Raw genomic sequence first — 288,358 nt, 5'->3', positions numbered from 1 at the left:
TCGAATTGTGTCGAATTAAAAAACGGTCGAATTCCAGCCGGAATTCGACCGCAATTGCATATACCCCTATAAATGGTAACTACAGACAAGGGCAGAACTATAGAAAAAATAAAGACAAGATGGTTTCTATTAAGAAAATACAGAGAAATGGGGGAATACAGACAAGTGGGTCCCTTTGAAGACAATACAGGCAGGGGGGGGGGGGGGGTCACTATAGGTATAATACAGATAAGGGGGGTATCTATAAGGAAAAAACAGACGAGGGAGGACACCACAGGGAAAATACAGGCAAGGGGAGTTTCTAAAGAAAAATACACCTCATCTTTGTAAGTTTTGACGACATGGGATGTTTTTTCTTAAGGAAAACCCTACTCTCCTTCAAAGAAAAGGCTTACTGCTGTGGTGCCGTGTTGCTAAACCCGGGACCTCTTTTGCTTATTAAGCAGTTGCCCACCGCAGCACCTTTGGAGGGTGAGAATTCTTATTAAATCTGTGAACAGTGCTATTCTTCTGCTGTACATATATGTTTTTATATTTATATTTTTATCAGTGTGATTAAAAATAATTTGTATATTTTCCGCTGTATTACTGCATCTTTGCCCATGTGCACATATATTCTATTTTATTTATAAAGACAAATACAGACAAGGGAGGGTCACTATACTGAAAATAGAGACACAGGGGTCATTATAAGGAAAATACAGACAAGGTGGAGGTATTTAGAAGGAAAACACAGCCAGGGGGGGGGGGGGGGGTCAGTATAGGGAAAATACAGACAAGGGGGTCATTATAGGAAAAATACAGACAAGGTGGGGTATTTATTAGGGATGAGCGGGTTCGGTTCCTCGGAATCCGAACCCGCCCGAACTTCAGTTTTTTTTACACGGGGCCGAGCGACTCGGATCTTCCCGCCTTGCTCGGTTAACCCGAGCGCGCCCGAACGTCATCATCCCGCTGTCGGATTCTCGCGAGGCTCGGATTCTATCGCGAGACTCGGATTCTATATAAGGAGCCGCGCGTCACCGCCATTTTCACACGTGCATTGAGATTCATAGGGAGAGGACGTGGCTGGCGTCCTCTCCGTTTATAGAGAAGAGAGTGAGACAGTAGAGAGAGACACAGTAGTAATTTTGGGGAGCATTAGGAGGAGTACTAGTAGTTACTTGCTGAAGTGATAGATAGTGTGACTGTATTATCTGACTTGTGGGGGAGACACTGACAGTGGGGAGCAGTTAGAGTCTGAGAGCAGGACTCAGGAGTACATATAACGTACAGTGCACACTTTTGCTGCCAGAGTGCCACACTGCCATTGTGACCACACTGACCACCAGTATAATATATATTGTGATTGTCTGCTTAGGAGTACTACTTGCAAGTTGCTGATAGTGTGACCAGTGACCTGACCACCAGTTTAATAATCACCACCAGTGAGTTTAATATATATATATGTATATATATATATAATTGTATATAATATATATATAATATTGTATACCACCTACCCGTGGTTTTTTTTTTTCTTTCTTCTTTATACATACTACTATAGTAGCTTACTGTAGCAGTCTGCGGTGCTGCTGAGCTGACAGTGTCCAGCAGGTCCGTCATCAGTCATTACATAATAAATATATATACCTGTCCGGCTGCAGTACTAGTGATATTATATATATATATATTGATTTCATCTCATTATCATCCAGTCTATATTAGCAGCAGACACAGTACGGTAGTCCACGGCTGTAGCTACCTCTGTGTCGGCAGTCGCTCGTCCATCCATAATTGTATACCACCTACCCGTGGTTTTTTTTTTTCTTTCTTCTTTATACATACTACTATAGTAGCTTACTGTAGCAGTCTGCGGTGCTGCTGAGCTGACAGTGTCCAGCAGGTCCGTCATCAGTCATTACATAATAAATATATATACCTGTCCGGCTGCAGTACTAGTGATATTATATATATATATATTAATTTCATCTCATTATCATCCAGTCTATATTAGCAGCAGACACAGTACGGTAGTCCACGGCTGTAGCTACCTCTGTGTCGGCAGACGCTCGTCCATCCATAATTGTATACCACCTACCCGTGGTTTTTTTTTTTTTTCCTTCTTTATACATACTACTATAGTAGCTTACTGTAGCAGTCTGCGGTGCTGCTGAGCTGACAGTGTCCAGCAGGTCCGTCATCAGTCATTACATAATAAATATATCTACCTGTCCGGCTGCAGTACTAGTGATATTATATATATATATATATATTGATTTCATCTCATTATCATCCAGTCTATATTAGCAGCAGACACAGTACGGTAGTCCACGGCTGTAGCTACCTCTGTGTCGGCAGTCGCTCGTCCATCCATAATTGTATACCACCTACCCGTGGTTTTTTTCTTTTTCTTTCTTCTTTATACATACTACTATAGTAGCTTACTGTAGCAGTCTGCGGTGCTGCTGAGCTGACAGTGTCCAGCAGGTCCGTCATCAGTCATTACATAATAAATATATCTACCTGTCCGGCTGCAGTACTAGTGTGATATAATATATATTGATTTCATCTCATTATCATCCAGTCTATATTAGCAGCAGACACAGTACGGTAGTCCACGGCTGTAGCTACCTCTGTGTCGGCAGTCGCTCGTCCATCCATAATTGTATACCACCTACCCGTGGTTTTTTTTTCTCTCTTCTTTATACATACTACTATAGTAGCTTACTGTAGCAGTCTGCGGTGCTGCTGAGCTGACAGTGTCCAGCAGGTCCGTCATCAGTCATTACATAATAAATATATCTACCTGTCCGGCTGCAGTACTAGTGTGATATAATATATATTGATTTCATCTCATTATCATCCAGTCTATATTAGCAGCAGACACAGTACGGTAGTCCACGGCTGTAGCTACCTCTGTGTCGGCAGTCGCTCGTCCATCCATAATTGTATACCACCTACCCATGGTTTTGTTTTTTTCTTTCTTCTTTATACATACTACTATAGTAGCTTACTGTAGCAGTCTGTGGTGCTGCTGAGCTGACAGTGTCCAGCAGGTCCGTCATCAGTCATTACATAATAAATATATATACCTGTCCGGCTGCAGTACTAGTGATATTATATATATATATATATTGATTTCATCTCATTATCATCCAGTCTATATTAGCAGCAGACACAGTACGGTAGTCCACGGCTGTAGCTACCTCTGTGTCGGCAGTCGCTCGTCCATCCATAATTGTATACCACCTACCCGTGGTTTTTTTTTTTCTTTCTTCTTTATACATACTACTATAGTAGCTTACTGTAGCAGTCTGCGGTGCTGCTGAGCTGACAGTGTCCAGCAGGTCCGTCATCAGTCATTACATAATAAATATATATACCTGTCCGGCTGCAGTACTAGTGTGATATAATATATATTGATTTCATCTCATTATCATCCAGTCTATATTAGCAGCAGACACAGTACGGTAGTCCACGGCTGTAGCTACCTCTGTGTCTTTTAGTTGTGCCTATTAAAATATGGAGAACAAAAATGTTGAGGTTCCAAAATTAGGGAAAGATCAAGATCCACTTCCACCTCGTGCTGAAGCTGCTGCCACTAGTCATGGCCGAGACGATGAAATGCCAGCAACGTCGTCTGCCAAGGCCGATGCCCAATGTCATAGTACAGAGCATGTAAAATCCAAAACACCAAATATCAGTAAAAAAAGGACTCCAAAATCTAAAATAAAATTGTCGGAGGAGAAGCATAAACTTGCCAATATGCCATTTACCACACGGAGTGGCAAGGAACGGCTGAGGCCCTGGCCTATGTTCATGGCTAGTGGTTCAGCTTCACATGAGGATGGAAGCACTCAGCCTCTCGCTAGAAAACTGAAAAGACTCAAGCTGGCAAAAGCACCGCAAGGAACTGTGCGTTCTTCGAAATCCCAAATCCACAAGGAGAGTCCAATTGTGTCGGTTGCGATGCCTGACCTTCCCAACACTGGACGTGAAGAGCATGCGCCTTCCACCATTTGCACGCCCCCTGCAAGTGCTGGAAGGAGCACCCGCAGTCCAGTTCCTGATAGTCAGATTGAAGATGTCAGTGTTGAAGTACACCAGGATGAGGAGGATATGGGTGTTGCTGGCGCTGGGGAGGAAATTGACAAGGAGGATTCTGATGGTGAGGTGGTTTGTTTAAGTCAGGCACCCGGGGAGACACCTGTTGTCCGTGGGAGGAATAGGGCCGTTGACATGCCTGGTGAAAATACCAAAAAAATCAGCTCTTCGGTGTGGAAGTATTTCACCAGAAATGCGGACAACATTTGTCAAGCCGTGTGTTGCCTTTGTCAAGCTGTAATAAGTAGGGGTAAGGACGTTAACCACCTCGGAACATCCTCCCTTATACGTCACCTGCAGCGCATTCATAATAAGTCAGTGACAAGTTCAAAAACTTTGGGCGACAGCGGAAGCAGTCCACTGACCAGTAAATCCCTTCCTCTTGTAACCAAGCTCACGCAAACCACCCCACCAACTCCCTCAGTGTCAATTTCCTCCTTCCCCAGGAATGCCAATAGTCCTGCAGGCCATGTCACTGGCAATTCTGACGAGTCCTCTCCTGCCTGGGATTCCTCCGATGCATCCTTGCGTGTAACGCCTACTGCCTCTGGCGCTGCTGTTGTTGCTGCTGGGAGTCAATGGTCATCCCAGAGGGGAAGTCGTAAGCCCACTTTTACTACTTCCACCAAGCAATTGACTGTCCAACAGTCCTTTGCGAGGAAGATGAAATATCACAGCAGTCATCCTGTTGCAAAGCGGATAACTGAGGCCTTGACAACTATGTTGGTGTTAGACGTGCGTCCGGTATCCGCCGTTAGTTCACAGGGAACTAGACAATTTCTTGAGGTAGTGTGCCCCCGTTACCAAATACCATCTAGGTTCCACTTCTCTAGGCAGGCGATACCGAGAATGTACACGGACGTCAGAAAAAGACTCACCAGTGTCCTAAAAAATGCAGTTGTACCCAATGTCCACTTAACCACGGACATGTGGACAAGTGGAGCAGGGCAGGGTCAGGACTATATGACTGTGACAGCCCACTGGGTAGATGTATGGACTCCCGCCGCAAGAACAGCAGCGGCGGCACCAGTAGCAGCATCTCGCAAACGCCAACTCTTTCCTAGGCAGGCTACGCTTTGTATCACCGGTTTCCAGAATACGCACTGTCAGAGACGGTTTTGTTTGTGTCCCCGGAGGGGCGCTAGTGGGTCAGTGGAGGTAGGTGGAATGAAGTGAGGAGGCTGTACTGGGTTTCTGCGCATGTGCACAATGTAGATTTATTAATAACAGAAAAGTCCAGATAATAATGCAGCAGAAAGTAAACAAACGAATGCAATGGAAATGACAATGGTAACGGCAATGGTAATGGCAATGGAATAGTATGGTTTGAAACTGAAAGTCTATGGCAGAGTTTGTAGCATGGAAATGAAACCGGAATGGTTAAAACGTGGAGCCAGCAGAGATAGGAATAGTAGTAGCAAACCTGGTAGAAATGCAGGAGACGTGGTGTTAATGTCCACTGTGCTGGTGGAAAGCACAATCAGCTTGCAGGCTGAATCACAGGTGAGTTGTTAGAATGCACCTGGATAGGGAGTCTCTACTGCTGATGGCTGGAGCACACTGCAGGTGTGGAAGGTGTGAAGCCAGAAAGGTATTGCTGTGGTGCTGGTGCTTGTAGTTCCACGGAGTAGCAGATACAGGAGAATATCTAGGAACACGGAGACACAGGGGAGTATCCAGGAACACGGAGGATCAGGTGAATATCCAGGAACACGGAGGAACAGGATAACAGGTCCAAACACACGAGTCGCAGGAGTGACACAAAGTTCAGGACAACCTCTGACTCACCCAGCAGCTCCTGATATACCCCCTGACCGGCAGGCATTGGCTGGAGTGAGACAAGGGGGTGCGGCCAAGCTCCGGATTGGCCGCCGCACTTACACTGGGGAATACTGTCATGGCGGCGCCCATGCCGCGGCCCGGCAGGGACGCGGCGCACTCACACGCCCGTTGACTCCAGAGGCGCCTCCAGGCCCGCGGCGACATCCATGAGCAGGGCGACAGGTGACAGCAACATGCAGTGACCCCAGACGGAGTCCGCTCCGGCGGACCGACATAACAGTGGTGAGTCGATTCCTGACAGTACCCCCCTCCCTTATGGGTGGGCACCGAACACCCACGTGGCTTGGAAGGATGAGACCTGTGGAAAACACGGACCAACCTGGGAGCGTGGACATCAGCAGAGTTCACCCAACTCCTCTCCTCAGGACCATAACCGGCCCAGTCGATGAGATATTGCAGACGACCATACCGGTGACGGGAGTCCAGGATCTTCTCTATCTCGAACTCTATGCCCCGCTGAGTTGGAATGCTGGGGCCAACTGGAAGAGCTCTTTGGAAGCGATTCAGGACTAATGGTCTGAGGAGAGAGACATGGAAAGCATTAGGAATACGCAAAGAAGAGGGTAACTTGAGCTTGTAAGCCACAGGATTTAGAACTCTTTCGATGGAGAAAGGACCGATGAAGCGTGGTGCAAACTTCATCGAAGGCACTTTAAGACGAAGATTCCGGGTTGACAGCCAGACTTTATCCCCAGGTTTCAAGCTGGGAACTGCACGTCTCTTGCGGTCGGCAAAGAATTTGTACCGAGCAGAAGCCTTTTTGAGTGAAGTATGAATCTTCCTCCAGATGGTTGAGAACTGACTGAGGACAGTAGTGGCAGCAGGAACATCGATGCTAGGAAGGTCTTGAAAATCAGGAACTCGTGGATGTTGCCCATAAACAGCGAAGAACGGAGTGGTTTCAGTAGCTGTGTGGTAGCGGAAATTGTGAGCGAATTCGGCCCACGGGAGCAAATCCACCCAGTCATCCTGGGAAGATGATACGTACAGTCTCAGGAAAGTTTCCAACTCCTGGTTTACCCTCTCTGTCTGCCCATTCGTCTGAGGATGATATGCTGACGAGAACTTGAGATGGACCTGCATGGCAGAACAGAGAGCTCTCCAAAACCTTGCCACAAACTGGACTCCACGGTCAGATATTATTTCAGTGGGTAGTCCATGTAAACGGAAAATCTCCCGCAGGAAGATTTGAGCCAGTTTTGGAGCTGAAGGAAGTCCTTGGAGTGGAACAAAATGAGCCATTTTGGTGAATCTGTCGACCACTACCCGGATGGTGTTGTATCCTTGGGAGGAGGGAAGGTCAGAGACGAAATCCATCGACAGATGTGACCAAGGACGGCTGGGGATGGATAATGGCTGTAGTTGACCTGCTGGAGACTGACGAGGAGTCTTGTGCTGCACACATTTAGGACAAGACGCTACAAAGTCCTTGATGTCAACTTTCATTTTTGGCCACCAATATGTCCCGGAGAGAAATTTAAAAGTCTTTAGGACACCAGGATGCCCAGTAAACTTAGACTGATGGGCCCAAGACAGCAACTTAGAACGGAGTTCAGGAGCAACAAAAATCTTACCAGGAGGCGGAGCTGGAGAAACTTGTGATGAGGCAAATGCCACAGGATCCAGGATGGAGCGTGGTGCTGAATCGGACATCTCGTCCTCGGATTCCATGGATCGAGACAGGGCATCTGCTTTGGTATTCTGAGAACCTGGGCGGAAATGGAGCTTAAAATTAAAACGGGAGAAGAACATAGCCCATCGGGACTGGCGAGGATTAAGGCACTGAGCTGCCTTCAGATAGAGCAGGTTTTTATGATCCGTATAGATGTTAAATGGAAACTTCGCCCCTTCCAGGAGATACCTCCATTCCTCAAGGGCCAGTTTAATCGCCAGAAGCTCTTGATCTCCGATGGAATAATTAACTTCAGCAGGAAGAAATTTGCGGGAAAAGAATCCACAGGGATGGATCTTCCCGTCAGCTCCTATCTGAGAGAGAACAGCTCCCACTCCTACTGTGGAGGCATCCACCTCCAACTCGAATGGCTTATTAACATCAGGTTGTAGCAAGACTGGTGCGGTCATAAAAGCCATCTTGATTTTCTGAAACGCAGCCAGGGCATCTTCTGACCAGTTGGAATGATCTGCCCCTTTTCGAGTTAAGCTGGTAATAGGAGCAATGAGAGTTGAAAAGCCTCGGATGAATTTCCTATAATAATTGGCGAAGCCCAGGAATCGTTGAATTGACTTGAGAGTATTCGGAATGGACCAATTGGCAATGGCTTCCAATTTTGCCGGGTCCATCTGAAGATCCGATCCAGAAATTATATACCCCAGGAAGGGTACGGAGGCAACTTCGAAGGTGCACTTGGACAACTTGCCGTAGAGACGATTCTCACGAAGACGTCGGAGAACTTCACGGACTTGGAGACGATGAGAGGAGAGGTCTTGAGAGAAGATGAGGATATCGTCCAGGTAAACTACGAGATATTTGTACAGAACGTCACGGAAGATTTCATTAACAAAGTGCTGGAACACTGCTGGGGCATTGCTCAACCCGAATGGCATTACCAGGTACTCGTAATGGCCATCCCGAGTATTGAAAGCCGTCTTCCATTCATCACCGCTGCGGATTCTGATGAGATTATAGGCACCGCGGAGATCTAACTTGGTGAAGATGCGGGCTCCTTTGACCCTATCAAATAACTCGGTAATAAGAGGTAACGGGTAGCTGTTCTTAATGGTAATGTCATTAAGTCCCCGGTAGTCAATACATGGACTTAGTCCTCCATCTTTCTTTTTAACAAAAAAGAAACCTGCCCCAGCAGGTGATGATGAGGGACGGATGAATCCTTTCTGTAGATTTTCTTGGATGTATTTACTCATCGCTTCGGTTTCAGGAACAGATAACGGGTAGGTGCGCCCCCTAGGTGGTTTTTTGCCAGGAACAAGGTCGATGGGGCAATCCCACTCTCTATGGGGCGGTAGAACATCAGCGGCCTTTTCGCTGAAGACGTCAGCGAAGTCTTGGTAGGCCGTAGGAAGAGTAGACGGGGTCTTGATTTCAGAAGTCTTGACAGGAACAACTTGGGCTAAACAAGACTGACGGCAATGTGACCCCCAAGCAGTTAGTTGTAATGTAGACCAGTCAATCTGTGGGTTATGTAGCTGGAGCCAGGGCATACCTAACACAATCTCCTGAGTTGCCTGTGGAATAACTAAAAACTTAATTAACTCAGAATGTAGGAACCCAACCCCCAGTATCACTGGCCTGGTTTGTTGAGTGATATACCCCTTAGAGATACGGCTACCATCTACTGCCGTAATGTAGACGGGACATGAAAGTTCACAGACCGGCAGATGAAACTTGTCTACCGCAGCTTGAGTGATGAAATTCCCCGCTGCACCACAGTCTACCAACGCAGTTGCAGATTGGAGTCCAGCCGCCGTCTCTAAGGTCACAGGAAGAATGAGATCTTGGGTAGAAGGAGCTTGCTTGAAAGATCCCAACTTGACTCCTCCCTTACAAGTCAGGATCTGGCGTTTCCCGAACGCACTGGACAAGAACTTATTTGGTGGCCTACTGCCGCACAGTAAAGACACAGTCTCTCACGGAGTCTCCTTGACCGCTCCTCAGCAGTTAAGCGGGACCTATTAATTTGCATAGGCTCATCAGAAGGTGGAGGCTGCAACTGTACAGGAGGTACCATTCTTGGTTTGCGACACTCAGCACGAGCACGCTCATTGTTGCGTTCGCGGATGCGAGAGTCCAACTTGATACATAGGGAGATTAGCTCGGGTAATTGCTCAGGAATATCACGAGTTGCCAGTTCATCTTTTATCCTCTCTGAGAGTCCATGCCAGAAGGCTGCTACTAAGGCTTGGTTATTCCACTGGATCTCTGCGGCTAGCGTCTGGAACTGGATGACGTATTGACCCATACTGCGAGTCCCTTGACGGAGCTGGAGAAGATCTGCGGAGGCTGAAGTTGCACGACCCGGTTCATCGAAGATGCGTCTGAAGATGGAAACAAACTCGGCATAGTTGTTCATCAACGGGTCGGCACGTTCCCACAGAGGAGACACCCAGCTCAGGGCTGATCCAGAGAGCAGTGAGATGATATAAGCAACCTTGGATCTTGGCGTGGGAAAATTATGAGGTAAAAGTTCAAACTGGACTTCACACTGGTTGAGGAACCCACGGCATAACTTCGGACTGCCATCATACCTGCTAGGCACAGGCAAGTGCAAACGAGATACAGGAGCAGATGCAGCCGGAGAAGAAGAAGAACCCCCAACACTGGCATGTGCAGGGGTAACAGGAACTGGAGGTGCAGGCGCACTTAGCAGAGATTGTTGTAACGTATCAATCCGGGAAGACATCCCTTGCAGAAACTGGAATATCTGCTGCTGCACAACCTCTTGTCCATCCAAACGGGAGACCAGATTTTTTAAGGCCCCTGACCCCACACTCTGACCACCGTCCGAGTCCATCGGTCCTGAACTTACTGTCAGAGACGGTTTTGTTTGTGTCCCCGGAGGGGCGCTAGTGGGTCAGTGGAGGTAGGTGGAATGAAGTGAGGAGGCTGTACTGGGTTTCTGCGCATGTGCACAATGTAGATTTATTAATAACAGAAAAGTCCAGATAATAATGCAGCAGAAAGTAAACAAACGAATGCAATGGAAATGACAATGGTAACGGCAATGGTAATGGCAATGGAATAGTATGGTTTGAAACTGAAAGTCTATGGCAGAGTTTGTAGCATGGAAATGAAACCGGAATGGTTAAAACGTGGAGCCAGCAGAGATAGGAATAGTAGTAGCAAACCTGGTAGAAATGCAGGAGACGTGGTGTTAATGTCCACTGTGCTGGTGGAAAGCACAATCAGCTTGCAGGCTGAATCACAGGTGAGTTGTTAGAATGCACCTGGATAGGGAGTCTCTACTGCTGATGGCTGGAGCACACTGCAGGTGTGGAAGGTGTGAAGCCAGAAAGGTATTGCTGTGGTGCTGGTGCTTGTAGTTCCACGGAGTAGCAGATACAGGAGAATATCCAGGAACACGGAGACACAGGGGAGTATCCAGGAACACGGAGGATCAGGTGAATATCCAGGAACACGGAGGAACAGGATAACAGGTCCAAACACACGAGTCGCAGGAGTGACACAAAGTTCAGGACAACCTCTGACTCACCCAGCAGCTCCTGATATACCCCCTGACCGGCAGGCATTGGCTGGAGTGAGACAAGGGGGTGCGGCCAAGCTCCGGATTGGCCGCCGCACTTACACTGGGGAATACTGTCATGGCGGCGCCCATGCCGCGGCCCGGCAGGGACGCGGCGCACTCACACGCCCGTTGACTCCAGAGGCGCCTCCAGGCCCGCGGCGACATCCATGAGCAGGGCGACAGGTGACAGCAACATGCAGTGACCCCAGACGGAGTCCGCTCCGGCGGACCGACATAACAGTGGTGAGTCGATTCCTGACACGCACACAGCTGAAAACCTCTTACGGCAACTGAGGAAGATCATCGCGGAATGGCTTACCCCAATTGGACTCTCCTGTGGATTTGTGGCATCGGACAACGCCAGCAATATTGTGTGTGCATTAAATATGGGCAAATTCCAGCACGTCCCATGTTTTGCACATACCTTGAATTTGGTGGTGCAGAATTTTTTAAAAAACGACAGGGGCGTGCAAGAGATGCTGTCGGTGGCCAGAAGAATTGCGGGACACTTTCGGCGTACAGGCACCACGTACAGAAGACTGGAGCACCACCAAAAACGCCTGAACCTGCCCTGCCATCATCTGAAGCAAGAAGTGGTAACGAGGTGGAATTCAACCCTCTATATGCTTCAGAGGTTGGAGGAGCAGCAAAAGGCCATTCAAGCCTATACAATTGAGCACGATATAGGAGGTGGAATGTACCTGTCTCAAGCGCAGTGGAGAATGATTTCAACGTTGTGCAAGGTTCTGCAACCTTTTGAACTTGCCACACGTGAAGTCAGTTCAGACACTGCCAGCCTGAGTCAGGTCATTCCCCTCATCAGGCTTTTGCAGAAGAAGCTGGAGGCATTGAAGGAGGAGCTAAAAGGGAGTGATTCCGCTAGGCATGTGGGACTTGTGGATGGAGCCCTTAATTCGCTTAACAAGGATTCACGGGTGGTCAATCTGTTGAAATCAGAGCACTACATTTTGGCCACCGTGCTCGATCCTAGATTTAAAACCTACCTTGGATCTCTCTTTCCGGCAGACACAAGTCTGCTGGGGTTCAAAGACCTGCTGGTGACAAAATTGTCAAGTCAAGCGGAACGCGACCTGTCAACATCTCCTCCTTCACATTCTCCCGCAACTGGGGGTGCGAGGAAAAGGCTCAGAATTCCGAGCCCACCCGCTGGCGGTGATGCAGGGCAGTCTGGAGCGACTGCTGATGCTGACATCTGGTCCGGACTGAAGGACCTGACAACGATTACGGACATGTCGTCTACTGTCACTGCATATGATTCTCTCCCCATTGAAAGAATGGTGGAGGATTATATGAGTGACCGCATCCAAGTAGGCACATCAGACAGTCCGTACTTATACTGGCAGGAAAAAGAGGCAATTTGGAGGCCCTTGCACAAACTGGCTTTATTCTACCTAAGTTGCCCTCCCACAAGTGTGTACTCCGAAAGAGTGTTTAGTGCCGCCGCTCACCTTGTCAGCAATCTGCGTACGAGGTTACTTCCAGAAAATGTGGAGAAGATGATGTTCATTAAAATGAATTATAATCAATTCCTCTGTGGAGACATTGACCAGCAGCAATTGCCTCCACAAAGTACACAGGGAGCTGAGATGGTGGATTCCAGTGGGGACGAATTGATAATCTGTGAGGAGGGGGATGTACACGGTGATATATCGGAGGATGATGATGAGGTGGACATCTTGCCTCTGTAGAGCCAGTTTGTGCAAGGAGAGATTAATTGCTTCTTTTTTGGTGGGGGTCCAAACCAACCCGTCATTTCAGTCACAGTCGTGTGGCAGACCCTGTCACTGAAATGATGGGTTGGTTAAAGTGTGCATGTCCTGTTTATACAACATAAGGGTGGGTGGGAGGGCCCAAGGACAATTCCATCTTGCACCTCTTTTTTCTTTCATTTTTCTTTGCGTCATGTGCTGTTTGGGGAGTGTTTTTTGGAAGGGCCATCCTGCGTGACACTGCAGTGCCACTCCTAGATGGGCCAGGTGTTTGTGTCGGCCACTAGGGTCGCTTATCTTACTCACACAGCTACCTCATTGCGCCTCTTTTTTTCTTCTTTGCGTCATGTGCTGTTTGGGGAGTGTTTTTTGGAAGGGCCATCCTGCGTGACACTGCAGTGCCACTCCTAGATGGGCCAGGTGTTTGTGTCGGCCACTAGGGTCGCTTAGCTTACTCACACAGCTACCTCATTGCGCCTCTTTTTTTCTTCTTTGCGTCATGTGCTGTTTGGGGAGTGTTTTTTGGAAGGGCCATACTGCGTGACACTGCCGTGACACTCCTAGATGGGCCAGGTGTTTGTGTCGGCCACTAGGGTCGCTTAGCTTACTCACACAGCTACCTCATTGCGCCTCTTTTTTTCTTCTTTGCGTCATGTGCTGTTTGGGGAGTGTTTTTTGGAAGGGCCATCCTGCGTGACACTGCAGTGCCACTCCTAGATGGGCCAGGTGTTTGTGTCGGCCACTAGGGTCGCTTATCTTACTCACACAGCTACCTCATTGCGCCTCTTTTTTTCTTCTTTGCGTCATGTGCAGTTTGGGGAGTGTTTTTTGGAAGGGCCATCCTGCGTGACACTGCAGTGCCACTCCTAGATGGGCCAGGTGTTTGTGTCGGCCACTAGGGTCGCTTATCTTACTCACACAGCTACCTCATTGCGCCTCTTTTTTTCTTCTTTGCGTCATGTGCTGTTTGGGGAGTGTTTTTTGGAAGGGCCATCCTGCGTGACACTGCAGTGACACTCCTAGATGGGCCAGGTGTTTGTGTCGGCCACTAGGGTCGCTTAGCTTACTCACACAGCTACCTCATTGCGCCTCTTTTTTTCTTTGCGTCATGTGCTGTTTGGGGAGTGTTTTTTGGAAGGGCCATCCTGCGTGACACTGCAGTGCCACTCCTAGATGGGCCAGGTGTTTGTGTCGGCCACTAGGGTCGCTTAGCTTAGTCATCCAGCGACCTCGGTGCAAATTTTAGGACTAAAAATAATATTGTGAGGTGTGAGGTATTCAGAATAGACTGAAAATGAGTGGAAATTATGGTTTTTGAGGTTAATAATACTTTGGGATCAAAATGACCCCCAAATTCTATGTGCACTTGAAATTTTTCGGGTTTTGTGTTTTGGTTTTGGGTTCGGTTCCGCGGCCGTGTTTTGGGTTCGACCGCGTTTTGGCAAAACCTCACCGAATTTTTTTTGTCGGATTCGGGTGTGTTTTGGATTCGGGTGTTTTTTTCAAAAAACCCTAAAAAACAGCTTAAATCATAGAATTTGGGGGTCATTTTGATCCCAAAGTATTATTAACCTCAAAAACCATAATTTCCACTCATTTTCAGTCTATTCTGAATACCTCACACCTCACAATATTATTTTTAGTCCTAAAATTTGCACAGAGGTCGCTGGATGACTAAGCTAAGCGACCCTAGTGGCCGACACAAACACCTGGCTCATCTAGGAGTGTCACTGCAGTGTCACGCAGGATGGCCCTTCCAAAAAACACTCCCCAAACAGCACATGACGCAAAGAAAAAAAGAGGCGCAATGAAGTAGCTGTGTGAGTAAGCTAAGCGACCCTAGTGGCCGACACAAACACCTGGCCCATCTAGGAGTGGCACTGCAGTGTCACGCAGGATGGCCCTTCAAAAAAACACTCCCCAAACAGCACATGACGCAAAGAAGAAAAAAAGAGGCGCAATGAGGTAGCTGTGTGAGTAAGCTAAGCGACCCTAGTGGCCGACACAAACACCTGGCCCATCTAGGAGTGGCACTGCAGTGTCACGCAGGATGGCCCTTCCAAAAAACACTCCCCAAACAGCACATGACGCAAAGAAGAAAAAAAGAGGCGCAATGAGGTAGCTGTGTGAGTAAGATAAGCGACCCTAGTGGCCGACACAAACACCTGGCCCATCTAGGAGTGGCACTGCAGTGTCACGCAGGATGGCCCTTCCAAAAAACACTCCCCAAACAGCACATGACGCAAAGAAGAAAAAAAGAGGCGCAATGAGGTAGCTGTGTGAGTAAGATAAGCGACCCTAGTGGCCGACACAAACACCTGGCCCATCTAGGAGTGGCACTGCAGTGTCACTTAGGATGGCCCTTCCAAAAAACACTCCCCAAACAGCACATGACGCAAAGAAGAAAAAAAGAGGCGCAATGAGGTAGCTGTGTGAGTAAGCTAAGCGACCCTAGTGGCCGACACAAACACCTGGCCCATCTAGGAGTGGCACTGCAGTGTCACGCAGGATGGCCCTTCCAAAAAACACTCCCCAAACAGCACATGACGCAAAGAAGAAAAAAAGAGGCGCAATGAGGTAGCTGTGTGAGTAAGCTAAGCGACCCTAGTGGCCGACACAAACACCTGGCCCATCTAGGAGTGGCACTGCAGTGTCACGCAGGATGGCCCTTCCAAAAAACACTCCCCAAACAGCACATGACGCAAAGAAGAAAAAAAGAGGCGCAATGAGGTAGCTGTGTGAGTAAGATAAGCGACCCTAGTGGCCGACACAAACACCTGGCCCATCTAGGAGTGGCACTGCAGTGTCACGCAGGATGGCCCTTCCAAAAAACACTCCCCAAACAGCACATGACGCAAAGAAAAATGAAAGAAAAAAGAGGTGCAAGATGGAATTGTCCTTGGGCCCTCCCACCCACCCTTATGTTGTATAAACAGGACATGCACACTTTAACCAACCCATCATTTCAGTGACAGGGTCTGCCACACGACTGTGACTGAAATGACGGGTTGGTTTGGACCCCCACCGAAAAAGAAGCAATTAATCTCTCCTTGCACAAACTGGCTCTACAGAGGCAAGATGTCCACCTCATCATCATCCTCCGATATATCACCGTGTACATCCCGCTCCTCACAGATTATCAATTCGTCCCTACTGGAATCCACCATCTCAGCTCCCTGTGTACCTTGTGGAGGCAATTGCTGCTGGTCAATGTCTCCACGGAGGAATTGATTATAATTCATTTTAATGAACATCATCTTCTCCACATTTTCTGGAAGTAACCTCGTACGCAGATTGCTGACAAGGTGAGCGGCGGCACTAAACACTCTTTCGGAGTACACACTTGTGGGAGGGCAACTTAGGTAGAATAAAGCCAGTTTGTGCAAGGGCCTCCAAATTGCCTCTTTTTCCTGCCAGTATAAGTACGGACTGTGTGACGTGCCTACTTGGATGCGGTCACTCATATAATCCTCCACCATTCTTTCAATGGTGAGAGAATCATATGCAGTGACAGTAGACGACATGTCCGTAATCGTTGTCAGGTCCTTCAGTCCGGACCAGATGTCAGCATCAGCAGTCGCTCCAGACTGCCCTGCATCACCGCCAGCGGGTGGGCTCGGAATTCTGAGCCTTTTCCTCGCACCCCCAGTTGCGGGAGAATGTGAAGGAGGAGATGTTGACAGGTCGCGTTCCGCTTGACTTGACAATTTTGTCACCAGCAGGTCTTTGAACCCCAGCAGACTTGTGTCTGCCGGAAAGAGAGATCCAAGGTAGGTTTTAAATCTAGGATCGAGCACGGTGGCCAAAATGTAGTGCTCTGATTTCAACAGATTGACCACCCGTGAATCCTTGTTAAGCGAATTAAGGGCTCCATCCACAAGTCCCACATGCCTAGCGGAATCGCTCCCTTTTAGCTCCTCCTTCAATGCCTCCAGCTTCTTCTGCAAAAGCCTGATGAGGGGAATGACCTGACTCAGGCTGGCAGTGTCTGAACTGACTTCACGTGTGGCAAGTTCAAAAGGTTGCAGAACCTTGCACAACGTTGAAATCATTCTCCACTGCGCTTGAGACAGGTACATTCCACCTCCTATATCGTGCTCAATTGTATAGGCTTGAATGGCCTTTTGCTGCTCCTCCAACCTCTGAAGCATATAGAGGGTTGAATTCCACCTCGTTACCACTTCTTGCTTCAGATGATGGCAGGGCAGGTTCAGGCGTTTTTGGTGGTGCTCCAGTCTTCTGTACGTGGTGCCTGTACGCCGAAAGTGTCCCGCAATTCTTCTGGCCACCGACAGCATCTCTTGCACGCCCCTGTCGTTTTTTAAAAAATTCTGCACCACCAAATTCAAGGTATGTGCAAAACATGGGACGTGCTGGAATTTGCCCATATTTAATGCACACACAATATTGCTGGCGTTGTCCGATGCCACAAATCCACAGGAGAGTCCAATTGGGGTAAGCCATTCCGCGATGATCTTCCTCAGTTGCCGTAAGAGGTTTTCAGCTGTGTGCGTATTCTGGAAACCGGTGATACAAAGCGTAGCCTGCCTAGGAAAGAGTTGGCGTTTGCGAGATGCTGCTACTGGTGCCGCCGCTGCTGTTCTTGCGGCGGGAGTCCATACATCTACCCAGTGGGCTGTCACAGTCATATAGTCCTGACCCTGCCCTGCTCCACTTGTCCACATGTCCGTGGTTAAGTGAACATTGGGTACAACTGCATTTTTTAGGACACTGGTGAGTCTTTTTCTGACGTCCGTGTACATTCTCGGTATCGCCTGCCTAGAGAAGTGGAACCTAGATGGTATTTGGTAACAGGGGCACACTACCTCAAGAAATTGTCTAGTTCCCTGTGAACTAACGGCGGATACCGGACGCACGTCTAACACCAACATAGTTGTCAAGGCCTCAGTTATCCGCTTTGCAACAGGATGACTGCTGTGATATTTCATCTTCCTCGCAAATGACTGTTGGACAGTCAATTGCTTGGTGGAAGTAGTAAAAGTGGGCTTACGACTTCCCCTCTGGGATGACCATCGACTCCCAGCAGCAACAACAGCAGCGCCAGCAGCAGTAGGCGTTACACGCAAGGATGCATCGGAGGAATCCCAGGCAGGAGAGGACTCGTCAGAATTGCCAGTGACATGGCCTGCAGGACTATTGGCATTCCTGGGGAAGGAGGAAATTGACACTGAGGGAGTTGGTGGGGTGGTTTGCGTGAGCTTGGTTACAAGAGGAAGGGATTTACTGGTCAGTGGACTGCTTCCGCTGTCGCCCAAAGTTTTTGAACTTGTCACTGACTTATTATGAATGCGCTGCAGGTGACGTATAAGGGAGGATGTTCCGAGGTGGTTAACGTCCTTACCCCTACTTATTACAGCTTGACAAAGGCAACACACGGCTTGACAAATGTTGTCCGCATTTCTGGTGAAATACTTCCACACCGAAGAGCTGATTTTTTTGGTATTTTCACCAGGCATGTCAACGGCCCTATTCCTCCCACGGACAACAGGTGTCTCCCCGGGTGCCTGACTTAAACAAACCACCTCACCATCAGAATCCTCCTTGTCAATTTCCTCCCCAGCGCCAGCAACACCCATATCCTCCTCATCCTGGTGTACTTCAACACTGACATCTTCAATCTGACTATCAGGAACTGGACTGCGGGTGCTCCTTCCAGCACTTGCAGGGGGCGTGCAAATAGTGGAAGGCGCATGCTCTTCACGTCCAGTGTTGGGAAGGTCAGGCATCGCAACCGACACAATTGGACTCTCCTTGTGGATTTGGGATTTCGAAGAACGCACAGTTCTTTGTGGTGCTTTTGCCAGCTTGAGTCTTTTCAGTTTTCTAGCGAGAGGATGAGTGCTTCCATCCTCATGTGAAGCTGAACCACTAGCCATGAACATAGGCCAGGGCCTCAGCCGTTCCTTGCCACTCCGTGTGGTAAATGGCATATTGGCAAGTTTATGCTTCTCCTCCGACAATTTTATTTTAGATTTTGGAGTCCTTTTTTTACTGATATTTGGTGTTTTGGATTTTACATGCTCTGTACTATGACATTGGGCATCGGCCTTGGCAGACGACGTTGCTGGCATTTCATCGTCTCGGCCATGACTAGTGGCAGCAGCTTCAGCACGAGGTGGAAGTGGATCTTGATCTTTCCCTAATTTTGGAACCTCAACATTTTTGTTCTCCATATTTTAATAGGCACAACTAAAAGACACAGAGGTAGCTACAGCCGTGGACTGTGTCTGCTGCTAATATAGACTGGATGATAATGAGATGAAATCAATATATATTATATCACACTAGTACTGCAGCCGGACAGGTAGATATATTTATTATGTAATGACTGATGACGGACCTGCTGGACACTGTCAGCTCAGCAGCACCGCAGACTGCTACAGTAAGCTACTATAGTAATATGTATAAAGAAGAAAAAAAAAAAAAAAAAAACACGGGTAGGTGGTATACAATTATGGATGGACGAGCGACTGCCGACACAGAGGTAGCTACAGCCGTGGACTACCGTACTGTGTCTGCTGCTAATATAGACTGGATGATAATGAGATGAAATCAATATATATTATATCACACTAGTACTGCAGCCGGACAGGTAGATATATTTATTATGTAATGACTGATGACGGACCTGCTGGACACTGTCAGCTCAGCAGCACCGCAGACTGCTACAGTAAGCTACTATAGTAGTATGTATAAAGAAGAAAGAAAAAAAAACCACGGGTAGGTGGTATACAATTATGGATGGACGAGCGACTGCCGACACAGAGGTAGCTACAGCCGTGGACTACCGTACTGTGTCTGCTGCTAATATAGACTGGATGATAATGAGATGAAATCAATATATATATATATAATATCACTAGTACTGCAGCCGGACAGGTAGATATATTTATTATGTAATGACTGATGACGGACCTGCTGGACACTGTCAGCTCAGCAGCACCGCAGACTGCTACAGTAAGCTACTATAGTAGTATGTATAAAGAAGAAAGAAAAAAAAAACCACGGGTAGGTGTTATACAATTATGGATGGACGAGCGACTGCCGACACAGAGGTAGCTACAGCCGTGGACTACCGTACTGTGTCTGCTGCTAATATAGACTGGATGATAATGAGATGAAATCAATATATATATATATAATATCACTAGTACTGCAGCCGGACAGGTATATATATTTATTATGTAATGACTGATGACGGACCTGCTGGACACTGTCAGCTCAGCAGCACCGCAGACTGCTACAGTAAGCTACTATAGTAGTATGTATAAAGAAGAAAGAAAAAAAAAACCACGGGTAGGTGGTATACAATTATGGATGGACGAGCGACTGCCGACACAGAGGTAGCTACAGCCGTGGACTACCGTACTGTGTCTGCTGCTCATATAGACTGGATGATAATGAGATGAAATCAATATATATATATATATATATAATATCACTAGTACTGCAGCCGGACAGGTATATATATTTATTATGTAATGACTGATGACGGACCTGCTGGACACTGTCAGCTCAGCAGCACCGCAGACTGCTACAGTAAGCTACTATAGTAGTATGTATAAAGAAGAAAGAAAAAAAAAAAAACACGGGTAGGTGGTATACAATATTATATATATATTATATACAATTATACATATATATATATATTAAACTCACTGGTGGTGATTATTAAACTGGTGGTCAGGTCACTGGTCACACTATCAGCAACTTGCAAGTAGTACTCCTAAGCAGACAATCACAATATATATTATACTGGTGGTCAGTGTGGTCACAATGGCAGTGTGGCACTCTGGCAGCAAAAGTGTGCACTGTACGTTATATGTACTCCTGAGTCCTGCTCTCAGACTCTAACTGCTCCCCACTGTCAGTGTCTCCCCCACAAGTCAGATAATACAGTCACACTATCTATCACTTCAGCAAGTAACTACTAGTACTCCTCCTAATGCTCCCCAAAATTACTACTGTGTCTCTCTCTACTGTCTCACTCTCTTCTCTATAAACGGAGAGGACGCCAGCCACGTCCTCTCCCTATGAATCTCAATGCACGTGTGAAAATGGCGGCGACGCGCGGCTCCTTATATAGAATCCGAGTCTCGCGATAGAATCCGAGCCTCGCGAGAATCCGACAGCGGGATAATGACGTTCGGGCGCGCTCGGGTTAACCGAGCAAGGCGGGAAGATCCGAGTCGCTCGGCCCCGTGTAAAAAAAACTGAAGTTCGGGCGGGTTCGGATTCCGAGGAACCGAACCCGCTCATCCCTAGTGCACATCCCTAGTATTTATAAGGAAAATACAGACAAAGGGGTATATTTACTAAAATTCTTATTTTTCCGAATGAGGTTAAAGTTCAAACACGAATGACATTGAAAGTGTAATTTTGCAACTTTTTGAATTTATTACGACTAATTTACTAAGCTGTCGTATTCTGCATTTTCATATTTACCGATGTCGATGTCATTCGTATTTTTTGGCAGTGTTTTACGGGAGTGAATTGTAAAACACTGCCGACTTTAACACAATGAATCTCAGCCGGATCTGTGAGATCTGTGCTGGGCTTCATTGTGCACCTTTCGTAAAAAATAAAACATTGTTAAAAATAAAATAAAAAAATGCGTGGGGTCCCCCCTCCTAAGCAAAACCAGCCTCGGGCTCATTGAGCCGGTCCTGGTTGAAAAAATATGGGGGAAAAAGTGACAGGGGTTCCCCCATATTTAATCAACCAGCACCGGGCTCTGCGCCTGGTCCTGGTTCCAAAAATACGGGGGACAAAAAGCGTAGGGGTCCCCCGTATTTCTGAAACCAGCACCGGGCTCTACTAGCCAGATACATAATGCCACAGCCGGGAGACACTTTTATATTGGTCCCTGCGGCCCTGGCATTACATACCCAACTAGTCACCCCTGGCCGGGGTACCCTGGAGGAGTGGGAACCCCTTAAATCAAGGGGTCCCCTCCCTCCAGCCACCCAAGGGCCAGGGGTGAAGCCCGAGGCTGTCCCCCCCATCCAAGGGCGGTGGATGGGGGGCTGATAGCCTTTTTGACAAAATGTGAATATTGTTTTTAGTAGCAGTACTACAAGTCCCAGCAAGCCTCCCCGCAAGCTGATACTTAGAGAACCACAAGTACCAGCATACGGAGGAAAACCGGGCCCGCTGGTACCTGTAGTACTACTACTAAAAAAATACCCCAATAAAATAGGAGACACACACCTTGAAAGTAAAAGTTTATTACATATTTTTTCAACCAGGACCGGCTCAATGAGCCCGAGGCTGGTTTTGCTTAGGAGGGGGGACCCTACGCATTTTTTTTTAAAAAATTTAACACTTTCCCACCCCTTCCCACTGATAAACATGCACGGATCTCATGGATCCGTGCATGCCTATCAGAACACGGTAAAAAAAAGCAGGTCTGTTTTATTTTAGCACTTTTTTACGATTTGTATTTTTTCACGGCAGTGTTTGGCTATTGCCGGCAGTGTTTGTGAATTACACTTTTTAGTAAATGACCGAGTTCTACCAAATTTCAGGCGTATTTGACCGATGGTGTATTCATTCGTAATTTTTTTCTTTGAGTTCCAAAAAAATACGAATGCTCTCATTACTGCCGTGATTTGAGTTTAGTAAATTCCCGAGATGACACTTTGAAGAAAAAACACCATCTCGGTCAAAATCGGGACCTTAGTAAATATACCCCAAGGTGGGGTATTTATAAGGAAAATATAGACAAGGGAATCCCTATAGGAAAAATACAGACAAGGGAATCACTATAGGGAAAATACAGACAAGGGGATCACTACAGGGAAAATACATACAAGTGGGTGTCACTATAGGGGAAAATACAGGCAAGTGGGAGTCATGACATGGAAAATACAGACAAGGAAAGCATTATAGGTAAACACAGACAAGGGGGCTCTATGCATAAAATACAAGAGGGACTACTACACAAGACACATTTTTCAATGGGAATCATTTTTATATGCCGTACGCGCCACTGACCCTCATTACTGCTCTAAATAAAAACCTGACATATCACTGGAAATGATGGGAGGTACTTTAGTTATCAAATATGTAAGAGATATGCAAAAAAAAAAAACCTCAGTAAAACCTCTTTAAAATTGACGAGGCTGAAGTTAGCTTCTTATTCGGCCATCTTCTTATTCAAGCTCTAGCTTCTTATTCAAGCTCTAGCTTCTTATTCACTTCTTATTCGAGCTCCAGCTTCTTATTCAGATCATTCAGTTTTGCAACCACCATCTGTTGATTTCAGGGGTCAAATTTGTGGCCAAGACTAGTTAACCCTTGCAAAACTGCAGCTCCTTATTCAAAATGGTAAAATATGATGTGTGTGCCCACTTTGCCAGTGTATTTCATGCCCAAAACAGCGTTGGAACAGGCAAAATACAAGTGGGTAACATGCAGGTAACCATCCTCTGTTGGTTTCATGGGTCAAATTTGTGGCCCAAGACTGGTTAACCCTTGCAAAACTAAATTTTCTGTATAAGAATTTGGAGCTCGAATAAGAAGTGAATAAGAAGCTGGCCGAATAAGAAGCTAACTTCAGCCTCGTTTAAAATTGATTGATTTTAGTTACTGGGCTCCATTGCACTGGGCTGTAATTGCTTATTGTCCATGGAACGGTTTTTAGCACAACAGTTAATATTAAGCGTTCTCTGCTGCATAATCCTTAGTTGCACATACTACTATAATACTATAAGGAAAAGTGTGAGAGCTAGACATGTTATTTCCCTGTCACATGAGGGTGTTCATTACCCAGACACCCCTCTGGTCGTCGCTTGGTTCGGTCTGTAAACTATAAATACCAGCTGACACGGCGCAGAGACCAGCCCTCCGGACACCCTGCACTTGGCGGCGCATAGAGGTGGTGTGTACGGCAGAGAAATGGCTTCTTGGAGACTCTGCCAGCTGGTCCTTCGCGCTGTACCCCGGGCACAAGCAGCAGCGGCTGCCCCCCGGGCCATGTACGTCAGCAGAGCGATGAGCTCCGGAGGCGGTGGGTATAGTACAGCACAGCCCCCCGCTGTCTGGGGTCGCGGAGGTCACTGTGTGTAGCGGGGCCTGGCGTGTGTGGGCAGTGGCAGGGTGTCCCGGGTCTGGGCTGTTGTACAGAATCCCTGTGTGACCGTACAGGTGACCATAGCAGCATAGCACTGCCCCTGGTCACGTACTGCATTGCTGCACTGCCTGTGCCCAGGACACTCCGCAGGTGACACATGTGTCTGTGTGACCTTGTGCTCAGCACGATCACTGACTGCCTATACCAGGGCTGGCCAAACCGGTCCTCGAGATCTACCAACAGTTCACATTTTCCAGACCACCTAGCTGGTGCACAGGTGTAGTCATTACTAATTAAGATGTGCTGCATTCATTCCTAACTGACAATTCTACAGATCTCCAGGAGGCCTGGAAAACATGAACTGTTGGTAGATCTCGAGGACCGGTTTGGCCAGCCCTGGCCTATACCATAGGTCTGTAAACTCGGTCCTCATTACCCCACACAGTGCATGTTTTGCAGGTAACCCAGCAGGTGCACAGGTGTATTAATTGCTCACACATTTTAAAAGGTCTGCAGGTGGAGTTAATTATTACACTTGTGATTCTGTGAGCAGGGGTGTATCTATGCATTGGCCAGGATGGCACTTGCCAGGGGTGCTTGCTGAGGAGGGGGTGCCGCACGGTGGTTGCACCCTGGCCTGGCACCCTCTCTCATCAGTAGCTGCTGTCACACAATGACAGGGTGTGTGGTCGCATGTGTGTGCAGCAGTTAAGACGGGCTGGAGATGCCTAGCCTGCTGGCAGGGCCGTGCAGTGGCACCAGCGCAGCCTTTATGTCCACAGCACACTGTCCTGCCCCCTACCCTTCCTCACTGACAGCTTCTCACAGGCTAGTGCAGGATGTGCTCACACTCAGGGCAGTGAGTGCTGCTAGACCCGTTGCTGCTCCTCCACGGTGGCTGTGAGCCTGTGCTGTCTGCAAACTCAGCCATCCCCAGGGATTCGGGGACTACACATATGGGGGCTGTCTGACATTGTGTCACAGCTCTCCCTAGGGACCGCCTTCCTTCACCACTCTCCTGGTTCCCTGCACTTTTTTATAGGATGAAAGGAAAAGGCCAGGTTCCATTGGGGCACTGTGTTTTGGGGGGTAATATGGATGCGACCACAATGTGATTGACAGGCAAGGTGGAGTTTTGGCGTTGCATGGGTGAAGCTGGGCAAACTGGTCCGGCCAAGTTTTGCAGGGTGGCTGTGTGATGTCACATGTCACGCAGATGAGTCTCTAACAGGGCAAAATGACAGGGTTTCAAATAATGGGGTAGATGTATGATAGTTTGTTATGGGGGAGAAGTGGTATTAGCCCCATTGACAACCATTGTAGTGGCTGCCGGCTCCAGGATGCACACAGGAGATCTTGCGGTAGTAGCGAGATCTTGCGCATGTGCACTGGAACCGGCCGGGGGGTGAGAGCATCAGGGATCGCTGGAGGCAATTTTTACACCCTCACTCTGGCAAACAAGATGTTCTTACATCTTGTCGCTCGCTATTGCTTCCTGCTTCGCTTGGTAAATAGGTGAAGTGGGTAAACTTATACGGTATCATACATTCCCCCCCCCCCCCAAAGTGAGACTAGACCATCCATGTGTGAGTGGAGTTGATGGGAGGTTTAAGTGAAAGTTCTAAATAGAGTGTAATTATTCCAAAAATGTAGTGGTGGGGAGGGGGGTGCCAGTCCCTTACTTTGCTAGCTCAGACCCCTAGATACACCCCTGTCTGGGAGGAGACCTGCAAAACATGCACTGTGTGGGGTAACAAGGACCGAGTTTGCAGACCTATGGCCTATACTAGGGGTGGGCAACAGGCGGCCCACGGGCCGGATGCGGCCCGCGGACCGATCGTGCCTGGCCCGCTGTGCCCCATTAGAGTGCAATGACAAGCGGCCCGACAGGCCGCTTGTCATTGCACTGTTCTCAGACGAGGCGCCGCTGAGGAAATCCCGGTCACGTCACAAGGTCAGCTGACCGGGATTTCCTCTGTTACCAAGCGCGCTGGGCGGCACGGGGGGCGGGCACTGCGCTTGGCGGCTGAGTGAGGAGAAGAATCAGCGGCCAGCGAGCGGGAGCAAGAGGCCACATCAGCAGTGACTCCAGGCGGCATCATCGGACAGCGGGGATCGTCTGCCACTGTGACGAACAGGTAAACCCCCTGTCCTGCCAGCCCCTGGATCACTGCTTAAGCTGCCATATCGGTTTAGGGGTGGGGAGGCAGCTGAGTTAAAAACTACAATATGGGTTTAGGGGAGGGAGGGGATAGGGGGGTAGGGACTGTCTGCCGTAATGTGTAAAAAAGGGTGATGCTGTCTGCCGTAATGTGTAAAAAGGGGGATGATGTCTGCCATAATGTGTAAAAACGGAGGCACTGTCTGCTGTAATGTGTAAAAAGGGGGACGATGTCTGCCGTAATGTGTAAAAAGGGGACGCAGTCTGCCGTAATGTGTAAAAAGGGGACGCAGTCTGCCGTAATGTGTAAAAAGGGGACGCAGTCTGCCGTAATGTGTAAAAAGGGGGACGCAGTCTGCCGTAATGTGTAAAAAGGGGACGCAGTCTGCCGTAATGTGTAAAAAGTGGACGCAGTCTGCCGTAATGTGTAAAAAGGGGGACAATTTCTGCCGTAATGTGTAAAAACGGGGGCGCTGTCTGCTGCAATGTGTAAAAAGGGGGATGATGTCTGCCGTAATGTGTAAAAAGTGGATGCAGTCTGCTGTAATGTGTAAAAAGGGGAACAATTTCTGCCGTAATGTGTAAAATTGGGGGCGCTGTCTGCTGTAATGTGTAAAAAGGGGGATGATGTCTGCCGTAATGTGTAAAAAGTGGACGCAGTCTGCCGTAATGTGTAAAAAGGGGAACAATGTCTGCCGTAATGTGTAAAAACGGGGGCGCTGTCTGCTGTAATGTGTAAAAAGGGGGACGATGTCTGCCGTAATGTGTAAAAAGGGGACGCTATCTGCCGTAATGTGTAAAAAGGGGAACAATGTCTGCCGTAATGTGTAAAAACGGGGGCGCTGTCTGCTGTAATGTGTAAAAAGGGGGACGATGTCTGCCGTAATGTGTAAAAAGGGGACGCTATCTGCCGTAATGTGTAAAAAGGGGACTCTTTTTGAGTATTTTGTGTGTGGCCCTCGAATATTCGTTGGAAGTGTTAAGCGGCCCCCCAGCTGAAATAATTGCCCACCCCTGGCCTATACTGATGCTTGTGCTCTATAGTTTCTGGCTAATTAAGCTTCATATATGCCTCTAATTGCTCATCTTGTAGCTGTGCTGCTGTAGTACTGGTTTAGCCTAAGCGATTGCCTTTTATGTACAGTATACTGAGTATGACTGGCTGCATGGAATGTTGCATGCCGTACTTGTTTGTATCTTGGTCTAATAAATAAATCAGATTGCCTACTGTTTTCTCTGACCTCCTAATTGCTGCTTTTTTAATGATGCATTTTTTAATGTATATACTGTTCTGTAATGGTGTCATATGATAAGTACAAGTAGCTTGCATTCACAAGCTGGGTACACGGTGTGACTTTTTTTTTGCAGTATGTTACACCATACTTGCCTACTTTTTCAAAAGCATTTCAAGGAGATTGTGAAAGTAACGCCTATCGGCACGGCAGTGTACTGCTATATCGGAGAGGTGTGTCATGAAAATTACTTATATCCAAATGTAAATGAGCCCCAAAGTTAGTAAGATCTACTTGTTGAAGAAAAGACCGTGATATTTTGCAGAATTTGTTTGTGTATTGTTTTTACAAGAGGTTCCATATGCAGTAAGTGGCCATGAGAAACCTTATTTAAAATGCATGTAGCTATAGGGATCATTGGGGCAGATGTATTAAGCCTGGAGAAGTGATAATTGCAAGGTGATAACGCACCAGCCAATCAGCTCCAGTGGCGCAAGTTGAAATACTTTCTTTGTGGTGCTGAAAATGAGCATGGTCATGTGTTGAGAGGGGGCGTGGCCACATGCTACTAGTGGGAGCGGCTACATGACACTAGCGGCATGGCCACATGACACAGCCCCTTTTTTCTGGAATCTGGAGACAAGTCTAAAAATATATAGTAATGCCTCCGGTATAATAGAAACATATATAGTGATACCTCCAGTAAAATAAAAATATATAGTAATGCCCCCAATTTAATAACAATATATAGTAATACCTCCATTATAACCGGAAAATACAGCCACTGTCCCACTCCCAGGAACCCTGACAAAGTGGGAGGAGCTGTCATGCTGCCAAGCACTATGGTCCTGTTGCTTTGTGGCACATTATAATTGTGGTAATGGCAGTGTGTGGCAGGTGATACTGAGTACCCGCTGCCAAATTCTTAAGGGTACTCCATACCCGCATACTTGCACCGCTGATCAGCTCCAATATGTAAATTAACAGGAGCTGATTGGCTGGTGCATTATCACCTTCCATTTATCACTGCTGTATCACTTCTCCAGGCTTAATACATCTGCCCTATTGTGCCTTATAACCAATACAGGGAAATGGCACTGATCCCATTTGAATGTATATATCTTTGATTTATTTTTTCCCCCCAGGAATGTAACCGCTATATAATGGGGGTAAGGTGCAATCAGGGAGGTTGCTGGTATGTTCATGGAGTAAAGGGCCCTACACACTGGCCGACATGACAGCACGATATGAACGATCTCGTTCATTAATGAACGAGATAACGTTCATATCGTGCAGTGTGGAGGCTCCAGCGATGAACGGTGCGCGGCCCCGCGCTCGTTCATCGCTGGTCCTCCGTCGGCTGTACGTGCAGGCCAATATGGACGATCTCATCCATATTTGCCTGCACTTCAATGCAGCCGGGTGACGGGGGGAGCGAAGAAACTTCACTCCCCCCGTCACTGCCCCCCCCCGCCGCCGGGTCGGCCGTATCCGCCGTCGGGCAGCTCGGCGGCGGATCGGCCAGTGTGTAGGGCCTATAATGGAGATTGCTACTGTTTCAGGGAGTCTCCTGCAGAATGAGGGAGGGCAGGCAACTGTTACACACTATCTGGCTAGAGTGCAATATAGGCCCTCGTTCCGAGTTGATTGCTCGCTAGCTACTTTTAGCAGCCGTGCAAACTCATAGTCGCTGCCCACGGGGGAGTGTATTTTCGCTTTGCAAGTGTGCGAATGCCTGTGCAGCTGAGCTATGCAAAAATATTTTGTGCAGTTTCTGAGTAGGTCTGGACTAACTCAGCCCTTGTGATCACTTCAGTCTTTTTGGTGCCGGAATTGACGTCTGACACCCGTCAGACACTCCTAGAAAACGGTCAGTTGACACCTATAAACACCCTCTTCCTGTCAATCTCCTTGCGATCGCCCGTGTGAATGGATTCTTCGTTAAAACCATAGCTCAGCAACAATCCACTGTGTACCCATACGACACGCATGCGCATTGCAGTGCATATGCAGTACAGACCTGATCGCTGCGCTGCAAAAAAACGTCAGCGAGCGATCAACTGGGAATGACCCCCATAGTGCACTATACTACACTGTACGTACGGTATGGTATGCAATATAGTGTGGTATGCACCTCTGCAGGTTGTATGTGATATTCTGTTGGATGAACAAGCAGCTCAATTTTGGCTAGTTAGTACACTATCTAGTGCATATCCTACCGTATGATACTGTATCCGATTTGCGTCATCAGTCACTCAGTCCACCCTAAAGTTCTGCCCGCCTTAATCCCTGCCCATTTTGCAAATAAAGTGAGTAGCCATATCCTATGCTATATCTATTGTGCTGTATCTTATGGTAACCACACACGGTGCTATTTGTGCTAGGTGCGATTTGAGCCTATACAAGGTGTGCTATGCCATTTGGACTAAGTGGGGTATGCTGTTTGAACTACAGCAAATTTTGAATACCCTACAATGTACTATTATGGCCCTCATTCCGAGTTGGTCGCTAAGTTTTTCGTTCGCACAACATATTCGCAAAGTTGCGTTAGTGTAGTAAATTTGCGAACATCCGCCCCCAACGTATTTTTGCACATTCGTACGCAGTATTACACAAAGTGGGCGTACGCCAAATGACATCGCAGCAATGCGAAACCATCGCAGCATTGCGAAACTATCGCATTAACACATACTTCATCGTAAAATTACTAAGTTTTAGTATATTTACCCATCCATGTTAAAAGTGCACACTTTTGTGGACAAACGCACCACAATGCTTTTTTTTCCCCTATTCAGTGGAATTACACCTTTATGTTAAAAGTCCACAAGCCCTCCTCAATTACGAACCCAATTAGTGTAATTAATGTCAATGGTCCTGACCAATTAAGTCTCCAAAGTAAACCAGAAGAACACTTTGTAGCTCTAATTGGCCAGAAACATTGTTGTTTAAATTTGTAAAATATAGATATTGTAATTTTTATTGTTATAATGCAAATGTTTTAAGTATTGTGTATATGTGTAGTGTGTGAATAAATGTCTTTTCATGTATTTAAAAACCATAACCTCCTAACGAGTTTTGTGTGTGTAGAATTTTGTGTTTTATATTTTTATTTTTAAGCTTAAGTAAGATGTGTGAACTGTTTAAGGTCACCAATTTCTGCAAGGCAATGTGCTGTTCCTTTATAGCATAAATAAGCACAACACCCACTTAACTTCAACAATTTTTTTATTTTTTTTATTTGTTTTTTTGTTTTTTTAAGAAACTTTTAACAAAATTAAAATAAAAATATCACAGATTTTTTTCTATTGCCTCGATATCTGCTAACACTTCCCTTAAATGGGCTTTCAGCCGCCCTAAAAGTTCAGGCACAGTGCTGGGATCTCCAACTGCAGAATCTGAAAAGAAGAGTCAAAGAAAACATTAATAACTTACTCACATTACCTATTATACAAGCAGGGCACAAAGCACACTTTAATGCAGGCCTGGCCAAACTGATGCCCTCCAGCTGTTGTGAAACTACATAGACCAGCATGCCTTGACACAGTTTTGGGGACAGAGAATGCAAAACGGTGTCAGGGCATGCTGGAATGTGTAGTTTCTCAGCAGCTGTATGTCCGCAGTTTGGAGAGGCCTGCTTTAATTCCTAAGTGACGACATCATGGCTGTTTTCAAGATAAATCAGTAGCAGAACAACACACAAGCCTGCTCAGCAATCTTTTTTTGTTTATTACAAGAAAGTGGACCACACCATGGGGTACATTTATTACTACTGGAGTTCTATTTAAGAAGGGACGTTGCCCATAGCAACCAATAAAAATAAAAATATTATCTTGTAAAAGTGGACTTACAAATTTAAACTATAATCTTATTGGTTGCTATGGGCAACGTCCCATGTTAAAGAGAACTCCACTTAAGTAGAAATGTTACCATCAAAACTGAGCACAGATAAACCATGTTGTCCTGGCAACCCTGTTGAACTAATGAGTGTCGACCCAGAGTGGACACACAAAACATTGCACACATAACACTACATATAATGACACTCTTTAAAAATTCAATGCAACATGTACACCATGAATAATAACTCTTTTTTTTCCCCTTGGTAGCGTATTCCCAACAGTACAACAGGGCATGTTTTGAGATTGTAAGTCTAAGTAGGTAATCATTATTGTAAAAATGTAAAAACACTTACTTTCCTCCACAACATTGTCACTTAGCCCATCTGGGGCTTCTTCTGCCCATTCGCTGGGTGGTGATGCCAGCTGGATGGGGGAAGGCGGCTGGATGGGGGAAGGAGGAGGGATTGGGGAAGGAGGAGGGATGGGGGAAGGAGGCTGGATGGGGGAAGGAGGAGGGATTGGGGATGTTATTTCAGAGGGTGGGTCTGATTGAGAGGGCGAGGGGGGCAGAGAGAATGTTAGGCCAATAGAGGGTGAGGGGGGCTGAGAAGGTGATTTGGAAGTTGAAGGAGAAGGGGTATGGGAAGGAGGAGAAGGGGTCACAGAAAGAGAAGGAGAGGTGGGGTGAGAAGGGGAGTGGAAAGTGGAGTGGGCCTGGGAAGCTGAGGGTGACTGGGAAGCTGAGGGGGATTGGGAAGCTGAGGGGGACTGGGAAGCTGAGGGGGACTGGGAAGCAGAGGGGGATTGGGAAGCTGAGGGGGACTGGGAAGCTGAGGGGGATTCGGAAGGGGAGGGGGAGTGAGAAGGGGAGGGGGACTGGGAAGTGGAGGGGGAGTGAGAAGGGGAAGGGGGCTGAGATGGTGCCTCATGTGTTGCTTGCCGTTGTGGTCGTCCTATAATGATATTTGTGTTAAAATTTAATTTGCATGTTAAATTACATACTAAACAATTGTAAATTTCACTGTTCTGTTCCATGTAAAAGACACAGTGGGTTTTTTTAAACAAAAAAAAAAAATCCTCTTCATGTTGCCCACAGCAAACTAAATGAGTCCAAACAATTATTTGGACGCTCATTCCTTAATCTATTCCATTGAGTCATATTGATTGGTCTAGGCAACATCACCAGATCACTATTCAAGCCACCTTATTATATAGACAGCACTGATCAAGTTTTTTGGTACAGTTTCCTGCCTGGTTTTTTTTTCAGGAAAACATGCACTTGTTTGGTGACATTTTGCTACAGTCAGTACTGTTTGCCCTAACCACACACACTGTCCTATTGTAAAAAAATGTTCACTCAGTGTTGCAATTAGCCTACCACTTAGTGTAAATTTGCACAATTTATGCTATTAATCTTATGTAATGTAACTTACTGCGTGCATGCATTGCGCGGATTTGCTGCCGGATCTCCGCCAACAGCTCTGGAGTCCTCCTGCGGAGATCACTCCATCTCCTCTCCAACTGTATTATTGTCCGCCTGCTGCGGACGCGAGAACGCAGCAGGCGGCGGACCTCCGCGTAGGCCTCGCGCTTAACCCGATTTGGGATGAAGCGCCCAACGCGGCCTACGCGGCGGTCCATCACCGCAACCAGGACGCGGAGCTCCCGCCTGGTGAAAGGTGCCGCACGCATCATGGCAATGGCGTTTTCCTTATTTGGGCATATATTTATAGTGTCTGCTAGCATGTGATTGGTCCAAAATCTATGCTGTAATTTCTAATAACTTTATTGATCTTTGCAATGCTGGGAAGAGCAGAGTGTTAATTAGCACGAGCGGAAATACGCATTCGCAGAAGGAATTTTTAAAAAATTAAAACATAAAACAAAACAAACAGACACAGACACACACACAGTTTTGGGTAAATTCAGATACATATCTGTGTACTCACCACAGTTTGTGTGATCATTCAGCTGGACAGTCACAAAGTGGACAACATTAAGTTTCATTTGTTTGTGTGTTTGTTGAAATAAACAGGATTTTAGGATAGAAAACAAATAAGGACACTATTTAGCAACATCACAGTATTGTTTTTGCAAATAACACATTGTAAGCTTAACGTGTTAACGGATTTAGTGGCAAATAAATATTACATATTCCAAAGCCAAAAAATAATTACCCAATGGCCTTACAATAGCAAACAAAATGACAAAATTAATCAAAATACAAAAGCATACTGTGGTTTTATTTTGATTAAAAAAGAGAAACTTAAAACACTATACCTGAAATATTCCGCAACAATGCTTGCCCTGACTTGGCTCCCCCTCCGTGTAACACTCCCCCCACCGAAGTGTCTGACAACCCCTGGCTCCTCATCAGGCAATTCCTCTGTCTGAGGAAGCTCTACGCTACTCCTTACCGCGATGTTGTGTAGTATAGCGCACAGGACCACTAGTTTACTTGCCATCTCCGGCGAATACATGATGTCGCCACCAGTGCGGTGGAGCACACGAAACCGCCCTTTAAGGACCCCAATTGTGCGCTCCACCAGCTGCCTAGTGGCAGTAAGCGCGGAGTTAAATGCCGTCTGTGGTCCTGGCCTGGGATTACGGTAAGGAGTCATGAGCCAGGGGGTGCAAGGATATCCACGGTCTCCTGTTTGATGATAAACCAAAATTAGAAATAGTCTATTTTTTAAAAAATTAAAATATTTTACACAAAATTGTGCAACAACTCACCCAATAACCACATGTCTGCTCGTTGACTTGATCTTAATCTGTGCCATATCCCTGATTGTCTAATGACATACGCATCATGGGAACTTCCAGAAAACTTTGCATTCAGGGAAAGGATCTGGAGGGATGGCCCACAAACAACCATTACATTCAGAGAATGAAACAGTTTCCTGTTTCTATAAATTTCTTCATTATGTTTTGGTGGCTGAATAGCTACATGTGTGCCATCCACAACCCCAATAACATGTGGGAAGCGACTACCACCTTCCTCAAATTGCCGCTTCACCACATCTAGGGCACCAACATCCAAAGGCATAGCAATAAATTGCTTCACACGCTTTAGGAAAGCCTGGCAGACACGCCGCAGGACCTTACTGAACTGGCCCTGCGACATGCCAACCAGGTCTCCTACCACATGCTGATAAGAGCCTGTAGCCAAAAAATGTAACACAGCAAGGAATTGTGTCAATGGTGGTATTGCTGTAGGATACCGAATTTCAGACTCCAGATCACTCTCTATTATGGAGAGAGTGTCTAGGATTAGATGTGGTGGCAGCCTGTATCTACGTACAACCACATCATCTGGCATCCCAAAAAGTAGGACACGGGGTCGGAAAATTGGTGGCCTAGCACGCCTCCGTTGCCTTGGTTGATGAGGAGCCGGTTGTGGTTGTGGGGCTGGCGGTTGGGGTGGGAGTGCTGGCGTGGGTTGGGGAGGTAGGGCTTCGGCAGCGATAAATATTGACATCACACACTTTAAAAAATAAAACAAAAAAAGGTTGAATAAGACAAAAACAAAGTCCAAAAAATATACAACCAAAATTTTTTTAAAAAAAGGGGGTGTCAACTTACTGCAGGAGCGTAAGACATTTTTTCTGAGTTCAATTCAGGAACAAAAGGAATATTATCACAAAAAAGATAAACAAAATTATTTTTTTGATGAAAGCTACATATGTTAAATTGTAAATGTTAAAAATAGTATTAAAAAAAAAATCACAGCATCAAACACATCACAAACACCTACTAAAAAATAATGACTAATTGGTTTAAAAAATTACAATAAAACAAACAAAAAGTTAGCCCTTTAGTAGCTAGTCCAGCCAAGAACAACACTACTTTGCTGATCAATCCTGGTAAAAAACATAGCATTTATTAACAAGATGGAAAACAAACATTATCAAAACACTTTGAACAAACACAAACAGGCACCAACACAGGCCCAGGGAACTTACCAGATCCAAAATAACTAAAGGACCAATTTGTGTTATATAGCACACAAATTTGAAATAATAGACTAGGGTTACGTCACCCAAAACAATTCTCCTACAAGAGACCAAAAATGACATTCAAAAACAACATACAGACCATTAACACAAACAGGCACCAACACAGGCCAAGGGAACTTACCTGATCCAAAATAAAGAAAGGACCAATTTGTGTTATATAGCACACAAATTTGAAATAATAGACTAGGGTTACGTCACCCAAAACAATTCTCCTACAAGAGACCAAAAATGACAGTCAAAAACAACATACAGACCATTAACACAAACAGGCACCAACACAGGCCAAGGGAACTTACCTGATCCAAAATAAAGAAAGGACCAATTTGTGTTATATAGCACACAAATTTGAAATAATAGACTAGGGTTACGTCACCCAAAACAATTCTCCTACAAGAGACCAAAAATGACAGTCAAAAACAACATACAGACCATTAACACAAACAGGCACCAACACAGGCAAAGGGAACTTACCTGATCCAAAATAAAGAAAGGACCAATTTGTGTTATATAGCACACAAATTTGAAATAATAGACTAGGGTTATGTCACCCAAAACAATTCTCCTACAAGAGACCAAAAATGACAGTCAAAAACAACATACAGACCATTAACACAAACAGGCACCAACACAGGCCAAGGGAACTTACCTGATCCAAAATAAAGAAAGGACCAATTTGTGTTATATAGCACACAAATTTGAAATAATAGACTAGGGTTACGTCACCCAAAACAATTCTCCTACAAGAGACCAAAAATGACAGTAAAAGCAATGAAGCACAGGTTTATTTGCACAAATGGACTAGCAAAATATATATGTGTAAAAAAGACTAACAAACAATCAACATAAAATAAAAACTTAAAAAAAAAAAAAAAACAACAAGACGAATTCCAGAATACTCACAAACGTAAATTCGCAGACAAAATGCTACACTGTCTATATTCTAAACGCAAACGAAAGGACAAATGTATGCTTGACAATTACTCACTTGGAAAAATCCTATAGCACCTTCACGCACAAGCCAACAAACTCAACAGTGAAAGAAACTCCAAACTACCTACACTCACAGCGTGCAAAGTAGGCCCTTAAATAAGCAGTGCAATCAGTAACCAGATTAACATTGTACACCTGTGTGAATTAACGCGACGCACGTAGGTATAAATAAGCACACACCTCGGCGTACACACGTCATCGCAAACATGGCTTCTCGTGAGCAAATCGCAGCAGAGATGGACCGCATTGCAGAGCAGCAGATGGCATTGCGGAAAAGACGCCTAGATTGCCAAAGGCGCATGTTGGAATACGCCTCTGCGGATGTTGAAGAGGCAGGACCTAGTACTCTGCAAATGTCTGCTTCTGAACCCCAACAATTGACTGGGGATACCCTGCCACACACACATAGTGACCAAACTGAGGGAGAATTGGCTTTAGCCACACAAACACAACAGACAGAAGCTGCTAGTGAGGAGGAAGATGGTGATGACCAACAAGAAGAAACCTCACAGGCTACCTCCAGACGGAAGAAAAGACAGCCTGCATTCACTAAGAGGGAGTTGCGTGTTTTGGTCACGCAGGCCATGTCCAAAATACATAGAGGCCCAAAAAACATGGGGGCTGCTTCAAAAGATCGCATCTGGAGAGACATCACAAAATCTGTGAATGAAGTTGGCTCTGTCGTCAGAACATCACAGGAAGTGAGACGACGGTAAGTGCATCTTGACAGTCATTTTTCTGTGATAAGTTGACTAAAAAATGTAGTTACATGTGATGTTATGTCTAGCAAACACAAGCAGAACACGTGTCCTATATATTAGCTTAGACAAATAATAAGACTCTACTTTGTCCCTCTTTCACAATACATATGTAGGTGGGCCGACTTCAAATCCCGCCTGAAGGCAAAGAGGGCTGCGGAGTGGAATGCCTCAAGGGCTACAGGTGGAGGAGCACCTGTCGCTGTGGAGTATACTGACTTGGAGGAGATGGCGATGCCCTGTGTCAGTTATGAGGAGGGCCAAGGGGTGTCTCATATGGACACGGACCTGCCTGAGATCCTGACGGGACATGACTTGGAAGGTAAGTTTACACATTTAGTTGTCTGTAATTTTGACTGTATTTATAATAATAAACTAATTTTGTATCCAACTTTTTCCCCACACATTCTTCTATTTGCTTGCCACAAAACACAGCACAGGGGGGTGATCCGTTTGAGTCACAGGACGGTTATGTGGTTGAGGCTGAGGTGGAGGGACCTAGTGAGTCTGGCAGTGTGGGCCAACAAATCCCACCTCTGCAGGTTCCTACTGGCCCCCCCACCCAACCCTCTGCTATCCCGGAGATCCTGCTTGAAATCGCTAGGTATGGTGAGAGCCTAAATCGGTTTCAAGACGGGGTCATCCGGGAGGTAAGCCAGATAGCTGTCCGGCTCACTGAGCACCGAACCTGTGTTGAGCAAGGTGTTGCTCAACTCTGCCAACGTCTGGCAGAGATCAGGCAGGGCCAAGAACAACTTGCCTCCTCATTCCAAAGCCTTGCAAATAACATCTTGCAAGGGCTCCAGGCCATCGCTGTCTCCCTTGCCCACAGTGGCAGAGAGCCACCCACATCGGCTCCCTCCCCTGCCCCTGCCCAGGAAGAACAGCCCACTGGGCAGGCCCAACGAAGGTCGCTCCGCAGACCTTCCAAAGAAGAACAGCCTCAGGCGGGGAGAAAAAGAAGAAAATGATGTCTCTCCAGATGGGCAGCACCCATGTTTTTGATGTTGCCTCTATGTATTTTTGGAGTTGGCTTGTGTGGCCAGAATGGATAACTCCCTCTTAGTGAAATGTATTCTTTCTGTTTGGATGTATTGTAGCCTGTGAGTTTATGTGTATAAACACCAGAGCCATCTTCCTCTTACTAGTGTGCTATGTATTGTTGTGTTTGTGTGGTGGATCCTAATTCTTTCTCATTTGGTTTAAAATTTGTGTGTGGCAGGGTGTGTCATGTTTTATTTATGCTTAAAAAATATACTTTTGTCAGAAGCAGAATTTTGCAGAGTACTGAGTTCTGCTATCTAATGATTGTCAGTGCCATCTGCTTGCTGCTTGGTCCATCTCTGCCTGTGCGACTCACGTGGAGCCATGTTGTTTAAATGTTGTGAAATATTATTATAGTAATAAAAAACATATTTTAAAAATTTGTGCAGTTTCTTCAAGGTAATGCAGTTCCAGAAAGATTAGGTCAGCATATAGACACTTGTAGACCAATCTGCAAATTCTCCTTAAAAATTGCAAAAAAAAAAAAAAAAAAAGGTATGCTTTGCACCACACTTTAATGTCCATATTAAGTAAACAGACACGACGCTTTTTATAAATATCTATGGTCAACAGGACATCATTTCAAACATTGTCAGATATTATAATCAAATATTATTGTGACTTTTAAGACTAAATTAAAGTGTATGCTGCATTATGTGGGTGTTGGATTATTTGTAAAAAATGTTGCAGATTTCAAACACTTTCACAAATATTTTCACTTGTTTGTATTTGGGAGTCTTACACACATTAAAACAAGTTTAAAAAATGCTTACACAACAACTTCAACAAAAATCACACCCTTATTTGGCAGTGTGTGAGATTTATATGTGAGTAGAATAAACATGTAATGTGTGTTCAGACAATTGCTGGTTGGTAACTTTCATCTGCTCATTAATTAACAAGTAATTGGACATCAGATGAATGTGCTATCCAATTAACTGCTAATTACTGCATACACACTTGTACCAGTACTTCGCAAATGTAGAGTAACTGCAGACCTACTCGGCTGCTGCGTGAATGTTGCTACGGTTTCCTATGTTAGTTTTAACAGCGACAATGTTTATTTGCGAAAAACACGCCCATTGCGAGTTGCATACTCCCACACTGTACGCCCACTTTCACGCCCATGTCGGAGCATTGCGAAGTCTCGCCTCTGCCACGCCCACGCCACTCCTCGTTTTCGTTTGCCAGTTACGGATTTTTTTTTTCTGAGTAATTTTGCACAGTTGTCGTACGTATGTACTCGCGCATGCGTAATCACGCATTTGCGCATGCGCAGATACTTACATTTCGTACATTTGCGTTGCGAAGACTCTTAGCGACCAACTCGGAATGAGGGCCTATATACGATGTAGTACAAAAATACCTACCTGCACGTACTATTTTTCCTGAGATATGGACTAGACGGGAGCGCACATCGCATTGAAAGGGACAATACACTGTGCGATTTCAACTAGGCGCAATGCTATTTGAACTAAAAAGATCAATAGCATGCGGGGATCGCACCATGGGGGTGATTCCAAGTTGATCGTAGCTGTGCTAAATTTAGCACAGCTACGATCAGGAACACAAACGTGCGGGGGGACGCCCAGCACAGGGCTAGTCCGCCCAGCATGTCGGCCCCTGTCGCAGAAGTGCAAAAGCATTGCTTCAGGTGTAGCTCCTGGCCAGCGCAGCTTTTGTGTGCTGGCTGTGAGCTACTCATCGCTGCCCGGCTCGCAGCCGCTGCGTCCCGCCCCCCGCACGGACTGGCCACGTCTGCATTGGCTGGACCACGGCCACAAAACGGCGGCCCAATGCTGTCGTGCCACTCCCTCCCGCCTATTGACCACCTCTGCCTGTTAATCAGGCAGAGGCGATCACTAGACAATGACAGCCGTCTGCTGTCAGCCATGTGCTGGCGCACTGTGGCGCATGCGCAGTTTTGACCTGATCGCTGCGCTGTGAAGAACTGCAGTGAGCGATCAGGTTAGAATTACCCCCCCCCCCCCCCCCATGTGTGGGCACCATTACTGTGTGTATGCACTATTGCGTTTGTTCTGGAGCTCAAGGAATTTCAACGGAAATAGTGTAGGATATCTTAACATAGCCAAAATCTTACCATGTGTACCCAGCCTTAAGGTGTGTACACATGGTGAGATCTTTGTCTATATGCAATTTTGACTAAGTGCCAATTTGAACTATACTTTATACTAGATAGTAACATAGTATCTGAGGTTGAAAAAAGACAATTGTCCATCAAGTTCAACCTATTTGTGGTCTCCTATGCACGATGATTTGTCTAAAATTGTTACTGATGCTGATTTCAGCCGTTGCATTTTATCCCATTTTATAGTAACTATAGTGCGTGACTATGCACCATAACCCTGGATATCCTTATCCATGAGGAATTTATCTAACCCATTCTTAAAGGTGTTGACAGTCCGCCATTACAACTCCCTCAGGCAGGGAATTCCAAACACATATTGTTTTTACCGTGAAAAAGCCTTTACGACGTATTGTGCGGAATCTCCTCTCTTCTAATCTGAGCGGGTGTCCACGAGTCCTTTGTGCTGATCTGGCCAAAAAACAGGTCCCGCGCAAGCTCTGTGTATTGTACCCTTATATATTTGTAGATGTTGATCATATACACTGGATAGTCAAGAATGACTTGCCTGCATAGTCTATCTAGCCTTACGATACTGACCCCACGGGAGCGTGCATTGGTATCTAATCAGTATCGCAAGCTGCCTGAAGGCCCATGCACACGGTGTAGGTTCGCATCGCAAGCACATAATGAGTGTGCTTGTGATACTGACTGTGCGATTTTGGCTAAGTGTCCATTTTGACTATCTCTTCTATAGAGAGAGTCAAAATTTACTTGCCTGCACAGTATCTAGGCTTGTGATGCTGACCTCGCGGGACCGCGCATCTGTATCGAATCGGAATCGCAAGGTGATGACTTTCACCTTGCGATCTGCACTAACTTTTCTTACGATTTTGACTATATAGTCAAAATTGTAAGAAAATATCTCACCGTGTACACACCAATAGAGTGTGCTGCATAAAGGGGGGTACTCACGGAGCGATCGCTGCTTAAAATCTAAACAATCTGACTAGATTGCTCAGATTTTAAGCAGCGATCACTCCGTGTACCCCTCACAGAGATGGCAATGCGCAGCCTCGCGCATTGCTATCGCTGGTGCTAGATTGGCCAATCTAGCAGGTCGCTCACTTCACCCGCTGGGTGAAATGAGTGCGAGAACCCCCCCCCCGTCTCCCCCCGCACGCTCAGCACACATCACACTGTACTGAGCGGGGGGAGAGATGTGTGCTGAGCGAACCGCTCAGCACACAACTCTCCCCAGATCTGTCGATGAGTACTGGCTTTTAGTTCAGGTGTAGCTTTTGCTTATCCTGCCAGTCAGGCATTACTAGACGGTAAGTTGCTCCATTTAACGTTACTGTGTTTATGGAAGACACATGTCGATGTACTAGGGATACTTGTGCTCACCCCCATACTGTATGTGAACTATGAGTTACATTGCTTATAACGCATTGTATTTTCCTTAATGTCTGTTTTTAGACAAATGCAAAGATGACACTTCATTTGACAGGATAAAATATTCTAAGTGCTGTTTTGAACATATTTAAAGGTATGTCCAGTGCAGAGGCCATATAGCCGTTCAAGACTGTAGCGCTAGCTGTAATCACACCTGGGCAACTGCTTTGTGTGACGCCTTTTGTGTGATTCTGGGGATGTTTATGAGGTGTGTTGGTAGGTTCGCAAGTCTGAGGTACAGCGGTGTCTCATTTATAGTCTTTACATATGACCTATATTACTGTATGATAAAAGGATACACAGGGTGAGGCAAAAAACACTCCCAGAATATTAAAGTTAACAAAAGGACATGGTACCAATACTGTGTGTGCCCACGCCAGCAGCTAGCCGCCACCCTCTAACAGATGCTGAAGCTCATTGGTTGCGGCGAGTGTTGAAACCGAGGTCCTGGATGGTGGGTCCCTGGTGCGGTTTGGCAGCATGTCACGCAGCGGTCACAGGCCACGAGCTGCGGTGCTCGCTGCGGACTACACTGGCTCTGGGCTCATGCTCCACAGTGCTCACTGTCATTTAGGCTTTGTGTGTACTGTTTTATGTTGAAAAGCCAGTGTAAACATAAAGGGACCTCGCGCCATTACAAGGGGTGGGGCCTCCCAGAGAGCGGGACCAGAGACGGGACGGTGCCATTTCCTGCTGCTGTGGATCATCAAGGCTGCATGAACACTGTGCCTCCACGAACCCATGCTGTCAGACGCTGTACTGGTGCCACAGGGTCATAGCAGGGGGGAGCACACCAGCAGCACATCTATAAGGTTATACACATAATTTCTCACACACTCTGCTGCTGTGTTCTGTGTGCTGGTCTCTGTTTCTCTGTCACTCCAGGGAGACTCTAGGGTCTGTGTGAAGGTTTTTTTTCAGTGAGCTGAGCTGTATTACAGTTGTGTAAAGATGTCAGTTGACATGGTTGTGTGCTGCTTGTAACTCTACCCCTTCTTCAGCGGGGTACCTCATGTGTGAACAGTGTTCCTCATCTCCACAGGGACACAGTTCACAGGCACCTGACTGGCTGGATAATTTTAAAAGCATGATTCAGAATGTAAATTCAGAATTAGCTGCAGCTAAAAAGGAGACAGGTGTTAAAACAGTCTATTGATTGTATGGCAAAGACAGCAAATACCAGAAAGGCTTCTCAGCCCCTCTGCTGGTTTCCCATAAATGCTCATTGCCACAAGTGCTCCAGTCTGATTATGATCAGCCTGATGTGGAAGATGAGGATAGCTCTGTCCCGTGGGGTGGAGGCCCTTATTTATGCTGTAAGAGAGGTTCTTCACATACCAGATCAGGAAGCAGAACCAGATGAGGAGTTTTATTTTAATGTTAGACCCAAGACCTCAGCCACTTTTCCTGTGTCTAAGGCATTAAACTCCCTGGCCAGAGAGGCATGGGTAAACCCTGACAAGAAATGTGAAATTCCTCAGAGGTTTTTATCTACTTTTCCCCTCCCAGCTGAGGACAGGAAGGTATGGGGAAACCCCCACCTGTCAGTCGATACGTCTGTATCCGACTGTCTAAGAAATTGGTACTGTCGGTGCCAGGGGCTGTATCCCTTTTCTCTTACATCCTAGAGGATGCTGGGGTCCACATTAGTACCATGGGGTATGGACGGGTCCACTAGGAGCCATTGGCACTTGAAGAGTTCAACAGTGTGGGCTGGCTCCTCTCTCTATGCCCCTCCTACCAGACTCAGTTTAGAAAATGTGGCCAGAGGAGCCGGTCACAGCTAGGGGAGATCCATAGGAGTTTTTCTAGTATTGTTGTTTTTAATTAGTTGGGCACAGGGAGCCTGCTGGCAACAGCCTCCCTGCTTTGTGGGACATTGGGGGGAAGGGGTGGGGAGGGGGATTTGGGGGGAGGGGGGGGAAGTAGTGTCCAACCTTAAGAGGTTAATGGCCACTATCTCCGCTGACAGGACACTGAGCTCCTGAGGGTGATATTCGTTAGCCGCCCCAGGTGACCGCTCACTCCCGCAGCATGCCGCCACCCCCTATCAGAGACAGAAAATTCCGGTGGTGAGTGAGTCACTGGCACCCCATCAAGCGGGGAGCTGGTGTGAAGATGGTGGCAACAGGGTGGGATCGCAGTACTGACTGCGCTCTGGAGGCTCAGCAGTACACAGTGCGGCACTATGAGGGGCACCCTGAGCCAGCGCCTATACCCTACACTGGTCACCAAGGTTGTCAGGGACCTCTGTAAATGCTGCCAGCATCATTCCTCAGGCCAGTATAAAGATGTGAAGTGCAGGAAGTAGCGCCATGTTCAGGGGGCGGAGCTTCTCCTCAGAGCGGACCCAGCAACGTTCAGCGCCATTTTCCTGCCTGCAGATCCTACTACAAAGACGCTGACAGGGAGTGCTGTCCCTCCACGCAACTCCAGCTATCCTGTGTGGTACCAGGGGGTTGTAGAAGGGGGAGGGGAGGCTGTGTAATTACTGTGTACACAGTCAGCGCCAGGTAGTGGTATATCTACCTAGGGAAGCACTTTGTGCTGGCTCCAAGCTGTGTTTCTCTGTGGCATACTTGGGGTGGGGGGGAGGGGAGGGGCTGACATTTTCCTGTGTGGGTGTATGCTTTCTCACATAGCCATGTCAAGGGATTCGGTGTCTTATGCGGCAGAGGACATTTCCTCTCCAGAGGAATCAATTCCATGTACCCAGGAATGTAATGTCTTGTCTCAGATTCCCATTAATGAGCCGGAATGGCTAACTTCTATTAAGGGAATGATCTCTCAGATATCTACTAGGGTAGCTCATACTGAGACTGAAACTCGGGTTTTAAAGAATTCTATGGCTGTTTGGTCAGGTTCTGTTCCTATTTCTTCCAAATCCTCTAACATATACCTACAGAAACGTGCTCTTGCCCAGATTATGCAAGATGACACGGATACCGACCCTGACACAGTAGACGGTGATGGGGATGTGCTGTGGGGGGCGGCATCCCTGGCAAAGTGGGTGCAGCTCATGATTGAGGCCATGAGAGATGTTAAACATTGCGGACACACCACCTGAGCACGTTGAGGAGGCTTACTTCACAGATAATAAGAACCTCGCTAACCTTCCCTGCTTCAAAAGAATTAAACGCTTTATTTGAAAACCTGGGAAACCCCGGCGAAAAAATTCAAGATCCCCAAGGGTTCTGGTTGCTTTTCCCTCCCCTGAGGAGGATAGAAAAAAATGAGAAACCCCACCCGTAGTTGATGCATCTGTGTCCAGACTGTCAAAAAAAGTGGTTTTACCTGTCCCTGGATCTACCTCGTTAAAAGAACCGGCTGATCGTAAGATTGACACTACGCTAAAGTGCAACGGAATATGCTGCGCTATATAAGAAACTGTTAATAAATAAATAATAAATAAATAAATCCATATACACTGCTTCAGGAGTGGCGTTAAAGCCCACTATTGCCTGTGCATGGATTTCTAAAGCTATAGTAAGATGGTCAGGCACGTTACTAGAGTATTTAGATACAATGGACAGAAGTGACATTGAACTGTTTTTACGTAATATACAGGATTCTGTGGGATTCATGGTGGAGTCCATGAAGGACCTGTGTATGCTGAAGGCAAGGATATCTTCCATGTCGGTCTCGGCTCGCAGGGAACTCTGGCTACTCCAATAGTCTGAAGACGCGGAATCCAGGAGAAGTGTGGAGAACCTACCCTACACAGGTCGCGCTCTATTTGGGGAAGCGTTGGATGCGTGGATTTCCATGGCAACCGCTGGTAAGTTACCTTTTCTTCCTTCAGCTACACCTTCTACGAAGAAACCCTTTTATTCATCTGCATCACAGTCCTTTCATACCGCTAAGACAAAGTCCAAACCTACTACCACTTTCTTTAGAGGTGGGTGTGCAAAATCCAAAAAGCCTGCACCCGCAGGCTCCCAGGACCAGAAGCCTGCTTCTGGCACCTCAAAATCCTCAGCATGACGGTGGGCCGCAAGGCCTGGAAGACGGGCTGGTGGGTGCGAGACTTGGATGTTTCAGCCATGTCTGGGTGTCATCTGGCCTGGATCCCTGGGTACAGGATATTGTGTCCCAGGGGTACAGACTGGAGTTTCAAGAACTTCCGCCTCACCGATTCTTCAAATCAGGCTTTCCAGCATTACTGGCAGACAGGGCTATCCTACAGGAAGCCATCCAAAAATTGGAAAAGTCACAGGTCATTGTCCCAGTTCCACCTCATATGCAAAACAAGGGTTTTTATTCAAACCTTTTCATGGTAGCGATACCGGATGGTTCGGTCAGACCAATTTTGAACTTGAAATCGTTAAACCATTACCTGAGGGAATTCAAATTCAAAATGGAATCTGAGAGCGGTGATCTCAAGGCTGGAGGAGGGAGAGTTTCTGGTGTCCTTGGACATCAAGGATGCATACCTCCACATTCCGATTTGGCTGCTGCATCAGGCTTATCTCATATATCAGTTCCAGCACTGGAGGGTGTTCACCAAGGTGATGGCAGAGATGATTGTTCTCCTCCGCAGACAGGGAGTGAATATAATTCCATATCTGGATGATCTGCTGATAAAGGCATCGTCCAGGGAAGTTGTTGCAGTCCATTGCTCTCACGACTCGTCTGCTCAAGGAACATGGTTGGTTGGATCCTGAGTCTTCCAAAGTCACAGTTGGAGCCGACAAGGAAATTTTCTGTCTCTTTTTGGGATGATCCTTGACACGGCTGTGCAGAGGGTGTTTCTACCGGTGGAGAAAGTGTTGGTGATGCACACAATGGTCCGGGATGTCCTGAAGAACCGATACCCGGGCTGGCATCAGTGCATTTGCCTTCTGGGGAAGATGGTTGCTGCCTACGAGGCTCTTCAGTACGGAAGATTTCATGCAAGGTCCTTTCAACTGGATCCCAGACAAGTGGTCAGGATCTCACCTACACATGCACCAGAGGATACGTCTGTCGCCGAAAGCAAGGATTTCACTTCTCTGGTGGCTGCAAATGCCTCACCTTCTGGAAGGCCGCAGGTTCCGAGTTCAGAACTGGATCCTTCTAACCACAGATGCAAGCCTCAGGGGTTGGGGTGCAATCACTCAGGGGGAAACCTTCCAAGGAAGGTGGTAAAGTCTGGAATCTACTCTACCAATAAACATTCTGGAACTATGAGCCGTATACAATGGTCTTCTTCAAGCGGAGCACCTTCTGCGAAATCGGACCATTCAAGTACAGTCGGACAACGTAACAACGGTGGCCTACATAAACCGACAGGGCGGAACGAAGAGCAGAGCTGCTATGTCAGAGGTAACAAGAATCCTTCTCTGGGCGGAAAAGCATGCAGTGGAGTTGTCAGCAATATTCCTTCCAGGAGTGGACAACTGTGAAGCGGATTTCTTCAGCAGACACAATCTCCATCCGGGAGAGTGAGGCCTCCATCCGGAGGTGTTCAGAGGTGACAAGTCTTTGGGGCGTACCTTAAATAGACATGATGGACTCCCATCTCAACAAGAAACTTTGGAGGTACTGTTCCAGGTCGAGAGATCCACAAGCAGTGGCGGTGGACGCTCTGGTAACTCCGTGGGTGTTTAAGTCTGTGTATGTGTTCCCTCCACTTCCACTCATCCCAAGAATTCGGACTGACCAAGAAGGGCTTGATACGCGGATCTCCAGGAATTACTGCTGGAAGATCCGAGGTCTCTTCCTCTTCGAGAGGACCTTCTGCAACCGGGGCCGTTTGCCTATCAATACTTACCACGGCTACGTTTGACGGCATGAAGGTTGAGCGCCATATATTAGCACGGAAGGGCATTCCGAACAAGGTTATTCCTACCCTGATACAGGCTAGGAGAGGAGTAACATCTAAACATTACCATCTCATTTGGAAAAAGTATGTATCTTGGTGTGAATCAAAGAAGTATCCTATATTGGAGTTTCAACTTGGCCGGTCTCTCCTCTTCCTACAAGCAGGTGTGGATATGGGCCCAAGGTTGGGATCCGTAAAGGTCCAGATTTCGGCCTTATCCATTTTCTTCCAGAAACAGCTGGCTTCCCTCCCTGAGGTTCAGACTTTCTTGAAAGGGTTTCTGCACATCCAACCTCCCTTTGTGCCGCCTACAGCACCCTGGGATCTTAACATGGTGTTGCAGTTCCTCCAATTGGATTGGCTCTATACTATACAGGAGGTTGTAGTCAAGTTTCTCACGTGGAAGGCCGTCACTTTGTTGGCCTTAGCTTCTGCTAGATGTGTGTCTTTGTCTTGTAAAAACCCCTACTTGATCTTCCATGAGGATAGAGCTGAGCTCCAGACACGTCAGCAGTTCCTTCCAAAGGTTGTCGGCTTTTCATATCAATCAACCTATTGTGGTGCCAGTTGCTACTAACTCCTCAATTCCATCAAAGTCCTTGGATGTTGTAAGGGCTCTGAAATTTTATGTGAAGAGTACTGCTCGTCACAGAAAATTGGACTCTCTCGGACTCGCTGTTTGTCCTGTATGTACCCAAGAAACTTGGGTGTCCTGCTTCTAAGCAGACGATCTCTCGCTGGTTTACTATCCAGCATGCGTATTCTACGGCAGGATTGCAGTGTCCAAAATCTGTTAAGGCCCACTCTACTCGTAAAGTGGGTTCTTCCTGGGCAGCTGCCCGGGGTGTCTCGGCTTTATAGCTTTGCTGAGCGTCTGCTTGGTCTGGGTCGAGCACGTTTGCTATATTCTACAAGTTCGATACTTTGGCCTCTGAGGACCTAAAGTTTGGTCAATCAGTTCTGCAGGAGCCTCCACGCTCTCCCTCCCGATCTGGGAGCTCTGGTACATCCCCACGGTACTTATGTGGATCCCAGCATCCTCTAGGATGCAAGAGAAAATAGGATTTTCATTACCGGTAAATTTCTCTTACGTCCTAGAGAATGCTGGGGACTCCGTAAGGACCATGGGGTATAGACGGGCTCTGCAGGAGACATGGGCACTATAAAGAACTTTAGAATGGGTGTGCACTGGCTCCTCCCTCTATGCCTCTCCTCCAGACCTCAGTTAGATCCTGTACCCAGAGGAGATAGGGTGCACTACAGGGGAGCTCTCCTGAGTTTCTCTGAAAGAAGTTTGTTAGGTTTTTTATTTTCAGGGAGCACTGCTGGCAACAGGCTCCCTGCATAGTGGGACTGAGGAGAGAGAAGCAGACCTACTTAAGTGATAGGCTCTGCTTCTTAGGCTACTGGACACCATTAGCTCCTGAGGGAGTCGGAACGCGGTTCGTCCCAGAGCCGCGCCGCCGTCCTCCTCGCAGAGCTGGAAGATAGAAGCCGGGTGAGTATAAGAAGAAAAGACTTCAAGGCGGCAGAAGACTTCGGATCTTCACTGAGGTAAGCGCGCAGCGGTAACGCTGCGCGCCATTGCTCCCACACACTACACACACTAGCGGGCACTGATGGGCGCAGGGGGGGTGCCCTGGGCAGCAATAAAACTTCTGGATCTGGCATAGACACTGCAGAGGCAGTAATTCTTTATATCCCCCGCCAGTTTGAAATATTTTGAGCGGGACCGAAGCCCGCCACCGAAGGGGGCGGAGCTTGGTCCCTCAGCACTAACCAGCGCCATTTTCTCCACAGAGATCTGCAGAGAAGCTGGCTCACCGGTCTCTCCCCTGCTGAACACAATGCTCCTACAGAAGATTTCCATCTGGGCCGTTTTCTCCACTTTCTACAGACAGGAGTGGATATGGGCCTAAAATTAGGCTCCATTAAGGTACAGATTTCTGCCCTATCTATTTTCTTTCAGAAGGAATTGGCTTCTCTCACAGAACCAGACTTTTGTAAAGGGAGTACTGCACATCCAGCCTCCTTTTGTGCCCCCAGTGGCACCTTGGGACCTTAACGTGGTGTTACAGTTCCTGAAGTCTCACTGGTTTGAACCTCTTGAAACGGTTGAATTGAAATTTCTCACTTGGAAGGTGGTCATGTTGTTGGCCTTGGCATCTGCAAGGCGGGTGTCCGAATTGGCGGCCTTGTCTCACAAGAGCCCCTATTTGACCTTCCATGTGGATAGAGCAGAGTTGAGGACTCGTCCTCAATTTTTGCCTAAGGTGGTTTCTTCATTTCATATGAACCAACCTATTGTGGTGCCTGTGGCTACGAGTGACTTGGAGGATTCCAAGTCCCTGGATGTAGTCAGAGCCTTAAATCTATGTAGCCAGGACGGCTCGGGTTAGGAAAACAGAAGCTTTGTTTGTCCTGTATGCAGCCAACATAGTTGGCGCTCCTGCTTCGAAGCAGACTATTGCTCGCTGGATCTATAACACGATTCAGCAGGCTCATTCTACGGCAGGATTGCCGTTAACAAGTTCGGCAAAGGCCCATTCCACTAGGAAGGTGGCCTCTACTTGGGCGGCTGCCCGAGGCGTCTCGGCTTTACAGCTTTGCCGAGCAGCCACTTGGTCAGGTTCAAACACTTTTGCAAAGTTCTATAAGTTTGATACCCTGGCTGATGAGGACCTTGCGTTTGCTCAGTCGGTGCTGCAGAGTCGTCCGCACTCTCCCGCCCGGTCTGGAGCTTTGGTTTAAACCCCATGGTCCTTACGGAGTCCCCAGCATCCTCTAGGACGTAAGAGAAAATAAGATTTTAAACCTACCGGTAAATCTTTTTCTCCTAGTCCTTAGAGCAGGCTTTCCCAACCACGGTCCTCAAGGCACACTAACAGTGCATGTTTTAGTGCTATCCAGGTTTCAGCACAGGTGACTTAATTAGTAGCTCAGTTATTCTGATTTAACCGTCTGTGCTGCAGCCTGGATATCACTAAAACCTGCACTGTTGGTGTGCCTCGAGGACCGTGGTTGGGAAAGCCTGCCTTAGAGGATGCTGGGCGCCCATTCCAGTGCGGACAAAATCTGCAAGGCTTGTATATAGTTGTTGCTTACATAAGGGCTATGTTACAGTTGAGATCAGTCTTTAGCTGATACTGTTTTTGTGTTCATACTGTTAACTGGTTGCGTATATTCCAGTTTATACGGTGTGGATGGTGTGGGCTGGTATGAATCTTGCCCTTAGATTAACAAAATCTTTTCCTCGTATTGTCCATCTCCTCTGGGCACAGTTTCTCTAACTGAGGTCTGGAGGAGGGGCATAGAGGGACGAGCCAGTGCACACCCATTCTAAAGTTCTTTATAGTGCCCATGTCTCCTGCGGAGCCCGTCTATACCCCATGGTCCTTACGGAGTCCCTAGCATCCTCTACGAACTAGGAGAAAAAGATTTACCGGTAGGTTTTTTTCTCGTAGTCCGTAGAGGATGCTGGGTGCTCGCCCAGCGCTTCATGATCCTGCAGTGGTTACTTAGTTCAGTACTGCTTGGTTCTTGGTTGAGTACTGTTACTTGGTTAAGTAATTTGCTTAGCCGTTGCTGAGTTTTCCAGCTGGTTAGCTTGGTTTGCCTTGTATGTGAGCTGGTATGAATCTCGCCACTATCTGTCTAAAATCCTTCTCTCGAAGTTGTCTCTCTTCTCGGGCACAGTTTCTAGCCTGAGTCTGGTTAGAGGGGCATAGAGGGAGGAGCCAGCCCACACTGTTAAACTCTTAAAGTGTCAATGGCTTCTAGTGGACCTGTCTGTACCCCATGGTACTAATGTGGACCCCAGCATCCTCTACGGACTACGAGAAAAGGATTTACCGGTAGGTAATTAAAATCCTATTTAAAGACCCTGCTGACCATAAAATTGAGACCACTCTCAAGGCAATATATACGGAAGCGGGCGTAGCACAGCGCCCCACAATTTGTTTGTGGGTGGATTTCCAGGGCAGTAATCAAGTGGTCTGATAATATTATTAATTGGACGCTCTGCCCTAGGATGAGGTCATTAGTCTGCAGCAACACACAGGATGCTGCAAATTTTATGAGCGAGGCTATAAGGGAATTGTGTAAGATAAATGGCTGCACTACTGCTACTTCTACAGCCGTTTTGGCATGCAGAGCTCTGTGGTTACGTTGATGGTCAGCGGATGTTGATTCCAAAAGGTGTAGAAAATCTTCCCTTTACAGGTGATGCCTTGTTTGATGACTAAATAAACGGATTTCCCAGGCCACGGTGGTTAAGTCTACCCATCTGCCGTCGGCTGCGTCACCTTCTAGATGTTCTTACGCAGGACCCTCCTTGCAGTCCTTTCATGTGGCAAGGTTCAGAGGCAGGGGCCGAGGGGTCTCCACTACTCCGAGAGGATATCGTGGTAAACCTGCAACTGCTGCTTCCCTGGTCCAGACCACCGGTTCCCCTGCCACTAAGCCTTCTGCGTGACTGTCCCAGCAGCAAGGCGACTTTCAGGTAGGTGCTCGCCTTCACGTGTGCGAAGTCCTGCCGGGATACTTGGGTGAGGGACCTCATTTCCCTGGAATTTCAAGCACTTCCTCCTCACAGATTTTTCAAATCGGGCTTACCAGTTTTACCCGCAGCAAAAGTTTCCTTGCAAGAGGCTATACAAAAACTTTTGCAGACAGGGGTGGTGGTTCTGGTACCTCCTGTTACACAACAGGGATTTTTATTCCAGTCTTTTTGTCGTTCTAAAACAAGACTGTTCGGTGCGACCCATCTTGAACCTGAAGTCTCAACTCTTATCTGCGTGTGTTCAAATTCAAGATGGAATCCCTGCGGTCAGTAGTGTCCTGTCTGGAGGAGGGGGAGTTCCTGGTATCCCTAGATGTAAAGAATGCTTACCTACACACTCCCATGTGTCCCTCTCATCAGACTTACCTCCGTTTCGCCATCTTGGACAACCATTTCCAGTTTCAGGCCTTGCCCTTTTGCCAGTCCACCGCCTCAATGGTCTTCACTAAAGTCATGGCGGAGATGATGCTGCAACTGCGCATGATGGGAGTCAACATAGTCCCCTACTTGGACGATCTCCGGATAAAGGCTATGTCCAGGGACTGTCTATGTCCAGGGTAGTCTATGACTGTCTACCTCCGGATAAAGGCTATGTCCAGCATCGATCTGGCGACTCGCCTCCTTACGGATCATGGGTGGATCCTACATTTTACAGAAATCTCACCTGGAACCGACCCAATGTCTTCAGTTCCTGGGAATAATACTGGATATGGTGTATCAAAAGGTTTCTTCTGATGGACAAGGCCCTGGCTATCCAGGCTGTGGTCCGCTCAGTGCTCCGTCCTCGCAAGGTATCCATACATATTTGCATACGCTTGCTGGGCAGGATGTTTGCTGCTTACAAGGAAATCCAATACTGCAGATTTCATGCCTGGCCATTTCAACTGGATCTGCTGGACAAATGGTCGGGGTCTCACCTTCACATGCATCAGGAAGTGTCCTTATCTCCGACAGTCTGGATTTCTCTATTATGGTGGCTACAAGTTCCTCACCTGGTAGAAGACAGGAATTTCAATATCTACTCGTGGATCCTACTGACAACAGATGCCAGCCTCCGGGGTTTGGGGGGGGGGTTGTGACCCAAGGGGCCCAGTACCAGGGGATATGATCAGTTCAGGAATCTGCCCTGCCGATAAACATCCTGGACTCAGGGCAATTTACAATGCTCTTCTGCAAGCTTCCCATCTCCTGAAGGTACATAAACATAAAAGGGGGAACAAAAATCAGAGCGGCAATGTGAGAAGTGTCAAGATTACTTGTCTGGGTGGAGGCCAACGCAAGGGCCATCTCAGCCATATTCATTCCAGGAGTGGACAACTGAGAAGCGGACTTCCTCAGCAGACACTATTTCCATCCGGGGGAATGGGGCTTACATCCCCAGGTGTTTCAACAGTTAATTCACCGGTGGGGCTGTCTGCAGATAGATTTGATGGCTTCATGTCTTAACAAGAAGCTATGCCGTTACTGTTCCAGAACGAGGGATCCGCAGGCTGTAGCAGTGAACGTGCTGACGACACCATGAACGTTCCAGTTTGTGTACCTGTTCCTCCCCCGCCCCCCGCCCCCCTCTACCGCTAATCCCAAGGGTTCTAAAAAGACCAAGAAGGGAATGCGTTCAAGCCATTCTAATTGCCCCAGATTGGCCTAGACGGGCGTGGTATTCGAACCTCCTAACCATGGCTCTGGAGGATCCCTGGCCTCTGCCGCTTCAAAAGGATCATCTTTATCCAGACTTACAGCGGCTACGTTTGACAGCTTGGAAGTTGAGAGGGAGATTCTAGCTAGCAAAGGTCTTCCCTCCCGGGATCCAGGCCAGGAAGATGGTTACGTCTAAACATTATCATCGTACCTGAAAAATGTTTCCTGGTGTGAAAGTAGAAGGGTTTCTCCGTGGAATTTAGAATTGGTAGTTTTGTACTTTTTCCTGCAAGCGGGAGTGGATATGGGCCTACGTTTAGGCTCCATCAAAGTGCAGATTTCAGCGCTCTCTATTTTCTTCCAGAAACAACTTACCTTGTTGCCGGAAGTATAAACTTGCCTAAAAGGAGTTCTTCATATGCAACCGCCCTTCGTACCTCCCACGGCTCCGTGGGATCTGTGTGGTTCTGTCCTTTCTTGAATCGGACTGATTTGAACCCTTACATAGGGTGGAGTTGAAATTTCTTACCTGGAAGACTGATGTTAGCATTGGCGTCTGGCAGACGTGTCTCTGAATTGGGTGCCTTATCTTGTAAGAGCCCTTATTTGATTTTTCATGAAGACAGGGCGGAACTCAGGACCTGACCTCGGTTTTTGCCAAAAGTGGTATCAGCTTTTCATGTGAATCAACCCATTGTGGTTCCGGTGTTGTCTGACGCTTCCGTCGGTCCAGAGTCCCTGGATGTGGTGAGGGCTCTGAAGATTTATGTCAAACGGACTGCTCGTCATCGGAAATGTGACTCTATTTGTCCTTTATGATGCCACCGAGATTGCTTAGAAGCCGGATGACCAATCAGTTGCTCGTCGGCTCAGGTTGACCATTCAACAGGCCTATGCTTCGGCGGCTCTGCCTTTGCTGACGTCTATTCATACCCACTCGACTAGGTCTGTGGGCTCTTCCTGGGCGGCTGCCAGGGGGTCTCGGCCTTGCAGTTGTGCAGAGCTGCTACTTGGTCTGGTTTGAACACTTTTTTAAAGTTCTATCGGTTTGACACCTTGGCCAAGGATGACCTTCAGTTTGATCAGGCAGTGTTAGAGGTGTCTCTGCACTCTCCCACCCGTTTGGGAGCTTTGGGACTTCTCCATGGTACTAAAGTACAGATCCCCAGTATCCACTAGGACGTAAGAGAAAATAGAAATTTAATACCTACCGGTAATTCCTTTTCTCGTAGTCTGCAGTGGATACTGGGCGCCCGCCTCAGTGCTTTGATTCTTGCTTACCTGTGTAAGTGTTTGGCCCGCTGTTGTGGTCCCCTTATATTGTTGGGATAGCTTTGCTATCCGGGTTAGGTTGATGTTGCAACTTGCTATCCTCTGTTCTGGTTAACGCCCTCCTTTTTCAGTTATGGTTGTGTGTTGGCTTTGTGCCTCACCACTGTTGTACTTGTTTTCTTCTCTCGTGGTATGTCTGTCTCCTTGGGCACAGTTTCCTAGACTGAGTCTGGTAGGGGGGCATAGAGGGGAGGAGCTAGCACACAAATACACACTAAAGGTTTTTAAAGTGAACCTGATCTATACCCCATGGTTCTAAAGTACAGATCCCCAGTATCCAATATGGACTACGAGAAAAGGAATTACGGGTAAGTATTAAATTCCTATTTTCAGTGTTTGAATGCATCTTTGCAGAAGATTGGAATAAACAGTTTGTTTTATCTGCAAATAAAGAAACCCCCTCACCCTTAATACAGATCCTACACATACCTGTCCCACATAATTGAACTCATTATTGAGCTTTGTAGAGAAATGCGTCTGAAAACTTGCATGTTTAGCCAAAGTATGCTAATTAAACCTCCTCGATGTGGTGATTATTCAATGGCAGGGATGCCACAGAATTTCTACATGGTCTCGTCATTTTTACCCTACAATATAGATTTTTCCTTATCTTTTCACCTGCTCCGGGGGCGTGCACAAAACCCACAAATTTCCCCTGAAGAACTGTCTGTTTGGAATTGGATTATACATGAAAGTTGTGTAAGAACAGCTGATGGGGCTCGCACCTAACTGGATTGACCACCGTGTTTCCAGATAAAGGTACAATGTAAAATGTAAAGGCTGGCTTAGAGGTGTAAAAGGGGGTAAACCCAGCTTGACTGCAGTATTAAATCAGACAAAACATAACTTACGGTATATAAATCGCCCCACGGATCTGCCACTGATTCTACCCTATAGACTGTGATGCTTGTATGAGGTAATTACACGCAACAAAACAGTTACTTGAGATAAATGTAACAAAAAGGATCTTACAGTCTAGCTCAGTTAATGAGGCAAGAAATAAGGGTGCCACCTATAACTTGTGGATGCAAGAGGCAAGAAATAAGGGTGCCACCTATAACTTGTGGACAGTGCTCCATCAGATATACAGTATTATAGTACATTACTGAACAGGGGTGGATTGGGATGGAAAATCAGGCCGGGAAGTTTCTGGAAGCAGCCCTAATGGGGTTGGGACCGCAGTTGTGGTCTTCCTTGCATCTTTTGATGCAGTTGCACTTGCGACTTTATGCTAATGCAGCTACAGTGCCCTTCCCTGGTGTACATCAGAGCGTCTGAGTGTGCAAGGACGGTGACGCCCCCTGTCAGTGTCTACAGACCCTGCAATCATGCTTTGTGTGTCTTTAGATGCCACCATCAGTCACACCATTGAGGCTTGCCCTACAGTATGCCATGTGCAGATCTTCTGTTGGAGTATGGCCTCCATGTGAGTGATTCAGTGTCTTTGTATGCCATCACTTTCAGCAACATGTCCGTGTCACTCCAGTAACATGCCCCTACTACGCTGCTTTTGTGTCTTATTAGTGAATCCTCTGTAACAGCCCAGTAATGCCAACACATTACTAATGTACTTTGTGCGTGCATCTGAATCTACTGTGACTATGCAAACACCATCCAGATGTAAGTGTGGTGAAACTCAGATGCATGTTTCCAGTATCGCCACGGTGTCACGGTGTGATTAAACACTAGGCAATGTGCTGTATGAGCGACGTCGCCTAGTGCTTCCCCCTCCTGGGCCGGGTGGTCTGCAGCAGTGCACTGACACCGAGCCATATGACCATATCGCTCAGTGACGTCATGCTGTGGCTGGGCCGTGCAGGCAGCTCTTGGATGACAGTTCAAATTGAGCTGCATGCACGGCCGACAGCGAGGGCTGTTAACGACCTGTGGGGCCGTGCATTGCTCGTCGGCTCCGGCATACACACTTGCCGAGAAAGTAATAGATGTCGCTCAGGAAGGGTGAAAATGACCAATGTCGTTTTACTTTCTCGGCAAGTGTGTATGCACCTTCAGGCGCATAATGTTGTATACTGTGTCATAGTTCTGCTTGCTATATAAAATAACTACAAAAGGCACATGCATATATACATCTTGTCACTCCCCTTCTATCTGCTGATCTCACTCATTCTAAAAATGTTCATATGTGCAATAAATGGAAAATAGCAATTTCCAAAAAGAAAATATAATAAACATTGTTAGGCAGCGATAGGTTAGTTGTTGGCAGCTGGTGTGACTTTATGGTGACAATCACACCACACATACTGCAGCATAGTATATCAGGTATGGTAAATATATATGTATAATATAATACCAGGCTTAGCCGGCTGCCGACCCAGTCACTCCTACCCCTTTCCAGCCCAACTCTGCACTGCTCCAGCACAAAGGGTTACATCATGTGGTGGCAGCACACACAGGTTTACACTGCTCCAACACGCAAGGTTATGCTGTACAATGGCAGCACACAGTGTTACACCACATTGCAGCTCTAGCCCATGGTGTTATATAAGTAAATAAAAAAGCCAGTCAACACCAGGCCATTCAGCAAGTATGTGTATGTATTACATATGAATAACAGCTGTATACTAGATTTTCAAAGTGTACTGACTGTCACCTCTTACCCTGTCTCTGGTCAGAAGAAATGAGTTTTGGCATCTTCAGGCCCAGGGAGGGGCATCCATGTTGATGTAGTGAAATAAAACTCAAAGACCCCACAATGGCCCTCATTCCGAGTTGTTCGCTCGTTCTTTTTCATCGCATCGCAGCGATTTTCCGCAAACTGCGCATGCGCAATGTTCGCACTGCAAGTAAATTTGCTAAGAAGTTTGGTATTTTACTCACGGCATTACGAGGTTTTTCCTTCGTTCTGGTGATCGGAGTGTGATTGACAGGAAGTGGGTGTTTCTGCGCGGAAACTGGCCGTTTTATGGGAGTGTGTGAAAAAACGCTGCCGTTTCTGGGAAAAACGCGGGAGTGGCTGAAGAAACGGGGGAGTGTCTGGGCGAACGCTGGGTGTGATTGTGACGTCAAACCAGGAACGACAAGCACTGAACTGATCGCACTGGAAGAGTAAGTCTCGAGCTACTCAGAAACTGCACAGAAAAATCTTTTCGCAATATTGCGAATACTTCGCTCGCAATTCTGCTAAGATACACTCCCAGAGGGCGGCGGCTTAGCATGTGTACTGCTGCGAAAAGCGGCTAGCGAGCGAACAATGTACTGTGAGTGGCTGGTGGCTCTGCTGCTAACCCTGAGAAACTGCACACAGCAACAAGATAAAGGTGGCTGACCTCTATCCTACGACACAGTATAAGGGAAGGAAACGTACCTAGCCACTTGTAGCTTTTTATGGGGCATTTGAGGGTCTGGTGGGCTCTGGAAATATTCTGTAATGGCTTTATAAGCCAGTGACGATGTGGCAGTGTGCCACGAGGTTAAGGCTCTATCTGCCTGCCAAACACACAATGCCTTGTGCCACCTTATATGTCTGTATCTGCACTAATGCCAGCCCTGACAATTTTCAGAAAGGGTGTGAGAGGGCATAAGGAAGAGAGACAGAAGTGAGAGGGTAAAGACAGCAGAGAGTGACTGAAGAAACAGCAATGCACAACTGTATCACTCAGGCAGTGTGGAAATTGCTAAGTGCTGCCACTCGTGTACTTACCCGACGCAGGTTTTATCTCTCCTTCACCTACCTGTGTGCGTCTCCCACTGTCCTCTGTGTGTATCAACACTGGCTCCTTTAGTGCTGATGGAGGCAGCGCCATAAGGAGTCACTCACGAGCTCCACAATGGCACACGGGTGGAGCTGCTGTGACAGTACATGCGCAGCAGCTCCCCCACATCCATTTTACTCCATAAAGAGCTGATTGGCATCCAGAGGTAGCTTCTGCGCATGCACAACGGTGAACACGGAATGTCTTGAGTTTAGCCGGACACAGAGCACCGTCAGTCTGCCCACTTACCCTGCACCTGGACATTATCCCACATTTAACTGAATGACATAAAGACTGACTGGATCAGGTCGTGATCCCGGAAGCCGAAATACCGAATGCCGGAATCCCAACATTGTTCTGAATGCTGGTGCCGGTAAGGTTAGTATTCTTACCTTCCCCTGTCAGGATTCTCACCGACCTATCGAACTCAGACTGTCACCCTGACTGACCATTCACATCTTAACACTTTACCCATACTCCTAGTAGGGGGGTACGGTGATGAGTTCAGCCTCTGACATCACCAGCTCTTTCTCCACTACTTTCCTCTCAGCTCAGTCGGTGACAGAGTGGGCACCGTGGTGCCAGGCTCCATGGCCACCACCATATTAGCATAGATAGACGTGTGGCTACTCCTGGGAACATTACCGTCAGTAGCAGAAGCCTAGCAGTGATGAGCGGGCTGACCATGCTCAGTTTATGTTACTGGCGGACCGCAGTTAACACTCCTGCCTTGAACTGCAGCATCAAAGTGGGAGTGGCTGTGTCTGTATGTTACAGGGGGCAATCACACACACACATACACACTCCCCCCTCCATCTGATCTGTACTAAGTGCTGGTCATGTGACTGATATATGCAGGGGCATAATTTAGTTCTTTAAACTGGCACCTGCTGTAAGGTTCTGGCAGCATTTGATAGCAGATCTGCCCCAGCTGCTGGCATGACGGTGCTCAGGGTGCTGTTCATCAGTCTGACCTCACCATGTGACATTTGTTCTGTAGCATTTTTTTTCTTCTTAGTTTCTGGCTGTGGCTAAGAGTAGTCCTATATTACATGGTATTTGAGTGTATTGGCATAATGCCGTTGCGCTGGTAGCCATGATACGTTTAATTCAGCCTGGTTTATGATGGCATAGTTTTAAACCTGGTTACACAAAACCTTGTATAGTTGTGAGTACAATGACCTCTCCTTCTTTCTTGTGTTTAGGTATTCCCACTGATGAGCAGCAGGCGACTGGACTTGAGAGAAAAATCCTCCAAGCTCTGAAGAAAGGAGAGGTAGCACATTTGTTCCTGAATGTATTTCATTTTATACTTAATAATAATAATAATAATAATAATAATTTTATTTATATAGCGCTTTCTCCAATAGGACTCAAGGCGCTTAACAGATACATAGCATAATATAGTACAGAAAATAATGAAGTACATTTTCATAAAATACAGAAGCATGAAGATACTAAAAGGGACACTATGGAAATGCTTGAGTAAACAGGAATGTCTTGAGTCTAGTTTTGAAGGATTCTATAGTTGGGGCCTCTCGCACTGTGCTGGGAAGTGAGTTCCATAGAGTCGGAGCCGCATGACTAAAAGCTCGACCCCCAGATGAATTACGGTAGATTCTAGGTACTGCTAAAAGTCCTTCATCTACAGATCGCAGTAATCGAGTGGGGCAGTATGGGGTCAGAAGCTGTTTCAGGTACCTTGGGCCCTGGTCATGTAATGCTTTGAAACTCAGTAAGCCAATCTTGAAGATGATTCGCCATCTTACAGGCAGCCAGTGAAGGGAATAGAGGATGGGTGTTATGTGGCTAGAACGGGGCTGGTTGGTTAACAGCCTGGCAGCTGTGTTTTGCACCAGCTGTAAGCGTTGCAATTCTTTTGCTGGGAGACCAAGGTAGAGGGAATTACACTTTTGTTTTTGTTGGGAAGTGTTTAGTCACACTGATAAATATGGTGAAGGGATGTTACACGAGCATGATTGTAAATATGCACATAAAGAAAAATTGTAAGTCCTGGCACGGGACACGGTTGTTAGGTCGACCACTGAATGTCGACATGCATTAGGTCGACATGAGTTTTTCACTTTTCTCTAACGTCCTAGTGGATGCTGGGGACTCCGTAAGGACCATGGGGAATAGACGGGCTCCGCAGGAGACATGGGCACTTTAAGAAAGAATTTGGATTCTGGTGTGCTCTGGCTCCTCCCTCTATGTCCCTCCTCCAGACCTCAATTTGAATCTGTGGCCGGACGAGCTGGGTGCTGTTTAGTGAGCTCTCCTGAGTTTGCTGAGAGAAAGTATTTTGTTAGGTTTTTTATTTTCAGGGAGCTCTGCTGGCAACAGGCTCCCTGCATCGTGGGACTGAGGGGAGAGAAGCAGCCCTACTCTCTGAAGCTAGGTCCTGCTTCTTAGGCTACTGGACACCATTAGCTCCAGAGGGATCGTACACAGGATCTCAGCCTTTGTCGTCCGATCCCGGAGCCGCGCCGCCGTCCCCCTCGCAGAGCCGGAAGACAGAAGCCGGGTGAAAGAAGGAAGAAGACTTTGAAATCGGCGGCAGAAGACTCCAGTCTTCACTGAGGTAGCGCACAGCACTGCAGCTGTGCGCCATTGCTCCCACACTACACCCACATACTCCGGTCACTGTAGGGTGCAGGGCGCAGGGGGGGGGGGGGGGCGCCCTGGGCAGCAATTAGGACCTCTTGGCAAAAGTTAGACATATATACAGTTGGGCACTGTATATATGTATGAGCCCCCGCCATAATTTTGTACAGAAACGCGGGACAGAAGCCCGTCGCTGAGGGGGCGGGGCTTCTTCCTCAGCACTCACCAGCGCCATTTTCTCTCCACAGCTCCGCTGAGAGGAAGCTCCCCAGGCTCTCCCCTGCAGATTCACGGTAGAAGAGGGTAAAAAGAGAGGGGGGGGGGCACATAAATTAGGCTGAAAAACATAATATACAGCAGCTACTGGGTTAACACTAAGTTACTGTGTGATTCCTGGGACATATAGCGCTGGGGTGTGTGCTGGCATACTCTCTCTCTGTCTCTCCAAAGGGCCTTGTGGGGGAACTGTCTTCAAAAAGAGCATCCCCTGTGTGTGTGGTGTGTCGGTACGCTTGTGTCGACATGTTTGACGAGGAAGGCTATGTGGAAGCAGAGCGGGAGCAAATGAATGTGGTGTCTCCGCCGACGGCGCCGACACCTGATTGGATGGATATGTGGAAGGCTTTAAATGATAATGTTAATTCCTTGCATAAAAGGTTGGATAAAGCTGAAACTTTAGGACAGTCAGGGTCTCAGCCCATGCCTGATCCGATGTCGCAGAGGCCGTCAGGGTCTCAGAAGCGCCCACTATCCCAAATTGTTGACACAGATACCGACATGGATTCTGACTCCAGTGTCGATTACGATGATGCAAAGTTACAGCCTAAATTGGCTACAGCCATCCGTTATATTATTATAGCAATGAATGATGTGTTGCACATCACAGAGGAAACCCCAGTCCCTGACAAGAGGGTTCATATGTATGGGGAAAAAAGGCAGGAGGTGACCTTTCCCCCTTCACATGAGCTAAATGAGTAATGTGAAAAGGCTTGGGAATCTCCAGATAAAAAACTGCAGATTTCCAAGAGGATGCTTATGGCGTATCCCTTCCCGCCAACGGACAGGTTACGCTGGGAATCCTCCCCTAGGGTGGACAAAGCTCTAACACGCTTATCCAAGAGGGTAGCCCTGCCGTCACAGGATACGGCCACCCTAAAAGATGCTGCGGATAGAAAGCAAGAGGGTACCCTGAAGTCCATTTATACACATTCAGGTACCTTACTAAGGCCGGCAATTGCGTCGGCCTGGGTGTGTAGTGCTGTAGCAGCATGGACGGATACCTTATCTGAGGAACTTGATACCTTAGACAAGGATACTATATTAATGACCCTGGGGCATATAAAAGACGCTGTCCTATATATGAGAGATGCTCAAAGAGACATTAGCCTACTGGGCTCTAGAATAAATGCAATGTCGATTTCTGCCAGAAGGGTCCTGTGGACTCGGCAATGGACAGGCGATGCCGACTCAAAAAGGCGCATGGAGGTTTTACCTTACAAGGGTGAGGAATTGTTTGGGGAGGGTCTCTCGGACCTGGTCTCCACAGCTACTGCTGGAAAGTCAAATTTTTTGCCATATGTTCCCTCACAACCTAAGAAAGCACCGTATTACCAAATGCAGTCCTTTCGATCACAAAAAGGCAAGAAAGTCCGAGGTGCGTCCTTTCTTGCCAGAGGCAGGGGCAGAGGAAGGAAGCTGCACAACACAGCTAGTTCCCAGGAACAGAAGTCCTCCCCGGCTTCCACTAAATCCACCGCATGACGCTGGGGCTCCACAGGCGGAGCTAGGCCCGGTGGGGGCGCGTCTCCGAAATTTCAGCCACAAGTGGGTTCACTCCCAGGTGGATCCCTGGTCAATAGAGATTGTGTCTCAGGGATACAAGCTGGAATTCTAAGAGATGCCCCCTCACCGATACCTCAAATCGGCCCTGCCAGCTTTCCCATTAGAGAGGAAAATAGTGTTAGCTGCAATTCACAAATTGTATCTTCAGCAGGTGGTGGTCAAGGTTCCCCTCCTTCAACAAGGGAAGGGTTATTATTCGACCATGTTTGTGGTACCGAAACCGGACGGTTCGGTCAGACCCATATTGAATTTAAAATCTCTGAACATATACCTGAAAAGGTTCAAGTTCAAGATGGAATCGCTCAGAGCGGTCATTGCAAGCCTGGAAGAGGGAGATTTTATGGTGTCTCTGGACATAAAAGATGCATACCTTCATGTCCCCATTTATCCACCTCATCAGGCGTACCTCAGATTTGTGGTACAGGATTGTCATTACCAATTTCAGACGTTGCCGTTTGGTCTCTCCACGGCACTGAGAATATTTACCAAGGTGATGGCAGAAATGATGGTACTCCTGCGGAAGCAAGGGGTCACAATTATCCCATACTTGGACTAGAGATGAGCGGGTTCAGTTCCTCGGAATCCGAACCCGCCCGAACTTCATTTTTTTTTACACGGGGCCGAGCGACTCGGATCTTCCCGCCTTGCTCGGTTAACCCGAGCGCGCCCGAACGTCATCATCCCGCTGTCGGATTCTCGCGAGGCTCGGATTCTATCGCAAGACTCGGATTCTATATAAGGAGCCGCGCGTCACCGCCATTTTCACACGTGCATTGAGATTCATAGGGAGAGGACATGGCTGGCGTCCTCTCCGTTTATAGAGAAGAGAGTGAGACTAGAGTAAAGAGAGACACAGTAGTAATTTTGGGGAGCATTAGGAGGAGTACTACTACTTGCTGAAGTGATAGATAGATAGATAGATAGTGTGACTGTATAATGTATATCTGACTTGTGGGGGAGACACTGACAGTGGGGAGCAGTTAGAGTCTGAGAGCAGGACTCAGGAGTACATATAACGTACAGTGCACACTTTTGCTGCCAGAGTCAGTGCCACACTGCCATTGTGACCACACTGACCACCAGTATAATATATATTGTGATTGTCTGCTTAGGAGTACTACTTGCAAGTTGCTGATAGTGTGACCAGTGACCTGACCACCAGTTTAATAATCACCACCAGTTTAATATATATAATATATATATATATAATTGTATATAATATATATATAATATTGTATACCACCTACCCATTTTTTTTTCTTTCTTCTTCTTTATACATACTACTATAGTAGCTTACTGTAGCAGTCTGCGGTGCTGCTGAGCTGACAGTGTCCAGCAGGTCCGTCATCAGTCATTACATAATAAATATAAATACCTGTCCGGCTGCAGTACTAGTGATATTATATATATATATATATATATTGATTTCATCTCATTATCATCCAGTCTATATTAGCAGCAGACACAGTACGGTAGTCCACGGCTGTAGCTACCTCTGTGTCGGCAGTCGCTCGTCCATCCATAATTGTATACCACCTACCCGTGTTTTTTTTTTTTTCTTTCTTCTTTATACATACTACTATAGTAGCTTACTGTAGCAGTCTGCGGTGCTGCTGAGCTGACAGTGTCCAGCAGATCCGTCATCAGTCATTACATAATAAATATATCTACCTGTCCGGCTGCAGTACTAGTGATATTATATATATATATATTGATTTCATCTCATTATCATCCCGTCTATATTAGCAGCAGACACAGTACGGTAGTCCACGGCTGTAGCTACCTCTGTGTCGGCAGTCGCTCGTCCATCCATAATTGTATACCACCTACCCGTGGTTTTTTTTTTTTCTTTCTTCTTTATACATACTACTATAGTAGCTTACTGTAGCAGTCTGCGGTGCTGCTGAGCTGACAGTGTCCAGCAGGTCCGTCATCAGTCATTACATAATAAATATATCTACCTGTCCGGCTGCAGTACTAGTGTGATATTATATATATATATATTGATTTCATCTCATTATCATCCAGTCTATATTAACAGCAGACACAGTACGGTAGTCCACGGCTGTAGCTACCTCTGTGTCGGCAGTCGCTCGTCCATCCATAATTGTATACCACCTACCCGTGTTTTTTTTTTTTTTCTTCTTTATACATACTACTATAGTAGCTTACTGTAGCAGTCTGCGGTGCTGCTGAGCTGACAGTGTCCAGCAGGTCCGTCATCAGTCATTACATAATAAATATATATACCTGTCCGGCTGCAGTACTAGTGATATTATATATATATATATTGATTTCATCTCATTATCATCCAGTCTATATTAGCAGCAGACACAGTACGGTAGTCCACGGCTGTAGCTACCTCTGTGTCGGCAGTCGCTCGTCCATCCATAAGTATACTAGTATCCATCCATCTCCATTGTTTACCTGAGGTGCCTTTTAGTTGTGCCTATTAAAATATGGAGAACAAAAATGTTGAGGTTCCAAAATTAGGGAAAGATCAAGATCCACTTCCACCTCGTGCTGAAGCTGCTGCCACTAGTCATGGCCGAGACGATGAAATGCCAGCAACGTCGTCTGCCAAGGCCGATGCCCAATGTCATAGTACAGAGCATGTAAAATCCAAAACACCAAATATCAGTAAAAAAAGGACTCCAAAATCTAAAATAAAAATGTCGGAGGAGAAGCGTAAACTTGCCGATATGCCATTTACCACACGGAGTGGCAAGGAACGGCTGAGGCCCTGGCCTATGTTCATGGCTAGTGGTTCAGCTTCACATGAGGATGGAAGCACTCAGCCTCTCGCTAGAAAAATTAAAAGACTCAAGCTGGCAAAAGCATCGCAAAGAACTGTGCGTTCTTCGAAATCCCAAATCCACAAGGAGAGTCCAATTGTGTCGGTTGCGATGCCTGACCTTCCCAACACTGGACGTGAAGAGCATGCGCCTTCCACCATTTGCACGCCCCCTGCAAGTGCTGGAAGGAGCACCCGCAGTCCAGTTCCTGATAGTCAGATTGAAGATGTCAGTGTTGAAGTACACCAGGATGAGGAGGATATGGGTGTTGCTGGCGCTGGGGAGGAAATTGACAAGGAGGATTCTGATGGTGAGGTGGTTTGTTTAAGTCAGGCACCCGGGGAGACACCTGTTGTCCGTGGGAGGAATATAGCCGTTGACATGCCTGGTGAAAATACCAAAAAAATCAGCTCTTCGGTGTGGAAGTATTTCAACAGAAATGCGGACAACATTTGTCAAGCCGTGTGTTGCCTTTGTCAAGCTGTAATAAGTAGGGGTAAGGACGTTAACCACCTCGGAACATCCTCCCTTATACGTCACCTGCAGCGCATTCATAATAAGTCAGTGACAAGTTCAAAAACTTTGGGCGACAGCGGAAGCAGTCCACTGACCAGTAAATCCCTTCCTCTTGTAACCAAGCTCACGCAAACCACCCCACCAACTCCCTCAGTGTCAATTTCCTCCTTCCCCAGGAATGCCAATAGTCCTGCAGGCCATGTCACTGGCAATTCTGACGAGTCCTCTCCTGCCTGGGATTCCTCCGATGCATCCTTGCGTGTAACGCCTACTGCTGCTGGCGCTGCTGTTGTTGCTGCTGGGAGTCGATGGTCATCCCAGAGGGGAAGTCGTACTCGTAAGCCCACTTTTACTACTTCCACCAAGCAATTGACTGTCCAACAGTCCTTTGCGAGGAAGATGAAATATCACAGCAGTCATCCTGCTGCAAAGCGGATAACTGAGGCCTTGGCATCCTGGGTGGTGAGAAACGTGGTTCCGGTATCCATCATTACTGCAGAGCCAACTAGAGACTTGTTGGAGGTACTGTGTCCCCGGTACCAAATACCATCTAGGTTCCATTTCTCTAGGCAGGCGATACCGAAAATGTACACAGACCTCAGAAATAGAGTCACCAGTGTCCTAAAAAATGCAGCTGTACCCAATGTCCACTTAACCACGGACATGTGGACAAGTGGAGCAGGGCAGGGTCAGGACTATATGACTGTGACAGCCCACTGGGTAGATGTATGGACTCCCGCCGCAAGAACAGCAGCGGCGGCACCAGTAGCAGCATCTCGCAAACGCCAACTCTTTCCTAGGCAGGCTACGCTTTGTATCACCGGTTTCCAGAATACGCACACAGCTGAAAACCTCTTACGGCAACTGAGGAAGATCATCGCGGAATGGCTTACCCCAATTGGACTCTCCTGTGGATTTGTGGCATCGGACAACGCCAGCAATATTGTGTGCGCATTAAATCTGGGCAAATTCCAGCACGTCCCATGTTTTGCACATACCTTGAATTTGGTGGTGCAGAATTTTTTAAAAAACGACAGGGGCGTGCAAGAGATGCTGTCGGTGGCCAGAAGAATTGCGGGACACTTTTGGCGTACAGGCACCACGTACAGAAGACTGGAGCAACACCAAAAACGCCTGAACCTGCCCTGCCATCATCTGAAGCAAGAAGTGGTAACGAGGTGGAATTCAACCCTATATATGCTTCAGAGGTTGGAGGAGCAGCAAAAGGCCATTCAAGCCTATACAATTCAGCACGATATAGGAGGTGGAATGCACCTGTCTCAAGCGCAGTGGAGAATGATTTCAACGTTGTGCAAGGTTCTGCTGCCCTTTGAACTTGCCACACGTGAAGTCAGTTCAGACACTGCCAGCCTGAGTCAGGTCATTCCCCTCATCAGGCTTTTGCAGAAGAAGCTGGAGACATTGAAGGAGGAGCTAACACGGAGCGATTCCGCTAGGCATGTGGGACTTGTGGATGGAGCCCTTAATTCGCTTAACAAGGATTCACGGGTGGTCAATCTGTTGAAATCAGAGCACTACATTTTGGCCACCGTGCTCGATCCTAGATTTAAAACCTACCTTGGATCTCTCTTTCCGGCAGACACAAGTCTGCTGGGGTTCAAAGACCTGCTGGTGAGAAAATTGTCAAGTCAAGCGGAACGCGACCTGTCAACATCTCCTCCTTCACATTCTCCCGCAACTGGGGGTGCGAGGAAAAGGCTCAGAATTCCGAGCCCACCCGCTGGCGGTGATGCAGGGCAGTCTGGAGCGACTGCTGATGCTGACATCTGGTCCGGACTGAAGGACCTGACAACGATTACGGACATGTCGTCTACTGTCACTGCATATGATTCTCTCCCCATTGAAAGAATGGTGGAGGATTATATGAGTGACCGCATCCAAGTAGGCACGTCACACAGTCCGTACTTATACTGGCAGGAAAAAGAGGCAATTTGGAGGCCCTTGCACAAACTGGCTTTATTCTACCTAAGTTGCCCTCCCACAAGTGTGTACTCCGAAAGAGTGTTTAGTGCCGCCGCTCACCTTGTCAGCAATCGGCGTACGAGGTTACTTCCAGAAAATGTGGAGAAGATGATGTTCATTAAAATGAATTATAATCAATTCCTCCGTGGAGACATTGACCAGCAGCAATTGCCTCCACAAAGTACACAGGGAGCTGAGATGGTGGATTCCAGTGGGGACGAATTGATAATCTGTGAGGAGGGGGATGTACACGGTGATATATCGGAGGATGATGATGAGGTGGACATCTTGCCTCTGTAGAGCCAGTTTGTGCAAGGAGAGATTAATTGCTTCTTTTTTGGTGGGGGTCCAAACCAACCCGTCATTTCAGTCACAGTCGTGTGGCAGACCCTGTCACTGAAATGATGGGTTGGTTAAAGTGTGCATGTCCTGTTTATACAACATAAGGGTGGGTGGGAGGGCCCAAGGACAATTCCATCTTGCACCTCTTTTTTCTTTAATTTTTCTTTGCGTCATGTGCTGTTTGGGGAGTGTTTTTTGGAAGGGCCATCCTGCGTGACACTGCAGTGCCACTCCTAGATGGGCCCGGTGTTTGTGTCGGCCACTAGGGTCGCTTATCTTACTCACACAGCTACCTCATTGCGCCTCTTTTTTTCTTTGCGTCATGTGCTGTTTGGGGAGTGTTTTTTTGGAAGGGCCATCCTGCGTGACACTGCAGTGCCACTCCTAGATGGGCCAGGTGTTTGTGTCGGCCACTAGGGTCGCTTAGCTTACTCACACAGCTACCTCATTGCGCCTCTTTTTTTCTTTGCGTCATGTGCTGTTTGGGGAGTGTTTTTTGGAAGGGCCATCCTGCGTGACACTGCAGTGCCACTCCTAGATGGGCCCGGTGTTTGTGTCGGCCACTAGGGTCGCTTATCTTACTCACACAGCTACCTCATTGCGCCTCTTTTTTTCTTTGCGTCATGTGCTGTTTGGGGAGTGTTTTTTGGAAGGGCCATCCTGCGTGACACTGCAGTGCCACTCCTAGATGGGCCCGGTGTTTGTGTCGGCCACTAGGGTCGCTTATCTTACTCACACAGCTACCTCATTGCGCCTCTTTTTTTCTTTGCGTCATGTGCTGTTTGGGGAGTGTTTTTTGGAAGGGCCATCCTGCGTGACACTGCAGTGCCACTCCTAGATGGGCCCGGTGTTTGTGTCGGCCACTAGGGTCGCTTAGCTTAGTCATCCAGCGACCTCGGTGCAAATTTTAGGACTAAAAATAATATTGTGAGGTGTGAGGTATTCAGAATAAACTGAAAATGAGTGGAAATTATGGTTTTTGAGGTTAATAATACTTTGGGATCAAAATGACCCCCAAATTCTATGATTTAAGCTGTTTTTTAGTGTTTTTTGAAAAAAACACCCGAATCCAAAACACACCCGAATCCGACAAAAAAAATTCGGTGAGGTTTTGCCAAAACGCGGTCGAACCCAAAACACGGCCGCGGAACCGAACCCAAAACCAAAACACAAAACCCGTAAATTTTCAAGTGCACATCTCTAACTTGGACGATCTCCTCATAAAAGCGAGGTCAAGAGAGCAGTTACTGATCAGCGTAGCACGCTCTCTGGAAGTGTTAGGACAGCACGGCTGGATTCTGAATATTCCAAAGTCGCAGTTGATTCCTACGACTCGTCCGCCCTTCCTGGGCATGATTCTGGACACAGACCAGAAGAGGGTTTATCTCCCGATGGAGAAGGCTCAGGAACTCATGACACTGGTCAGAGACCTATTAAAACCAAAAAAGGTGTCGGTGCATCACTGCACACGAGTCCTGGGAAAGATGGTGGCATCATACGAGGCCATTCCCTTCGGCAGGTTCCATGCAAGGACCTTTCAATGGGATCTCCAGGACAAATGGTCCGGATCACATCTTCAGATGCATCGGTTAATCACCCTGTCCCCCAGGGCCAGGGTGTCTCTACTGTGGTGGCTGCAGAGTGCTCACCTTCTGGAGGGCCGCAGATTCGGCATTCAGGACTGGGTCCTGGTGACCACGGATGCAAGCCTCCGGGGGTGGGGGGGCAGTCACACAGGGAAGAAATTTCCAAGGCCTGTGGTCAAGTCAGGAGACTTGTCTTCACATCACATCCTGGAACTAAGGGCCATATACAACGCCCTACGTCAAGCGGAGTCCCTACTTCGCGACCAACCGGTTCTAATTCAGTCAGACAACATAACCGCAGTGGCTCATGTAAACCGCCTAGGCGGCACAAGGAGCAGGGTGGCGATGGTAGAAGCCACCAGAATTCTTCGCTGGGCGGAGAATCACGTAAGCGCACTGTCAGCAGTGTTCATTCTGGGAGTGGACAACTGGGAAGCAGACTTCCTCAGCAGGCACGACCTCCACCCGGAGAGTGGGGACTTCATCAAGAAGTCTTCACACAGATTACAAGTCGGTGGGAACTACCACAGATAGACATGATGGCGTCACGCCTCAACAAGAAGCTACAGAGCTATTGTGCCAGGTCAAGGGACCCTCAGGCGGTAGCTGTAGACGCCCTGGTGACACTGTGGGTGTTCCAGTCGGTCTATGTATTTCCTCCTCGTCCTCTCATACCCAAGGTACTGAGGATAATAAGAAAAAGAGGAGTAAGAACAATTCTCATTGTTCCAGATTGGCTACGAAGGACTTGGTATCCAGATCTGCAAGAATTGCTCACAGAGGATCCGTGGCCTCTTCCTCTAAGACAGGACCTGTTGCAACAGGGACCCTGTCTCTTCCAAGACTTACCGCGGCTGCGTTTGACGGCATGGCGGTTGAACGCCAGATCCTAGCAGAAAAGGGTATTCCGGATGAGGTCATTCCTACGCTGATAAAGGCTAGGAAGGACGTAACAGCTAAACATTATCACCGGATATGGCGAAAATATGTTTCTTGGTGTGAGGCCAGCAATTCTCCAACAGAGGAGTTTCAGCTGGGCCGTTTCCTTCACTTCCTTCAGTCAGGAGTGGATTTGGGCCTGAAGTTAGGCTCAATTAAGGTCCAGATTTCGGCCCTTTCCATTTTCTTTCAAAAGGAGTTGGCTTCTCTGCCAGAAGTTCAGACGTTTGTGAAAGGAGTGCTGCATATTCAGCCTCCTTTTGCGCCTCCAGTGGCACCTTGGGATCTTAACGTGGTGCTGAGTTTCCTGAAATCACACTGGTTTGAACCAATTAAAACAGTGGAGTTGAAATATCTCACGTGGAAGGTGGTCATGCTATTAGCCTTGGCTTCGGCTAAGCGCGTGTCAGAATTAGTGGCTTTGTCTCATAAAAGCCCATATCTGGTTTTCCACATGGATAGAGCGGAATTGAGGACACGTCCACAATTTCTGCCAAAAGTGGTCTCATCCTTTCATATGAACCATCCTATTGTGGTGCCTGTGACTACTCGTGACTTGGAGGATTCCGAGTTACTAGATTTAGTCAGGGCTTTAAAAGTTTATGTAGCCAGAACGGCTAGAGTCAGGAAAACGGAGTCACTGTTTATCCTGTATGCATCCAACAAGCTTGGTGCTCCTGCTTCAAAGCAGACTATTGCTCGCTGGATCTTTAACACGATCCAGCAGGCTCATTCTGTAGCTGGATTGCCGCAGCCAAAATCAGTGAAAGCCCATTCCACTAGGAAGGTGGGCTCTTCTTGGGCGGCTGCCCGAGGGGTCTCGGCATTACAGCTATGCCGAGCTGCTACTTGGTCAGGTACAAATACGTTTGCAAAGTTCTACAAGTTTGATACCCTGGCTGAGGAGGACCTATCGTTTGCTCAATCGGTGCTGCAGAGTCATCCGCACTCTCCCGCCCGTTTGGGAGCTTTGGTATAATCCCCATGGTCCTTACGGAGTCCCCAGCATCCACTAGGATGTTAGAGAAAATAAGATTTTACTTACCAGTAAATCTATTTCTCGTAGTCCGTAGTGGATGCTGGGCGCCCGTCCCAAGTGCGGACTTTTTCTGCAATGCTTGTATATAGTTATTGCTTAAATAAGGGTTATGTTATAGTTGCATCAGGGTTTATCTGATGCTCTGTTATTGTTCATACTGTTAACTGGGTAAAGTTATCACAAGTTATACGGTGTGATTGGTGTGGCTGGTATGAGTCTTACCCTGGATTCCCAAAATCCTTTCCTTGTACTGTCAGCTCTTCCGGGCACAGTTTCTTTAACTGAGGTCTGGAAGAGGGACATAGAGGGAGGAGCCAGAGCACACCAGAATCCAAATTCTTTCTTAAAATGCCCATGTCTCCTGCGGAGCCTGTCTATTCCCCATGGTCCTTACGGAGTCCCCAGCATCCACTACGGACCACGAGAAATAGATTTACCAGTAAGTAAAATCTTATTTTTTCTCTGTGATTTTAATCACTGTATCTCTTCCGAATCCCTGTTTGTGCTGACTACACTGTGCTGGGGTTTGGGTCAGGTATTGTGCTGCTGACAAATTGTGCTGTGTTACCTTATACTGCAAGTTATAACATGTCTGCTTATGAGGGTAACGGTTCTGGGGCTGAACACACTGGGAGTGGTGCTGAAGCCACAGATACTTTTAAGGAAAAAATAGCAGCTGAGGGCTCTGGTTCTGGGGGTTCCTTGCCCCCCAGTGGGACTGTGGCAACGGGGGTCCAGAATGACCCGCTGTGGGCTACCTTCTCCACACTACTGAATATGCTAGTTATTAAACTAACGCCCCCTATGGGACCTCCTATGCCGGTCCAACCGTATATATGGTCCCCGCGGTTAATCCACAGTGGGCAGATAACTTGTCCGCTCAGTTAAAGAAATTGAACCAGTCACTGACTACTAAAAAGTATAACCCTCGCTCGCCTAAGACCAAGGGGTCCTCTAAGCGGGCCATTACTTCCTCACAATCCACTGCTGTCACTGACAACTCGTCTGATGAAGATGGCATTTACACTGACCCCATAGATTCTGACACTGATAATACTGATGGGGATAGCAGTTCGCAAGTGGATGTTCTTGATCTATTGGAGGCTATAAAGTTGATTCTACAGATTACGGATGATCCTGAGCCATCCGTTCCTCCTAAGAAACCAGATAGGTTCAGGCGTCAGAAGGTGGTTAAACAAGTTTTACCTCATTCTGATCACCTGGTTGATATACGTCAGGAATCATGGGAAAATCCAGGTAAGAAGTTCGTGCCTCACAAGAAGCTGCTTGCTCGCTATCCCCTCGCGCCAGAGCTGTCTAAAAATTGGGAGACACCCCCTCCAGTGGACTCGCATGTGGCAAGGATGGTGGTTTCTTCAGCTCTACCTTTTACTACTGTCACGTCTCTGAAAGAGCCTACGGATAAACGTGTGGAGGGTTGTCTGAAAGCGATTTACACCCTCACGGGTGCTGCGTAAAGGCCCACTATTGCAGCGACATGGGCTGCAGAAGCTATTGAAGCGTGGGCCCAAGAGTTGGAAGCTGAAATCTCTTCTGGCCATGTTAGACAATGCTTGTCATATATTGTCACAGCTTCTCACTATATTAGAGTGGCGGCTTCTGATGCCTGTGTTCTGGCAGCCAAGGCTTCTACTACGTCAGTCCTGGCTCGCCGGATATTATGGCTGAGATCCTGGTCTGTGGATCTAGATTCTAGAAAAACCCTGGAAGTACTCCATTTTAAGGGAAATATCCGGTTTGGAGAGGACTTAAATAAGATAGTGGCTGATTTGGCTACTGCCAAAACAGCCAGTCTGCCAAGTACTGCTCCTTCTGTGCCGAAGGCTAAAAGTACTTCCTTTCGTCCCTTTTCGTCCTTCAGGTAAAGCAAAAGGTCAGGCATACCACAAACAGGCCTGCACTTTCAAACCTGGTAAGCCAAAGCCCAAAAGAGCCTGGGCTGCCCGTCAGCCAGCTTCCAAGACCGATAAGCCTGCCGCATGACGGGACGGGCCTTCCCCTGGGGAATCCCAGGGTGGGGGGCCGGCTTCTAGGGTATACCCAGGAATGGTTGAAGACCACTTCAGATGCCTGGGTACAGGAAGTCATCACTCGAGGTTACGCCATAGTCTTCAAAAACCGCCCCCCTCATCGATTTTGCCTGACAGACGTCCCTTCGGACCAGACAAAGGCAAAGACTCTTCATTCGGTGGTACAGACCCTCCTGGACACAGGAGTGGTAGTACAGGTGCCTCTTGCTCAGAGGGGCCAGGGGTACTATTCTCCGCTGCCTCACCGGATCAGGTCTCACATGATCTCATTGACTCCGGAGGTCCATCTGTCGCTGTACTGGTGGCTCCAGGACCAACGATTGTGCAGGGGTCGTCCCTTCTGGATACCCGACTGGGTCCTGTTGACGACGGATGCCAGCCTAAGGGGTTGGGGCACGGTGTTGGAGCAAGGGTCGGTGGACCAAGGAGGTGTCTCTCCTTCCGATCAGCATTCTGGAATTGCGGGCAGTCTTCAACTTGATCCTGGCCCAACATTTAATACAGGACCGTCCTGTTCAAGTACAGTCGGACAACGCCACCACAGTGGCTTACATAAATCATCAAGGCGGCACTCGAAGCCGCTTGGCAATGAAGGAAGTCTCACGGATTCTTCAATGGGCGGAACGCCATCTACCAGCCATATCGGCAATATTCATTCCGGGAGTCCTGAATTGGGAAGCGGACTTTCTCAGTCGTCAGGACGTACACGCCGGAGAGTGGGGCCTCCATCCAGAAGTGTTTCAACTCCTAGTGGAAAGGTGGGGCCTTCCAGACGTGGATCTGATGGCGTCTCTACACAATCACAAGGTTACGGTCTTCGGAGCAAGGACAAGGGATCCTCAAGCAGCATTCGTGGATGCGCTGGCGGTGCCATGGAAGTTTCAGCTGCCGTACGTGTTCCCTCCGGGGTCACTCCTGCCCAGGGTAATTCGGAAGTTCAAGCAGGAAGGAGGAATCCGGCTTCTCATAGCTCCAGCGTGGCCCAGACGGCACTGGTTCTCAGACCTTCAGGGCCTCTCGTCAGAGCGTCCAATTCTACTTCCACAACGCCTAGACCACCTCGTCCAGGGCCCATGTGTCTACCAGGACCTGGCCCAGCTGTCTTTGACAGCGTGGCTCTTGAAGCTTCCGTCTTGAGGGCTAAAGGGTTTTCTGAGGTGGTCATTCAAACCATGTTGCGGGCCCGGAAACCGGCTTCTGCTCGGATTTACCATAGGATCTGGCATTCTTACTTTGGTGCGCAGCTAACAATTATGACGCTTCCAAGTTTAGTACAGCCAAGCTTTTGGCTTTTCTTCAGCAGGGCCTAGACTTAGGCCTGCGCCTGGCCTCCCTCAAGGTTCATATTTCTGCCTTGTCGGTGTGGTGTCAGAGAAAAATTGCGACCTTACCTGATGTTCATACCTTTACTCTGGGTGTGTTGCGTATCCAACCTCCCTATGTTCCGCCTGTGGCTCCTTGGGACTTGTCGGTGGTTTTGGAGGCGTTACAAGAGTCTCCGTTTGAACCTCTTGGTTCAGCTGATCTTAAGTGGCTTTCCCTTAAGGTGGTGTTTCTGCTGGCTATTGCCTTTGCTAAAAGAGTGTCGGATTTGGGTGCCTTGTCTTGTAGTTCCCCATATCTGATATTTCACGTGATCGGGCGGTTCTTAGGACCCGTCCCGGATATTTACCTAAGGTGGTTTCTTCGTTTCACCTTAATCAGGAGATTGTGGTTCCGACCCTTGTCTCTCCTGACTTGTCTCCCAAAGAGCGGTCTTTCGGGCTCTCCGTATCTATGTGAAGAGAACTGCTTCTATTAGGAAATCTGATTCTCTCTTTGTTCTGTTTGGTTTTCACAAACGTGGCTGGCCTGCTCACAAGCAGACTTTGGCCAGATGGATTAGAATGGTGATTGCACATGCTTATGTGAAGGATGGTCTGTCCGCTCCTGCTCACATTATGGCCCATTCTACTCGGTCTGTTGGACCTTCTTGGGCGGCCCGCCGTGGTGCGACCCTTGAACAATTGTGCAAGGCGGCTACGAGGTCCTCAGTGAACACGTTCATAAGGATCTATGCCTTCAATACTGCTGCTTCCCAGGATGCTTCCTTTGGACGCCGGGTTCTTGTGCCCACTACAGTGCGTCCCATCCCAAAAGGAACTGCTTTAGGACATCTCCAATGTCTTTCCTTGTGGAGCCCAGTGTACCCCGCAGCAAAAAACGAGATTTATGGTAAGAACTTACCTTTGTTAAATCTCTTTCTGCGAGGTACACTGGGCTCCACAAGGCGCCCACCCTGACACACTTAGCTTCTTTGGGTTGGTATGGCATTAGCCGCTGACACTTCTCCTGTCGTGAGAGTGTGGTGTATGTGGCTACTAACTGTTGTTGTCTCTTTTCCTGCTACTGCATAGGGCTGGTTAACTAAAAACTGTGCTCCTGTGCAGGGAGGCGGGGTTATAGAGGAGGCGGCGCTATGCATCTTGGGAACAGTCAAAGCTTTTGAGCCTGTTGGTGCCTCGGATCTGACAGGATAAGCTCTTTTACAGATTTATTTGTTTCTGCAATGTTTTTTAAATGCCAGGGCTTTAGCTTCACCCACGACATGTACCTTTCACTTCAGATTGTAGTTTATTTTGGAAATGGACCCACTCGCTGAGATGTGTATGGTCAATTTATGTTCATTGTTATGCTGTGGTTTCCTAGACAGGGCATTGGTCAGTTTTGATGGCTACATTTACTGACACTATGCACCACCCCCTCCTGGTTCTATGGTCACCAAGCATGATTTGAAGCTAGTTTCTTGGAATGTGGAGAGTTTAAACACCCTGGTTAAAAGGAAAAAGTTATTACGCCATTTAAAGAAATTCCACCTGATGTGGCCTTTATCAAGGAGACTCACTGGAAGCTCACTGACACCAATGTTTTATGGGACACATGGGTGGGAGAGTATAGGAGTGCTTCTTTCACCAATAAGACATGGGGAGTCCTGATATTGTTCAGTCACTTCATTTTTCCATTTTGGATGAATGGGAAGAGCCTGAAGGTAGATTTATATTTCTGAAACTATTGTTGGAAGGGGAAACTATTACTGTAGCAAATGCTAGATGTTTATGCACCCCCGGCCCAAACGAAGGATTTTTGTTCTGATGTTTTCGCTAATTTACAGTCCTGGATAGAAGGCCCTTTAATATTGGGAGGTGACCTTAATGTTGCTCTAGACTACACGCTTGATGTGTCTGGTGGACCCAGGCTGTCTGGCCATGGCCGCTCCCCCCCCCCCCCCCCACATTATCCCTGTTAGTGGACTCCTTACAACTGTTGGACCCCTAGCATTATCTCCACCCTCTGGCCCGGGAGTGCTCCTTTCCCATCCCCATAACTCTTTTTCCATACTACATTACTGGCTGATCTCAAGCACCCTGCTTCACAGATTAGATAAGGCGGCCATAGCCGACATTTTGATTTCAGATCATGCCCCTATTAGTCTCACACTGAAACTGACTCGCCCTCGCCTCACTTCCTTTAATTGGAGATTCCGAGAATATTTAACTGACTCTGCTGATTTCAAATGTCACCTAACCCAAACTTTGCTGAATTATGTCACAGATAATGCAGTTCACAAAGAGGATATTAACGTCTTCTGGCAGGCCGCTAAGCCTGTGATCCGGGGTCATGTCGCCGCAAAGAAAAATAAACTTACATCAGTAGTAGGGAAATTGATGGAAACACTCTTAAAAGAAAGAGTTGTAGATTATCTCAAATCCAGCAATTTACAGGATCCCAAACAGCATGGATTTTGAGGGGAGATCATGTCAGACTGGGGGGAGATCATGTCAAACAAATCTTATTGACTTTTTTGACTGTGACTAAAGTGATGGATAAAGGTGGAGCCGTGGATATAGCTTATCTAAACTTTAGTAAGGCTTTTGACACTGTTCCACATCGCAGACTGCTAAATAAACTTGGAAGCTTGGGATTGGATACTAGGATTATTGAATGGATAAGATCTTGGTTGCAGGATAGAAAACAGAGAGTTGTGGTAAATGGAGTGTATTCACAGGAGGGAAATGTAACAGTGGAGTACCCCAGGGATCTGTATTTGAACCAGTGCTTTAATATTTTTATTGGTGACATTGCAAATGGCATTAAAGAGAAAGTATGCCTTTTTGAAGATGACACAAAGGTATGCAACAGGGTAGACACACCAGGTGGGGTAAAACAAATAACTGAGGATCTAGGTAGACCAGTGAAAAGGTCAAGAGTGTGGCAATTACAGTTTAATGGCCAAAAATGCAAAATCATGCACTTGGGTCTCAATCCAAAGGCTAAATATAGTATTAATGGCACTATACTGGAAACTACTGAGGAGGAAAGGGATCTAGGAGTCACTATTTCAGGTGACTTAAAAGCAGGTAAGCAATGTAACAAGGCAATGAGGAAGGCTAGTCAGATGCTTGGCTACACTGGGAGAGGAATCAGCAGCAGAAAGAAAGAAGTAATAATGCCACCGTATAGGTCATTGGTACGGCCTCATCTAGAATACTGTGTTCAATTCTGGAGGCCATATCTTCAAAAGGATATTAATACATTAAAGATTGTACAAAGAAGGGCAACTAAAATGGCGCATGGCCTACATCACAAAACATACCCAGAAAAACAAAAAAAATCTCAATATGTATAGTTTGGAGCAGAGAAGGAAAAGCGGGGACATGATAGAAACTTTCAAATATATCAAGGGTTTTAACAAAGTCCAGGAGGGAAGCATTCTCCATATGAAGAGTAGCAATAGGACATGAGGACATGCACTGAGACTGGAGGGGGGAAGTTCAGGAGAAATATGAGGAAAAATTACTTCTCAGAAAGGGTAGTGGACAAGTGGAATAGCCTCCCATCAGAGGTGGTAGAGGCTAAGAAAGAGCAATTTAAACATGCATGGGATAGACATAAGAATATCCTTTCAAAGAAAGAAGGATCAAATAAGTTTTGAGATAAAAATATGGTTTAAAAAAAAAGTGCAGACTAGATGGGCCAAGTGGTTCTTATCTCCCGTCAAATTCTATGTTTCTATGTAAACTTATGCATGGTTTTATTATAGCGGCTAAGGCAGTTTCTCCGGCAAGGTCCACAGGTTATCCACAGGATAACATTGGGATATGATGGAGCAACAGCGGATTGGCACCAAACGATCACAAGCTTTCTGGCCTCCCAGGATGCAATGTGCTCGTCCATATAATCCCGCCCACCGACTCAGTCAAATATTTTTTTTGTTTGGTGCGGCAGGAGCCGGACCATGGTCACAGGGCTACTGTTCTTTGGCAGCCCTAAGCTTTATTATTAATTTATTTTTATAGTCTTACTATGTTTTTTGAGTGACCTTTCCTAACAGCGTCTTACACGCATATCGGAAAGAGTCACTCCAACAACTCTCCGCTGGGTCGCAACAATGCTTACCCACGGTACAAGTGTTGTCTTGACGGGCGTCTGTGTCGGATATACTAGCAGGTCCAGCAGACGTTACCAGGCTGTGGCCGGAGCACGGGGAGAAAGTAAGGCATCGGTTCCGCTTAGAAGGGGAATATGGACACAGCCGCACTGTTTGGGAGGAGACTACCAAACAGTAGCTGGCGCGCCGCCACCACGGGTGCTCCAGTGCTAGGTTTTAGGGATCATAAGGCGCCAGGATTAGTTTGAGACTGCGATCCCAAGGGTTGATGTCAGCAGTGGGGAGTCAGACGCTCTCCTGGTCGCCCCTCCCCCCCCCCAGTTCATGACCAGTTTCCGTGCGTCTCCCGCCATGAACTGATTGCCTCACTTCCTTCTCAGACGCTATCACGAGGGGACTCGGTCGCAGCATAGGCCGCTGCGTCTGTATACACTAAGGTTTACCGCTAAGAGACTGGGTCGCGGACATGAGCGTCTCCATGCACTAGCGTTCTTTGAGCGTCTGTGTCCACTAAAAAGTTATCGGAGTGGCAGTGTACACTAGTAGCGTCTGGATCCACTCAGCGTTTGCTAACGTATTGATCGATCCTGGAAGTGGGGTGAGTCTCCCTGTACCCCACTCTACGGAGTAAGGTTTATACAGCACTAAATTTCTATCTACTTTTTGTCAGTCCGAATAGTTAATTTTAGTGCCTATTGCATATGAGTTTGTGTACATTACTGTGGTTTTCTTTGCAATGCATCTGAATACGTTAAGTAACTGTATAGAACAGAATGCAGTAGATGTACTCCTACATACTTGAAATGTGTTCGTAGTTGATAATATGCTCATATGACAACTATATGACTAATATAGAACATGTGACTGACTGCTAGTGTGACTGCTGACTTTATATATGTTTGTCAGTGTTTTCTTCTGAGCCTCAATGCTGGCGCTTGGGTTGGGGTCAGATTGATATCACTTTTATACATGTAAAGTGATTACAGTCACAGATTGTGTAGTATACTGTGAAAAGCTGATTGTTTATCATGTCTAAGAGCGGCAAAGGTGACGAGGTTACATTAACAGTAACACCAATACTCACAGCATGTTTATCCTGCAAGGTGGGGTTATCAACTCAAACTCTGGCACACAATGGGTTATGTGCAAATTGTTTTGCGTTTCAGCAGATTGAAAGGCAGATCCCTGTTCAACGACAAATAGATCCACCTTGGGCTGTGTTTGCACAAACCTTATCCAGTATAGCTGACAGGTTGGTTCCTGCAGCTTCAGCCTCAGGAATAGGGTACACTATTAACCCATACATGCAGCTCCCATCTTATGGTATAGTCCCAACAGCTTCTACAAGTCAACAAGCTGATAAAACAAGGGTAAACATATCATCAAATTCACAGGCTACACAGGATGATACAACAGATGATGATAGCTCCATATACTGTACTCACCATATAAAGAACAAATGGAAAGTTTCAGCTCAGAGTGTATAGCTGAGTTAATTGGAGCAATGAAGGCTATTCTGTCTCTAGAGGATTCAGCTGAGCCAATAATAAAAACTAAAGCACCTGTGTTTAAACGTCCCAAAACAGTTAAGGTTAAATTTCCAGGGTCAAATGAACTGACAGAAATTATGGAGGAACCTTGGGCTACGCCTAATAGGAAATATAGAATTCCAAAAAAATGGGATTCTTACTACCCTTTTCCAGCTGGGGACTGTTTATAAAGAGAAGTACCTCCTAAGGTAGATACGCACGTCATTCGATTAGTGCGAAAATCTATTTTGCCTTTGCAATCTACATCATTAAATGATGTCACAGACAGAAGAGTTGATGGTTTTTTGAAAAACATATTTTTTCTGTCAGGGGCAGTCATAAGGCCGGCTATGGCCTCAGCCTGGATGGCAAAAGCGGTAGTTGAATGGGCTGAAGAACTGGAAAATGGGCTCTCAGCACCTACTAGGGAGCAGGAGTCCCATATAGCCCATATGAAACAGGCTGCACTATTCTTAGAAGAAGCAGCAATGGATATGGGTACAATTGCTTCTAAAGCATCAGCCTTAACAGTAGCTGCTCGCAGAGCAATTTGGCTACGTACATGGAAAGCTGATTCAGAATCCAAGAAGGTTCTGGAAGCTTTGCCTTTTGTTGGAAATATTCTTTTTGGGAAGGAACTGACAGATATTTTGGAGTCAGAAGCTGAATCCAAGAAGGTCAGGTTTCCTGCCAGTTATAACCCTAAGCCTAAGGGTTCGGGATTTCGGTGGCAAGGTAAAAATGAATCAAAGCAAACCCAGTACAATAAGTCTGGAAAAGCAAAGAAGCAATGGGCCACCAGAGGGCCAGCTTCCAAACCAGAACAGAAACCATCAGCCTGATGGTGCGGGCCTCCACCTGGGGGACTCCAAGGTAGGGGGCCGTCTTCTTCAGTTTGCACACATATGGCAGCGGTCGACAACAGACGCTTGGGTGCAAGAAGTGGTATCTCTGGGTTATGTTTTCCCTTTCAAGAAGCAGCCTCCTCGAAGGTTTTTTTGCACCAGCCCATCTCATATAGATGCGAAGGCCAGAGAAGGGATAAGGATTTTTTCCATACCTTGACGATCTTTTAATCCTGGCACAATCCCAGGAATTGCTCTTGAGCCATCTCCAACAGACAATAACTTGTCTACAGAAACACGAATGACTCATAAATTGGGCAAAGTCGTCTCTGATTCCGTCACAACGGATGATTCACTTGGGGGCTGTATTGGATTGAAGTCTGCAGAAAATATTTTTACCTTTGGAAAAGATATCCAAGGTGCAGTTAATGACTCAGGAATTGTTGCACAGTCAAACAATATCAATTCACGCAGCAATGCGAGTGATGGGGTTGATGGTGTCATCCTTCGACATGGTGGAATATGCACAATTCCACTCAAGACCTCTGCAGCGTCTGATTCTGGCCAGATGGAATGGAGTACATCAGACAATAAAGAAACAAATGATTGTACTTCCAGTAAAGGTAAAAAGATCATTAGCCTGGTGCCTACAGACGTCCCATCTAGACAAGGGAAGACCCTTTCGGATATCAGATTGGGAGATCCTGACAACGGATGCCAGTCTAAAAGGCTGGGAAGCAGTGTCCAGAAAATTATGGTTCCAGGGACAATGGACCATAGAAGAAAGTCGCCTGCCAATAAACCTGTATAGAAATTCGGGCCATATACATGGCACTGATTCAGGCAAAGGACACTATGCAAGGAAAACCAGTCCTGATCCACTCGGACAATGCAACGGCAGTAGCGTACCTCAACCATCAGGGAGGAACTCGCAGCCAAAGAGCAATGAAGGAGGTAAGTCACATACTAAAGTTGGCAGAACTACATTTTCCAGCATTGTCCGCAGTGTTCGTTCCAGGAGTCCAAAACTGGGAAGCAGACTTTCTCAGTCGACACGCCATTCGAGCAACCGAATGGGCTCTACACCCGGAAGTATTTCAGACTCTAGTAGACAAGTGGGGGTTGCCAGAGATAGATCTCATGGCGTCCCGTCTGAACAACAAAGTTCCGGCATACGGGTCAAGAACAAAGGACCCAGGAGCGATCCTTGTGGACGCACTGTCAGTGAAATGGGAATTTCATCTGGCTTATCTGTTTCCTCCAATCTCCCTGCTACCCAGGGTGGTGAGGAAAATAAAGCAAGCAAAGGGTGCCGTGATTCTAATAGCTACGGCTTGGCCCAGAAGGCATTGGTACATAGATCTACAGAGGATGTCGATGGATGCTCCAATTCTGCTCCCTCAACGTCCAGATCTACTAATGCAGGGTCCTTGTTGTCACAGGCATCTGGATCAGCTGTCTTTGACGGCGTGGCTGTTGAAATCTCTATCCTGAAGTCAAGAGGTTTTTCACAACAGGTAATTCAAACTATGCTCAGAGCAAGGAAACCATCCTCAGCTCGCATTTATCACCGAATATGGCAAGCCTATATTCATTGGTGCAGTGAAAGAAGTATGGATCCTAGATCTTTCAGAGTATCCAGAATCTTAGATTTCCTTCAGGCAGGAATCGATAAGGGTTTGAAGGTGGCTTCCTTGAGAGTTCAAGTATCAGCATTGACTGTATGGTTTCAAAAGAAAATCGCCACTTTACAGGATGTGCGTACTTTTTTCCAGGGAATACTGCGCATTCAACCACCTTTTGTTCCTCCTGCAGTACCTTGGGATTTAAGTCTGGTTCTCAAAGTCCTGCAAGGGGCTCCGTTTGAACCACTTAAGAAAGTGGATCTTAAATGGCTGACAGCTAAAGTACTCTTTCTACTGACTATGGCATCAGCTATAAGAGTGTCAGATTTAGGAGCACTGTCATGTAAGTCTCCTTTTCTGATTTTTTATCCAGATAAAGCAGTTCTCAGAACTAAGTCTGGTGGTCTCGAAGTTTCACCTTAAAAAAGAAATTGTGGTCCCGGCTTTTCAGGTATCGGGGCATTCTGCGGGAGAAGCGTCGCTGGACCTAGTCCGTGCATTAAGAATCGACGTAGATCGTACCAGTGCCATCAGAAAGACAGATTCTCTCTTCATTCTCTACGGATTTCACAAGAGGGGATGGCCTGCTACTAAACAGATGCAAGATGGCTTTGAATGACTATTTCAGAAGCATATTCTCGAGCTGATCTCCTTGTTCCGGCTAATGTCTCTGCTCACTCTACACGTAAGGTAGGTCCTTCATGGGCAGCGCAACGTGGTGTTTCAGCAGAACAAATATGTAAGGCAGCCACATGGTCTTCCATTAACACATTCATTAGACATTATGCCTTGGATACTTTTGCCTCTCATGATGCTGAATTCGGGCGATAGGTTCTCCTGTCTAATCAGGAACGTCCCCACCACTTAAAATTGCTTTGGGAAGTCCCAATGTTATCCTGTGGATAACCTGTGGACCCTGCCTGAGAAATATACATTATGGTAAGAACTTACCGTTGATAACGGTATTTCTCCTATGTCCACAGGTTTCCACAGGGATCCCACCCTGACACACCTGATTTGAGAATCTTTACACTCACTAACCTCTCTTGCATGGAAGGGTGTGCATGTGTGTTCTTCTCGCCTGAATAGGGATCTACATAATGCTCCGGCCTAAATGCTTTGGAAACAACTGATTTGACGGAGTCGGTGGGCGGGATTATATGGACGAGCCCGTTGCATCCTGGGAGGCCAGAAAGCTTGTGATCGTTTGGTGCCAATCCGCTGTCGCTCCATCATATCCCAATGTTATCCTGTGGAAACCTGTGGACATTGGAGAAAGACCGTTATCAACGGTAAGTTCTTACCATAAAGTATATTTCGTCTGCTTACTCTAATATGTTAGCACACCCGTCTAATTCCAATAGGTTACTATATAGAGACGCCAAGTTGGCTTATGACACCCTATGTACTAAACAAGCACAGCTGAACCTCACTTACCAGAAAAAAATAAAATTAAAAATAATTACAAATATAAACTTTCGATGGGGTAATAGGCCTGGTAAACTGCTAGCAAATTTGGTTAAGTCCTCAACAATGACCAAACATATTGCCAAGGTTCGTACCTAGAGTGATACTTTCAGCACCAGCCCGGATGATATCAGCGAGTCCTTTTTGAATTATTTTGAAGATTTGTATTCGGCCCCCCTGGATTCCCGAACTAGGGGGATGGAATTTTTGTCCCAAGCCTCTCTCCCTCACCTGGACCCAGACGATAAAGCCTATCTCACCTCAGCCATATCAGCATTGGAAATAGAGTCCATTATAAAGTCTTTGCCTAAAGGCAAGACGCCTGGCTCGGATGGCTTCTCTGGGTCCTATTACAAGCTTCTTCTGCCCCATATTGTTTCCCATCTTACTAAATTGTTTAACTCCATTCTCAGTGGTAACCAGGCCCCATCGGATTTTAATGCAGCCAGAATGATAGTGCTCCTTAAACCTATCAAAGACCCTGCCCAAGTAGGCCTCCTATCGGCCGATTTCCTTATAAAATCAGGATTTCAAGATATTTTCTAAGCTTATAGCTAACCACCTTTAGTCTATTCTGCCCAAATTGCTCCACCCTGCTCAAACTGAGTTTTTGAAAAACCGTCACTCTGTGCATAATGTCCGTTTATTGATGGCTGCGTTGTTTAAAACTCACCAGGGTAATGAGAGGGATAATATTGCAGATAAGGCATTCAATAGGGTATCATGGGCCCATTTGAATAGAATCTTTTTGCACCAAGCCTAGGGTCCAGAGTTCACACATATATTTTTAACACCTTGTATCATCAAGCTAAGGCCTTTATGACGATTAATTCTTCGAATACCCGCTCATTCAGTCTCCACACAGGCACAAGGCAGGGGTGCCCCCTTTCCCTGCTCCTCTTTAATTTGGAGCTGGACCCTCTCCTACGTAAATTTATAAAGGAATCTGACTGGGTGGGTATTCAACGGGCCTCCTCAGAAATCATATTTTCAGCTTTTGCTGATGGCCTTTTACTTTATTTTTCTAATTCGAACGAGAGCAATCCCACTCTTGACCTCCCTATTAGACAACTTTGAACTAGTGGCGGGTTTTAAAATGAATTGTACAAAAACGGAGGCTTTAGCCTTTTTCCCTCAGGCCACAATGGAATGTGGTTCCTATTTTCCCTTTAAGTGGGCCCCAGGCAATTCTATCACTTATTTGGGCATTAAAATCTCCTCTCACCCCTCTGACTTATACAAATTGAATTACGTCCCTTTATTTTCTAGGACCCTGTTGGACATGGCAAAATGGGCGCATTTACCATTGTCCTATAAGGGCAGAGGTTACCTGTACAAAATGATTTGTTTTTTACCACTTCCTTTATGTCCTACAGATTCTCCCTATAATTCCCCCTAAACGGGCTCTGTCTATGTTTGATAAAGCTCTAACAAAGTTTATTAGGGTGGGTATAAAGCCGCATGTCTCTCTTTTTAAGCTTCGACAACCCAGAGAAAGGGGTGGTATTAATTTACCCTGTACAGATGGAGCCACGCTAATCGTGGCTCTGTCTGTGCCTGGCGCGCCTAACGCTGAGAGCGTCTCCCTCCGGGGTGCGCACGTCCGTGATGGATATGCGCCCCCATTCACTGGAAATGTAGAGCATCTCTGTGCACTCCTGACAGGACTAGGCGGACGGATCGCCTAGTCACGCCCGGTGTGCACGCCTGCGATGGAGCCGCACTGAATGAGTGCGCCTCCATCTGTATACGTACTTACTCTCTAGCTGCCAACTGCAGGATTGCTTTAGACTGGATTATGGGTTCCAATACTTATACTTTACATCATTAGCACAGGTTTTTCTCCTGGATTGGAATCTGGCAGCACTTTTACACACCCCTCCCCAATCCCTTCCGCCATTAGCCACTTATAATATATTGTTACATTGTACCTGTACGGCTTGGAGAGCGGTTTGACGCTCCCTGAAGGTGTCACAATATACTTCTATATTTTAACCACTATGGGGAAATCCCAATTTTGCACCGCAGGCTGTATCACCGATATTTAGGATCTGGCACAAAGCTGGTCTTAGGTTGATCCACCAGTTTTTACATATGGATTCTAAAACAGTGCTCACTAGAGGGGTCATTCCGAGTTGTTCGCTCGCTAGCAGTTTTTAGCAGCCGTGCAAACGCATAGTCACCGCCCACGGGGGAGTGTATTTTCGCTTTGCGGGAGTGCGAACGCCTGTGCAGCAGAGCGCCTGCAAACACATTTGTGCAAAACAAGACCATCCCTGTTGTTACTTATCCTGTGTGATGATTGCTGTGACGAACGATATGGTAATGACGTCAGATACCCACCCAGCAAACGCTCGGCCACGCCTGCGTTTTTCCAAACACTCCCATAAAACGGTCAGTTGACACCCAGAAGCGTCCTCTTTCTGTCACTCTACTTGCGTTCGGCTGTGCGATTGGAATCATAGCTAGAACCAGTGCAAAACCACTAAGAACTTCGTACCCGTACGACGCGCCTGTGTATTGCGGTGCATACGCAGATTAGCCTTTTTTTCACTGAGCGCTACGCAGCGAACAACGGCAGCTAGCAATCAACTCGGAATGACCCCCTAGGTATCAACTGCAGGAAAAATTACCCAACTTAGTTATACCCCTATTTCTCTATTTGAAGGCGTCTAGTTACATTCAAGTTGTGTTGTCCTGCTTGGCTGTTAACGATAAAGACTGCGCTATGGACATGGTTTTATGTTTATCCCAGCAAAGCCTCCTTTCTACCTCTGGTATCCACTCCTCAAATCACTATACACAGCTACTGGCGTAGCTTTAAGACCCACTATTGCCTGTGCATGGATTTCTAAAGCCATAGTAAAGTGGTCAGGCACATTACTAGAGGAATTAGATTCTATAGATAGAAGTGACATTGAATTGTTTTTACGTCACATACAGGATTCTGCAGGTTTCATGGTGGAGGCCATGAAGGACCTTGGCCATCTTAATGCGAGGGCTTCTTCCATGGCTGTCTAGGCACGCAAGGGACTCTGGATGCGCCAATGGTCTGCGGATGCGGAATCCAAGAAAAGTGTGGAGAACCTGCCTTTCACGGGTCAGGCTCTGTTTGGGGAAGCATTAGATGCGTGGATCTCCACGGCAACAGCGGGTAAGTCAACCTTCCTTCCCTCAGCAACACCGCCGACTAGGAAATCTTATCCTACGTCTACTATGCAGTCCTTTTGGACCACGAAAGTTAAAAAGTCCAAACGCCCTTCCACTTTCTTTAGAGGAGGTCGGGGGAAATCCAGAAAACCTGCTCCAACAGGTTCCCAGGACCAGAAACCTGGTTCTGCTTCCTCAAAATCCTCGGCATGGTGGTGGATCGCCCAGCCTGGAGATCGGGCAGGTGGGAGCAAGACTCAGAAATTTGAGTCATGTCTGGGCGTCATCAGGCCTAGACCCCTGGGTACAAAATATTGTTACCCAGGTGTACAGACTGGAGTTTCAAGAACTCCCACCTCACAGATTCTTCAAATTAGGCTTACCAGCTTTGCTGACAGAAAGTGCTATCCTACAGGAAGCCATTCAAAAATTACTAAGGTCATTGTTCCAGTTCCACCTCATCTAACAAACAAGGGTTATTACTCAAACCTGTTTGTGGTACCGAAACCGGATGGTTCGGTCAGGCCAATATTGAACCTAAAATCATTGAACCCTTATTTGAGGGAATTCAAATTCAAGATGGAGTCTCTGAGAGCGGTAATTTCAGGTCTGGAGGAGGGGGAATTTCTGGTATCCCTAGATATCAAGGATGCATACCTTCACATTCCGATCTGGCCGCCACACCAGGCTTATCTAAGATTTGCACTGCTGGACTGTCATTATCAGTTCCAGGCACTGCCGTTTGGCCTCTTCAAGGCACAGAGGGTGTTCATCAAGGTCATGGCAGAGATGATGCCGCTCCTCCGCAAGCAGGGTGTGAACATAATTCCTTACCTGGACGATCTGCTGATAAAAGCGTCTTCCAGGGAGAAGCTGTTATGGAGCATTGCTCTCTCAACTCAACTACTCCGGGCTCATGGATGGACACTGAATCTTCCAAAGTCACATTTGGCGCCGACAAGGAGACTGTCCTTCCTGTGGATGATCCTCGACACGGAAGTACAGAGGGTGTTTCTGCTGGTGGAGAAAGCGTTGGTGATACAAACGATGGTCTGGGATGTGCTGAAGCCAACCCGGGTATCGGTTCATCAGTGCATTCGCCTTCTGGGGAAGATGGTTGCCTCCTACGAGGCTCTACAGTACAGAAGATTTCATGCACGGTCTTTCCAACTGGATCTCCTGGACAAATGGTCGGGATCTCATCTTCACATGCACCAGAGGATACGTCTGTCACCGAAAGCCAGAATCTCGCTCCTCTGGTGGCTGCAAACTTCTCACCTACTAGAGGGCTGCAGGTTCGGGATTCAGAATTGGCTCCTCTTAACCACGGATGTAAGTCTCAGAGGTTGGGGTGCAGTCACCCAAGGGGAAAACTTCGAAGGAAGGTGGTCAAGTCTGGAATCCATCCTTCCGATAAACATTCTGGAACTAAGGGCCGTGTACAACGGTCTTCTACAAGATCAGGCCATTCAGGTTCAGTCGGACAATGGGGGTCATTCCAACCCGTTCGCACGCAGTAGTTTATCGCTGCAGGTTCGGGATTCAGTCGTCACGATCTCCACCCAGGGGAGTGGGGACTCCACCAGCAGGTCACCAACCGGTGGGGATACCCGCAAATAGACATGATGGCTTCTCGTCTCAAAAAGAAGCTTCACTGGTATTGCACACGAACCAGGGACCCTCAGGCGAGGGCAGTAGACGCACTGACGTCGCCTTGGCCTTACCGGCTGGTCTACCTGTTTCCTCCGATTCCGTTGCTCCCAAGGGTGATCGAGCATCAGAAATCAGGGAGTCCAGGCAATACTCATTGCCCCGGATTCGCCTCGGAGGGCGTAGTACGCGGATCTTCTGGACATGTCCGTCGAAGACCCTTGGCCTCTACCACTACAAAGAGATCTTCTTCAAAAAGGATCGTTTGTCTACCCGGACTTATGTCGACTTCGTTTGATGGCATGGAGGTTGAGCGGAACATCCTAGCTCACAAGGGCCTTTCCAAGAAGGTTATTGCTACCATGGTTCAGGCCAGGAAACCTGTGACGTCAAAGCACTATCATCATATCTGGAGGAGATATGTACTTGGTGCGAGGAACGCACGTTTCCGCCTGCTGAGTTTCACTTGGGACGTTTCTTACGTTTCCTGCAGGTTGGTTTCCTACCAACCTGCAGGAAACGTAAGAAACGTCCCAAGTGAAACTCAGCAGGCGGAAACGTCTGGGTTCCATTAAGGTCTAGATTTCAGCCCTCTCCATTTTCTCCTTTGTCCTAGAGGATGCTGGGGACTCCAAAAGGACCATGGGGATCCGCAGGAGAGATGGGCACTTTAAAACTTTAATGGGCGTGAACTGGCTCCTCCCTCTATGCCCCTCCTCCAGACCTCAGTTAGATTCTGTGCCCAGAGGAGACTGGGTGCACACTAGGGGAGCTCTACTGAGTTTCTCTAAAAAAGACTTTTGTTAGGTTTATTATTTTCAGGGAGCACTGCTGGCAACAGGCTCTCTGCTTCGTGGGACTGAGGGGAGAGAAGCAGACCTACTTCTGTGAGTTCAAAGGCTCTGCTTCTTAGGCTACTGGACATTAGCTCCAGAGGGTCTGATCACCTGGTGCGCCTAGCTGTTCGTTCCCGGGTAGGGGGCGGGGCTTCCTCCTTCAGCTCTAACAGCGCCATTTTCTCCACAGCTTGCTGCAGAGACGCTGCTCCTAGCCCTTGACTGCTGTACACGAAAAGAAGGGGGGGCACAAAATTTTGGTGTTGCTTATTTGGTATAAAAGCGCTTACAGGTCTGGGGCGTTATTTAATTCATTCAGACTGGTGAGGCGCTGGGTGTGAGCTGGAAAACTCCTTTTCTGTCTCTCTGAAGGACCTTACTGTGGGTCTGAACCCTATAGCCCAGTGTGTTTGGGGGTGTCGATGCGCGTGTGTCGACATGTCTGAGGTTGGAAGCTCTTCCCGGGAGGAGGCTGGTGTGGAGACTGAACAGAATGTGGGAGTGACTCAGTCAGCACCGCCGACTGCTGATTGGGTAGATATGTGGAATGTTTTAAATGCAAGTGTGACTTTATTGCATAAGAGGTTAGACAAATCTGAGTCTCAGAACCAAGCATGGAGACAATCCATGGGAGATGGTTTGTCACAATCTCTGGCCCCCTCAGGGTCGCAGAAACGTTCATTTACCCAGATAGCAAACACTGATACCGACACGGATTCCGACTCGTGTCGATTATGATGAGGCCAAGTTACATCCTAAGGTGGCCAAGAGTATTCAGTACATGATTGTGGCAATTAAAGGGGTGTTACATATCAGAAGACCCCACTGTCCCTGACACAAGGGTCTGTACGTTTAAGGGAAAGAAACCTGAGGTAATGTTTCCTCCCTCTCATGAACTGAACGCTCTTTTTGAAAAAGCTTGGGAAACCCCTGAAAGGAGACTGCAGATTCCCAGGAGGATTGCTATGGCGTATCCTTTTCCCTCTCAGGATAGGTTACGGTGGGAATCCTCACCCACGGTGGACAAAGCTCTGACGCGTTTGTCCAAAAAAGGTGGCGCTACCGTCCCCTGACACGGCGGCCCCAAAGGATCCTGCGGATCGTAAGCAGGAAACTACCTTAAAATCTATTTTTGTTACTCCGGGTACGCTGCTCAGGCCGGCTGTGGCGTCGGCATGGGGGAGTAGCGCTATTGAAAGGTGGGCAGATAACTTGTCATCTGACATAGACACCCTAGATAAGGATAACGTACTTTTGACGCTGGGTCATATCAGGGACGCAGCAATATATCTAAGGGAAGCAGCAAGAGATATTGGCCTCTTTGGATCAAGGGCCAATGCTATGGCAGTCTCGGCTAGGAGGGCGTTGTGGATTCATCAGTGGAATGGTGCTGCTGACTCTAAAAAGGCTATGGAGACCCTGCCCTTCAAAGGTGAAGTTTTATTTGGTGAGGGCCTCGCGGACCTGGTTTCTACAGCTACCGCGGGTAAGGCTTCTTTTTTGCCTTTTGTCCCTCCACAGCAAAAGAAAACGCCTCCATACCAGATACAGTCCTTTCGGTCTCATAAATTCAGAAAAGGACGTGGATCGTCCTTCCTCACGGCCAGAGGTAAGGGAAGAGGAAAAAGATCGCCGGCTGTGGCAAGCTCCCAGGAGCAGAAGACCTCCCCGGCTTCTACTAAATCCACCGCATAACGCTGGGGCTCCTCTGTGGGGACACATCTTCAGCTCTTCGTCAGGTCTGGGTTCACTCGGGCCTGGATTCTTGGGTGCTGGAAATTGTGATCCAAGGATACATGCTGGAGTTCCAAGACGTGCCTCCACACCGATTTTTCAAATCGGCCTTACCAGTTTCTCCCCAGAGAGAGAGGTAGTGTGTCCTGCGATACAAAAGCTGTGTCACCAGCAAGTCATTGTCACGGTTCCCCCGTTACAACAGGGGAAAGGGGTTTTATTCAACCCTGTTCGTGGTCCCGAAGCCGGATGGCTCGGTCAGACCGATTCTGAACTTCAAATCCCTCAACCTGTATTTAAAAAGATTCAAATTCTAGATGGAATCTCTCAGAGCTGTGATCTCCAGTTTGGAGGGGGGGGGGGATTTTATGGTGTCAGTCGACATAAAGGATGTATACCTACATGTCCCCATATATCCTCCTCAGGCGTTCCTGAGGTTCGCTGTTCAGGATTGTCACTACCAATTTCAGACGTTGCCGTTTGGTCTTTCCACGGCCCCGAGGATTTTCACCAAAGTAATGGCGGAAATGATGGTGCTACTGCGCAAGCACAGGGGTCACATTTATCACATACTTGGACGATCTCCTGATAAAGGCGAGGTCAAGGGAGCAGTTACTAAAAAGCGTTGCGCTCTCCCTGAAGGTGCTGCAACAACATGGCTGGCTCCTAAATTTACCAAAGTCGCAGTTGATTCCGACAACTCGGCTGTCGTTTTTGGGCATGATTCTGGACACGGAACTGCAGAGGATCTTTCTCCCGTTGGAAAAGGCTCAGGAACTCCAGAACATGGTCAAGGAACTTCGGAAACCGCCAACAGTGTTGATTCATCACTGCACTCGAGTACTGGCCTGTGGTGGCTCCAAAGTTCTCACCTTCTAGAGGGTTGCAGGTTCGGGATCCAGGATTGGGTTCTGGTGACCACGGACGCGAGTCTCCGAGGTTGGGGAGCAGTCACACAGGGACAAAATTTCCAGGGAAAATGGTCAAGCCAGAAAGCTTGTCTGCACATAAACGTGCTGGAGTTTAGGGCCACCTACAATGGCCTTTGGCAAGCGGAACATCTTCTTCGCGACCGGCCCGTCCTGATTCAGTCGGACAACATTACAGCCGTGGCGCACGTAAACTGCCAGGGCGGAACAAAGAGCAGAGCGGCGATGGAGGAGGCCACCAAGATTCTTCGATGGGTGGAAAAACATGCAAGCGCTCTATCAGCGGTCTTCATTCCCAGAGTGGACAACTGAGAAGCAGACTTCCTCAGCAGACACGATCTCCATCCAGGAGAGTTGGGTCTTCATCAAGAGGTCTTTGCAGAAGTGACAAGTTGTTGGGGACTTCCTCAAATAGACATGATGGCGTCTCGCCTCAACAAGAAGCTTCAGACATATTGTTCCAGGTCGAGGGACCCTCAAGCAATAGCAGTGGACGCACTGGTGACACCGTGGGTGTTTCAGGCGGTCTATGTGTTCCCTCCACTTCCACTCATCCCAAAGGTGATAAGGATCATAGGAAGAACAAGGGTTCAGGCGATACTCGTTGTTCCAGATTGGCCACGGGGGCCTGGTATCCGGATCTTCAGGAATTACTCACAGGAGATCCCTGGCCTCTTCCTCTAAGAGAGGACCTGTTACAGCAGGGTCACTGCATGTTCCAGGACTTACCGCGGTGGCGTTTGATGGTATGGCGGTTGAACGCCAAATCCTAGCTAGAAAGGGTATTCCCGGGGAAGTCATCCCCACTCTACTTAAAGCTAGAAAGGAGGTAATGGCGAAGCATTATCACCATATTTGGTGAAAATATGTGTCTTGGTGCGAATCCAAGAAGGCTCCTACGGAAGAATTTCAGCTGGGTTGTTTTCTCCACTTTTTGCAAGCAGGTGTGGTTGCGGGCCTGAAGTTAGGCTCCATTAAAGTGCAGGTTTCGGCCTTATAAATTTTCTTTCAAAGGGAATTGGCCTCACTTCCAGAAGTACAGACTTTTGTGAAGGGTGTGCTGCTCATCCAACCTCCCTTTGTGCCCCCAGTGGCACCATGGGACCTTAACGTGGTGTTACAGTTCCTTACGTCACATTGGTTTGAACCTTTACAAAAGGTTGAGTTGAAATTTCTCACTTGGAAAGTGGTCATGCTCTTGGCCTTGGCGTCCGCAAGGCGGGTGTCCGAATTGGCGGCTTTGTCTCACAAAAGCCCCTATCTGATTTTCCATGTGGATAGAGCGGAATTGAGAACTCGTCAACAATTTCTGCCTAAGGTGGTTTTCATGAACCAACCTATTGTGGTGCCTGTGGCTACTGAAGCCTTGGCGGATTCCAAGTCTCTTGATGTGGTCAGAGCTTTGAAAATTTGTGTAGCCAGAACGGCTCGTGTTAGGAAAACAGAGCGCTGTTTGTCCTGTATGCGGCCAACAAGGTTGGCGCTCCTGCTTCTAAGCAGACTATTGCACGCTGGCTCTGTAATACGTTTCAGCAGGCTCATTCTACGGCTGGATTACCGTTACCGAAATTGGTGAAAGCCCATTCCACTAGGAAGGTGGGCTCATCTTGGTCGGCTGCCCGAGGCGTCTCGGCATTACAATTTTGCCGAGCAGCTACTTGGTCGGGTTCAAACACTTTTGCAAAATTCTACAAGTTTGATACCCTGGCTGATGAGGACCTCATGTTTGCTCAATCGGTGCTGCAGAGTCATCAGCACTCTCCCGCCCGGTCTGAAGCTTTGGTATAAACCCCATGGTCCTTTTGGAGTCCCCAGCATCCTCTAGGACAAAGGAGAAAATAGTATTTTTAATACCTACCAGTAAATCCTTTTCTCTTAGTCCGTAGAGGATGCTGGGCGCCCGTCCCAGTGCGGTCTCTATCTGCAGTAATTGTAAATAGTTACTGCGTATGTTGCACAAAGGTTGTGTTTTGCTAAAGGTCAGCCTGTTGCTGATCTCTTTGGTTCACGCTGTTAACTGGTTTTAGTTGTATACCATGTTGTACGGTGTGTTGTGGTGTGAGCTGGTAGGTATCTCCCCCTTAGTTTAACAAAATCCTTTTCCTCGAAATGTCCGTCTCCTCTGGGCACAGTTCTTATAACTGAGGTCTGGAGGAGGGGCATAGAGGGAGGAGCCAGTTCACGCCCATTAAAGTCTTAAAATGCCCATGTCTCCTGCGGATCCCATCTATACCCCATGGTCCTTTTGGAGTCCCCAGCATCCTCTACAGACTAAGAGAAAAGGATTTACCGGTAGGTATTAAAATCCTATTTTCTTCCAAAAGAAATTGGCAGTGTTGCCAGAATGTCAGACCTTCTTGCAAGGGGTACTCCACATCCAGCCTATCGCACCCTGGGATCTGAATGTAGTATAGTGGAATTTCTACAGTCCTCCTGATTTTAACCTCTGATGACGATAGAAGACAAGCACTGGCGTGCACATTTTTTTAGAGGGTGCACCGTCGGAGGGGTGTGTCTAGCACCGCCTTTTGACCGTGTCTAGCACCATCTATTGATGGTCAACGCATATAAAATATCCACCTTTGTACCAAGCCTAATAAAGCAGATACATTGTCAGATGTTGTGGTGTGCACCAAACAAACACCCCTGATGGCACTCACTGCAATTGCACTGCTCCACCTCAGCCTGGGCTGTCACCCCTCTCTTTCCTCTGCAAGCTGCAGTAGCTTACTTACAAGTCAGTCACTCACTGACAGTCGCAGACTAGTACTGCTGCTGCTGGAAAAAACGAGTGACGTGTCAATGCTGCTGCTGACCGCCTGCCAGTATTTGTCTTCCTAAGAGGAATGCTGGCTGCATGCTGCTCCTCATCAGTGGCTGGCGTTGGCATAACATAGAAGGAGAGAGGTGGGCATGTGGTGGGTGGGCATGCGAGCAGCATGACATAATCACGTCACATCACGCTGTTTTTGTACATGGAGGTGGAGCTGGGAATTTGAAAGCCGGTGTCAGTGGCACCCTTGATTAACCCAGGCGTCCGGTCAGTAATGCAGTCCTGACAGGGTGCAGCGCAGAGAGGACAGTAATCAGCCTGCTCAGCGATCGCTGCATCAGGCATGTGAGATAGGGGTGCCAGACATTAGGGGGTGCCTGTGCGCACCAGGCACCCCCCCCTGCGCACACCTATGAAGACAAGTACCTCACGTGGAAGACGGTGATGTTACTGGCCCTGGCTTCTGTTCGACGTGTCTCAGAATTGGGGGCCTTGTCGTGTAAAAGTCCATACTTGGTCTTTTACGAAGACAGAGCGGAGATCCACACTAGGCAGCAGTTCCTACCGAAGGTTGTCTCTGTGTTTCACTTGAATCAGCCTATTGTGATTCCGTCCAATTCTGGTGCTTCTGCTCCTCCGGAGGCATTGGATGCTGTGCGAGCCTTAAAAATCTATGTCAAAAGAACGGCTCAGATCAGAAAGACAGATTCTTTGTTCGTGCTGTAAGATGCACAGAAAAAGGGTTGTCCTGCTTCAAAGCTGTCCATTGCTCATTGGATTAGGTTTACTATTCAGCAGGCCTATGTGTCTGCTGCCTTACCTGTTCCTAAATCTCTGAAGGCCCACTCTACAAGACCAGTGGGTTCTTCCTGGGTGGCTGCCCGTGGAGTCTCGGCCTTACAACTTTGCTGAGCTGCTACATGGTCGGGGAAGAACACTTTTGTGAAGTTCTACAAGTTTGATACCCTGGCCAAAGAAGATACCCAGTTTGGGCAGGCGGTACTGCAGCAGTCTCCACATGTTCCCGCCCGTTTTGGATGCTTTGGGACGTCCCCATCATACTAGATTCCCCAATATCCCTTATGGATGCAAGAGAAAATGGATTTTAATTACCTACCAGTAAATCCTTTTCACGTCGTACATAAGGGATATTGGGTGCCTGCCTCAGTGCGTTGACTTTTCTGCAGGTTCTTGTAATTTGGTTACCTGTTCAGCTGTTGCTGTTGTTGTTGCCAGCTATTGCTGGTAGTTGTATGTTAGTGGTGTGCTGGTATGTAAATCTCACAACTCTTTGTTATCATATTTCCTTCTCTCATATATGTCCTTTCGCCTTCGGGCACGTTTTTACCTATAACTGCCTGTGGGAGGGGGCATAGAGGGGAGGAGCCAGCACAACCAGTTGAAGAAATTTAAAGCTCCTTTGGACCCTGTCTATACCCCATCGTACTAGATTCCCCAATATCCCTTATGGGCTATGAGAAATGGATTTAAAAGTAAAAGTAATTAAAATTCTATTTTTGTATTATACTCCTTGCCAGAAATTATGGCGTATCCAGAACATAAAGACTGTTAGAGAAAAAACAATTTATTTTATTTTTTTTACTTTTACCTCAGTCTATTTCTCTACATAATCGTCTCCTTCATATAAGTATTTATCATATCTGCCCACAAGCTTTAGAATCTTATTCTTGTACTCTGCTGCCTCCAGTCCATTAAACTAGTTGTTAACTGCAAGCTTCAACTCATCACTTGCAAAATGTTTTCTGCTCAACTCTTTGAGCTTAGTGAACAGGTGAAAAATGCTTTGAGCAAGGTCTGGTCTATAGGATGGATGATTGAAAACCTCCCACCCAACACTGTGATGGCGGTAATGGTTATTCTTTGTCATGCACATTTTTTCATCCATTAGTGAAGATTTCACACCACTTTTTCACATCACCATACACCTGCTCTAAGTGAGGATATATTTTGGCATGTTTCGCTTTCTGCGCATTCAAGAATTGGATAACACTCAGATGGATTTTGTAGCGTAGAGTCCTTTTTAACAATGCACATCACCAAGTACAACTGTGGCAGCATTCTACTCACAGAGCACTTAGAAAACAGGTTCGGTTAGGGGGACCGCCCAACCATGAATTAGGCTGAATGAGCTGCACGGTGGGAATGCATTTATTTTCTGGTCTACCTTTATGGGGAGAATTCAATTAGCCACAGTAATTTACACAGCTAATTGATCCCCCTGGAGCTATCCAATTCGCCCCAATGCCAGCACTTACTGTACTTAATTTTTTTTTTAAGGACCCACTGAGGTCCCGAAACAAAATCCTCAATAAGTGATGTTTCCGCACAGCTACGATCATGAAAACACATAGTTCTAGGAACTTTTCCCAGATCCCATGTGTTTTTGTCACGAAAACTGGATTTTTTTTTCAGAAAAATAAAAATGGGTTGTGAATTGAATTGCCTGGGAAAAACATCCGTCAAATAACCGCAGTAATGCCCGTTTTTTTTCCAGGCACAATTAAATTCCCCCCTACAGTATGTGTCTTTTTTCTAAGAAAATTTTTCGTTTTATTTACAAGACAAAGAAGATGTTAATGTTGTCTAAAATTTGCTTTGTGTTTAATGGAATAAATGACACCTAAACTTTCCAAGGATTTTTGTCTTCTTTGGAAGACTTTCCTCAAGGCTCTTTTTACCTCGTTGTTTCTTAAACTGTAAATAAGAGGATTGAGAGCCGGTGTAACAACAGAATAAAAGACTGATACAGCTTTGTCCATCTGATAATTTTCAACAGAGGATGGCCGGACATACATAAAAATGACAGTACCAAAAAATATAGTTACGACAGAAAAATGAGAAGCACATGTTGAGAAAGCCTTGTGGCGCCCAGATGATGATGATATTCTTAATATAGCAGAGATTATAAAAACATAAGATATTGTAATAAGCAGTAATGAGCTGAGGACTACAACAGCGGAAATCATAAAGACAAAAACATCTAGGAAGAATGTGTCCGGTGACGATAGTTTCACCAATGGGCCAACATCGCAGAAGAAGTGGTTGATGATTTTTGAGCCACAAAACGGCTTTCGAGAGAGCACAATTGTGGGTACGGTTGGAACTAGACATCCACTTACCCATGATCCTAACACTAGCTGGTAGCAAAATTGTTTGTTCATGATTGTAGTGTAATGAAGTGGATGACAGATGGCCAGGTAACGGTCAAATCCCATTAGTGCCAGAATAAAGAATTCTGTGGTGCCAAAGACAAAAAAGAAATACATCTGAGTGAGGCAAGAATTAAAGGATATAGCCATGTTTCCAGATAACAGATGATATAGCATTCTAGGTACAGTTGTTGTAGTGTAACCTATCTCAAGGTAAGAAAAGTTGTTTAGAAAGAAATACATTGGTGTTCTTAACGTGATCTCCACTGTAGCCAACGAGATTATGGTTATGTTTCCCAAAAGGGTCATTATATAGATCAGGAAAAAGAAAATAAATAGTATGACACTTTTGTCTCTTTCATTGGTAAATCCAAGGAGCAGGAACTCATTTGTCCAGCTTCTGTTTTCCAGTGTACATCCTGCAAATGGGTCAGACTGGAAAATGACACAAAAAAACCTTTAGAAATTTTTCTATAATGGTCACTGCTTTCTTAATGGTTGGTCTTAATTGTTAGGATCCAGACTATAGGTCGACATACATTTGGTTGACCACATATGGTTGACAGGCACAAGGTTGACATGGACAAAATGTTAACACTGGAAAAGGTCGACAGGTTCATAGGATCAACATGTTTTTGGGAGGTTTTTGGTCTTGTTCCTTCCTTGACTATCCATGTCACAAATCATAACCTTTAGTAACCGTGTGGTATGCAAAGCGAAGCGAGACACCGTGCCCAAAGCATTGTGAGCAAAACTATTCACACAAACCCCCAAAATGCTAAAAAAAAAGGGTCAACTATTGTTGTGTCGACCATTGCCATGTCAACCTTTTGACACTGTTGATCTTTTGTACTTGTTGACCTTTTCCAGTGTCAACCTTTCATTTGTCGACCTTTTGTCCATGCCAACCTTCAGTCCATGTCAACCTTGTGTCTGTTGATATAATGACTCTAGATCCTCTATACCACACCCCTAATTGTTTAGGCACTGATAAAGATCTTTATATGTCTACGTTTTAATTTGAATGATGTTGCTAGTTATCAACAGCTGCAGGCACCCCTGTATGCCTGTGACCGTGACTGCACACCTTAGTAAGAAATGTTATCCAATGAAGAATAACAAAACATCCCAAAACAAGATATCGATGGTACTGCACTTATCAATTTAAAAGAAAAACTGTCTTTTGGCTGAAATAGTATCAACACACATATAATAAAGAAAATTAAATGTATTTGTTAATATTCTAAATAACATTTAACACATAGTAAGCAATCAATTGCATTCAAGTACAACAAAAGGTATCTATAAAATAGCTATAATTGCTATGGAGCGTCACTCCCCCCGTCACCTCTCCCCCGCCGCCGGATCGGCAGTCAGGCAGCTCGGCGGCTGGTCGCCCAGTCTGTAGGGCCCTTAAGAAACATCTGTGAATGTAACCTGGCATGGAGTATTTTCGCCAGATCAAAAATGCAATACAATTTAATGGGCGCAAATTAATATCCTAAATAGATATAGCTGTATACAGTTGTTGCTCCTAAGTTTACATACCCTAGCAGAATTTGTGATTTTCTGGCCATTTGTCAGAGAATATGAATGATAACTCACAAACTTTTCTTTCACTCACGGTTAGTGGTTGGGTGAAGCCATTTATTGTCAAACAACTGTGTTTACTCTTTTTAAATCATAATGACAACAGAAACTACCCAAATGACCCTGATCAAAAGTTTACATACCCCAGTTCTTTATACCGTGTATTGCCCCCTTTAACATCAATGACAGCTTGATGTCTTTTGTGGTAGTTGTGGATGAGGCTCTTTATTTTCTCAGATGGTAAAGCTGCCCATTCTTCTTGGCAAAAAGCCTCCAGTTCCTGTAAATTCTTGGGCTGTCTTGCATGAACTGCACGTTTGAGATCTCCCCAGAGTGGCTCAATGATATTGAGGTCAGGAGACTGAGATGGCCACTCCAGAACCTTTACTTTATGCTGTAGCCAATGACAGGTCGACTTGGCCTTGTGTTTTGGATCATTGTCATGTTGGAACGTCCAAGTAGGTCCCATGCACAGCTTCCGGGCTGATGAGTGCAAATTTTCCTCCAGTATTTTCTGACAACATGCTGCATTCATCTTGCCATCAATTTTGGCCAAGTTTCCAGTGCCTTTGTAGCTCACACATCCCCAAAACATCAGCGATCCACCTCCGCGTTTCACAGTAGGAATGGTGTACCTTTCATCATAGGCCTTGTTGACTCCTCTCCAAATGTAACGTTTATGGTTGTGGCCAAAAAGTAAAATTTTGGTCTCATCACTCCAAATGACTTTGTTCCAGAAGTTTTGAAGCTTGTCTCTGTGCTGTTTGGAGTATTGTAAGCGGGATGCTTTGCGCCATTTGCGTAGTAATGGCTTTCTTCTGGCAACTCAACCATGCAGCGCATTTTTATTCAAATGCCTCCTTATTGTGCATCTTGAAACAACCACACCACTTTTTTTCAGAAAGTCCTGTATTTCAGCTGAAGTTATTTGTGGATTTTTCTTTGCATCCCGAACAATTTTCCTGGCAGTTGTGGCTGAAATTTTTGTTGGTCTACCTGACCGTGATTTGGTTTCCACAGAATCCCTCATTTTCCACTTCTTAATTAGAGTTTGAACACTGCTGATTGGCATTCTCAATTGCTTGGATATCTTTTTATATCCATTCCTGTTTTATACAGTTCAATTACCTTTTCCCGCAGATCCTTTGACAATTCTTTTGCTTTCCCCATGACTCAGAATCCAGCCACGTCAGTGCAGCACTGGATGAAAGATGCAAGGGTCTTTCAGGAGTCCAGAAACTCACTGACCTTTTATACACACACACACACTGATTACAAGCAAACAGATCACAGGTGAGGATGGTTACCTTTAGTAGCCATTCAAACCCGTTTGTGTCAACTTGTGTGCATGTTATCAGGCCAAAATCTCCAGGGTATATAAACTTTTGATCAGGGTCATTTGGGTAGTTTCTGTTGTCATTATGATTTAAAAAGAGTAGACACAGTTGTTTGACAATAAATGGCTTCACCCAACCACTAACCATGAGTGAAAGAAAAGTTTGTGAGTTATCACTCTTATTCTCTGATAAATGGCCAGAAAATCACAAATTCTGCTAGGGTATGTAAACTTATGATCACAACTGTATGTATACCAATATACAACAATAATGTAGACCTTTTTCACTTGATAAGAAATATAAATTTAAAATGCAGCTCTCAGATTTGGTGAACTGGACTAACACCCTGACTCAGAACAAAATGACAAGGGAGGATCAGAGTTCAGTAATTAGTTGTTCCAGGAGTGTAGTCACAATCAATATACAGTAGGTGCTTTAGTTATAAAAGACATACTTCTTCTCAAGTGCATAGCAAAAAATCATATAGTATAATATAATAATAATAATTTGAAAATATGCATACAAAGTACATATATCTGGGACGTGCAGTCAGGGTAGGCAGTGCCTCCCCTGTCATTAATGATTAATATAATACAAAGAAAATACATATGACACTTATTCTGTGTCAAAAGTATATGCTTTATATTATTCTAATCATTTTTATACTGTTAAAAAAATGGTTTTGATTTGTATCAGAGGCCCTGAGAGTGGTGCCTCCCGCAGCCAATGATAAATGGCTGGAAGCAGGGTGTGGGGCCAAGCAGAGGGCTGAAAAAATAGGATTTTAATTACCTACAGGTAAATCCTTTTCTCGTAGTTCGTAGATTATACTGGGGTCCATTTAGTACCATGGGGTATAGACGGGTCCACTAGGAGCCATGGGCAATTTAAGAATTTGATAGTGTGGGCTGGCTCCTCCCTCTACGCCCCACCTACCGGACTCAGTCTAGGAAACTGCCTGAGGAGACGGCCATACTTTGAGAGAAGGATAGATAAGGATAATGGTGAGATTCTGAACCAGCACACACACAAGAGGAAAGTCAAGCTAACCAAACTTGAAATAGGAACAACAACAGCTGAACCAACATTACTTTACCAAGTAACAGTGCAGGAAGAACGAAGCACTGGGCGGGCGCCCAGTATCCTCTACGGACTACGAGAAAAGGAGTTACTGGTAGCTAATTAAAATCCTTTTTTCTCTTACGTCCTAGAGGATACTGGGGTCCATTTAGTACCATGGGGATGTACCAAAGCTCTCAAACCGGGTGGGAGAGTGTTGAGGTTTTTGCAGAACTGATTGACCAAACTGAAGGTCCTCAGAGGCCAAAGTATCAAACTTGTAGAACTTAGCAAACGTGTTAGAACCTGACTAAGTTGCTGCTCAGCAGAGCTGTAAAGCCGAGACACCCCGGGCAGCCACCCAGAAAGAACCCACCGACCTAGTAGAGTGGGCCTGTACAGATATTGGATATGGCAAACCTACCGTGGAATAAGCATGCTGGATAGTAAGCCTGATCCAGCATGCAATGGACTGCTTTGACGCAGGACATCCAATTTTATTGGGATCATAAAGAACAAACAGCGAGTCAGATTCTCTGTGATGAGCTGTTCGCTTGACATACATCTTCAAAGCCCTCACAACATCCAAAGACTTTGAAGTAGCAGAGGTGTCGGTGACAACCAGAACCACAATAGGTTGGTTGATGTGAAACGCAGACACCGCTTTAGGAAGAAATTGCTGACGAGTTCTGAGTTCAGCTCTGTCCTCATGGAAAATTAAATAGGGACATTTGTGAGACAAAAGCCCCCAGCTCCAACACACATCTTGCTGAAGCCAAGGCCAACAGTGTGACGGTTTTCCACGTAAGATATTTTACGTCCATCTCCTGTAACGGTTCAAACCAGTCAGATTGGAGGAACTGCAGCACCAAATTGAGATCCCAATCTGCCGTGGGAGGCACAAAGGGAGGTTGGATGTGCAGAACATCTTTCAAGAACGTGTGGACCTCAGGGAGAGAAGCCAATTGTTTCTGAAAGAAAATGGACAAGGCCGAAATCTGGACTTTTATGGAGCCCAGATGCAGGCCCACATCCACACCTACCTGCAGAAATAGCAGGAAACATCCCAGATGAATTTCCACCGCAGAATAATTTCTGCTCTTATACCAAGAGACGCATTTCTTGCAAATACGATTGTAATGCTTAGACGTTACCCCTTCCAGGCTTGGATCATAGTCGGGATAACCTTGTTAAGGATCCCTCTCCTGGCTAGAATCAGCCGTTCAACTTCCATGCCGTCAAACGTAGCCATGGTAAGTCCTGATAGACGAACGGGCCCTGTTGCAGAAGATCCTTGCGAAGAGGTAGAGGCCACGGATCTTCGAGGAGCATCTCCAGAAGGTCCATGTACCAGGCCCTTCTTGGCAAGTCCGGGGCAATGAGTATTGCTTTAACCTTTTCCCTTTTTATATGCTTAAGAATTCTTGGGATCAGAGGAAGTGGAGGAAACACATACACCATCTGATAGACCCATGGAGTCGTCAGAGCATCTACCGCCACTGCCTGTGGGTCTCTCGACCTGGAACAATACCGCCTGAGCTTCTTGTTGAGATGAGAGGCCATCATGTCGATCTGTGGATATCCCCATTGATGTGTCAAGTACCTGAACACTTCCAGGTGAAGGCCCCACTCCCCCGGGTGCAGGTCGTGTCTGCTCAGGAAGTCTGCTTCCCAGTTGTCTACTCCCGGATTGAAGACCGCTGACAATGCCACAGCGTTTCTTTCTGCCCAAAGGAGAATTCTTGACACCTCTGACATTGCTGCTCTGCTTTTCGTTCCGCCCTGTCAGTTTATGTACGTTACTGCCAGCACATTGTCCGACTGGACCTGAATGGCCCGGTCTTGAAGAAGATGTGAGGCCTGCAGAAGGGCGTTGTATATGGCCCTGAGTTCCAGAATGTTGATTGGAAGGATGACTTCCTGACTTGACCATCTTCCTTGAAACTGCACCCCCTGAGTGACTGCTCCCCAACCCCTGTGGTTAACAGAATCCAGTTCTGAATTCCAAACCTCCGACCCACTACGAGGTAAGAAGTCTGTAGCCACCACAGAATGGAGATCCTGGCTTTTGGCGACAGATGGATCCTCTGGTCAATGTGAAGATGCGATCCAGACCATTTGTCCAACAGATCGAGCTGGAAGGGTTTGCGTGAAACCTTCCATATTGAAGTGCCTCGTAAGAGGCCATCCAGTATCATTCCCAGGAATGGGAGCCTCCGTGTTGGCTCTAGGTGAGGTTTTGGAAGGTTCAGAATCCACCCATGATCCTGGAGGAGTTTGGTTGAGAGACCAGTGCTGTCCAGCAACCTTTCCCTGGATGGTGCTTTTATCAGGAGATCGTCCAGGTACGGAATTATATTCACTCCCTGTTTGCAGAGTAGAAACATCATCTCTGCCATTACCTTGGTGAACACCCTCGGTGCCGTGGAGAGACCAGATGGCAGGGCCTGGAACTGGTAGTGACAGTCCTGCAGTGCAAACCGTAGATGAGCCTGATGAGACGGCCAGATCGGAATGTGAAGGTATGCATCCTTGATATCCAGAGACACTAGGAATTCCCCTTCCTCCAGACCTGAGATCACTGCTCTCAGAGACTCCATCTTGAACACTCGTAAGTATGGGTTCAATGACTTGAGGTTCAAAATTGGTCTTACCGAACCGTCCGGTGTCTGTACTACAAACAAGTTGGAATAATACTCCTTGTTTTGCAAATGAGGTGGAACTGGAACAATGACTTGAGTCTGTACCAGCTTTTGGATGGCATGCTGTAAAGTTATACTTTCCTCTTGTGAAACTGGTAAGCATGATTTGAAGAATCTGTGAGGTGGGAGCTCTTGGAACTCCAGTCTGTAGCCCTGGAAAATAAGATCTATGACCCAGGGATCCTGGCATGAACTGGACCAGATCTGAATGAAGAATTGTAGTCGAGCCCCCACCTGACAGACTTCCAGGCATTGCGGTCCACCGTCATGTGGAAGGCTTTGAGGAAGCAGAGCTCTGTTCCTGAGCACTGGCAGTTGCTGGTTTGCGTGGGTTACCTCTTGCGCTGCTGGAGGATGTAGAAGCACCTCTAGTTTTGCCCTTGAACTTGGCCGTTTGAAAGGACTGCAACTTAGAAGCTGAATAAGTCTTCTTGGTTGGGGGGGCTGCGGAAGGAATATATGTAGACTTACCCGTAGTAGCTGTGGAGATCCATTTGTCTAGTTCATCTCCAAATAAGGCCTCTCCTGTGAATGGTAGTCCTTCCACGCCTTTCCTGGAGTCCGCGTCAGCAGTCCACTGGCATAGCCACAAGCCCCTGCATGCCGACACTGCCATAGCGGTGGTGCGTGCATTAAGCAAGCCTATTTCTTTTATGGTTTCCACCATAGAGTCCTGTGTATGCTGCAGAAGCAAAACAACATCCCCCCTAGACAAGGAATCTAACCCCTCAATTAGGTTACCTGACCATTTTGCAATGGCTTTTGTGATCCACCCACATGCAATAGTGGGTCTTTGGGCCACCCCAGCAGCTGTGTACAATGATTTGAGTGTAGTATCAATTTTACGATCAGCCGTGTCTTTCAGGGAGGCTGCACCAGGAACAGGCAATACAATTTTTACGTGACAGCCTAGAGATTGAGGTGTCCACTATCGGTGGGTTTTCCCATTTTTTCCTAACCTTCAGAGGAAAATGAAAAGATGAGAGCAACCTTTTAGGGATCTGAAATTTCTTATCAGGATTAACTCATGGTTCTTCAAACAGGGTATTCAATTCCTTTGATGCAGGAAAAGTGACTGAGGACTTCTTTTGACACCTTATCAGGAATATGCAGAACATCTCTGATAGCCTCTATAAGAGCGCTATTCCCTGTGACAGAGCCGCATCCCCCCACCTCCAAATCCACCTCACCCTTCTCCATGTCTGACCTGTCACAGTCAGGTTGCAGGATATGGGCCACAGATTGCTTTTGCAGACAAAAGGGAGGGGATTGAGACGCTGTTTTGGGGACCGAGTCTCTGTTCATAAACTCATCCAGTCTGTTTTAAGTATTACGTCTCTTTCTCATTGCGGGACAATTTTGTAGAAAGAGTGGAGATCATTCCTTTAATAGAATTAACCCACTCCGGTGCAGCCCCGCTATTCTGTGAACCCTGAGTACCCAGTAGTGAGTCCCCTGGTGAAGAGGAACACTCCACTGTACAAGAAACACACTCTTTGCCTGACATAATGTAAATGTGACAGCACACACACACAGGAAAAGGTTAAGCACAAGTAACCCACAAAGAGCCCTTCAGGGAGATACAGAGTTGTTTGGAGCCAGCCCCCACCGCACCCTTGCCGCTAATGCCAAGCTTAGCAAGGTTTCAGACTAAGTACCCTGATAGGGGATTGTACCCTGATAGGGGACTTCGTACACTAATAGTCGCTCCCCCCCTGCTATGACCCCCCTGGAACCGCTGAGGTAATTTGGAGTCACACCGGAGGAGCTGCGCGTCCCTGTCAGTCAGCGTCTGTGTCCACTGCAGAGGGAAAATGGCACTGGTGAGCTGCTGGATCCTCTCATAGTGAAGCCACGCGCGGTATTCTGCCTTTTTTTATACTGGCTGAGGTAATTTTTTGCTTAAAATGGAGCAGAACCATTTTAAGGCTGTGTTTGCCAGTTTGGGTACTGTGCACAGTGTACTGAGACGCAGTTGTATACTGTGTCTGGAGACGCATTCCGCCCCATTTAGAAGCCAGGCGTCTCCATACCCTCGTGCCGCCATAATGACCGGCACCCCGCTGACCGGGATGCCGGCTCAGTACTCACCACTCTTCATTGTTCTGGCTCTTGTTCTGTTAAAGGTGGCGGTGTGCTGCGGGAATGTACGCTCGCCGTGGTGGGGCCCTGCCTGAAAATAACAAACATAGAAAATAAATGCAGAAAACTCTTCAGGAGCTTCCTTCAGCGTGATCGGCTCCTCCGGGCACATTTTTGAAACTGAGTCTGGTAGGAGGGGCATAGAGGGAGGAGCCATCCCACACTATCAAATTCTTAAAGTGCCCATGGCTCCTAGTGGACCCGTCTATACCCCATGGTACTAAATGGACCCCAGTATCCTCTAGGACATAAGAGAAAGCCCATTAAAAATAGCTGGAGAAGCAGCACTATTATAAGTGAGCGGCGTGCTTTCATCCCAAATGAAAGCACACCCCTGTCACTGAAACCAATGTGATTGGGCATCAGGTACAGCACTGAAAGTGACGGCTGTCACTGTCAGTGCTGTATAGGGCAGGCATCGTGGGCAGTAGCAAGTCGGCAAAGTAGTGGGCGGTGGAGGAGGAGCGGCATCGGTAGCAGGCGGCCACTGCGGGACTTCAGTGGCGGCGGTAGCGGACAACAGTGGAAGCGGGCATCAGGAGCAGAAGCGGGCACCACGAGTAGCGGCGGTAGCGGGCATCAGGAGCAGTGGCGGAAGTGGTCATCAGGAGTAGCAGTGGTAGTGGGCATCGGCGGCAGGACGCAGCACACATTTTTGGGGTGGATCTGTTTAATTAGCCATTGCCTCCCCTGCCATTTAACTCACTGCACGTCACTGATATACACATGAATAACAAATTAAATTGGACATGGTGCAGAGGTGGCATAAACACAGCACTAGTATTTGGAGTTACAGTCATAAATGTATAAGGGAGGGAGATGGCTTGCAGTTATAACTGGATTACCACAGTTTGAATGATTTAAAATCAATGTTACAGTGCATACTGAGAGTTGCCTTCCATTTCTGCAATTCCACTTCTGTGTGCTGTCTGGGGGAGGAAGCCACCTGCAGCTACAATCAGCACATTGCACCTTACTGGTCCATTACCTGGTAAGAGCTAGGGATTAGAGATGTGCACCAGGCCTTTTCTCTGGATTTGGTTTTGGATCTGTATCTCCTTCATGTTTTGGATCTGAATTGGTTTTGGATCTGTATTTATTTTTTACAAATCATAAAAATAGGTAAAATCACAGAATTTTGGCCTGTTTCTGTTCCTACAGTATTATTTAACCTCAATAACATTAATGTCCACTTATTTACAGACAAGCTCACAATATTGTTTTCATCCACTTTAGGCCTAAAGGTTGCTGTGAGGTTTCTGGATGACTATGCTAAGTGATTGCAATGGGTGGCACAAACATATGGTGTTTAAACAGCTAACATAGCACATCTAGGAGGGCACTGCAGTGGCAGACAGAGTGGCAGTTTAATAAACTATGCAAAAACAGCAATGCTCCAAATAGCGCATGAAACAGGTCATGCTCAGATTAACAAACCAATCATTACAGCAACAGGAACTGTCACTTGTGGTTGAAATTATTGGTTTGTTTGGGCTCCCACAAAACAAGCTGGCAATGGGCAGTGCACAAATTGTCTCTACATAGGCAAGATGTCGTCATCAGCATCTGATTCCCCATCCCCATCAGTGTGTACATCCTCTTCTTCACACAATATCAATTCATCCCTGCTGGAATCCAGTGTAATTGTCGATAAAGGTCTTCCTCGTGGAATTGGTAATTCATTTTGATGAACATCATCTTTTCCACATTTTGGGGAAGTAACCTCCTACACCGATCACTGACAAGGTTCCCGCCTGCGCTGAAAACTCTTTCTGAGTACACACTGGAGGGGGGCAACTTAAGTAAAGCAAAGCCAGTTTGTGCAAGGGCCTCCAAATTGCCTTTTTTTTCTGCCAGTATTGAACGGACTGTCTGACGTGCCTATTTGGATGCTATCACTTGAATGGTGACTGTATCATGTGGGTAATTCAGACCTGATCGCTAACTAGCGTTTTTTGCAGCGCTGCGATCAGGTCAGTACTGCGCATGCATATCCACTGCAATGCGCAGGCACGTCGCACAGGTAATAAGCGATGGGTTTGTGCGAAGAATCCATTTGCATGGGCGATCGCAAGGGGATTGACAGGAAGAAGGCATTTGTGGGTGGCAACTGCCCTTTTTCTGGGAGTGGTTGGAAAAACGCTGGCGTGCCCAAGCGTTTGCAGGGAGGGTTCCTAATGTCAATTCCGGTCCCTGACAGGCTGAAATGATCGCAGTGGCTGAGTAAGTCCTGGACTACTCAGAGACTGCACAAGATCTGTTTGTACAGCTGTGCTACACATGCGTTCGCACACTTGCAAAGCGAAAATACACTCCCCTATGGGCGGCGACTATCTATTAGCAGCAGTGCAAAAAAAACCTAGTAAGTGATCAGGTCTGAATTAGGCTCCATATGCAGTGATAGTAGACATGTCAGTAATTGTAGGCAGCTTCTACAGTCCGGACCAGATGTCAAAACTTGTTCCTGACTGATCTGCATCACCACCAAAATTTATTTTTTTCCCTAGCAGCCGCAGTTGCCGGAGAAACTAAAGGAGGAGATGTCGCCGTGTCACGTGCCGCTTGATCTGACAATTTTCTTACCAACAGCTCTTGGGTCCATCTGATAGAAAGATACAACATAAGATTTAAACCTAGGATCAAGTATGGTCACCACTATCTGCTGAAGCATTTAGAGGGTTGCATTCAACCTCATTACTACCTCTTGCTTCAGCTGATGGGAGTGCAAGTTCAACTGTTCTTGCAAGTGATGCAATCTTCTACATGCACTTGCAGAATGGTGAAAATGTCCCGAAATTTTCCGGGCCACGGACAGCATCTCCTGCACACCCCTGTCGTTTAAAAAAAAAACAATTTAGCACGACCAAATTAATTGTGTGAGCAAAACAGGGGACGTGTTGGAATTTGCCCAGCTGTAATGCTCTCACAATATTGGTGGCATTGGCAGATATCACAAAGTCCGAGGAGAGTACCAAGTGCTGAAGGCAATACATCTACCCAGTGGGCTGTCACAGTCATGTAGTCTTTAGTTTGCCCTGTTCCACTTGTCCACATATCCGTGGTTAAGTGGACAGTGGGTACAACGGCATTTCTGAGGACACTAACAACACTTTTTTTTTTATGTCCTTGTACAGGCTGGGAATTGCTTTCCTAGTAAAGTGGAATCTAGATGGGATTTGGTACCAGGGACACAGGACCTCAATCAACTTTCTAAAATCCACTGCATTAATAGCGGATACTGGACGCACATCTAATACCAGCATAGTTGTTTTGGTGTCAGTAACCCGCTGTGCAACTGAGTGACTGCTGTCATACTTGCTCCCACTTGCAAAGTATTGTTTAACAGTCAATTGTTTGGTAAAACTACAAGTAGCAGCAGCAGCAACAACAGGCGTAGCACTCAAGGATGCTTCTGAGGAAGCCCAGAAAGGAAAGGAGTCAATCACGCTTATAAGATTGGAAGCAGGACTACTTCCGATCATGACTGAGGATGTTGATGATGAAGGTGTTGGTGGTGGAGATTGCAGGCACTTGGATCTAACCGAGAGAAGGGAACAGCTAAGTAACGCTGGACTGGCTGTTATGTTTTTAGCCAAAGTTTCTACATTTGACAATGACTTTTGATGAATGCGCTGCAAGTGATGTATAAGGGAGGATGTTCCTAGGTGGTTAAGGTCCTTACCCCTACTTACTATGGCTTTACAAATGCTACAGATGGCTTGACACTTGTCTGGATTTGGGTAGAAATAATTCCACAGAGAAGAAATTGATTTTTTTGTCTTTTGTCCAGGCGTAACAATGGGCTATTTCATACCAAGGGATACAACTGTCTCCACTGGTGCCTTATTTAAACAAACATCATCATCATCATTCTTATTATAGCCAGCTACACAAATATCCTCCTCATCCTGGTGTACTTCTACAGTGACATCCTCAATTTCAATGTCAGCATGTTGACTTGTGCTGCTCCTCCCAACACTTGCAAATGGTGTGCAAATGGTGGAAGGAGCCTCCTCTTCGAGTACAGTATTGGAAACGTCAGGCTCACACATGGCACCCGCGGACACACTTGGACTCTCCTTGGGGATTGGTGATATTTCTGAGCGCACAGTTGGCTCCTGTGCCTTAACAAGTTTTAAGAGCACCCCTGGACTGATACAGCAGAGCTGAAAAAAGCACCCTTTGACTGATAAGCAGAGCTCACAGAGCACCCCTGGACTGATACAGCAAAGCTGAAAGAGCAACCCTGGACTGATACAGCAAAGCTCACAGAGCACCCCTGGACTGATACAGCAAAGCTCACAGAGCACCCCTGGACTGATACAGCAAAGCTCACAGAGCACCCCTGGACTGATACAGCAGAGCTGAAAGAGCACCCCTGAACTTATATAGCAGAGCTGACAGAGCACCCCTGGACTGATACACCCCACGCCAAATATACATAGCACTGACGGACACCTCCGTCCAGTACACTCTCCACAGCTGGAGTGAAGATGTTACTGAGCACGGGGACCTTTATAGAATCCAAAACCCTGTGAGAATCCGACAGCGAGAAAATGACGTTTGGCCTGGATCTGAGTCTTGCGGGGAAAACCTGAGCCGGACTCAAATCCCGGCTCGAATCTCAATGTTCGGGTGGGTCCAGTTCTTGGAGAACAGGACCCGCTTATCTCTACTAGCCATAGAGTATTTTGACTAAAGATAGTATAGCATACAAAATTGCCCATTCTAATTTGAAAAAGGGTATTTGATCAGCTAAGGAGACTTATTCAAATAAAATTGAGAGTCACTTTAGGGAATCTGGTGATGCAAGGTCAATGTGGCAAGGGATTAAGCACATAACTGATTATAAAGGCTCTAATACCTATTTTTATAAGACAGCTGGCCCTTATGTAGATGGGTTTAATACATTTTTGTTTGAGGAGGCTAACTTGATCACTGCAATAAAAATATGTTATCCACCATTAGATAGCCCTTTTAAGTTATCTGAATCTGAAGTTGGTCTTTGCATACATAAAACCAATGTTAAGAAGTCCCTAGGTCCAGACTGGATTCCGGGTACAGTTGTGCCGGTCAGTTAGCAGGTATTTTTACAAAGATTTTAACTTCTCACTAGCTCAGTATATCATTCCACGATGTTTTAAAGTTACTACGATTGTTCCTGTACCTAAATCTGCACTAGTAACTGATCTAAATTACTGCCACCCCATTGCTCTCACATCATTAGTCATGAAGTGTTTTGAGAGAGTGGTTTTGGGATACCTTAGGAGTGTCATATCGGTGGATTTTAATTACCACCAGTTTGTGTATAGGTCAAATAGATCCACCGAGGATGCTGCTCTTACGGTTCTTTAATACGGTCTTTTGTCATCTAGAGAATAGGGATTCATATGTAAGATTGCTGTTTGTGGATTACAGCTCCGCTTTTAACATTGTTGTGCCAGCGGTACTAATTGCTAAGCTTCGAGAGATAGGTTATGATGTGCCCATGTGTAATTGGTGGTTAGATTTTCTGACTGACCATCCACAGTCAGGCTGGGTACTACCCAGCTACTACTCACCTGAACTTATACTGAACATAAGTGTCCCTCAAGGGTGTGTCTTAAGCCCGTTTTTATATTCATTATATACTTCTGATTGTACTTCCAATACAAAATCCAAGTATATTCTAAAATTTTCGGACAACAATACACTAGTGGCCTTCATTAGTAAGGGTGAGGAGGACAGTTATAGGAAAGAGGTGAAGAAACTTGGTAAGTAGGGGTAGAATAATAATTTGTTTCTAAATAGTAAAAAGACTAAGGAGGTGGTGATAGATTTTAGAAGATCTAGGAAACCACCCTACAGCTTTGTTTGTGAACGGCGCGGAAGAGATGGTCAGTGGTATTCAGTTCTCACGTTTCTTCTGTGGTTGGGAAGACTCAGCAACGCCCTTTCTTTTTGTGAAGACTTCGAGGGTGCAGTTTACTGAAGTCCATGCTTGTGATTTTCTAGTGTTGCATAATTGAGAGTCTTTTGGCTTACACAATTACGGTGTGGTGTGGGAATTCTAAGTGTTTTCTGAACGTGTCACTTTAGACAGATTAGTTAGAGCTGCTAAGAGAATTATCGGCCAATTTCTGCCTAAGATGAATGACATTTTTTCTAGGAGGCGTATAGTTAAGGCTAATAAGATCATCTCTGATTCTAGCCATCCATGTTACTCGCTTTTCTCTTTGCTGCCTTCCAAGAAACGATAGGTGTCTTGGATGCCATACCAGCAGGTTGCGGAATAGTTTCTTTCTTTCTTTCTTTCTTTCTTTCTTTCTTTCTTTCTTTCTTTCTTTCATTGTTAGTTTAAATTTTTATCATTGTTGTATTTTAAATATTTACCTGAGCCGTGAGTGTATTGCATTGTAATTTCACTTGTGCATTTTTCTGTTGTTGTAGCAACAATAAACTATTTGAATTTAATTTAATTGAAATACTGTGAAAGTCCATACTTAATACTGCAGTCTTTTGGCAAAGAGTTGTAGAGCAGTTTTGTTAGTAAAGGTGTTTTATGTATATAATAAAATCCAGATTTTGTAATTATCCAAGCAGTATAAGCACAGTCCAGATTTTTTTTTTTAATTAGTCAAGCAGTCTGAACTGAACACAATCCTGTCAGCATGCCAAGCTTAAAATTGTGGTACCTGTTCAGATTTCAATTTACGCGTTTCTCTGCCTGTGTCCATGATCGTCAGCTTCATCTTTTACTTCTGATGAAGTTACCGATCACGGACATAGGCAGAGAAACACGTAAAGTGTCAACAAAGGAACATCAGTTTGTACTGGTCATCCTGCCCGCGACCATAAGCGGGTACCTAAGCTCTTATAACCCAGACAAGGCTGCGAATGCTGCAGCCAGGAGGGAACTGTTACCCATAACGGGCCTAGCATCAGGATATTTGCGTGCACACTAGCAGTATTTCCTGGCCAGGAATTGAAATCTGAACAGGTACTGTAATTAATACTATACTGGTTGCATGAATAACAACAAGGACATATATTTATGAGTGACTAGTGCTCTATGTTGAGCCTGATGGTTCCATTGGCTCCAGTGCAGCTTCCGGGTCTGGGTGGTCATGAGATTGTCACATCAGGGCCAGATCCATGATCCTCCAGCGTACCGATACCTATCACTAACCCTCCCTCTAGTGCCTAACCTTCTCACCCGCAGCCTAACCCTGACCTCACCCAAGTGCCTAACTCTAATGCCCACATAACTGTCGACATTCATTGTAAATATCAACACGACTACATCTTAAATGAAGGCTCATGAAATTTCTCCAGTGGGCAATACTATATATTGGTACTATCCAAGTATGTAAAAGTAAGACAGCGTCACTGTTTAATCTATGGGGTAAGATTCTGGTGAGCGTTTCATATTTTTAAAGCAGCAATCATTTAAAAGGTAAACTAACATGGTTACAGAAGCATCTATTGCTTCTTGGGGGTCACTTAAAACCAGATTATCTGGTAATTGGAAAGATGTGGATCAAGCTGTATGGCCTTTGGATGGTACTCTTTTTCCTACGTTTCTCTGTTGTTTGGTATTTTTTGTGGATGGATTGGGTACGATATGCCAGCGTTCGGGATACTGGGAGTCAGAAGACCAACCACAGCAACCCGATGCTTAGAATCCCGACAAGGCCTAGGTAAATATGCTTACCTGCCCCCAAAGCCCCCTAACCCTTCCTTTCTGATTCCTAAACCAAACCCTACCTGACCCCCGCACCCCCAGCAGCCTAACCCTAACCCACTTTGGTGCCTATACCTAACCCCATCTTCCCGCAGCTTAAACCTAACCCTCCCTCCCCTGCAGCCTCACCCTAAGTTTCCGTCGGGGTGCCTAACCCTACCCCCACAGCCTAAACCTAACATAGCCCCAGTAAATGCTCGTTCAGGATCCCAAGGGTCGGGCTGGGATGGTGATCCCTATTGCCAGCTCCGTCATTACAAGCACTGTTGGGTTTCTGGCATCAGAATTTCAACTGCCGGGATCCTGACCGGATCTCTTTGTGGATATTAATGCTTGTTTTTAACTATTGTTCATTTACTTCATGTTTGCATGATTATTGTATTTCTGCTGTTGTTATAAACAGAGATATAAAAAAAATCACCAAATTGTCTGACAGAATGAAAATGTGTGTGACTGCCATCTTTGTCACAATTTGCTCTTTATCAAAGCTGCTTTCCAAGGTCAGGTAAGAATGCATACCTCCTGACTTCTTGCAGGCAGAACTAGGGACACTGGTATGCACCATAAATGAAGGGGTGTGAGCTCATGCTAAATTCCATACCCATGAGCTACTGCCTCATTTTACGTCACTACTCCGTGAAAAAATAGTTCCAACTGTACCACCAAATTCAGGACAAATGGGAGGTATGAGAATGTACAGTGCATCTTACTTCATGCTGCAGGTAGGAACATACATTTTTAATTATTTATCATTTAAGAATGACTTAGCTGAAAAACATTTATTTACGAGTGTTCATTCATACATTTAACACCCAGCAAGTGGAGTGTGTTTACCTATTCACAAACGGTAAATGGCAGAAACAACATTTATAGGCCAGTTTAAAGAACATAAAAAATATGCATTTGAGTCTAAGGGCTGCACTTTTTCTATTTGTAAATGACCTTTGGTTTGTGGTGTAAAAAGACTTAGCACACAGAAGAGGTCAATAGGTTAAGGCGGGAGAGTTTACATGACGTACTGGGAGAAGGAAAATTGTGAATTAAAAAACTGTGGGGGTCATTCCGAGTTGTTCGCTCGGTAAAAATCTTAGCATCGCATCGATTTTCCGCTCAATGCGCATGCGCAATGTCCGCACTGCGACTGCGCCAAGTAAATTTGCTATGCACTTAGGAATTTTACTCACGGCTTTTTCTTCGTTCTGGCGATCGTAATGTGATTGACAGGAAATGGGTGTTACTGGGCGGAAACAGGCCGTTTTATGGGCGTGTGGGAAAAAACGCTACCGTTTCCGGAAAAAACGCAGGAGTGGCCGGAGAAACGGGGGAGTGTCTGGGCGAACGCTGGGTGTGTTTGTGACGTCAAACCAGGAACGACAAGCACTGAACTGATCGCAGAAGCCGAGTAAGTCTGGAGCTACTCAGAAACTGCTACGAGGTGTGTAATCGCAATATTGCGAATACATCGTTCGCAATTTTAAGATGCTAAGATTCACTCCCAGTAGGCGGCGGCTTAGCATGAGCAAATCTGCTAAAATCCGCTTGCGAGCGAACAACTCGGAATGACCCCCAGTATTTGTATGCTCTTAGGAAAAAGGTTAGGGGGTTTATGTATTAAGCCTTGGAGAAAGATAAAGTGGCTGGAGATAAAGTACCAGCCAATCAGCTCCTAACTCATTATTCAAACACAGCCTGTAACATGGCAGTTAAGAGCTGGTTGGTTTATATTTTATCACCATCCTTTTAATCTCTCTCCAAGATTTAGTACTCCCCTTAGGCACCGATGAATGTTCAATCATTTTTTTTTTCCTTAATTGGAAACAAATTATGAGCTCCCACGTAGAATTTATCAAGTACATTCTATAATCTGATAAGTACAAGCTGAGTTGTTGCTATGGGCAACTTCTCCACTGGTTCACTTCCCTGTTTGATACATCAACCCTATACTTTAGAAGTCCTACAAAGTCTTTCTTCCTTTGTCCGATCACATAGAACAAGGAAAAAAGGAGGCAATAGTGTAACCTTTCTAAGTCACCTAGTGGTGAGGGACATACTGTAGATGGTGACACCAGGGTAAACTGAGTAACAATGGACTCACACTCCTATAAGTGAAAGGCTTTTTACCTTAATGTAAAGCCACAGCTAAATGCTTTTTTGAGGGGTTGTCCCCTTTAGGTAATACACATATACAGCCTAGGGTGACATTCATCATATAATCATATATACTAGCTGATGTGCCTGGTTTTAACCAGGCAAAGGTTTGCTGGGCGGATCATTTTACCTTTTTTCACCTCCTTAGCTGAATTTCGAAAAATCCCTGCTCAGTGGGTGGCTGCAAATAACTGTCACAGTTTCGAGACCACCCAACAGATCACATTTTCCAGGTCACGCAGCAGGTGCACAGGAAGAGTTCACCAACTGTCACATTTTCCAGATCATAATGGTGATGCAGTGTAAATGGCAGGTGGATGTTTTGCCACGCTGAAACGAAGCAACTATTTAATTATAACGCCATTATTTTTTGGCAATTCTATGGACCAAGACCTTTAATTTGATACATGTGCCCTGCTCAGACAAAGGCATCATAGAAATATGTCACTCATAAAAGTTGTCCTTGTGCTATTAATATATAGATGATAAGCTCCTCTCTCATCCCTTGTATACAGAAAAATTAAACCAAAAATAAAATTGCCTTGTGTGTTATAAGTTTAGTGCATGGTCGGAGGCTATTTTAGCCCAGAAGGTCTCATTATCATGAAGTCTTTCAGCACAATGAATACAGGCATAATATGTACAATATTAGTAAGTTCTTCAGTGAGGTGATGAAGAAATGGATCCTACAGTAGATCCCTGGAAGAGAGTACATCTCACAGTTCATTCTATTGTATACAAAGTCATATCTGTTGTTCTTGTTTAGCTTGACGGAGCAATAAAACCAACTTTATCTGTATGATTTAGTTAGTGATTTACAAAGTGTGACTAAAAGCTCTTACCTCACTGACAGCCATCATGGAATACAGGAACAGGCGTGAAATGTAATGTTCTGCAGAAAAACACAAATGGGTTAATTTAATGGTTCTGATGTACTCTATACCACTGCTGCAATTTACATGAATAGATTTCAGCTCTGTTATATCTCCAAATATTTAGTCACATATCAGATATTTACCTCTTTTGCTTTACTATTTTTATTTTCTGCGGCATACACATACACATAGACAAAGCACATTTTATTGTTCAGTCATCTTTGTTTAATTTACTTTACCTTAGAAATACAGTATTCATTCCTTCATAATAGGTGTTCTAATTAAGAAAGCATCAAATATCGGGAGCTGCAAATTATGATGGCCCTGTTAAGACACCTGGGGGGGGGGGATGTAATAGAGTGCAAGAACCAGGTAGTGCGGGATTTTGCTCAAGTTCTCATGTATTTTTAAAGCAGCAATCAGTTACACAGCTAAACTAGGTTAGTTTTACCATGTAGGTGATTGGCGCTTTAAAAATATGTGAGAACTCAATGAAAATGCTGCGTTTCCCGGTTCTCGCACTCTATTGCATTCCCTCACTGGTTTAATCTGAGTGGTTTATCTATGCTTTTCTATGTTAGTGATGATAGATTACTGTACAAAAAATACATAATTTCCTTCTCCCACAATGTATGCATTAATTCCCCCATGAAGTAAGCTATTACTTGTGCTTGTGCCTCTTTCTCTGTGGATCTATGTTCAATTCTTTTATTCCCTAAAAGATTAAGCCCACACAAAATAGTGATTTTTTTTTTTGTATTTTTTTTTTTTGCCAATGTCTGGTGGGACTATATTACTACTGGAGTATGTTGCTGCAGCATTGTTATCCTGGTGCTATTGGTTGGTATATAGCTGCCATAATTACATGCATAAAACTCACTCACATATCTATAATGGATGCAGTGTGTGCAGTGCACATGAGCCACTGGGGTCCAGGGGGGTACACACCGGCGACACCACACAACCTGCACCCATTTTTTGATACTTACCATTTGGAGTCCCGCATTAGCAGCAGCAGTGTTGCAGAAACAACTGAGAAAATGGCACAGCAGCCATTTTCCTGGTGTTTTGTGCATGCACAGTAGGAAAATTAACAGTACAACAGCCATCGCAACATTTTCCCGGAGACCTGTGCATGTGAAGTAGACTCTGGGACAGCACTAGGGTCACCTAGTGACCCTAGTGCCCAGTCTATTACTCTGCCGGCTAGAGAGGAGGGGGCCCGGATGGAGTGTGCACACAGGCCTCCTCTCTAGAACTTGTGATTATTTTGAATAAAAGGCTTATAAAACAAAGGGGGTAATTCCAAGTTGATCGCAGCAGGAAATTTTTTAGCAGTTGGGCAAAACCATGTGCACTGCAGGGGAGGCAGATATAACATTTGCAGAGAGAGTTAGATTTGGGTGGGTTATTTTGTTTCTGTGCAGGGTAAATACTGGCTGCTTTATTTTTACATTGCAATTTAGATTGCAGATTGAACACACCACACCCAAATCTAACTCTCTCTGCACATGGTATATCTGCCTCCCCTGCACTGCACATGGGCCCTCATTCCGAGTCGTTCGCTCGGTAATTTTCATCGCATCGCAGTGAAATTCCGCTTAGTACGCATGCGCAATAATCGCACTGCGACTGCGCCAAGTAATTTTACAATGAAGATAGTATTTTTACTCACGGCTTTTTCTTCGCTCCGGTGATCGTAGTGTGATTGACAGGAAATGGGTGTTACTGGGCGGAAACACAGCGTTTTCGGGGCGTGTGGATAAAAACGCTACCGTTTCCGGAAAAAACGCAGGAGTGGCCGGAGAAACGGGGGAGTGTCTGGGCGAACGCTGGGTGTGTTTATGACGTCAAACCAGGAACGACAAGCACTGAACTGATCGCAGATGCCGAGTAAGTCTGAAGCTACTCTGAAACTGCTAAGTAGTTTGTAATCGCAATATTGCGAATACATCGGTCGCAATTTTAAGAAGCTAAGATACACTCCCAGTAGGCGGCGGCTTAGCGTGAGCAACTCTGCTAAAATCGCCTTGCGACCGATCAACTCGGAATGAGGGCCATGGTTTTGCCCAACTGCTAAAAAATTTCCTGCTGCGATCAACTTGGAATTACCCCCAATATTGTAAGTAAAATATTAAAATTATTTCCAAACATGGTGGTTATGTGTATTTTATTCCCTGGAGCCAGTGGAAGGAGTGTCTGCTAAAGATATAATATACCATGGATATATGAAAAGCATGTACTACATGTAGCTCACAAAAAAATGGAAACATTAAGGGGGATATTCAATTAGACACGAACATTTTTCACAATTTTTTTTTACAGACTTCCCTTTTATTTCACCTGAATAATATTCTGTTTTCAGCCAAAAACACATAGGATCTGGGATAAGTTCCCAGACCTATGTGTTTTCATGAAACAAATGGGGCTGATAGGGCTTGTTATCGGAGATTTTTTTTTAATCTCTCAGGCAGGCGGAAAAAATTCCCAATAACTACTGGCATCAGGAATAATTGACTATCCAAGGAGGATGGGTCAAAGGCCATGGTAAATTACCGTGGCTAATTGTATATCTCACTTAATAGGGTGGTCTTCAGTTTGCCGGCTGTCGGGGTCCCGACGTCGGAATCCCGACAGCCGGCATACCGACACCGTTTCTCCCTCTTGGGGTTTACGATCCCCATGGAGGGAGAATAGATAGCGTGGCGCATGTAGTGCGCGTAGCGTACCACTGTGCCCGCAGCATGGCGAGTGCAGCGAGCCCACAAGGGGCTCATTTGCGCTTGCCGCACTGTCGGTATGCCGGCGGTCGGGATTCTGGCGCCGGTATGCTGTGCGCCGGGACCCCGATAACCAGCATACCATACTACACCCCCCTTAATAGGGTGTTGGGACAACACACAAAGATAGGATGCTCTTTATATGTGCTGTGGCATTGAGTCTTTGCCATCTAAGGGGATTATTGCACCTAAACCCCACATAAAAATGTGCCCAACAATACTATGAAAGCAGCACAACCCTGCCATTTTGGAAACTACTGTGGCATTCAGGGCTGCAGAGTTTTTTAGGTTGGCACCACATATGTACTTGTACTGTACATTTTTCTAAAAGTTGGTGAAGATTCATCTGACTGTTGCTTTCCTCCAATTCTCATCACCAATCATTGCCAGATCTGATGAAAATCTCTGCTGTGCTATGAGATTCTGCTGTATATTTCTTGTCAGTCCATTGTGATGAACCTGGATTATTTGCACAACAAATTGAAATGTGCAGTGATATGATTTATAGTTGCTCGATCCAATCCAAACTTGAAAATATATCACTGTGTAATTTTAAATAGATCGTGATATAAATTAAGTAACACAATTCCCACTTTTACAGTCTTTTAGTCACTTTTGTCAAGAAACAGAACAACAAGAACCTTCCATAATTCTGTCCTTGCTACTTTACTAATAAAAAATATTATTCCTGTAGCTTGCTGACCTTTCAGGAGCGCTGTTTATTTAGCAAGACTCTCTATATACCATTTATAACGTTATAGGCTAATAAATAGAATTACAGGTTGAGTATCCCTTATCCAAAATGCTTGGGACCAGAAGTATTTTAGATATCGGATTTTTCCGTATTTTGGAATAATTGCATACTATAATGAGATATCATGGCGATGAGGCATAAGTCTAAGCACAGAATGCATTTATGTTTCATATACACCTGGGAGGTCATTCCGAGTTGGTCGCTCGCAAGCGGATTTTAGCAGATTTACTCATGCTAAGCCGCCGCCTACTGGGAGTGAATCTTAGCATCTTAAAATTGCGAACGATGTATTCGCAATATTGCGATTACACTCCTCGTAGCAGTTTCTGAGTAGCTCCAGACTTACTCGGCATCTGCGATCATTTCAGTGCTTGTCGTTCCTGGTTTGACGTCACAAACACACCCAGCGTTCGCCCAGACACTCCCCCGTTTCTCCGGCCACTCCTGCGTTTTTTCCGGAAACGGTAGCGTTTTTTCCCACACGCCCATAAAACGGCCTGTTTCAGCCCAGTAACACCCATTTCCTGTCAATCACATTACGATCGCCAGAACGAAGAAAATGCCGTGAGTAAAAATCCTAAGTGCATAGCAAATTTACTTGGCGCATTAAGCGGAAAATCGCTGCGATGCGAAGATTTTTACAGAGCGAACAACTCGGAATGACCTCCCTTATACACACACCCTGAAGGTAATTTTAGACAATATTTTTTATAACTTTGTGCATTAAACAAAGTGTGTGTACATTCACACAATTCATTTATGTTTCATATACACCTTATACACACAGCCTGAAGGTCATTTAATACAATATTTTTTATGACTTTTTGTATTAAGCAAAGTTTGTGTACATTAAGCCATCAGAAAACAAAGGTTTCACTATCTCAGTCTTACTCAAAAAATATTCCGTATTTCAGAATATTCCGTATTACAACAAATTAATGTTTTCCTTTTGCCAGTAGGAGATCAACATATTTATCATGTTTAAACCCTCAATGTATGTAATATTTGTCTTTGTTTAAGAATTTATAATTATATATGATTATATGTTGAATACAAAGTGGGTTGTTTTTAATTCTCTTACATCTGTTTTTAAGTTTATGACAGCTGGGTACATTTTGCACGCTGGTTAGTGTAAAGCTGTATAGTCTACCAGACTTCCTATACTAACAACAAGAAATATGATTACTGCTATAATGCAACTCTAATATGTATTCACAAAACCGCAACTTCTGTGCTTCCTGACAGATTTATTTTTACTCTTTTAAGGCATTTTAATGTAGAGTTCTATATCAATTACAATATAACAATTTATTTTACTTTTTTTCATTCCAAGCTTAAATATCTGTGCAAGCCTTTCAGACAATTAAAATATTATTTTACCTGTAATGTTTAAGTCTGACTGTAAACAGTACTTTCCTCAAGGAGCTTTAAATACATTTATATTTCTCTAATGCTTAAAGCTCAAGGGCAATGCTATACAAAAATAACATTGTTTACAAAATAATTATCTGTATTCCTCAAAGAGACATTATAGTACAGTCTTCGGGGATGAAATTAATTCTTCAGCAGTGTTCTTTAAGAGGCCTTAACGTGCTGGATAAATCCACAAGGAGAAAATGATTACAACTTATTTTTCACACATGGAATCAAATACAACATATTGCGCATAGTTCATTTTGGTGGGTAGTTTATACCTCTGTAGCCAATATCCCAAACAACAAGCCTTGTTTGGAAAGTTATAGAGGAGCATAAATATGGGGCATCACTGTTCTACTGAAAACTAAGAGGTAAATCAGGGACGTGCAGTCAGGGGAGACAGAGGAGGCAGTGCCTCCCCTGTCATTAATGAGTAAAATAATACAAGGAAGATACGTATGACTCATATTCTGTGTCATAAGTTTCTTCCTTATATTATTCTATTCATTTGAAGAGATTTAAATAGTTTAGGAGGCACTGATAACAGTGCCTTCCATTGAGTATGTGAATGGGACTAAAGTGGGGGGCGGGGCCAAGGAGGGGGCTGTAAAAGCTCATTGCAAAAAGACTAGAAAGCGGCACTAGTCTAAGTGCCTCGTTGACAGGGCTAGATGTGATTGGACAGCGGATCCAGGGCTGGATCTGCTGGTCCAATCACGCATACACTGCGGCTTCACAGTGCTTACCTCCCTCTCCTCCCGGCGCAGTAAGCTCCGTCACCCGAGGCGTCCGCTTCCTGGTCAGCCATAACTGCCGCATGTTCCCCCTCCTCTCTTCCCGCTGAGAAGAGCCGCTGTCAAACTGCTCCCTCCGCCAGCAAGCCGCTTCTCCTGGTCACCCACACCTGAGACCTGCCACATGTCCCCACTCCTCTCTCCCCGCTGAGAAGAGCCGCTGGCTGGAGGCCGAAGCTGCAGTGTAACCCGAGGTTCATTTGTTTGTTCATTAATGTGTGTGTGTGTCTCTCTCTCTCTCTCTCTCTCTCTCCTTTTCCCCCTCCTGTGGATTACTTCAGGAACGAAGTTTGTAAGTATAATTTTCATGTTTACAGGTACCCCTATTGGATTCTACATGGACTAGTGGACGTGACCGGCGTGGGATGTAGGTAAGTAATCTCTCTCTTATTTTTACAGGTACCCCTATTGGATTCTATATGGACACGTGGACATGATCGGCGTGGGATGTAGGTAAGTATGTGTGTGTGTAAGTAGATTTTAATAAATTTTTACTTTCAAGGTGTGTGTTGTGTTTTTATTTGGGTATTTTTGTTGTAGAATTACAGGTACCAGCGGGCCCGTTATTTCCCCGCATGCTGGTACTTGAGGTTCTCCAAGTACCAGCAAGCGGGGGAGGGTAGTTCTACAACAAAAAAACAATATTCTTTTTTTTTTACACACTTATGCCTATCAGCCTGTCACCTACCGCCCAGGGGTGCTGGGGACAGCCTTGAGCTTCATCCCTGGCCCTTGGGTGCCTGGAGGGGGGTACCCTTTGATTTAATGGGTCCCCACTCCTCCAGGGAACCCCGACCAGGGGTGACTAGTTGGGGGGGGGGTAATGCCACAGCCGCAAGGACCTAAACAAATGTGTCCCCCGGCTGTGGCATTATGTCCCTGGCTAGTGGAGCCCGGTGCTGGTTTTAAAAATACGGGGGACCCCTACATCTTTTGTCCCCCATATTTTTGGAACCAGGACTGGAATAGGAGCCCGGTGCTGGTTGTCTAAATACGGGGAACCCCTGTTCAATTTTTTCCCCAGTATTTAAACAACCAGGACCGGCTCAAAGAGCCCGAGGCTGGTTATACTTAGGAAGGGGGACCTCACGCATTTTATTTTATTTTTTAACCCATTCAGACCCTTCTCCATTAAGTTAATGGAAGCCCTGGACAAAATTGCATTGATGTCCTCCTCCCACTCCACTCCCAGTACCAATCACTAATATGTCACAAGTATGATGAGCAGGCAGGCAGCAGGCATTGACGGCATCGGACTGAGATGCAAATTAGTGGTGGAGGGCTGGGTCAGTTGATGGTGGGCGAGTTTGTAAGCCATTGGCGGTGGCAGCGGGCATCGGCTCAGAGTCAGTAGCAGGCATTGGCTCGGCGGCAGTAGGGGTCATCGGCAGGATTCGGTGGACATTATGGCTGTAATGCCTCACCAGCCACTGACCTCACCGCATGCCACTGAGGGGTATAGATAATAGTCTGCGTGGTGCAGGCATCAGCAAGTTCTCAGTGAGTCTGCACAATGTTTTAAAGGGACAATCATTTAAAAATCAAAACCTAGGTTTAACTATTTATGATTGCCCCTATAAAACATCAGGTAGACTTGCCAGGAACTATCCAGTGCCTGTACCTCGTAGGCTATTAACATATACCCCTAATGTAAAATTAAATCCTAATACAGGTTGAGTATCCCTTATCCAAAATGCTTGGGACCAGAGGTATTTTGGATATCGTTTTTTTCCGTATTTTGGAATAATTGCATATCATAATGAGATATCATGGTGATGGGACCTAAGTCTAAGCACAGAATGCATTTATGTTTCATTTACACCTTATACACACAGCTTGAAGTCAATTTTATCCAATATTTTTTTATAAGTTTGTGCATTAAACAAAGTATGTATACATTCACACAATTCATTTATGTTTCATATACACCTTATACACACAGCCTGAGGGTCATTTAATACAATATTTTTAATAACTTTGTCTATTAAACAAAGTTTGTGTACATTGAGCCATCAAAAAACAAAGGTTTCACTATCTCACACACACTCAAAAAAGTCCGTATTTCGGAATATTCCGTATTTCGGAATATTTGGATATGGGATACTTAACCTGTACTAGCTATTTACTTGTCTGTAATCCAGTCACAGAATGTGCAATCCTACTGGGTAAAATGTATGTGTTTACTCATAAATAAATAAAAAATTGACCTAATATAGTGGTTTGGGGACAGGATGAACACCTCCAGTTATGTGTGAATTTTCAATATAGACCTTCCTTTCAGTTTCTTTAATCCAATATTTCTTACAAACTGTATATTTCTTAGGGGTTGGGGCTATGGTGGCCAATCCCGGGCCATTTTTTTAATCTTGGGAATCGGGATTGAAAAATGATCAATCCCTGGATTCCCAGAACACCCGGGATTGGCTTCTTTTCAATGTGTTCCACCCCAACCTGCCCAGCCCAGGTAACTCACCCTAATATGGATGGGATGGAGGGTGGGCCACTTGTTGTGAGGTGCGGGGCAGTGCAGAGCATTAGCGAGGTCCGGTGGGCAGTGCAGGGTAGTGGTGAGGTCCGGCAGGCGGCGGGTGGGCAGCTGGCTACACAGTGTGACCTCTGACTTCAAGACACGATGCGCAGTGTGCACTGCAGAGGCAAGGGAGAGCTGGGCAGGGGGAACCAGGCAGCATCTGAGCCTCCAGAGTACGCTCTACGCTGCCCGGCATAGATAAAACTAAGGTGGTGGCCAATCCCAAAATTAGAAGTTCCGATCCCGGGATTGGCCACCCTAGTTGAGGCTGTGAGACCGGCAGAGGAGATCCCAGAGGTCAGCATACCGACCCCAGGATCCCGAAGGCAGAATGCCGGTGGAGGAGGGAAGCTTGCTGCACTCGGCATGCAGCTGGCTCAGTGGCTCGATCGCCACAAGTTCTATACCCACTCTATGGGTGTCGTGGACACCCATGAGTGGGAATAGTCCCTGTTAGTTGGCATGCCGACTGTTGAGTATTTGATCACTTGGGATCCCGGTGTCGGCATGGTGACCGCCAGGATCTTGAGTGGCGGTCACATGACCGCATCCCATTTCTCAGTAAGTATATTTATGTACATACTAGCTGAAGTACCCAGCATTCAGTGTTCAGTGTTCGCTTCTCTGAATCCACCTCCTCTTCGCTACCTCTTTCAGTTGGAGTACCGCAAGACTTGGTCGTAAATCCTCTGCTTTTCTCAATCTTTACCTCATCTGTTGGTAAACTAATCAGCTCTTTTGGATTTCAGTATCATCTGTATGCAGATGATACTCAAATCTATCCTCTCCAGATTTGTCACCATCTGTATTGGTCCGTGTCACTGAATGCCTTTCTGACGTTTCATTTTGGATGTCATCTCACTACCTCAAACTTAATATTTTCAAAATAGAGTTAATTATATTTCCACCGGCCAGTTGCAGTTACCAACCAGATATCTCCATCACTGTTGAGAACTCATCAATCAATCCTACCCCACAAGCTCGCTGTCTAGGTGTCATACTTGACTCAGAACTGTCCTTTGTTCCCCACATTCAATCTGTCTCTAAATCATGTTACATGCATCTAAAATACAAATCCAAAATATGGCCATACCTTACACAAGACACTGCAAAAACTGGAATCCATGCTCTCAATATCTCCCGCATTGATTATTGCAATAGTCTTCTAACTGGTCTTACCAAAAAGAGACTCTCACCACGACAATCCATTCTGAATGCAGCTGCGAGGTTAATCTTCCTCGCTAGACATTCATCGGCTACAGATCCACTCTGTCAGTCCCTCCATTGGTTACCGGTATTCTACTGTATTCAATATAAAATACTTTTACTTACACACAAGGTCATTAACCAAACTACACCAATGTACATCTCTTTGCTTATTTCAAAATATCTCCCAACCTGACCTCTCCGCTCTTCACAAGAGCTACAGCTGTCATCCACACTCATTACTTGCTCCAATGCATGACTGCAGGACTTTCTTTGGGCTGCACTCACTCGGTGTAAAGCCCTACCACGCACAATAAGACTCTCCCCTAATCTCTAAACCTTCAAGTTTTCCCTGAAAACTCACCTCTTCAGGCTAGCTTATCACATTCCAGAACTACTCACTCAACCTTCATAAGCTTTCTTATCCAATTATATCCGCACTGTACAGTCCACACACATCCTCACATATTTTCTCTTTCTTCACTTTCTCTCCCTTCTGACCATGGTTCATCATTGCTGTGATGTGACTCATGCAGCCCACCTAGAACCTTTGCAATACGGTGGACAACTATGCAATAGATAGCGTCTATCCTTGTGTATCAATGCCTATTTTCCTATAGATTGTAAGCTTGTGAGCAGGGCTTTCCTGCCTCTATGACTGTTTGTTATTACCCAGTTTTGTTTTATCATTGTGTCCAATTGTAAAGTGCAACAGAATTTGCTGTGCTATAAAAGAAACTGTTAATAAATAAATAATACATTATCCAGTTAAGTTATCAATGAGTTTGATGTAACTGTCAACATTCTATAAATAATTTGTAGCTTAGTAGCTCTTCCAAAGCACCCATGAGGTGGCTGCCCAGTGTCATTTTTGTTTTTGGGGTATCGCCAGTAGGCCTGATCCACAGCTTTTCTTTCTCTTTAGTTTTAAAAACACTTTTTGAATGCAAGACGGGTTTTAAGTGTTCCTTTTGTTATCAATGTTGCTATTTCAAGGCTTTTGGGTACACAACATTTCTTGACTCCCACCACCATGTCGGTTATTTTAGTTCATTGATGTATGGTTATTTCAGTCAGTTATTTGAGATCATTGAACTATGGTTATTTCTGTCAGTTATTACAGTTCATTAAAGTATTCATCCAAATCCATCCATTGGAAGGCCCAGAACAGGCTCCCCAGGTCAAAGTCATGCCCAACTGGAACCACAACCCTCTAGCATGTCTTCTGGGATCTAATTCAACCACTCTGTAAAGTTTTCAACAAAATCCATCCAGTGGAAGGCCCAGAACAGGCTCCCCAGGTCAATGTTCTGCCCAGTGTACACCAACGGGAGGTCCGACTGAGACCCCAACCCCCAAGTAGTATGTATTCTGGGATCCAATGTTACCACTCTGTGAAGTTTTCATCTAAATTCATCCAGTGGACTGGGTCACAGTTCTTCCTGGTGCGTTCTGCCATGAGGTCCAAAGCTCTATCCAACATGCCCCAACGGGAGTTCTGACTGGGACCCCAACCCCTTAGTATGTCTTCAGGGATCTAATGTTTCCACTGTGAAGTTTTCATCCAAATCCATCCAGTGGCAGGCTCAAAACAGGCTCCCCAGGTCAAAGCCCAGGCCAGTGTACACCAACAGGAGGTCCATCTAGGGCCCCAAACCCCTTAGTAAATCTTCGGGGGTCCAATGTTACCACTCTGTGAAGTTTTCTTCCAATTCCATCCAGTGGAAAGCTCAGGACAGGCTTCCTTTGGTCAAAGTTCTGTCCGGTGCATTCCACTGTGAGGTCCAATTGCCCACAACCCCCTAGTATGTCTTCTGGGATGCAATGATTTCACTTTGTGAAGTTTACTTCCAAATCCATTCAGTGACAGGACTAAAACAAGCTTCCCAGGCCACAGTTCTGCCTAGCATACACCAATAGGAGTTCCAACTAGAAAAACCAACACACTAGTATGTCTTCTGGGATTCAGTGTTACCACTCTGTATAGGTTACTTCCAAATCCAACCAGTGGAAAGACCAGAACAGGCTCTCTGTGTCAAATTTCTGCCCAGTGTACATCAACAGGAGGTCCATCTGGGACCCCAACCCCCTAGTATGTCTTCTAGAATCCAATGTTACCATTCTGTGAAGTTTTCATCCAAATTCATCCAGTGGCAGGCCCAGAACAGTCTCCCCAGGTTAAAGTTCTGACCAGCGTACACCAATGTGAGGTCTGACTGGGACCCCAGCCCCCAGGTATGTCTTCTAGGATCCACTGTTACCACTCTGTGAAGTTTTTTTTCCAGATCCATCCAGTGGAAGGCCCAGAACAAGCTTCCTGTGTCAAAGTTCTGTCTGGTGCATTCTGCCATGAGGTCCGACCAACCCCAACCCCCTAGTATGTCTTCTGGGATGCAATGTTTACACTCTGTGATTTTTTTTCTACCAGATCCAACTAGTGGAAAGCCCAGAACAGGCTCCCTGGGTCACAGTTCTTTACAGTATGTTTTGTCGTGAGGTCCGACTGGGACCCCAACCCACTAGTATGTCTTTTGGGATGCAAGGTTTCCACTGTGTGATTTTTTTTCTATCAAATCCAACCAGTGGTAGGCCCAGAACAGGCTCCCAAGGTCACAGTTCTGCCCAGTGTACACCAATGGGAGGTCTGACTGAGACCCCAACCCCCTAGTATGTTTTCTGGGATACAATGTTGCCACTCTGTGAAGTTTATTCCCAAATCCATCCACTGGCAGGCCCAGAAAAGGCACCCCAGGTCAAAGTTCTGCCCAGCATACACCAAATGGAGGTCTGACTGGGACCCCAACCTCCTAGTATGTCTTCTGGGATGTTTTCTTCCAAATCCATCCAGTGGAAAGCCCAGAACGGGCTCCCTGTGTCACAGTTCTGTCAGCACCTTCTGATGTGAGGTCCAACTGACCCCAACCCCCGAGTATGTTTTCTGGGATGCAATGTTTGAAATATTCTTCCAGATCCATCCAGTGGAAGGCCCAGAACAGGCTCCCTGGGTCATAGTTCTGATTGGTGCATTCTGCCGTGAGGTTGACCAGCCCCAACCCCGTAGTATGTCTTCTGGGATGTAATGTTTCCACTCTATGATTTATTTCTATCAAATCTATCAAGTAGCAGGCCTAGAACAGGCTCCCTCTGTCAAAGTTCTACCCAGTGTACACTAATGGCAGGTCCAAATGGGACCAAACCCCCTAGTATGTTTTTTGGGATCCAATGTTACCACTGTATGAAGTTTTCATCCAGCGGCAGGCCCAGAACAGGCTATCCAGGTCAAAGTGCTGGCCAGTGTACACCAATGTGTCTGACTGGGACCACAGTCCTCTAGTTTGTCTTCTGGGATCCTGTGTTACCACTCTGTGAAGTTTTCTTCTAGTCCATCTAGTGGAAATCCCAGAACAGGCTTCCCAGGTCAAAGCTCTGTCTGGTGCATTCTGCCATGAGGTCTAACTGACTCCAATTATTATTATTATTATTATTATTATTATTATTAACAACAACAACTCCCTAGTATGTCTTCTGGGATCCACTCTGTAAAGGTTACTTCCAAATCTATGTTACAACAGACTGGATCCTTGGACTTTCTAGAAGCAGTGAATTACTTCAATACTATTTGGGAATGTAGCAGCCTTGGACTTGCTTGAAGTTGTGAATAGCTCTGGTTCTACTAGGGTGAGACTCTTAGAGCCTGCAAGATGCTTTTCACAATTAGCAACCCTCCGCTGTTCCTTTAGTGCTTGTTGCACACACCGTTACTTAGGGGCCCCTGGACTTAATTCCTCCAGCAGTAGGAGCTCACCCAATAGACCAGAGAATTTGACTGAATTGGACCGAGAGAGAAGATACAATGATGTCCTGGTAACTAGGACACAACTTGATTGGACTTTAGTACCATGGGTTCCTATGAGATCCTCCCATACCAGAGGTTGCAGAGAGGCAGAGAAACACGTTGGCTAATGCAGACAGACCAGTGTATCAGGACAGGTGTGGCTCAGCCGTGCAGGGTAACATCAGTCAGGTCAGATATAATGGAGCTGTAGTAGCTTGACTTTGCAGGACGACAGCAGGCAGGTCAGGTATGCAGGATTAGCTGGAGCTAGGTCTTGCAGGCTGTCAGCAGACAGGCCAGATATGCAGGACCTGGCTGTAGGATTGACTTTGCAGAATATTAGCAGGCAGACCAGGAGTGCAGAATTGACCCAAGCTTGGCCTTGGTGGGTGTTACCGGACTGACCATGTGTGAATGAGTGGTCAGAGCTTGCCCTTGCAGAATGTTAGCAGACAGACGTGGCATGCAGGGTAGGTTAAAGCTTGACCTTAAAGATGTTAGCATACTGGCCAGGCGTGCAGGATTGGCTGAAACTTGGCCTAGCAGGATATTAGCTGCCAGGCCAGATGTGCAGGTTTGACCGAAGCTTGGCCTTGCTGGATGTTAGCTGACCAGCCAGAGGTATAGAATTGAGTGAAGCTTGGTCTTGCAGGCAATAAATGACATGCAGGTGTGCAGAGTAGATTGGAGCATGTCCTTGCAGGATGTTAGCTAAATGACCAGATGTGCTGGATTAATTGTATCCCAGCCTTGCAGAACATCAGCAGACAAACCAGGTTTTCAGAATTAGCTGAAGCAGATAAAAAAGGACGCCAGGATAATCCAAAGTACAGAACAGAGCGACAATGGCTCCTGCAGTAACTAAAGACTATAACCGACAAGGTAAAGCAGGAGTGTCCAGAAAATAAAATGGGAGGAAAGCCAATCTGAAAGCCAGCAGGGACTAGCTCCCTTTAATTACTAACTTTGGCTGCACATCCCTATGGAGACCCACAATCCCCCGCAGCCTAGCAATGACAGTACTCCCACCCCAGAAGTGGGGTCAACGAACCCTTAGAACCAGGCTTCCATGGAAATTATTTTAAAAATTCTTTCTTCAACCTTGGTGCCTGTAACGTAATTCAGGGCCATAGTCCTTACAATGGACCAGAAACTTGACTTGTCTATGAACCCATTTAGAGTTCAGAATATTCTCCACCACAAATTACACTTGATTCTGGACCAACACTGGAGATGGCTTCCGACTATGGCCCACTCTAAACTTGGAAGAAAGAAAGACTATCTTAAGAAGTGAGCAATGTAAGAAATTATTGAGTCTCAGAGACTTGGGCAAACAAAGACAAAAGGCCACCGGATTAATTTGTTCGATGATTCGAAAGGTGCAATAAATTTTGGTCCCAGCTTTTGAGATGGTTGCCAAAGTTTGACATGCTGAGTCAATAGCCACACCATGTCCCCAACCTTGAACTTACATGGCCTTCTGTGTCTGTCAAACAATCCATTGGAATGAAATGATGTGTGTTTGAGTGATTGATGCACCTTTCTCCAGATGTTTCTCAACCTTGACACCATGCCAGAGGATGACATCCCATGTTGAATAGAATCAAAGGCATTAGCTTTAGGATGGAAACCAGAATTGCAGAAGATTGGTGACATTTTGGACACAGAATGGCAGGAATTATTATATGAAAACTCCACCAAGGAGTTTTCATATAATAATTTGTTTTCATATAATAATTTGTTGTCATGTTTTCATATAATAATTTGTTGTAATAGTATTTGTTGTTTTGGAGATGTGGTGACATCTCATGAGGTCTGCTATACCATTGCTGCTGAGCGCCTGTTCTGGAACACACCCTAACCATACTGTTTTGCTTTGTCTATGAACCCATTTAGAGTTCAGAATATTCTCCACCACAAAATACACTTGATTCTGGACCAACACTGGAGATGGCTTCCGACTATGGTCCACTCTAAACTTGGAAGAAAGAAAGACTAGCTTAACAAGTGAGCAATGTAAGAAATTGAGTCTCAGAGACTTGGGCAAACAAAGACAAAAGGCCACTGGATTAATTTGTTCGATGATTCGAAAGGTGCAATACATTTTGGTCCCAGCTTTTGAGATAGTTGCCAAAGTTTGACATGCTGAGTCAATAGCCACACCATGTCCCCAACCTTGAACTTACATGGCCTTCTGTGTCTGTCAAACAATCCCTTGGAATGAAATGATGAAATGATGTGTGTTTGAGTGATTGATGCACCTTTCTCCAGATGTTTCTCAACCATGACACCAGGCCAGAGGATGACATCCCATGTTGAATAGAATCAAAGGCATTAGCTTTAGGATGGAAACCAGAATTGCAGAAGATTGGTGACATTTTGGACACAGAATGGCAGGAATTATTATATGAAAACTCCACCAAGGGTAAGAAACTCCGCCCTGTTGTTATGACATTTAGATACAAAGCAAAGCAAATACTGTTCCGGGGACTGATTATCTTGTCCATTTGTCCATTGGACTGAGGGGGATATCCAGATGACAAGCTAATGCAAACACTCAGAGAGGAACAGAACAACCTCCAAAACTTAGCAATAAAATGGGACAATATCCTGAGGTAAGCAGTGAAGCCTGAAGATGTGATAGATAAACAGCACAGCCAAATCCTTTGAACTTGGAAGTCTGTGTAGAGACAGTCATCGGTTACCCAGATAGTATTGTATTGAGAGGAGAAAGGCAGATCCACAATAAAGGGAAAAAAAAGGAGCAATTTCAGACGCGCTGTCACAGCTGCCAGCAAGGGATTGTCAGTCCCAATAGAATTTTTACAACGAAAGGCACTTAAGCCGGCGCTGGCTGTTTCTCCAATGGTAAATAATTAAAAAACTATAGATGATTGTAAAAACACACTTGAATTTATTTACTAAACATCAATTAATAAAATAGGTAATAAAATTCATATATATACATGAAGTTTAAGGGCATATAAGGAGCTGTGAAGCATTTGAATGTGCTGCTAATAAGTGTCCACTATGGATCCCGGACTAGAACACTGGACAAAGTTCCCTGGGGAAGAGAAATGAAATACAGCTGGTGTTACCCGTGAGGACGGAGGCTTCCAGAGGCTTTAGAAAACAGCGAGCAAGCTGTTTCACTTGTAATCAAGCTGGGTCCCTCCAGTCGGTGCTGTAATGTGAATGTCCCACAGGGAAAGATTCCAAAGCAGGTGTTCCAAAACTGATTGTTATAAGTCCATATCTGGATCCGTAGTAATGTGGAGCACTGGTGATAGTGGTGATGGCAGCTTTCACACTTAACGCGTTTCCCTAGGCTCGGTCACCTAGCTTCATCAGCCTAGGGAAACGAGCCTAGGGAAACGCGTTAAGTGAGACAGTTGGCCCCACAATTAACACCCCCACAATTAACACCCCATCTGACTATCTCTCCAATTTCCCAATCAATTTCTGGATTATGTCTCCTCATCCAAGGCAGTCCAAGAACCATAGGAACTAAAGGGCAATGAATCTAAAAAAAACTTGAGATCTTCAGAATGGAAGATTCACACCGTGAAATGAAGAGATGGGGTCTGAGAAGAAATTTGGCCATTAATCAGAAAATTACGAGACAGACAGAAATTGTCAGCAGACAGAAATTGTAGAGTCCAACAATTCAGCTGGTATTCCCAAAGAAGTGAATGCCAAATCCTTAAAATTGCCTGCTGCTCTGCTATCCAAGAAGGCTGTGACCTTATACTTTTTCCCTGCAAAGGAGACTTCCGCAGGAACTAAGACAGAATTTCAGGGCAAGATTGTGGCTATGCCCAAGTGAATTCACCCAGCATCATTTAGGCTCTGTCTTTTGGCGGTCTTTAAATGCAAACGCTGACACAATGACTTTGTCCACCACAATACTGAAAAAGGCCCCAAGAACATCTTATCTTCATCCAAAAAGGCCAGACTTGTAGGTTGAGCTAATGGCACCCCAAACTCCTTTTCAAGATCCTGTTCTCGGAAACATTGGTCCACTCGTATAGCCAATTGCATAAGACTATCCAGCGACGTAGAAGTTGGATACTGCACTGCTTGATTTTTTCTGAGAGGCCTATCCAGAATTGACCCCTAAGAGCAGCATTATTCCATCCAGAGTCAACCGTCCATCTCCTGAACTCTGTAAAATACTCATCCTTGTGTGAGCATTCAGAGATTAGCCTCAGCAGAGGCCACCTGGTCCGAGTCATCGTACAAGAGTCTTATGGGCTAATTAAGACCTGATCGGTGCTGTGTGTTTTCACATAGCAGCAATCAGGTCTGAACTTCAGCCCTGCGATCCCTCTACCTGATTGACAGGCAGAGGCGGTCGCTGGGCGGGAGGGGGTGGGACGGCGGCGTTTGGCCACCATTTAGGGGGTGCAGTCCGGGCAACGCAGGTGTGCCCGGACTATTGGGGGGGGGGGGGGGGCATGGTGGCTGCATTACACACGCAACTTCTGCGACCCTCACATTGACGAGTAGATCCTGCCAGCGCACAGGAGCTGCGCTGGCAGGGAGCTACTCTTCCAATACAAAAGCATTGCTGCTGTGCGATGCTTTTGTACTTGTTTTAGGGGGGTCGGGCCTGACATGCGGGGCAGACTAGCCATGTGCTGGGCGTTCCCCCGCATGTCTGTGTGCCTGAACGTAGATGTGCTAAATTTTGCACATCTACGATCAGGTCTGAATTAGGCCTCTAATGCAGTGAAGAAGGCATTCACCGAACAAAGAGCTTCAGAATTCGCTGCCAATCTGAAGGTCCAGGTTTGTCTCCATGAACCAAAGAAATTATGATTCCAACCCATTGAGTCTCAGAACCCAAAGACAGAGGTCTTAATTTGAGCCAGAGAGGTGCACTTCCCTATGGAGATCCACAATCCCCCACGGCTGCCCAGTGTCCCTGTTGCCTGGGCGACTGTCGGAGAAGCTGTTGGGTGGAGTGCTATGATGTCCCAGACACCTAACAATGACTGGGACTAGCGCTGAGCCACTGCAAGAGCTCGTAACAATCCAACCTGTGGAAAGCCCAGATCAAAGTTCTGTCCGGCGCATTCTATCGTGAGGTCTGACTGACACAAACCCCCTAGTATGTCTTCTGGGATGTAATGTTTCTACTCTGTTAATTTTCTTCCCGAGTCATCCAGTGGAAGATCCAGGACAGGCTCCCTGGGTTACAGTTCTGTCCAGTGCATTGTGCCGTGAGGTCCAACCGACCCCAACCCCCTAGTATTGTACAGGTGGGGGTGTGGTCTGCGCTCCCTCCAATGTAACTTTGTGTGTGTATATGGAAGTGCTACCTGTGCAGCCTAGGTTACTACGAGGAAATCTTTTCAGGTGTTCCTCAGTTTGGAAATAGCGATAAAGAGAAATGTAACCTCTGGCGCTACATGGTAGTGAAAGAATAGAAGTTACAGCTTTGTGTATAATTTAGTAAAATTTATTTTGAACAGTATAGATGGGGGTTACCCTGGAAATTGATCCTTAAAAATGTATAAACCTGCTAGCGCACCAGAAATGATGTAGTCCTTAGTGCATACAATTCTAAAGTACACTGTCAAGAAATATATATATATATATATAGATGGTGCGGTAGGTGATTTCTTAGATACGATGTAAAAGGGGACGCTGTAGAGGGGGGAGGGGGGGGGACAGGTATGAACAGTAAAGAACAAAATGCACCTATATATTAAAAATACATTAAAACATTTTCCAAATAGCACGGTAGTACAATATAGTCTTTTTAGCTGTTAGCGCTAATGTTCAATGCGTTAACAATTGTCCCTCTCCCGGGTTACTTAATGCCCGGTTTTTCCTATGTGTGGGGTCCATGGGCGTTAGAGAGCATGTTCGCTCCCCTTACAAGGAGTCTCTTCCTCCGCCCGTTTTAGGTCCGTCTGTGTGGTAAAGATATATACTTTGTCCAGCGTCTTTTCAAAAAAACAAAAAAAACAATGTCCGTTTAAGTTGTAGTTCACTTACCACAGCTTCGTCCCTTACGGGACTGCTGATCTTTTCCCGTAAGGGACGAAGCTGTGTAAGTGAACTACAACTTAAACGGACATTGTTTTTTTGTTTTTTTTGAAAAGACGCTGGACAAAGTATATATCTTTACCACACAGACGGACCTAAAACGGGCGGAGGAAGAGACTCCTTGTAAGGGGAGCGAACACGCTCTCTAACGCCCACGGATCCCACACATAGGAAAAACCAGGCATTAAGAAACCCGGGAGAGGGACAATTGTTAACGCATTGAACATTAGCGCTAACAGCTAAAAAGACTATATTGTACTACCGTGCTATTTGGAATTTTTTTTTATGTATTTTTAATATATAGGTGCATTTTGTTCTTTACTGTTCATACCCGTCCCACTCCCCTTCCCCCCACCCCTACAGCGTCCCCTTTTACATCGTATCTAAGAAATCACCTACCGCACCATCCCTATATATATATATTATATATATATCTCCTATATAATAGCCCAGATCTGTGACTTTGTGCTTCATTTGCTGACGCTGGGCGGAGTCACAACAGTGGGCGGAGTTATTCAAATGAGTCACAGATCTGGACAAATCTATAGGACACTAGGAGCAGAAGCAGATAGTATGGGCATGGCACAGGCAGGGTGCATACCTCCCAGCTTTCTTCAGGAGCTTTCTTCAGACACACACACACACACACACACACACACACACACACACACACACACACACAGCGAAAAGGGGCGTGGCTTCACGGGAGGGCCCCGTTTTCGTCAGTGAGGGGCATGCCCAGCGCTCTGTGAGCTGCTGGCATGCCCCCAGGGGCGGATTATGAGTCTGGGGGGCCCAGGGCACTTGAGACAGGGGAGCCCTATCTCATTGCTGTGCCTGCTGTGGGTTGGGGGCGTGGCCACGCCCCCTTATGCAAAATCCGGGATTTTTTTTTTTTAATTGGATTTTGGCCCCTCAGCTAGGGGTAAATCCAGAGGAGGTGGTCGCTCCCCCCCTACACACCCGCACAGGCAGAAGAAAGCAGGGAGACTGCTGCCTCCCTGCAACACCATAGACCTGCCTACACGCAGCAGCGTGTGCTGACTGTAGCACAATGCTGCCGCTGTTGCTGGCAGGACGGGGGAGCTTCTGAGCTGGGACAGAGCTACTCCAGCCGGGGGGCCCCCGAAAACTGTGATGCCCATGGTACGTACCCCCTGTCCCCCCCCCTTAATCCGGCTCGACTGCTGGAACCCCCCCTTAATCCGTACCCCCTGATGCCCCCTCTCCCTCTGTCTCCACTAAATGCACCGCTGCTCTGCTAAGCAGAACAGCAAGTACAGGAGCTTTCCAACTGCCCCCCCCCCCCACACACACACACACATCAACACCACCACCACCACCGCGGGACACTGTGGCCCGCGGATGGGACAGCGGGACAGACCCTAAAAAATGGGACTGTCCCGCGAAAATCAGGACAGTTGGGAGGTATGGGGGTGTGTGAGGGGGTATGCCGTACAGACAGATGGGCACCGGCTCACTGTGTGCTTGACCCCCCACATCAGCATACTCAGCAGGGTCTCTCTGGCGCGGAGGAGCGTCACTTTCTTGCACACTCCACGCTTCTTAGCTGCAGTTTTGTGGGGCACCTGCCGCTGTGCAGGTTCCGTACTGCCTCTGTTATCTCCAGCCCTGGCAACCCCACCGCTAGCTGCAGCGCTGCCACCCGCAGTGAGGTGCGCCCAGCTCCTTCACACACTTTAGCTGGCGGGTAGCGCTGCAGAAGTCCGCGCTGCTTGCAGGCTCCGACCCCTTCCTCCCTCCAGCCGCAGCGTCTCCTGGGGGCTAACCAGCTCCCAGTCTCCCCTTACCACAGTGCCCAGCAGCCGTGAGGTCCGCGCCACGTGCATGCTATGACCCCCTCCTCCCTCCAGCCGCAGCATCTCCTGGGGGCTAACCAGTCACTCCCAGTCTCCCCTTACCACAGTGCCCGGCAGCCGCACGAGGTCTGCGGTGTGTGACTGAGGAGGGGGGGAGGGATGCGGACAGGCAGAGGAAGCAGGACTCCAGCCTGAGAGAGTCAGCCATGCCAAGTCTCCACCAGCAGCAGATCCCAACAGGTTGGAGTGGAACAGCAGCAGCCAGCAGCAGTGACTCCGGTAAGACACATCTGTCTGTCACCACTGTTTTGTCCCTAATACCAATCTCTCCCGTGCCCTGTGTTCTGTTATGTCCCTGTCACCCTTATTCTGGCCCTGTCACCCTTATCCTGGCCCTGTCACCCCTATCCAGGCCCTGTCACCCCTGTGCTTGCCCTGTCAACCCTATACTGGCCCTGTCACCCCTGTCCTGGTCCTGCCGCCCCTACCCTGGCCATGTCACCCCTATCCTGTCCCTGTCATTTCTGTCCTGGCCCTGTCACCCCTGTTCTGGCCCCGTCGCCCCTGTCACCCCTGTTCTGATCCTGTCACCCCTGTCCTGGCCCCGTCACCCCTGTTCTGACCCTGTCACCCCTGTTCTGACCCTGTCACCCCTGTCCTGGCCCTGTTACTGCATACCCTCCAACTACCTTTTTGGCAGGTACAGTACCCGCAGCGCCTCCAGACCCCTCCCCAATGCACCACACCTCCGCACCTTCCCCTCTACCACATGCGGCACCCCACCCCTCCCCCACACACTGTGCCTCCAGACCCCTACACCACCCGCGGATTCCACTCCTCCGCCCCTCCACCACCCACAGCACCTCCAGACCCCCTCCACCATCCACCTCCCATATATGTCTCCACCCACACCTGCCCCCCCTCCACCTGCAGCATCTGCAGACACCCTCCTCCATCCGTGGTGCCCCCCTCCCCCACCCCTCCCCCACCTGCCCCTCCACCACCTGCAGCACCTCCGGACCCCCTTCCCCATCCGCCGCACTACCCGTACCTTCCCCTCCCCTACTCACGGCACCTCCGGACCACCTACCCCCCCCCCAGCCCCTTCCCATCCCACAGCACCTCTGGAACCCTTCACCCGTCCGCAACATCCCCGCACCTGCCCCTCTCCCACCCTTGGCACCCCTGCCCCTTCCCCACCTGCAGTGCCTCCGGACCCCTCCCCCATCTGCAGCCCCCACTCCTCTGTCCCTACCCCACCCGCAGCATCTCCCGACCCTTCCCCATCCGGCCCCCTCGCTTCCGCCACCCCCTCCACCCGCAGCATCTACAGACACCCTCCCCCATCCACAGTCCCCCCCGCACCCGCTACATTCTGTACATTGTGCCCTGCAGGTGGTGTTCACGCTGTCGCAAGGGGCTGCGCCTCCTTCACCATCGCACGCCCTTTCATTGTACAATATTTAACCACTAACAAAGGAATGCAGGTAATACTCCATATAATACAAATATTGAACCCCAGAAAGGCATGCAAGGGTTAAGGGGGCGTAGCCCCTTGCGACGGTGTGAAGAGCGCCCGTAGGGCGCGATGAAGCACCTAGTATATATATATATATATATTTCTTGACAGTGTACTTTAGAATTGTATGCACTAAGAACTACATCATTTCTGGTGCGCTAGCAGGTTTATACATTTTTAAGGATCAATTTCCAGGGTAACCCCCATCTATACTGTTCAAAATAAATTTTACTAAATTATACACAAAGCTGTAACTTCTATTCTTTCACTACCACGTAGCGCCAGAGGTTACATTTCTCTTTATCAATATTTCCAACCCCCTAGTATGTCTTCTGGGATGCAATGTTTTCACTCTGTGATTTTTTTTTCTACCAAATCCAAGTGGCAGGCCCAGAACAGGCTCCCCAGGTCAAAGTTCTTGTTATCATACACCAGCAGGAGGTCTATCTAGAACCCCAACCTCCTAGTATGTTTTCAGGGATCCAATGTTACCACTCCATCCAGTGGAATGCCCAGAGCAGGCTCCCTGGGTCAAAGTTGTTGCCAGCATATTCTGCTGTTGTTACGCACACCAGTGCTAACAGGAGTATACCGGTGTATGAACAGAGAGGGAAGCGAAGCAAACGAACTCACAGACAGTATAACATAACATACACAGGAGGTGATGGAATAACTAATAAACACAAAGTGAACGGAGAAGCCCAAAGGCTCAGGAATTGGGTGTCTCCCTAGTGTCAGGAATGCTCAGATGGAATAGAGCGGACAATGAAGGGATGTGTAGTGATTTAACATGTGGAGCACCTGAAATGATGTTGCTAAGAGCAACAGAAAAAACCCCAAAGGGTTACCAACGGGTGTGGGAATAAACTCCTTGGTCAGAGATAGAAATATAGACACAAGGAGAGTATCCACAATCCTAACCCCCACTTGCAGGGCACAGGTTCAGCTTACTGCCACTAAACTGACACCTGGACGCCCTGCACAGTGAGGGAGGATTAAGCAAGCAGGTCCGAGAGTACAGCCGCAAACCTGCTGGGTTCACAGAATAGCAAAAGAACCCCAGCAGGTCAAACAACTGACTCCAGTCTTACTGCTAGGTCCGGATTGGCAGAATGAAGTACCGAATCCCAAGGCCTATTCGCAGTAAGCAACAAGTAAATACAAAGTCACACAGTACTAGCTAACTCTCTGGAACTGACTAACAAACAAAGATTCAGCAGCATTTGCCTAGCCTGAGAGGATGGTTTATATAGCAGGTGCTGTCCACGCCCCACTCAGACCTCACAGACTGTGAGCACAAAACCAGCGCCGGATTCCCTGCCGTGCACAGAGCCTGTAACCACTACACAGTAAAAACCCGGACCGGAGTATCAGCTGCGCTCAGGTTACTTCGCTAACACTTGCCTCCCGGTTGCCATGGCGACGTGGCAGCACAGAGCAGGAGATCCTAACAGTACCCCCCCTCTGACGAGGGGTCAAAGAACCCCTACCACCGGGTTTATCGGGGAACTGCGAGAAGAAAGAGCGTATCAGTCTGGGGGCATGAAGATCACAACTGCGCACCCACGACCGCTCCTCCGGGCCATACCCCTTCCAGTGCACCAAAAATGACAGCCGACCCCGAACCATCTTGGAGTCAAGAACCCTTTCAACCACAAACTCCCTCTGACCCCGTATCAGAAGAGGAGAAGGTCTTCCACTGGAAGAAGGATTACTAACCGCCAGTTTTAAAAGGGAACAATGGAATGTTTTATTGATACCCAATGAACGGGGCAGATCTAAATGAAATGCCACCGGATTGATAACCCTGGTGATCTTATAAGGGCCGATGAATCAGGGGCCAAACTTATGAGATGGCTGTCTCAACTTCAAATTCTTGGTGGACAACCAGACGAAGTCTCCTAATTTGAAGCTGCAGGGTCTTCTCCGCTTATCAAAAACCCTTTTGGTCACTAATGACACAGACACAAGGGCTTTCTTCACTTTCCTCCAAATACCCCTAAGGACCGAAACAACAGAGGAACCACCAGACGTGGAATCCAGGGGGTCAAAAGAATTGGCCTTAGGATGATGCCCATACACACAAAGGAAGGGAGAGATCCCTGTAGCAGAGTGAGCCGCGTTGTTATAGGCAAACTCCGCCATGGACAGATGAGCAACCCAGTCAGTATGACACTTGGAGACATAACACCTGAGGAACTGCTCCAAGGACTGGTTCACCCTCTCAGTCTGCCCATTAGACTGTGGATGGTAGCCTGACGACAAGCTCACAGAAATCTGGAGATCAGAACAAAATGCCCTCCAGAATTTGGCCACAAACTGGGATCCACGGTCAGAGACCACATCAAGTGGCAACCCGTGGAGGCGCATAACATGCTGCATAAATAACTCAGACAGGCGTCTGGCCGATGGCAACCCAACCAGTGGAACGAAATGCGCCATCTTTGAAAACCTGTCAACGACAACCCAAATGGCTGTCATCCCCGAGGATTTGGGCTAGTCCACCACAAAATCCATGGAAATGTGGGTCCATGGCTTAGACGGAATAGAGAGTGGATGTAATGGGCCGACAGGAACCCCTCTAGGAGTTTTATTTCGGGCACAAACGTCACATGCCCGAACCCACTGATCCACATCCCTGGCCACCGAGGGCCACCACACCGCCCTAGACACCAACTCCCGAGTTCTGGCAATACCCGGATGCCCTGCCGACCTCTTGGCATGGAATTCCAGGAACACTCGCTGTCTTAACCTAGGAGGCACAAACAAGAGACCTACCGGAAGGTCTGGAGGAGCCTGCTCCTGTGCTATAAGGACTAATGATAAGAGGTCCTGGGTAATGCCCACTTTAATACATGATGGGGACACAATGGGCAATGGCTCCTCGGTGGTCTCTTGAACTGGAGCAAAACTCTGCGAGAGCGCATCAGCCTTGATGTTTTTTGACCCAGGGCGATATGTTATCAAAAAATTAAAGCGAGCAAAAAACAAAGCCCATCGTGCCTGCCTGGCATTGAGCCGCTTCGCTGACTCTAAATATGCCAGATTCTTATGGTCGGTGAGAATTGAGATGTCAAAGTCGGAAAAATATCACTACACACTGCCATATTTGCACCTCATACAGGTCCGCGCTGCGCATGCGTGCGCTCTCCCGTGCGTGCGCATACTCGCTGCTGCGGGCACCCGCGGGCGCGCGGTATGTGCATTTACGGTAGAGTTTATGTGTTCGTAGCGTGCGACCCAATCGTTACATATTTTCACCATATAATGTATTTTGTAGATCATGGTCCCTTTGATAGATTCTGCAAGTTTAGTTAATGTAGCATGTTCATGGACAGAGAAATCCCACTTTGTTTGATACGAAGGGTCAGACAGGAGTAATACAGTGGTGTTTAGTATCCATCGGAAGAGTATTTAATTAGCAATATTCCGGTGTTGGTTTGAAGCGAATTAATCGCTCGTGCGAATAGTTATGGACATAAGAAGTTTATGTCCATTTACTATTATTTGCACTTACTTATCCATGCGGCGGGAAACCTAGTTTCCCACCCACCTGAGCAGTTGGAAATCGTCACAGCCCACCTGTATGAATCAACCTATGACCTTTTGTCATAATGCGAGGAGGAATTCCTGTGTCCAATGAACAATGAGATTGTAGGGACCATTGAATTGTATTGTGTGTGGGGCATAAATAGACAAGCCGATCACATCCAGCTCTCACTCTTCAACGGTTCTCATTGCTGATAATCGGGAGCTGGATGTCCAGAGGCGCATGCGATCGTTCCCCTTTGTGCGTAAGTTTTTCTCCGTAATCACATTGTCTTTCTTGTTGTTATGGGCCATATCTCTCTCTCTCTCTCTTCTCCTCTTTCTCTCGTATTCTCTTAAACGTAATAGTATTGTATTGTATTTACTGTGTAGTTACCTGGTTAGTTAGTCTATGTTATATTGTAGTGTATAACTTGTATTGTATTAATTCTTTTGCAAGTATAACATTCATAATATATATATTAGGCGTTGGACCCTAAGCCTAGGTATCCGTGTATTTCTTATAGTGTTAAGTATTCACAGAGCGTCGGTGACGCTCAAACAGCTTTTAAGTTAATAAGGTTACACTGTGTTGCATCTACACCCTATCTCTACACTAAGGTTTTACTGCATATTACATTGTTTATGGTTTAGATAAAAAGGTCTAACATTGTGAGCGTCAGCGCCGCTGGTAATCTCCTCGTGGTCCCGAGCGTCCGCTACGCTATAGCGAATCATTACGTTAGTCGGCAGCCAATAGCGTGCCTGCCTGTGATCTCTTGGCCGTGAGCGAACGTGACGCTTGAGCGTCTCGACCACGGCTAAGCGATTGTTACGCAACATGCGTACCCTTACGATACTCCACACGTCAATAGCGTACAGTGTTCTTAGACCTCACAAAGGGTTTTATATAAGATAAATATTTAGCTTTATCAATTGGCGGCTCGTCCTGTCCTTCACATATCTCTGCTAGGTAATTTCAGCAGACATTATCCATCAGCAAAGGGCGGGAGATCATATTCTTCGCAGTGCTGACGGGATAAGCGCCTGCTTCGCTTAGTAAAGGGTGCTGAAGGAACCCGGAACCGGAGGTAAGAACAACACGCTAGTGTCTTTTAAAACTGTTTATTTCTGTCTTGCGTACGCACGCACATATCTGCATTTCTTTTTCATTCGTGTATTTTCATATATCACTCTCCTGTTTGCCATTTTATAAATTGATAAAACGTGCTAAGAGAGATTTGTCGCTATTTCATAGTTAAAGTATAAAAGTAATGCGTTAAGGGATAAAGTGTAAAGCACACACACAGCTCTACCTAAAGAGACAAGGAGAGATTGGTGTGGGGTTCAGTAGAGGATCGAGGATCATCTACATTGATAAACGTGTTAGTTGTGTTACGGTGGACATTGGTTTTGTGTACACGTGTCTCTAACAAAGGGCTGAGACTCGCGTACGCAAAGGCCGACGCACGCAGCGTAAATTACGCAACGGAGCGTCTGGGTACGCCCACGTAACTCAAGTCACACGATAGTGTTGATTTTACAGGCGATAAATAGCGCAACAGGCGATAAATAGCGCAACAGGCGATAAATAGCGCAAATCTATTTTAGTATTCGAAATTTAAATTACCAGATCCTTCTCCAAATTTACAACACATCTGGTCTAAAGAAAATTTCTGCGCAGAAATAGAAATAGAAACAAAAGTGTATATGTGGTGAGTGAGTGTTTGTTTTTACAATTTTGGGGATTGAACCACAGAAATCATCGAGTTCTCGTGAAGGTACATACGTATAAGTGACATACGTGGTGGCTAGGGAGGCATCTCTGGTTAAACATAAAATTTGAGCATTAGAGTGTAGCGGACCAGGAGGTATAGCAGACCAGGAGGTCATACCAGGAGGTATAGCAGACCAGGAGGTCATACCAGGAGGTCACATAACAGACCAGGAGGTCTAGGTACAAAGAAGTCCGCTATAGAGACAAGGCACAACACCAAGAAGGGTTGGTGCAACACCCATATAGGCCAATAAAGCTCAGGCTGAAGGAATTCGCAGCTGCCGAATGTCGATTCCACTGGTCGCTCCGTACATAAGATTAGTTGCTTATGTGCTGAACGACTGTACCGCACGTAATTGTGTACATTAGTTAGTAATCTGACCTAGTACCATTAGAGTAAAGGGGTCACAAACGCTATTTGTACATTCTAACGTGATTTGTGTAATTTTTTATTTTTTCAAAAAGGGAAGTTCGCTGGTCACTCAGGAATTATCCGACAACCCCACCTTTACTGGAAAGGGTTAATGCTCTTCGGATCATACCTACATGTTCCAGTAAACTAAAGGTTAATAGGGGCCCTGGGTCGAGTACGCCAGCACTATATCAGTGTGTGGGCATATTGGTCGGCGTGGGCGAGTGAGTGAGGTGCTCGGTAAACTTCACCGTCAACCTATCTTTGAATATTTTGGTTTTTTGTAAGGGTTCGCTGAAGACCCTGATATAAAGGTCAGAGGTAGAACAAGCAACACCTACAAATTATGGGGGCCAGTTGTTCAGGAAGGGGGCGATCAACCTCGGTTCGGGTTGATTCTGTAAACCGACCAGTCGGGTCGGCAAGGTATGTAATGTGTGAAAAATACGGAAGGCACACAGAAATTTTATGTGATGAATGGGAAAGAATGACTGTACATGACGGGGAGAAATTCCCAAGAGTAGGTAGCTTCAGCCCAGAAGTGTTAACGAATTTAAGGAGGAGGATATGTCTCATTAAGTCAACAAAGAGACGAATCCAACATTATGATTATTTGCAGCTATGGCAACAGGAGGGTGAAATACAGAGAGGATTGGCTCTGGCGGCGGGATCTGGCCCTATCAGAAAACTGATAGCCACGGCCCCACCGCCACCATACATAACGGGAGAGAAATTGGTTGCGGAGAATGACGCATCAGGGGGTAACAAACAGGCACTTAGCAACTGTATAAATGTTAAGGATAATGTTAATAAGTTAACCCATGCAAGTATTAACCCGTGCAAGTTGTACCCTGTTTTGAACTTTCCCCAGGAGTGTGATCAAGAGGACGACGCGGCAACAATATCGGCGCTCTCTCTAGCAGCCACCATATCAGAAACAACAGTAGGCACGGCCCAACCCATAAGATTAGTAACAAAGCCCCCTAGCGGAGGGACAGGTGAGGTCGTATCAACGGGTAAGTACGGCACTATACACTATGCTGAAACTGTTTCACCACAGGCTGTAGAATCTACACAGAATGATGTTGCTAGACTTAATCCCGTGAGGGTAATAGCAGTTCCAAATGGGAAAACGGACACTACAGGAGTCACTCCTATCAGGAACATTGCCATGTACAGCCCGTTTTCCCGAATGGAATTAAGGACCATAGTGTCTGAATTCCCTGATCCTAGAAAAGATTTAGTTGCTAGCCAAAAATACATCAGAGACCTAGGGAACACTTTAGAGCCCAATAACAAAGATTGGCAGATATTGCTGAGGGCTTGTTTACCCTCCAATGTCGACGCAGCTCAATTTTTAGCTGACTGTGGACTGGATCAGGATGTACCTCTTACAGATGTGTACAACAAAGATAACGTAAAAAGAATAAATTTACAGTTAAAGGAGTATTTTCCAGCTGTGGCCAAATGGAATAGAATTTTTTCCATTAAACAAAAAGAGACAGAAACAGCTGCTGATTATTTTCACCGGGCACTATTAGAAATGGCAAAATACACTGGCATAGAGGACATTAGGACCAATGCAAACCATCAAGAAGTAGCAGTATCTGTGCTAATGGATGGTTTAAAAGAAGCATTAAAAACAAGGGTACAGACCACGCAACCATGTTGGCGAGGTCTGTCAGTGGCTACTTTGAGAGAGGCTGCTATTGATCACGACCGGAATATCACCAGACACAGGGAGTCACAAGGTGATAAGTTAATGTCAGTAAGTATACAGGCCCTGACCACAAGGCAGCCTTTGTATAAATCACCAAACCCTGTGGGTAAGTCAAATGTGGTAACTTGTTTTTCTTGTCATAGACAGGGACACATGGCACGAGACTGTAGAGTGAAACATTCACAAAACTCATATCAACCCCCTAGACAACGACACGACACACGACACTGGGAGCAGGGTCCGCAGAAACGGAGTTATGAGCCACATGCAGGGGAAACAAAAAGATATCCCCCGAACAGAGACTGGCAAGCCTCTGGTAGTTCCCATTTAACCCCTTCACAAGTAGTTGCTGCCAGCGGGATTCAGGGAGGTCACCATACCCAATAGGGGTGTGGCCATACCTGTAATCTGCAGCCAGTAAAATTGATTGCAAATCTTGGAAGCGAACCCGAGATTGCAATAAATGTAGCTGGTAAATCATTAAACTTTCTTGTAGATACAGGGGCGGCCAAATCAGTGATAAATTCGACAGTGGGCATGAGAACCACTGGTAAGACAATTCCAGCCATGGGAGTAACAGGAGTAGTCCAGCACTACCCTGTTAGCAAACCAGCCGAGATTACAATAGGGCCTTTACATACCAAGCATTCCTTTTTGCTGGCTGCATCGGCACCGACTAATCTCCTGGGAAGGGATTTATTGTGTAAAATGGGGTGCGTCATTTATTGTACTCCTGAAGGTGTATTCTTGGACATACCTGAGAATCACGCTCAGGAAGTGCGAGACATGTTAGACTCCCCATCAAAATTAATGTCACATAACATTATGACAAATAGGACTCCATCCCAAGTAGAAGAAATGACATCCCAGATACCAGAGTCACTTTGGACTAAAGATGGACAGGACACTGGATTAATGGCAAACGTAGCTCCGGTAGTTGTACAAGTAAAAGATGGTAGGATAGCTCCAAAAATCCCACAGTACCCTCTGAAGCCAGAGGTGGAGTTAGGAGTGTATCCCGTAATAGAGCGCTTGCTACAACAGGGCATTCTGGTAAGAACGTCCAGCACTGCCAATAGTCCCATCTTCCCTGTTAAAAAGAGTGGGGGGAGGGGTTACCGGCTAGTGCAGGATCTAAGGGGGATTAACAAAATAGTTGAGAGTCAGTTCCCCGTAGTGCCAAATCCAGCTGTCATCCTTATGCAAATCCCTCCCACTGCGAAATTTTTCACTGTTATTGACCTCTGCTCCGCTTTCTTTTCGGTACCTCTGCACCCTGACAGCCAATACTTGTTTGCATTTACATACAGAGGAGTCCAATACACATGGACTCGATTACCACAAGGTTTCATAGACAGTCCAAGTATATTTTCCCAGGCTTTGCATGATTGTTTACAGTCTTTCCAACCAGAGAGTGGATCAGTATTAATACAGTACGTGGATGATCTACTACTGTGTTCTGATTCAGTGGAAGCATCCCTGAAGGATACGAAACAGCTCCTGTTTCATCTTTCAGACACAGGACACAAGGTTTCCAAAGACAAGTTGCAATTATGCCAAACTAAAGTAAAATATTTGGGACACTGTCTAACACAAGGACTGAGACACCTGACCGCTGATAGAATTCAAGCAATTAGAGACATGACTCTGCCACAAACCCAGCAACAGATCAGAACATTTTTAGGAATGTGTGGGTATTGCCGTAACTGGATCCCAGGATTTTCCATTCTAGCGTTACCTTTGCAGGAGATGGTCTCCTCAAACAAACCTGATTGGATTTCGCATACAGACGAGTCCGAGATGGCATTTGAGAGACTTAAACAGTGCCTAACGCAGGCACCAGCATTAGGTATGCCAGACTATGGGAAACCCTTTGAGCTGTACGGAACAGAAAGTGCTGGTTGCGTGGCAGGCGTCTTAACCCAAAAGCACGGTGATGCCAGCAGGCCAGTAGCATACTATAGCGCTCAGCTAGATACGGTAGCGCGATCCCTCCCCACATGCTTGCGAAGCGTTGCTGCGATAGCATTGCTAGTAACAAAAAGCGAAGATGTAGTGCTAGGTCACAACCTCACAATTCATACACCACATGCAGTGTCAGCCTTGCTAAATTCTGCCCAAACCAGGCACGTCTCATCAGCGCGGTTTACAAGATGGGAATTGGCACTAAAGGCCCCCGTAAACATCACGATAAGGAGATGCAGTGCATTAAATCCTGCAACATATCTCCCAGGTGTGCCTGGACAGGCACAAAGGGTGGAGGATGAGAGTGATGGGGAAGGAGGATTTAATACAAAGGAAGACACACATGATTGTATGGAATATTTGACCCAAAATTTTACCGCAAGGCCTGACATCAGTGACAACCCACTGGAAGATGTAGATCTAACTTTCTACACGGACGGTAGTTGTCACAGACAGTCAGACTCGGGAGACTTGTGTACTGGATACGCAGTCGTAGATGACCAAGGCACCATAGAAGCAGAACCGCTAGGCCTACCTCACTCAGCCCAGGTTGCTGAACTGGTCGCCCTAACCAGAGCATGTGAATTGGCTGAGGGCAAATCAGCCAATATCTACACCGACTCTAGATACGCATTCGGGGTAGTCCATGATTTCGGAGCCCTATGGCGCCTCAGAAATTTCATGACGGCAGCTGGTACACCGGTAGCGCATGCAGCTCACATAAAAAGGCTTCTAACAGCGATACAGGAACCCGACAGAGTGGCTGTTATCAAGTGTAAAGCACACACATATAGCCAGGACCAAGTATCACTTGGTAACAGCCGAGCAGACGAAGCAGCTAAGTTAGCAGCTGGTACCCCCAGACAGACAGACACCACACAACTGATGGTATTTAATATCATCAACACACAGAAGTTGTGTGAAATGCAAAATTTGTGTTCCACACAGGAAAAGGCAGTCTGGAAGGCAAAAGGATATGGCCAGGAGTCCTCAGGACTCTGGACGGATGGACATGGTAAACCGGTGGCCCCCAGAGCGTACCTTCCATGTTTAGCTGAGGCAGCTCACGGGCTGACTCATCTGGGCAAGGAAGGGATGTGCAAGTTGGTAAGAGCATATTGGTGCGCCCCAGGATTTTCATCTCATGCGAGTAAGAGAGCAATGTCATGCCTTACATGCTTGAGAAAGAATATCGGAAAGGCAATACCAACAGAACCATCTCATATCCCACCTGCAGGCGGCCCTTTCCAGGTAATACAGATTGACTTCATTCAATTACCCCCTTGTCGAAATTTGAAATATGTACTTGTTTGTATAGATGTGTTCTCAAATTGGGTCGAAGCATTTCCGGCGGCCACAAATACCGCTATGTTTACTGCTAAGAAAATTGTGCAGGAATTTGTATGTAGATATGGTATCCCTAGAATTATCGAAAGTGATAGGGGTACCCATTTTACAGGTGATGTCTTTCAAGGAATGTGTAAGTTGATGGGAATTGATAGCAAGCTGCACACTCCATACCGTCCACAGGCGAGTGCGAAGGTGGAAAGAGTGAACAGCACTATTAAAAATAAACTGAGCAAAATTATGGCAGAGACAGGATTGACATGGCCAGAAGCTTTACCCATTGTACTGTACAGCATCAGAACCACTCCCAGGTCCCCTCTTAATCTGTCTCCCTTTGAAATCTTGTTTGGTCGACAACCGCATGTTATGATTAACCCTCAGGATGATTTGAAGTGTAACAATGAAGTGACCGTAAAATACCTGATTAACATGAGTAAACAGTTGAGGAATCAAAATGATAATTTGAAGTTAGTGATTCCTGATTTACCAGATAGTAATTGTCATGACATTGAACCTGGGGATTATGTAATGATACGGAATTTTCTACGCTCAGGTTGCCTTATTGACAGATGGGAAGGACCATACCAAGTCTTATTGACTAGCACTACAGCATTGAAGGTTGCCGAGAGAGAGACTTGGGTTCATTCGTCCCATTGTAAGAAGGTTGCTGATCCAGAGAGGTCCCGTGATAAGGAACAGACGGTAGAGGAAGTTGTATCACTGGAGTGTCTGTTCCAGGAGGACTGAGGCGGCACCTGAGCATCGAGAATCACAAGATCAAAAGCAGTTGTCGATCCCCTGTTCCCTTTTATTGTTTTTCTCCACTTCCCATTCCCTCTCCCTCAAATTATCTTTCCCCAGTCTCATTCTTCTTCGTTTCCTCCTAAGATGGACTTGCCTCAAGAGACTGTGATCCGGATTTTCCTGTTGACCATGATGTTGACCGGAGCAGTCTGTTCCGGCGAGAGTACCATGGAGGTCGAGAAAGGTTCTGGAATGGGTTCTGATGACAAAGATGGAGGCGTAGTTTTCCAAGAACAACTTAACCAACAAGCAAAGGCGAGTATCAGAAAACGATCCGATAACATAGACCATAGAAGGAATTGTGAAGGATTGTTAGCTGAAGAAAACTGTATCTGTAGGCTCTGTGACAATGTAGTTGAGGATGGGTGCATTAAGAAATGCCAATCCAGTTTTAACATCCACATGGACCGGCATCCATTGAGTGACTATCACTCCTTAGTGGGTAGTGTGTTAAATCAAACAGATTGTTGGGTATGCTCTCAAGTACCTCAAGGTCATAGCAAATCAGGACTAGTACCATTTCCTTTAACGATAGGGGAGGTACTTGAGCTAAAGGGTGGGAGACTGGTGGACAGGAGGTTTAATATCTCCAGTCCTCCTAGTTTGAAGCTCCACCAATATCATGTGGATAGATCCCTAATATGTTTTAACATTTCCAATCCCCGAAAGCCGGGAAATTGGGAAGTGTCATGGAGTAACCAAACCATGACCTTTTCATATAGAGCAGATAGAATGCCAACAGATACAGAGCTTATACGCCACATAGCCAGTAGTGGAAAATATTTCCGATATAGGTATACCCTAGGAAGTAGGATTACGAGAGTTGGAGAGGTATCACCAGGATACTGTGCACATATCGTACAAACTGGTACGTGTACTAGACAGATGGGAGAATTAGGGTTAGGAGATTTCACATGGAAGATGTGTAATATGGTTATGTCCTACTCCGTCCCATATGTTCTCCCCGATGATGCATATTTCATATGCGGGAGGAAGGCGTATAAGTGGCTTGCCCCAAACTCTGAAGGATTGTGTTATATTGGAAAAGTATTGCCTGAAGTAATGACTGTATCACATGCCAAAATGAAAGATATACACCGCGTTGCCCAAGCTCCTTATACTCACACTCATTACGAGCACGTAGTTAAACGGCACCTGATAGAAAGAACAGAGCATCCGGCCTCTGACATGATCCATGAATCCACCGGGATTCAGTTTCTAATCGCGTTAGATTTCACTCGCACCGCCAGAGGAGTGTTGAATTATAAATACATATCTGCGCTCGCAAATTTGTTAGATAATATCACTGAAATGTATGATGACACGTTTAGGTATACTGGAAGAGAACTTCAAGCTTATAAAACAGAACTGGTCCAGCATAGAATGGTTCTTAACTATCTCACAGCAGTGACAGGCGGATATTGTGTCACACTGCCAACGCAGTACGGCGTGAAATGTTGCACATATATTACTAATAGCACCGAGGATCCGGTCGAGGTCATAGACCAAAAGATGGACGATATTCTCCAATTGAAGTGGGAATTTCGCAGGAGACACAATCTCACTCTTGCTGCTGTAGGTAATGAGCTGACTGGTTGGGTGTCATGGTTGAACCCGCGAAATTGGTTCTCTGGTTTAGGAGAATGGGCTCAAGGAGTCATAATGGATGTTGGGAAGTTTCTCCTATGTATCTTGGGTGTTGTCATAACGATTGGCTTGATATTTAGATGCGGTCAGGCTTTAATGAAGTGCAAACGTAGTACCAGAGTAATGAGTTTAAGGAGTGAGGAAATTGTAATTCCAATGGATTTGATTTATGACCCAAATGTAGAAACAATGATGTGATGAAAATGCGATTTCTACGGTCTGTTTTCTTTCACCTGTTTTTCCGTTTTCCTCCAAGGTAAAAAGACCCACTTGGACGAGGAATTTGATTAGCCGATATACAGATAACAGATGGATTAAAGAAGAAGTTTTGACAACCTTATACACAGATTTTTGATGAACTATGCCATAGATCCCCAGTTTCCCTAGAAATTTTAAAATTACGCTAGCCCAACACTTTTGTAAATCTATGGACATTGACAAAGCTTTTGCTCGCACCTTATGGGCAAAAGCACAAAGAAGACTGCATTCAACAGACACCGAACAAGACTTCAACCGACAAATGTTCATTTACCTGACATAGCATACCACTGCATTTACCGTAATTATGTCTTTTCTTCATCTCTACAACCTTCAGGTAATGACACACATAGTTAATAGGGAATACAGGCACAGGTATCAGCAATCACATACCTCCCCCATTCATGTATCATCAACTAAAATGTGCTCCCCCATTTTGTTACAACCAAAAAATCCGAAAAGAGCTCGGTAAAGTTTGACAGCCCATCCACAGACCCGTACCACGGGATAAGAAGGAATTCAAATGTATACTTCGCAATACCTCGAAGCTTGATTTAAAACACGTACGGCACGATGATACATGACCCCCAAACACGGATTCATACACACATACTTCTGCTATCTCACTAGGTCATACCCTTTTCCTACCTTCTCCTCTCCTCCCCTACCCAACCATGTAAATGTATTAACCCCTGACATATATTTTTCTCTTTTTGAAATGTTTTAGGAAGTGGCAGTTATTGTTGACTGCCAAAGGGTGGACTGTCAAAGCCGGAAAAATATCACTATGCACACTGCCATATTTGCACCTCATACAGGTCCGCGCTGCGCATGCGTGCGCTCTCCCGTGCGTGCGCATACTCGCTGCTGCGGGCACCCGCGGGCGCGCGGTATGTGCATTTACGGTAGAGTTTATGTGTTCGTAGCGTGCGACCCAATCGTTACATATTTTCACCATATAATGTATTTTGTAGATCATGGTCCCTTTGATAGATTCTGCAAGTTTAGTTAATGTAGCATGTTCATGGACAGAGAAATCCCACTTTGTTTGATACGAAGGGTCAGACAGGAGTAATACAGTGGTGTTTAGTATCCATCGGAAGAGTATTTAATTAGCAATATTCCGGTGTTGGTTTGAAGCGAATTAATCGCTCGTGCGAATAGTTATGGACATAAGAAGTTTATGTCCATTTACTATTATTTGCACTTACTTATCCATGCGGCGGGAAACCTAGTTTCCCACCCACCTGAGCAGTTGGAAATCGTCACAGCCCACCTGTATGAATCAACCTATGACCTTTTGTCATAATGCGAGGAGGAATTCCTGTGTCCAATGAACAATGAGATTGTAGGGACCATTGAATTGTATTGTGTGTGGGGCATAAATAGACAAGCCGATCACATCCAGCTCTCACTCTTCAACGGTTCTCATTGCTGATAATCGGGAGCTGGATGTCCAGAGGCGCATGCGATCGTTCCCCTTTGTGCGTAAGTTTTTCTCCGTAATCACATTGTCTTTCTTGTTGTTATGGGCCATATCTCTCTCTCTCTCTCTTCTCCTCTTTCTCTCGTATTCTCTTAAACGTAATTGTATTGTATTTACTGTGTAGTTACCTGGTTAGTTAGTCTATGTTATATTGTAGTGTATAACTTGTATTGTATTAATTCTTTTGCAAGTATAACATTCATAATATATATATTAGGCGTTGGACCCTAAGCCTAGGTATCCGTGTATTTCTTATAGTGTTAAGTATTCACAGAGCGTCGGTGATGCTCAAACAGCTTTTAAGTTAATAAGGTTACACTGTGTTGCATCTACACCCTATCTCTACACTAAGGTTTTACTGCATATTACATTGTTTATGGTTTAGATAAAAAGGTCTAACATTGTGAGCGTCAGCGCCGCTGGTGATCTCCTCGTGGTCCCGAGCGTCCGCTACGCTATAGCGAATCATTACGTTAGTCGGCAGCCAATAGCGTGCCTGCCTGTGATCTCTTGGCCGTGAGCGAAAGTGACGCTTGAGCGTCTCGACCACGGCTAAGCGATTGTTACGCAACGTGCGTACCCTTACGGTACTCCACACGTCAATAGCGTACAGTGTTCTTAGACCTCACAAAGGGTTTTATATAAGATAAATATTTAGCTTTATCAGAGACCACAAACTTAGCCCCCTCAAGCCAGTGTCTCCACTCCCCGAGTGCATCCTTTATAGCCAACAATTCCCGGTTACCCACATCATAATTCATCTCGGCAGACGAAAATTTACGGGAAAAGTAAGCACAGGGATGAAGGCGATTATCAGACACCCCCATCTGAGAGAGCACTGCCCCAATACCTATCTCAGAGGCATCCACTTCTACCACAAAAGGACGCTCTGGATCTGGGTGTCGCAGCACCTTGCCCGAGACAAATGCCCTTTTGAGACGGGCAAAGGCCGCTTTGGCCTCACAAGACCAGTGAGCAACATCCGCCCCTTTCTTAGTGAGTGCCACCAAGGGGGCCACTATAGACGAAAATCCAGCGATAAACCGTCTATAAAAATTCGCAAAGCCCAGAAAACGCTGAAGCGCCTTCAAACTAGTGGGCTGCACCCAATCCAGGACTGCCTGTACCTTAGAACCCTCCATTTGGAAACCTTCTGAGGAGATAATATACCCTAGAAATGCGATTTGCTGGACTTCAAACTCGCACTTCTCCAGCTTCGCCCCAAGCTGGTGGTCTCTGAGTTTCTGGAGGACTAAGCGTACATGCTTCCGATGTTCCTCCAGGGAATGAGAGAAGATTAGGTTCTCATCTAGATAAACAACTAAGAATCTATCCAAATATTCCCTGAGCACATCGTTCATGAATTCCTGGAAGACTGCCGGGGCATTAGAGAGCCCAAAAGGCATCACCAAATATTCATAATGCCCTGAGTGGGTATTAAAGGCAGTCTTCCATTCATCCCCCCCTCTTATTCGGATTAGATTGTAAGCACCGCGTAGGTCAATCTTAGAAAAAATGGTGGCAGTACGAAGCTGGTCAAACAAAACCGAAATGAGAGGCAGTGGGTACGAGTTTTTAATCGTGATACGGTTCAATTCCCTGAAGTCGATGCAGGGTCGCAACGAACCGTCCTTTTTACCCACGAAAAAGAACCCCGACCCAACTGGGGACTGTGAGGGTCTGATAAATCCCTTAGCCAAGTTCTCCTGAATGTACTCTGCCATAGCCTGAGTCTCAGGACGTGACAGGGAGTACAACCTGCTCTTGGGAAGCTTAGCATCCGGCAACAAATCAATGGCACAGTCATAGGGGCGATGGGGAGGTAGTACCTCCGCAACTTTTTTGGAGAACACATCCGCAAAATCTGCATAACATCCTGGCAATCCTGGCAAACTTAGCTGCGAGAGCCTGACTGGAAGGCTCAAGCAACTCCTGAAACAATCACTACCCCAACTAAGAATCTCCCCAGAGACCCAATCAAATTGAGGGTTATGGGCCCTTAACCAGGGTAACCCCAAAACCAATGGGGCAAAAGAACAGACAGTCACATAAAAAGACAATTTTTCAGAGTGTGTGGCTCCAATAAACAAAGGAATTTGGCTGGTGCAGGAGGTAATTTTACCCTGGGACAATGGTTCCCCGTTTAACCCACAGATCTCAATCTCTGATGCCAAAGGTACTGAGGGAACAGAGTGTTCCAGGGCGAATTGACGGTCCATGAAAACCCCATCGACCCCACTGTCAACAAAGGCCTCAGTCTTGACAGTTTGACCGAGGATCTCCAAAGTCACCGGAATGAGAAAAGTCTTTTTAGGAAATTCTGACTTCTGGCCTGACAGGATATTTCCCATCACCCTCAGGCCCTGAAGTTTTCCGGTTTTTCTGGGCATGATACTACAACATGACCTTTATTCCCACAGTACAAACACAAACCCTGCTGTCTCCTCCGCGTCTTCTCACGCGAGGAGAGGCGGGTAGCCCCAATCTGCATAGGCTCCTCGGAATATTCCTCAGAGTCTGAGGTTCCCTTGGGAAAAAAGGAAACTGCGGTCTCCCTTTCAAGCCTACGCTCTCTCAGCCGTTTCTCCACCTGGATGGATAACTGCATGAGCTGATCTAAGCTATCAGGCGAGGGATATTGTACCAGTTGGTCCATTATCTGGTCAGAAAGGCCCCTTCGGTACTTGTTTCTCAGGGCTGGGTCATTCCACTGGGTATCATGAGCCAACCTCCGAAACTCCGTACTATAAACCTCAGCTGGCCGTCGCCCTTGCTTAAGAACCGTAATCTGAGCCTCGGCTGAAGCCATCTTGTCAGGGTCATCGTACAAAATGCCCAGTGCCGTAAAAAAAGCATCAACACTTTTAAGCGATGGACAGTCAGGCTGTAACCCATATGCCCAGACCTGTGGGTCTCCTTGTAGCAAGGAAATCACCATGCCCACCCGCTGAATCTCCGACCCAGAAGACTGGGGCCTAAGCCTGAAATATAGCTTACAGCTCTCCTTGAAACAAAAGAACTGCGAGCGATCTCCAGAAAAACGATCCGGGAGATTTACTTTCGGCTCCTTAACCCCTGAACTTGCCGCTGCTGCTGCGGGAGCTCCGCTAGCGGCCTGCGGGGTGTTCATTTTAATGGACATCTCATTAAATTGTCGAGTCAGGACCTGCACCTGATCGACCACCTGTTGCTAAGTATTTTGAGGGGTATGCTCCATATTCCCACAAAATTTCAACAGGAGTAGGGCTGCTGAATATGTTACGCACACCAGTGCTAACAGGAGTATACCGGTGTATGAACAGAGAGGGAAGCGAAGCAAACGAACTCACAGACAGTATAACATAACATACACAGGAGGTGATGGAATAACTAATAAACACAAAGTGAACGGAGAAGCCCAAAGGCTCAGGAATTGGGTGTCTCCCTAGTGTCAGGAATGCTCAGATGGAATAGAGCGAACAATGAAGCGATGTGTAGTGATTTAACATGTGGAGCACCTGAAATTATGTTGCTAAGAGCAACAGAAAAAAAACCAAAGGGTTACCAACGGGTGTGGGAATAAACTCCTTGGTCAGAGATAGAAATATAGACACAAGGAGAGTATCCACAATCCTAACCCCCACTTGCAGGGCACAGGTTCAGCTTACTGCCACTAAACTGACACCTGGACGCCCTGCACAGTGAGGGAGGATTAAGCAAGCAGGTCTGAGAGTACAGCCGCAAACCTGCTGGGTTCACAGAATAGCAAAAGAACCCCAGCAGGTAAAACAACTGACTCCAGTCTTACTGCTAGGTCCGGATTGGCAGAATGAAGTACCGAATCCCAAGGCCTATTCACAGTAAGCAACAAGTAAATACAAAGTCACACAGTACTAGCTAACTCTCTGGAACTGACTAACAAACAAAGATTCAGCAGCATTTGCCTAGCCTGAGAGGATGGTTTATATAGCAGGTGCTGTCCACGCCCCACTCAGACCTCACAGACTGTGAGCACAAAACCAGCGCCGGATTCCCTGCCGTGCACAGAGCCTGTAACCACTACACAGTAAAAACCCAGACCGGAGTATCAGCTGCGCTCAGGTTACTTCGCTAACACTTGCCTCCTGGTTGCCATGGCGACGTGGCAGCACAGAGCAGGAGATCCTAACAGCTGTGAGGTCCGTCCAAACCCAACCCCCTAGTATATCTTCTAGGATCTATAGTTACCACTCTGTGAAGTTTTCTTCCAAATCCATTCAGTGGAAGACCCAGAATAGGCTCCCTGGTCAAAGTTCTGCCTGGCGCATTACGCCATGAGGTCCAACCAACCGCAAGCCCCTAGTATGTCTTCTGCGTTCCAAAGTTACCACTCTGTGAAGTTTTCATCCAAATCCATCTAGTTGAAGACCCAGAACAGCCTCCCTGGATTAAAATGCTTTCCAGCGCATTTCTCTGTGATGTCTGACCGGGACCCTAATCCCTCTATAACCTGGCCAGGATCCAACTAGACCACCTTGCATTAGTTTCTTCCCAATCAGTGCAGGGGTGTTGGAATGCATAACCTGACAGACAAACAAACAGACCAATGAATTTTATATATATCAGATATATGGCCTTGGCCCCGCAAGGGATGGATTTTTTTAGTTTAAACACTGCCAGTATTTTGAGTTGAATAATGAAGTTTGTTCCAAATCCATAAAGCTATGCAGGAGCCTATGAAGAACATACATACATGTATACATCCATATTTTTACCTGATATTCCTTATCTGTATATTTGATTTTAGGGTAAGCGGTTAAAATACCACTAGTCGGAATCCCGGTGGTCACAATGCAATTGCCTGGATTCCGACTAGCGGTGAAATACCCCCCGCCGGGATACCGGCGACACAGGTTATTCTCCCTCTACGGGTGTCCACAACACCCATAGAGGGAGAATAGAACCTGTGGTGGGCGCAGCGAGCCACTGTGCCGGCAGCATCGCGAGCGTAGCTATCCTGCAAGGGGCTTTCTAGCGCTCGCCTCGCAGCCGGCATTACGGAGGATGAGATCCCCCTGTCGGGATAATGACGGCCAGTATCCAGTCCGCCAACATTTCATACTGATCTCGATCTTAGTACCATCTGTTGTATTGATATTATTAATCCACTTATAAGATTTTGGATAGTTTACCGTTAATGGTGATTCTTTTATAAAACAGATGATAATTGTAACTTTTAATACACAGATAATATTATACACAATATTATTTGATAGCATAAGAGAACATAAGAGAGAACATTAAATCAAATAGTTAGCTCCTTGGGTACAATTAAAGAAAATATTTGCTTATAAATACACGAATGCTGAATATCTAAATTTATAAACACCAATGACCATGTTAAATTAAATAACATCAATACTTTTTAGTTTGATTTTACAAACGGAGTTGTTCATTTTTGGTGCCCTTAGATATTTCCAATGCATACTGTATATGTAGATTATTCATAGGGGGTGATTCAGACCTGATCGCTGGGCTGCTAACTTTGCTGTCCTGCGTTCAGATAGTCGCCGCCCAAGGGGGAGTGTAAATTCGCCCTGCAAGTATGCGATCACATGTGTACGCCAAGCTGCAAAAATCTAGTGTGTGCAGTCTGTGCGCAACCCATGACTTAAGGGCCCTATACACTAGAACGATATATCTGAGGCTGAAGTCGGGGCAATTTCCCTTGAACTCTCCAGGGAGCTTCCCGGGAGTTGTTCCATATGATTCCAAATGATTTAGTACAATTTGACTTTTTTTGCATGCGATATATTGCCTGCGATATGTCGCCACGCGGCGACATATCGCAGGCGATTTATTGCAATGCATTCACAGGTACCATAAGATATATCTGATGGGCTGGATTAGGGTGCTAGGGGGGCTGGCCCAAAGGCAAATTAACTAGCAGCAGCCTATACAATATGTGATTGGCTGGATTGGTGCTAGGGGGGCTGGGCCAAATAGGCATATAAATAGCAACAGCCATTTTAGACATGTGCACACTGCTGCTTTGTGATGAGGCTGGTTTATATCTTTCGAGCGTTCCACATTGCTAGCGTGCTTTGCTTTGTTTGGCTTGTTTCAACAAAGTGCTATACCTTATGTTGTGATGGAGTCCTACAGGCAGAGCCGTAACTAGGTGTGTGCCGATGATGCCTTGCCCACAGCGCAAATGCACTGAAGGCGCACCATCGGCACACTTCCCCCCCCTCCCTCCCCCCGGACGGCCGCTGCACTGGCGTCGGCGTGGCAGCGCACCTCATCCCCCTGTATTTCGCCAGGCCGCCTGCGCGCCTGGGTAGCGCACCACAGTTATCAGTATGAGCGGGTAAGGGACGGGGAGTGGCGCTGCTCACCCTCGTATCCCGCCTGTGAGTCCTGGCGCCTCACCGCCGCATTGCACCTCACCTCACCTTGTGCAGCCTGTGAGTCCCGGCGCGTGTGGAAGGGACGGGCGCCGGCTATGTATAGGAGGGCCTGTGTGGCTGGAATTTGTGGCAGAATCGTCGCACAGGTACACACACACTCTTTTTTTCTCTCTCTCTCTCTTTTTCTCTCTGTTTTTCTCTTTCTTTTTCTCTCTCTCTCCTTTTCTCTCTCCTCTTTTTCTCTCTGTCTCTCTTTTTCTCTTTCTCTCTCTTTCTCTCTCTCTCACTGTGCCTAATGTGTAAAAAAAAAACCAGGCCCTGTCGCTGTCATGTGTAAAAAGGGGGACGTTGTCTGCCGTAATGTGTAAAAAGGGGGACACTGCCTGCCGTAATGTGTAAAAAGGGGGTGCTGTCTGCCGTAATGTGTAAAAAGGGGACGCTGTCTGCCGTAATGTGTAAAAAGGGGGCGCTGTCTGCCATAATGTGTAAAAAGGGGACGCTGTCTGCCATAATGTGTAAAAAGGGGGACGCTGTCTGTCGTAATATGTGAAAAGGGGGACTCTGTCTGTCGTAATATGTAAAAAGTGGGACTGTCTGCCGCAATGTGTAAAAGGGAGCTCTGTGGCCATATCCCTTCCCCCTGAAGCCATGCCCCTATATTTTTGCGTGCGCCTACGGCGTGCAATGTGTAAAAAGGGGGACGTTGTCTGCCGCAATGTGTAAAAAGGGGTACGTTGTCTGCCGTAATGTGTAAAAAGGGGGACGTTGTCTGCCGTAATGTGTAAAAAGGGGGACGTTGTCTGCCGTAATGTGAAAAAGGGGGACGTTGTCTGCCGTAATGTGTAAAAAGAGGGACGTCGTCTGCCGTAATGTGTAAAAAGGGGTACGTTGTCTGCTGTAATGTGTAAAAAGGGGATGCTGCCTGCCGTAATGTGTAAAAAGGGGGACTGTCTGCCGTAATGTGTAAAAAGGGGGACGTTGTCTGCCTTAATTTGTAAAAAGGGGACGCTGCCTGCCGTAATGTGTAAAAAGGGGAACTGCCTGCCGTAATGTGTAAAAAGGGGGACTGTCTGCCGTAATGTGTAAAAAGGGGGACTGCCTGCTATAATGTGTTAAAAGGGGGACGCTGTCTGCCGTAATGTGTAAAAAGGGGGACGTTGTCTGCCGTAATGTGTAAAAAGGGGGTGCTGTCTGCCGTAATGTGTAAAAAGGGGGACTGTCTGCTGTAATGTGTAAAAAGGGGGACGTTGTCTGCCGTAATGTGTAAAAAGGGGGTGCTGTCTGCCGTAATGTGTAAAAAGGGGGACTGTCTGCTGTAATGTGTTAAAAGGGGGACGCTGTCTGCCGTAATGTGTAAAAAGGGGGACGCTACCTGCCGTAATGTGTAAAAAGGGGACGCTGTCTGCCGTAATGTGTAAAAAGGGGACGCTGTCTGCCGTAATGTGTAAAAAGGGGGCGCTGTCTGCCGTAATGTGTAAAAAGGGGACGCTGTCTGCCGTAATGTGTAAAAAGGGGGACGCTGTCTGTCGTAATATGTAAAAAGGGGGACTCTGTCGTAATATGTAAAAAGTGGGACTGTCTGCCGCAATGTGTAAAAGGGAGCTCTGTGGCCATGTCCCTTCCCCTGAAGCCATGCCCCTATATTTTTGCGTGCGCCTACGGCGTGCATTGGCCCTTTTTTTATATGGTATGTGTATGGACGGTCGTAGGAGGACATGAAGTTCGGGACCCTCATCTCCCCCCAGGCTTTGGGTCGGATAATCCCTGACACCTGCAAGGCCATTGTGAAGGTGCTGCAGGACCAGTATTTAAAGGTAAATAATATATACAGGTTCTTCTGTCCCCACCCACTATAAGACTGTACACTTCCCTGAAGAGCAACAATTGTAGATTGAATTAAATAAGGTATTCAGACTCTATAAATGCTTCTTAACATGAGTGAAGAACGAGACATTTCCAGTGGCATAAATAAGGCTGAGTAATGGTTTCTCACATTATTAGATTGGGGTAGAAGAGTAGAACGCTGCCTATGTCTACTTTTAGGATAGGCTTGGGTAATATTAGGTCTAAAATAAAATGTGGGGCTGGTTCACATTTAGGATTTCAGGTAATCTTAATAAAACCATGGTCAAGTAACTCATGCATTATTATTGTTACCATATTTCTGCTATTTTAAGTACTTATTTGACATGTTTTGCTTCTTATAGTTCCAAGTTGTATTTTAATTATGGTGCAAAATAAAAAAGCATCAATTTAAAATGTCTCACAATGAGTGATTAGTGAATGTTTTTATTTATTTTGACTATGACAGAAGCTCTTTCAGGGCATCTTTAATATAAAAATTTATAACCAAACCAGTGTTTCCTAAACTCTGCCCTCAAACACCCCAACAGTCCAGGTTTAATAATAACCCATGCCTGAGCGCAGATGATTTAAATAGTATCAGTCAATGTGATTCAACTAACTGTGCTAAACCTTGAATTTCATTAAATCCCTGGACTGATGGTGGCTTGAAGACCTAGTTTGGGAACCACTGGACTAACATCTAAAGTAAAACAGAGGAACTGGAACAGTGGGGGGGAGGGGGGTCAAGTGGGCATATCGCTTCACCCCCCCCCCCCCCCCACCCAAATATGATAGAGGTGCCAGTGTACAGGAGGAGTAGAGGAATGATGTGTGGTCAGGTGAAAGACAGCACATTACCTATTCCATGCAGCAGCAGCTTTTTCCTGTATAGCACACATTGCACAGCCTTCCCTGCTCTCCGATATTTCTAGCAGCCGGCCTCACCTCTTACATGGTGCTGTGGTGCCAGGCCCCTTCTCTCCTCATTGTACTGCCTCTGTCTGTGGGAATCCCGGACTTCTCCTCCATGGTGACGCCTCCTCATCTCCATGGTATCGCCTCCACCTCCCCTTCCCCAGTGGCTCCGCTTTCAGGACTCCTTGAGGATGAGGACTGCTCACAAGGCAGGCACCACCGTTCAGACCCAAAGATCTGGTTTCCCATGGCTGCTACACAACAGTTCTCAGTGGCTGCAGCAGGAGCACTATGCAATAGACAGGAGCTAATTCTCTCAAAACACTTGAATGGCCTCCTGTTTTGTTTCAATAATGTACTCAGTGAGGTATGGCAGAAAATACACTGTGTGCTACAGGGGTACTCACAGGGCTGGTGCCACTATTAGGTGGCTTTAGGCAACTGCCTAAAGACACTGGACGTTGGAGGCCACCAATGAATCTGTTAAACAAAAAAGTTACATTATGCCAGGCTAGAAGAGGCTGTGGGTCGAACCAGCCGCAGTCACCACTGTCAGTCACCTCAGTACTGGCACTGCACTGGTCATTGCCACTGCTTGGTTTCCTCTCCATACCACATTCACCTGTGATACCTGTCAGCTCTGACATTGACTTGTTTGCATGTGTGGGCACCCACCCCCTGGCCTTCTCTCATTCCCTTAGCTTCTCCTCTTCCTTTCAGAGATGGAGGGCAGGAGTGACACATGGGGGCTGGAGTCACAAGGGGTATTGGAGTGACACATGGGAGGAACTGGAGTAACACATGAGGGTATTGGAGTAACACACGTGGGGGACTGGAGTGAAACCAAACAATAAGACATTCTGGCCGCTAATTAAATTATAGTAATGGAGGAAAGAAAAGTACTCTCTTGCCAGGGGCACAAACCCACTATTAAGTATTTAGCTTTTACTAAATAATGTCAAATAAGAAAGGAGGTATGATTTCCCTACAAAGCAGGCACATACAAACCACACACAGAGAAATACTGTAACACAGACATGTCATGGTTGTTTCCGGGGTGTGTTTTTGTCTTCAGCTGTGATCATGTACATAAAGGAACAAGGAGCCAACATCGCTAATATCCGCAGTCTGCATGACCATAGTCTCATTCGAGGAGTTGCTGTTCCTCATTATTGTGCTTGTGCTGTATATGTGTGCGCAGCTGCTGAGAACTTTTCTATGGCTCCAATGGGCGTCTATCTTCTTTTCTGGACGGCTGCTTCACTTGTTAGCAAGTACGTAGGCTGAAAAATGATAGATGCAGATGCGTAGGTATCTGTGCACAAACATGGACTAGATCCTTAGTGTAGACCTGGCCTTTTCCATGTATTTCATGTGGATCTGCCTTTTTTTTTCAGTATATTTAATTTAAGTCTGATTTTTTCATAAAACCAGAGGGGGTGACATTAAAAGATTTAGGGGCATCAAAATGAGATTAAATCTCTGCCTCCTCCAAACTAAAAAAGGTCTGACGCCCCTGATCTAAACTAATATGACTATTAGCAGAAGATAGGATACCCATATGCATTCATATTGGTTTGTGTAGTGGCTGCTTTGGTGAAGATGAAGTCAAATTATTTTGTTACAGAATTTCTTTGATCTTCAGTACATACCTAAATGTTAACAAATTGATTCAGTCACCCAGACACTTGCTCAGTATCCTCCTACAGAAGTATATACAATCGATTATTTCTAGAGATGTGCGGCGGGCACTTTACGTGTTTTGTGTTTTGGTTTTGGTTCTAATTCCATTTTCATGTTTTGGTTTTGGCTTGGTTTTGCCAAAACCACCTTTTCGTGTTTTGATTTTGGATCTGGATGATTTAAAAAAAACAAACACATAAAAACAGCTAAAATCACAGAATTTGGGGGTAATTTTGCTCCTACAGTATTATTAACCTCAATAATAATCATTTCCACTCATTTCCAGTCTATTCTGAACACTGAAGACTGAACACCTCACAATATTGTTTTTAGGCCTAAAAGTTGCACCGAGGTGGCTGTATGACTAAGCTAAGCGACACAAGTGTGCGGCACAAACACCTGGCCCATCTAGGAGTGTCACTGCAGTGGCAGACAGGATGACAGATTTAAAAAATAGGCCCCAAACAGCACATGATGCAAAGAAGAAAAAGAGGTGCAATGAGGTAGCTGTATGACTAAGCTAAGAGACACAAGTGTGCGGCACAAACACCTGGCCCATCTAGGAGTGTCACTGCAGCGGCAGACAGGATGGCAGATTTAAAAAATAGGCCCCAAACAGCACATGATGCAAAGAAGAAAAAGTGGTGCAATGAGGTAGTTGGATGGCCAAGCTAAGCGACACAAGTGTGGGGCACAAACACCTGGCCCATCTAGGAGTGGCGCTGCAGTTACAGACAGGACGGCACTTAAAAAAAACTAGTCCCCAAACAGCACATGATGCAAAGAAGAAAAAGAGGTGTTAGATGGAATTGTCCTTGGGCCCTCCCACCCACCCTTATGTAGTATAAACAGTACATGCAAACTTTAACAAACCAATCATTTTAGCGACAGGGTCTTCCACACGACTGTGGCTGAAATGATTGGTTTGTTTGGGCCCCCACCAAAAAAGAAGCAGTCAATCTCTCCTTGCACAAACTGGCTCTACAGAGGCAAAATATCCACCTCATCATCATCCTCCGATTTCTCACCCCTTTCACTGTGTACATCCTCCTCACTCAGTATTAATTCGTCCCCACTGGAATCCACCATCACAGGTCCCTGTGTACTTTCTGGAGGCAATTGCTGGTAAAGGTCTTCCTGGAGGACTTTATAATTCATTTTGATGAACATCATCTTCTCCACATTTAGTGGAAGTAACCTCCTACGCCGATCGCTGACAAGGTTACCGGCTGCACTAAACACTCTTTCGGAGTACACACTGGAGGGGGGGGGGGGGCAACTTAGGTAAAATAAAGCCAGTTTGTGCAAGGGCCTCCAAATTGCCTCTTTTTCCTGCCAGTATACATACAGACTGTCTGACATGCCTACTTGGATGCTGTCACTCATAAAATCCTCCACCATTCTTTCAATGGTGACAGAATCATATGCAGTGACAGTAGACATGTCAGTAATCGTTGGCAGGTCCTTCAGTCTGGACCAGATGTCAGTTTTTGCTCCAGACTGCCCTGCATCACCGCCAGCGGGTGGGCTAGGAAATCTTATCCTTTTCCTCGCAGCCCCAGTGGCGGGAGAAATTGAAGGAGGAGCTGTTGATGGGTCACGTTCCGCTGAGTTGACAATTTACTAACCAGCAGGCCTTTGCACCTCTGCACACTTGTGTCTGCTGGAAAGAGAGATACAATGTAGGCTTTAAACCTAGGATCGAGCACTGTGGCCAAAATGTAGTGCTCTGATTTCAACAGATTGACCACTCTTGAATCCTGGCAAAGCGAATGAAGGGCTACATACACAAGTCCCACATACTTTGCGGAATCGCTCCGTCTTAGCTCCTCCTTCAATTTATCCAGCTACTTCTGCAAAAGCCTGATGAGGGGAATGACCTGACTCAAGCTGGCAGTGTCTGAACTGACTTCACGTGTGGCAAGTTCGAAGAGTTAGAGAACCTTGCACAAGACGGAAATCATTCTCCACTGCGCTTGAGTCAGGTGCATTCCCCCTCCTTTGCCTATATCGTAGGTGGATGTATAGGCTTGAATGGCCTTTTGCTGCTCCTCCATCCTCTGAAGCATATAGAGTGTTGGATTCCACCTCGTTACCACCTCTTGCTTCAGTTGATGGCGGGGCAGGTTCAAGAGTGTTTGCTGGCGCTCCAGTCTTCGGCATGCAGTGGCAGAATGCCGAAAGTGGCCCGCAATTTTTCAGGGCCACCGACAGCATCTCATGTACACCCCTCTCATTTTAAAAAAAATTCTGCACCACCAAATTAATTGTACGTGCAAAACATGGGACATGCTGGAATTTGCCCAGATGTAATGCACGCACAATATTGGTGGCGTTGTCCGATATCACAGATCCCCAGGAGAGTCCAATTGGGGTAAGCCATTCTGCGATGATGTTTCTCAGTTTCCGTAAGAGGTTGTCAGCTGTGTGCCTCTTATGGAAACGGTGATACATAGCGTAGCCTGCCAAGTTGGCGTTTGCAAGATGCTGCTACTGGTGCCACTGCGGGTGGCCATACATCTACCCAGTGGGCTGTTACAGTCATATAGTCCTTAGTCTGCCCTGTTCCACTTGTCCACATGTCTGTTATTAAGTGGACACTGGTTACAACCGCATTTTGTAGGACACTGGTGACTCTTTTTCTGACATCTGTTTACATTCTCGATATCGCCTGCCTAGAGAAGTGGAACCTAGATGGGATTTGATACCAGGGACACACTATCTCCATCAAATCTCTAAGTGCCACTGAACTAATGGTGGATACCGGAGGCACCTCTAACACCAACATAGCTGCCAAGGCCTCAGTTATCCGCTTTGCAAAAGGATGATTGCTGTCATACTTCATCTTCCTCACAAAGGACTGTTGGACAGTCAATTGCTTACTGGAAGTAGTACAAGTGGTCTTCCAACTTCCCCTCTGGGATGGCGATCGACTCCCAGCAGCAACAACAGCAGCGGCAGCAACAGCAGCCGTAACACTCAAGGATCCTACGGAGGAAACCCGGTTAGGAGAGGACTCCTCAGTCTTAACAGTGACATGGCCTGCCTGGATTTAGGTGTCAGTGGACTGCTTACGCTCTTACCCAAAGTTTCACAACTTGACACTGACTTCTGATGAATGTGCAGCAGGTGACATATAAGGGAGGATGTTCCTAGGTTGTTAACATCCTTACCCCTACTTTTTACAGATTGACAGAGGCAACAGATGGCTTGACACTTGTTGTCCGGATTTGTGGAGAAATAATTCCACACCGAAGAGATGGCTTTTTTGGTAGTTTGCCCAAGCATCACAATGGGCTTCTTCATCCCTAGGACAACAGGTGTCTCCCCCAGTGCCTGACTTAAACAAACCACATCAACATCAGAATCCTCATCGTCAACTTCCTCCTCAGCGCCAGCAACACACATATCCTCATCCTGGGTACTTCAACAGTGACATCTTCAATTTCAATATCAGGAACTGGACTGTGGGTGCTCCTTCCAGCACTTGCAGGGGGCGTGCAAAAGGTGGAAGGAGCCACCTCTTTCCGTCCAGTGTTGGGAAGGTCAGGCATCACAACCGCCGACACACTTGGACTCTCCTTGGGGATTTGTGATACCATCTCAGAGCGCACAGTTCTTTTCTGCGCTCTTTACAGCTTAACTCTTTTAATTTTTCTAGCGGGAGGATGAGGGCTTCCATCGTCATGTGAAGTTGAACCACTAGCCATGAACATAGGTCAGGGCCCCAGCCACTCCTTGCCACTCAGTGTCGTAAATGGCATATTGGCAAGTTTACGTTTCTCCTCAGACTATTTAAATTTCTTTTTTTACTGAACTTTGGCTTTTTGGATTTTACACGCCCTCTACTATCACATTGGGCATCGGCCTTGGCAGACGATGTTGATGGCATTTTATCATCTATGTCATGGCTAGTGGCAGCAGCTTCAGCACTAGGTGGAAGTGGTTCTTCTTGATCTTTCCCTATTTTCTCCTCAAAATTTTATTCTCCATTATTTTTTGGGAGTTATATGAGACAATATGCGGGACACGAATGACTGGTATGACTGATGAGACCGGACACTACCACTGGTCTGATGCAGCCCAACAGGTTGTTATAATTGTTATACAGCAGCAGTGGACATATAGCAGCAGCGTATATCGTCACTGGAATTACTGATGACACAGGACACTACCACTGGTTTAATACAGCCCAACAGGTTGTTATAATTGTTATACTGCAGCAGTAGACATATAGCAGCAGCGTATATCGTCACTGGAATAACTGATGACACAGGACACTACCACTGGTCTGATGCAGCCCAACAGGTTGTTAGAATTATACTGCAGCAGTGGACATATAGCAGCAGCGTATATCGTCACTGGAATTACTGATGACACAGGACACTACCACTGGTCTGATGCAGCCCAACAGGTTGTTAGAATTATACTGCAGCAGTGGACATATAGCAGCAGCGTATATCGTCACTGGAATTACTGATGACACAGGACACTACCACTGGTCTGATGCAGCCCAACAGGTTGTTATAATTGTTATACTGCAGCAGTGGACATATAGCAGCAGCGTATATCGTCACTGGAATTACTGATGACACAGGACACCACCACTGGTCGGATGCAGCCCAACAGGTTGATATAATTGTTACGTAAAAAGAAAAAAGATTATTCCTATCAGGAATTAAATACAGGCGCTTTAGAAATAGAATTAAAATTAAAGATTAAAATTAAAGACCACTTTAACAGTAATAAGTAATTGCAGCTCTCACAAGGTATTCTGTTGTACCTGATAAACACTAAAAAGACTATAGATACTATAATAGGGAGCGCAAACATATAATATCTTAAAAACAATTTATTAATAAAACAGCATATATTTGACCATAAAATGACTACTGCAGAGCCAATTGATAATTAAACAGGAACAATTGATTATACCAAACAGTATTGGATAGACATATGTATAAATGGTCCCCTATTAATTATGATAAAGGGAATCCAATATATCCAGTGAAAAGGTGGTGTATATTTATCGTTCCTTATTAACCCAACAAAAACGTTCAGTCAGCTGTGTCCCTGTTGTTGCAAGTAATTAGCAGCGGTGTTCCGAATTGCCTCATTAATAATAATGGTTTTGATGTGATAGCACACACACAGATGATTTGTAACTGTAATTGATTACCAGTTCCTTAGCAACGTATTTTTGACATCACTATGCCGTATTTGAGATGATGCAAGTTTCTCACCAAAATGCAGTGTGAAGAGCCGTATCCTATGGCACAAGGATGTAGCGGCTGTGCGGCAGTGGATGTTAACGTTGGTGCCGGGTCCTATGACACAAGGACCGCCCGGCACTGGAGCTGGACAAGCAGCCAAGTTGGAATTTGGAAATGAGGCAGACCTTAGGAACACTGAGTGATCGCTCGTGCTGCTGAATATGGACGTCCTGGGATCAATATTGATTTGATCTTACGGCTCAGCAGTATCGTGGTCAGAATCCTTGACGCGTTTCTCCGGCTTAAATCATGCCGGTTTCCTCAGAAGGTATAACTGGTGATCAGTTCAATGTGGTATATAACAGAACATCAGCCAATCAGTGTTCAGTATAATTAAACACCTGATCTATAACAGGTGTAGATATCATGCTGTTCAATCAATATGGTCTCTGACGAGTGTATTTTCATGATTATTTATACATACACTCGCATGATGGAATATATATTATACATAACAATATAGCATTTTTCTTTCATATAAAAAGGCAATAAATTGCTCATAATCAATTAATGGCATCGCGGAGAATATATTTGTTTAAAGAGAAAAAGAGAAGGAAAGAGAAACTCTTTAATGATCAGCTCTATACTAAGATACATATATGTTTTTCAGACCAACATATTACAGAGTTGCCAGTGGCGCATCACACTAATCGTCAGGTTTACCAACTGCAGCATCCTGGGTTCAAACCCCACTAGTCTCAGATTGATAATTTTAATCTGTTAATTTTTATTTTTATTTCTATTCAATTAACCTTTATTAAATAAACATATATTGGTCATCATATATATATCTATATACAGTTTACTAATTCCTTAGAGTAATCAATGAATTATCGACATTAACCAACATTCCCATCACCCAAGGGGGATGAGAGGGCTGGACAATGTCACAAAAGTATAATGATTCTTAAATCAGTATTCCAAGGTGTATCATTAGAGATCTCTATAAATAAGTGGACATATACATAGAGAGGACCTAAAAGGATTATATCACTAAGTGATGTAGTGCACCTCTATATTTATTTCCAAAAATAGGGTCACTTAATCTAACTAATATAAAAAAAGGGGAACTCGATATAAATGGACATTAAACATTGTTCATTTCAATACAGTCATTAAGACCATTTGGAGATAGAGTACCCAAAGAAAATATCCAAAAAGCTTCTCGTTTGCAAAGGAGATTATATCTATCGCCTCCTCTAATAGTGGCCTCAATATGTTCTACACCCTGTATTTTAATGTTCTCAATGTTACCTTTATGCTTAGTAATTACATGTCTGACTAAACTATGCTGGCTAGTACCCCTCAGCATATTGTTCTTGTGTTCTAAGAACCGCAACCGTAGTGCTCGTGTGGTTCGACCCACATATTGGATCCCACAAGCGCAGTTAATCACATAAATAACATAATTGGTTTGACAATTAATGCTACCTACTACTTTAAACTGAGTCCCATAAGTATATGAATAGATTAATTTTACTTTGTCCAACATAAATTGACAAGTCATACACCTACTTCTCCTGCATTTGTAACATCCATTTGATTTTTGTTCTCCACATTTATGTAACCAAGTTTTTTTCTGCTTGGTATCTATTGTATCAGTATGAAATGATTTAAAATGACTTGGAGCTAGAAGAGTTTGTAGATTTGACGCTTTTTTATATGTCACACACGGTTTGTCATCCAGAAATGTCGAGAGCAACCTATCTGTTTTTAAAATAGGGTAATTTTTATTAATTATGTTGCGTAATTCTCCTGAACACATATTATACTTAGAGATAAATCTAGGTTGTTGTGAGTCAATACATGATTGTTTAATCACTGGTTTAGGTACCAATAGTGATCCTCTTTCTCTAGAGCGAGTCTCATTTAAGGCTTTCTCAATGAGTGTCCCTGGATATCCCTGGTTTCTGAAGGCAGTGGTAAGTTCCGCAGCTTGTGCCTCGAACTGCTCTGATTGGGAACAATTGCGGAGTACTCTTAAAAATTGACTTTTCGGTATATTGTTTACCCACGGACGAAAATGGCAACTATGATAGTTCAGAAAATTGTTGGTATCCACATCTTTGTGATATGTTGACGTAACTAATATATTATCCTTGATACTAATATCGATATCCAAAAAACTAATCTGTGAGGTGTGCGCAGTGCTGGTGAACCGTAAACCATAATTATTGGAATTAAGATGTGATACAAAGGAAGAAGTGGATAATAAATCACCATCCCAAATAAAAAACAGGTCATCGATGTAGCGACCATAGAGTACCAGGTTCGCCCCATAGGGACCTCCCCATATAAGGGAATCCTCAAGGCGACCCATAAAAAGGTTGGCGAAACTAGGGGCGAACCTGGCACCCATCGCCACACTGAGGACCTGTAGAAAAAATTGACCATCAAAAGTGAAATAGTTATGGGATAACATAAACTGAATGGCTTGAATAATAAATTGACAAAGGGAGCCATCTATACAATCGTCAGATTCTAAATAGGTTTCTACCACCTCCAGACCCTTTTGATGTGAAATATTACTATATAATGACTCTACGTCACACGTTAGTCGCTACATCGATGACCTGTTTTTTATTTGGGATGGTGATTTATTTGCCATTTTCGTCCGTGGGTAAACAATATACCGAAAAGTCAATTTTTAAGAGTACTCCGCAATTGTTCCCAATCAGAGCAGTTCGAGGCACAAGCTGCGGAACTTACCACTGCCTTCAGAAACCAGGGATATCCAGGGACACTCATTGAGAAAGCCTTAAATGAGACTCGCTCTAGAGAAAGAGGATCACTATTGGTACCTAAACCAGTGATTAAACAATCATGTATTGACTCACAACAACCTAGATTTATCTCTAAGTATAATATGTGTTCAGGAGAATTACGCAACATAATTAATAAAAATTACCCTATTTTAAAAACAGATAGGTTGCTCTCGACATTTCTGGATGACAAACCGTGTGTGACATATAAAAAAGCGTCAAATCTACAAACTCTTCTAGCTCCAAGTCATTTTAAATCATTTCATACTGATACAATAGATACCAAGCAGAAAAAAACTTGGTTACATAAATGTGGAGAACAAAAATCAAATGGATGTTACAAATGCAGGAGAAGTAGGTGTATGACTTGTCAATTTATGTTGGACAAAGTAAAATTAATCTATTCATATACTTATGGGACTCAGTTTAAAGTAGTAGGTAGCATTAATTGTCAAACCAATTATGTTATTTATGTGATTAACTGCGCTTGTGGGATCCAATATGTGGGTCGAACCACACGAGCACTACGGTTGCGGTTCTTAGAACACAAGAACAATATGCTGAGGGGTACTAGCCAGCATAGTTTAGTCAGACATGTAATTACTAAGCATAAAGGTAACATTGAGAACATTAAAATACAGGGTGTAGAACATATTGAGGCCACTATTAGAGGAGGCGATAGATATAATCTCCTTTGCAAACGAGAAGCTTTTTGGATATTTTCTTTGGGTACTCTATCTCCAAATGGTCTTAATGACTGTATTGAAATGAACAATGTTTAATGTCCATTTATATCGAGTTCCCCTTTTTTTATATTAGTTAGATTAAGTGACCCTATTTTTGGAAATAAATATAGAGGTGCACTACATCACTTAGTGATATAATCCTTTTAGGTCCTCTCTATGTATATGTCCACTTATTTATAGAGATCTCTAATGATACACCTTGGAATACTGATTTAAGAATCATTATACTTTTGTGACATTGTCCAGCCCTCTCATCCCCCTTGGGTGATGGGAATGTTGGTTAATGTCGATAATTCATTGATTACTCTAAGGAATTAGTAAACTGTATATAGATATATATATGATGACCAATATATGTTTATTTAATAAAGGTTAATTGAATAGAAATAAAAATAAAAATTAACAGATTAAAATTATCAATCTGAGACTAGTGGGGTTTGAACCCAGGATGCTGCAGTTGGTAAACCTGACGATTAGTGTGATGCGCCACTGGCAACTCTGTAATATGTTGGTCTGAAAAACATATATGTATCTTAGTATAGAGCTGATCATTAAAGAGTTTCTCTTTCCTTCTCTTTTTCTCTTTAAACAAATATATTCTCCGCGATGCCATTAATTGATTATGAGCAATTTATTGCCTTTTTATATGAAAGAAAAATGCTATATTGTTATGTATAATATATATTCCATCATGCGAGTGTATGTATAAATAATCATGAAAATACACTCGTCAGAGACCATATTGATTGAACAGCATGATATCTACACCTGTTATAGATCAGGTGTTTAATTATACTGAACACTGATTGGCTGATGTTCTGTTATATACCACATTGAACTGATCACCAGTTATACCTTCTGAGGAAACCGGCATGATTTAAGCCGGAGAAACGCGTCAAGGATTCTGACCACGATACTGCTGAGCCGTAAGATCAAATCAATATTGATCCCAGGACGTCCATATTCAGCAGCACGAGCGATCACTCAGTGTTCCTAAGGTCTGCCTCATTTCCAAATTCCAACTTTGCTGCTTGTCCAGCTCCAGTGCCGGGCGGTCCTTGTGTCATAGGACCCGGCACCAACGTTAACATCCACTGCCGCACAGCCGCTACATCCTTGTGCCATAGGATACGGCTCTTCACACTGCATTTTGGTGAGAAACTTGCATCATCTCAAATACGGCATAGTGATGTCAAAAATACGTTGCTAAGGAACTGGTAATCAATTACAGTTACAAATCATCTGTGTGTGTGCTATCACATCAAAACCATTATTATTAATGAGGCAATTCGGAACACCGCTGCTAATTACTTGCAACAACAGGGACACAGCTGACTGAACGTTTTTGTTGGGTTAATAAGGAACGATAAATATACACCACCTTTTCACTGGATATATTGGATTCCCTTTATCATAATTAATAGGGGACCATTTATACATATGTCTATCCAATACTGTTTGGTATAATCAATTGTTCCTGTTTAATTATCAATTGGCTCTGCAGTAGTCATTTTATGGTCAAATATATGCTGTTTTATTAATAAATTGTTTTTAAGATATTATATGTTTGCGCTCCCTATTATAGTATCTATAGTCTTTTTAGTGATATAATTGTTATACTGCAGCAGTGGACATATAGCAGCAGCGTATATCATCACTGGAATTACTGATGACACAGGACACTACCACTAGTCTGCACAACACAGCACCATTTTATACAGCTACAATGGATATATGGCAGCAGAGAACACCAACACTGTGAATGGCTGGACTGATAAAGCACAATACGCTGACTACACTGGACTGGTCTGCACAACACAGCACCACTTATACAGCCACACTGGATATATGGCAGCAGAGAACACCAACACTGTGACTGGCTGGATTGATACAGCACAATACACAATGACTACACTGGACTGGTCTGAACACAGCACCACTTATACAGCTACACTCGATATATGGCAGCAGAGAACACCAACACTGTGACTGGCTGGACTGATACTGCACAATACACTGACTACACTGGACTGGTCTGCACAACTAGAGATGAGCGGGTTCGGTTCCTCGGAATCCGAACCCGCCCGAACTTCATGTTTTTTTACACGGGTCCGAGCGACTCGGATCTTCCCGCCTTGCTCGGTTAACCCGAGCGCGCCCGAACGTCATCATCACGCTGTCGGATTCTCGCGAGGCTCGGATTCTATCGCGAGACTCGGATTCTATATAAGGAGCCGCGCGTCGCCGCCATTTTTCACACGTGCATTGAGATTCATAGGGAGAGGACGTGTCTGGCGTCCTCTCCGTTTATAGAGATTCGAGAAGAGAGTGAGACAGAGAGAGACACAGTAGTAATTTGGGGAGCATTAGGAGGAGTACTACTACTACTAGTACTTGCTGAAGTGATAGAGAGAGATAGTGTGACTGTATTATCTGACTTGTGGGGGAGACACTGACAGTGGGGAGCAGTTAGAGTCTGAGAGCAGGACTCAGGACTCAGGAGTACATATAACGTACAGTGCACACTTTTGCTGCCAGAGTGCCAGCCACACTGCCATTGTTTGTGACCACACTGACCACCAGTATAATATATATTGTGATTGTCTGCTTAGGACTCAGGAGTACTACTTGCAAGTTGCTGATAGTGTGACCAGTGACCTGACCACCAGTTTAATAAATCACCACCAGTTTATGAGTTTAATATATATTATATATATATATATATATATATATATATATATATAATTGTATATAATATATATATAATATTGTATACCACCTAGCACCTACCCGTGTTTTTTTTTTTTTTCTTTCTTCTTTATACATACTACTATAGTAGCTTACTGTAGCAGTCTGCAGTGCTGCTGAGCTGACAGTGTCCAGCAGGTCCGTCATCAGTCATTACATAATAAATATATAATATATACCTGTCCGGCTGCAGTACTAGTGATATTATATATACATATATATTGATTTCATCTCATTATCATCCAGTCTATATTAGCAGCAGACACAGTACGTTAGTCCACGGCTGTAGCTACCTTTGTGTCGGCACTCGGCAGTCCATCTATAATTGTATACCACCTACCCGTGGTTGTTGTTTTTTTCTTTCTTCTTTATACATACTACTATAGTAGCTTACTGTAGCAGTCTGCGGTGCTGCTGAGCTGAAAGTGTCCAGCAGGTCCGTCATCAGTCATTACATAATAAATATATAATATATACCTGTCCGGCTGCAGTACTAGTGATATTATATATACATATATATTGATTTCATCTCATTATCATCCAGTCTATATTATCAGCAGACACAGTACGTTAGTCCACGGCTGTAGCTACCTCTGTGTCGGCACTCGGCAGTCCATCCATAATTGTATACCACCTACCCGTGGTTGTTGTTTTTTTCTTTCTTCTTTATACATACTACTATAGTAGCTTACTGTAGCAGTCTGCGGTGCTGCTGAGCTGACAGTGTCCAGCAGGTCCGTCATCAGTCATTACATAATAAATATATAATATATACCTGTCCGGCTGCAGTACTAGTGATATTATATATACATATATATTGATTTCATCTCATTATCATCCAGTCTATATTAGCAGCAGACACAGTACGTTAGTCCACGGCTGTAGCTACCTCTGTGTCGGCACTCGGCAGTCCATCCATAATTGTATACCACCTACCCGTGGTTGTTGTTTTTTTCTTTCTTCTTAATACATACTACTATAGTAGCTTACTGTAGCAGTCTGCGGTGCTGCTGAGCTGACAGTGTCCAGCAGGTCCGTCATCAGTCATTACATAATAAATATATAATATATACCTGTCCGGCGGCAGTACTAGTGATATTATATATACATATATATTGATTTCATCTCATTATCATCCAGTCTATATTAGCAGCAGACACAGTACGTTAGTCCACGGCTGTAGCTACCTCTGTGTCGGCACTCGGCAGTCCATCCATAAGTATACTAGTATTCATCCATCTCCATTGTTTACCTGAGGTACCTTTTAGTTGTCCCTATTAAAATATGGAGAACAAAAATGTTGAGGTTCCAAAATTAGGGAAAGATCAAGATCCACTTCCACCTCGTGCTGAAGCTGCTGCCACTAGTCATGGCCCAGACGATGAAATGCCAGCAACGTCGTCTGCCAAGGCCGATGCCCAATGTCATAGTACAGAGCATGTAAAATCCAAAACACCAAATATCAGTAAAAAAAGGACTCCAAAACCTAAAATAAAATTGTCGGAGGAGAAGCGTAAACTTGCCAATATGCCATTTACCACACGGAGTGGCAAGGAACGGCTGAGGCCCTGGCCTATGTTCATGGCTAGTGGTTCAGCTTCACATGAGGATGGAAGCACTCAGCCTCTCGCTAGAAAAATGAAAAGACTCAAGCTGGTAAAAGCACCGCAAAGAACTGTGCGTTCTTCGAAATCCCAAATCCACAAGGAGAGTCCAATTGTGTCGGTTGCGATGCCTGACCTTCCCAACACTGGACGTGAAGAGCATGCGCCTTCCACCATTTGCACGCCCCCTGCAAGTGCTGGAAGGAGCACCCGCAGTCCAGTTCCTGATAGTCAGATTGAAGATGTCAGTGTTGAAGTACACCAGGATGAGGAGGATATGGGTGTTGCTGGCGCTGGGGAGGAAATTGACCAGGAGGATTCTGATGGTGAGGTGGTTTGTTTAAGTCAGGCACCCGGGGAGACACCTGTTGTCCGTGGGAGGAATATGGCCATTGACATGCCTGGTGAAAATACCAAAAAAATCAGCTCTTCGGTGTGGAAGTATTTCAACAGAAATGCGGACAACAGGTGTCAAGCCGTGTGTTGCCTTTGTCAAGCTGTAATAAGTAGGGGTAAGGACGTTAACCACCTCGGAACATCCTCCCTTATACGTCACCTGCAGCGCATTCATAATAAGTCAGTGACAAGTTCAAAAACTTTGGGTGACAACGGAAGCAGTCCACTGACCAGTAAATCCCTTCCTCTTGTAACCAAGCTCACGCAAACCACCCCACCAACTCCCTCAGTGTCAATTTCCTCCTTACCCAGGAATGCCAATAGTCCTGCAGGCCATGTCACTGGCAATTCTGACGAGTCCTTTCCTGCCTGGGATTCCTCCGATGCATCCTTGAGTGTAATGCCTACTGCTGCTGGCGCTGCTGTTGTTGCTGCTGGGAGTCGATCGTCATCCCAGAGGGGAAGTCGGAAGACCACTTGTACTACTTCCAGTAAGCAATTGACTGTCCAACAGTCCTTTGCGAGGAAGATGAAATATCACAGCAGTCATCCTGCTGCAAAGCGGATAACTGAGGCCTTGACAACTATGTTGGTGTTAGACGTGCGTCCGGTATCCGCCGTTAGTTCACAGGGAACTAGACAATTTATTGAGGCAGTGTGCCCCCGTTACCAAATACCATCTAGGTTCCACTTCTCTAGGCAGGCGATACCGAGAATGTACACGGACGTCAGAAAAAGACTCACCAGTGTCCTAAAAAATGCAGTTGTACCCAATGTCCACTTAACCACGGACATGTGGACAAGTGGAGCAGGGCAGGGTCAGGACTATATGACTGTGACAGCCCACTGGGTAGATGTATGGACTCCCGCCGCAAGAACAGCAGCGGCGGCACCAGTAGCAGCATCTCGCAAACGCCAACTCTTTCCTAGGCAGGCTACGCTTTGTATCACCGCTTTCCAGAATACGCACACAGCTGAAAACCTCTTACGGCAACTGAGGAAGATCATCGCGGAATGGCTTACCCCAATTGGACTCTCCTGTGGATTTGTGGCATCGGACAACGCCAGCAATATTGTGTGTGCATTAAATATGGGCAAATTCCAGCACGTCCCATGTTTTGCACATACCTTGAATTTGGTGGTGCAGAATTTTTTTAAAAACGACAGGGGTGTGCAAGAGATGCTGTCGGTGGCCAGAAGAATTGCAGGACACTTTCGGCGTACAGGCACCACGTACAGAAGACTGGAGCACCACCAAAAACAACTGAACCTGCCCTGCCATCATCTGAAGCAAGAAGTGGTAACGAGGTGGAATTCAACCCTCTATATGCTTCAGAGGTTGGAGGAGCAGCAAAAGGCCATTCAAGCCTATACAATTCAGCACGATATAGGAGGTGGAATGCACCTGTCTCAAGCGCAGTGGAGAATGATTTCAACGTTGTGCAAGGTTCTGATGCCCTTTGAACTTGCCACACGTGAAGTCAGTTCAGACACTGCCAGCCTGAGTCAGGTCATTCTCCTCATCAGGCTTTTGCAGAAGAAGCTGGAGACATTGAAGGAGGAGCTAACACAGAGCGATTCCGCTAGGCATGTGGGACTTGTGGATGGAGCCCTTAATTCGCTTAACAAGGATTCACGGGTGGTCAATCTGTTGAAATCAGAGCACTACATTTTGGCCACCATGCTCGATCCTAGATTTAAAGCCTACCTTGGATCTCTCTTTCCGGCAGACACAAGTCTGCTGGGGTTCAAAGACCTGCTGGTGAGAAAATTGTCAAGTCAAGCGGAACGCGACCTGTCAACATCTCCTCCTTCACATTCTCCCGCAACTGGGGGTGCGAGGAAAAGGCTCAGAATTCCGAGCCCACCCGCTGGCGGTGATGCAGGGCAGTCTGGAGCGACTGCTGATGCTGACATCTGGTCCGGACTGAAGGACCTGACAACGATTACGGACATGTCGTCTACTGTCACTGCATATGATTCTCTCACCATTGAAAGAATGGTGGAGGATTATATGAGTGACCGCATCCAAGTAGGCACGTCACACAGTCCGTACTTATACTGGCAGGAAAAAGAGGCAATTTGGAGGCCCTTGCACAAACTGGCTTTATTCTACCTAAGTTGCCCTCCCACAAGTGTGTACTCCGAAAGAGTGTTTAGTGCCGCCGCTCACCTTGTCAGCAATCGGCGTACGAGGTTACATCCAGAAAATGTGGAGAAGATGATGTTCATTAAAATGAATTATAATCAATTCCTCCGTGGAGACATTGACCAGCAGCAATTGCCTCCACAAAGTACACAGGGAGCTGAGATGGTGGATTCCAGTGGGGACGAATTGATAATCTGTGAGGAGGGGGATGTACACGGTGATATATCGGAGGATGATGATGAGGTGGACATCTTGCCTCTGTAGAGCCAGTTTGTGCAAGGAGAGATTAATTGCTTCTTTTTAGGTGGGGGTCCAAACCAACCCGTCATTTCAGTCACAGTCGTGTGGCAGACCCTGTCACTGAAATGATGGGTTGGTTAAAGTGTGCATGTCCTGTTTATACAACATAAGGGTGGGTGGGAGGGCCCAAGGACAATTCCATCTTGCACCTCTTTTTTCTTTAATTTTTCTTTGCGTCATGTGCTGTTTGGGGAGTGTTTTTTGGAAGGGCCATCCTGCGTGACACTGCAGTGCCACTCCTAGATGGGCCCGGTGTTTGTGTCGGCCACTAGGGTCGCTAAGCTTAGTCACACAGCTACCTCATTGCGCCTCTTTTTTTCTTCTTTGCGTCATGTGCTGTTTGGGGAGTGTTTTTTGGAAGGGCCATCCTGCGTGACACTGCAGTGCCACTCCTAGATGGGCCCGGTGTTTGTGTTGGCCACTAGGGTCGCTTATCTTACTCACACAGCTACCTCATTGCGCCTCTTTTTTTCTTTGCGTCATGTGCTGTTTGGGGAGGGTTTTTTGGAAGGGACATCCTGCGTGACACTGCAGTGCCACTCCTAGATGGGCCAGGTGTTTGTGTCGGCCACTAGGGTCGCTTAGCTTACTCACACAGCTACCTCATTGCGCCTCTTTTTTTCTTCTTTGCGTCATGTGCTGTTTGGGGAGTGTTTTTTGGAAGGGCCATCCTGCGTGACACTGCAGTGCCACTCCTAGATGGGCCCGGTGTTTGTGTCGGCCACTAGGGTCGCTTATCTTACTCACACAGCTACCTCATTGCGCCTCTTTTTTTCTTTGCGTCATGTGCTGTTTGGGGAGGGTTTTTTGGAAGGGACATCCTGCGTGACACTGCAGTGCCACTCCTAGATGGGCCAGGTGTTTGTGTCGGCCACTAGGGTCGCTTACCTTACTCACACAGCTACCTCATTGCGCCTCTTTTTTTCTTCTTTGCGTCATGTGCTGTTTGGGGAGGGTTTTTTGGAAGGGACATCCTGCGTGAGACACTGCAGTGCCACTCCTAGATGGGCTCGGTGTTTGTGTCGGCCACTAGGGTCGCTTATCTTACTCACACAGCTACCTCATTGCGCCTCTTTTTTTCTTTGCGTCATGTGCTGTTTGGGGAGGGTTTTTTGGAAGGGACATCCTGCGTGACACTGCAGTGCCACTCCTAGATGGGCCAGGTGTTTGTGTCGGCCACTAGGGTCGCTTAGCTTACTCACACAGCTACCTCATTGCGCCTCTTTTTTTCTTCTTTGCGTCATGTGCTGTTTGGGGAGTGTTTTTTGGAAGGGACATCCTGCGTGACACTGCAGTGCCACTCCTAGATGGGCCAGGTGTTTGTGTCGGCCACTAGGGTCGCTTAGCTTAATCATCCAGCGACCTCGGTGCAAATTTTAGGACTAAAAATAATATTGTGAGGTGTGAGGTATTCAGAATAGACTGAAAATGAGTGGAAATTATGGTTTTTGAGGTTAATAATACTTTGGGATCAAAATGACCCCCAAATTCTATGATTTAAGCTGTTTTTTAGTGTTTTTTGAAAAAAACACCCGAATCCAAAACACACCCGAATCCGACAAAAAAAATTCGGTGAGGTTTTGCCAAAACGCGGTCGAACCCAAAACACGGCCGCGGAACCGAACCCAAAACCAAAACACAAAACCCGAAAAATTTCAAGTGCACATCTCTATGCACAACACAGCACCACTTATACAGCTACACTGGATATATGGCAGCAGAGAACACCAACACTGTGACTGGCTGGACTGATACAGCACAATACACTGACTACACTGGACTGGTCTGCACAACACAGCACCACTTTACAGCTACACTGGATATATGGCAGCAGAGAACACCAACACTGTGACTGCCTGGACTGATGCAGCAGAATACACTGAGTGATTACACTGGACTGGACTGAACAGCACAACACTTGCCACCCCACTTTCCCGCCCCAACACTCAGACACTGAACACTGAGGACACGTCCTCTCTATACACTCTCTGAGACTGGAGAGAAAATGGATGCGACTCGCGGCTCCTTATATGGAATCCAAATCCTGCAAGAATCTGACAGCGAGATGATGACGTTTTGCCGCGTTCGGGTTTCCGAGTCAGGCGGGAAAACCCGAGCTGGGCTCGGATCCGGGCTCGAGACGTTAAGTTCGGTAGGATTCGGTTCTCTGAGAACCGAACCCGTTCATCTCTAATTATTTCATACATTGGGGCAGTGTTTCTTAAAACCAGTCCCCGGGACACACTAACAGTACATGTTTTCCATATCTCCCTTGGAAAAACCAGCTCTGGTGCCAACTGGCCAAGGCCTTGTGGATTCATGGTGGGGGAACACCTATAATGCAGGCCTCCCCTCTCTGGTTCTAGTGGTGCTGGTAATGTAAAAACGGTTGTACCCCATGCTCTTTGTCCACCCAATTTTTTCAACAATCATCCTAGGCAGAAGTACTGCAGCTAGTTAGGCTTAGAGGATGGGGTGACCTATGCTTTTTTCCTCTTTAAATTATTTAATTTAATAATCATCAAAACAAATGGAGCACAACGAGAGAACTGCATTGGCACCACCCTTTGGTGGAGCAACAATGACAATATTTGTTTATTCGGAATGGTGCGTCTGATGAAGTACACATCTGGGTTCAATTCATAACAACTACTGTATATGTAAAGAAAGTATACTGCAGAATATTCATTCATTTAATTTATTTAATTAGTTTTGTTTTATTGACCTTTAGAATGTAAGCTTTCACGATCAGGGCACTCTTTCCTCATGTGCTTTTTCATCTCTGACTTAACCTATCTTCTTTTTAATACTCCCTTTGATAGCACCAAATCCCTTGGTTGCTGTGGTCAGTCATGTGACTGCCGACATCCTGACCGTCTGCATTACATATAACACCCGTCTTGAATGCTAAGTCACTGTTTTCTTGTTTTGTGTCACTGACCTAGGTTAGGGGTGTTGTGAACTCGAGGGTTCTCCCAATGGTAGGGGAGAGGAACCACAGTTGGGTCGGAACAGGGATGGCTTGATATAGGTCTTCCTCATACAGGACTCTGACAGTAAAGCTTGGTGAAAATATTAAAGAACTTTATTGCAGGAAGGGAGCAACACAATGTCACATAGCAGAGAAGGAACGTATGGGGGAGATGTCCAGGCCTATAGGAGAACTTGTAAGCAATGTTAAAGATTCCGGGAAAAGAAGTACTTGTGAGTGTTGGTACAAGATAATAGTGGCTGAAGAACTTGTGAGTGATGTTTTTAGAAATACTGATGATTTGAAGAACTGGTGAACGGTGGTTAAAGACTCTGATGATTTGAAACACTTGTGAGTGGTGGTTAAAGACACTGATGATTTGTATGACTTGAGAGCGGTGACTAAAGATACTGATGATTTATAGAACTTGAGAGCGGTGGTTAAAGACACTGATGATTTGTATGACTTGAGAGCGGTGATTAAAGACACTGTAGAACTTGAGAACGGTGTTTAAAGACACTGATGACTTGTAGAACTTGAGAACGGTGTTTAAAGACACTGATGACTTGTAGAACTTGAGAGCGGTGTTTAAAGACACTGATGACTTGTAGAACTTGAGAGCAGTGTTTAAAGACACTGATGACTTGTAGAACTTGAGAGCGCCGTTTAGCCCGTAGCCCACGCTGACTCCAAGAAGCACTGGTGACTGGATTGCAGAGGAACACACCAGCCGCTGTATACGCTGGAACTGTGCAGCAACTGGCACCTGGAGGTGCCGGAGACACTTGGGTACGACTGCAGAGAGATTCGCCGGGAACAAGAGCCCTGGCATCCACTTCAGGGGAAAAGACGATACTCAGGCGCCGAGGCTCTGCCCGGTGTCTGCCTTTGAATCTCCCGCCACCGCTGGATTGGCGGAACAGTCTGATGATGTCACCTGTACCCCGCACACGTGATGCCGGGTGTCATGGCGGTGCCCTTGCCCCGGGGAACCACCAGGAGCTGCGCCAGCCAGACGCCGGAGCCCGTGGACAACCGAAGGCGGAGGCCGCAACACAGACCAGCAGGCACGCAGGGGTAAGCGCGGTGAACGCCGCCTATGGAGTGTGACAGTACCCCTTCCTCCAGGAGTGGCCCCCGGACACTTTACAGGTTTTGTTGGATGTCTGGAATGTAAAATCCGCACCAGTCGGGAGCCATAACTTCAGTAGCCTTGACCCAGCTCCTCTCCTCGGGGCCAAACCTTTCCACTCCACCAAATACTGTAGATTCTTGTGAAGATAACGAGAGTCAAGAATAGCTTTGATTTCAAAGTCCGTTCCAGCTTCAGACTCTGCAGAGGTTGGCCTCGGGGACTTTAAATGGAACCGGTTTAAAATAAGGGGGCGAAGGAGAGAGATATGAAAGGAGTTTGGTATCCGGAGGTGGAAAGGCAATCCCAATTTGCAGACAACCGGGTTCAGGACTTGTAACACGGGGTAAGGACCAATAAACTTTGGGGCGAACTTCATAGTGGGCACCCTTAACCGGAGGTTGCGGGTGGAAAGCCATACCCTGTCACTAACCTTGTATTGGGAAGCTGCTCGTCGCTTCCTATCCGCAAAGAACTTATAGCGGCCGGAGACTCTCTTGAGATTAGCATGAACTCGACTCCAAATTTGGCTGAAGTGCCGAAGAGTAGAGGCTGCAGCAGGAACATCCTCCGGAGGACAAATGGGTAATTCAGGAACTTGAGGATGGAACCCATAATTAATGAAAAATGGGGACTCACCAGTCGAAGAGTGGTTCAGATGATTGTGGGCAAACTCAGCCCATGGTAACAGTTCCACCCAATCATCTTGCGAGGGAGAAAGATAAACACGGAGAAAAGTCTCTAAATCTTGATTGACGCGTTCAGTTTACCCATTGGTTTGTGGATGGTAAGCGGATGAAAACTTGAGTTTTATTTGTAAGGCCGTACAGAGAGCTCTCCAGAATCTTGCGGTGAATTGTACCCCCCGGTCAGAGATGATTTCCTGAGGTAAGCCGTGCAGGCGGAAATGTTCTCGGATAAATAACAAAGCCAACTTGGGAGCTGATGGTAATCCGGTCAAAGGTACAAAATGTGCCATCTTAGAGAAACGGTCGATATATACCCAGACAGTATTGTGACCCTTGGAGAGGGGCAATTCGGTGACATAGAGATATGGGTCCAAGGCCTCTGAGGAATGGACAGTGGATGCAACAACCCCGCAGGAGGCAAACGAAGAATTTTGTGCTGAGCACACTGAGGACATGAGTTGACATAATCTTGAATATCCTTCTTCATAGTGTCCCACCAGTAAGACCTTCGTAGAAACTCCCACATCTTTTGAACTCCAGGATGACCAGAAAACTTGGAAATATGAGCCCACTGCAACAACCTTGGTCGAAATTTAGCTGGCACAGACATTCTCCCAGGAGGAGGACCCAGAGCGGTGGGAGCCGCTGACATAGAAACTGGACTGAGAATCAAAGCCTTCTCAACGGAATTCTCCTCATCCGAAGCTGTTAAGGAACGGGATAAAGCATCAGCCTTGGTGTTAAAAGTCCCAGCCCGGTACTTAATAACAAACGAAAACCGGGTAAAGAAGAGCGCCCATCTAGCTTGACGGGGATTCAAGCACTGGGCCGTCTTGAGGTACAGCAAATTCTTATGATCAGTGAAAATTGTAATTAGGTGTTTAGCACCTTCCAAAAGATATCTCCATTCCTCCAAGGCAGATTTTATTGCCAAAAGCTGTTTGTCTCCAATGGTGTAATTCTGTTCCGCAGGAGAGAATTTGCAAGAATGGAAACCACATGGATGTAACTTCCCATCTGGAGCGTACTGCGAAAGCACGGCACCTATGCCTACCGTGGAAGCATCAACCTTCAAAAAGAATGGTTTTGAAAAATTTGGTTGTTGAAGTACTGGAGCGGACATAAAGGCTGCCTTTAACTGAGCGAATGCTGCTACAGCTTCAGAGGACCAATGACTTGGGTCAGAACCCTTCTTGGTTAGGGCAGTAATAGGTGCCACGATGGTAGAGAATCCCTTTATGAATTTCCGGTAGTAATTTGCAAAACCCAGAAATCATTGTACCGCTTTCAAGAAAAGAGGCTGAGTCCAGTCCCGGATGGCAGTGAGTTTCTCTGGATCCATACGAAGCTCCGTGCCCGAAATGATGTAACCAAGAAATGGAATAGAAGGAACCTCAAAAGTACATTTGGAAATCTTGCCATAAAGATGATTCTCTCACAATCGAAGAAGTACCTCTTTGACCTGTATTCTGTGCTCTGTGAGATTTTTAGAAAATATAAGAATGTCATCCAAATATACCACTACACTTAGGTATAGCATATCCCGAAAGACTTCGTTAATGAATCCCTGGAAGACAGCAGGGGCGTTGCTGAGGCCAAACGGCATTACCAGATACTCGTAATGCCCATCCCTGGTATTGAAGGGCGTCTTCCATTCGTCCCCCTGTCGAATACGTATCAAATTATAAGCTCCCCTTAAATCAAGCTTGGTGAAAACTCGGGCTCCGCGAACTCTATCAAAAAGCTCCGTAATGAGCGGCAAAGGATACTTATTCTTAATGGTGACATCATTTAGACCACGTTAGTCAATACATGGTCTCAGCCCTCTGGCCTTCTTCTTCACAAAAAAGAAACCCGCCCCCGCCGGGGAGGTAGAGGAGAGGATGAATCCTTTCTGCAGATTAGACTTGATATAGTCCGACATAGCTTGGGTCTCGGGCAATGATAAAGGATAAGTGCAACGCCGAGGTGGCATTTTCCCCGGAATGAGCTCAATGGGGCAGTCCCAGGGTCTATGCGGTGGTAGCTGATCGGCCGCTTGCTCCGAGAACACGTCAGAAAACTCCCGATAGGCCTCCGGAATGAGCCCTTCATCTGACTTGGAAGATACACGGAGCAGATAGACAGGGGTGAGACAATTCGAATGACAAAAAGAACTCCAAGATATTATTTGTGTCGAACTCCAGTCCACGTGATGGTTGTGAAGTTTAAGCCAAGGAAGGCCAAGAACCAGATCGTGGGGCATCTCCCAAATCACTAGGAACTCCAGGTGTTCTTGATGCAGAGCTCCCACTTGCAGTTTGATTGGTACTGTACAACTTGAAATCAGACCGTTAGAAATTTGGGTACCATTGATAGCAGTCAACGTAATAGGTCGTTCGACCGACCGTAGCTGAAAACCCAGATCCTGGGCACAGGAAAGGGAAATAAAATTCCCTGCAGCCCCTGAGTCCAGCAGAGCCTTAACGGGTTTGGCTATTGACTCGGAGAACAAAGACACAGAGAGTAAACAGTCCACTGGCGGAGAAGGTTTAGAAGAAACCCCTAGCTCGACTCCTCCGGAACAAGCTAGGACTGCCCGTTTCCCGGACGAGACTTGCAAAACTTGAGAAAGTGATCCGCGGCTCCACAGTAGAGGCAGAGTCTACCCTCACGACGACGCTGACGTTCTTCTGGGGACAGCCGAGATCGATTAATCTGCATAGGTTCATCAGGACTTGGAATAACCGTTTGCTTAGACGGAAGAGATCGGACCCTTGATCGATCTGACCGACTACGTTCGCCACCTCGTTCCTGCATGCGAAGATCCACCTTTACACAGAGCGAGATCAACTGTTCTAAAGAATCCGGCAAATCTCTAGTGACCAACTCGTCCTTTAGACGATCGGAGAGCCCGTTCCAAAAGGCAGCCCGAAGGGCATCATTATTCCAGCGCAGTTCTGAAGCTATGGTCTGAAAATTAATTACATACTGTCCCACTGAACGAGAGCCTTGTCGAACACGAAGCAAGTCTGCAGAGGCAGCGGTCGTCCTGCCGGGCTCATCAAAGATCCTCCGGAATGACGTAATGAAATTGGTGTAACTAGAAACCAATGGATCAGATCGCTCCCATAACGGAGACACCCAATCCAACGCTGAACCCTCGAGCAAAGAAATAATGTATGCCACCTTGGACCGATCAGTAGGGAAGTTATGTGAAAGAAGTTCAAAATGTACCTCGCACTGATTGAGAAAACCACGGCAATTCTTTGGATTCCCATTATAGCGAGAAGGAGTAGGGAGCTGAAGGCGTGACCTGGTTCCAGAGGAGGATGGAACATTACTAGAGACAACCACTGGAGCGGGTACTGGAGCTGGGGCCGGTACTACTGAAGCCAGAGAAATCTGAATTTGATCCAGCCGACCAGATAATTCCTGGAGATAATGCATCACCTGGCCCTGTGCTGCTTCCTGACTTTGTACTCGAGAAATCAAGTCCTGGATGGTACTTGCCTCTGGGCTCCGATCCCCCGGGTCCATGAGGCCTGAGTATACTGTCACTGACCTAGGTTGGGGGTGTTGTGAACTCGGGGGTTCTCCCGATGGTAGGGGAGAGGAACCACAGTTGGGTCGGAACAGGGATGGCTTGATATAGGTCTTCCTCATACAGGACTCTGACAGTAAAGCTTGGTGAAAATATTAAAGAACTTTATTGCAGGAATGGAGCAACACAATGTCACATAGCAGAGAAGGAACGTATGGGGGGAATATCCAGGCCTATAGGAGAACTTGTAAGCAATGTTAAAGATTCCGGGAAAAGAAGTACTTGTGAGTGTTGGTACAAGATAATAGTGGCTGAAGAACTTGTGAGTGATGTTTTTAGAAATACTGATGATTTGCAGAACTGGTGAACGGTGGTTAAAGACTCTGATGATTTGAAACACTTGTGAGCGGTGGTTAAAGACACTGATGATTTGTATGACTTGAGAGCGGTGACTAAAGATACTGATGATTTATAGAACTTGAGAGCGGTGGTTAAAGACACTGATGATTTGTATGACTTGAAAGCGGTGATTAAAGACACTGTAGAACTTGAGAACGGTGTTTAAAGACACTGATGACTTGTAGAACTTGAGAGCGGTGTTTAAAGACACTGATGACTTGTAGAACTTGAGAGCGGTGTTTAAAGACACTGATGACTTGTAGAACTTGAGAGCGGCGTGTAGCCCGCAGCCCACGCTGACTCCAAGAAGCACTGGTGACTGGATTGCAGAGGAACACACCAGCCGCTGTATACGCTGGAACTGTGCAGCAACTGGCACCTGGAAGTGCCGGAGACACTGGGGTACGACTGCAGAGAGATTCGCCGGGAACAAGAGCCCTGGCATCCACTTCAGGGGAAAAGACGATACTCAGGCGCCAAGGCTCTGCCGGCGTCTGCCTTTGAATCTCCCGCCACCGCTGGATTGGCGGAACAGTCTGATGACATCACCTGCTCCCCGCCCACGTGATGCCGGGTGTCATGGTGGCGCCCCTGCCCCGGGGAACCACCGGGAGCCGCGCCAGCCAGACGCCGGAGCCCATGGACCACCGAAGGCGGAGGCCGCAACACAGACCAGCAAGCACGCAGGGGTAAGCGCGGTGAACGCCGCCTATGGCGTGTGACAGTACCCCCTCCTCCAGGAGTGGCCCCCGGACACTTTACAGGTTTTGTTGGATGTCTGGAATGGAAAATCCGCACCAGTCGGGGAGCCATAACTTCAGTAGCCTTGACCCAGCTCCTCTCCTTGGGGCAAAAACCTTTCCACTCCACCAAATCTTGAATATCCTTCTTCATAGTGTCCCACCAGTAAGACCTTCGTAGAAACTCCCACATCTTTTGAACTCCAGGATGACCGGAAAACTTGGAAATATGAGCCCACTGCAACAACCTTGGTCGAAATTTAGCTGGCACAGACATTCTCCCAGGAGGAGGACCCAGAGCGGTGGGAGCCGCTGACATAGAAACTGGACTGAGAATCAAAGCCTTCTCAACGGAATTCTCCTCATCCGAAGCTGTTAAGGAACGGGATAAAGCATCAGCCTTGGTGTTAAAAGTCCCAGCCCGGTACTTAATAACAAACGAAAACCGGGTAAAGAAGAGCGCCCATCTAGCTTGACGGGGATTCAAGCACTGGGCCGTCTTGAGGTACAGCAAATTCTTATGATCAGTGAAAATTGTAATTAGGTGTTTAGCACCTTCCAAAAGATATCTCCATTCCTCCAAGGCAGATTTTATTGCCAAAAGCTCTTTGTCTCCAATGGTGTAATTCTGTTCCGCAGGAGAGAATTTGCGAGAATGGAAACCACATGGATGTAACTTCCCATCTGGAGCGTACTGCGAAAGCACGGCACCTATGCCTACCGTGGAAGCATCAACCTCCAAAAAGAATGGTTTTGAAAAATGTGGTTGTTGAAGTACTGGAGCGGACATAAAGGCTGCCTTTAACTGAGCGAACGCTGCTACAGCTTCAGAGGACCAATGACTTGGGTCAGAACCCTTCTTGGTTAGGGCAGTAATAGGTGCCACGATGGTAGAGAATCCCTTTATGAATTTCCGGTAGTAATTTGCAAAACCCAGAAATCGTTGTACCGCTTTCAAGAAAAGAGGCTGAGTCCAGTCCCGGATGGCAGTGAGTTTCTCTGGATCCATATGAAGCTCCGTGCCCGAAATGATGTAACCAAGAAATGGAATAGAAGGAACCTCAAAAGTACATTTGGAAATCTTGCCATAAAGATGATTCTCTCGCAATCGAAGAAGTACCTCTTTGACCTGTATTCTGTGCTCTGTGAGATCTTTAGAAAATATCAGAATGTCAGCCAAATATACCACTACACTTAGGTATAGCATATCCCGAAAGACTTCGTTAATGAATCCCTGGAAGACGGCAGGGGCGTTGATGAGGCCAAACGGCATTACCAGATACTCGTAATGCCCGTCCCTGGTATTGAAGGCCGTCTTCCATTCGTCCCCCTGTCGAATACATATCAAATTATAAGCTCCCCTTAAATCAAGCTTGGTGAAAACTCGGGCTCCGCGAACTCTATCAAAAAGCTCCGTAATGAGCGGCAAAGGATACTTATTCTTAATGGTGACATCATTTAGACCACGATAGTCAATACATGGTCTCAGCCCTCCGTCCTTCTTCTTCACAAAAAAGAAACCCGCCCCCGCCGGGAAGGTAGAGGGGCGGATGAATCCTTTCTGCAGATTAGACTTGATATAGTCCGACATAGCTTGGGTCTCGGGCAATGATAAAGGATAAGTGCGACCCGAGGTGGCATTTCCCCCCGGAATGAGCTCAATGGGGCAGTCCCAGGGTCTATGCGGTGGTAGCTGATCGGCCGCTTGCTCCGACAACACAGCTGGATTGGCGGAACAGTCTGATGACGTCACCTGCTCCCTGCCCACGTGATGCCGGGTGTCATGGCGGCGCCCCTGCCCCTGGGAACCGCCGGGAGCCGCGCCAGCCAGACGCCGGAGCCCGTGGACCACCGAAGGCGGAGGCCGCAACACAGACCAGCAGGCACGCAGGGGTAAGCGCGGTGAACGCCGCCGATGGCGTGTGACATTTTGCTTATTTGTTTATGTACTCTGTGATTGGGCACCGTGGATTACATGTGGTGCCATATACATAAAGTATAATAATAATAATAATAATAGTATAAAGGGGGAGGATTTCTTCCTTTATTTCATTAGTACAGAAGCTCTCTGTAGGAGTTTCAGATGGAATACATATGATATCCCGGAATACATATGATATCCCGGGTTACTGGCTGTCAGTATACCGACAGCTGCATCTTGTTTGCTTGATCTCTGCAACAAGGCAGCGAGTCCACTCGTAGGCTCACAGCGCTTGCCACAGGTTTTATCCCCACTTGGTTGGTGGCGTAGATCTACCAACCTAATGGGAATATGATTAAGTGGTTGGGATTCCAGGCGTCAATATTTTACTAGCTGTCGGGATTCCGGCGTCAGTCTCCTGAACGCCGTGATCTCGACAGCCGGTATTGTAACTGCATCCCATGTCAGACAGCTCCTGACATGCATTATAAATAAAATGAAAACTCACTTTAGTGAACACAATAAGACGGAAAATAATATGGACGAGCTACAAAAAGGCCAACCATACAACAATTCCTAGAATGCAAACATGCCCTTCGATTTGCTATGCTGTGTTTCTTGTCATTGAGGCTAAATATAGCTTGTAGCAACTACTGTATGTGCATGACATGCAATTCCTCATTTGCTCAATGTTTTACTGCTGCTATATATGCATTTAATTTCTTTTTTTTTATTTATAAGATACATGTAGCTTCTAACACCTGATGGCACATGGTGGCTTTGTATGTCTTACCAGATGATTGTTAGGCTGCACAGATACAGTATACAGGGGTGTATATCCCTATTGGCCAGGATGGCACTTGCCAGGGGCGCCGGCCAGGGGGTGGGGTGGGGGTGGGGGGAGTGCCACACGTGCCAGGGGTTTGAATGACATAGTAGTTCTCACTGATTACATCCCTTAGCAGTGCTCATCCACTGCCGGTCTCTCAGAAGCGTATTGCACTCTGACACTCTCTGTGACTACAGTCACAATGATGGTGAATATGGCCGGGGAGCGGGGCACTTCCAGGTATGGGGAGGGGCGAGGTACCTCCTCTTCCTCATCCGTTCCCCTTCTCATTGGTCCCACGTGGTCTGTCACCATACACCAGCCACTACAATCAGCACCAGTCAGCAGTGCAGCATGAGCATACCTGTACATTTTCTGCGGTACCGTAGCTGCACTACATGGTCTATCCTGGCAGTCTGGATCACAGGTTACAAAGAGCTCTGTATGGAGGGGTATCTAGACCAGTGACTGCCTGTCCAGCTGTGTTGAGACTACAAGTCCCAGCACACCTTGTCAACTGTATTTGCTGGGACATGTAGTGCCATCACGTCATATATCCCCTCGGTGTCCCTGCCTGCACCCTCCTTGTAATTCCCCCTCAGTGTCCCTGCCCGCACACTCCTGTAATTCCCTCTCAGTGTCCATGCCCGAACCCTTCCCATAATTCCCCCTCAGTATCCCTGCCCGCACCCTCCCCGTAATTCCCTGTCAGTGTCCCTATCCGCACCCTAACCGCAATTCCCCCTCAGTGTCCCTGCCTGCATACTCCTCGTAATTCCCCCTCAGTCTCCCTGCCTGCATCCTCCCCGTAATTCCATCTCAGTGTCCCTGCCCGCCCCCTCCTCGTAATTCCTCCTCAGTGTCCCTGCCTGCACCCTCCCTGTAATTCTCCCTCAGTGTTCTTGACCTCAGCCTCCCTGTGACTTCCCCCTCAGTGTCCCTGCCCACACACTCCTGTAATTCCCTCTCAGTGTCCCTTCCCTGTAATTGCCTCTCAGTGTCCTTGACCTCAGCCTTCCTGTAGCCCCTCCCTCTCATTTTCCCTACCCGAACCCTCCCTGTAATTCCCCCTTAGTGTACCTGACCTCAGCCTCCCTGTGACTCCCCCCTCAGTGTCCCTGCTCACACCCTCCTGTAATTCCACCTCAGTGTCCCTGCCCGTACCCTCCTTGTAATTCCCCCTCAGTGTTCCTGCCTGCACACTCCTGTAATTCCCCCTCAGTTTCCCTGCCCACACCCTCCCTGTAACTGCCCCTCAGTGTCTCTGACCTCAGCCTCCATGTAAGCCCTCCACCTCATTGTCCCTACCCGCACCCTCCCTGTAATTCTCCCTCAGTGTCCCTGACCTCAGCCTATCGGTAACTCCCCCCACTGTGTCCTTGGGTGGGGGAGGTGGGGGGCGCCAGTTTCTTACTTTGCCAGGGGCGCTCAGACCTCTAGATACACCCCTGACAGTATATTCAGAATTACTTTACTACACACGATTGGTTACTTGTTTATTGCCTACTAGCTGGCATACCCGACATTGCCTAGGTTGAAGATTGGACACTGTAGTACGCCTGCAGCCTTTATTGTTTTATATTGTCCTCGCCTATAACCCCATTGCATTGGTATGCCGCAGTCTGAATCTATCAAGTGCTGAGCTGCTCATGGGCCTATAAGGCACTCTGCTAAGATTCCTGGGTCTTCACAGACCGATTCCAGCAGGACAGTCCCGCTGTTCGGACACTGTCCCGTTGTCCCACCCGCGGGTCGCGGTGTCCTGCGGACAGAGGACAGTTGGGGGATCCTTTGATCACCCACTGCTCTGCTCTGCAAAGCAGCAAATGATCTCTGAATACAAGCCGTGTGCAAGCGTATGGCTTGTACTCAATGCTGGGAGGGGAGCATGGGGCTGCCCAGCTGCTCGGGGAGCACTGGGCACGCCCCAAAATTATGGGAAAATGGGTCCATGGAGCGAGGCCTCGCTAACTAGGCAGAAGCCAGGCCCCTCCCACCTGACACCACACCCCTTTTCGGGTCTGCATTAATTGAAAAGTTGGGAGGTATGAGATCAGTTAGTGAGTTACATGCTAATAATGCACACTATTTGAAGACAAGGTTTAGCATGCAACACAGAGTACTGAGTCTGACTAATATATATGGTCACTTGACAAACTACTTACTCTGGATTTAATGCATGCGGCTGTTGGAAAAGTAATATTACAAAGCACTTTGGAAGGGATGGCTAATTACAGAATTTTTTAAGTTTTGTACTAACTATTGCTGCAGAGTTAGGATCACTATAGGGCTGTTGGAATTGGGACACAGGATTGCTCTGCTTACAGGCAGCTGACTGCGCCGTTATTTATATTTGAACATCAGCTATGGCTTTTGTGCAGGGGCAGATTTAGGGGTGAGGGCCGCCAATCACCTGCCTAATTTTTTTATTTTTATTGATTAGTCATAAGCCCTCACTTGGTGATAGCCAATGCAAAAGAATAATAAAGTAAAAGCCCCTAAATATTAGAGATGAGCGGGTTCGGTTCCCTGAGACCCGAACCCTACCGAACTTCACTACCCGAGCCCGGATCCGCCAGACTCGGAAACCAGAATGAGGCAAAACATTATCATCCCACTGCCGGATTTTCGTGGGTTTTGGATTCCATATAAGGAGCCGCACGTCGCCGCCATTTTCACTTTGGCATTGGAGAGTGTAGCGAGAGGACGTGTCTCCGTCCTCAGTGTCTATGCGGGAGGGAAAGTGGGATGGCGATTCCAGTGCTGTCTTGTGCTGCTCAGTCCAGTGTAGTGTCTTATGCTGCATCAGTCCAGTCACAGTGGTGGTGTACTCTGCTGCCATATGTCCAGTGCTGCTGTATAAGTCCAGTGCAGTGGTGCTGTGTTGTCCTGCATCAGTACAGTGGTAGTGTCTTGTGCTGCATCAGTCCAGTCACAGTGGTGGTGTCCTCTGCTGCCATATGTCCAGTGCTGCTGTATAAGTCCAGTCCATTGCAGTGGTGCTGTGTTGTTCTGCATTAGTCCAGTAGTGGTGTCCTTGTGCTGCCGTATAAGTCCAGTGATACTGCCGTATAAGTCCAGTGATACTGCTGTATATGTCCAGTGATACTGCCGTATATGTCCAGTGATACTGCCGTATAAATCCAGTGGTACTGGCATATAAATCCAGTCCAGTGATACTGCCGTATTAGTCCAGTGATACTGCCGTATATGTCCAGTGGTACTGCCGTATATGTCCAGTGGTACTGCTGTATAAATCCAGTGGTACTGGCGTATAAATCCAGTCCAGAGATACTGCTGCATATGTCCAGTTGTACTGCCGTATAATTCCAGTGATACTACCGTATATGTCCAGTGGTACTGCCACATAAATCCAGTGGTACTGGCGTATAAATCCAGTCTAGTGATACTGCCATGTAGGTCCAGGGATACTGCCGTGTAAGTTCAGTGGTACTGCCGTATATGTCCAGTGGTACTGCCGTATAAATCCAGTCCAATGATACTGCCGTATAAGTCCAGTGGTACTGCCGTATATGTCCAGTGGTACTGCCGTATAAATCCAGTCCAGTGATACTGCCGTATATGTCCAGTGGTACTGCCATATAATTCTAGTGATACTGCTATATATGTCCAGTGGTACTGCTGTATAAATCCAGTCCAGTGATACTGCCGTATAAGTCCAGTGATACTGCTGTATAAGTCCAGTGCTACTGCCGTATATATGTCCAGTAGTACTGCCGTATAAATCCAGTCCAGTGATACTGCCGTATATGTCCAGTGGTACTGCCATATAATTCCAGTGATACTGCCGTATATGTCCAGTGGTACTGCCAGGGCCGGTGCAAGGTTTCTCAACGCCCTAGGCAAAACTTCAGCCTGCTGCGCCCCCCCCCCCCCTAACCACACACCGAGTTTTAGTACTGTACATACAGAAAATGCGGTAGAACACAGAAAACAGGTTTTTACTGCATTTTCCTTTTAGTACATCCCGTCAAGCATGCTGACTCTAATGGGCCCTACACACTGGTCGATATCTCAGAACGATATTGTTCAGATAAGAACACTATATCATTCATATCGTTTAGTATGGAGGCATCGACGATGAAAGATGTGCCTCCCCGCAGTCGTTCATCGTAGGTTTTTAATAGTTTTTCAATGCAAGCCAATTTGAATGATATCGATCATCGTTCAAATCGCACTAATCGTCCAGTGTGTAGGGCTTATTAGTGGGAACTTCAGGACAGGTTGCTGCTGTAATGCTGCTGGTGCTCTACCCCGGGTGCTCAAGAACCGCTAGACAAGGGCTGGATTAAGCCTTCGGGGGGCCCAGGGCACTTAAGTCAGCATACCTCCGCCGGGACACCGGCAGCGAAATGTCCGCAGGTGAGCGCAAGAAGACCCTTGTGGGCTCGTTGTGCTCGCCACAGGTTCTATCTACACTAGTGGGAATAGTCCCTGCTAGTCGGCATGCCGACTGTTGGGATTCTCAAGGGGCGGGATGTAGGGGGAACTGTTTTGACCGGTCACATAACTACATCCCGTGCCTGCTGTTTCTCTAATCCCGTGTGTGTGTGTGTGTGTGTGTGTGTGTGTGTGTGTGTGTGTGTGTGTGTGTGTATATATATATATATATATATATATATATTATAATAAAAGGCTAACGCTGCTCCTCACCTGTTTGGGGGGGGGTTTAAGTGTTTTTTCGTGCTGGCAGACACTATATGGCGCCCGACCAAGCAGTACAAGTGTTGCTCCGTCCAGGTGTGCACAGCCACTGGCTCTGACATTACTGTTATGATGTTCTGTCATTTTGATGGCCTGGTAACTAGTGTATTTTATATATATATATATATATATATATATATATATATAAATAATGTCATCTCTTTCCCCCTTCCAGCACCTCCATCCCTTATATATTTAAAGATGCACCCTCACCCCCGCCCTTTGCTGTATAGATTAAATAATCCCCCCACACCTTAAGTATTTCCCAACCCTCTCACCCCCACCCTTTATATATTAAATGAAGCTCTCACCTACCCAATGAGCCCCCGGTCCTTAATCCTGCTATATTTGGTGATGCAGTAGGAGGGACCCGACCCCTTGATCGCCCTATGTGTTGCGATCATGAAGGGTAGGGTGGGAGCCGAGGGTCCGCAGGGGCAAACACAGGATTTCTAAGAGGGGGTTTCCAGATAAATGCTATACATTTAAAGAATATATATATATACACACACACATCAGTGCCGTCACTAGACATTTTAGCACTGTGTGCAAGAAACGGCATCAGCGCCCCCCTTCCTTAACGAAAACCGGTGGCAGTGCGCGTCGTACGCGCACGCAAAAAATATAGGGGCGTGGCTTTACGGGAAAGGGGTGTGGTCACAAAATAATTCCAATTCATATAATGGTGCACAGTAGGCCCCATTATTCAAATTACGCCGCACAGTAGCGCCACTACACCAGGTAGAGCCCCTTTTACACCTTATGGCAGACAGCGTCCCCTTTTTACACATTACGCAAGACAGCGTCCTCTTTTTACACATTACGGCAGACAGCGTCCTCTTTTTACACATTACGCAGACAGTGTCCCCTTTTTTACACATTACGGCAGACAGCGTCCCCTGTTTACACATTGTGGCAGACAGAGTCCCCCTTTTACACGTTACGGCAGACAGCACCTCCTGTTTTACAAATTACAGCAGAGAGCGTCCCCTTTTTTACACTTTACGGCAGACAGCGTCCACCTTTTACATGTTACGGCAGACAGCATCCCCTTTTACACATTATGGCAGGCAGAGTCCCCGTTTAACACAGTATGGCAGGCAGATTCACCCTTACACCCCCCCTCCCGTCCTAGTGTAGTGTAGTGTAGTGAAGTGTACTGTGGTGTAGTGTAGTGTACTGTAGTGAAGTGTAGTGTAATATAGTGTAGCATAGTGTAGTGTAGTGTAGTGTAGTCACTTACGTGCTGTTGTGGGTGGGCGGCGGCGGCTTTACTGGGACACAGGCGGGCGGGTGGCGGCTTCAGCAGCAGGAGTCTTGTGGGCGGCAGCGGCTTCCGAATTGCAGGGGAGGGGGGCCGGGCTGCCGCTGGGCCATTGAGAAGGCTGCCTGTCGCACAGACGCTGAAGCGGCTTGAAAACTTCCTCTGAACTTGAAGCCGCGGCTTCAAGTTCAGAGGAAGTTGTGGAACACAGGCGGGCGGGTGGCGGAGGCTTCAGCGGGACATGGTTGTGTCTAGGCGGTGGGCGGCGGCTTCAGAGGGACTTGGGCGGCTCCGCCGTCAGCGGGACACAGGCGGCGCCGCCTTCAGCAGTCTGGGCTCGAAGCTAGCAGGTGTGATGCCCGATGGTGTGCCCTCAGTGCATTTGTGGGCAAGGCACCATTGGCACACACCTAGTTACGGCTCTGATATACATAAGACTGCACCCCCCCCCCCCCCTCCCGCATTCAATGCAATTCAGCAACCAGATGACACTCCATGGGTGTTAAAAAAAAAAAAACACAGAAAAACAGTGGCTGTATCATTTTCTATAAGAGTATGTGTGTAATATATATATATATATATATATATATTTATTACACACATACTTACTGTATATTTCTGTACATAAACACACCATACACACACACACTCGCATATAAATACATACACATAAAGTAAGGTCACACTTAAACATTTGGAGGAGCTTGGAGTCCTTCTGACAAACTTATGCTGCATAACAGGGCAGACTAGCTGCCTCTTCCTGGAGCTCAGTGCAGCCGTGTACCTGCCTATCCTGTCGCTGCCGAGTTCCTGCTGCTACCAACATTGCTGGGTGCCAAGTGTCCGCCGTTGCCGACTGCCCGCTGCTCCCGCCTCTGCTGAGTTCCTGCTGCAGCTCCCCTCCGCCCTCTATACATTGCACACGCTGCAACTTTGATCCTGGCAGCGCAGTCACTCTCAGTGTGACTGTGTAAAGCTGCCTTCGGCCACCAAAAACCCCCAAACTTGTCCCATCAGCGGAGGTCCCTGCATGTGAGGGGGGGGGGGGGAGGGGGGGGGAGAGGAGGGAGGGGGGCTGGGCTGTAATATTCATGATATACAATCGCGGGGTCAGGGCGGGGGGGAGGTGTAAAGCGCAGGGTGAGATCGCGGACGTCTGTGGAGAAGACAGTTATAGAACAACTGTAACCTGCTTACAGTGCATAGAGTATTGAAGCCGCTGCCAATGGGTTACATTCACACTGACAGTGCAGCAGGGATGTCGCGGCCGCCTATCTGTTACGGCAGCGGCTTCAATACTCTATGCACTTAGAGTAAGCAGGTTACAGTTGTTCTAACTGTCTTCTCCACAGACGTCCGCGATCTCACCCTGCGCTTTACACCTCCCCCCCGCCCTGACCCCGCGATTGCATATCATGAATGCTGCCGGCTATGGTTACAGAGTTGTTCTAGCAACAGTCTCCTGCTCCTCTCCACGGTAATGCTCCACATGACAAGAAGCCAAGCATTCATCGGCAGCATGAGCTGCCGCCCTCCAGTGGTCTGCGCCCATAGGCAGCTGCCTAAAGCTGCCTAGTGGTGGCGCCGGCCCTGGGTACTGCCGTATAAATCCAGTCCAGTGATACTGCCATATATGTCCAGTGGTACTGCCATATGATTCCAGTGATACTGCCGTATATGTCCAGTGGTACTGCCATTTAAATCTAGTCCAGTGATACTGCCGTATATGTCCAGTGGTACTGCCATATAAATCAAGTGGTACTGGCGTATAAATCCAGTCCAGTGGTACTGCTGTATATGTTCAGTGGTACTGGCGTATAAATCAGGTCCAGTGATACTGCCGTATAAGTCCAATGATACTGCCGTATAAATCTAGTGATACTGCTGTATATGTCCAGTGGTACTGCTGTATAAATCCAGTGGTACTGCCATATAAATCCAGTGGTACCGGCATATAAACCCAGTCCAGTGGTACTGCCGTATAAGCCCAGTCCAGTGGTGCTGCCATATAAGTTCAGTGGTGCTGTCCTGTGCTGTATATTATTTACTCCAAATAATATTCTCACAATATTGGTGGCATTGTCCGAAATCACAAATCGCCAGGAGAGTCCAAGCGTTTTTCTAAGAAGTTTCAGCGATATGCTTCTTAGTGAAACCAGTGATACACAGAGTAGCCTGCCTCTGTATGGGATGTAGTATGTTATGCTGGTGGTCGGGCTCCTGGCGGCCAGCATGCCAGCACCGGAATCCCAACCGCTGGCATACCATCAGCTGGGCGAGCGAAAATTAGCCCCTTCTCCCTTCAGGGGGGTCATGGACCCCCAAGAGAGAGAAAAGCTGTCGGTATGCCGGCGGTCGGGATTCCGGCGCCGGTATGCTGGTCGTCGGGAGCCCGGCCGCCGACAAACTGAAGACCACCCTCTGTATGAGCTGGTATTTGTTAGATTCTGCTGCTGCTGGTGCTATTGGTGCTGCTGAAGGCAATGCATCTACCCAGTGGGCTGTCTCAGTCACTAATATTTAGTGTTGCGCTTCTCCACATATCTGTGGTTAAGTGGACAGTGGGTACAACAGCATTTCGGTGGGCACTAATCACGTTTTTTTTAATGTCCTTGCCAGGGCCGGTGCTAGGGTGTTCGGCGCCCCCCTGCAAACTATAAATTAGCGCCCTCCCATATCCCACAAAGGGTCAGCGCGCAAGGGGCATGGCCACACAATAGTACCCCCATTTAAAATTACGCCACACAGTACCACAATCTTATTCAACTTATACGTAATGCCCCACCCGTAGTAGTAGTGTCCTTATATATAATGAACCCCAGTAGTAGTAGCATCCTTATACATAATGCCACCCCCCAGTAGTAGTAGCATCCTTATACATAATGCACTCACAGTAGTAGTAGCGTCCTTATACGTAGTGCACCCCCAGTAGTAGAAGCGTCCTTATACGTAATGTCACCCCAGTAGTAGTAGCATCCTTATACGTTGTGCACCCCCAGTAGTAGATGCGTCCTTATACATAATGCCCCCCTAGTAGTGGTAGTGTCCTAATATGTAATGCCCCCCCCAGTCAGGCTCGGACTGGCCCACAGAGGTACAGGGGAAACCACCGGTAGGCCCCATTGCCTGGGGGGCCCTCCTCCTCTAGGGATCAGGTTCTAGACTGTGAACTTGAAGTATATATTATACATATGTTACCTTATACTGCACAGGATTATGATGTAGTCTCTACAGTACATTGCTGTCATTAATCTGGCACATTATCATGCATGCACTAGCATTAATTACTATATAAATTATCAAGGAGTCCAGACCAGGTACTCTATAATGGTTAGCCAAACCTCTGTGGTAGCTGGCCACACCCCATTTGGAGGCTGGCCACATCTCTAATCATGGGCACCTACCACTGCATACCCCCGATGGGCCCTTCATGCTCCAGTCCGACTCTGCCCCCAGTAGTAGTAGCATCCTTACATGTAATGCCCTCCAGTAATAGCATCATTATATGTAATACCCCTCCAGTAGTAGTAGCATCCGTAAATGTAATCCCCCCCCAGTAGTAGTAGCGTTGTTATACGTAATTCCCCACTCTGTAGTAGCATCATTATACGTAATGCCCCCCCCCCCAGTAGTAGTAGCGTCCATAAATGTAATGCCATCCCAGTAATAGCATCATTATTCGTAATGCCCCCCCCCCCGAGTAGTAGCGTCATTATACATAATGCCCCCCCAGTAGTAGTAGCGTCCGTAAATGTAATGCCCCCCCCCAGTAGTAGCGTCGTTATACGTAATGCCCCCCCAGTAGTAGTAGCGTCCGTAAATGTAATGCCCCCCCAGAAGTAGCGTCGTTGCACGTAATGCCCCCCCAGTAGTAGCGTCGTTATACGTAATGCCCCCGCCAGTAGTAACGTCCTTACCTGTAATGCCCCCCAGTAGTAGCGTCCATAATGCGCGCGCACACAGACACACCTCACACACACATACACACCCCCACCATACACACACACATATATATACACAGCCACCATACACCCACACACACACACACACACACACACACACACACCATACACACTCCCACCATACACACACGCCCACCATACACACACATACATTTCTCTCTCAGTCTCCCTCTGTACAGCATCCTGGTCCTTGTAGCTCCGCCCCTTTTGTTCCGTGTAGCCCAGCCCCTTCCTTCCTGTGTAGTTCCGCCCCTTCTGTCCCATGTAGCTCCGCCCCTCTTCTGATTCGTACACAGCGCTGTCACACAGGTGAGGGGAGGGGAGGCTTTTCATGCTGCCGGAGTTGCTGCCAGTGCCTGTCAAACAGGGACAGGCACAGCAGCTGGCAGCAGCAGCAGGGGTGACAGGACGGTGCAGCAGCAGGGAAGGGATGCAGAGCAGGGACAGCGCCTCTCCGTCCCAGTGCCTCCCTGCACTGCATCCCTTCGCTGAGCGGGTAGCGCCGGGCCTGGTCCCTGCACAGACTGGGAATTGATTTTCTACTGAAGTGAAATCTAGATGGAATTTGGTAGTGGGGACACAGGACCTCAATTGACTGTCTAAAACCCACTGCATTAATGGCAGATACTGGATGCACAGATAATACCAGCATAGCTGTTATGGTGTCAGTAATCCGCTGTGCAACTGGGTGACTGCTGTCATACTTGCTCCCCCTTGCAAGGGATTGTTTAACAGTAAATTGTTTTGTTAAACTACTACAAGTATGAAAAATTTGGAAAGCATCACATCAAGCGATCACAGTATAGTGAAGTTATATAATAACAATATAGAAACTTGCATATATTCCAGGAATCACAAAAGAGTGCAGATATAGTATAAAGAAGTGGCATTCAGAACTATCATAGATGAATGCACAAAATCGGACCATGAGCTCTTGTTAAATGAGAGGTCTACTGGCTCAACCAGGAGGTGTTTCAAAAAGTGACATCATTTGGGATTGAGTAGCCGGAGGTCTCGTAACAATATAGACACCCCATTTCCGAGAAAAGCTATGTGTTATCTGGTGAGAATGGCGCACAGCAGCGAATTTATCAAAATACATTAATTTTAACAAGAGAGTATGAACCCCAGAGAGGGTGGGGACTGATTTGGAAATACACAAATTTAGAATGATCTTTTTAGCCACTGTGACCAGCATCACCAGAAAGGACAGCAAGTACCGCTGAGACGGGGGAATATTCCAACTGTCAAAGTTAGCAAAAAGCATAGGGATGGGGTCCATGGGCACTCTCAAAGAGAAAGAGGAGTTAATAAAATCCCGTATTTTGTACCAAAAACGCTTTTTACGACCACATTCCCAGAAGTTATGGAATAAAGAAGCTGAGGAATGGTAACATTTAGGGCAGCGGCCTGTTTCTTCAGCAACAAATAAGCGTGTGTGAGATGTATTCTCTATATCAGTGATTTTCAACCTTTTTTTACTCGCGGCACACTGAACAATATTTTAAAATTGCCAAGGCACATCATCAGTTCCCCACAGAAAAAAACAAAAAACACACATTGTCCCTCATAGTAAAAAAAATCCACACATACATTGGCCAACACAGAAAAAACAATGACATTGCTCCCCACATAAATCCTATTGTTCCCCAAAGGAGAAAAAAAATAACAAATATTAGCCCCTACCGGTCAGCTGTCCTCCTCAATGTCTCTCAGTGGTGGGGGTTGTTCATAGTGGAGTGCTGCGAATACTGAGCAGTGGGCAGTCGGGCTGGTGTGGATGTGGGTGGGCAAGGAAAGCTGTGTATGCAGGCAGGAACTGGAAGATGTTTATGCAGGTGGGTGGGCTGACTGGGTGGTGAGACGCGGCGGCCATGACCTATGATATCACACCGCCACGTCTTCAAGACATACGTCACAGCCGGAGCACGACTGATCCTCTAAGAGCCTGGGCCAACAGTTCACTGTAAAGGTGCAGGAAGCTGCTCTGGCTTCGCGGCACACCTTGCAACTGGTCGCGGCACACTGGTTGAAAAAGCCTGCTCTATATAGTTGTGAAGTACACCTCCTGCAGAGTAGTAGATTGAAGAATCTTTATTGTTTTATCATAGTACTTAAAAAGGACATCGCCTATAGGTAAATCAGGTATATCCTTCTGCCACAAGAGTGTAGAAGAGTTCCAAATATGTACATTAGCAGATTCTAACAATGAACCATATAAAAACCTAGCTTTGTAGTTAGGGGCTCATTCCGACCTGATTGCTACCAGGCTACTTTTAGCACTGCTGCGATCAGGTCGTCGCCGCCTACAGGGGAGGGGGGAATCGCTGTGCAGGGCTGTGCTCGCTTGTGCAGAGAGCTGAACAAACAAAAGTTTGTGCAGTTTCTGCACAGCTCAGGGTTTACTCACCCGCTGCGATCTTCCAGGACGGAGCTGACGTCAGAATCCCTCCCTGGAAACGGCTGGGCACGCCTGCGTTCGAACGGACACTCCATGAAAACAGTCAATTGACGCCTATGTCCGGCCTCTTCCTGTCAATCTTTTTGCGGTCTCGGGTGCAATCGCTTTCTTCGTTAGTTCTGTCGCTCCCTGGCGACGGCCGTCGCCAGGGAGCGATGCGCCTGCGCTTTGTGACCCATGCGCAGGCGCACTACAGACCTGATTGCACCACTGTGAAAAACGGCAGCGTGCGATCAGGTCGGAATGACCCCCTGAGTCCGATTCAGTTTAGCAAATACAGGTAGTAGTGGGTCAGGTGAGGAGGGAGCAGCCATCACTGGGGGGAGTGAGGAAACATAATGTGCTATTTGCATGCATGCGAATACAAAATGTTGTGGAAGGTGGAATAATTGTTGCATAGCTGCAAAAGTCAACAGTGTGCCTCCAGGATCAATCACCTGTGAAATAGACAGAAGGCCCTTATATTTCAGACGTAAGAGGAGGGAGTGAGTCATACTTGGCGTGAACATGGGATTTCCCCAATGAGGTATCCATGAGGAACGTTTTGGGTTCCTCTTTAATTTACTATTAACAGCCCACTAGGCATCATTATTTATTTTATTTATTTATTAACAGTTTCTTATATAGCATAGCATATTCCGTTGCGCTTTACAATTAGAACAACAGTAATAGAACACAACTGGGTAAAAACAGACAGACATAGAGGTAGGAGGGCCCTGCTTGCCAGCTTACAATCTATAGGCAGATAGGCACTGATACACAAGGATAGATGCTATCTATTGCATAAAGGTCCACCAGATTGCTAGGTTCTTAATGGGTTGTACGATATGATCACCCAGCAATGTTGGCTAAGGGTCAGGAGGGTGTGAGAGTAAAGAAAAACAAGATATGCGAGGTTATGTGTACTGTACAGAGAGGATGTAATTAGATAGGGAAGCACTGAAGGTTATGTGGGTGGGTCTGGAATTTGATAGGCTTGTTTGAAGAAGTGAGTCTTCAGGGAACGTTTAAAGGTTTGGAGACTAGATGCAAGTCTTATTGTGTGCGGGAGGGCATTCCACAGAGTGGGTGAAGCCCGGATAAAGTCCTGTAATTTTGAGTGTGAACAAGTAATACGTGTGGATGAGAGATGCAGACCTTGTGCAGAGCAGAGAGGTTGGGTAGGGAAATATTTTGAGATGAGTAAAGAGATTTATGTTGGTGCAGTTTGGTTAATAGCTGTCACGAACCGGTCTCTCACCTTTGCGGGTTCTGGGGTTCATCCGTTGCCAGTGCGGTTGCTCGCGGTGCTGTGCGCCCGTGTGGGGACACGGCGTGATCAATGGCACAGGTAATGCAGAGTCTGGGAACAGTGAGTGCGGGGACCAAATGGCCTAAGGCACTGCGGTGTGTCTGCTGTATAGGAGGTGGCCATGTTGGAGACCAAATAGCTAATACTGAGCACTTGTGAAAACACCTGTGGGCAGGTGTAAGCCAATTCCATGCTTGTGCTGCCTTTAAGTAGGCTGGGATTATGTTACTCTGGGCCAGTGCTTTGTTGTATCAAAGCTGTGCTCTAGCTCTGAGCTCTCTCCGTGCATTCCTGTGTGATTCCCGTGGTCCAGATATCGCCTCCGTTCCCAGAGGTCCGTCTGCAGCCTTCACTGCTGAAAGATCCACCGGCTCTCTGCTGTGCTGTCAGTTAATTGCACTCCTATTGGAAATAGTTGGATTCCCAGTGTCCTGCATGAGGTTACCTTGTCAGTCTGCCTATCATTCAAAGTCTGGAGGATTCTGTTTCTCTCAGCTGTTCGTTTGTTCAACTCTGCATTTAACCCATTCATCACCTTGTCTTCTACTACAGTTTCACAGTGATCTCCGGAACCCGCAAGTAACCCAATTCAGTACTTTTATTTGCTATGTTGTCATTACAAGGATAATTCTTCACAGTCTCTCAGTTAACTCTCAAAACTCCATTGCAAATCCTTACAGTTATCTCTTCATGTCTGCATTATCCAGTTAATCATATTCTGCAGTTCAGCATCAAAGCTTGTTTATATTTGCTATGTTGTCATAACAAGGATAATTCTTCACAGTCTCTCAGTTAACTCTCAAAACTCCATTGCAAATCCTTACAGTTATCTCTTCATGTCTGCATTATCCAGTTAATCATATTCTGCAGTTCAGCATCAAAGCTCGTTTATATTTGGACAATCCAACATTTATTCATCAGCTTGTTTTGCATATGTTTCCATGAACATTTCTTTTATGTATTTTTGAGTTTTCTCTTGCATATTATTCCTGCAATACTTCAGTATAATATGATGATTAACAACTTGTCAGTTAACTCTTTACTGAATTGTTATTTTGAATAAATATATGAATCGGAACTTTCTTCGTCCTCCCTGCTTTCTTCATAGCCCAGCACCTACACCTGTGGTTGGTCCCGGGTTAACGGATTCACAAAAACACCCGGACCTGACAGTAAGCACTGGCCACATGGATCTGTCAAGTGACCAATTCGCAGGAGGCGGTGCTAAGTCAGATATCCTTTCCCGTCTGGAAAACCAGGAGTCTATACAGACACAAATAGTGCAGTTTATGCAAACTATGGCAGACCGTTTAGAGACTCTTCATACGGCTATTAAAACGTTCCAAGTCCAGATTCCAACCCCAGATGTCCCAGTTACCACTACAGCTTCTCCTGTGACGCTGCCTACGTCCCGCTTGCAGTTACCCTCTCCGAGTAAGTTTGACGGAACTCCAAAACTTTGCAGAGGATTCCTGAATCAATGCGAGATCCAGTTTGAACTGATGTCTGCCAGTTTCCCATCAGCTCGTTCTAAGGTTGCATATATTATTGCCCTCCTCTCCGGTCAGGCTCTGGAGTGGGCATCACCATTATGGGAGAGAGGTGATCCTATCCTCTCTAATTACAAAGAGTTCGTATCTTCCTTCCGGAGAATCTTTGACGAACCAGGCAGGACCACCTCAGCATCCTTGGAGATTCTCCGTCTACGTCAAGGTTTACGTCCTGTCAGTCAATATATTATTCAGTTTCGCACGTTGTCTTCAGAGTTAAACTGGAATGAGGAGGCCCTGATCGCCGCGTTTTGGAATGGACTTTCAGAAAGAATCAAGGATGATTTAACTATCCGGGATGTGCCAATTAAACTGGATGAATTTATTTCTCTCTAACAAACTTGATCTACGTTACAGGGAGCGATGTTTAGAGAAATCCAGGGCAGAGCGATCCAGTCCACGTGATCATCCTAGACCTCGACAAGATTCTTCATCACAGTCTCCAGTAATGACTGAAGAACCTATGCAGATTGGGCACTCTCGCCTCACAGAGGAGGAACGACTTCGTCGTCGACAGGGTAACCTCTGCATGTACTGTGGGTCCTCCGAACATTTAGTTAAATTCTGCAAACTCCGACCGGGAAACTCTCGCCTCCTAGCTTATTCAAGAGAGGTTAAGCTAGGAGTTACTTTAGAATCACGTTCTGGGAAAGAGCCAACCTTGTCTATTCAATTAGAAGTTCCAAGTTCTACAGTGAAAGTTTCAGCCCTCCTAGATTCCGGGGCAGCCAAGAACTTCATCTCCTCAGCCTTTGTCATACGGTCTAAAGTTCAAACCATGCCCCTGGAAGCAGCAGTTGCTGTTACAGCAGTGGATGGAAGTCGAATTCCAGATGGTATAATTACTCATCGAACCGTATGTCTCAAGATGAAAGTTGGTGAGCTCCATTCCGAATACCTCTCCTTCTACGTGATTCCCAAAGCCTCTCAAGATGTGATACTTGGTTTACCTTGGCTGCAGAAACATAATCCTCAACTTAATTGGCAAACCATGGAAGTCCTTTCATGGGGTAAATCTTGTACCAAGGACTGTGTAGCTACAATTGTACCTCTTCGGTCAATTAGCCTTTCCGATCTACCTCCGGTGTATCAATCCCTTGCGGATGTTTCCAGTAAGCAAGCAGCAGACTCTCTACCTCCTCATCGTGAATGGGACTGCCCAGTCGTCCTGGTTCCGGGCAAGACCCCTCCTAGGGGACAAATTAATCCGCTATCCATCCCAGAGACGCGAGCTATCCGGGATTGGTCCACTCCTACAACTCTCAAGGGGATTCAGCGATTTCTTGGCTTTGCTAATTTCTATAGGAGATTCATTAAGAATTATTCTACGTTAGCTGCTCCTATCACAGCCCTAACTCGCAAGGGAGCAAATCCTACGAACTGGTCTTCTGAAGCAATCAAAGCCTTCTCTGATTTAAAGCAAGCCTTTGGGTCAGCACCCATTCTTCGACAGCCAGATTTGAATCGTCCCTTTCTACTAGAGGTGGATGCATCTACAGAAGCAGTAGGAGCTGTGTTATCACAAGTCTTTGAAGATAAAAAGGTCCATCCCTGCGGATATTTCTCCCGTAAGTTCCTCCCGGCCGAACGTAATTATGCAATCGGTGAGCAAGAATTACTTGCCATCAAGTTGGCATTTGAGGAGTGGAGATACCTTCTAGAAGGAGCACAACATCGCATTACAGTTTATACTGATCATAAGAATCTTCTGTATCTGCAGTCAGCTCAGTGTTTGAATCCACGACAAGCTCGATGGGCGCTTTTCTTCACACGATTTGATTTCAAGCTCACCTATCGTCCAGGGTCTCAGAACAAAAAGGCAGATGCCCTTTCCCGGTCCTTTGCTTCTTCTGAATTAAATGATGCTACCATGAATCAAGCCATTGTGAATCCTACGTCCTTTTTAATGACTCGAACCTCTCCAGTTCCTCCGCCTGGCAAGACCTTTGTCGCCACAAGTCTTCGAAAACGGCTGCTTACCTGGGCTCACTCCTCTGCCTTCATGGGTCATCCTGGCGTTCTAAAGACTCTCAAGTTTATTCAACAGTCTTATTGGTGGCCACGTCTCAAAGCCGATGTCCAAGAGTTTATTGCAGCATGTCCTAAATGTGCCCAACATAAGAGTCCAAGAAGTTCTCCACCAGGTTTATTACATCCATTATCCATACCCAAACAACCATGGACTCATATCTCAATGGATTTCGTGACCGATCTACCTCCATCAAAAGGGCGAAATACCATTTGGGTGATAGTGGATCGATTTTCGAAAATGGCACATTTCATTCCATTAACTGGGTTACCATCAGCCCCTTTATTAGCCAGATTGTTCATCTCTGAAATCTTCAAGTTGCATGGCCTTCCTCGAGAGATCATCTCTGATCGGGGAACACAGTTTGTGGCCAAGTTTTGGAGGTCGCTTTGTTCATCTTTAAATGTCAAGTTGAACTTTTCTTCTGCATATCATCCTCAGACAGATGGACAAACTGAGAGAGTCAACCAAGACCTTGAAACATTTCTCCGGCTATATATATCGTCCTCACAGGATGATTGGGTTGACTACCTTCCATTGGCAGAATTTGCTCATAATAATCTCTTCCATTCATCTTCAGAATCTACGCCCTTTTATATTAACTTCGGCTTTCATCCTCGTGTGCCAGAGTTTCATCCATTGCCAGCCCTAGAGGTTCCAGCGGCAGATCAAGAGCTTCAACGTCTATCTAGCATCTGGAGTTGTGTACGTAAGTCCTTGGTCAAAACTTCCGCTCGTTATAAATCTTTTGCAGATAGAAAACGTAAAGCTGTACCGAATTACAAAGTGGGAGACCAAGTTTGGATTTCTATGCGCAATCTCAAGTTCAAAGTTCCTTCTAAGAAATTTGCTCCATTTCCCATTGTAAAGGTACTCAACCCTGTGTCATACAAAGTCAAGTTGCCACCGTCTTTGAGAATTCCTAACGCCTTTCATACATCTTTACTGAAGCCTTTGATTCTCAATAAGTTCCGTACTACCCAGTCCAAACCTCCTAAAGTTCACTCTTTGCAGAATGAGGAATTTGAAGTTAAAGAGATTGTGGACTCACGTTCCCGATATGGACGTTTACAGTTTCTGGTCGACTGGAAGGGTTACGGTCCGGAGGAGAGATCCTGGGTTTTCTCTGAAGATGTTCATGCTCCAAGACTGGTACAGAAATACTTCTCCAAAAATCCTGACAAGGTTCAAAGGTGTTCGGAGACCACCCGTAGAAGAGGGGGTACTGTCACGAACCGGTCTCTCACCTTTGCGGGTTCTGGGGTTCATCCATTGCCAGTGCGGTTGCTCGCGGTGCTGTGCGCCCGTGTGGGGACACGGCGTGATCAATGGCACAGGTAATGCAGAGTCTGGGAACTGTGAGTGCGGGGACCAAATGGCCTAAGGCACTGCGGTGTGTCTGCTGTATAGGAGGTGGCCATGTTGGAGACCAAATAGCTAATACTGAGCACTTGTGAAAACACCTGTGGGCAGGTGTAAGCCAATCCCGTGCTTGTGCTGCCTTTAAGTAGGCTGGGATTATGTTACTCTGGGCCAGTGCTTTGTTGTATCAAAGCTGTGCTCTAGCTCTGAGCTCTCTCCGTGCATTCCTGTGTGATTCCCGTGGTCCAGATATCGCCTCCGTTCCCAGAGGTCCGTCTGCAGCCTTCACTGCTGAAAGATCCACCGGCTCTCTGCTGTGCTGTCAGTTAATTGCACTCCTATTGGAAATAGTTGGATTCCCAGTGTCCTGCATGAGGTTACCTTGTCAGTCTGCCTATCATTCAAAGTCTGGAGGATTCTGTTTCTCTCAGCTGTTCGTTTGTTCAACTCTGCATTTAACCCATTCATCACCTTGTCTTCTACTACAGTTTCACAGTGATCTCCGGAACCCGCAAGTAACCCAATTCAATACTTTTATTTGCTATGTTGTCATTACAAGGATAATTCTTCACAGTCTCTCAGTTAACTCTCAAAACTCCATTGCAAATCCTTACAGTTATCTCTTCATGTCTGCATTATCCAGTTAATCATATTCTGCAGTTCAGCATCAAAGCTTGTTTATATTTGGACAATCCAACATTTATTCATCAGCTTGTTTTGCATATGTTTCCATGAACATTTCTTTTATGTATTTTTGAGTTTTCTCTTGCATATTATTCCTGCAATACTTCAGTATAATATGATGATTAACAACTTGTCAGTTAACTCTTTACTGAATTGTTATTTTGAATAAATATATGAATCGGAACTTTCTTCGTCCTCCCTGCTTTCTTCATAGCCCAGCACCTACACCTGTGGTTGGTCCCGGGTTAACGGATTCACAAAAACACCCGGACCTGACAATAGCCTTGTATGTAAGTAAAAGTATTTTATATTTAATACGGTAGAATACCGGTAACCAATGGAGGGACTGACAGAGTGGATCTGTAGATGACGAACGTCTAGTGAGGAAGATTAGTCTCGCACCTAGGGCCGGCTTCAGGCACGTTTGGCTTGAGCGGTCACGCAGGGCGCTGGGTTTTTAAGGGCGGCTGTCATTTTCAAATTTGGTGCCAGCTGCTAGTCAATCAGAGCTCGCCAACTGGCTCCTGATTGGCTGCCAGATCGCAAGCTTTGGTGCTAGGAGAACAAGAGCCCAGCAGCGGTGGAGCTGGGCAGTGGAGGAGCCCGGCGGTGGTGATTGAAGAGGAGCCCAGCAGCGGAGGAGCTGGGCAGTGGAGGTGCCCGGCAGTGGTGATTGAAGAGGAGCACAGCAGCGGAGGAGCTGGGCAGTGGAGGAGCCCGGCAGTGGTGATTGAAGAGGAGCCCAGCAGCGGAAGAGCCCGGCGGTGGTGATTGAAGAGGAGCCAAGCAGCGGAGGAACCCAACGGCAGTGATTGAAAAGGAGTCGAGCAATGGAGGAGCCCGGCGGCAGTGAGCCGCCCTTCTTGGGGCATATATGTATCTGGCACTGTGGGGCATATCTAGATCTGGCACTGGAGGTTTATCTGGATCTGGCACTGGGGGCTTATCTGGATCTGGCACTGGGGGCTTATCTGGATCTGGCACTGGGGGCTTATCTGGATCTGGCACTGGGGGCATATCTGGCACTGTGGGGCATATCTGGATCTGGCACTGGGGGCATATCTGGATCTGGCACTGGGTGGCATATGGATCTGGCACTGTGGGGCATATCTGGATCTGGCACTGGGGGCATATCTGGCACTGGGGGCATATCTGGATCTGGCACTGGGGGCATATCTGGATCTGGCAATGGGTGGCATATGGATCTGGCACTGTGGGGCATATCTGGATCTGGCACTGGGGGCATATCTGTATCTGGCACTGTGGGTCTTATCTGTATCTGGCACTGTGGGGCATATCTGTATCTGGCACTGTGGGGCGTATATGTATCTGGCACTGCTGGGGGGCATACTGTATCATGTGTATCTGGCACTGCTGAGGGACATAGCATGTGTTTCTGGCACTGCTGCATGGCATATTATGTCTATCTGGCACTGCTGTGGGGCATATCATGTCTATCTGGCACTGCTGCAGTGCATATCATGTGTATCTGGCACTGCTGCGGTGCATATCATGTGTATCTGGCACTGCTGTGAGGCATATCATGTGTATCTGGCACTGCTAGGGGGCATGTCATGTGTATCTGGCACTGCTGGGGGGCATATCATGTGTATCTGACACTATACTGGAGACATTATGTGTAAGGAACACTACTGTGGCTGTTATGTGTAAGACTGCTAATTGTGTGTGTAGAGGGAGGTGTGAAAAAGTATTTATTTCTAATTTGATAATATGAAGTTGCAAGGCCACGGCCATTTTTTCCAGGAGTGCGCGCGCCTTCAGCATGTGCATGGGGAGGGGGCACTTCAAAATTTTCTTGCTCGGGGTACTAGTAGGCCTGGAGCCGGCCCTGCTCGCACCTGCATTCAAAATGGATTGGTGTGGTGAGAGCCTATGTTTGGGAAGACCAGTCAGGAGACTATTACAATAATCAATGCGGGAGATAATGAGAGCATGGATTAGAGTTTTTGCTGTGTCTTGTGTAAGATATGGTCGTATTTTGGATATGTTTCTTAGATGTATGTAACATGGGGGGACATTTACTAAGCAGTGATAACAGCAGAGAAGTGAGCTAGTGGAGAAATTTCCCCATCAACCAATCAGCAGCTCTGTATCATTTTATAGTATGCAAATTATAGATGTTACTTCAGTGTTGATTGGTTGCCATGGGCAACTTCTCCACTGGCTCACTTCTCTGCTCTTATCACTGCTTAGTAAATGTACCCCATTATCTTGATACAGATTGAATGTGGGGAACAAAGGACAGTTCAGAGTCAAGAATGACACCTAGGCAGCGAGCTTGTGGAGTAGGGATGATTGCTGAGTTATCAACAGTGATAGAGATATCAGGTTGGTAACTACTATTGGCCGGTAGAAATATAATTAATTCTGTTTTGGAAATATTAAGTTTGAGGTGGCAAGATGTCATCCAAGATGAAATGCCAGAAAGGCATTCAGTGACACGGCCCAATACAGATGGTGACAAATCTGAGGAGGATAGGTAGATTTGTGTATCATCTGCATACAGATGATACTGAAATCCAAAAGAGTTGATTAGTTTGCCAAGAGATGTGGTATAGATAGAGAAAAGCAGAGGACCTAAGACTGAGCCTTGCGGTACTCCTACTGAGAGAGGTAGCGAAGGGGAGGTGGAATCAGAGAAACAAACACTGAACGAGCGATTAGATAAGTAGGATGAGAACCAAGAAAGAGCTGTGTCCTGAAGACCTAGGGATTGTAGTGGTTGTATGAGAATAGAGTGGTCAACAGTGTCAAAAGCAGCAGGGAGATCAAGGAGAATAAGTAGTGAGTAATGGCCTTTAGATTTAGCACTATGTAGTAGCATACATATCTCTAAAGAATATGTTAGTGTAAATTCCAGGTGGTAAGTTAGGTTTGGATGTATATAAAAGAGCACCTGGAGAGTAGGGGGCGAAGAGTGCACAGTCTAGGTCATAGATAGGAAAATGAAATTTTAAGATATATCCCTGCGCACTCTAAATGCAGCCAACCCAAGGTACTACCCAGGTGTGTCACCTTACACACCAAAAGACAAATATGTATAAAGAAGATTTGGACAGAACCTTAGAACCTTATATGGACTCACATATGGACTTTCCCGTATGAAAAATCATGGACTTTGACCCACACGGGTAAAATTTAGAAATATTGTTAATTATCTGCGCCATCTAAGGTTCTGTCCAAATCTTCTTTATACATACTAGGTCATAGATAGTATAAGTGCTCTTCTCTAAAAGCCAATCTGTTTTATAGCGGAATAAGAGGGCCCGCGAATACTGTAATAAGTCAGGGAAGTCCATACCGCCTTTAGACCTAGGCATTTGGAGTTTTGATTTAGATACCCTGGGTTTTTTTCGCATTCCAGATAAATTTAAGGAATATTCGAGAAGCCATTTTGATGTCATAGCTGGAGAGTCTAATCGGGAGCATCTGCATTGGGTAAGTAAGTCTAGGGAATATGATAGATTTAATTACTTCTATTCTGCCTAGTAGGGAAAGAGGCAGATTTTGCCAGTTCTCTAGGGACTTAGCAATGGGGGTCATTCCGAGTTTATCGCTCGCTAGATAGTTTTCGCAGCCGTGCAAACACTATGCCGCCGCCCACTGGGGAGTGTATTTTAGCTTAGCAGAAGTGCGAACGCTTGTGCAGCTGAGCTCTGCAAAAACAGTTTGTGCAGTTTCAGAGTAGCTCTGAACCTACTCAGCGCTTGTGACCACTTCAGCCTACAGTATTCGTGTCTGTGTTTGATGTCATACACCCGCCCAGCGAACGCCCATCCACGCCTGCGTTTTTTTGTTTTTGCAAACACTCCCTGAAACCGGTCAGTTGACACCCAGAAACGCCCCCTTCCTGTCAATCTTATTGCAGCTCTCAGTGCGACTGAAAACTTTGCTAGAACCTGAGCACAACCACAAAGGGCTTTGTACCTGTACGACGCGCATGCGCATTGCGGGGCATACGCATGCGCATAAATGCCGTTTTTTCACCTGATCGCTGTGCTGCAAAAATTGGCAGCGAGCGATCAACTCGGAATATCCCCCAATATGGGATATTGCAGGAACAAAATTGTGTTTGTACAATTGAGCAGTACGTTTAGTTATATTGACCCAAAGATACTTCAAGTGAGTGGGCATTAGTTTAATGGAGTTTAATTGATCTCTGTGGGGCAAAATCGGGGCTTGACCTCGCAACACTAATAGTTCAGACTTATTTATATTTAGTTTGTAACCAGAGAAAGTACTTAATTTTTTAATAATATCAAAAGCAATAGGTATAGAATGTTCGGGGTTCTAGAAAAATAAAAGCATGTTATCTGCGAATAATGCTATGCGCAGAGCAACCTGTCCTATCTGTATACCTTGGAAGAGGGGGGACTGGCGAGGGATTATCTCTAGTGGCTCCAAGGCAAGAGCAAATAAAAGGGGAGATAACGGACAGCCCTGTCTAGTACCTCACAAAATGGTGAAATCATCAGAAAGTAAACCATTGCATATGATTTGGGAGGAGGGATAATTGTATAAGGTTCTCAGGAAGGAAATAAATCGTTGTGGGAAGCCAAAAAGGAACAAAGAGTCAAATAAGTGATCCCAGTGTACCATGTTGAATGCCTTTTCTCTTACGTCCTAGAGGATGCTGAAGTCCACATTAGTACCATGGGGTATAGACGGGCCCCTTGGGAGCCATGGGCACTTTAAGAGTTTAATAGTGTGGGCTGGCTCCTCCCTCTATGCCCCTCTTACCAGACTCAGTTTAGAAAATGTGCCCGGTGGAGCAGGTCACAGCTAGGGGAGCTCCTAGGAGTTTTTCTAGCTTTATTGTTTTTTTTAAAGAGTTAGGTACAGGAAGGCTGCTGGCAACAGCCTTCCTGCTTCATGGGACTTAGGGGATGAGTAGGATCCAACACTAGATGTTAATGGCTCCTATCTCCGCTGACAGGACACTGAGCTCCTGAGGGTTATGATCGCAAGCCCACGAGGCGACTGCTCACTCGCCCGGAGCACAGCCGCCACCCCCTAACCGAACCAGAAAATGGAGTGGTGAGTATGAGGCCGGCGCCCCGGTAAGCGGGTCGCCGGCGAGAATGGCGGCATAAGGGTTGGAGAGCAGCCCTATGAAGCTGCGCTCCTGAGGGCTCAGCGGTACAATATGTGGCGCTGTGAGGGGTGCCCTGAGCCAGCGCACAGACCCTACACTGGTATACAGGGGCTAACAGGGGCTAATCCCGCTGTTAGCAACCACATTTACCTCAGGCCAGTATAATCTCAGCAGCGGGAAGACGCGCCTTTACAGGGGGCGGTGCTTCTTCCTCAGAGCGGATCCAGCACTCACCAGCGCCATTTTCTCCCTGCAGATCACACTACAAAGACGCTGACTCCTTTTCACTCCAGATATTAGACAAGAGGGGGGGGGGGGGAGTGTTATATTTCACTGTGTAATCTATTGAGGTTATTCAGACAGCGGCAGGCATTTATCACAATAACTGCATACTGGGGCTCTGTGTGGCTGGCTCCTTATACTCTGTGTCTCTCTGAAAGTACTCTGGGGGGAAACTGTGTCTACGTGTGTGTGTGTGTGTGTGTGTGTGTGTGTGTGTGTGTGTGTGTGTGTGTGTGTGTGTGTGTGTGTTTATATATCTCACATTACCATGTCCAGAGACTCTGTGTCTTGTGCTGCAGAGTGTGTATTCTCTCCTGAAGAGTCTATTCCATGTACTCAGGAATGTAATGTACTGTCCAAGGCTTCTGAACCCGAACCCCCATGGGTGGCTTCTATCCGGGGAATGATAACCCAGATTTCATCTAGGATAGCTCATAATGAGACTGAAACACAGGTTTTAAGACAATCTGTAGAGGTTTTGTCGTATTCAGCTCCCACTGCCTCCTCAAAAGCCCCTGGTATATACCCTAAAATGCGTGCTCTTGCCCAGATAATGCAAGCTGACAAGGACACCGTATCTGATTCAGGGGACTCATGATTGAGGCTATTAGGGACATTTTACACATTACTGATAAGGTACCTGAGCAGGTAGAGGAGGCTTATTTTACAGACAATAAGAAAACCTCCCTTACATTCTCTGCGTCTAAGGAATTAAACGCACTGTTTGAAAAATCCTGGGAAAACCCAGAGAAAAAGTTCCAGAGTTCTCATTGTTGTTCCTTTCCCTGAGGAGGACAGGAAAAAGTGGTAAAACCCCCCTGTAGTAGACGCGTCTGTATCTAGGTTGTCTAAGAGGTGGTTTTATCTGTCACTGGGTCCACCGCTTTAAAAGAGCCGGTTGACCGCAAGATTGAGACTACACTCAAATCATTATACACAGCTAATGGCGTAGAGTTACGACCCACTAATGCTTGTGCATGGATCTCTAAGGTCATAGTAAAGTGGTCAGGCAATTTACTAGAGGAATTAGCTTCTATGTATAGAAGTGACATTGAATTGTTTTTACGTCACATACAGGATTCTGCAGGTTTCATGGTGGAAGCCATGAAGGACCTTGGACATCTTAATGCGAGAGCTTCTTCCATGGCTATCTTGGCACGCAGGGGACTCTGGCTGCGCCAATGGTCAGTGGATGCTGAATCCAAGAAGAGTGTGGAGGTCAGGCTCTGTTTCGGAAAGCATTAAATGTGTGGCTCTCCACGGCAACTGCGGGAAAGTCAACTTTTCTTCCCTCTACAACACCGCCGACTAAGAAATCTTATCCTACGTCTACAATGCAGTCCTTTCGGACCACAAAAGGTAAAAAGTCCAAACCCCGTTCCACTTTCTTTAGAGGAGGTCGGCGGAAATCCAGAAAACCTGCACCAACAGGATCCCAGGAACAGAAACCTGGTTCTGCTTCCTCAAAATCCTCAGCATGACGGTGGACCTTCCAGCCTGGAGATCGGGCAGGTGGGAGCAAGACTAAGAAATTTTAGTCATGTCTGGGCGTCCTCATGCCTGGGTCCCTGGGTACAGGATATTGTTACCCAGGGGTACATACTGGAGTTTCAAGAACTCCCACCTCACAGATTCTTCAAATCAGGCTTACCAGCTTCGCTGACAGAAAGTGCTATCCTACAGGAAGCCATTCAAAAAGTGCTAAAGTCATATGTCATTGTTCCAGTTCCACTTCACCTAGCAAACAAGGGTTATTACTCAAACCTGTTTGTGGTACCAAAACCGGATGGTTCAGTCAGGCCAATATTGAAACCATAGTCATTAAACCCTTATTTGAGGGACTTCAATTCAAGATAGAGTCTCTGAGAGTGGTGATCTCAGGTCTGGAGGAGAGGGAATTTCTGGTATCCCTAGATATCAAGGAAGAGTACCTTCATATTCCGATCTGGCCGCCTCACCAGGCTTATCTAAGATTTGCGCTACTGGACTATCACTATTAGTTCCAGGCACTGCCGTTTGGCCTCTCCACGGCACCGAGGGTGTTCAACAAGGTCATGACGGAAATGATGCTACTCCTCCGCAAGTAGGGTGTAAACATGATTCCTTATCTGGACGATCTGCTAATAAAGGCGTCTTCCAGGGAGAAGTTGTTACAGAGCATTGTTCTCTCAACTCAACTACTCCAGGATCATGGATGGATCCTGAATCTTCCAAAGTCACATTTGGAGCCGACAAGAATGCTGTCCTTCCTAGGGATGATCCTCGAAACAGAAGTACAGAGGGTGTTTCTACCGGCGGAAACAGCGTTGGTGATACAAACAATAGTCCGGGATGTCCTGGAGCCAGCCAGGTGTCAGTTCTTCAGTGCATTCACCTTCTTGGAAAGATGGTTGCCTCCTACGAGGCTCTACAGTACGGAAGATTTCATGCACGGTCCTTCCAACTAGATCTCCTGGACAAATGGTCGGGTTCTCATCTTCTCTTGCACCAGAGGATATGTCTGTCGCCGAAAGCCAGAATCTCGCTCCTCTGGTGACTGCAAACTTCTCACCTACTAGGGGGCCGCATGGTGGGGATTCAGAATTGGATCCTTCTAACCACGGATGCAAGTCTCAGAGGTTGTGGTGCAGTCGCCCAAGGGGAAAACTTCCAAGGAAGGTGGTCAAGTCTGGAATCCACCCTCCCGATAAACATTCTGTAACTAAGGGCCATGTACAACGGTCTTCTACAGGCAGCACATCTTCTAAAAGATCAGGCCATTCAAGTTCAGTCGGACAATGTAACGACAGTGGCCTACATAAACTGACAGGGCGGAACGAAGAGCAGGGCTTCAATGTCAGAGGTGACAAGAATCATCCTCTGGGCAGAAAAACACGTGGTGGCGCTGTCAGCAATCTTCATTCCGGGAGTGGACAACTGGGAAGCGGTCTTCCTCAGCAGACACGGTCTCCATCCAGAAGAGTGGTGCCTCCTCCTGGAGACGTTCGTGGAGGTGACAGGTCTTTGAGGTGTACCTCAAATAAACATGATGGCCTACCGCCTCAACAAGAAGCTTCAGAGGTACTGTTCATGGTCAAGAGACCCACAGGCAGTGGCGGTAGACGCCCTGGTGACTCCGTTGGTGTTCAAGTCAGTGTATGTGTTCCCTCCACTTCCACTCATTCCAAGGACTCTAAAACTAATAAAAAGAACAAGAGTTCAGGCGATCCTCATTGCTCCGGACTGGCCAAGAAGGGCTTGGTACACGGATCTTCTGGAGTTACTGCTGGAAGATCCGAGGCCTCTTCCTCTTCGCGAGGACCTTCTGCAACAGGGGCCATTCGCTTATCAAGACTTACCATGTCTACGTTTGACGGCATGGAGGTTGAACGCCAGACCTTAGCTCGGAAGGGTATTCTGTACAAGGTTATTCCTACCCTGATACAGGATAGGAAAAAAGTTTCAACTAGGGCGGTTTCTCCTTTTTCTGCAAGCAGGTGTGGATGTGGACCTACGCTTGGGCTCCATAAAAGTCCAGATTTTGGCCTTGTCCATTTTCTTCCAGACACAATTGGCTGCTCTCCCTGAGCAGACATTCTTGAAAGGGGTTCTGCACATCCCTTTATGCCTCCTATGGCACCTTGGGATCTTAATGTGGTGCTGCAGTTCCTGCAGTCGTATTGATTGAGCCTGTACAGAAGGGGTTGATGTCAAGTTTCTTACTTGGAAGGCGGGCACACTGTTGGCATTTTCATCTGCTAGACGTGTGTCAGAAATGGGGGCATTGTTCTGCAAGAGCCCCTACTTGATTTTCCATGAAGATAGAGCTGAGCTCAGGACGCGTCAACAATTTCTTCCGAAGGTTGTGTCTGCTTTTCATATCAACTAACCTATTGTGGTGCCAGTGGCTACTGACTCCTCAATTACCTCAAAGTCCTTGGTTGTTGTGAGGGCTATGAAGATTTATGTGAAGAGAACTTCTCGTCACAGACAATCAGACGCTCTGTTTGTCCTTTATGATCCCAACAAGGTTGGGTGGCCTTCTTTTAAGCAGACGATTTCTAGCTGGATCAGTTGTACTATCCAGCATGCTTATTCTACGGCAGGCTTGCCGTGTCCAAAATCCGCTAAGGCCCCATCTACTTGTAAAGTGGTTCTTACTGGGCAGCTGCCTGGGGTGTCTTGGCTTTACAACTTTGCCGAGCGGCTACTTGGTCAGGTTCGAACACGTTCTACAAGTTTGATACTTTTGCCTCTGAGGACCTAAAGTTTGGTCATTCGGTTCTGCAGGAGCCTCCACGCTCTCCCTCCCATATTGGGAGCTTTGGTACATCCCCATGGTACTAATGTGGACCCCAGCATCCTCTAGGACGTAAGAGAAAATAGGATTTTAATCACCTACCGGAAAATCCTTTTCTCGTAGTCCGTAGAGGATTCTGGTTTTCCTGCATTTGTTAATTAGTTAAGTACTGCGTTGTTACTTGGTTAAGTACTGCATTGTTACTTGGTTAAGTACTGTTGTTCAGCTGTTGCTGACTTGTTTCAAGCTGGTTAGCTTGGTCTTCTGTTGTTCTGTGTGAGCTGGTGTGAATCTCACAACTATCTGTGTATTTCCTTCTCTCGAAGTATGTCCGTCTCATCTGGCACAGTTTCTAGACTGAGTCTGGTAAGAGGGGTATAGAGGACGGAGCCAGCCCACACTATTAAACTCTTAAAGTGCCCATGGCCCAATGGACCCGTCTATACCCCATGGTACTAATGTGGACCCCAGCATCCTCTACGGACTACAAGAAAAGGATTTACCGGTAGGTAATTAAAATCCTATTTTCTACGTCTAGAGATAGAATAACCCTCGGAGTATTCGACATGGCACACTGGTAGTCATGAAGAACAGCCAAAACCCTCTGTATATTCACTACAGAATTTCTCCCCATGATGAAACCCGTCTGATCCTGGTGCACCACCGAAAGGAGGATCAATTTAAGATGCTCTGCCAAAATGTTTGTCAACAGCTTGTAGTCAATATTGAGCAGGGAAACGGGATGGTATGAACCTGGATCAGACAGGTCCCTCCCTGGCTTAAGAATCACCCTAAGAACCGTGGAAAAAGGCCGGCATAGAATTTTCCCTCAAAATACAGTTAAAAATGTCTGTGAGGACTGGGATAATTTTAGGGGCTAATAATTTAAAATAATCTGATGTGAAGCCACCAGGGCCAAGGGCTTTCCCGATCTTTAAACCTGCAATAGCCTTAGACATCTCTTGTTCAGATATCGGGGAAATCAGGGAGTCCCTATGTGTATCAGTGATTTGGGGAATTGGCAGACCAGACCAGAAATCATTTACAGATTGCCGTGGCAGAGTAGGGGGGTAAGAGTATAAAGAAGAGTAAAAGTCCATTAGCACATTAGCAGTTTGGGGATTAGTGGTAGTAAAGTTACCGTTCGTCATTTTCCGATGGTGTATGGTGGAAGGAGGACGCTGTCCTCTCAATAGATTGGTTATGATCTTACTAGAGTTATTCCCATATTTATGGAATTTAAACTTTCTACGAAATGTATAGGAAGTTTCTACTTTAGCGAAAAGACCTTCAAATTGAGATTTTGTTTCACAATAATCCTCTCTGGTAGATAGGTTAGGGGAAGATTTATACACTTTAAAGGCCAAAGTTAGTGTTTGTTGAGCCTGGAGATAATTATCTATCAATAATTTCCTAGAGGTTCTAGTAATCAACATCACCTGACCTCTACTTGTGGCTTTAGAAGCCTGCCAGTATAGGAGTGGGCTAGCTACTCGTGTTTCAGAATTAAAAAATTCACTGTCATTCCAAGCACTCTGTACTGACTCACAAAGTTTGTGGGAAGTGGCCAGTGAAGGAGGGCAGCACCAGGTGATAAAGCTAGCTATCTTTCTCTGTAGACACTGCGAGTTCAACCCAGACTACTGCGTGATCTGTGAGCGAAATGGGTTCAATGGAGGCCGGTGACACTTTAGTAGGTCAGAAGGACATCATCAATACGTGACATTGTACCCTGATCGGGTGACAGAAAGGAAAACTCTCTGTCCACCAGGTGTAAGACTCTCCAAATATCTAAAAGGTGTAATTTCTTAGTCAATAGGGGAACACCAAATTTAGGGGGCTTCCCTCCTGCTGCCTTGGGAAAATGTTTATCCAGGTGAGGAGAAGATATCAAAATAAAAAATCCACATAAAATAATCGGTAAATCAACATGAGGAGTAAGTAAGGTCAATAAAGATTGCTGGAATAGTTTACAGTAGGTATTCGGAGCATATACATTGCAAAGAACAAACTGCTGCTTCTCATATACAATATGACAGATAACATTTCCACCCTGAGGGTCAGCTGTAATATGTCCTATTTCTATGGGAAGCGTTTGCTTGGACAAAATAATAACACCCCTAGATTTAGAGTTGAAAGATGCAGAGGCGACTACCTTCCACCGAAGAATATTAAGTTTCAATACTTCCGAAGGTATTAAATGGAATTCTTGCAAAAACACTAGGTCTAAGTGAAGTTTTGACAAATACAAAAGCTGTTTTTTACGTTTTTGGGGGAGTTTATCCCACCTATATTCCAACTACCAGTTCGGATAGATGACATTAAATATTATCAATGGATATGTGGGTTGCACCTTAAAAATACAGTAGTAATATTGGAACATAAGGACCATAAAAAAAACATATAATCACTTATAATGGGGGACAAGGAATGGGGAGAGGGAACCTGAATCAGACTAAAACATAAACATCAAAATAGAGAAAAGGAAACAACAAAAACTAAAGAAAGAAAACACGCTGACAACAGCATCATTCTTGTATACATGCTTCTTGGGTAGATCACCTGAAAAAACATTATTAAAGAGGGGGAGCTTGATAGTCCTATAATGACCCACCCGTCCAAATATCAAAACGACTGCTGGAGATAAAATTGAGCAAAAGCAAAAACAACAGCAATCCAGCCAGTAATAAAAGGAGGTGACAGTAGAGTCAGGATACAACAGCATCCCTATAGTCCAACATAACAATTGAGGAGAGTCAACAGCATCCCTGCATAAGGGGAAAAGGCGGTATCTTGCATATCAGCAGAAAAGAGGCACACCAGCTAAAACTCTGGAGGTGATGAATGCACGTGAAACGTATCCAGTTCTTCCTGAAGAAAAGCCTCAGCATTTGAGACAGACAGGAAATCTTTGAAGGTATTGCCTTTGTAAATCCTGAGGCATGCTGGGTACATCAAGGCAAATTTTCGGTTGTTTTGGATGGGCTTAGAGCAGAGCGAAGAAAACTCTTTCCTGGCTTTAGTAAGCTCAGCTGAATAGTTTTGAAATAGCAGGAGCTTGGGACCATCCCAGATGATATTACAGTGTCTAAGCAAGGCCATCCAAAGAGATTCCTTATGCAGGTAATTCAGAGTCTTAAATATGATGGGTAATGACCTGCTGGTGAACAGGACCAATCCTGTGGGCATGTTCCACAACAAGGTCTGCACAACTCTCCTGTACTTGCAATAAGGATGAAAAGGTTACACATATAAAATTAAAAAGTTCAGGACCCTTAATAGACTCCGGCAGCCTTATTAGGCGAAGGTTGTTATGCGTTGACCTATTTTCAAGGTCATCGAGCTTGTTATGAAGCTGATAGCAGGACATGGTATTACATGAGACTAGGGAGGGGCCTTAGACTGCACACCTATAGCTGCCAGTAATGTGAGGTGCTACCTACTGAGACTTGTAGTTCTACAGAAGAAAAGGGGGGTGTTGTAGGTGCACTGTCTCTAGCATTACTGATATCATATAGCTTAGCATATAATAAATAGTGGAGTTTAGTTATGAATTGATCAATGCATGAAGCTGCAGCCCCGCGGCAAGGGACTCCACTCTGAGACTGAGACTGCCTGCTTGAGAACAGATACACATGGGTTGGTATCTGCATTCTCTACTTGTAATTATCGATTTTCATATGTGATACATCGGTTCTAAGAAACCCCTTTTGGTTAATTAATGAGAGAATTAATTTATTGTGTAGGGGGTGCTGCCAACTACAGTATACTTGATAATCAGACTGACAGGGAGAGAAAAGAAGAGCCTGTATTTGTTGATGCACAGTTGTTAACTGTGCGTCAACAAATACAGGTTCCTCTTCTCTCCCAATCAGTCCGATTGGGGGAAACTTTTTCTGACGTATCTGTTCTCAATCTGTTTTCTGGGAGAGGTGGGAGATCTGTCTGCTGATGTCTTTCATTTGCGCATTTAATAAGGGGCCAATAGCTGCTCTAATTGCATGCACCATGTCCCTGTAAGTGACTGGTGCATCTGGTGGTGGGAGAAGCCTGTGTGCGTCTGCAGGGGAGGCTGGAGGTGACTCCCCACAGCGGGACTCCACAGAGAGGGATGCAGAGGGGACACCCTTTGACACAGCAGGTCCGGAGGCAGAGAGAGAGAGGAGACCGCTGCCGCGGCTGGCGCCACCTTGGGTCTGGTGTGGCACTTCTCCTTCTGTTGACGGTTCTTTCCAGAGGGCATCGGCTGGGTCAAAAACCTGTGCATACAATGGACAGGGGACCGGGAACGGTGTGGGGAGCCGGTGGGTCAAAACAGGAGGCTAGGAGCTGTGATATTGGGTAGATGCCGGGCGCGTGGTAAGGAGCTCCTCACACTTGCTGCCTCACATGCAGCAGCCAGAATTGGAAGACGTTGTTACGTTTTTAGCCAAAGTTTCTGAATTTAAAAAAAAACTTTTGATGAATGCGCTGAAAAAGACGTAATAGGGAGAAGGTTCCAGGATGGAAAAGGTCCCTACCTCTACATACTATGGCTTTACCAAGGATACAGATGTCTTGACACTTATTGTCTGGATTTGGGTACAAATAATTTCACACAGAAGAGGTGTTTTTTTTTTCTTTTGCCCAGGCATGACAATGGGCTTTTTCATATCATGGGCATCAACTGTTTCCACTGGTGCCTTATTTACACAAACAACAGCCTCATCATCAACATCCTTATTAGCATCAGCTACACAAGTATACTCCTCATCCTGGTGCACTTCCACAGAAGCATCCTCAAATTCTTTGTCATCATGTTGACTTGTGCTGCCACATTTGCAGAGAGTGCACAAATGGTGGAAGGAGCCAGGTGGGGCCTGACCAATCTTAGGAGCCATCTCTCCCCCTGCACCCAATAATGATGCAAAATGCTTGAGTATACCAACCATGGGCCACAGTTGACACGCTCCACCTCTTAGCATCAGAGATAAACAAGAGTCAAACAGACTGCACCAGGCAGCCCCCTCCTGGCAGCATCAGAGATGGATCATGCCAGGATAAGAGGAGCACACAGCCTAAACTACTCCAAGAAGCCCCAGATGTGAGCACTCAGTGGGTAGCCCAACCGGGAGGTTTTCCCACTCAGTAGGCAATGCTGTGTAGAGCGGTAACTCTCTAGTGTTGGGCAGCTGGCCACATGGGTCGGGGGTTAGGCGGTAAAGCAAAAGTTTGCTATCGGCCCACACGGATATAGTTTCGCCCTTGGCAGGGGCATTCGAAAGGTCAGCCTACGTTTAGGCAACTTACTTAAAGAATGGATAAAGCTAGTAATTTGTAAATACTCAAAATGAAGCCTGGCAGGTAAAACAAATTTCCCACACAATTCTGTGAAAGGATGGGAAGCAAAATCCCCAGAGATACGTGATAATCGTGTGATTCCTGCTGCAACCCAGGATGCTAAATGAGTGTGTTGCCAAATAGTTGTCAAAGGGGATGGGAATTGTGCCAAATACAAGTGCTGAAATAAATAAATATATATATATATATATATATATATAATGTAAATAGAACCCAGATTACGGTGTTTGCTAATACTGAAAACTTAAAATAAAGGATAGGAGCATAATGCTTAATTTAGAGATTTCCACATAGGTTATGACTTGCCTTTAATATATAAAGGTGAACCTGTCCTTCTAAAACCATATCTGCTCTCTTCTAAAAAGAATCTGAAAAAACACTCACAAAACAAACATTCAGATAATGAAAGGTCGCAACACAGTTGCAGTTAGGAAGGAATGATTACAAACAACTGGTATTAGGTTACACTGACCTCCAGGTAGCTCCATATCTGTGAGAGAACAAGAGATCAAAGCTCTGGCTTCATATCCGTCATTCTTATTGACACATATCAGTTATAGAAAAAACCTGAAAAGCTGCAGCCAAAATATTCTGAAATCAAGTTTTACTCAAGGAACTTCACTATCTGAACAATATTAAAGTAAATGTAACCGTAATCCAAGCACTCTATCATGCTGTATGTCAGCATAGTCCTTAGAGGCACTTTTCATTGGTCTTTTGATATTGTAAATTGCCGTCTCTTTATAAGCAGAAAACACAAGCCAGCACAGGCCTTACGGTAAAGCAAGGCATTATGTAGAGGGGATCCTGTCAGGGGAGCATTAGGGTTAGGCTGCGGGTGGGAGGGTAAGGTTTTGGCTGCAGGGAAAGGGGTGAGGGTTAGGCTGCTGGGAGAGAGGTTAGGGTCAGGCTGTGGGAAACAAGGGTTAGGGTTAGAGAGTTTAGGAGTACTTTACTTACCAAACTGGCTTCGGGATCCTGAGCGTCAGGATGCCGCTGTCTGTATTTTGACTGCCGACATCCCAAGTGCCGGGATCCCAATACAATCCCTAGCAGATACCCACTCCAGGGAAACTGTAACGCAGGTGTCCTATGTCAACATCAAGGAGGACACAACCCTCGAATGGAGCAGAAAGACTGGAATGAATACATTGTTGTGCACATTTGCTTAGAGAACATAGTGGTAAGCAACGGTGGACTGCCTCATAAAGGATGGCGGTAATAGGTGAGATCACTGGGCAGGCCATTTGTGAAGCACACATTTCCTGTATAATCATTTTTGGCTCCGCTGTGTCTTGGTTTTTCCAAATGCAGCTAGAATTCCGCCAAAGCACAGGCAGAGGAGAGCAGTTTTTTCAGCGAGCACTTTCCTAGCAAAGTATGAACTAAGGCAGAGGCGTAACTACTGGATGGCTATACTGGATAACGTCCAATGGCCCACAAGGTGAAGGGGGCCCACTGAGCTCCAACATCCGAGCTCCGGCTTCTGGATAGGCCCTAAGCTGTGGCCTGAATTTTCAGATCATTGTTTGCCGCAACCATGGCACTACTGCTGCCTGCTGAGCTTACCTGAGGAGGCTCCTCTGTTGTTGGGGTCCGCCTATAGTGGTTGGTGACCCTGCAAGTAACTTCCATGGCTGCCTGTTGGTGTGTCTGTCCCCAGGAGTGCCTCTGACCAGCATTCTGTACAGCTCCCTCCTCTTCTGCCAGTTACCTGTTTAACCTAAGGGTTTATAGAAATCAAATAGTAGTCCCTTCTTGAGAGTTTGGCAGGGGCATTTTAAAGCCTCTAGTTACACCACTGGACTAATGGCCTGAGTTGCACGCAATCCACGCGCAATACCAAGGTTCACATAGCTGAGCAATTATATGCAACTGAGCAGTCGCAGAAAGTTCTGAAAATCCCCACAGCGTACACATTACACAGAGTGTACACACAAAGGTGCTGTTATATGCGGGTCAGACGGTGTCAGAAACGTTGCGTCACAGTGATGGAGCAGTGTGAATACTGCAATGCAGACAGAACACTTGTAGAAATATAAATAGTAACCATTTATTCATCGAATGCACCGACCGGCACTGCAGTAAGTTGCTGGTTACTGCTCCATCCCAGTATCACCACCTTAGCTCTTTGGGCAGCTTTTTATTTTATTTGTTAATAGAAATTCGGAAACCTTGATGAGATATGATAAACCCCTTTACATTAGATAAGTACGCGATAGCAGGGCTAGCATAATCTACTATATAAAAGCGAACATCAGTCCTTCTTTCTTTCTATACAAATCCACAGTTTACAAGCGAAGATCGTGAAATTTTACATACGAGCGTATTAAAACACGTCGGAGGCAACTAAAACAATTAGAAATCCCTAGCACCCCTAAGGGGGGAGACAGCAGCACAGAGTATATCAGGAGACAGCATAACTCCGGAATTGCTGGAGCAATGTACTCAAAAATTGGTACACATATGCCTTACAATCTGGAAACAAATACTGTGGGGGAAGACACCCCTTGCACCCCTAGGGGTGAGGCAGTAGCACTGAGTATTTCAGCAGACAGCATAACTCTGGAATGCCTGGAGCAATTTCAACAAACTTGGTACACATATGACTTACACTCTGGAAACAAACACTGTGGGGGTCAGACACCCATAGCACCCCTAGAGGTGGGACAGCAGCACAGAGTATGTCAACAGACAGCATAACTGTGGAAGGTCTGGAGCAATTTACACCAAACTTGGTACACATATGACTTACACTCTGGGAACAAACCCTGTGGGGGTAATACACCCCTAGCACCCCTAGAGGTGGGACAGCAGCACAGAGTATGTCAGCAGCCAGCATAACTGTGGAAGGTCTGGAGCAATTTACACCAAACTTGGTACACATCTGACTGACAATCTGGGAACAAACCCTGTGGGGGTAATACACCCCTAGCTCCCCTAGGGGTGAGACAGCAGCACAGTCTTTTTCAGTAGACAGCATAATTTGAATGAATGGAGCAATTTACACCAAACTTGCTACACATATGACATACACTCTGGGAACAAACACTGTGGGGTTAACACACCACTAGCACCCCTTAGGGGTGGGCCAGCAGCACAGACTATATCAGGACATGCATGATATGTCAGTGATGACAGGGCCAGTGACATGATGTGAAGAGGGGAATGCAGGTAGCACAAACCCACACACTGAGAGTTATATAGTGGAAGTAGCACGGTCCACCAACAGCACAGAGTATATCAGGAGATACATAATGTGCTGCGCTATATAAGAAATTAAAAAAATATATAATTTCACAGGGGCACTGACGTGATGTGAGGAGGAGAATGGAGGCAGCAGGAAGCCACAGACTGACAGTTGTATAGTGGGAAGAGCAGGGTCCCTTGGGGGACCAAAAACGAGCCCCAGCCACTATACAAAGTGCTTCAGGGAAGCAAGATATGCCTATATACTAGATCTCCAACCAACGTAAATTAACGAACAACTATCATTCTAATTTACTATCCTCATCCCGTAGCAAAGCACAGGTATTCAGCTATCTACAATTTTATTTATACTGTGTGTTTAATAATTTATATAATGTGTATTTTTTATTTACATATACAGCAAATTATATTTTTATTTTTTCTATTTTTTATAAACATTTTATTGTTTTTTATTACCTTTACACTTTTCCACAAAAGTGGAACTAAATGCCAAAGTCTTGACTGAAACTGCACTGTGCATGCATGACCTGCAAAGCCAGGTCACGTAAGCACACAGTGACATATCTGTAATGCGTGCAGGGTGTGAGGTACACAAGGGTCCCTTGGGTCAAGGGGGGATCACATCTTGCACCTTGCACCCATTTCTTCAGTACATACCTTCAGTACTATTTTTCTGAATAAACAGGTTCAGGAACTACGGATCTGGGTTAGAGCTATTAACAAAAATTAACTTAAAATGGACTTAAAATTAAACTAATCTTATGGGAAATACATTTTGGCCCAGGACACGTCCAGGATCCCAGTTTCTGATTATGTCATATTTAATAAGAGGTTCAGGAACTACGGGGCAGATGTATTAAGCCTGGAGAAGTGATAAAGAAGTGATAAAGCAGTGATAAGTGGAAGGTGATAATGCAGCAGCCAATAAGCTCCTGTCATTTTTCAAATCTGTAATGATTGGATGCTGCGTTATCACCTTCCACTTATCACTTCTTTAGCTCTTCTCCAGGCTTAATACATCTGCCCCTAAGTTCCTGCAGAGTCTCTCCAGAGACATGCACCGGCTGCAGCAGTGCTGTACAAATCACCAGGAAAATGGTGCTGCTGCCTAAGCAGTAGGAAAAACCCTGGGAAATTGGCCACAGCACTGAGGGTAAGAGCAGGCGGTAAGGTTACTAACATGGGTACTAAAAGAGATTTTACCAAAGCACTAACCAATGACGATTACAGGTCATCATTGCTACATAAGGTGAAAGATGTCCCTAACGCAAGGGAAAATACTTATCTTAGTTGTATGTATGTAAACGCCAGAAGCATTACTGGTAAAAAGGGTGAACTAGAAATACTTGCAGCCAGCAAACAGTATGATATTATAGGCATTACTGAAACTTGGTGGGACGAATCTCATGATTGGACAGTCAATCTAGAGGGCTATACACTGTTTAGGAGAGATGGACTAAATAAAGAGGGTGGAGGGGTGTGTCTTTACGTAAAGCCGTTTTTAAAACCTGATATATTCAGGAGGGGACTGTAGGCCGTTTTTAAAACCTGGAAGATATTCAGGAGGGGACTGTAGACACTATCGAGACATTATGGGTAGAAATTGCATGTGGGGAAAAAGGAATAAAAAAGTTAGTATTGGGTGTATGCTATAGGCCGCCTAGTATCAACGCATCTGATGAGGAAATGTTACTAAAGCAAATTGAAAGAGCAGCAGGAGTAGGAGACATGGTAGTGATGGGAGATTTTAACTATCCAGAGATAAACTGGAAAAACGATTCATGTGATACTGCTAGGGGCAATATGTTTTTAAACACACTTAATGATAACTACTTAGTTCAACTAATTGAGGAACCAACTAGGTACAATGCAATCTTAGACCTGGACCAGTATTTACTAAAAATCTGAGTTTGGTCGATTTGTGTTTTTTTTTTCTAAGTCCCAATCCGGGAATTCACTAAGCACCAATCTCGGCAGTGTCTGGTCTATTCGTAATGGTTTGAATGACAACGTCCTGAAATACGAATTAATAGACCATCTGTCACAACTGAGGGTTTAGGCTGACAGGAGGAAGCCTCAGTTGTAGGGGCTGAAATAAAATTAAACTTGGGAGGTTTAATCAGACCCCTGGACATGTAAGTGTAGAAGGATTACCCGAAGGTGTGACCATGACAACCAGGTTAAAAGTCAATAAAAGCTTTATTAACAAACTCTGTGTTGAACAACAGTATTCACAGTTGATAAAAGCAGTGGCAAATAATACAGTTCCTGGATCACTATAACCATAGAAGGTATCACAGAGCACTGGTAGGTTGAGGAACAGATGTTAAAGTCCTTTGATGGAATAACCTTACCAGGCCTGGCTGTAGTAGTGAAGATAGCCGAGGAACACGCCAGTAGAAGTATTAGATGAAGCTGGTAACTTGAATAGACTGTTGTAGATACTGGATGGAACCAGCCAGGTGGTAGAGACACGGAGTGGATGCTGAATGGAATCAGCCAGGTGATGAAGACACGGAGTGGATGCTGGATGGAACCAGTCAGGTGATGAAGACACGGAGTGGATGCTGGATGGAACCAGTCAGGTGATGAAGACACGGAGTGAATACTGTAAGATGCTAGGGAGCGTGGAAACAGAAGAGTTAAAGAGAGGTTATCGGTGGTAGTGGATACTGCTGGTAAGTAGGGATCCGCTGGAACAACACCGGCACTTTAAAGAAACTGGATACTGCTGGAATCTGACCGCTGGAAGCAGATAAGTTAATAGCTGGAAGCTGGAATAGCCACGGAGGACTGCAGAGTCAGGCTGCACCGCAGGATGGAAGGCAGGTGCGGGTCTCGTAGTGGATGCTGGAGACAGGAGCTGGAACCTGGAGAAACAACCACAGGAGAGAGAGACTGGAACAAGGTTTGACATTCAAAGCACTGACCATTTCCTGGTTGAGGCACAGGATACTTATACCTGCTGCAGGGCAGGTATTAGCTGGCCAATCATGCAGGTTCACAGTGCAGCGGATTGGTGGAGATTGAACATGTGACTGGAACAAACATGGCTGCGCCCATGTTAGTACTGGAGGGAAAGTTGGTTTGGAAAACCATGTGAAAACATAGCAGCAATGGCGGCGCCGGCCGCGGAGGACAGGAGACGCCAAACTGACAACTGCACACTGAGACACATGGATGACAGCGGAGGCCGCGGCAGGCATGGGGCACCACTCTGACAGCCTGCATACTGGAACACAGGAGCGGCGGCGGAGGCCGCAGAAGGACGGGAGACGCCACACTAGATTCAAACATGGCGCCGCTGTGACAGCGTCTCAGAGTGACAGGAGGGATATGCAGAGTGTGGACATCAGTAACACAGATGAGATCCGGCCCTGGAACGCTGAGCCAGCTTCAGAAGGCATCTAAAAGGCAAGTAATGGCGTCCAGATACCCGGATCGTGACACCATCGGTCAAACGCGGCTGTTATTTCATAGAATACGGCCATTCACTATTCATTCGTATTTGGGTGTTAGTTTCTGAGTGCTCAAGTGCGGGTCTGTTTTTTTTCGATTCTTTTAAAAAAGCAGCAAAAAAATAGACCTACTTTTTCCAGTCGAGTTTGGATAACCATGCATGGATCAGTGAGATCTGTGCATGGTTATCTATGGGAAAGGGTCTGTTTAGTGTAAAATCAGGAAAAAAAATTGCGTGGGGTCCCCCCTCCTAAGCATAACCAGCCTCGGGCTCTTTGAGCCGGACCTGGTTGAAAAAATATGGGGTAAAAAATGACAGGGGTTCCCCCATATTTAATCAACCAGCACCAGGCTCTGCGCCTGGTCCTGGTTCCAAAAATACGGGGGACAAAAAGCGTAGGGGTCCCCTGTATTTTTTAAACCAGCACCAGGCTCCACTAGCCAGGTACATAATGCCACAGCCGGGGGACACTTTTATCCTGGTCCCTGCGGCCCTGGCATTACATACCCAACTAGTCACCCCTGGCCGGGGTACCCTGGAGGAGTGGGAACCCCTTAAATCAAGGGGTCCCCCCCTCCAGCCACCCAAGGGCCAGGGGTGAAGCCCGAGGCTGTCCCCCCCATCCAAGGGCGGCGGATGGGGGGCTGATAGCCTTTTTGTTAAAATGTGAATATTGTTTTTAGTAGCAATACTACAAGTCCCAGCAAGCCTCCCCCGCAAGCTGGTACTTGGAGAACCACAAGTACCAGCATGCGGTGGAAAACCGGGCCCGCTGGTACCTGTAGTACTACTACTAAAAAAATACCCCAATAAAAACAGGAGACACACACCTTGAAAGTATAAGTTTATTCCATACATGCACACCTCCAAACATACATACTTACCTATGTTCACACGAGGGTCGGTCCTCTTCTCCATGTAGAATCCATGGGGTACCTGTGGGAACAATTATACTCACATAATCCAGTGAAGATCGATCCTCTTCTGTTTTTTTTGTAATCCACGTACTTTGCAAAATAAAAAAACGGACACCCGACCACGCACTGAAAGGGGCCCCATGTTTTCACATGGGACCCCTTTCCCCGACTGCCAGGAACCCCCCTGACTTCTGTCTAAGAGGGTTCCTTCAGCCAATCAGGGAGCGCCACGTCGTGGCACCCTCCTGATTGGCTGTGTGCTCCTGTAGTGTCTGTCAGGTAGCACACGGCAGTGATACAATGTAGCGCCTATGCGCTCCATTGTAACCAATGGTGGGAACTTTGTGGTCAGTGGTTGACCGAAAGTAACCTCACCGCTGACCACAAAGTTCCCACCATTGGTTACAATGGAGCGCATAGGCGCTACATTGTAACACTGCCGTGTGCTACCTGACAGACACTACAGGAGCACACAGCCAATCAGGAGGGTGCCACGACGTGGCGCTCCCTGATTGGCTGAAGGAACCCTCTTAGACAGAAGTCAGGGGGGGTTCCTGGCAGTCGGGGAAAGGGGTCCCATGTGAAAACATGGGGCCCCTTTCAGTGCGTGGTCGGGTGTCCGTTTTTTTATTTTGCAAAGTCGTGGATTACAAAAAAAACAGAAGAGGACCGATCTACACTGGATTATGTGAGTATAATTGTTCCCACAGGTACCCCATGGATTCTACATGGAGAAGAGGACCGACCCTCGTGTGAACATAGGTAAGTATGTATGTTTGGAGGTGTGCATGTATGGAATAAACTTATACTTTCAAGGTGTGTGTCTCCTGTTTTTATTGGGGTATTTTTTTAGTAGTAGTACTACAGGTACCAGCGGGCCGGTTTTCCACCGCATGCTGGTACTTGTGGTTCTCCAAGTACCAGCTTGCGGGGGGAGGCTTGCTGGGACTTGTAGTATTGCTACAAAAACAATATTCACATTTTAACAAAAAGGCTATCAAAAAGGATGGGGGGGACAGCCTCGGGCTTCACCCCTGGCCCTTGGGTGGCTGGAGGGGGGGACCCCTTGATTTAAGGGGTTTCCACTCCTCCAGGGTACCCCGGCCAGGGGTGACTAGTTGGGTATGTAATGCCAGGGCCGCAGGGACCAGGATAAAAGTGTCCCCCGGCTGTGGCATTATGTACCTGGCTAGTGGAGCCCGGTGCTGGTTTAAAAAATACGGGGGACCCCTACGCTTTTTGTCCCCCGTATTTTTGGAACCAGGACCAGGTGCAGAGCCCGGTGCTGGTTGATTAAATATGGAGGAACCCCTGTCATTTTTTACCCCATATTTTTTCAACCAGGACCGGCTCAAAGAGACCGAGGCTGGTTGTGCTTAGGAGGGGGGACCCCACGCAAATTTTCCAGAATTTTAAAGACTTTAATGAACTTTTTAAGGTACACAATGAAGCCCTGCACGGATCTCACAGATCCGGCCGGGTTTCCTTGTGTTTTTTCAGGCAGCGTTTTACTTATCACTCCCGTAAAACACTGCCTGATATTACGAATCACATCGACATCGGGAAAAACGATTGTGCAAAACTCGGCAGCTTAGTGAATGACCGTATCAGGATTCAAAAAGTTGCAGTAAAATGCACCCGATACCATTCGAGTTCAAACACCCTTCAAAACGGTCAAAACACGAATATTAGTAAATAAACCCCCTGGTATTAACAAACAATGGGGATTTGGTATCAGGTATTATAGTAGGGGAACCCATAGGAAACAGCGACCACAATATGGTCACATTCAATATCAGTTTCCATAAACAGCCCTATACTGGCTCAACTAGGACTCTAAACTTTAGCAAAGCAAATTTTGAAAAGATGAGGGTATTTTCAGGGATATTGAATGGGAAGGTTTGTTTATAGGAAAAAATACTACGGAGAAATGGGAGGTACTAAAATTCCTGCTAGCTAAAAATATACTCAAATTTATTCCTACGAGCAGCAAAAAAGGAATAAAAATCATAAACGGATGTGGCTTAACAAAAAGATTAAGGAACTTATGGGCAAGAAAAGGCGAGCATTTACAAAATACAAATCTGACGGGGAAGCAGAGTCATTTCACCACTATAAGGAATGTAACAAAATTTGCAAAAAGGAAATAAGAGCGGCTAAAGTAGAAACTGAAAAACTAGTAGCAAAGGAAAGCAAAGCGAATCCCAAAAAATTCTTTAAATACATTAATAGCAAGAGATTAAAGGAGAGTATAGGCCCTTTAAAAGACAAGTTGGGAGTCTTAAGCAAAAATGATAATGACATAGCGGACACACTAAATGAGTTTTTTTCAACAGTATTTACTAGAGAGGACCCAATTCAGGGACTAACATATAATCTCAATAATGATAATATCCCACTGATAGGTACTTATTTAAGCAAGGAAGTAGTCTGTGACCGATTAAAACATTTAAAGATTAATAAGTCACCAGGTCCCGATGGTATTCACCCAAGGGTTCTAATGGAGCTTCATTCTGAACTTGCAAAACCGCTATTTTTGATCTTTAAGGATTCAGTAATATCAGGTATGGTTCCCAAAGACTGGCGTATAGCGGAAGTAGTGCCTATATTCAAAAAGGGAAGTAAAGCTGAACCAGGTAATTATAGACCAGTTAGTCTTACATCTATAGTGGGGAAAGTATTGGAAGGTATTCTAAGAGATAGTGTTCACAAGTTCCTTGAAGTCAATAAGGTCATTAAAAGGAATCAACATGGGTTTATGAAGGACAGATCCTGTCAAACCAACTTACTTGGCTTTTATGAAACAGTAAGCGCAAACCTAGATCAGGGTAAAGAGGTGGATGTAATCTTTTTAGACTTTGCCAAAGCGTTCGATACTGTACCACACATGAGACTTATCTACAAGCTACAAGAATCAGGGCTAGGAAGCACAATATGCACTTGGGTCAAAAACTGGTTAGATAATAGGGAGCAGCGCATTGTGGTTAATGGATCTTTTTCAACTTGGACAGAAGTGCTAAGTGGTGTGCCGCAAGGCTCAGTATTAGGACCGCTATTGTTCAATATTTTCATTAACGACCTAACAGAAGGTCTAGAGAGCATGGTGTAAATTTTTGCAGATGATACCAAATTGTGTAAAGTTATAAATGCGGAGGGGGATGCTGAGTCGCTTCAGAATGACTTAGTTAAATTAGAAGTTTGGGCAGCAAAATGGAGAATGCGCTTCAATACAGACAAGTGTAAGGTAATGCACTGTGGTAACAAGAACAAAAATAACACCTACCTACTAAATGGGGTAAAATTAGGGGATTCTGTACTGCAAAAGGACTTAGGTGTCCTCATAGATAGCAAACTAAGCAGTAGTATCCAAAGTAGGACTGCAGCAAAGAAGGCTAATAAGATATTAGCATGCATAAAACGGGGAATTGATGCTAGGGACGAGAGTATTATACTCCCGTTATATAAATCACTTGTGAGGCCTCACCTTGAATACTGTGTACAATTCTGGGCACCTTACTACAAAAAGGATATCCTGGAGCTAGAAAAGGTTCAAAGACGGATGACCAAACTAATTAAGGATATGGAGACGCTGGAATACGAGGAAAGGCTTGCAAGACTAGGCATGTTTACACTGGAAAAGAGGAGATTAAGAGGGGACATGATCAACATTTACAAATATATAAGGGGACAATATACAGATCTTGAGCAGGACCTGTTTTTGGTTAGATCAACACAGAGAACTCGTGGACACTCGCTCAGGTTAGAGGAGAGGAGATTCCACACAATACAGCGTAAAGGCTTTTTTACGGTAAGGACGATACGTGTTTGGAATTCCCTGCCTGAGGGAGTTGTAATGGCCAACTCAGTCAACACCTTTAAGAATGGGTTAGATAAATTCCTAATGGATAAGGATATCCAGGGTTACGGGGCATAGTCACGCACTATGGTTATTATAAAAAAGAGGGGTTAATCGGAACGGCAGTCAGCAACTTCAGTAAAAATTTTATACAAAATAATCGTGCATAGGAGACCACAAATAGGTTGAACCCGATGGACAATTGTCTTTTTTCAACCTTAGATACTATGTTACTATGTTACCATTTTCCTGGACATTTACTGTACTCGTGCTCTATTGCTCATTTTCCTGGAGACCTGATCTGCCAGCTATAGAGGAGGAGGTCCAGACAGATACTGCACACAGTCCCCCTCCTCTCTTAATATGTACATCTGCACTTGTGCTGGCAATAAACTTGTGCGTGAAAGTGACTGAGAAGAGCAGCAGTGCAAGTAGGCGGGTATGGGTGGGTATGGCGTACCCTTAAGAATTTAGCCATGGGTACGCCGTGCTCACCGCCGATGGGCCGCCGCTGCTCACTGCCGCTGCTGTGAGGGGAGGAGAGTGCAGCGTTCACCTCTCCTGCCCCTCAATGTCTTACTTCAATTCAGCGCCGGCCCATGAGCCAAAGCTGCCAGACCGCGAGCTTTGATTGGCTCACGGATCGGTGCTGAATTGAAGGAAGACACCCGCACCGCCGCCGGAGACTGAGGGCAGGAGAGGCGCAGGCTGCGCTCTTCTCCCCTCACACACACACAGAACAGCAGCAGCAATGGTGAGCAGCAGGGGAAGGGGGGAAGGCATGTATACCTGGCACTGGGGGGCATATCTGGCACTGGGGGGGACATGTGTATCTGGCACTGGAGGCATTTCTGGCTCTGGGGGCATATCTGGCACTGGGGGGACATGTGTAACTGGCACTGGGGGGACATGTGTATCTGGCACTGGGGGCATATCTGGCACTGGGAGGACATGTGTATCTGGCACTGTGGCCATATCTGACACTGCGGGGACATGTGTATCTGGCACTGGGGGTGTATCTGACATAGGGCATATCTGGCACTGGGGGGACATGTGTATCTGGCACTGGGGGCATTTCTGTATCTGGCACTGAAGGCATATCTGGCACTGTGGGGGCATTTCTGTATCTGGCACTGTGGGGCAATGTATATCTGACACAGTGGGGGCATTTGTGTACCTGGCACTGTGAGGCAATGTATATCTGGCACTCTGGGGGCATTTGTGTATCTGGCACTGTGGGGCAATGTGTATCTGGCACTGTGAGGCAATGTATATCTGGCACTCGGGGGGCATTTGTGTATCTGGCACCATGAGGCAATGTGTATCTGGTACTGTGGGGCAATGTATATCTGGCACTGTGGGGCAACATGTATCTGGCACTATTGGGGTCATATGTGTATCTGCCCCCCCCCCCATATGTGTATCACGCCCCCATTTTCATTGGCCATGCCCCATGTGGCATTTGGTCACACCCACTTTTTTGGTGCGCGCACACAGTACCTATAAAACATTTTTTCTACTTGCACCACTGGAGAAGAGGGTATTACAGGAACAGGGTCGGTACGGTGAAGCTTAGGCATCTAGAAGCATTACACCCATCTTCCCAGGATCCCTATAACTTTTATTTTGCACCAGGATTCTCCTGAGTGGAGAGTAGAACTTCTACTCTCCACTCAGGAGAATCCTGGTGCAAAGAAGCACATCTTGATATGTGCTGGGTAAACCACGCAGATGCAATAGTGAGAAACCAAGCTGTTTTCATCATTTTCATTGAAAGTGCTTTGTAAAAGAATCCCTGTGCTGTGACTATGCAGACAATGAAGACTAATGAGGTTACTTCCTGTATAATTTGATTAAGTGTAGTAGTTCCACAAAAATCTCTGTGCCAAGTGCCCTACAGTATATCTTTATTTCCTGCAGAGGAAGGCATTGTTAATCTAGCCATGGAACAATCCATGCCCTTCACTCAGGTGAGGGTTGCCCATTTTTCCTAATAGGATATTGCCAGCAATGCACATCACTCTACTACATAAACATCTCAGCTTACTCCAGTGCTGCAAGTGGGCGGGTACGGGCGGGTACGGCGTACCCTTAAGAGTTAAGCCGCGGGTACGCCGTACCCACTCCGCCGGGCCGCCGCTCACAGCGTTGATGTGCGCAGCGCTCACCAGTTGCTGTGGCCGGCCGGGTACTGCTACTGCCGCTGCTGCTCCTCCCCTTCCCAATGTGCAGGGAGCGTGATTGTGATGTCATCACGATCCCGCGGCAGTGGGCGCAGAGTGGGGCTGGCTGCTGAGGCTGCTTGAGCCGCGCGCGTTAGGAGGAGGCGGAGCAGGGAGCACATCAGTTGGAGGGGACGTGGAGCAGCCTGAGTGAGGCAATGTATATCTGGCACTGTGGGGGCATTGTAAATCTGGCACTGTGGGGGCATTGTATATCTAGCACTGTGGGGGCAATGTATATCTAGCACTGTGGGGGCAATGTATATCTAGCACTGTGGGGGCAATGTATATCTGGCACAGTGGGGCATTGTAAATCTGGCACTGTGGGGGCATTTTCTATCTAGCACTGTGGGGGCAATGTATATCTGGCACTGTGGGGCAACGTGTATCTGGCACTATTGGGGTCATACGTGTATTTGCCCCTCCCCCCATATGTGTATCACGCCCCCATTTTCATTGGCCACGCCCCATGTGACATTTGGCCACACCCATTTTTGCAAGCGCGCCTTTGGCGCGCGCACACAGTACCCGTAAGACATTTTTTCTACTTGCACCACTGGCTTACTCCTCCTTGCTCTTGTACTGAGAGCCAGTCACCTCTGCAGAGCATGTCACTAACTCGAGGGCACTTTAAAAGAGGAGGAGGCCTGTGTTCAGTCTCCTCCTTTCGGGCCCCCTTCTCTCTGCCAGCAGCGCTGAGAGTCTGAGCACTAGAGGGCTCAGACTCTATTGCACATGCGCAGATCTCCAGCAAAATGGTGCGGCAGCCATTTTCCCTGAGATTTCTCTACTGCGCATGCGCAGAACTCCATGAAAATTTCCACTGAGCCATTTTCACAGTGTTTTAACAGCGCTGCGGATGCGGGTGCGGGACTCTGGGGGTAAGTATTTTAAAAATGGGTGCAGTGTGTGAGGTGGGGGCCCTCTCTGGGCTCAGGGCACCCATTACAGATACCCCAGTGATGTCACTGGAGATGGTCATAGGCAGGGCAGTATTATCCATTAGGCTGACAAGGCTGATGCCTAGGGTCCCTGGAGGGACTAGGAACCTCTCAATATTTTTTTTTTGCAGAGGCACTGTAAAGGTACCCTCATAGTCAGCTGAGGTCTGTATTGAGACAATAGGAAGGGTGGCAGTGGACCAATGGCACTCAATATTTCAAAAGAGGAAAAAAAGAAAGAACAATTGAACTGTGAGAAAAAAGGTCAGCAGATTTTATTTCAAGTTGGTATTGGTGTCTGTGTGAATACTGAATGTCAGCTGTAGTGGGGTGAAAGATGAAAGTGCCAGAGAGGGACCAAAATATCTGGAAGCCTGAGGGCCCAGCCATAGCTTAAAATAGCCCTGGTCAAAGGCCAACCAGCAGTAGTCTCAACTGTGAGTTACAGTGTGGACTATTGTTCAAGTTCTTTGAAAAGGCGGCAGATCACTAATGGTGTGCAAGGGTACCATCTCTGTTGGCATATTAGTCATGTGCACTGTGTTAGAATATCAACCCATCTGATTTATAGTCTGAGCACCCACATATGTTGCTGTTGTATAATCATGGGCACTGCTGACTTACTATGAATATCCACCTCTGCTGGCATACTTGGCACTTCTGCTGGTATATATTAATGGCCACTGCTGGTATTCTATGTAAAGTACAGGTTGAGTATCCCTTATCCAAAATGCTTGGGACCAGAGGTATTTTGGATATGGGATTTTTCCGTATTTTGGAATAATTGCATACCATAATGAGATATCATGGTGATGGGACCTAAATCTAAGCACAGAATGCATTTATGTTACATATACACCTTATACACACAGCCTGAAGGTCATTTTAGCCAATATTTTTTGTAAGTTTGTGCATTGAACAAAGTGTGTGTACATTTGCACAATTTATTTATGTTTCATATACACCTTGGCCCTCATTCCGAGTTGTTCGCTCGCAAGGCGAATGTAGCAGAGTTACACACGCTAAGCCGCCGCCTACTGGGAGTGAATCTTAGCTTCTTAAATGTGCGACCGATGTATGCGCAATATTGCGATCACAAACGAGTTAGCAGTTTTTGAGTAGCTTCAGACTTACTCTGCCTGTGCGATCAGTTCAGTGCTTTTCGGTCCTGGCTGACGTCATAAACACACCCAGCGTTCGCCCAGGCACACCCACCGTTTCCCCGGCCACTCCTGCGTTTTTTCCGGAAACGGTAGCGTTTCCAGCCACACGCCCCTAAAACGCCGTGCATCCGCCCAGTAACACCCATTTCCTGTCAATCACAATGCGAACGTCGGAGCGATGAAAAAGCCGTGAGTAAACTTACTTTCTTCATAGCAAAGTTACTTGGCGCAGTCGCAGTGCGAACATTGCGCATGCGCACTAAGAGAATTCTCACTGCGATGCGATGAAAAATACCGAGCGAACAACTCGGAATGAGGGCCCTTATACACACAGCCTGAAGGTCATTTAATACAATATTTTTAATAACTGTGTGTATTAAACAAAGTTTGTGTACATTGAGCCATCAGAAAACAAAGGTTTCACTATCTCTCTCTCACGCAAAAAAGTCCATATTTCGGAATATTCCGTATTTCGGAATATTTGGATATGGGATACTCAACCTGTATTATATAAAGGTCATCATGAACAATGTTGGTACAATATAGGCCATAGGGGTACATTTACTAAGCAGTGATAAGAGCAGAGAAGTGAGCCATTGGAGAAGTTGCCCATGGCAACCAATCAGCACTGAAGTAACATCTATAATTTGCATATTATAAAATGATACAGAGCTGCTGATTGGTTGATGGGGAAATTTCTCCACTGGCTCACTTCTCTGTTCTTATCACTGCTTAGTAAATGTACCCTATGCATAGTTGCCTACCTTGCTGCCCCCTCCTACGGGAGGAGGCAGCATTATAGGTGCATGGGGGAGTGGCCGGCGGCATGATGGGCCATCTGAGGGCGTGGTCAGAGCCAATGTGGGCTGTCCGGGGGCATGACGATGGGGAAGTGGGCAGTCCAGGGGTGTGACTTCACGATCTCGTCATCGTGGCTCCGCCCCTGCTATATAGTGCAGAGAAAATAGGCACTGTATAGCTGGGGTGGAGCTACGATGACGCGATTCAGTGCGAATCGCGTCATCGGATCCACTTGGCCGCCCACTTGTTCTCTGCTGTGGGTGGCTGAGGGGGGGAGTGGATTGCCTGACAGGAAAAACAGGAGGCTTGCCCACCTTTCCAGGGGGCCGGGAGGGCGACCCGATTTTCGGGACCCTCCCGGCCATTCCAGGATGGTTGCAAGTATGATATAGGCAAATGCCCCTGATGACAACTTCCCATAGACAATGCTGGCATAATATGAGCACATATCTATTCTTCACATGCATATTGTGATAAGCACCAGTGATGTGCAGTCAGGGCAGGCAGAGCTGCACCTATCATACTCCAGTATACTCTAGAGCAGGCATTCCCAACCACGGTCCTCAAGGCACACCAACAGTACAGGTTTTACTGATATCCAGGCTTCAGCACAGATGGTTAAATCAAAATAACTGAGGTACTAATTAAGTCACCTGTGTTCAAGCCTGGATATCACTAAAATCAGGACTGTTAGTGTGCCTTGAGGACCGAGGTTGGGAAACACTGCTCTAGAGTTTTAACTATAAAACGATTAGACTAATACTGTACAAAGAAGATATTTATAAAATATAATCTCTGTATTAGTCTTATCATTATGTATGTATTATTCAAATCATTTTTATAGTCTACACTGAGTGTGTGTGTGTGTGTGTGTGTGTGTGTGTGTGTGTGTGTGTGTGTGTGTGTGTGTGTGTGTGTAAATCTGGCTCTGATACAAGCCAGTGCCTCCCCAGCCATTGACCTCTCCACACCTCACTGATAAGCACATCAATTCACTGGACTATAGTTACTGTATGAGCCTGATTGTTAACTATGGACAAAGGTCTGTGTGTACATATTTACTTAATAAATAGTAGAGATGAGCGGGTTCGGTTCCTCGGAATCCGAACCCGCCCGAACTTCAGGTTTTTTTACACGGGGCCGAGCGACTCGGATCTTCCCGCCTTGCTCGGTTAACCCGAGCGCGCCCGAACGTCATCATCCCGCTGTCGGATTCTCGCGAGGCTCGGATTCTATCACGAGACTCGGATTCTATATAAGGAGCCGCGCGTCGCCGCCATTTTCACACGTGCATTGAGATTGATAGGGAGAGGACGTGGCTGGCGTCCTCTCCGTTTAGACTAGAGTACTAGAGAGAGACACAAATTTTGGGGAGCATATTATTAGGAGGAGTACTACTTGCTGCTGATAGTGTGACCAGTGACCACCAGTTTAATTAATCCGTTCTCTGCCTGATAAAAAACGATACACAGTGTGACACAGTCACATACCATATCTGTGCTCAGCCCAGTGTGCTGCATCATATGTAATACTGTATATCATTATCTGACTGTGCTGAGTGCTCACTGCTCACACAGCTTAATTGTGGGGGAGACTGGGGAGCAGTTATAGCAGGAGTACATATTTTAAGTACAGTGCACACTTTTGCTGCCAGAGTGCCACTGCCAGTGTGACTGACCAGTGACCACTGACCACCAGTATTGTGATTGTCTGCTGACCACCAGTATAATTGTGATTGTCTGCCTGAAAAAGTTAAACACTCGTCGTGTGGTGTTTTTATAAACGCATTCTGCAGACAGTGTCCAGCAGGTCCGTCATTACATAATATATACCTGTCCGGCTGCAGTACTAGTGTGATATATATATGTATATTTTAATTTTATCTCATTATCATCCAGTCTATATTAGCAGCAGACACAGTACGGTAGTCCACGGCTGTAGCTACCTCTGTGTCGGCAGTCGCTCGTCCATCCATAATTGTATACCACCTACCCGTGGTTTTTTTTTTTTTCTATCTTCTTGATACTAGTAGCTTACTTTAGGAGTCTGCAGTGCTGACAGACAGTGTCCAGCAGGTCCGTCATTACATAATATATACCTGTCCGGCTGGAGTACTAGTGTGATATATATATATATTTTAATTTTATCTCATTATCATCCAGTCTATATTAGCAGCAGACACAGTACGGTAGTCCACGGCTGTAGCTACCTCTGTGTCGGCAGTCGCTCGTCCATCCATAATTGTATACCACCTACCCGTGGGGTTTTTTTTTTCTATCTTCTTGTTACTAGTAGCTTACTTTAGGAGTCTGCAGTGCTGACAGACAGTGTCCAGCAGGTCCGTCATTACATAATATATACCTGTCCGGCTGCAGTACTAGTGTGATATATATATATATATTTTAATTTTATCTCATTATCATCCAGTCTATATTAACAGCAGACACAGTACGGTAGTCCACGGCTATAGCTACCTCTGTGTCGGCAGTCGCTCGTCATCCATAAGTATACTAGTATCCATCCATCTCCATTGTTTACCTGAGGTGCCTTTTAGTTGTGCCTATTAAAATATGGAGAACAAAAATGTTGAGGTTCCAAAAATAGGGAAAGATCAAGATCGACTTCCACCTCGTGCTGAAGCTGCTGCCACTAGTCATGGCCGAGACGATGAAATGCCAGCAACGTCGTCTGCCAAGGCCGATGCCCAATGTCTTAGTACAGAGCATGTAAAATCCAAAACACCAAATATCAGTAAAAAAAGGACTCAAAAATCTAAAATAAAATTGTCGGAGGAGAAGCGTAAACTTGCCAATATGCCATTTACCACACGGAGTGGCAAGGAAAGGCTGAGGCCCTGGCCTATGTTCATGGCTAGTGGTTCAGATTCACATGAGGATGGAAGCATTCATCCTCTCGCTAGAAAACTGCAGTGCCACTCCTAGATGGGCCAGGTGTTTGTGTCGGCCACTAGGGTCGCTTATCTTACACAGCTACCTCATTGCGCCTCTTTTTTTCTTTGCGTCATGTGCTGTTTGGGGAGTGTTTTTTGGAAGGGCCATCCTGCGTGACACTGCAGTGCCACTCCTAGATGGGCCAGGTGTTTGTGTCGGCCACTAGGGTCGCTTATCTTACTCACACAGCTACCTCATTGCGCCTCTTTTTTTCTTTGCGTCATGTGCTGTTTGGGGAGTGTTTTTTGGAAGGGCCATCCTGCGTGACACTGCAGTGCCACTCCTAAATGGGCCAGGTGTTTGTGTCGGCCACTAGGGTCGCTTAGCTTACTCACACAGCTACCTCATTGCGCCTCTTTTTTTCTTTGCGTCATGTGCTGTTTGGGGAGTGTTTTTTGGAAGGGCCATCCTGCGTGACACTGCAGTGCCACTCCTAGATGGGCCAGGTGTTTGTGTCGGCCACTAGGGTCGCTTAGCTTACTCACACAGCTACCTCATTGCGCCTCTTTTTTTCTTTGCATCATGTGCTGTTTGGGGAGTGTTTTTTGGAAGGGCCATCCTGCGTGACACTGCAGTGCCACTCCTAGATGGGCCAGGTGTTTGTGTCGGCCACTAGGGTCGCTTAGCTTACTCACACAGCTACCTCATTGCGCCTCTTTTTTTCTTTGCATCATGTGCTGTTTGGGGAGTGTTTTTTGGAAGGGCCATCCTGCGTGACACTGCAGTGCCACTCCTAGATGGGCCAGGTGTTTGTGTCGGCCACTAGGGTCGCTTAGCTTACTCACACAGCTACCTCATTGCGCCTCTTTTTTTCTTTGCGTCATGTGCTGTTTGGGGAGTGTTTTTTGGAAGGGCCATCCTGCATGACACTGCAGTGCCACTCCTAGATGGGCCAGGTGTTTGTGTCGGCCACTAGGGTCGCTTAGCTTACTCACACAGCTACCTCATTGCGCCTCTTTTTTTCTTTGCGTCATGTGCTGTTTGGGGAGTGTTTTTTGGAAGGGCCATCCTGCGTGACACTGCAGTGCCACTCCTAGATGGGCCAGGTGTTTGTGTCGGCCACTAGGGTCGCTTAGCTTACTCACACAGCTACCTCATTGCGCCTCTTTTTTTCTTTGCGTCATGTGCTGTTTGGGGAGTGTTTTTTGGAAGGGCCATCCTGCGTGACACTGCAGTGCCACTCCTAGATGGGCCAGGTGTTTGTGTCGGCCACTAGGGTCGCTTAGCTTACTCACACAGCTACCTCATTGCGCCTCTTTTTTTCTTTGCGTCATGTGCTGTTTGGGGAGTGTTTTTTGGAAGGGCCATCCTGCGTGACACTGCAGTGCCACTCCTAGATGGGCCAGGTGTTTGTGTCGGCCACTAGGGTCGCTTAGCTTACTCACACAGCTACCTCATTGCGCCTCTTTTTTTCTTTGCGTCATGTGCTGTTTGGGGAGTGTTTTTTGGAAGGGCCATCCTGCGTGACACTGCAGTGCCACTCCTAGATGGGCCAGGTGTTTGTGTCGGCCACTAGGGTCGCTTAGCTTAGTCATCCAGCGACCTCGGTGCAAATTTTAGGACTAAAAATAATATTGTGAGGTGTGAGGTGTTCAGAATAGACTGAAAATGAGTGGAAATTATGGTTTTTGAGGTTAATAATACTTTGGGATCAAAATGACCCCCAAATTCTATGATTTAAGCTGTTTTTTAGTGTTTTTTGAAAAAAAACACCCGAATCCAAAACACACCCGAATCCGACAAAAAAAATTCGGTGAGGTTTTGCCAAAACGCGGTCGAACCCAAAACACGGCCGCGGAACCGAACCCAAAACCAAAACACAAAACCCGAAAAATTTCAAGTGCACATCTCTAATAAATAGGTTCCACCCACATGGTTTGAAACTACAGTATGTTTCATGATTAGGTCCATCAGTACATGTTAAATACACCAAGATAAGAGGAACAGCTGATTGTATCAATTTGTTTTGGAACAGCTTGTCCTGACTGGCCAGTCTGCAATTGTACAACGTATATCAATAGAATGTTAGGAATTCTTTTGGGGTTTTTTAATGGATTTTTTAGTGTTTCTGTATATTTGTACTAATAAATGTGTTTTCACCTTTGCAAACATTCACCGCCAGGTAATGACATGAAATTCCTATATCAACCTCCGATAGAAAAATGGCCGTTCTATTTTCATGTTTATATTGCAGTGTAATTGTCGCCCCTAACATTATAAGTGAATCAGAGGATATTTCTTCATCTTTCAGCTTCTTTCAGCGCTTCTCTTTGCATGTTACCAAACATGGTGGCAGAGGGGTTAGCAATGTTTCTTTGCAATTTTAAGTTTAGTTCTGATCCAGGTGCTATGTCCCAGTGTTCACATCTGTTTGTTCTACTGTAGTGCCTAAAACAAGGAAAAAATAAACTTCCTAAGGTTATTTGGGAATGTTATCAACCAATGGGGTCTGGAGATGAAGCCTTGGTAGGGGCTAGGGGGACAAAATGCCCCAGAAGTTGAAGCTTTCTGCAAAATAGCAAACCCAAATATCAGTTCTCATGAAATATTTATGCAATGTTAGATATAGTCGACAAAATACAATTTTGCTGTAATTTGTGTCAAATGTTGAAACCTACAAAAAATGTAATTTTCTATAGAACTTGAATTCAATTACAAAATATAAAATATGATCATTGGTGGGATACATCAAACAGAGCCGTACCTAGACATTTTGGTGCCCTGTGCCAGAAACAGAATTGGTGCCACCTCCCCATATCTGAAATAGAAACAAGGCACGCCAAAGGCGCATGGCAAAAATACAGGGACTTAACTTTGCGGGGGTAAGGATATGGCCACAGAATGGTACCAATTAACATTACACCGCACATTAGTGTCAATTATTCACATTACACCACAGAGTAGTGTCCATTATTCACATTACGCCGCACAGTAGTGTCCATTATTCACATTACAACAGACAGCAGAGCCCCTTATACACATTGTGCAACAGTAGATACCCATATAAACATTACTCAACACAGCAGAGTCCATGTATGTAATACAGAGCTAGTATACAGTATATAGCAGTGACGTGTGGTGAGGTGTGGCAGGTGAGGCAAGCCTTACACATATATTTCAGAGTTTTGACTATATAACGTATATGAAAAATACAAAGAATATATTAGAAACATCTTTTTTGCATTATTCTTATCATTTTTATAGTCAACACTGGAGTAAAAAGTTTATGGCAGGGGAGCCAATCATTTCCGCACATCTCTTATAAAAACTCTCTGAATTTTCAGCAGTATATACTGCTCCACCTTTGTATAATGCCCATATGAACCCTATGGCTCATATATTGTGTATACATCTGGCTCTGGTACTAGCTAGTGCCTCTTGAGCCATTTACCTCACCACAAGTCCCTGGTATATAGGTGCAGTATACAGTAGAGGAGGTAGGTATAGGGTACATGTGGGCAGGTAGGTATAGTGTACATGAAACACAGTGTATAGGTGCAGTATACATAGTATGATATAGGGGAGATAGATGTAGTGTACATGTAGCATAGAGACAGTATATAGGTGCAGTATATATAGTATACAATAGGGATAAGTGGGTTACCCTGTATGTGCCATTTGATGAAGCTCTCCAGCCACTCCAACCTCTGACTGATCAGCAGGGTGTCCCACTTGTCCTCAGCCTCCTGCTTCTGCTGCTGAAGCCAGTGTCAGAGGGCTCTAGTGCCAGCACATAGCACCCGGCAATGTAGTTGCTGAACCAGTCCATGTAGAGCAGGCAGAGGATGTTACTCATCCCGCTCAGGAACATGCAGATGGACACGAGTGGCTTGTTTTTTTTCCTGGTAAAGGACTATTATCAGTTACCTCCATATAGCGGGAACCAGGAGGGGCTCAGTGGCATTGGACAGACTGCACTTGAGTGAGCGAGGACCCAGCAGGAGCCAATCATATTGCTGTTCACAGCACGGCTGGCCAATCACATCACTGCCATCTGTCAAATTACTGGTGGCTGCAGGTGGCGCTGGTACTGAGATTCAACCTGCTGCTGCTGTTCTCTATGCACATTCTCTGCCCGCTGTAATGTCTAATAGTAGCTATATGCCCGGCAGAGAAGGAGCAAGGAGCATAGTTACAGTTTATCATGCATTGCAGCGGGCGGTACACAGCGATGGCACATAGTTTGCAAAGGGGATAACAGGTAGATGTGGGTGGTTACCAATTATCTGCTTTAGTAAATTTACCCTGATTGGTTGCTATGACCAACTTCTCCACTTCTCCTCATTACTACACTTAATATCTCTCCTGCACAATCACATAAGAAAGAGTTATGGGAAAACTTACCTTTGTGAACTCTTTTTATTTGAGGTCCATGGGACCCACAGGAATGGCTGGTGGAGACCAGGACTGGCATCGAACAGCATAAGTTTGTATGCCTCCCAGGATGTACTGGGCTCATCTCCCCTCATCCTCTGCCCCCATGCTCAGGCACTTCAGATTTAACCAGCCCAAAGCAGGTGCTGAGGAGAAGAGAAAAGGAAGAATTGTACACAAAGGAAACACACTTTCACGTAGAGGAGAAGGAAACTGATGACCGTAAAAGTTACCCATTGAAGCTAGTTGCGTCAGGGTGGGCGCCTCGTGGATCCCATGGACCTCGAAGAAAAAGAACCGCAGCTTTGCAAAGTTGTTCAGCAGACGCGCCACGGCGAGCTACCCATGAAGGACCCACAGAGCGAGTAGAGTGAGCAGAGACTGTACTTGGAACAGGAAAATCAGCCTGCGTGTAAGCCAGTGAGACAGTTATGCGGAGACAATGTGCCAATGTTTGCTTATTGGATGGCCAGGCCCACTTGTGGAATCCATAGGGGATGAATAAGGAATCTGATTTCCTAATGGAACCAGTACAGTCCACGTAGATCCTGATAGCACGGACCACATCCAACGAGACTGCCTCTTGTGAAAGACCAGCCTCCTAGAAGGCCAGTACCACAGTGGGTTCGTTGATATGAAATTTAGACACTACCTTAGCTAGGCATCCACGTTTAGTCCAAAGGACCGCCCGGTCCTGTTGAAATATCAAAAAGGGTGAGTGACAAAAGAGAGCTCCCAAGTCAGAGACTTTTTGGGCCAGTTGATAGTCTTCACAGTTAACTACTTAAGGTCCACTGTGATAATGCTGATTTTGATTATCTTATAACCTTCACTATATGGGTAAGAGACTCAGTACGCAATTGGCGTATGGGGTACCGCAAGGGTACGCGCTTAGCGTAGCATACGCTCGGCCGTGATCGAGACGCACATGCGGCACGCTCGCTCACAGCTTAATGCGTGGTGTCGAGCACGCTATAGGTGGGCGACTACCGTAATGCTACGCTACCAGCGTAGGGGACGCTCGAGACCACGAGGAGATCACGAACGGCGCAGACGCTCACAGAATGACAATCAGTAAACCTTGAATGTAACACACAGAAAGGATACTCTTATGCTGTAAACCTTGTACTGAAATACTGCAGCGATATAACGCTGCTTAACCTTGTTAATCCTAAAGCTGTTTGAGCGATCGAGACGCTCCTATTACCCTCTGCAATGTAATGAACACACGATACCGTGCTAAGGTTCCAACACCTTTACTAACAAGCTTTTAGTTATATCGAAAAGGGGTAAACAGTTTACAAGTCATACACTACAAGCTAACATATAATTCTAACAGAATATCTAGACAGAAATATACAATAGCGTCACAATCTTATACTATAACAGACAGAGAGAGAATGGCCAATACAAACAGAGAACAAGTTGATTTACAGAGAATTACTTACACACACACTGGGAACGATCGCTGCGCTATTCCTGGTACCAGCTCCAAGTTAGTCAACATGAAAACCGTTTGTGGAGTGAGAGAGTGAGCTGTCCAGGCTGGCTGATCTTATATACACTGCATACAGTATACTACAAAGGGACCTATAATCTCATTGTTCATTGGACACAGGAATGTCTCCTCGCATCATAACAAAAGGTCATAGGTTAGTTTGAACAGGTGGGCTGTGACTATTACAAACAGCTCAGGTGGGAGGGAATCGCCGGATTCCCGCCGCATGGATAATGAACTGCAATATAAGAAATGTCCAGAAACTACTAATGGCCATAACTATATGCAGGAGCGATTAATCTTTACCTAACCAACACCGGATTGTTGCTATTAAAATACTCTTCGGTTAGGTACCAAACACATCTGCTCAAACCCTGTCTGGCCCTTCGTACAACAAAAAGAGGAATTCCTTTGTCCAGGGACCAACTACACTAACCAAACTTACTGTTACTATTAAGGGGAACATTATCTATTAAACCTGCTATATGGATTTATTAAGTAGCGATTGTGTCGCTCGCTAGACGCACACAAACTCTACCGTAAATGCACATACCATGCGTTCAAGCGCACGCCCGTAGGGGCGCCGTCACGCAACTGCGAATATGTGCACGCACGCCAGAGAAAGTGCATGTGCAGCGGGCGAGCGCATGAGGTGAATATATGGCAACGTGCAGCATGATATTTTTCTGACTTTGACAGTCCACCCTTTGGCAGTCATCAATAACTGCCACTTCCTAAAACAGTTCAAAAAGAGAAAAATATATGTCATATGTAATACATTTCTATGATTGGGTAAGGGTGAAGAGAAGAAGGTGGGAAAAAAAAAGTATGACCTAGTGAAATAGTAGAAGCATGTGTGTATGAGTCCATGTTTGAGGGGTCATGTATCATCGTGCCGTACGTGTTTTAAATCAAGCTTCGAGGTATTGCAAAGTATACATTTGAATTCCTTCTTATCCCGTATTACGGGTCTGTGGATGGGCTGTCAAACTTTACCGAGCTCTTTTCGGCTTTTGGTTTTAACAAAATGAGGGAGCACATTTTAGTTGATGATACATGATTGGGGGAGTATGTGAGTGCTGATATCTGTGCCTATGTTCCCTATTGACTATGTGTGTGTTATTACCTGAAGGTTGTAGAAATGAAGATAAGAAGCAATTATGGTAAATGCAGTCATAAACTATGTGAGTTTAATATACATTTGCCGATTGAGGTCTTGTCTTGTGCCTTAGAACAAACAAATACTCAAATAATGGGCGCCCATTATTTGAGTATTTGTTTGTTCTATGTATATGTTATAAGGGTTTGGTGGCCCTTTTTTCCTCAAACGGCAGCTTAAGTGAGTTTGCGCCTTGGGTATCTGGTTTTCCATTGTTTTTGTTGTCTTGTGTCTTGTCTCGATGTACATGTTGACTGTAGTCTCCCGATGCTTTTGCTATAAATGGTGTGCAAAAAGCTTTCTCAATGTCCATAGACTTACAATCTTTAAAGTATTGGGCTATCGTAAAAGTTAAAGTCACTAGGGATGTTGGGGGTCTATGGCATTGTCCATCAGTGGTCTGTGTAAAAGGTTGTCAAATTCTTCTTCCAAGCGGATGTCTTCGTACCTTGGAGGAAAACAAAGGAGAAACGGGTGAAAGAAACGGACCGTGGAATCACATTTTCATCACAACATTGTCTCTATCGTTGGGTCATAAATCAAATTAGTTGTTGTTAGTACAGTGTCCTCACTCCTTAGACTCATCACTCGGGTACTACGTTTACACTTCGTTAAAATCCGAACGCATCTAAATATCAGGCCAACAAATATGATGACTCCCAATATACACAAGAGAAACTTCCCTACATCCATGAACCAGTTCTGTTTTGTAGGCTTGTAACTCTCTTCCAGTATACCTGAATGTGTCGTCATACATTTCGGTGATATTGTCTAATAAATTTGCAAGCGCAGATATATATCTATAGTTTAACACTCCTCTGGCGGTACGAGTGATATCTAACGCGATTAGGAATTGAATCCCGGTGGATTCATGGATCAGGTCAGAGGCCGGATGCTCTGTTCTCTCTATCAGGTGCCGTTTAACGATGTGCTCGTAATGGGTGTGAGTATAAGGAGCTTGTGCACTGCGGTGAATATCTTTCATTTTGTTATGGGATACAGTCATTACTTCAGGCAGTACTTTTCCAATATAACATAACCCTTCTGAGTTTGGGGCAAGCCACTTATACGCCTTCCTCCCGCATATGAAATATGCATCATCGGGGAGAACATATGGGACGGAGTATGACATTATCATGTTACAAATTTTCCATGTAAAATCTCCTAACCCTAATTCTCCCATCTGTTTAGTACACGTATCAGTTTGTACGATCTGTGCACAGTATCCTGGTGATACTTCTCCAACTCGCATGGTCCTACTTCCTAAGGTGTACCTATACCGAAAGAAATTCCTATGGTCGGCTTTCTGGCGTATAAGTTGTGTGTCTATGGGCATTCTGTCGGCTCTATGTGAAAATGTCATGGTTTGATTACTCCATGACACTTCCCAATTTCCCGGCTTTCGGGGATTGGAAATGTTAAAGCACACTAAGGACCTATCCACATGATATTGGTGGAGCTTCTAACTAGGAGGACTAGAGATATTAATCCTCCTGTCCACCGGCCTCCCACCACTTAGCTCAAGTACCTCTCCTACCGTTAAAGGGAATGGTACTAGTCCTGATTTGCTATGGCCTTGAGGTACTTGAGAGCATACCCAACAATCTGTCTGGTTTAACACTTTACCCACTAAGGAGTGATAGTCACTCAATGGATGCCGGTCCATATGGATATTAAAACTGGATTGACATTTCTTGATACACCCATCCTCAACTATATTGTCACAATGCCTACAGATGCAGTTCTCTTCAGCTAACAATCCTTCACAATTCCTTCTATTGTCAATGCTACCAGATCGTTTTCTGATACTCGCCTTTACTCAGAGATTATGTTGTTCTTGGAAATCTACGCCTGCATCCTGGTCATCAGAACCCATTCCAGATCCTTTCTCGACCTCCATGGTACTCTCACCGAAACAGACTGCTCTGGTCAACATCATGGTCAACAGGAAAACACGGACTGCAGTCTCTTGGGGCGAGTCCATCTTACAGGAGGAGAAAGAGAAATTTGTAATGGGGGTACAAAAAAAAAAATACTTTGAGGGGAAAGAAAAATGTTATGATGTCTTTTGTCCTCTAGTCTTGTTGTTCTTCTTGCTCTGCTGTCATCTCAAAGGTGCTGTCTCTCAGTCTTCCAAACGGACACTCCGGTGATACAATATTCCTTCCAAATCAGCGATCTCCCTGTAAGGAGCAAAAATCTTGCATTACCATTTGTCTAACTGATGTGTGACATACCATCTTTAAAACATGAGAAAGAAGAGAAGAGAGAAAAGGAAAAAAAACAAATGAGAGAGAGAACAATTCATCACATTTTACATTAAACAACAAACAAACAAAAAAAAACATTGTCAGATCTTCCGTTCACCATCAGGCTGTCACACCAACACATCCATTGGTATCTTTGCGCAGTGCCTTCCCACCAGTATTTCCACACTCCACCCTTTTTGTGCCTGGCCAGGACACACCGATGTCGGTAGGTCACACTGGGGTTAGGTAGACTTCTGCAAAGACCAAGTAGCTATGTGATGTTTGAGTTCTGCCGATGAACTTCAGAGATGGGGAGAAAGAAACATTTACAGATAAATTACAACGTTTACCCGGCCGTTCTTGTGCCTGCCAGGAACTGACCTCCCATTTCATTAACTGTAACCTCAGGCTTACTATCAGTCCTAATGATCACCTTTCCTGACTGCATATTACAGGTGCGGCCCAAACTTCTTCCTAGGTGATTCCTGGTTACAATTTCGTGTGTTATAACTCTGCTCGTGTTCTTGTCTAGGGGGTTGATATATCTTCTGTAGATCTTTAAACCTACAACTTTGTGCAAAATGACCTTCCTTCTGGCAATTATAACACCTTATCACCTTTGACTTACCCACAGGGATCTGAGGCTTCTTACCTCCCTGTGCTTCCCTGTGCTTGCTGATGTTTTGCTCATGCCCAACAGTAGACTTTCTTAATGCAGTCACTGATGCTTAATACATTCCCGATTGTGTTCCTCCGTTTGAGGTACTTCTGTGTCTAATTTACAATCAGTAATAAATTTCGCAGGGTCAACACTGGAGGGCAAACATGCCCTCAGCACTGTCCGCCAATCTTTGTTGGTGAGTTCTGTGGAGTTTCCTAGTTCTTTAATGAACCTTTGACATGCAACTATATCTTTCCTAGGATCAGGAAATTCAGACATAATTGACCTCAATTCCATCCGGGACCAGGGACGGCGCATTGCACTGTCCCTGACGGGAATGGTTCCCTGAGCGTCAGTCTTCCCATTGGGGACTGTGATCACCCTGACAGGACTAAATTCAATTACATCATCTTGCGTTGTGTCACTATCCGGGTATCTGGACGCCATTTCTTACCTATCAGATGCCTCCTAAGGCTGGCTCAGCGCTCCAGGACCGGATCCCATCTGTTATCCTGATGTGCACATTCCCGCATCCTCTCCTGTCTCTCTGGACGCAGTCACAGTAACGCCTTATACATCTGGCATGGCGTCTCCCGCGGCCTCCGCCGCCGTCCCTGAGCTTCTACATTCAGAGTGGCGATTACGTCAGCCGCGGCCTCCGCTGTGTCCGCGTGGTCGGATGTGCATCTGTCAGCCTGGCGTCTCCTGTCTCCGGTGGCCGGCGCCGCCATTACTGTTTTCCAGACCACATGGATTACAATCCAAACTTCCCTCCAAGTGTCTGCATGGGCGCAGCCATCTTGGATTCTGCCAGCTGATCATTCCTACCAATCCGTTGTCAGTATTATTAATTTGCATAATTGCCTAGCCAATGCCTTCCTTGCTGCAGGTATAAATAGGTTGTGCCTGAGCAAGGAAGGCGTCAGTGCTTTGGTTGTCAAACCTAGTTCCAGTTTGTCTCTCTTCTGTGAATGTCTTTCAGGTTTCAGCTCCTGTCTCCAGACTTCTGCTATAGAGACCCGCACCAGCATTCCATCTGCGGTGTAGCCTGACTCTCCGATCCATTCTGGACTCACCTGTTTCCAGCTACAACATCACCTGCTTCCAGCTCAGCTTCCAGCAGTGTACAGCTTCTCTTAAAGGGCCGGTGTCCTTTCTGCAGTTTACCACTCTCCACCGGTATTATTATTTCTCCGCTCTCAAATTCTACATTTCATCTACATTGCATCGCTCTCAAGCTTTATTTATTATTTAACTGGTTCCAGCCAGTATCCACTCCGTGCCAACACCTGTCTGGTTCTAACCAGTACCCACAGCAGCATTTTATCTACAGCAGTCCAGCTTTCCCTGGAACACCAGCTGGTATGACCCTGGGCTTTCCTCATTGCTACAGTTGAGCCTGGTAAGGACTTTCCAACTTGCAGATAATAAGAACTGTCTCATACCACCAGAGCTCTGTGGCCCCTGCCACCCTGTAGTACCCAGGAACTGTATTATTATTTCTCTGCTGATTTTTATGTTACTTTTTACTGCTACTGTGATGCATGGAGTTTGTCATAAATAAATATCATTGACTTTTACTCAAGTTGTCGTGGTCACGCCTTCGGGCGGTTTCTCTTCATGTTACTTACATGTCCAGGGGTCTGATACAACCTCCCAGGTTCCGGTACATCTCAGCCCCTACAACTGAGGCTGCCTTCCGTCAGCTCAGGCCCTCAGTTGTGACAGTAAGCACTGACCAAATGAATCCAGCCGGAGACCAGGATCAAGCGGCCAGGCCGATGCAAGAACTGGCAGCCCGACTTGAACATCAGGAGGCTGCACAGGGCCACATCATCCGCTGTCTCCAGGATTTCTCTACTCGGCTGGATGGGATTCAGACAACTCTCCGTGGATCAGGCGCATCTGGGGCGTCAACCACAGTGACTCCAACTATAACCCCACCCACCTTATCCGTTTCTGCTCCACGTCTTCATCTTCCAACGCCAGCAAAATTTGACGGATCTCCAAGATTCTGCAGGGGATTTCTCAACCAGTGTGAGATTCAGTTTGAGCTACAACCTGGCAATTTTCCCAGTGACCGTACAAAAATTGCCTACATCATCTCACTTCTCAGTGGCTCAGCCCTTGACTGGGCATCACCGTTATGGGAGAGGTCCGACACCCTGCTATCTTCTTACACTGCATTCGTGTCAACATTCAGGCACATCTTCGACGAGCCAGGCCGGGTAACTTCAGCTTCGTCTGAGATTCTCCGTTTACGCCAGGGATCACATACTGTAGGACAATATCTTATACAGTTCCAGATCCTGGCATCTGAACTGGCATGGAACGACGAGGCCCTGTATGCTGCATTCTGGCATGGTTTATCCGAGCGTATTAAAGATGAGTTAGCTACCAGAGACTTACCCTCCAAGTTAGATGAGCTAATCTCACTTTGTACAAAAGTTGACTTACGTTTCAGAGAGAGAGCAACTGAGCGTGGAAGATCATCTGCTCCAAAATCTTCTGCTCCTCCTCCTCGCCAACTGTCACCAACTAAAGATGAACCCATGCAAATTGGCCGTTCCCGTTTAACTCCTGCTGAGCGCCGAAGACGTCTCTCTGAGTCTCTCTGTCTGTATTGTGCAGCCCCGTCTCACACTATTCATGCCTGTCCCAAACGTCCGGGAAACTTCAAATCCTAGCTCGCCAAGGAGAGGGCCGGCTAGGAGTAATGATCTCCTCTCCATCTCCTCAAGATTGTAATCTCCCAGTCTCGCTTCAAGTTGCTCAACGTTATCAGAACGTCATTGCCCTCCTGGATTCCGGAGCAGCTGGGAACTTTATTACCGAAGCCTATGTTAAACGGTGGTCCCTACCCACCGAGAGACTTCCTTCCTCCTTTTCCTTAACTGCCGTGGATGGCAGTAAAATTTTTGATACAGTTATTGCTCTAAGGACTCTACCAGTTCGTCTGAGAGTGGGAGTTCTTCATTCCGAACTTATTTCACTTTTAGTGATTCCAAGAGCCACACATCCTGTGGTCCTGGGCCTTCCATGGCTCCGTCTTCACAATCCTACAATTGATTGGACGACTACGCAAATCCTGGCATGGGGTCCCTCCTGTGCTGAGACATGTTTGTTTAAAGTGTTGCCTGTCTGTTCTTCCTCCCCCAGGTCGTCTGATGTTCCACCTCCTCCATATCAAGATTTCACGGATGTGTTCAGTAAAGCTTCTGCTGATATCCTTCCTCCTCATAAAGAATGGGACTGCCCGATTGATCTCGTTCCAGGGAAGGTTCCACCTCGAGGCCGAACTTATCCGTTGTCTCTGCCCGATACGCATTCTATGGAGGAATACATTAAAGAGAACCTAGCAAAGGGGTTCATTCGACCTTCTTCTTCTCCAGCCGGCGCAGGCTTCTTTTTTGTAAAAAAGAAAGATGGTGGTCTGCGGCCGTGCATCGACTACAGAGGTTTGAACGACATTACCATCAAGAAGCGCTATCCTTTACCCCTGATTACTGAGCTCTTTGACAGAGTTAGCGGAGCTACCATCTTTACAAAGCTGGACTTGAGAGGTGCATACAATCTCATCCGGATCCGTGAGGGTGACGAGTGGAAGACCGCATTTAACACCCGTGACGGACATTATGAGTACCTCGTCATGCCCTTCGGATTGAGCAATGCTCCAGCTGTCTTCCAGCATTTCGTCAATGAGATCTTCAGAGACATTCTATACCGTCATGTCGTGGTCTATCTGGATGATATCCTCATTTTTGCCAACAATTTAGAGGAACATCGTTTTTGGGTAAAGGAGGTTTTGTCCCGTCTCCGTGTCAATCATCTCTATTGCAAATTAGAGAAATGCGTCTTTGAAGTCAAGTCCATTCCGTTTCTAGGGTACATTGTGTCCGGTTCCGGACTAGAGATGGATCCTGAGAAACTACAAGCAATCCAGAATTGGCCGGTACCCTTAACCCTCAAAGGGGTCCAGAGGTTCTTAGGGTTCGCCAATTATTACCGAAAGTTTATACGAGACTTTTCCACCATTGTGGCGCCTATTACTGCTTTCACCAAGAAGGGTGCTAACCCGTCCAAGTGGTCTGAAGAAGCCATGCAAGCTTTTCATCTTTTAAAACAGAGGTTCATCTCTGCGCCTGTCCTGAAACAGCCTGACATCGACTCTCCTTTCATCCTAGAGGTGGATGCCTCCTCCATTGGAGTAGGAGCGGTGTTATCTCAGAGGGCTAAAGATGGCCATTTACATCCTTGCAGTTTCTTCTCACGGAAGTTCTCCCCAGCGGAGCGCAACTATGCCATTGGCGACCAGGAGTTGCTAGCCATCAAGCTCGCTCTAGAGGAGTGGAGATATCTGTTGGAGGGAGCTTCTCATTCAATCACCATCCTTACAGACCACAAGAACCTTCTATATCTGAAAGGCGCACAATGTCTCAACCCTCGTCAGGCCAGATGGGCACTTTTCTTTTCCAGGTTCGACTTTAAACTCCAGTTCTGTCCGGGCTCTCAGAATCGCAAGGCCGATGCCCTTTCCCGCTCATGGGAGCAAGAAAATGAGTCAGAGTCTTCAGACAAGCATCCTATTATAAGTCCGTTGGCATTCTCCACGGTAGGGATGGACTCTACGCCCCCATCAGGGAAAAGTTTTGTGAAGCCGACACTAAGGAAGAAGCTCATGCATTGGGCCCATGCTTCCCGCTTTGCCGGACATACAGGTATCCAAAAAACCCTGGAGTTTATCTCTAGGTCCTATTGGTGGCCAACTCTGAAAAAGGACGTTTTGGAGTTTATTGCATCTTGCCCAAAGTGTGCTCAACATAAAGTATCCCGCCAGTCGCCTGCGGGGCAACTGGTTCCACTATACTTTCCCCGTCGACCATGGACCCATTTGTCGATGGATTTTATTACAGATTTGCCCATGTGCAACAAGTTTAATACCATCTGGGTGGTAGTTGACCGGTTCACCAAGATGGCACACTTCATTCCTCTCACCGGTCTTCCGTCAGCTTCCAAGTTGGCTCAAGTATTCATACAAGAGATCTTTCGACTCCACGGTCTTCCAGAAGAAATTATCTCAGATCGAGGAGTTCAATTCACAGCCAAATTCTGGCGAAGTTTATGTCAAGCCCTCCAAGTCAAGCTAAAGTTTTCCACGGCTTACCATCCTCAGACCAATGGTCAAACTGAGAGGGTGAATCAGGACTTGGAGTCCTTCCTCCGCATCTATGTGTCCTCCTCTCAAGATGACTGGGTTCAATTACTTCCCTGGGCCGAGTTCTGTCATAACAACCAGTATCATTCTTCATCTTCTTCAACACCATTCTTCACCAACTTTGGATTCCACCCTAAAGTCCCTGAGTTCCAACCGCTTCCAGCAACTTCTGTTCCTGCAGTGGATATCACCTTGCATCAGTTTGCCAATATCTGGAAGAGCGTACGATCAGCTCTGCTCAAGGCATCGTTCAGGTACAAGAAGTTTGCGGATAAGAAGCGTCGAGCAGTTCCTGCTCTCAAGGTGGGTGATCGGGTATGGTTATCCACGAAGAATTTGAGGTTAAGAGTTCCCAGTATGAAGTTTGCACCTCGCTACATCGGTCCTTTTAAAATTGATCAAGTCATCAATCCTGTTGCTTACAGACTCCAGTTGCCTCCCTTCTTAAAGATACCCAGGACATTCCATGTTTCCCTGTTGAAACCGCTAATCTTGAATCGGTTTCATTCCTCACTTCCTCCAACTCCGAAAGTCCAAACTCAACGAGGCGTTGAGTATGAAGTAGCCAAGATCCTGGACTCACGTCACCGTTACGGTCAACTTCAGTATCTTATTGACTGGAAGGGTTATGGCCCTGAGGAACGTTCATGGACCAATGCTTCTGATGTCCATGCTCCTGCCTTGGTCCGGAGATTCCATTCCAAGTTTCCTCAAAAGCCAAAGAAGTGTCCTGGGGCCACTCCTAAAGGGGGGGGGTGCTGTCACGATCCGGGTATCTGGACGCCATTTCTTACCTATCAGATGCCTCCTAAGGCTGGCTCAGCGCTCCAGGACCGGATCCCATCTGTTATCCTGATGTGCACATTCCCGCATCCTCTCCTGTCTCTCTGGACGCAGTCACAGTAACGCCTTATACATCTGGCATGGCGTCTCCCGCGGCCTCCGCCGCCGTCCCTGAGCTTCTGCATTCAGAGTGGCGATGACGTCAGCCGCGGCCTCCGCTGTGTCCGCGTGGTCGGATGTGCATCTGTCAGCCTGGCGTCTCCTGTCTCCGGTGGCCGGCGCCACCATTACTGTTTTCCAGACCACATGGATTACAATCCAAACTTCCCTCCAAGTGTCTGCATGGGCGCAGCCATCTTGGATTCTGTCAGCTGATCATTCCTACCAATCTGTTGTCAGTATTATTAATTTGCATAATTGCCTAGCCAATGCCTTCCTTGCTGCAGGTATAAATAGGTTGTGCCTGAGCAAGGAAGGCGTCAGTGCTTTGGTTGTCAAACCTAGTTCCAGTTTGTCTCTCTTCTGTGAATGTCTTTCAGGTTTCAGCTCCTGTCTCCAGACTTCTGCTATAGAGACCCGCACCAGCATTCCATCTGCGGTGTAGCCTGACTCTCCGATCCATTCTGGACTCACCTGTTTCCAGCTACAACATCACCTGCTTCCAGCTCAGCTTCCAGCAGTGTACAGCTTCTCTTAAAGGGCCGGTGTCCTTTCTGCAGTTTACCACTCTCCACCGGTATTATTATTTCTCCGCTCTCAAATTCTACATTTCATCTACATTGCATCGCTCTCAAGCTTTATTTATTATTTAACTGGTTCCAGCCAGTATCCACTCCGTGCCAACACCTGTCTGGTTCTAACCAGTACCCACAGCAGCATTTTATCTACAGCAGTCCAGCTTTCCCTGGAACACCAGCTGGTACGACCCTGGGCTTTCCTCATTGCTACAGTTGAGCCTGGTAAGGACTTTCCAACTTGCAGATAATAAGAACTGTCTCATACCACCAGAGCTCTGTGGCCCCTGCCACCCTGTAGTACCCAGGAACTGTATTATTATTTCTCTGCTGATTTTTATGTTACTTTTTACTGCTACTGTGATGCATGGAGTTTGTCATAAATAAATATCATTGACTTTTACTCAAGTTGTCGTGGTCACGCCTTCGGGCGGTTTCTCTTCATGTTACTTACATGTCCAGGGGTCTGATACAACCTCCCAGGTTCCGGTACATCTCAGCCCCTACAACTGAGGCTGCCTTCCGTCAGCTCAGGCACTCAGTTGTGACACGTTGGTTCTACAATATGAGGTACATTTGTTTGTGCGTGATATATAACACCGTACGTACCTGTGGACACGACCTCACCTGACCCTCCGTTAGGGGGTTTGATTACTGCCTTTACCGAATTGGTCGCGTCCACCTGGATGTCTTGTGTGATGGCTGCTGGAAAAGGTGCCGACATCGTGCTGGGCTCACTTTCTTGCTGGTGATCTTGAGGGAAGTTTAACATGGGGTGCAACTTGCATGGGTTAATAGTTGTACATTTAACAGTATTACAATTATCATTGTTACATTTATTACAATTATTCTTATCGTCTATAATACAGTTGCTAAGTGCATGTTTATCATTCACCAGTGTGCCATTCTCTGTAACCACCTGCTCTCCCGTTATGTATGGTGGTGGTGGCGCGGTGGCTATCAGTTTTCTGATAGGGTTAGATCCACCCGCTTGAGCCAATCCTCTCTGTATTTCACCCTCCTTTTGCCATAACTGTAAATAGTCATAATGCTTGATCCGTCTCTTTGCAGATTTAATGAGACATATCCTTCTCCTTAAATTATGCAATACCTCTGAGTCAAAACTACCTATCCCAGGAAATGGTGCTTTATCCCCCACAGTCATTCGTGTCCATTCGTCACAAAAGGTCTCAGTGTGGGGACCATACTTCCCCCACATTACTAACCGAGCAGACCCTCGGGGTCTGCAAGCCTCTTCAGTCTGAACCCTGACTGCTAAACGTCCCTGTGTTGTGCACTTGGCTTCCATTGTGGACCTTTTTTAACACAGAAAAACTTCCTAAAATGCACCAAACACAGAAGTCTACGGTGGAAGTTTTCCAAGCTCTTCCACCAGCTTCTTCTGCTCCGAGTACAACGAATCCGTCCCTTTTAGCAGACCCACGTAATCGTTGCAGGCCCTACCAGTGAAAATTCCTTACCTTTATATTTTTACACAAATCACGCTTGCATGTGCTCCCTACAAGACGCATGAGGGCAATTTAATATACGACCTCATATCACGTTGCGTTATTGGTCACACATACAACCGTGCGGTCCAATCGTACCACTTATAGACACTTGTTGCCTATAAATGGTAGGATCATTGGAGTCTCCCTACTGTGCTCCAAAACAGCCAGAGATCACACTTCGTCGCACTAGTTCACCAAGACCGTGCACGCACGTTTTCACCTAGACCGTGCTCATCACGTATTCACCTAGACCGTGATTCACCAAGATTTACTTACTTCACCAAGATTTCACCATGACTTCACCAAGATTTCACCAAGGCGAGTTCAATACACTCATACCGTTTTCAACCCACTATCATTCTATAGTTTTCTGATCAGAAAAATAATTTCCCGTAATCTGATAGCTCTCCCCAGAGGCATTACAGTAAAGTAAGGTATTTAAACTAAATTTTGGAAACTGAAATAAATTTGTGCTATTATCGCGTGGTGGTACTATACCGCCCCCACTAAAACAATGCTATTGTGCGATTTGAGTTTCGGTGGGCGTATCCGTACGCTCCGTTGCGTAATATACGCTCCGTGCGTCGGCCCTTGCGTCGTGTACGCTAGTCTCACCCTTTTGTTAGAGACACGTGTACGCCAGCCAGATATGTCCACAGAAATACAATTAACACGTTTATATCAATGTAGATGATCTTTAACTGTAATCATCTACCGAACACCACACCGAACTTCCTTGTATCTTAGGCAAGCCGTGTGCGTGTTTTACAAATTACTCCTTAACGTATTAATATTACTTTTAACTACCAATAGCAACAAATCTTTCTCAGCACGTTATCAATTGTGAAATGGCTAACAGGAAAGTGATATGTGAAAATACACAAATGAAAAGAGATACAGGTGTGTGCGTGCGTGCGTGTGTACGCAAAAAAGAAATAAACAGTTTTAAAAGGCAATAGCGTATTGTTCTTACCTCCGGTTCCGGATTCCACCAGCACTCCTTCAACGTAGCGAAACAGACGCTTATCTAGCCAGCACTACTGTATCCCGATACGAAGGGATACTGCCTTCCCGCCCTTGCTGACAGATAAAGTCTGTGTTCGCTAGTGCGGATATGTGGAGGACGGACGAGCCGCCAATTGATAATGCTGATTTTGATTATCTTATAACCTTCACTATATGGGTAAGAGACTCAGTACGCAATTGGCGTATGGGGTACCGTAAGGGTACGCGCTTAGCGTAGCATACGCTCGGCCGTGATCGAGACGCACATGCGGCACGCTTGCTCACAGCTTAATGCGTGGTGTCGAGCACGCTATAGGCGGGCGACTACCGTAATGCTACGCTACCAGCGTAGCGGACGCTCGAGACCACGAGGAGATCACGAACGGCGCAGACGCTCACAGAATGACAATCAGTAAACCTTGAATGTAACACACAGAAATGATACTCTTATGCTGTAAACCTTGTACTGAAATACTGCAGCGATATAACGCTGCTTAACCTTGTTAATCCTAAAGCTGTTTGAGCGATCGAGACGCTCCTATTACCCTCTGCAATGTAATGAACACACGATACCGTGCTAAGGTTCCAACACCTTTACTAACAAGCTTTTAGTTATATCGAAAAGGGGTAAACAGTTTACAAGTCATACACTACAAGCTAACATATAATTCTAACAGAATATCTAGACAGAAATATACAATAGCGTCACAATCTTATACTATAACAGAGAGAGAGAGAATGGCCAATACAAACAGAGAACAAGTTGATTTACAGAGAATTACTTACACACACACTGGGAACGATCGCTGCGCTATTCCTGGTACCAGCTCCAAGTTAGTCAATATGAAAACCGTTTGTGGAGTGAGAGAGTGAGCTGTCCAGGCTGGCTGATCTTATATACACTGCATACAGTATACTACAAAGGGACCTATAATCTCATTGTTCATTGGACACAGGAATGTCTCCTCGCATCATAACAAAGGTCATAGGTTAGTTTGAACAGGTGGGCTGTGACTATTACAAACAGCTCAGGTGGGAGGGAATCGCCGGATTCCCGCCGCATGGATAATGAACTGCAATATAAGAAATGTCCAGAAACTACTAATGGCCATAACTATATGCAGGAGCGATTAATCTTTACCTAACCAACCGGATTGTTGCTATTAAAATACTCTTCGGTTAGGTACCAAACACATCTGCTCAAACCCTGTCTGGCCCTTCGTACAACAAAAAGAGGAATTCCTTTGTCCAGGGACCAACTACACTAACCAAACTTACTGTTACTATTAAGGGGAACATTATCTATTAAACCTGCTATATGGATTTATTAAGTAGCGATTGTGTCGCTCGCTAGACGCACACAAACTCTACCGTAAATGCACATACCATGCGTTCAAGCGCACGCCCGTAGGGGCGCCGTCACGCAACTGCGAATATGTGCACGCACGCCAGAGAAAGTGCATGTGCAGTGGGCGAGCGCATGAGGTGAATATATGGCAACGTGCAGCATATTTTTCTGACTTTGACAACTGTTTCCAGTGTTCCAAAGGAGTCTGTTGTAAGCCCCGAAGAACCAATGACAAATCCCATGGAGCAACCGGAGGGACAAATGGAGGTTATATCCAGAGTACCCACCTGGAGGATGGTACGCACATCTGCCAAGGGCTCCAGTCTCTGCTGGAACCAGATGGACAAGGCCGAGACCTGGACCTTTAGAGAAGCCAGGCAAAGACCCATGGCTAGGCCTGCCTGTAAGAAAGCTAACAGCTTAGAGATCCTAAGAACTTTAGGATCATAGTTACGATGAGCACACCACTGAAAGTAGGTTTGACAGATACAGTAATATATGCGGCTGAGGCTGGTTTTCGAGCCCAAAGCATAGTTTGAACCACCGCACTGGAAAAGCCTTTTTCCCTTAGGAGTGATGTCTCAAGAGTCACGCTGTCAAAGACAAGCAAGGTAGATCCGGATGTAGGAAGGGCCCCTGAGAGAGCAGGTCTGTACAAAGAGGCAGAAGGAAGGGCTCTTCTATGGAGAGACATTACTGATCTATGAACCAATGGCGTCTGGGCCATGCTGGAGTCACAAGGATGAGCGGGCCGCCATCCTCCTAGAATTTGCGAAGGACGCTGGGAAGAAAAGACACTGGAGGGAAGAGATAGGCCAGATGTAAGGTCCATAAGACTATGAGTGGGTCCATGAAGCTCGCTTCCAGATCTCTTATCCTGACCCCGTACACTGGAAACTTGTTGTTGTGTCTGGAGGCCATGAGATCCACGTCTGGAAGGCCCCATTTGTGTCTGGGTGCAGTGAACATTCTCTGGCGTGAACATTCTGTCAACTGAGAAAGTCTGCTTCCCAGTTGAGGACTCCCGGAATGAATATTGCAGAGATAGCTGGAAGATGAAGTTCTGCCAGATGAGAATCTGATTTACTTCCTGCATCGCTGCCGCACTGCAAGTGCCTCCCTGTCTATTTATATAAGTAACTACGGTGGTGTTGTCTGACTGGATTTGTACTGGAGAACCCTATAGAAGGTTCATTTTGAAGGGCCCAGTAAACTGCTCGAAGTTTCAGAACATTGATCAGGAGATCCCTTTTCATCAGAGACCGGTGGCCCTAAAAGGCATGACTGCCCATTACAGCTCTCAACCCCTGGAGTCTGGCGTCCATGGTGAGAAGTATCCAGTTTGGAATCCTTTGTCCAGGTTGGATGTGTGTAGCCACCATGAGAGGGACTCCTGAACATTCTGCAGCAGTTTCAGTGTCTGAGATTTGATCTGCTGTGGTAGACCATTCCATCTGGCGAGTATCATGCGTTGTAGAGGCCTGGAGTGAAATTGAGCATATTCCACCGTGTCGAAGATGTATACCATGAAGCCCAGGGCCTCCACTGCTGAATGGACTGAGACCTGATAACTGTGAAGCAGGTTGCGGATGCACAACTGCAATGCCGAAGGAAGGAAGATGCGTTGTACTTTGGCATCCAGTAAAGCTCTGATGTGGATCTTTCTCTGAGATGGGATGAGCGAGAATTTAGCCCAGTTGATCAGCCACCCGTGACTATAGAGAAATCACATTGCCACCTGTCGGTGATGGTTGTGATTTGTCACCATGTGTGGGCAAACTGAAGAAGGGGGAAGGCCCACCCCATCAGGCTGAGGGTTTATCCACTGGCTTGGTAGTTGGACATCTAGCTGCCCAAGCTTGCTTGGCTTTGGGGTTGAGGCCTTGATTGTCTGGATAGTATTGGAAAGGTCTGACCTTTAGCTTTGCCTTGTGGACAATAGGACCAAAAGGACAAAGTCTGAGGCCACACTAAGGAAGCCGAAGGTAGGCAAGCTGTCTTAGAGGTTGCCAGGATATTGACAATCTTATCCAGTTCCGGTCCAAATAGGAAATCGCTCATGTATGTCAGGGCTTCCAGGGCATTCTTGGTATTGGTATCTGCTTTCCATGAGCAGAGCCACACAATACAGCATGCTGCAAAAGAAACAACTAAAGCTTTAGAGAATAGCAGAGCTGAATCCAGAGCAGCTTCACCAATGTAATAGGCTGCATCCTTGATGTTGTCAATTAGCAACAATTGTTCCTTGGTAGGTTCAGATGTGAAACTCTGTTCAAGGTTGTCGGCCCAAGTCCCCATGGCTGTGGCCGTAGCCAGTCTGGCTGTGGCTCCTGTAAGGGAGTACAAAGATTTAAGACACGCATCCAGTTATCTATCCGGTAGTTCATTAAGTGAGGATGCAGTCAGGATAGGAAGGATGAAACTTTTAATCAAATGTGCCACATGAGCATCCATCAGAGATGGATTTTCCCATTTTGAACAATCAGCTGTGGGTAAGGGGTAAAAGGAGCTAAGCCTTTTGGGAACCGCAAATTTCTTAGTTACAGTTTTCTATGCCTCATTTCTTGTTTCTGAGAAGAATTAGAGTGTAGAAACTTAGCTACCACTACCTTCTGGTATTTGCACAGAGGATCCTTAGTTGCAGGGGCCGGTTCAGCATCTTCGAGATGAAGTTAAAATTTGACTGCCCTAATTAATGCAGTCACATTCAATTTGGATAGTACCTCCTCATCCCCTGATGGGGATTCTGCATCAGAAATCACAGCTTGATCTGATGTAAGAGATGATTTCTCTGAATCAGAGAGAGGCATAGACTATGAGGAAGGCACAGTACCCTTAGTGGCAGTAGGTGCTGGTAGTGTGACCTGACCCTGCACAGTGGGCCTAATTCAGACCTGGTCGCACGCAGGCTATTTTTTGCACTGCTGCGACCAGGTAATCGCCGCCCACAGGGGAAGGGGGATTCGCTGTGCAGGGCTGCAAACGCTTGGGCAGAAAGCTGCACAAAGAAAAAGTTTGTGCAGTCTCTGCACAGCTCAGGACTTACTCACCCGCTGCGATGATCCTTGCTGGAGCTGACGTCAGGATCCCTCCCTGGAAATGGCCAGGCACGCTTGCGTTTTCCAAGACACTCCCAGAAAACGGTGAGTTGAAACCCCCGGACGGCCTCTTCCTGTCAATCTTCTCGAGTTCGCCAGCGACACGACTGCACATTGCGGCCCCACGCATGCGCTGTTCAGACCCAATCACATGGCTGCAAAAATATGCAGCGTGCGTTCGGGTCTGAATGACACCCAATGTTCTGAAATGAAGCAGAGGAAGCAGCCAAACATTGTTTAGAGTTAGAGAAGAAGTCCAACCATGGAAGAGGGATTGGTGGGGCTACAAAAGTCTGATAAACAGGCTGTAATGCCAGTAGAGTAGATAAAGATGCCCAAGGAGGCTCTTATACTGGAACTGGGGTGGTGGTGGGGATGGGGGAGGCTGATGTGCTTGCAGGTACAAGCTAAGCTGTGCACTGAACAGGGCTGGACGAAGCTTAATTTATTTGGTAAGCGAATATAGATTTTAGTGCTCCTTGATGAGAAAAGCTTTATAAAGGGACAATGCGCACTGCAAAAAGGGTGTGTGGTCTCACAAGGAAGGGGTGTGGCCACACAATAGTACCCCAAAGAGTACTGGGGGATAGTGGATGACAGGGCGATAGTAAGTGACTAGTGAGGCAGGGGTGACAAGGAGATAGTGGGTGACAGGGAGATAGTAGGAGACTTGGGAGGCAGGGGTGACAGGGAGATAGTGGGTGATAGGGAGATGGTAAGTGACTAGGGAGGTACGAGTGACAGGGAGATAGTGGGTGACTAGGGAGGCAGGAGTAACAGTTGATAAGTCAACAGTTGCAAGGTTCGGGTTTCTTACCTTATATTTTGTGTTTTTTTTAACCCCTGTATCCCGGATATTAGGTGAGTATATATTTTTTTATAGGTACCCTAATGGATTCTCCTGGAGAAGGGGATGTGAATGGCAGCGTGGGATGTAGGTAAGTATGTGTAAGTGTGTGTTAACAAAATTTTACTGTCACAGTGTGTATGTGTTTATTTGAATATTTATTTTGTTGTGGAACTACAGGTACCAGCGGGTCCTATAATTCCCCTCATGCTGGTACTTGTGGTTCTCTAAGTACCAGCATGTGGGGGAGACTTGCTGGGACCTGTAGTTCAACAACAAAAGACAATATTTATTTCTTATTTTTACACATTTTATGGCTATCAGCCTGGCAACCACCACCCACAGGTGCCAGGGACAGCCTCGGGCTTCATCCTGGCCCTTGGGTGCCTGGAGGGGGGACACCTTTGTTGTAGGATTCCCCACTCCCCTAGGGAACCCCGGCGAGGAAGGACTAGTTGGGGTGGTAATGCTGCAGCCACAGGGACCTATATAAGAGTGTCCTCCAGCTGCAGCATTACCTCTCTGGCTAGGGGAGCCTGGTGCTGGTTGCTACTTCTTTTTTCCCCTGTATTTTTGGAACCAGGACTGGTCCAAGAGCCCTGTGCTGGTTGTTTTAATACGGGGGAACCCTAATCAATTTTTTCCTCATATTTTTGCAACCAGGACCGTCTCAAAGAGCATGGGGCTGGTTTTGCTTGTGGGGCAGGGCTTACACGTCTTTTATTTTTAATTCTTTCTTTACTTTTACAGACAGAAGCATGCAAGGATCTCACTGATCTGTGCGTGCTTCTGTCAACATTTGCACCTTGTAATGCAACTCGCATTACAAGGTGCAAATTTAACCACTAGGTTTCAGGTCTGTTTTTTTACCAGACCTCGCATGCAGCTACAGTTTTTTACTTAAAACTCGCACTGCATTACATTTGAGAGTTGCGCCACCAACTAGCATTTTCTCAAAGTGCGAGTTGGTGCAAATTGGAATGTGTCTACAAACTCGCACCACATTACATCCTGGCCTAAGTTTACTTTAGGACAGGCTTGGGCTAATATTAGATCTAAGATTGAAAATTGGGGTTGGTTCACATTTAGAATATCAGATAGTTTAGTAATGTCATTTATGCTGACTCAGATCTTAATATAACCATGTTCAGGTAACCCATGCATTATTATTGTTACCATATTCCTGCTATTTTAAGTACTTATTTCACTTAACTATCTAGAACACTTTTTGCATCTTATGTCAGGGATTCCATGTTATATTTTATGATGCAAAATAAAAAGTATTAATTTAAAATGTCTCACAATGAGTGTTTAGTGAGTGAGTAGAAGTATACTCTGGTATAGAATCGATCTAAGTTTAGGCGACTTACTTAAAGAATGGATAACAACTACTGTATGTGCATGACATGCAATACATCCTTTGCTCTATGTTTTACTCCAGCTCTATGCATTATATTTATTTATTTATTTATTAGCTCCCAAACCCTGATGGCCTATGGTGGCTTTGTATGTCATACCAGATGATTATTAGATTCCATAGTGATAACCTCCCCATCTCTGAATGAAAATAATGCCCCAAAACTGACCCCCCAGATCTGCTAATCTCACAATGCCTCAATAAAAATAACGCCCCGAATACTGTATGATCCCCCACCCATAGACCTGAATCCCCCCAAACTCTCAATGAAAAAAATGCACCAAAATTGCACCCCCCTCCCCCACACCCCCAATTTGATAATCCCCCAATGCCTCAATGAAAATAATACCCTAGAACTGCCATCCCAGGCCTGATAATCCCACTATACTTAAAATAAAATAATGTCCCAGAATTGCCTGAGGTACAGAGAGAGCTGTGCCGCAGCAGCCTGAGGGGCAGAAAGAGGTGCTGCAGCAGCCTGAGAGGAAGAGAGAGGTGCTGCTGCAGCCTGAGAGACATAATGAGGTGCTGCAGCTTCTAATGAAGAGAGAGGTGCTGCTGGGGCAAAGAGAGGTGCTGCAGAAGCTGGGACAGAAAGAGGTGCTGCTGCTGCTGCTGCTGCATAGAGAGGTGCTGCAGCAGCAGCTGGGGCAGAGGGATATGCTCCAGCATCAATGTAGAGAGAAACGCTACAGCATGCAGGGCAGAGAGAGATGCTACAGCAGCTGGGGCAGAGAGAGGTTTAGCAGAAAGAGGTGCTGCAGCAACTAGAAAGAGAGCTGCTACAGCATCTGAAGTTCAAACATGTGCTGCAGCTTCCATGAAAGCGAGAAGTGCTGAAGCAGCAGGGCAGAGAGTGGTGCTGCAGGACAGAAGTAACTCTGCTGCACAGCTACAAGCAGACAGTGAGCCATATAAAGAGGGTAGAGCTCCAGCATGTGCCAGCTGTCAGTGTCTCCTGCTGTCATCTCTGGCCTGCCCTGTTCCCTACCTAGTCTCAGAGTCAGTGTGCACCCCCTCTGCTTCTCCTCCTCTTGCTCTGCAGCTGTCAGTACAGTGGCCAACGGGAAGAGGGAGTGCCAGGTGGCATCGCGCCCTCTAACTGTTTTAGTGCCCAGAGTTTGCGCTCCAACTTAACCTCTGGTGCCAAGTGCCCTATATCTTTATTTCCTGCAGAGGAAGGTATTGTTCTCTCCATGGAACAATACATGTCCTACACCCAGGGGAGGGTTGGCCATTTTTCCTAAAAGACTACTTCCTGCAATACACATCACTTCACCAGATTAACATCTCAGTTCACTACTCCTTGCTCTTCTACTGAGCGCCAGTCACCTCTGCGGAGCATGTCACTGGAGACAGGGCCATCTTAACAGCAGTGTAGGCCCCTGGGCAAAGCAATGCACTGGGGCCACTACTCATCCTCCTGCAGTAGGAATGTGGGGTGCTATCAGCAGCAGCTATGATGTTCCACGGGCGGTAAGGGGTGTTCTGTCTTCTGCTCAGCATGCAGGACAGGGAACAGTAATTTCTGCTAATTACTCCTTTACTACACAGATGATGGGAGATGGGGTGGGAGGGAGAACACTAAACTGTAGAAGGGGGCATTGGGCTGAATGAAGGGGCCCCGGTGCATGACTTCCAGGGAGGTAAGGGGTGTTTAATAGGCAGGGGAGGGGTGGATAGTTATTGATTTATGGAATCAAATTTATAAATGATATACTATTTTAATATTTAATATATCATATATGATTATTAATATATAGATATATTTTAAATAATCAGAATCAGAATCAGCTTTATTGGCCAGGTATACTTACGTATACTAGGAATTTGTCTTCGGTTTGCTATACAACAGCCAAGTAGGTAACAGGTAAGCAGGTGTGTGTGTGTGTGTGTGTGTGTGTGTGTGTGTGTGTGTGTGTGTGTGTGTGTGTGTGTGTGTGGGGGGTGGGGGGGGAAGTAAAGTTACACAGATAGGTATACCGTAGGGACACAAGTGAGTTACATGTACGTCTAGTCAGTCAATGTTCAGGAGTTTAGCAGGCGGACAGCTTGGGGAAATAAACTTTTGAGGCTTCTGGTGGATCTGGCGGGGACAGCCCTGTAACGCCTGCCTGAAGGAAGCAAGTTAAACATGCTGTGGCCGGGGTGTAGCTGGTCTTTTACTATCTTCATTGCCCGCTTTTTAGCTCTGGACAAGTACAGGTCCTGGACTGAGGGAAGGTCGGCCCCGATGATCTTCTCTGCGGTTCTGACCACCTTTTGGAGCCTGCATCTGTCCCTCGCGCTGGCGGAGCTGTACCATACGAGTATCGAGGAGCACAGTACCGACTCCACAATCGCGGAGTAGAAGAGGAGCAGGAGCTTCTGTGGGATGTTGAACTTCCTTAGTTGCCTGAGGAAGAACAACCTCTGCTGCGCTTTCCCAACAGTGGCGTCAGTGTTGGACCCCCATTTAAGGTCCCTGGAGATTGTGGTCCCTAGAAACTTGAAGGAGTCCACTAGCGATACCACACTGTCAACAATCGTTAGTGGAGGTGCACTAGATGACTTCTTCCTGAAGTCCACTATCATCTCGACAGTTTTGAGGGGGTTGAGGTCAAGGTTGTTGTGGATGCACCACTGGGCCAGCCGGTCTACTTCCCGTCTATAGGCGATTCGTCCCCATCCTTGATGAGGCCGATGACGGTGGTGTCATCGGCGAATTTGATGATCCTTATTGATTGCGCCTCTGAGGTACAGTCATTTGTGTACAGGGAGAAGAGCAGGGGTGAGAGGACACAGCCCTGAGGGGCCCCTGTATTGATGGACCGCGCTTGAGAGGTGAATTCCCCCGCTTTCACCACCTGTGTCCTATCTGTCAGGAAGTCTATTATCCAGGAACAGGTAGCTTCTGGGACCCCTAGGCGAAGTAATTTGGGTTTATCACATATATCTGCAAATATATTATGTCAGGCTTACAAACTAGGTAACTAATAAATATATGCATTACTTATATATATAAATTATAAATTATTATAATTCATTTAATTTAATTCAATTATTCATTATAAATTATGAAGTTATGATTCCTTAAAAAGAGTTCAGACTTGAAATTACCGCTCTTATCATCTCATTGTTTATTTACAGGCAAAATCAAATGATACAGAATAAGATATACACAGTGGGGACATATATACTAATAATATTTATGCTTTCATTATAGAACATAAAACATAAAACAATTTAACAAACTTAGACAATTAGTAACATAGATTGTATACTTGCAAGTACATAGTTACCGTCCTAAAAATCATTCCTTTTGTGTGAACATCCCTCGTTCCTCCTGCACTTCTTCTCTTCTTCTTAACTCCTCATCTTCTCTCCTTCTAGCGTACTTCATCTTCTGACCTCCAATTCCTTCTCTTGACTGACTCTATCAATGACTAAACTCATGTATGTATGTATGTATGTATGTATGTATATATATATATATATATATATATATATATATATATATATATAAAACTTAGCATTTAGCTGGTATATTCTGATAGTGTTTTCAATGCACACTAGCTATTTATATATAGGTTTGCAATTTACATTCCAAGGTATCGTAAAACAAACATTGAACTAAGCTGGATTGTCCTGCTCAAGAAGGCATGGTGTCATAAAACATGCGATGCCCACCCTGCCTCAAGCATTCTGTAAGATTCAGAATGTCTTTTCATCTAAAGTTCTGTTGTGTTGCCTGAAGTGGTTTAGACTATGTTTTATCAATAAATATGATCTTTTTTCATAGTAGCTAATTTAATCTACTATTTTATGACCCATGATCTGACCTATACATGGACAATTGACCAGCAAGTTTTATAATTGCCAAAGGTGTTTGGGGCTTTGATTGTGATCTGAACTATGAATTCCAACACACCCTGTGCATACCAGTATCTGTTTGAATCTTATGTGGCCTAAAAGCCAGGTGACCTGTTGACTTTATTCTACCAGATTCTAATTATTTGCTGTGAATCAGGCAAACAGCATACATATCACTACATATCATATTTCATACATGCAAACTCTATGATTTAGCCGGGCATAACGTGCTCACTCTAAATTGTACTTGGTATAGCACAGACCAGATACTGATCCTTCAATACAAATGTGAATAATGGCATGGAAGGGAAAAACACCCTCTATTGCATTATACAAGCCCAGGACTTATTGTGGAATGTGGGATTCATATTTGTGTAATGTTCAATGTATTATGTATACTGGCTATATGGCTTACACAGTGAAAACCTGTCTCTTATAATGATCCATAATCTTGCAGCAAAACACACACACACACACACACACACACACACACACACACACGCACATACACACACACACACACACACACACATATATATATATCAAACTATGGGGGTAATTCCAAGTTGATCGCAGCAGGATTTTTGATAGCAATTGGGCAAAACCATGTGCACTGCAGGGGGGGGGGGGGGGGGGGGCAGATATAACATGTGCAGAGAGAATTAGATTTGGGTGGGTTATATTGTTTCTGTGCAGGATAAATACTGGCTGCTTTATTTTTACACTGCAAATTAGATTGCAGATTGAACACACCCCACCCAAATCTAACTCCCTCGGCACATGTTACATCTGCCCCCCTGCAGTGCACATGGTTTTGCCCAATTGCTAACAAAAATCCTGCTGCGATCAACTTGGAATTACCCCCTATATACATGCTACTAAATTATCTAGACATGTAACTAATACATTCAAAACTATTTCAGATCTATTCCTTATGATAAAATATATATTTCCATCCTGTTCACTATGGTTAGAATCACCTTTCATCATTAATGTTTTAATTGAGACAAGGGGCCATATTCATCATCCTTTAAATGGCAAAATGTCTAAACTCCCCAGGGAATGTAGAACTTGTGACATTCATCAAACTACAAATAAGCATTTAAGTTTGAAAGGGAAACAATTTGCTATCCTGAGATGGTATACAGCTTCCTGAATGTGTTCACAAGCTGCTGGCAGCTTGTGTAACTGCATGTGTAGTGGCGGGATCAATTCAGATTCCTCACTGCTGTGCAGTGTTAGTTCCCCTCCCGCTGTCAGTAAGGTGCTGGCAGGTAGGGGAGGAAGCGGTCAGGATACCAAATGCTGGCATTGGGGAGGAAGTGGATGCGGCCGGGACACCGAGTGCCGGTGAGGGGAGGAAGCGGTTGCAGCTGGGACACCAAGTGCCGGTGGCGGGGAGGGGAGGAAGCAGCTGCGGCCGGGACACATAATGCCGGTGGAGGGGGGGGGGGGAGCGGCTGGGACACACAAGTGCCGGCGGGGGGGAGCAGATGCAGCTAGCACCTCTGAAGTCCCGGCAATAACATGCCCACACGGAAAGGGGGATGCCCAGTTACAAAGCAGTAGGGTGTGGGGGCCTCTGCAGCCGGAGACTGGCAATGATGTCCCAGTGGCTGCAGAGGGGAAAGTTATCACTTTCTGAAAAACTGTCAAAAAGACCAGTATTTCAGAAGTGATCATTTTCTCATGCTGGCATTATAAAACATGGAAAAATTGTAAGAGAATGCAATGAGGACTGAAAACTAAAAATTCTCATTGTACATTTTTTGTTATGAGGAATATGCCCCAAGATACCTTATCCTAATATTTACAAATTATATTTTGTGCAAATTACCTATCTGGCATCAATAGTGGAGTGGGCTTAATATTCAACATTTTCCGGTGGGAGGAAGCTTGCTTGACTGCAGATATCTCTAGTTCTAGAAAATGGGAGAAAAAACTAGAGAGTCCCACCTTTCATGAGGTACTGGGGACTTGGGTGTCAGAGTTCAGGAGCCAGAGCAATCCACCAATGAAAATATAAAACTGCATACCAGGCGTGTGGTGCTGGAGCAGGGACCAGCTGCTGGAAGGCTGATATCTCTGGTTCTGGGCATAGAGACAAGCTGCCAGTGTCCACCGAAAGGGGAGAGTCTCAGATTTTGGAGTATACCCTCAGAAAAACTCTAAACATGGTGCAATATTTCTTCTGATATCCATATCTGAAGAAAATATAGTGCATTTCACACCATGTGGAAACTCCTTGCAATGTCGATGCATGGTCCTGTGGGACCAGCATCACAAGGAAAAATAAACTGTGCAGGCAGCACAACAGTGACTATATTGGTGGTGCTGGGCTCCGGCCAACTCGAATAGTCAATGTCGGGCATTTCCTGCATCGCGTGTACCCGGCATAAGTCTGACAGAACCCAAGAAATCTGGATGGGAAAAGCAATTAACAGGCTTGGATGGGGACCACTGCTTTGAATCTGGATATCTCCGGTTCCCTAGGGCCAATTTTCAAAAATCTGGTGCCCCTGGAAAAAGGGGACCTTTAGCTATCAGCCTAGGGCCCTTATACTCCTGGGACCCTTGGGCAAGTGCCCACTGAGCCCATACATGTGAGTGTGGATTATTGTTCAAGTTCTTTGAAAAGCCAGGAGATCACTGTTGGTGTGGCAAGGGTACCCATCTCTGTTGGCATATTAGTCATGGTCACTGTGTTAACAATTAGAATATCAACCCATCTGATTTATAGTCTGAGCCCCACATATGTTGCTGTTATATAATCATGGGCACTGCTGATTTGCTATGGAAGTCCACCTCTGCTGGCATACTTGACACTTCTTCTGCTGGTATATAGTAATCAGAGCCGGCGCTTCCATTAGGCAGCTTTAGGCAGCTGCCTATGGGCGCCGGGACCTGAGGGGGCGGCCCGCTGAGACTGCCTAGTAGAAAAATGAAGGATGTCTCTGAAATAGAGACACCCTTGTTTTTAGATTAGGGGTCGGCGGGCATAGGAGCAGCGCATGTGTCGTCAGCTGCTCAGGGAGTCAGGCACATGTGACTCCCAGCCATAGAGATCGGCGCCACTGCCAGCAAGAGCGGATGCACAGCTCACAGGCAGACGCCAGGGACAGAGGAGGACAGCGCGTTACCTGCCGCCGGAACTTCCAGGTTCCCTGCAGGCGTCTAAGCGGCATTGCGCTTGCGCAGAAGCTGCAGCTGTACCCGGCCAGCGCTTTCAGCTGCATGTCCTGAATTCTTGGCAGCAAAGACCGCCGGACAAACAGCGCTTGACCTGAGCCGCCCCCACAGCACAGTATAGTCGCCAGGCAGAGGAGGAGAAATGAATCTGAGGTGAGGGTAAGAATCTCACACACAACACTGTATTGCCAATGAAGTGTGGGATCTTGTATCCCCCCGATGCTCTCTTCCTCCACGATGTTCCCAGGTGAGGTTGTGTGTCCCAGCTCCCCCCCACCCACCCCCCGATGTCCCTAGGCCCAATGTACCTCCCCCCCCCCCCCCTGATGTCTCTAGGTCCTATGTTCCTCTCCCCCCCATGTCCCTAGGTCCTATGTACCTCCCCCTCCTGATGTCCCTAGGTCCTATGTACCTCTCGCCCCCCCCTGATGTCCCTAGATTTACCTCTCTCCCCCTGATGTCCCTAGGTTCTATTTAGCTCCCCCCCTGATGTCCCTAGGTTCTATGTACCTCTTCCCCCTCCCCCTGATGTCTGTAGGTCCTATGTACCTCTCCCCCCCCCCTGATGTCCCTAGGCCCCGTGTCCCTCCTCACCCATCCCCCATCTTGTGCCCAATGTTTTGTGTCACCCTTTCCCCCTCATGTACTGTACATGTCTTGTGTCACCTCCCCCCATGTCCTCAGTTCCTGTGTCCCTCCTCTCCCTCCACCCTCATGTGCCCAGGTACTGTCACCTTCTCCCCCTCATGTGTAAATGTCCTGTGTCACCTCCCCATGTCCCCAGGTCCTGTGTCCTACCTCCCTCCCGATGTCCCTAGGTCCTATGTCCCTACTTTCCTTTCCCCCATCTTGTGCCCATGTCCTGTGTCACCCCCTCCCACTCATATTCCCAGGTACTGTCACCCCTTCCCCCTAAAGTGTCCAGGGCTTGTGTCACTCCCCCATATCCTGTGCCACCCCCCCCCCTCCCATGTCCCCAGGTCCTGTGTCCCTCCTATCCCTCTCTCTACCCTCATGTCCCAGGTCCTGTGTCATCTCCTCCACCTCATGTGTACTGTACTTATCCTGTGTCACCTCCCCCCATGTCCCAAGGTTCTGTGTCCCCCCTCTCCCTCATGTGCCCAGGTCCTGTGTCACCCCCCAGGTTCTGTGTCACACCCCATCATATCCTTAGGTTCTGTGTCCCTCCATCCCCTTCTACCCACCTCATGTCCCCATGGCGCCCCTCATGTGACCATGTCCTGTATCACAGCTTCACTGGGCTTCTCCATCCCTTCAGGGGGGCAGAAAGCTCAAATTTTGCCTAGGGTGCTTAGAAACCTTGCACCGGCCCTGATAGTAATGGTCACTGCTGGTATTCATTATGATATAATGTCGTCATGAACAATGTTGGTGTAATATAGGCATATGCTTTTGCTGACAACTTGCCAAGGACAATGCTGGCATAATATGAGGACACACCTCGGGAGGCATATAGTGATAAGCACTGCTGCTAAATATGCGCACATCAGTTCACTGGACTACAGTTATGAACCTGATCGTGAACTATGGACAAAGATCTGTGTGTACATATGTACTAAATAAATAGATTTAATACTGTGTTTCATGATAACATCCATCAGTACAGTACAGGTTGAAGATACCAAGATAAGAGGAATAGCTGATGTTATCAGTTTGTTTTGGAACAGCTTGTCCTCACTGGTACAGTACAATATATCAATAGAACATTCCAAATTCTTTTGGCTTATTCTATGGATTTTTTTGTGTTTATGCATATTTGTACTAATAAATGTGATATTTTTACTTGTACATTTACAAACATGCCCCACCAAGTAATGACATGCAATTCATATGTAAAACTCCCATGAAAAATGAGCATTTTAATTTCATGTTTATATTGCAGTTTAATTGGCACATATAAAAAAAAAATACTAATGAAGACAAGGATATTTCTTCACCTTTCAGCTTAATTTCAGAGCTTCTCCTTGTATGTTACCAAACTGAGGGGTTACAAAGATTGTTAGCAATTTTAGGTTCAGTTCTGATCCTGGTGCCAGTGTTCACACATTCAGCCCTATTAATTAATATACTGGAACCTGGTTTCAGATGTTGGCTATACTAACATTGTTCATATAGGTGTACAGTATATGCATCAGCATCACTATGCTGTTGGTGAATCCTCATCCTTCTTCTGTATAACTCTCTGTAGGCTGCTATTTTCTAGTGATATGTGCAGTCAGATGAAAGACCCTCTACATCCAATATGTTCACTCATTTTTCCTCACACCACATAGAGGGGTTGGGTATGAGATCCTGGCAGACGGGATCCTGATGATTGCAATGCCAACATTGAATTCCCGACACTAAGAAAGCCAATGGCTTCTGGGTAAGCATTTCACCTCTTATCCTTATCCTAACCCAGCCTTTCCGCAGCCTAACCTAACACCCCCCCCCCTCCCCCCTTTGCAGCCTACATCTAACCTTCCTTTCCTGGAGCCTAACCCTATTAGTACATGCCCCTCCCCCCATTCTGCAGCCTAACCCACCCCCTAGTGCCTAACCCATACCCTCATGCTCGCATCGGGTATCTGTCTGCATTTTCGGCATTGGGATTCCAGTGTCAGGATATTGACAGTCGGGATCCCAACCGCTGGAATCTCAACCGTATCACCCATAGAGCAGTGCAGAAATATAAGTGTAGTCTAAGAAGAAGAAAAAAGTTTCCACACCAGATATTAGTAGGTTTCTGGAAATATTGATCTATTATATAAACTGCATTGACATCGTGTTATTGATATGTCAGCAGTGTGATCAAGTGCCACCCTCCAATTTGAAGCAAACTAAATACATTTAGAAAAAGAGAAAAAAAGATTGGATTCTTATTGGATGCAGATTTCCCCAAAATGTAAGTAAAAGATAACCTTTAATAGTACACTTTTTTTTTAAAATATTATCAACAAACCTCACATTATTATTGCCTGTTAGGCTAATAAAATTTTGTATTTACCAATAAGCCCACTGTGGGGCTAGCTAGAGTGAAGTATATACTGTAATTAGTGAAAGAAATTGTGTGACATGATATAAAGAAAATTGTGTGTTGTGAATAAAGAAAATAGTTAAAATTATTTCATGTGTCCTGTCTTTACTTCTTCATGTAAATACTGCATAATGGGGGTCATTCCGAGTTGTTCGCTCGCAAGTGAATTTTAGCAGATTTGCTCATGCTATGCCGCCGCCTACTGGGAGTGAATCTTAGCATCTTAAAATTGCGAACGATGTATTCGCAATATTGCGATTACACACCTCGTAGCAGTTTCTGAGTTGCTTCAGACTTACTCGGCATCTGCGATCATTTCACTGCTTGTCGTTCCTGGTTTGACGTCACAAACACACCCAGCGTTCGCCCAGACACTCCCCCGTTTCTCCAGCCACTCCTGCGTTTTTTCCGGAAACGGTAGCGTTTTTTCCCACACGCCCATAAAACGGCCTGTTTCCGCCCAGTAACACCCATTTCCTGTCAATCACATTACGATCGCCAGAACGATGAAAATGGCGTGAGTAAAATTCCTAAGTGCATAGCAAATTTACTTGGCGCAGTCGCAGTGCGGACATTGCGCATGCGCATTAAGCGGAAAATCGCTGCGATGCGAAGATTTTTACCGAGCGAACAACTCGGAATGACCCCCAATATTTTCAATAACTGTATGCATATTTTTTTCTACCGTATTATGCAGCATATATCCAATATCTATTCACCAAATTCACCATGTGAGATGTTGCTATCTGCTTGTCGACTTTTGCAACTTCATTCAGTGATTTATGATTCTGTCTGTAAGTGCTGTTCCCATTGTTATAGTGTTTCAGGGTAATAGATACAAGTTATTTGTTTCTTGTCAGCCAGTTGTATCTTTTTTGTTGGCTGGTCATGCTGTGTAATGTGCAATGATTTGTATCCAAGCGCAGAATGTATACAACCAGTGATGGCTAACCTTGACACTCCAGCTGTTGTTGAACTACACATCCCAGCATGCCCTGCTGCAGGTTTGCTATTTGGCCATGCTAAAACTGATGCAGAGCATGCTGAGATGTGTAGTTCAACAACAGCTGGAGTGTCAAGGTTAGCCATCACTGTATTCAACACTGTTACAGAGTGGTGGATACTTTCAGCCACTTATATCTGCCACTAATATCTTTCTGTTAACCGTTCATGCTTTATAACGTACATTAGTTTCTTAGGGTACAGAGTGTGTTCTTTAAATATGTACAGTATATACAGAAACCTTTTTATTAGGTATGATCTATGAGTACTGCATCTCTAATAGTAGTGTTACAAAGTACTTTGTGCTTCTTCTGCACCCATTAGGCTTAAAGTTTTAAATTAATAAACACTCTAATTTATTGTTACCAATATATCAGAATGATGGTTAACTTGTATTTAGGCAGTAATCTTATCCATTACACCTTTACATGATGAATAATAAGGCGTCCAGATACCTCAGCACAATAGTTAGTCGTCAGAACTGTTATATTTGTCACACCTTTAAATTTATCAATATGCTTATGCTGTGCACTGAGTGATCAGATCTATTGCAATCTTTATGTTGTTACTGGTCAAACAATGGTGGGCATCCCCACCTGGGACCAACAGTTATTTATTTGCATTCTATTCATGAAGGCTTTTTAATGCAGTTATTTCTGATCCCTTTACTATTATAACGGTGTGACCAGGGATGTATCTATAGGTCCAAGTGCCCCAGGCAAATTAAGTGGCTGGCGCCCCGCATATTTGCAGTAGGGAAAGCATGCGTGCCGAAAAAGGGTAATTTTTTGTGGGAAAAAGCTGTGGCCACACACTGGTACCCTAAATTGTAATTACATCACACAGTACTGCACCTTGCTCACATTACACTGCATAGTAGAGTCCTTTATTCACATTACAACACACAGTAATCTTTATATTACACCACACAATATTATCCCTTATTCATGTTACGCCACACATTAGTACTCTTTATACACAGTATGCCACACAGTAGTGCCCCTTACACATTATGCCCGCACAGAAATAGTGCCCTACAGCAGTAGTGCCCCTTACATATTATGCTCACTGTAGTAGTGCCCCCTTCACATTATGCCCACAGTAGTAACAGCCATTACACATTATGCCCACACAGTAGTGGTGTCCCTTAGACATTATGCCCACAGTAGAAGTACTACTGCAAGGGCTGTCAGGTGCTGTAGTTTATTCTGTGTTTGATGATCACTGCAGTGTAGTGCCAGACACTGGTGCCAGCTGTGCGAGTCTCCAGGCCACACCAAGTACATAGACACATAGAATTTGGCGTCAGATAAGAACCACTTGGTCCATCTTGTGTACCCAAAACACATGTACATGCACACACTGATAATGTCGATATTATCTTAGACCGCAATGCTATACCTCTAAATACACTTTTACCGTGGAGCCGTTATGGCCGCTAAACTAAAAGCATGTGCTACGCACTTTGTACGCTATTTGCGTACAAAGTCCTGCACGTGGTACGCACTTGGCGTACACACGCTGCGCTGCGTGTACGGAGTACACACAGCGAGCGCACACACAGTTGATAACCTTTAAACCTTGTTAATGATACATTGTAATGATATGCTTATACTTTAAACCCTTAGCAGCAAAGTACTTCAATGATGTAATACCTTTAAACCTTAAGTAGCGCTAGCGATACAAAGTAGTGCGTACACCTTATCACTGCTATACACCTTATACAGATAAATCTACCTTAAAGCCCATGCAGGAAAGTGAAAACACAACACTGATTTGTAGTTGCAACCACAGGGTTCTAAGGCCTCCGTGGATTAATTCCAAAAGGTAAAAACAATACAAATCATACA

The 288,358-nt window shown here is 46.2% G+C and overlaps 1 protein-coding gene and 1 long non-coding RNA gene across 2 annotated transcripts; both read right to left on the bottom strand.

Annotated features, from left to right (window-relative positions):
* Positions 1-32,060: 32,060 nt before the first annotated feature.
* Positions 32,061-34,021, bottom strand: LOC135058078 (uncharacterized). The gene is made up of 4 exons (XR_010244581.1): positions 33,944-34,021; positions 33,488-33,860; positions 33,157-33,178; positions 32,061-32,160 (listed from the first exon to the last, which is right to left on the bottom strand). It is a non-coding gene; the product is annotated as an uncharacterized LOC135058078 (long non-coding RNA).
* Positions 34,022-98,863: 64,842 nt separating this feature from the next.
* Positions 98,864-270,455, bottom strand: LOC135057353 (olfactory receptor 6C4-like). The gene is made up of 2 exons (XM_063963243.1): positions 270,240-270,455; positions 98,864-99,874 (listed from the first exon to the last, which is right to left on the bottom strand). The coding sequence occupies exons 1-2, from the start codon at positions 270,453-270,455 to the stop codon at positions 98,864-98,866; spliced, it is 1,227 nt and encodes a 408-aa protein (XP_063819313.1).
* Between the last annotated feature and the right edge of the window lie 17,903 nt (positions 270,456-288,358).

Source organism: Pseudophryne corroboree, chromosome 3 (assembly GCF_028390025.1).
Source record: "Pseudophryne corroboree isolate aPseCor3 chromosome 3, aPseCor3.hap2, whole genome shotgun sequence".
Taxonomy (NCBI): Eukaryota; Metazoa; Chordata; class Amphibia; order Anura; family Myobatrachidae; genus Pseudophryne; species Pseudophryne corroboree.
Note: the sequence above shows the minus strand (reverse complement) of the source record. Positions and strands in the feature narration are given on the sequence as shown.

Coding starts and splice junctions, on each gene's coding strand:
- LOC135057353 (XM_063963243.1), bottom strand. CDS start 270,455: ATGGGTCTTTGCCTGGCTTCTCTAAAGGTCCAGGTCTCGGCCTTGTCC. Junction 99,875..270,239: donor CACTGGAAACAGTTGTCAAA/GTCAGAAAAATA, acceptor GTCATTTTCCAG/TCTGACCCATTTGCAGGATG.